The 288,358-nt window shown below is 36.3% G+C and overlaps 7 protein-coding genes across 25 annotated transcripts; 4 read left to right on the top strand and 3 right to left on the bottom strand.

Annotated features, from left to right (window-relative positions):
* Positions 1–69,183: 69,183 nt before the first annotated feature.
* Positions 69,184–73,322, top strand: LOC121425336 (octopamine receptor-like; the record flags this gene model as incomplete). Its single annotated transcript, XM_041621366.1, has 1 exon — positions 69,184–73,322. A coding segment is annotated over one exon (1,008 nt), but the record flags the coding sequence as incomplete, so codon positions are not given.
* A 22,602-nt stretch (positions 73,323–95,924) lies between these two features.
* Positions 95,925–109,691, top strand: LOC121425198 (monocarboxylate transporter 14-like). Its single transcript, XM_041621203.1, has 4 exons — positions 95,925–96,407; positions 105,097–105,240; positions 105,739–106,746; positions 107,380–109,691. The coding sequence occupies exons 1-4, from the start codon at positions 96,215–96,217 to the stop codon at positions 107,508–107,510; spliced, it is 1,476 nt and encodes a 491-aa protein (XP_041477137.1). The 5' UTR covers positions 95,925–96,214; the 3' UTR covers positions 107,511–109,691.
* Positions 109,692–113,206: 3,515 nt separating this feature from the next.
* LOC121424906 (cilia- and flagella-associated protein 46-like) lies at positions 113,207–209,187 on the bottom strand. 18 transcript variants are annotated; one of them, XM_041620772.1, is made up of 66 exons: positions 209,028–209,187; positions 195,215–195,348; positions 194,199–194,330; positions 193,486–193,550; positions 192,050–192,338; positions 191,610–191,704; positions 189,900–190,052; positions 188,689–188,802; positions 187,286–187,318; positions 186,055–186,087; positions 185,439–185,462; positions 183,620–183,679; positions 181,537–181,636; positions 180,912–181,010; positions 179,091–179,281; positions 177,445–177,541; positions 176,813–176,944; positions 176,061–176,181; positions 175,579–175,702; positions 167,827–167,976; positions 166,890–167,043; positions 166,332–166,465; positions 165,612–165,824; positions 165,053–165,299; positions 164,373–164,522; positions 163,870–163,980; positions 163,330–163,502; positions 162,761–162,892; positions 161,745–161,913; positions 160,729–160,902; positions 160,072–160,142; positions 159,415–159,490; positions 159,042–159,149; positions 158,149–158,311; positions 157,131–157,250; positions 155,583–155,818; positions 153,029–153,253; positions 151,840–151,905; positions 151,073–151,221; positions 149,667–149,765; positions 148,390–148,537; positions 147,233–147,331; positions 145,648–145,812; positions 144,471–144,673; positions 143,736–143,915; positions 142,698–142,833; positions 142,189–142,335; positions 141,696–141,766; positions 140,958–141,036; positions 140,375–140,461; positions 139,788–139,958; positions 138,389–138,478; positions 134,921–135,193; positions 133,854–133,951; positions 132,739–132,885; positions 131,911–132,034; positions 130,886–131,004; positions 130,139–130,344; positions 129,644–129,723; positions 128,832–128,892; positions 126,236–126,271; positions 124,822–124,924; positions 123,786–123,898; positions 123,134–123,215; positions 117,487–117,623; positions 113,207–115,118 (listed from the first exon to the last, which is right to left on the bottom strand). In XM_041620772.1, exons 1-66 carry the CDS (start codon positions 209,074–209,076, stop codon positions 114,712–114,714), a joined length of 8,727 nt encoding a protein of 2,908 aa, XP_041476706.1. In that variant the 5' UTR covers positions 209,077–209,187; the 3' UTR covers positions 113,207–114,711. The 18 variants fall into 18 exon arrangements, with proteins under 18 accessions (XP_041476706.1, XP_041476710.1, XP_041476707.1 ...); XM_041620776.1 differs by lacking the exon at positions 183,620–183,679; XM_041620773.1 differs by lacking the exon at positions 185,439–185,462.
* A 153-nt stretch (positions 209,188–209,340) lies between these two features.
* On the top strand, positions 209,341–221,421 carry LOC121424908 (PACRG-like protein). Of its 2 annotated transcripts, XM_041620792.1 has the most exons (8): positions 209,343–209,355; positions 209,453–209,644; positions 213,126–213,193; positions 215,621–215,711; positions 215,991–216,125; positions 217,217–217,324; positions 217,840–217,920; positions 218,639–221,421. In XM_041620792.1, exons 2-8 carry the CDS (start codon positions 209,471–209,473, stop codon positions 218,690–218,692), a joined length of 711 nt encoding a protein of 236 aa, XP_041476726.1. In that variant the 5' UTR covers positions 209,343–209,355; positions 209,453–209,470; the 3' UTR covers positions 218,693–221,421. The 2 variants fall into 2 exon arrangements, with proteins under 2 accessions (XP_041476725.1, XP_041476726.1); XM_041620791.1 differs by having other exon boundaries at positions 209,341–209,644.
* Positions 221,422–222,494: 1,073 nt separating this feature from the next.
* LOC121425481 (RING finger protein 37-like) lies at positions 222,495–227,911 on the bottom strand. The gene is made up of 4 exons (XM_041621550.1): positions 227,880–227,911; positions 224,782–226,224; positions 224,057–224,161; positions 222,495–222,856 (listed from the first exon to the last, which is right to left on the bottom strand). The coding sequence occupies exons 2-4, from the start codon at positions 226,139–226,141 to the stop codon at positions 222,630–222,632; spliced, it is 1,692 nt and encodes a 563-aa protein (XP_041477484.1). The 5' UTR covers positions 226,142–226,224; positions 227,880–227,911; the 3' UTR covers positions 222,495–222,629.
* Positions 227,912–234,556: 6,645 nt separating this feature from the next.
* Positions 234,557–243,791, bottom strand: LOC121424880 (sphingosine-1-phosphate phosphatase 2-like). The gene is made up of 4 exons (XM_041620728.1): positions 243,297–243,791; positions 241,815–241,961; positions 241,037–241,126; positions 234,557–240,072 (listed from the first exon to the last, which is right to left on the bottom strand). Exons 1-4 carry the CDS (start codon positions 243,762–243,764, stop codon positions 239,533–239,535), a joined length of 1,245 nt encoding a protein of 414 aa, XP_041476662.1. The 5' UTR covers positions 243,765–243,791; the 3' UTR covers positions 234,557–239,532.
* A 32,517-nt stretch (positions 243,792–276,308) lies between these two features.
* On the top strand, positions 276,309–280,413 carry LOC121425676 (glutamine amidotransferase-like class 1 domain-containing protein 3A, mitochondrial). Its single transcript, XM_041621835.1, has 6 exons — positions 276,309–276,404; positions 276,864–276,977; positions 277,798–277,917; positions 278,530–278,622; positions 279,210–279,366; positions 280,177–280,413. Exons 2-6 carry the CDS (start codon positions 276,928–276,930, stop codon positions 280,297–280,299), a joined length of 543 nt encoding a protein of 180 aa, XP_041477769.1. The 5' UTR covers positions 276,309–276,404; positions 276,864–276,927; the 3' UTR covers positions 280,300–280,413.
* Positions 280,414–288,358: the final 7,945 nt, after the last annotated feature.

Raw genomic sequence — 288,358 nt, 5'->3', positions numbered from 1 at the left:
TTTCCTCTCTTTCTTTCCTACACATTTTTTTTTATCTCTCTCTGTTCATTTTTCTTTCTTTCCTTTCTCTTACTTTCCTTCCTTATCAAATATCCTTTTTTTATTTCCCTTGGCTTCCTTCTCTCTTCGTCTCCTGTGTTTTTTGTTCTTTCTCTCCTCCCATTATTTTCTCTTTTTTTGCGTTCTCTCCTCCCTTCATTCTTCCCTTCCGATCTTTCTTCCTTTCTTTATTTTTTCCGCTTCTTATTTTTTCCTTATTCTTTATTTCTTTTGTTTCTCTTTTTCCCTTCCCGTCCTTCCTTCCTTCCAGTTTTCTTTCTTTCTTTCAGAGAATGAAGGAAACATGTTTATTTCCTTCATTATTTCTTTCCTCATTCTTTTTCTTACCTTTTCCCCTTTAATCCTCTTCTTTATTTTGTCTTTCAGACATTTATTCATCTTCCCTTCCTTCTTTTTCTTTCTTTCTTTTTTCTCTCTTTCTTTTTATATTCATTTCAAATAATGACGGAAACTTTTTTTTTATCTCTTATTATTTCTTTCATCCTTCTTTTATTCTAACTTTCTGTTATTTTTTCTGTTTTCCTTTATTTTCTTTCCTTCTCATAAATCTCTTTTCTTTCTCTCCCTTATTCTTTCGTTCACCTTCTCTTCCATTTCTTTATATTTTTTTCACAAGTCTAACACTTTGTGTGGGCTTCTTTGTTGATCTTCGTTTGTCAATTGTCCCGTATTTCATTTTGTGAAATCTGGTCACCCTGACTACTACCAAATTATTATTATCAAAACCATAGTAACAAAAAAAAGTAACGCTGTTATCATTTTTGGTGAAATTATTTATGATTTTATATTTACAATCCGATACAATAATCTTGGCGTCCCGTAAGCAAAGTGGTGAACTATTACGATAATCTTCCATCGATGATTAAACGATGATAAAATTGGACAATAAACGCTTGAATAGCCGGTGTTGTGATCAAATCTTTAGCTTGAAGTGAAGCATCCTCGGCATTCCACACACGTGCCTTATCAAAGATGTGTCTGAGGTGATGGATCGGGCAAGTTCACATATGTATTCCTCTGAACTAAACAAAAAAATATTGAGAGCCTAGAGGCAAGGAAACGTAATGATGTGGAAGAACCCATCAATCTAAACACAGACCAAGATTTAAATTGAGAGGATAATAGCATTCTAAAATGCATATTGTTTGTCCACATTTGACGATAAATGCTTTGAAATGATTCAACTTTCCTTTTAATCAAATCGTATTAGTATTTTCATTTATCTCGACTATGTCATCCTCAAAAGAGAGATACAAATGGGCAATTCCTAAAAATGATCAACGTTTTTGTACGTCCGGTCCCCATTTTTCTCAAGTTTTACTTCACTTCATAAACTTTCCAAGTCATGGCTCTTTTAGAACATTACAGATTGCCAAAAGAACAAGAAATCATAGACAGAAAATGTCAAGAAGGTCCCACATAGGGGGTCGGGCGTACCTATTTTATGGAATTGCCCAAATGTGAACTTGCCCCATGGGTGATAATTAATCTTCTTGGAATAGAATGAATGTTCGAGTGTTCATTATGCGACTATTGACATGGCATGCATGTGGGCCACGTTCTATTTGTGAATTTTGTTGTTGTTAAGGTCATGTTAACTATATCACTAATTATATTTTATCTGATTTGAAGGTGAGTTTACCTTCATGAAAATAAGAACTCCGTAAATTGGGAACTTACATCGACTGAGAGTATTATTTTTCCTTAAAAAGACATTTCACCTTGCCAATCAATGTAGAACTTTTACATTCTCGCTATCATTCATTTTGATGTTGTCTCATCTCATTTCTTTGTACAATGACAAAAATATATGTTGCATGAGATTAGTCTGTGGAAATACATCATAAAGTGAAGAAAATGGTGATTGATATGAAGGTAATGGTCAATTTCATTGGAAACTATATCCCCAATTCGTTATTCATGTGCAGTAAGCTGATACCAAGCCCACTGCATTCTCTTCCGTATGTCTTCTGATCATTTCTACTATCTTTTATCTTGTATTTAAACGACATTCGGATAAGATCTTGTGGCGAGGCTCGCCGTCTAGGAGATCTCCCTGAACATGAAATGTATTCACCGCACTGACAAAACAAAGAAACGTTGTGTTTTATTCATACTATATGGGTAAAACTAGCTTTATTTTCTTTCGCAATGATCAATGCTGATGTGCGGTAATTTAAATATGGCATGTTCTAGATGAAGATTTTTTCAGGTGTTAATAGATTTTAAGATTTAGGACATGTCCTGAAAAGGACTTGTGCCATTATAATCGTGTTATCGCGTCCGGTCGACCATTTTTCGAAAAGGGTGCCCTAAAATGCCAAAACGTCTGATCCAGTTTACCCGACCATTTGAGAAAATGACCCCTAAAATTTCCGAAAGATCGGGTGAAATTTACCCAAACTCTTAATACTAAAGGTCGGGTTAAGTGGAGCCGATGTTTCAGGAATTTAGGGGGCCCTTTTTTCTCGGATGGTCATGTTACGTAATTACCCGACCGAACGCGATAACCCCACGTGATGGCACAAGCCCCGAAAAATTGGATTTACATTTGAAAACAACATATCCAAAACTGTGTTAAAGCGTTAAAATACATAGGCTAATCCGTTTTATGCTTCCTCATCCTTTAACATTCCGTCAGAGTAGACTTTGGAGCAAAAAGCGACCATTTTATTCCCTAGTGCAACTTACATGATGACAATACAACTTATATCGTGTATAAAAAGTGATTGGCATATTTTTTATCTTTGACTTCGCCGTCTACGTCATCGGCTAGCTGTATGAAATCCCCCGGGGACGGTTGTAAGGAGAATAGAACATCACCATGAACAGATATAGACATCGTAAAGGATGATGCTGTGCTGTGTCCACCCCGATTACAACGGGCTATATGTCTTAAAGGCAAGATGCATAGATACAGAGTGCTCTGTAAACGAAGCATTATCTTTTGATCGTCTCCCCCTGATGAATACTTTTCTCCGGACAAGTGGGTCGCTTATAATACACGAGGATTATGTTGAAGAATGAATTAATGGTAGTGGTATAGAACACGACCTGTTTTTTTTATAAAGGCATTTAAGAGCATCGCTCATCTCGAGATAAAAACACTTTTTAAGAAGTCGATATTCTATGGTTTTAAGTATGTTTTAAGTAATATTTTGTTCGTTACGTATCGGATTTTAGTCTTTTCTTTCGGCAAGATAACACTAGGATATAAATGAATGTTTAATTATCCATATTTTTCAATTCAACATCTTTTGAATTCTGTAATCGTGGGTGGAATGTAAAAAAACCCAAAGGATATTAAATGAACATGCTCTTTTTATCTAGTGAATAACGACTAAATTATTGCAATTTTCTTTTTAAATACTACTCATTTGTCGTATTTAGAACCATTCAACAATGATATTATTTAAATGAATGAAAATTGCCTTGTTCATGCACAACCAACCATATAGTACAACACCCTAACGCGTCATGAAGTTTCCTATTTATAACGCGGTTCGACCTGCCAATCGGCCGATAAGAGGGGTCTTGGTAGAAATATAATTTCAGATCTAGCGTACCTGTCCTGTTCAAAATATTAAAAGCTCAAGTTCTGACGTCATTTCCTCACGTTGATGATATGAGATGCATTCCACTGCATTCCATTCCATCTCAAACCTGAATTACTTCTGTGTTTTGTATGAGAAAGTGAACTGTCGCTATCTTCAGAACTTAAAATCACGAGATTAGCATCAAACGTGTGTTCAAAGTGAATTTTCTATTTTAAATTATTTTTATTCGCTCGCATTCGGACTTCGAAAAGTAATCGTAAAAATGCCTCATGGGACAGTATTGATTAATGTTATTTTTGCGTCCCCAGGTGATTTTCATGTTTATTGCACTGATTAAAAATTGAATACATTCATCCAAAACAATTCATGCACTCAAAACAAAACGGAAAATATAAATCGTTGAGAGGCGGTTGATATGCAGTGTACGCCTATTCATTACCAACTGGGAAGTATAAACAATTCGATGTTGTTTTTTGGCATTTAAGTAACATTTAAGTGTGTTGACTCTAAGGGCCTGTATTTGGTTACGCTCTGGGATATCCGGTAGAATGCATTTCCTATAAATAGTCATCTCCTATCAAAGTAGACCATTCCTCTTTCTGTATCCTATGTATTCTTTACGCCACGTGTTACATGTGTTTTAAACGGTCGGAATTTTTTTCAGAGTAGAATCTCGTGTGGAAACTGTTTTTTAAACCGTGGACTTGACATGAAATTTCTGTCTCAATGTGTCATGCTTGTTTTTTCGGTGTCACATTGTATTTCCCCTTTTTTCTTCCGATCTCACATGTGCTTCTATTGTTGATCAAAACAAAGTCGGGTTTTTTTCCCCATTCTACCCCCCCCCCTCTCTCTCTCTCTCCTCTCTCTCTCGCCTTTTCTACCTTCTATCATGTTTATTTCTTATTTGACTTCTCCGTCTTCCCACTTCTGCTCCCTTTATATTTCTGGATCTGGCTTAGTTTCTAAATTTGTATTACGTTTTTGCCCATCATCCCTGTCCTCTCCTCCTCCTATTTTTCCAGCTTGTAATCGGAAATCCGACAACACACACTGCAGATAATGGGATAAGGATGCGATCTTGAGATACGATCACGAGTGCTTTTACACGACCAAATGAGGAATATGAAATTAGAGGTCAAGGTCTTTACATTAGCCATAATTGAATGAGCCCTTTAAGCTTTAATATGATTCTTATTCTTTTTGCTCCTAAAACAGAGAAAATCATCCAATCTGATAAGAGTACACGAACACCTAAAAAGGCCTCAAAGCGAAATGGTCGTTTTACGCCATAAAGCATTTGGACGCTGTAAGGCATCTGCGCTCGCTCATCGGCCAATAACAAATTTGAATTACACGACAAGTACAGAATCGGGCGCTGGTAATATATATAACTGCACAATCTAGATGATAGAGTTTATGTAAGTGAGTGGTGCCAAACACGAAAGAAAATGAATTGCCAATGAAAATGAATTACTATGTAATCCCGTCGTCGAGGTCAGTCCTTCAAATGATACAAGAGGACAGTGGTCGAGTAAGATGGAGTTTTGACAATTTCGAAATGAATGGTAATGTAGTCATGTCTGACTTGTTGTCGGATTGGAAACCATCTGTCTTTCCTCTATATTTGTTGATTAGAAAATAGTCGTTCTAGCGGTCATGAAAGGTTGAAATCAAGTTAAAATTACTGTGGAAAATTGTGTTTTCTTTTATCGATAAACAAGATTGTCATATTTTTTCCCCTTTATTCTGCTATTAGAAACGGTAAAATTATTTTATAAGAAAATCGTACAAATGAAAGCTATACGGGAAAATATTGATAATAATAACTATCCATTTTTTACCCTTTATTCAATTTGCATCTTAAGAAATGATAGTTTTGCTGTATAAGTTAATGTGAATTTATGCAGACAGTACTCCTCCTGTAATTCTCGTTATTAGATAATAACCCTGGGGTTTATTTTCTCTTTTTTTTTTTATTGAATAGCACTTTTTACCTAGATTTTTCATCATATCATTATTTATTAGCTTGTCTCCATTTCCCAAAGTAGTTTGGAAATAAATATCGCCGGGAGGTTGATTCATAATACTTACGTCGCAATGGAACACCACGGAAACATATTGTTTATATATATCTACTCTCATGAGAGAGCTAATAGCCGTTCTCAAATGAGAGATATATTTTTTATAATCACTGTTCTGATTATATCAATCAACTTTGGAGACCATGTATTCATCATCAATAATTCATTGTTTACAATGGCCCGTATTCTGAAGTCGGGTTTAACTTAGACTCGGGTTTAAAGTTGTGGTTTAAGTATGACGAGCCAATTGTCACATAAATCACTAACAGTAGAGATACCATACTTCAGCTCATTTGGCTCTTAAATCATTCATAATTGTCTAGGAAGTAAAAAAAATTATTGGCTTCACCATCGATGAATCAGGAAAGAGCACAGTAAACATAAGAAACATGCAACTTAATAACAAATTTGATACGTTTGGCTACCCATACTTAAACCACAACTTTAAACCTGAGTTTAACTTAAACCCGACTTCAGAATCCGGGCCCAAATGTTTTTATCACAATCTTACTTATAGCTGGCTGTCAATCTGATATCTCTAATAGTACTTCATTTGATATCTTACTTAGATATGAACGTATTGATTACAAGAATCATGACACTGTAAGGAAGAAAACAATATTTTGAATTTGTAATCTTTTAATTAACAGAATAGTTAATTCCATCGCAGTCGAGGTATAAAAAAAAGATGTCTGGAAAGAAGAAAAACTTCTTTTTAAAAGTTCATTGATTTTCCTCCGTATTTTCTCAAATTTATGTTATTCAGTCAGCATAAAATTATGTTAAGACTTGGTAAATATCAAAATGAACATAATTGTGTTATTGTTTTTATGAAATCATTATTATTATTATCATCATCATTATTAGTATCATTATCATCATAATGTTGCTATCATTAAAGAAATGAAAGTAAGATGTGTAACACAGAAAGGTAAAGAATCCATAGTAGCAATAATAACTATCTTGTCACGCGTGAGAAGCAAGAGATGGATGAGAAAGATTACTTCTTCCAATCCTATACTGACTCAATACGCAATCATCCCTAAATCCTCTTCGGATAAACTCAGATATTCTGGTTGGGGACTTAAGCGACTCACGGCTGCTCCGTATTCTTCTTATGATGTGGATGTTATAGCCTAGAGCAATATCAAAGCAAACGGAAGAGTGACCGACGATGAGATATAAGAGTGAGGTCCATGTACATGAATACTGATTGATAGGCTTGAGAAATCAAAAGGCGTTTTAATCCATCATCGAAGGTATTTTATCATGTACGATGATAATTCTGCATTAAATATGCTATTAAAGAAGGTACCATCCTGAAGAACGTGATGTATATCGGATGTAGTAGATATATGTTGAATTTTTAAAGAAAATAAATGGTATTTCTATTAGAATTTCTTGAAGTGAATAATAATAAACAGCTATTTTCATGGTGTTTAAGGTTTTTCTATAAAGTTTAATTGATGCTTTTAGGGTCATTATGGTAAATTTATAAAATCATCTCATGCAATGCAAGTTGATTTCATGTTTTGATATTGTCATTGATATTTCGATGGGTTGTTTTGACGCCATATTGTTTATAGTTTACCTTAATCTCTGTCTGGGTCTAGAACACCATGCGAACAAAGTAACGTTAATAGGTACATTGTATCAAGCTGTGCAGGTAAAAGTGGCACCAACCAATGGTTTGAGAATACATCCCCATGCACGGGTTAAAATACACATTTGGATTTGAACACCATGAAGTGAACCCTGGTGCAAAATGTTTGGTGTATGTAGCCTTCTCAGAACACCAACTATTGCAGTTTCAATACCTTTATTGTGTAGCATTAGGGCGGTATGATTCGGAGCGACGTTTGCCGTCATGATTCCGGTCGTGTGTGAACTTGCCTTAATCGTGTAAACACTAAAAATTGCTGGTCATCCAAAACAGAGTGTGTGAAGTGGGGACTTAAGGTGGGGAGGGGAGATGGGAGCACACATTAAAGATAGATGGACAATAAAGTGTTTTGAATGGGATGCAATTCTGGGTGTGTGTATGTGTGTTTAGAACGTGGGGTGCACGTGCGTCGGTGTGTGTGGGTGTGTGTATATGTGGTGTACATGGTTGAGAGAGAGGGAATGGAAAAGAGAAAAAATGGAGGCACACAGATACACTGAAGAGCGAAGTAGATGGTGGAGAGAAGAGGAGGATAGAAAGAAAATGAAAAAGATGAATTGCCAATTCTTGATCATAATATTCTCTAAGCTTTGGATTATAGAATCTTTTTTACTCTCTCCCTTCAAGTCTCTCGAGTGATTGAAAATAAAAAATGAGATAATGGGAAAGAATGAACACGTTGAATATCGTTCAATATTACAGGGTAGATGAGACGTAGACGATAAGGTGGTTACGAAAAGGAGGAATAGAGGGAGAATGAATAGTGGATTGCTTTCAAGTCGACCATGAAAAGCGCAGTGAAATATGATATGTTTACCCAATGGTTCCCTTAAGATACTATCCCAGCTGCGGAAATAAATAGAATCTGGTTCTTCCCTTTACAAGTATTATGATGTCCCCTTCTTTTAATTTGTGTTGTTTAACGAGAACTGTATAACGAGACCTACAATCAATTACATGAATTATGGACCCAAATGCTTTAAAAAGAAAAGATTGTGAAACGTTCGTAATTTAAGATCTAGAAGTAATATAGATGGAGGACGTACTTGAATTAGTGGTTATCTGTACCACATTGAAAGATTAGATTAGACAATATATGTGTGTGTGTGTGTGTGTGCTACAAAAGACATCTCCTTTTGTCTTGCTCCCCGTCCAATCTCCAGATCAATTCCCACTTTACTTTTGTCAGTCCTGATGTACGACTGTTCCACACGTCATCTTTGTACGCAGCATGGCGCCACATTTGGTCATATACCTCTCAACGTCTTCTTATACCGGTGGTGGTGGTGGTCCATTGTGCCCGGTGACAAAATATCATAATTGTTGATAATAATTTTCATGTCTATTCTAAGATGCCTGTGGTCTGAAGTTTGATTTCAAACGTACTCATTAACCACGTTTATAATTTCAATGCATGTACGATATTTTTTTTCCTGTGCGCCATAAATTTACCCTAATTGTGTAAAGATGTTGTCATCTTGCGAGGAAAGATGGTACCGGAACATTGGATCAATCTAATTCTATTTCGAGATTGTCCACATAAAGAACTCACTTCAAAGTGTACTAATGAACACGGTGTTGTAAACTTTCTTTCACCACTCCCCCCGTCCACTTTTTTCTCTCCCCCCCCCCCCTCTCTCTCTCTCCCTCCCTTTCTCCCACCTTCAATCTCTCTCTCTCCCCCCTCCATCCCTATTTACCACCCTTTCTTCTCTGTTTATCGTCGACACTCGCTTAGGGAGACATAACCTGGGCCTGGGAGTCGGTTAGAATGTGTACATTCGTCATCGTGACAGTAATCTTACTGATTAAGCGCTGAAAATAGCTCCTTCCCCTGAACTTAAGACAACAACGCGTCCCTTCTTCTTCTCCTCCGAGACCAAATGGAATTCGTTGTTTATCCTACTCAGTAGAACTACCCCTTACTCTTTTTCTTATTTTTTTTTCTGCCATAAGCTCGCCAAATTTGACGAAATATGTAAGGTGTCAGAAGTACAGGTACATGATCAGATTGAGAACAGTCGATACCCTAAAAAATCATTTACAGTGTTGCTCCTGTCATCATGATCATGTTACATTTGTTATGGTTATTGCGGTATTCATTACCAATTTTAAGATGGCAGATGTTAATTACACAATGAATTATTCATTATGTAGTTAATTATGTAAATGATTTTCTCGATGTTGCATGACCATGCAGTCATGTTGTATCACACGTTTGATAATTAACATGGATTGTAGACCTTTTATCTTGTTTATAAATATAATAAGCTTAATTGATATTTAATCGACGATATTAGATAATAATGTACTTTTTAGATGAAGTTTTTCATATTTGTTTGTTTATTTCTAACAAAGCTGCGGTTGTCTTTATTCTGAGAAGACTTCGTCAACTTTCCCCCTCTCTATCTAAATCTCCAGTTTCTTTTTTCGTTTTTCCTTTACCCCCATTCAGTTTGTCCCACGGTATTCCATCTCTCTATCCCCCTCTCTCTCAAACTCCCTTTTCCATCAGTCTATACTTATAAATTATCATTAAAATAAAACTAGAGACTCAGATTGAAATATTTTTGAAAAGTGTTATATATATTTGAAATATCTGTCGAATTCATATTTAAAAAAAAAAATTCCGTCATTTTCAGAAACAGAATTTTGACAGAGTTTTCGAAGGATTTGATATTTTTCAAAAATACCTCCATCTTTCTCTCTCTCTCTGTCTTTCAGTATATTTCACACTCTTCTGTTTACTTTCAAATACATTCCACCTGTAAAAGCCCCTTCACTATATTGCAGAAACTCCGGTGTTGATTTAACACCAACCCGGAATCTATATGTATCCACACCAGAGAAGTATTGAAACAACATCAGTTTGGAATCAAATCCATGATGTTTTAATAATAATTGGTGTTGTACAAACACCTATCTGGTGTTAGACCAAAACGAAACTGGTGTTGTTTAACACTTCTCTTGATGTGGACATATATAGATTCCGGGCTAGTGTTAAGTCAACACCGGAGTTTCTGCAGTGTAGGTCACATCTTTATTGCAATGTATTTATTTTATTCTTTCACCCCCCTCTCCGTAAACAACCACTGTATAGTACTCAATATTCAACGGAAAAGCACCTAATTACATGACCCGATCACAAACAAGAGCTAGCTGCTATGGGCTGGTTCCTTTATGTAAAATCGAAGTCTATGACCTTGACAATAATGCATACTTTGATGCCAGGAAGCGACATGGTTTCCCCTCATAAGAAAGGGAAATGTCAGGCGTATAATTTCAGAGCTATAAATATTTGATTTCAGACCACGTTTCATTAATTCGTTATCAGCGAATTGACCCCCTTGCGGCTCTCAATTTTTATTTGATCTACTAGTAGGTTGATCCGTCCGTAAGCCTAATCCTTAACCTTCTTCAGACTTTCCATTTAATTTCATTTTTCACCCAATATTATATTAGATTTTCAGAAATTAAGAATTAATGTCCCAGTGAACTGTATAAAAGGGGAAGGCCTATGCTAGCTCAGTTTGATTTCGAAAAATATTTGTATGGATAAACGATACTGGACTTTGTTTAAGAACGTTCTTTTTGAGTGGGTAGGATATCCATCTTCATTTTGCCGCTCTCCACCCAGGTGTTTGAGGGGTACCCGGTAGTAGGCGAACGTCAATGTGTCAATGTTAAAAAATGTTTGTAATTACGTCATTCTTCTATGGGCTCTTCCGCCATCGTATGATAGAAAAAGTCAGCGCTGTTTGTGAATAATCGCACTTTGTGTGTCTTTGGGGCTGTTCAGTTACACAAATTCTGCGTGATTACAGCAAATTAATTATGAAGGAAATTTCTTTCAAAAAAGAACGCATTTGGATGTAACTCAACTGATGTATCATAGTTATTTACTTCTTAGAAAACGCAGATTTAGAAGGAGGGAGGTAAATGCAACAAAAGCAAAATACACCGTGCTATTTGTCAATTGTATGAACTTCACATCGTGTGTTATCGCGGGCATAATGGGATGATTTGTCTAATACTACGATAATACTACGATTCCCTTTTTTTCTACGGATTTTGTAAAATAATCAAATGAAATTGAAATGGTCTGATTAGATATTCGTGCACGAAGCAGGTTAAATTATCTAAAGAGTGCAAAAATATTCGATTTTTAGATTTGTTTTTATTCTTTCCTGATGTTGTGGGAAAGCAGAAGAAAGGCACTCCACTGCTATATATATTTTAAGCATTTTTCAAATGCCATCACTCTCATCTCGTTTTTTTTTTTTACTTAAGGGTATTGAACGACTGAAGTACCTTTTTAAGGTATTCATTCAATTTGCATACTGGACGGGCTCTGCGTGACCTAGAAAACCATAACCGCCAAGTGCGTCTTGATGGTTTTATGGCTATAAATCGAATTCTGAAAGAAATATGTTTAGGGTTTTCTAAAACACTTTGTCCTGTTCTTAGAATAATTTTTTGGTTGTATTGTTCTCAGTATAGGCGTAGATTCAATTAGTTTCTACACACGTAATGCTTAAAGGGAAAGTTCCATAACAAAAATTTTATTGTAAAAAAGCCTAAGAATAATGACAACATTGGTGACGGTTTCAAGAAATATTTAAAAAGTTATTATTCTATTTTTTTATACTTCCTTATTGTACCTTAAGTATATTAAATACAAATCATTTCACGCCCATTCTGAAAGATTTTATTTTGGTCATGAATCATTGAAAAACTGCAATTTATGCATTTTATATTATGGGTCAACTGCTCGTACATAACGCCACAATTTTTTTTTAATTTCTGATAGATTTTTCGAAAACCTTCACCAATATTTTTGTAATATTTTTTCTGATATTGTTACAACAAAGTTTTCTTCGAGGTGATCTTCCCCTTGTTATTTATTATTATTATTGGCATACGTTTTGACCCTTGAAAATTTTAACACTCATTTGGTGCATTGCTTATCAAATACCCACCACATACATTTACGTTGTCCTTTTTTTGGCTTTACCCTGTATGTAGCTTCTTCACTTTGACGATTCAAACAACAGCGCAATTTCGAGAGGCGAAGAAATAGGTTAAGTAACAAATTTCATTAACCCATTCGAAGAATTTCTAATTCTTAAGTGTCTCCATTTTGGGTGAGATAGCTTCTCGGTATCTGTGATTCGGGTGACATGTTGGTCGAAATGATAAACAAGAATAAGAATCTTATAAGTGAATTATATTTAATTTGATCTGATCATGGACCTACTACAGGTCCATGATCTGACCTATCTCGTGATAGCTCACTGCATGATCGAAATTACAGGATTTGCGAAAGTGGACACAGTGAAAAGAATGCTATAATGGGTAAATGCAATGTGAAGGTTGTCGAGTTAGAGATCAATCCATATATCGATTATTTAAATAGGATTGACGCTTGTTGCAATATTTGAAGTTTCTAACACCAACACACAACACTCACCTAAACATCGTCTCTCTTTCTTTCTCTCTCTCTCACTCTTCCACACGAACCTCCAACCCTCAAGCACACACACGTGCGCGCACAGGTACCCATTTTTATGAGCCCGAGAAGCGACAATTTAGTTGGTATACTAAAGCGGTGATCTTGTATCAATCCATTTTGTAACCAAATAAACTCACATGTATTATTAAAGAAGTTAAGTAAATTATTCATCCTTATTTTATAGCTGTTGAGAGAAGACCCAAAGTGGTAATTACTCTGGTTTTCTACTGACAAGCATTTTTTTTTTCAAAAATTATTTACAGCTATTTTATTGTACAGCTTTTGTGAATCTCTAATTTATTATCAAGTTCCCTTCTCTCAAAAAGGTCAGACACTTGTTTTACGGGTGATAACAACCATCACAACATAAATGTCTGAAGGAATAGAGGTTGAGGTCATTGCCAATAAAACCTGCGCTTCAATTTCTCGACAGCGGTGCTTTTGATATCATGAGCGTATAGAGTTTCAATTCGAGGACACGTTTCCGCGATCACCTTCAGGAAATTAATGGTGTATAATTAGACACCGTAGAAGCAAAAGACTCCTTACACCGTACATAAAGTAATACATAATGAAAAGTGGTGTTCGGTGATGATTACAAATTCATCTAAACCTCTCTTTGGTCTATCATTTATGGATGTTTAGAAACCATCTTCCCTTCGGCCATCGAGTTGGGTTCCGTAATCAGCTATAAATGAATCATTATCCATTTCAAATTAACCTATATCTTGTTATGACTTACGGCAAAACAAGCTGGACAAATATAAACACCCGCTAAGATATGGCAGCATAATAGTGATGTCTTCACGAGGTTTGTGTGGAGGTTGGGCCGACCACATCTTTTCTCTGTCTATTTGGATATGGTGTAGCGGATGTGGATAAAAGTGATCTATTTTTTTTTCATTTATTAGTAAATGTAACTTCCCAATTTTTTTGTCACTCTTGAGGGGGGAGGGGGCAACACGCCCTCTCACAATGCCTTCTGTACAAACTTTAAAATGCGAGGGGTGGGGGCACATCCCCGCCCGCCCCCCGATCGCTGCCGAGGATCCAAGGAATATTTATATACTTTTACTAATAATTTAAATAATAACTTTTTTTTAAAACGTAATGTGGGAAGGAATTGTTTATCGAAAACGTTTGTCCCACCATGAAGCTTTAACATGTCACCAAAGGGAATGAAAAGTCTTTGATATTTAGTTTTCAATAATGCTATGATAAATGTTATGTTGTAGGACGAGGTGTTGCACTATTTTATTGAAGAATTTGAAAGAGTTTATATGTTATTCATTTTTGTAGAATTAAACGTATAGATGGTCAGCCAGTACAGCAATGACCTGGCGAAATTCTTATTTCATTAAAAAATGGCAATTTATTTATCAGTACGTCTTTTTTATCTTTCAACTTATGATCGGTTCAAATGATTTTTTTCTTCTAAATCTTATTTCCAAGGGACATTGACCCAAGAGGAAATGAACAATGGAATAAAAAAAAACGGTAATTCCCCCGGCCTATCAAGGGGATTGACAGTAGTTTAAAGGAGTGTTCTTTAAGGAATTGAGTGGTCATTTTTGCAATTCATATCTCGAAGCCATCTCATCCTCCCCGCAAACATCTTTTTTAATTGGGTCGAGAAGGGAGATGAAACTGCCATGCATCTTAACTAGATTATCAAGCAGTATAAAGATATTAGAATGCCTTTTAACGACGTGCAAAACTGAAATCTGCCTTCGGGGTTCACGAGTCTTCGGAAGGGGACGTGCTTGTGGAACCTATTTGCATAAAACGTAAGGATACAGTTTTTGAAGCATTGGATGGCTTGGGAGCTCCAGAACAGGCATACCCCAGTCACACAGAAGGACGTGAAATCGACTGCACACCAATTGAACAAATACTGTATTTACCGGTCAGGGATAGGTTGATAATGAGCTAAAACTCAAGTGTTACGGGCTAAATTTGAAAATGCACTCACGTAATTTAGGCTTCTTAGCGAAAAATATTGCATCCAATGTATCTTTTCCCACTTACGTTTAAAGTGAGTATTATTAAATAAACATGACAGATTAAGCGCTGAAATCCTAATGATATACATGTATAGTATAACTACAGAATGTGTGCAATTTGTGTAAACGAATATTGATCGATGATCCACATTGTATATTCTCGTGGATACTTAAATATAGTAAGAACACCGCATCTAGATATACATAGTACATGATAAAAGGCATCACATGGAGAATGCCTAACGATGGAACCGTTTTTGCAGGTCGTGCAAACCAATAACTTCAATGTCATCGAACAAGTCAACATGATGCACATCCGCAGACAGGAGGAGAGAGATATCAAGTTGATCGGTGGTTGTTTTGGCAAATCGTTTTGTAATCGGTAACAATAACGAGACAATATAGCAGAGACTCCGGAGTCTCCGGAGAACGATCATTACAAAACAGGATCTTAATCATTGGAAGGATGTTGAACTTTATACAATAGTTAGTACCAAGGTAACATCGTGCAACCTGATGAACACCCCAACAAATGAAACGTTCAATCCATTCAAACGATCTGACGAACTGGATAATCTTGAATATTACATGAACGTTGTGCTTTGTATTGGTTACGTTACAGATCATGTATCATAAAAGGTGACAATTACAATAAATTCCTTTCCAATTCTAAGAAAATGTATTACTTTTCAATATAAAAAAATTAAAATCACGTTACGTGGAAATTTATTTTTAAAACATAATTTTACATCAATACAACTTTATGCGCGCAAGTGGTAAACATGACGAAGGACACTACTTAATGCGGAGAATATGGCGTTTATCGCGACACTCCAATGCACGCTTTGAATGCGACTATTAAAATATAGTGGCGGAATTATCTTTAACATGTTTAAGGCACCCGGTGGATACTTTCTACCTTTTAAATCCTCTGGCATTGTCCATTTATTTACTTGTAAATCTTAATGCCTTTCCCATACAATCTTATTTCTTGCTGTTTTTTTTTTCTTTCTGTTTAACTTGCCCCCCCCCCCAAACAGTAAATCGTGAGCATGAAGTGAAATTGGGTTGTGCACTCCAAACGTATTCCGAAGCAGTGGTCGTAGGGACAGCCTCCCCCACCCTGATCGCACGAAGAAAAGCCCAGACAAGAGCTCGCGTCAAATAGGTGTGATAATTGGGCTAGCACCTAAGAAGATTTTCCTCCCATGCACTCGAAGGCAGTAGACAAGACTTGAAAAGAGAAAGCAATAGGATGGTGACGAAGGTGAATAAAGCTAAGTCGTTTGGGACTAAAAGTTTAGATAATCATATAAAATGGTATTATGATTATGGAATACACTCAGGGGTTAGCCGATGTTTTAGGGAAGAGTGTGCAGACTGCAGCAAGAGACAGGTCGCCGGTGCTTGGCGATCTTTATATTTCTCTTTTCAATAAACAAAATGCCTCTTCAAGGATTATTTTCTTGCCAATACATGGTTGCAATGTCTTGCCATGTCAATTATTTTTAAATAATACTAATTCTCATGTAATAATTTACCAAATTGCATTGTAGATCAATAGGACCTAAACGTCGATTATAATATACGACTAAATATAGCACGATCATTTAACATCTTCAAATATGGTAAGAATTATACCTGAGGTATGTACTACTACAAGATGTACAAGATGGTGTTTCTCTTCTTAATTTTCTTCCTTGTAGCTCCTTTTAAGGTTCAAATTGAATGTCAACTATTCTCTGTCATATACAGAAAGTTACCTACCTAGAAAATGTCGGGTGTATCAATTACCCGTAAATCATAATGGCACGACCTATTTCAGTGTCTGCCTTTGAAAGCAATAAATGTCTCGATGTGGTGATCTTTATATGGTTTTTCCGGTAGGATAACATTGGATTCTTCAACCACGAAAGTATATGCTCACGGACAGTGTCGTTCGACAAACTTTCTTTTCCTCAGCCAGTGAAAGCATAGTTACCAATTGAGCAAGTGCTAACTTCCAATCTTCTCCAAGACATGATCCGACAAACACGTGGGTCGTAGCCAGGTTTTGGTGATGTTTCGGTTCTCGTAATCAAAACTGTTATTTTATTACTTTCGCACCGCCACGCAGAACGAATTATAGAACACTGCAAATATATTTAAAATTGTCGTCAAATGACATGAACAGGTGGGTAGTCTTTGTCGAAAATTGGTAAACCGGAACAGCAATTCTTCCTAACTTTCAGAGCTGACGAAAATTGCCAAAAAAAAAATCGTCTATCAAAAGTCCAGGATTAAACTGCTGTTTGATTCACCAATTTTCGTCAAAATCGTCTACCAAAAGTCCAGGATGAAACTGTTGCTTGATTTACCAATTTTCGTCAAAGACTGCTTCATTGCTCATTGTCGTGAATGGCATTTGATAATACCTTTTTAATGTTCTTAAGAGCGTCCCTTTTACATCATTTCTCGTAATTTGCTATCATGAAAAGAGTCTCTTGAGCCAGTGACCTGTGGACTACCAATTAACCAACAGTACGTATTCATGCCACAATTTTCGTCAATATGACTTCATCTCTCCTTTAATAAATTGAGAGAATATACATTGAAATTATACCAAAATGAGTAAGCCATTAAAGAAATAAACTCCAATCCGATATTACAAAGTCGTACCTTATAATGTGGTAAATGGTCATTTACTACTTTGGATATTGTCATGAGTATTTTTAAGTACAGTGGAAACAGGCCTAGAATTATGCGAAGAGGGTGTTACGTTTCAAAGCATGAAAGACGGAGAGGCGGTTTGAAAAGACAAGCTCAGTCAGACCTTTTCTTCGTGAACCAAATTTTTCAATGGGGTGTAAGTTTCATCTTGATTAAATTACTCTAACGTTTAGCGCTCCTAAGAGTCGAGAAACTTGAAGAACTCTTGTAAAGCTCACGCTGTGGATTACAATTGCACGTGGACTCAACAGGATTTGACAAAGATGTCGGTTACATACATGCTAGAGTAGACGTGAAAATGTATCTGTTATTATACATCAGGTACGTGCAGCCTGCAGTGAAGCAAACATTCATTAAAACTCTGTTAATTGTGGAGATGGACATTCCTTTGTTACTTAATGATCGAATGATGTATGATCCATTGACTGTCATTATCTGAATTACATCCTTCTTATAATTGTCTATCCTGTGAACCTTTTTATATGATGAGATACGCCTTGGAAGCCGCCATTATAAAAAAAATCACCTGTATATGTTCTCATTAAGATGCACATAATCATAAGGCGGTGACTATCATTGAATCAAAGGAAGGCTTGTGTTCTGTCCATGGCTTATAGGTCTATGGTTAAAGCCGTACAGAATACACTGATTGTATCTCTACATGAATCTAACTTCAGAGCACTTTATCTCATGGCAGCCGTATTCTGCATTGGCTTCCGGATACTAGCAAGAGCACTTTTAATAGGTTATGGGATGAGCCAGGTGCGTTTCTAAGTCAGTTCATTGCCTCTCGTTGGGCATAGACCCTACTTGAAACCCCCATTAAGAAATCATCATGACAAAGTACCCAAACCGAATCGGTTTTATATACCCACGCCCGAATACAAGTGTACATTGAAATTAAATGACAAGGAAAGACCATACCAGAAAAAGGGACTGACGTCAATGGGGATACGTAACTGATGGAGATATTCATTTGCTTGTTGAATGATTAATTCAAACATTTTCACAATTAGAGTTCTTGAAACGAGTCTTGAATGATAATGTGGACGGGAGCATTACTCCGTCAGTCTTGGTGTGGTTGAATCCGTGTATGTACTTTATTTGCACCATGTTTGGGTTTATGTCATGGACATCCGATACTTGCAAAGGTTTTCAATTGCTGCGGTCGACACCAGCCGGACCTGCTCTGGATGAGTGAAAGGTGTTTCTTGTTACCGGAGACAGAACTGTGGTTTCGTGGCGTAGCAGTTGATCCTTTCGAAGTGTCTACCAATTGCTTCAAGTTTACCGTCCTCTAAATTTCCCATTCTTAATACTAAACGTTACATACAGCTTTTCATTTATTTAAGTGATCCTTTCACACTTTGTGAGGTACGTTCATGTCTCTGTAGGATTCACTCTACAGTCAATTGATCATAATTACGTTAGTGTATATTCTGGTGAATATATTAATCACAAATGATACCGTTTACTTCACCAAAGTGGTTGTTGGTTTATTAAAATTTTTGGGAAACCTTTTATCAGTTTCAACCATGTAGGTAATTTATGACGGTAATCAAGAACTGTATTCAAACCTAAAATCTTACATCACGACAGCGCAGTCAAATCTGTCGCCACTTCGAAATTACAGTCAATAATATTTGTTGTGTTCCCTTTTCAAGGAATTCAGCAGTGCAGTTTTTGAAGCATAAGTTTGACTCTTTTTCATATATACAAAGAGGACATGGATCAAAAGTCTCTCTTGTTGGTGATGGTTTTAGACTATATCATTAATATTTATGTTATTGGTCGACCCGTCTTACCAATAACACATACCTCTATGATTCGATTAATTGATATATATATCACTCATCGAATCACCAGCCACTTCCCAAGTGTTACTATTTCTCCCCCGCTTTCGTCAGCAGCACGATGAGGCAAAGAAATGACAGGTGCTCCTGTGATTGCCTCTCAACTCCTCTTACGACACCGATCAATACATCGCAAGCTCCCTGCCACAAGAGAGCAAATCCACTTTTTGTCAAGATTAGGTCAATCCTGCAAATTATCCAAAAAGGGGGGAATATCACATCATCTTTGGCAGTGTTATGAATACTGTAATATTACCCCTCATGGCGGTCCATCTTTCTGACATAAAGATGAATTTCTAAAAGCTTTAGTATACTGCATAGTTTATGCTTCCGTTTGACAGATTTTGTCATGTTTTTAGGCCAGTGTATGAATGAACAGATAAGTAAGCAACGTCAAGAAGAAGGCTTTAACCATCACCATTATTAAACAGTGTTCGGAGTTGGAGCAACACGAATACATTGCTGAAAGAAAGAGATTTGTACATGAGACTTTTTCTCACTGACAGTATGTATTTTATTTTCTCTTTGACTAGAATTGAAACTGTTGGAAGGAGGGATGATGACTGTGATGGAAATCTGGATGGCATCCTTCTTGTCTGATGGAATTGATTCTTTGTGACTTCTTTCAAAGGTCTCTTCTTACCATGAACTTGGATTTAAATATAGTATTATATTGATCTGGAAGTTATCCACAGTGTTAGGGCTGGAAGGCTGACAGACGGAGAAAAGTCAAAAGTAGATAGAACATTATATTCCAAAAGTTTCTGAAGATAGACAGGAACGTTAAGTACGCATTTCGCCAGTCTTTTCATAACTTCAATTGAAAGAATATCAGGTTGATGGATATCATGATCACATGGAGTGGATTAGACTCTAAAGCAGGAGTCTGGTGGCCTTTCCTTTTTCGTGATTGACACACTGAAAAGTTCTTATAAAAGAAGGTTCCAAGAAACTTTAAGACTCCTTAGTCAAAAGAATTGCATATGTGTAAACATTAAGAATGTGATACAACAAGAACAGACATGCTTTAAGGCAAAAAATTGGCGGATGGTATGGAACCGACATTTTTAGAAACAAAGTAGTTGCGGATGCTACTGAGAATTATTCATAACATCTATTTTTGGTTTGAATTCTGAATGATTTCTTTCTCATTTTTTTTTATTTGATACAACAGACTTGATGTATTTCGCAATGATGGGCCATTATATCTAAATTTCTGATTATCAAGATATCAGCGACAAAAATGTGGCGGCTAATGGCAACAAATGCCATTCTTAAATGAATCCGACATGTAAAAGTAGGAGTAATCAAAAGGGAATTCCATCTTGTAGCACAATCTTTCTCTCTATGTATCATGTAGGCAACAATATAATTTAATGAATGACACATCTCGATGAAGATTTCCTCTCTACTTTTCTTAAATGTTTTGGTAGTCAAATTTGCCCGATTACATGAAAATTGAACATTCTGAAGTTATCGAGTAATTTTTTTGCCCTTTATTGATCGAAGTTCTCTGCTTACTTTAATCATATCATTGTAGAGCAAGATATGTTATGAATTAAATTACATTTGAAGCATTCTGTAAGTGATAAAAGAAAATGAATGATAATAAAATCGACACTGTATAATTACATGTTTTCCCCTTCTAATAGTTTTTTTTTATATCTACAACGATTCTAGATTTTATATCTATTTTATGATAACATATTCTTAGCATAACTGACAAAAGATGTCACTAATTCTATTTGAATTTAATATTGCACGACTGACTTATGTCGTTTATATATTTATTGCTGTTAAAGAAGAAGAAGGTTCTATGATTATTAATAGTAAAACCTCTCCGTTAAAAGTTTGACCTCAAATCATGTTACCTCGTGGGTTCCTCTGCTGGCCTTTCGTTTGTCAGGCGAAAACATGTGTAAATTTAGAAGTCATTTGATTACATTTTGTCAGTTTTCTCAAAACCTGTGTTACACCGTGCCCCGGGGAGGGCGGCTCTCATTACGAGGGAATTGTATCAACGAATTCTTAACGTATGGGCACACCTCGGAAGGCATCACGGGGGTAAGATCATATCGCATACCATTAAAAAAATCAAGGAAATCACGATGTTTCATCCAGGGTTGCATTACCCTTGAAATATAGATCCGATTTCCCAACCATTAGCCCCATTTCACCATGACATAGTGGTTTCTGCTTTCTTATATTATTCATGAGTGGATTTCATCATTGGCATCTAGATGACTAAAGCGGTGTGTTTCTTGACAATTTCGGGTTGAAAGAGTAACACAGTTCGTCTATAAGTTAGTAGAAGGCGGCTAGTTAAAGTATATGGCGACACCCCCACGTTGTTCATATCGATGAGTCTCAAATACTGATTAACTTAGATGAATTACGTAAAGCACCGTGTACAAGATGCAAATGAAAATGAAAATCCATAATTTATTGTTCGAAATAGACATGAAATGAAATACTCCGAAAATTTGCTTTGCCCAATTGATCGTGGGCCCGGCAGCCACCGTGCTGCGCCAGATCGACGAGGCTCTATCCCTTTAATTGTTGAACGCCAAACAGGGTAGCAGCAACTCCCATCTTTTAACGTCTTTTGGTCTGACGCGGCCGGGTTTGAACCCCCGACCTCCCGATTAAATCATATTGATTTAATGATAGAGAGTATGAATATTAACCAAAACGTACAAAACTGTTACTCGTTCTTAATCTCCATTTTTTCTAAACAATACTGTAAATGAAACCCTTGAAGTTGGTTTTAATGAAACAAAAATATAAAAAAAAGCTTGAGAAGAATTTAAAATATGAAAAGTTATCAAAGCTTTACCTATATTTCAGAAACTTCAATCAAAGTGAAACAACATTATTATTTGCCAGATGCGTTCAATGAACTTTGTCTTCAAGTCTATTCGTGGAATCTACCTATTCAATCAATATTGATTTAAACAGAAGAGTTCGAGTTCAGACTCCTCTAACATTCTACTCAAGTAAACAGGAAAGATGATACCACTTTCTTTCACCTAATGTTACCTTCCTCCAGGCGGGATTCTGGTGTATCCCAATATATTTGGTTAGTTCTATAAGTGGAATAATCTGTGGACATCACCTTAAGAAAAGAAAGTAGTCGGTTACTTTCACGACGCAATCCCGATTTGTAACAAGTTTGCCAATTCACAAACAACCTAAAATTGGACATCCGGATTTTCGTTCTTCTTTTCAATATCAAGTTGTCTCGAACTTGATAGGTCAGTGTTTTTTTTTACCTATGCACTGTTTGGCAGTTAGGAAAATAAGCTATGTTGCTTCCTACCAAGTAAAAACAAAATAATGTAGTTAGGAGCTAGGAAACACTCGGCTTGAACACTGGCAGATGTAACAAGGGTATAAAGTTTCACTCTTTTTCTAACTTTCCGCGTTAAGAATGTTTTTTATATGTAGTTTAAATGCGGATGCAGCAGTTTCTCAAGGATTTTTTTTCTGCAAAACGTTTAGATGTCTCATACGGTACTAGATCATCGATACGGAGAACTGTGGGATGAAGCTCGGTTAGACCGTGTTTAGTCCGAGCGTCTAAAAATGCATGGTTTAATTTTTATTGCGATAGTTTGCAAGGTTGCAAGGCTACATCATATTTAATAAACGTACTTTTCATACTAATTGAAAAATAGATTAAGATTGAAAGCGCTGTAGAAAATAATAGTGTGAAAACATTTAATGTCATGTTAATCATATCTTATTCAGCTTCATAACACGATAAATGCAAAGTTACGGTAAAGAATTTTTTCCGGCTTTTAATCGTTCAATTTTGCATGCATGATATTAGCTGATTTTGATTTTTTTTTCTTCCTTTAGCGTGAACAAATCAGCCCCCCTCCCATTCGTAATTACTATAAATTATGGTCTTAATGCCAGATCATTTTGGTAGATAAAAAAATATTCAGTCGTTCAAAGCTTATTCTCCTGCCTTTATTCCGTTAAATGGTCACTGATATTTTTTTATTCTGCTTTATACGCAAACTTCAGTATAACAAAGTAATAAACTTTTTCTTATATAGGAATTGATATTCAGTGGAAATTGTAACAATTACGACACAATTATCATTACTTCATTTTGGTTTAATTTTGAGAACACATATACATTGCCTACTTGAAAATAAATTAGATCCGAATCGATTTGATCATTTTCGAAGTGAAATAGTACGTAAGGTAACTTTAGTTCTATTAAAGATTTGATGTGAATAAGAAATTGAAAATATAACTGTAGTAAAAAAAATCGTCTGTATTCTAGTTACATAATATTTAGATATACATCATAAATGACTCGCCAAATCGAACGTTCTCCCGGTATGTATTCGGAAAGAGCAAAGGTTGACCGTAATTTGATCATGAGTTTGAGGTATTGGAAGTCACTTAGTCAAAAGAAGAAGTCATTATCGAAGTGTACAATATTATGGATGAAAGGTTTTTGTCTATTGTAATCTGATTGACGTTAATGGCTCTCTTCCTATTTTTTCGATAACTCTCAGAGACGGTGAATCCGCCACTTTTTTTGTCCGAGCCATTTTAACATATTTATAAACTACTCCAGGGAAATTCACTTACAGATCCTTTCTTTCGTGGTTGTTCCGCACACCCTAGAGAATCGGTTCATCTTTTAAGATCTTCGATCATGGCGGTTTGACTTGGAAATCATTGCAAGGCGAATCGCACAAATTACAAGAAATTCCACTCGATACTGTTTCTGGTTTTGAATAAGAATGGTTGATTTGAGGTCTGTCCTGGTATTTAACAAAATATTACAAGAAAACAGCATGTTACATTAATTTTCTATTCTTAGAAGATGCATTAAAAGACAATTAGATGGGGTTTTTTCTGTGTAATACTTCTAGTCATGAAACCATCCACACAGTGGCGTATCTCTATAGGATTTCTACTCGCTATTATCCCCTACGTCTTAAAGGAAGTTCACTATCCGCTCATGTCATTTTGTATTATTGAACAACGGGTAACACTAAATTTTCTACATTCCTTCTTAAGTCCAATTCACTTATTTTTAACGTATGATTCTCCTTACCTCCTCCTCTGTCTGTCTCTATTTCTCTCTCAATATCTCATTAGACTGGCGTCTATTCCTCAAAATAGTATATCAATAACATTTGCAATGGGAAAAAGATATTTAGTTAAATGTATTTTCGCCACTCCCTCCTGTCTCGTACTAACTCCCGCGGCTCGCCCCAATGGAACAAATGACACAGTAATGTCAGTCGACACAGTCTTCGCTGCCGCTAGCCAATGTTTAGGTAATCTTTTCCATTCGTTTCAAAAGCTTTCTCCGTCGAAAGACTGTTTAAAAGACAGGATCAACATTCTGAAGAGACTGAGCAGACTGGGGATGGAGACTTTATGATCGTACCCCGAGGATCGGAGATTCTATGTACCATTTTACATTGAACATGACCACATGGCGTTATCTACTACTGCTAAAAAAAGGTTTCCCAAATTAGCATAGCATATGGCACATAAAATAAGCTGGATACTAAGTTATCATAATAAATGTATAACGATGATCTTAATTAATGATTTTGACTTTTTTCTCAGTGTTTATTTTTTTTTACAAAAATGTGTTAACATCTAACCAAGATAGCCACCAAATCTGAATTTTTCGTTAACCTCCTCTTCAATTGCTTCCTATTTCTAATCTTCATTAACTAAATCTCTTAATTTCTTTATTTTTTTCTCTATTTCATTTTTTCTACTGTCACACACCCACACACATACAGACACGCCCACATCTCTATCGGTCATACTTTTGAGATAAAGGTTTTCTGCTCTTTCTGCTGTCCTTCGTTCCTTTCCATCTCATGTGACCCCGAGGCCGGGTGCTGTTAAGTTGATTATCAACGGTATATCACCATCGATCGCCCCATTCGAACCGGCGGAAATCGTGTTCTTATTACCACTCACTGCCTGGTTCGCCGCTGGGTGGTTCGCCATTCATCCGAAAGAGTATAATTTCAGGTCAGCTAGTAACAACTCTCGCAGTTTACAAGCATTTCAAACAATAATATTTGATCAGGCGATCTCTACCCATCAGTAGCATTTGTTCGGAAATTACACCTCTTGATAGTTACTCTACAGACCATTTGGAGGGACCAGTGCGTTTTATACACGACGTGACTCCCCGACAGTGAAAAGCTGATCAGCAGTTAAACCAGTGACAAAAGTAGGATTCAGTGGCGCAGCTACGGGGGGGGGGGGGGGGGCTGGGGGGCACGTGCCCCCCCCCCCTGAGATTTGGTGTGCCCCCTCCAGAAAAAATTGGCAAAGCAAAAAAAAAAGAAAGAAAAAGAGAGAAAGAAGAAAAGAAAAAAGGAAGGAGAAGAAGAAGGAAGACAGAAGAAAAAAAAGAAGAGGAAAATAACGGGAGGAAGACGAGGGAATGAAATAATGTGAGGGGAAGACTTGCAATTAAAAACAAATCTTTCATGTTACTACATAAAAATTTTGCTTGCGCTTCGCGCCAGAATTGCCTGTTCGATGAGATTTATATCTTGCTCAATAGGCTGATATGGAGCAAGTTTTGAAGTCAATATACAAAACACATTTTAGCTCGGACACCGAGCTTTTATTATATTTTTTTCATTCACAAATTTAAGTGGTCTGTAAAATGTCCGTTTTATGGTCTACATATTAGCATTTTAAGCTCACGCTGTGTGGTCACATTGTTTGATTTGCCAAGTTCATATTAATGTTCCATTAAACAAATGTATTCAGAATGCCCAGATTCTAGGTCTAAATCTAAAACATGCGCGATAGCCTGCATGTTCTTTATTTAAAATGTACTTATATTAACCAGCTTCACATCAGAATATCAATAATTGTCTGCTCACGCTTCACGATCGCATTATTAATGATACGCAATTGACTATATCCTATTTATGATTTACAAAATATGAATAGAGTGTCCCGCTTTTAGGTCTAAAATCTCAATTTTCTTCCTCTCGCGCTTCGCGCTCGTATCAATTGTTTAGTTACATACCTATCCCATTTATTAATACAAAAATTAGAATGACTATTTTTAGGTCGGTATGTCAAAAAATTTGCTCGCGCTTCGCGCTCGCTTTATTGAAATATATTGACGTTCGCAAAAAAAAAAAAAAAAAAAATACATGAAAGTAAAAAAAAAATCGCTCGCGCTTCGCGCTTGCACTTTTCATAAGGCTTATGAGATTATTTCATGTTTATGTTGTGTTATATGAATAAAACTAAAAAGTGACTGATATAGGTGAATATAATTTCGGGCCCCGTCCCCTATTGGCGAAAGTCGGATCCGCCCTTGTACATACACTCACACCGGGGAAATGGCTGGTGCCCCCCCTGAAAAAGCAAGGACCCCCAGTGCCCCCCCGGGAAAAAATCCTAGCTACGCCACTGGTAGGATTATCAGCGAAAATGGGCAGAAAACTATGACAAGCAACTTAAAACGGACTAAAGAATGTATAAACAAAGGTTTCTCAACATTCTCCGCTGTGTCCCCACTAAAAATGCATGAAAAGGCGAACACATTATTAAGGGGCAGAGTGAGAAATTTTGGAAGAATTACGCTGTATCAAATTATGATAATCGTAATACTACATGCCAAAGGAGTCAAGATTTGGCAAAGTAGTTAATCTGTAAAAGAAGCTCAGCATTTCCAATATTTAAATATTTCAACAAAAAAAGTTTCGATTTGCAATGAAAGTTAAAATAACATTTTTTTTCCAAATCGTATACATTCAGACCGAAAGAAAAGTCGTAATTGTAATTGTTTAAGTGAATAAATTTAATTTCACTCCTTCACATCGTTCTAAAATCTATCTAGATAACTTACCAGTTTCATTTCTTTTCTCTAAAATGCTAATAAGAAATCCTAATGACAACAATGAAAGTCTATAACGATTTTGTCAATGATATCTTTTTGCACTAACCACATTTCTCTTTCCAATGTATTCCTCATATTTTATTTAACCTTGAAACAAAAGGCCTTGCTCTAACACTTTGATATAACGATCGTAATTGCCGTAATAACCAGCTAAGTAGAATATTAAACCCCATAACCTTCAGCGGCAACAAATCATAAAGTCAAATGTGTGTAAGTACTTATCCTATTTTAGGTGATGAATTGCAATAGTGCACGGTCTGGTTGCTACACAAACACAAATCCAGCCAAATTACTTCCCCTTTTTTAATTAATTTTCGGTTGAATTGCCTGCATTATCGTGGAGTAAATCGACTGTATCTGTGAGATGGATACGATGGAATGAGAATGAAGGATGAATAGATGCCGAAATTAACCTTGAATGTAAAATCAGCAAAATAATTAAGTTTTGATTGCTGTTCAGTGTTGATTGATTTTATTTAATACATCGGATTAACTCTTAGAGCAAGTGGATTTTTATCGTTTATGATAAAACTGCACTTGGTTTGAAATTCATTATTATACTATATCATCATTTTTCTACAAATACTTTCATAAATGTAGTTTGTCAGCACACACTAACAAAATCTGACAGGTACATGTATATCGAAAGGAGAGGGGTTGGTTTAAGTCCTTAGTTTCACATGTACTGCTTTCATTGATCGCAACGTATTGCTCATCATTGTACGTTTTACACATTTTAATCACCCCCCCCCCCAAAAAAAAAAAAAGCGAAATATGAGGGTGGAGGAGAGGGCATATTTCGTGTTTTTTATCACAACTTTTTTGTTGCCAGGTCCTAAGCAATGTCATTACGAAGCCTTAATGTTAATCACACAGCAGCAGAAGTCATGTCACGACTAATGAGCATTAACTCTCGGTGGTATTTGAAGTCGTAAAAGCCTCAAATGCTGATAGAGCAAGGTATACGTATAAATAGGCCTATCAAATGGCATGCTGTGATTCATGCAATCGTCAACTTGTAATCAAATTTAGATCACACAGTTAATAGTAAGACTATAGGAAATTCCAGGGTATACTGCATAATCTACATTTCAATACTACTGCTGTTAACAAATTTAATTCTTAATGCCGGAGGTGTTCAAAGACATTGATAGAGGCGAATTATGACCTAAACTTGGGCGCTACGGGAACAAAGTGCATTGGCCGTAACGGGAACAAGTTAGGTGATTGAACTCGTTTTGGGTGGATAGCGAATCCAATTTGGATTTCTTGCGTAAAACTATTATAACAAGTTTAAGTGCTCGTTTTGCGGTTGTCCTAAAGACTGCTTTATGTTCTCGTATTGAGACGAACTACTTCCAGAATGTTGTACGACGGAGGAATTCAAGATAGACGGATTACTGCAGCGCCAGACAAATAGTTGAACAATCTTTATGGCTGCAGTTCCTGTACATAAACTTGAAATTATAATGTTACTGTCTTATGTGATGCTTCTTTTCAAGGATTGCGGACTTTGTTTGTAATGGTCTAATATTTTTTTATATATTGCAGTTTGGGGTAGATTGATACAATAATTTCCCATGGTTGTATGTGATGTATTCAATTTCATTTTCTAACCAACAAAATAATATTGTCGATGAGACTAATAAGTATTCCACTACTTCAGAAGTGATTCATATTCTTAATCCTATCCGTAGTATAGTTAAAAGTTCTAGAGCAAGAAAACCTGAGCCTAAATGACAAGCATTCACTTGCAGTGTGCCTTATAAAGCCCCCATTTAGTCTACGCTCTACGTGATGCTGTGTTTCCAAACAGATCATCAAGCAGTTCTTTATCTAACATTCGAAATACAGTTCCTTGATAAAAACAACAGACGGTTGGTGAACTTCTGCGTTTGTTTCAAAGTATGTCAAGCCGTTAGTGCCCTCTACCTGATTCTCTCTTGAGACCAACACTCTCTGCTGCTGAATCAACACAGGGCGTTGAATTCGTGTCTCTTGACGTACTTGATAAATGTTATTGTGAAGGTCCTATCGGTAAAAATGCCAAATAGAGGTATCCCGTGATGCCCAAAGAGCCTTTGAATCGACCTGTGTTTTAAAACAGATACCTCACATGCTTATGTCTTACAAACAGCGTGAAGGTTCAAGTATACATGCATAATGTATTTGTGAATGTGTTTTATGGGACTTGGGGTTCACTTTGGAAAACCATCGGTGAAAGCTAAAAAATTCCACGACAGAAACATGATACGCCCCAAAATCTGTTTTATCGAAAACATCTATAGGTTTCACGCGCGTAAAACACTTCCCATAGACTAGTGTATTAAAACAGCACTTAAAAACTTCATTAAAAATAATGATGGATGATAAATGGAGGATTAAGTATTTACGTTTACTACCGGTGGATATGATTATATCTGGCATTCCATATCTGACCAGAGAAGGGTACCTTGACCGGCTCATTCTAAAAATAATTCGGCATTTATGAAGACATCTCCTGACGGGATCGAATTCATCACCGGAAAAAGTAAAATAGCCTGTTAAATTATTCCAAAGGTTAAGTGATATTCTTCCTCATTCGGGAAAAGGAAGTTCAGTAGCTGCCCTTCTTAGTAACAGCGTTAGATGGCTAATCATTTGCATAGAGTTTTGTCAATCAACTTTGTCAGATTAGAGATTTGGGGAAGGGGTTGGGTAGAATGAATATATTTATTTTGCTTTTTTGTTGCAATTAGGCAATTAAAAAAAATGGGTTCAACTTAAAAATGTAAGAATATAAATGTAAAAAGCATGCCATAAAAGCTTTTTCTCATAAACAACCGTTCATATTGACTGAAGATAACCAACACCGATTTCGTTTTATATTGATATATGTGAAGACGTTTTTGTTAAACCATTATAGTTCCAATGTAACTGAAACCACTCTCTTCTCATTTTTAAATGACCGTGACGAATTGTGGATTGCGGATGCGAGTCATCCTCTTAGTCAGTCTACTTCCAGTGCACTGTCATCTAACTTTATATCCTTGGTCTCTTGGCTTTAAAAGGCCGTATTCCTTGCAAGCGTCATGACGTCATGATAGCCTTCTTATCAATATACAAAACTGGAAAGTAAAGAAAAGCGAGTGTCTTTCAATTATGGCAGGGAAAAGAGGTCAGTTAAATTACTTGGAATGGTGGGTTCGATATAGAAGGTGACTGGCAGAATACCAGAATATTGGAGATTCAACAAATAAAAAAGAGCCTATATGGGGAGGCCACATAGACTGAAGAAGAGATATGGGGTATAGATAATGAAGATAAGTGCCCTTGAAGAATGAGAATATCACTTCTAGATGGAAAGCTCAAAATATGAATTTCGGTCTTTCCTTTTCAACCGATTAAAGACTGTAATTGGGTGGCGTTTTAGAAGTACCTTACCTGATGCTAAAATCTACTGCATTAGTGCTGTACGAACAGTTTCTTAGAAGACTCAAATATCAACGAAAAGTCCAGTAATTATTCCTCATTCCATATCGGTGTACATGTACTTACTGTTTTTATCGTGATCCCATCTGAGAGTCGAAGTACAGTGTGTTTTAGTCACATGTTGTATTGTATAGTAGTTAGCCGCATTGCCGTATGAACAGCATCTCTATCAGAAGTAGTGGTAGTAGTAATAGTAGTAGTAGTACTAGTAGTAGTAGTAGTAGTAGTAGAAGTAGTAGTAGTAGTAGTAGTGGTACTAGTAGTGGCAGTAGCAGTAGTAGTAGTGGTGGTGGTGGTAGAAGTGGTATAGTTCTTGTATTGGTAGAAATAGTAGAAGTGTTGGTGGTGTTGGTGGTAATGATATCAGTATCAGTGGTTTTACATTATGTATGGTAGCAGTAATAATAGGAATATCTAATGTGGTAAAATATACATTTTTTTATTCTTTTAATATAAGTAAAAATTAAGAATCATCAATTTCTGCTCTGACAAGTGTTAGTTCAATCCCCTTTCCACACCTTTCATTAGACCTGGAAGTTCCACAGTATTGAATAATACTGCCCTTTCAAAAACTATTGTTGTATAAAAAATACACGGTATTTAATGTTATCACCTTTTGCGCATTCTAAAGAGTGGTTAATTTTGAGAATTAAAAAAAAACAGGAATGGTAATTAAATGTCATCCTGAGAAGTTTCAAGGGAGGGATAGACAGACAGCTTTTTATCCTCATTTATTCCAAGCATGTGTTAATTTCATCATCGTTGATGGGACTTTCATCACCCACCCTAAAGCGTATACTTAAGTGTGATTAAAAGCTATTAACCCCCTTTCAATGAACCTGTATCATAAATACCATGAATATTTCATGTGAAATTGTGTATTCATGACTTTGAACCTCCTTCATTATTTTCCTGGAGTTGTATGACAGTCGCATTGACAGATACGTGTTAAACATTCCAAAAGTTGATGTAATTATCCGCCTTTATACATATTACCCACTTTCACGGGCATAATTCAAATCGAACGCAGTTGCCCTGTGTGCCAGACACTGTTCTCGGTCATGATGATAGTCTACTTATTATTTCCACGAAGCATAGCAAGATAAAAAATATATTCTACTTTTACTTTTCTTCCTTAATCTGTCAAACATATGACAATCACCTATCCAGGCCTAATCGCTTTAATTTAGATGATCATGCTGTATGATACACCGTTCTTATCAATTTCGGCTGAGAATACGAGAACCTCTCCTCCATTCTTATGCCACAGACATAACGTGGAAACCGTCTCCAGACCGACCGAAGCAATTAAGTTATTTCCAATTGTGTATCCTCGGTCGGTTTGATTCGGTTCCGTTGGTGTGACAGTGTCTTCATGTCGCATTCACATTGCAGACCGATCTGTTATCCCACATCGACCAGCGTGGAATGGCAGGTGTTTATGTATATACCTCAGTCACACTAACCGAATCGACCCTAAATCGACCAATAATACGTCATTGGTAATAACGTAAAAGCATTTATCTGTCTGCAGTCGAGTTCGCCTGTGTGACTGTGACATAACCGGGCGCTAAAGCGCCTCTGATTGGTCATGAAACAAAATGGCGCCGCACTGTCAATCGACAAGGTGCGTTTATTGCCTGTTCGTATAGCGCGGTCCAATAAACGTCACTTTGCCTGTCCTCAGCCGTACAATAACAATCAATCTAATTTGGAGGGAACAAATTTATTGTGTCATACCCGTCTCCTCCTTCATCTCCTAACTCTCTTTCCTGATTTCTCTCGTAATCTTGACATTCAACCTCGATCCCTTCCCTGAAATTTTTGTTCGCATGGTCTATCCTCCCATCCCATTTTGTGTATGTTTGTGTTTACATGTCCCATTTGAATTTCATACACTTGCATAATGTATTTCTTGCGTGATAAGGTGTTTGTCTTACAAACAGTAAATAAAAAATAGCTCCCTCTCTCCTTATATCTTTTTCTCTCTGGTTCTCTCTCTCTTTCAATAACCACTTGCCCATCGGATGAAAGCTGTTCGTAAACAGTGCGAGATTGCCCTCACGGCAAGAAACACAAGTATTTTCATTCTCGGGTACGTTTTCATCCCTGGTATAACCAAATACAGCATCTCTGATGAGCATTAGAACAACACACAACTTTTTGCTGCTTATGTATAAAATACATAACAATTTTGCCAATGTCGGCATGTTCTACACGAAGAAATAAAAAAGTAGAAGCTCAACATGGAATAGGCCAATACCTAATCTATAGACAAAGTGTAGTACACTGTGAAAAAATTGGGCAATATTTTACCCAATATTTTGCCCAACGTTGGGCCGATAGTCAACCCTACCAACTACTGGGCAATATTTTACCCAACGTTGTTGGGGCATTAATGTGCCCAACTGTTGGGTAATATTTTGAACTACATTTTGGGGGACATTAATTTGCCCAACTTTTTAATAAAGTTATTAACCCAACATCTGGGCAAGGCCTACACTCACTTCGTGTACCTGGTCCGTGTCGATCCGGAGACCTTATCCGAAAGTGCTTTGCATGCACAATAACGCTGCATACAAGAGCAAGTGCATATCTCAAGTGAGTGAAGCAAAAACAAAACAGCGTCAGATATATGTCATGTATGTAGGCCTATTCTGACAAATTCCTTACAAATTATGCTTAACGTAAAGTCCAAAATAAAAAAATTAAAAAAACGTTTAAGCAACTCATCTATGAAAGATTCAGCGAGGCTCCCCAGCCCGCAGTCATCTAGAAGCTCCTCCATATCTTATCGACCGTGTGTAGCATGCTGCAAGCGCAACTCGTGATCGTAAAGTTTCGCAACATTTACCACTCAGCAGGGCAATTACTAGCCCAACAATTGGACATCTGTATTTTGGCAGCGGCAGAGTAAAAATTTGCCTAAGTATTAGGCACATAATGCCCAACAAAACAATAACCAACGTATATATTACACAACAAAAAAATGACCAACGTAAATTTACTCTTTTTTTCATAGTGTAGTAAATGGTTCCTGAATGTCTTTTATGTCTGCATAAAATTTGGCCTCCAATTTTTTTTTTTTTTGCCAAGTCAATCCGGGTTCTCTACCACGACATAGCTTATCCCTACACTCAATCCAATGTAAATGGTAGCAAAGTAATCACTCGTTGATAAATCACAAGTGTCGGGTTACATCCCTTGACAACGGGGATCGCATCCTCTCTCATTCCCGCATCATCCATCTTACAAATCCATCATCCCTTTGGTCTGATACCCCGATGATAAAGATGACCAAATTGTATTTTCGATGATGAAGTTATAGCACTTCTGCAAATTGCCTACATCTGGATCAAGAACGTGTAACGATGACGTTCGATCTTACTCAGTAAGCGAGAAGGGGGTATTTTTGTCGCTATGGGAACGATGAGATAGCTTTGAGAGTTTCTTTGGGATATATCTGCAATTGCAAAACAAAAACAGAAGAAGAAGCGTAACAAAACTCGTCTTTAGTGGACTAGGTGCATATGAAACAAACCATCCATCACATTCAGATGCTTTAGGTTTGGTAGATAGGCCTATGTATTTGCAGATGTGAAAAGTGATTATGTATATATATGAGCATCTTGGTTTTCCGCGTTTTGGCAATAATCAGACATCAGAAATGCGAAAGAAATGATAATGTTCACGAGTAATGCAAGTTTTCATTGCCAACAAATTCTTTATTAAACTTTCCAAATTTTCTGCAGCCATCTACCTTCTTCGGGGAACAACTTATGGCAATGAAAGAATGCATTACTCGTGAATGTTATAATTTCTTTCGCATTTCTGATGATATATATATATATATATCGGACCTACATGTAATAACCCTGGGTGTAGTGGTGACGTTCAAGTCGTTAGGACTTCCATCGCAAAGTAAGCAGATCGGGTGGAGTTAAAAAATAAGTGAGAACTCATTCGAGACATATTTAGGTTGTTATGGATGTATTCACTATCCATCGAACAAAAATATATTACCCAACTGAAGTGGTTGTGAAAATCAGAAAGAATACTTTCTTTTTCGTTCGTTTACCTTTAAAGACTAGAGCTTGTTATGGTTATCAAGCATTGACAGCTGACATTTTTAATTTCTTCAAAAACTGACAGAAGGCTTTGAATCGGTTTGTATCTGTCTGATCCACGCAAAATGTCATCTGGGAACTGATGAGAAATACTAAATTACTCGAGTTTCAAACCACACTCATCACTGGAATATACTGTCGACTGTTTTATTATTCCATGTTATCATTTGGTTATCTTATTCTTTCCGCAGTCGCCAGTTTAAAATCCATTTTATAAACGGAAACGCACTGTTACAAAATTTATCCTTAATATAAAAGAAGTTCCTGCAGCAGAGTCTCGAAATCACATGTAATCTTACCAGATTGCGCAATCTTACAGGAGATAAGTATTTGATGTGTGGAATCTTACAGATTTCCTTACATAAACACACATTTCCCCTTTTTAAACAGACCTGTTCTGTTAAATTGCAGAAAATTCCTGTTATATGTGTTACGATACTGCAACAAATAACAATGAAAATTTAGATTTAAAATTTGATTTCCTTTCCTTTTATTACAGGAAATATAACAATCATAAACTAACATTTATCTAAAATCTCTTGAAGTGACAGTTCTGAATTTATTCCAAATGATGATATCCATGTTAGCTGGCAAATGTTCCTTAAATTAATGTCCACAATGCTGACGATGATTAAATTGATGTTGAAGCACGATGAATAACAAGCGTCACTGTAACAAGTTGAAATGTCTATGAAGACGATGTTGATGATGATTAAACAGTCAATCTCAGCAATTAATGGGTTGAATAGCGTTCATTAAAACAGGTTGATGATCTCGATGAGAAGTGAGAATTCCTCTCTCAAAGTAACTGGAAACAGTTCATTGATGGCGTGCAAATAATTCCACAGACGATAAATGTTGTATTCCAGTTGGAAATAAACTACGCTCTGAGATAAAGTCTGGTGTGAAACTCTTAGTTCTGATCTGATATGATGTGATATGATGATCTCCTTGAAGAAACTGCCAGCTTATATACAAATTATTCACTATTCTGGAAGCTTCTATATTGTCTACAAACAGAACATTCTCCTTTTTTTCTGGAGCAATCAAATTCTAGAAGACTCTTGAATGACCTCAGTGAAATTAACATGTCAACAACTTAGCTAATCTTATCGTTCATTTCCACTACCACTGGAATCTCTTTGTGTTGGACAAAAAAACAAAGATTACTCATGTCTAACAAAGCTTTACAAAGACATTCTGGAATGTTCTTAATCATTCTATGCTATGACTAGCCTTAAATAGAAAGTAACTAAATACTATGAAGTAATTGCTCTTACAATTCGCCTTATATATAACACATGAATTTACAGAATGATTCTGTTGTTGCTCTCTGCAAAATCTTCTTTATTCTGTAAAATCACGTTTTCTTTAACAGTGTGGTATTGCATAAGACATTACAGAATCAAGTGGTTTTGTATACTCCAATTGCCTTGTCATACGAATATAACACTATTTAACCTCTTCGTTAATACCTTATCATAATATATCATTCTCATTAAACTCTAATATGAACGTGATAAATCATTTACCAATGTTTAATTAAAAATTGAAGTGATTTGAACTAACCTACTTCGAAATTGTAGCACCAAACACCTCTAACTTTTGTCATGAAACCAAAGAATCGATTTAATTAACTTTGTAATATTTGCTTATTCGTTCGAGTGCATTATAGTTATTCCTGTAGAAATTATAATTTGCGTTTCTATTTGGATGAGTAGACTTACGTCAAATAATCGTCAACGGAAGTGGATTGTGATGTAAAGCGTGAAGGAAAACTGACTTCATGATTGCCTACACTCTGCTTTTAGTTTCACTTCTGTTGTTGATGTTACTTGATTAATAAACTTCTTGTTTTAACTGTGAATTCAGGCATGCTTCCACTTGTTTGTTTATCATCCCAAATATGACAGAAATTAATGGTTAATTCAATTATTATATTGATGTTGCAATAGGTTGAGTATGATACAATTCCTTTTCTCATTTACTTGCTTTGGTTATTGACTTGTGTTTCTGTTTATTCAATCAACGATTTTGCAGAATTACTATGGTAACAGCATAAGGATTCCCTTGTATATTCCTTTAGATTTATACAAGGCAGAGATTTTGGGGGTTATTTTTTAAAATCATATTTATGTTTATTCATTCTTCTTTCGAGAGACTCGTGAGGACGTGAGCTACATGTAACTAAACATTTTTCACAGCTAAATTAACTTATTTTTCCGGCAACGTTTACTAGTTTTCTCACACTAGCGGCTTAACGATTCTCCATAATTTTTCTTTCTGCTTGACATTTTTAGACTAAAAATAGGAATTACTCTTCACATTTCGCCATACTGTAAGTAGTAAACACCCATAAAATTAAGCCGCTAATGGATGTTCCCATCGTATAGATGACACACTATAAAGATGGTTTAACATTGAGGTAAGTAAAGGTGGAGAATCTAGATCAGACCAGTATCACTTCTCGTTCGATCTTCACGCTCGTGCGTTTAACAATGAAAAAGCTTCGTTACTAATGGCAGTATACATGCATGGCATCATAACGGTAATCGTATGCCGCTGGAAAAGGTGATCCACCAGTAGGCCTATATCTGTTTATCCCCCCCCCCCTCTCCGCTTTTACTTTACTCTATTTATTTTGTCAATAATCATCTTTCCCGATCTCAATGTTTCCCTTTTTTTAATCTCTCGCAATCTTCATCCTCTCTTTACCTTTCTTCGAGTATCTCTATTTCACCATTTCCCCCTCTCCTTCCGCTCGCCTCTTTCTGTCGGTTCCTTCTCCTACCAAAATCAATCATCATATTTTACTACAGACATCTTAACGTCCCCAAAAATTGCTTTGAGAAATCTGAACGTGACAATTTTCATCAGTTTTATACAGCTTTTATACAGTAATGTCTCAATAATAATCCTTTAATAATTACAAATATTGCCTTCCCTAATTTGTTTTTCTGTCCCTGGATATATTCAGTATCGCTATCGCTTATGCCCTATCAAAAATAAATTTATTTTAAACACGCACTTTAACATTATATGGCGCTTTTGTTTAAAAAGCTATTAATCAAATTCATATTATCGTTACTACCGCTCCAGTCGCTGACGTATTCTTAGCTTAATGTACTACTAAATAGAGATAATTATCAGGCAAATAAGAAATATGTAAACACGAAACCTTGGTCTATGTTAGCATTGAGAAATTAAACCGACATTGACATTAACTGAACTCTGTCAATGCCACGAACACAATCAGCATAGAGATTTTCTTTCTCTCAAGAGGATATGTTCTTTAGTTTGCTAGACATGTTTTAGACGATACAATTACGAAGATATTGATTGCTAGCTCATTCAATGCACGCTCCTTGCATAGACTGTGACCTTCAGATATGATTTGAGCTATTCATTTTGATAATAGTTACAAGAAAAATAGAAATAATATAGCAAGAAAAAAAATTGTGTGGAGCAATACCATTTACGAAATTCGGAATCGTCTAACTAAATGTAATTTTGTTAATCATTCCGCAGTGGGCATGGTAAAGTGTGATGTATTACTAGAATTCCTGTAAGGGTTGTTTTTTTATTTGTTCATCTTACCAACTCCTCATGGCTTTGGCTGTTTTACTATCCTCTCTCATGTTCCTGTCGGCAAAGTCTTCATTATCTGTGTTATCAACAATTTTTCTTTCATAGATACCTCCAAAAACATGAACAGGGTTCAAATGAAAACTCATTGATAATCTTATCATCAACCTCATCATCATCATCACCACCACAACCACCATCATCATCATTAACACCATGTAAACTGCAAAAGCCACCTCAACCCCCCCCCCCCTAAAGAAAAAAAGGCCACTTTAAACGCCTCAATCGCCACCATTGCGCCAGTATCTGAATGTATTTTGTTCTTTTCTATTCACTTCCTTGAATTGCGTCTTGACCTCGGGTGAAGGCACATATCATGCAGGAAGATGTTCCTGTAACCAAAGGTGTAAAATCGTTCAGTCACCTCGGCCATTGAAACATGAGAATACTCCTTGAGAGATACTTATCTACTCTTCTTCACCTTTAATGGCTTCGCTCTTTCACCCATCTTGCTCTCTTCTCGTTTCTCCATCTCCCCACACCCTTCCCTCTTTTTCTTTTTTTTTCGGTTACATTTTTCACCCTTCCCTCGCCCCTCTCCTTCTCTTTGTCGCCCAATCTGTCTTCGATACTTTTTTTTATCTCTGCCATTCCCTCCCTCCCTTCCTCTCTCTTCCTCTCCGTCTTAGAGATGCCAAAGAATTTATTTCAATCGTCTAACCTCCAAGCTCTTGCAGTAGGTGTGAGACCACCGAAGATTCCTGTGCCCTTCTAAGCATGTTAAGTGTTGTCATTTGCATCTTGAATTATGATTGATGCTTGCTATTATTACGGATGAGATATCCAAGTTAAAGATGAAAGAGTTCGAAGCATTCTTAGCAAGTTAGTTGCTCATCATTGCGCCATCAACGTGTTTTATAGCCATTTTTGTTCATTGTCAAGTACAGTGTAACAAGATGAATATAGCTAATCTGACCATGTTGACGTTAATCAAAGCTCAAATTAGGGCGTCCTTTGTTAGCGTACGGTAAATAAAATTCTACGAAAAAAAACTCGAAAAACTGCAACCTTGGATTCTGTTGATAATGATATTCCAGTTTTATATATTATCTATATATTATTCATTACATCATTTAAAATATCTAGAAAGAAATCAAAGGCGACTATTATACAGGTAACATGTCCAAACGTAAAACATGCAACATATAAATTCCGTTCAGGCCTTACATCCTTTGGCGGCTACTTGTATATTCTTCACCTACACTGGTTCCCCACTTTCCTGACCTCTACACAATCCTTTTGAAAATTAAACCTAATCCTGATAATGGAACACTACAATCGTTATGCAATGAATTTATCTTGACCGCCCCTCAGCATGCCATGTCAGCTTGTATTAAAGATGGACATGATTATGCAGGTCGCATGCGCCATCCGTCATATCGCAAATCAACCATGCCGTTTTTCTTCAGGTCAGTTACGTGTATTTTGATTAAAGGTTAGGAATATAAATCTCGCGTGCACCTTTCGATCATTAATAACTGATTTGATTAATATATTATACTTGAAATAAATTATTCATGGAAAACCAGTGTTTTAGATAAGATGGCAAAATAAAAACTGGGACGGTAGTTTGAACTCTTAACCCCATGAACTTTCAAAAGAAAAAGATATGTGTATGTATATATAATATCGCAGTTCATATTGATAAAAAGAAAAGGACTCTGGGAAATACATTCATTTTTTCAGAGACAAATGTTGTCGTTTTCAAAGGTTCATATTATTTAGCCAAATAAAGATCTTGCAGGAAAGGGCCAACGTGATAATTGACTGTTTGAACTGATGTCCCTTTGGACCTGGTACAGTGTGGATCTACTTGAACGCATCGGACCTTGAGTAAACGAGAAAGAAAAAAACTTGTGGTCCATTCAGTGAAGTTAAAATACCTTATTGTTTATGATTAGGCACATGCTAACCACATACACTTCTTCCAAGGCCATTACTTCTTGAAATATCGGTTTCGACACTCCTCGCGTGATTAGCATATCGGCGGTAGATATGAAGTAATCCAGTATGCATCATAAACTATAGTACCATAATGTCAGAAAAATGCCACCAGCCAAAAGTAATATTGACAAATTTACCTTTCTCCTAACTCTTGAATGTGCTTAGAGTAAATTTAGGCTTTGTTCAGAGGAAACAAATCGACCACATCGACTTCACATTTTGTTTCGATGAAGCCGCCAATATAAGACTGCCATGATACAAGCGTTCGTAAACTGTAAAAATTGCCAACCACAAAGCTATATTGGGCGATTCTATGATTGAAAAATCAGCCATTTTCACAACATTTTCCAACCTGCTGTCCAAACGAACAAAGAATTTCAATTTGCTTTGTGGTAATATCAAAGTACTACTGGGTAGACATGCAAAAAATTAACAACCAACAAAAATATGTTGTCCATGTGTGAATTAGTGCTTAAAATGCATGTTGCGTGTCGTAACACAACATTTTCACCTATAATTTACCTATAATCAATTTTGGGGGTGTTGGTTATTAGTTTTATACATGACTACCCACTATAGCTTCATCATTGACAAAATGAATATTTTATTGCTCAAGCATTCGGCTGGGAAACTAGAAAACTTTGACAAAATGTCCCGTACGACACGCATGGAATCGCCCAATTAGAGGATGAGAATGTATGAAAACTAAACATTGATAATACTCCGCCATTTACAGGAAGAAGTGGTCGTTGTTTGACCTATTAATGATTAACATCGAGCATAAATTTTAGAGGAGAATTTACTAAAATAAGATTCAAAGACAATTTTTTTTCTTTGACTTTACGCTACATATTCTCAATCAGTAATATGAGCTGAGTTAGGTGAAGTTGTAAACACAATGCTTTACCTCGGTGAGCTTATTTCTTTTTTTCCTCTTGTTTTTGTCTTCCACATCGAATGTATGGTATTTCCCAACGTATTCATAATCTAAATGAATTATTTCATACAACTTTATTTTTTTTTTCTAACACATATCTTCCATTTTAGCTTAAGCTCAATCAATATATTAAAACTGATGAGAATTCATTTGCCAACTAATATTCAATTTGCTAAAATAATCATTCTTGCCGAAACATAACGCACCAGCTCACGCACATCCATGCGTACATACGCACAATTATGCATACTCATTCTCACCTATCTTGAAACAACATAAACACAAATGCCCACATGCATACTAATTTCACATACCTTAAAACAACTTAAAGACACTCATTCATACCACGCACACGCAAACACAATACCTGTGCTCGCCTATCTTGAACAGCATAAATGCACCCGCTTACACACACACACATTCACCTACCTCGAAAAACATAACCACACTCGCTCCAGCAGACACATTTCACCTACAATGTCACCACATTAGCTCACGCACACCCACACTCGTGCAAGCAACCACACCCATTTTCACCTATATCAAGACGTGCACGCCACGCACGCGTTTCGCTTTCGGTTTTTTTTTCTTCTTTATACTGCTATGTTCTACCTTTGGGTTCACTACACTTACTAGGAAAGAGAACGGCGTGTCCTTGACTCTGGCTCTAAGGCTTGGTCAGGTAATCCTTGCCATACTCACTATTGATCTCATTTCCAATATCTTCCAAGTCCAGCCTGAAACCATAGAACTGTAGTGCGGTAATCTTAGATATGTGACGCGGAAATCGCCCGTTAAAATCGCACTTCTTCAGAGGTGTCAACGTTTGAAATAGAAGAAACAGGCGACGGAGATTTACATGAAATCTTATTTTGTCGGAATTGATTTGTGCTTTCGGCGTGATGGTTTCCGGGGTCTGTCTACGAAGGGTGATTTACCTATCAAAATTAATGTTTAAGAACTTTTTTGCAATGGTGTAACTTTAAATCGACTTGCTGTCCTGTTTAAGTTAGGCTATTTTTTCTCTAGTTTTCTTTAGTTTTTAATGTTAGCTTAAAACAAGCTAATTCTTTGATTATCTTTTTAAAAGAAATACAAATGTAGAAATGCAAATCTTTTTGTCGAAATACTATTGTTGAAATTAAATCTCATAAAACATTAACTTAGAAAAGTTAAACATCATTTTTTCCTCGCAATTTCAATACTTGTACCAAAGACGGAACATTTTACTACACTCTAAAAATATTGGATAAAAGTGCTCCGTGACGGTAATTATGCGTCCAACCAACATTGGGCATTTTTATTTATCCAGTGTAATGAAAATTTTGCCCATTCTAAAGTTATTGATGCTTATTTTTTTTATTTTACTGGACCATATGCTACCCGCAATAGGTAAAATTTAATTACCCTTGTGGTGGTAAAAAAATTGTCCTTTTTTTTACATTGTATTTATTTACAAGTTATAAAACCATGTCAAATTGATTGTCCACAAGATATAAGACAAAAAGTTAGATTAACTATAATCTATCATGAAAGAGATAAGGATAAGATTATTCCATTGCCGAATTATTGTGCTGATCAACAGGATAAAAAACATGACAGGTAGATTTCAGGATTTGACCATGTTGAATTGATATGAGATGCTGAAGGAGTCGCACTTCGGATCATTTATGTCCAGAAGTGATTAAGCATGTCATTGTTAAAGGTAAATGCTAGTTTTGGTAACGATATCAAAATGAGTTCGTACAGAATCCAATGAAATGACCACCAAAGTGTCTGTTTGTATAAATACAACGTATGTGCCAAAGGATTTTGGAAAAAATTGGGTAATTGCTGAGATATCAGCAAATAAGCACAGGATTCGGGTAGAGCGTCGGGCCCGACATTCAAGGCAATAATACAGTGTCCCACGTGCGCTTATCTGTGCTGGGGATCTTAAGTCTGAACATTTTTCAGCGTAGATTTCAAGATTTCACAAAGTTCAGTTTATGTAACTGTGCCAGATGTAGATCTTCGATGATATACTGACAATTAAGCCTTGTTTTACAGACTTTCTCATGAAATCAGTGTTTACTGCAACTACTGGAATTTCTCTTTAAAATATGGGAATTCAGAAAAAATATAATAATCCTTCAGAGATAAGGGATTCCAGTTATATGAGCATAATTATTAGAATTGAAATATGGGAATTAAGAATAACATTTCAAATCCGTGAGGGATAAATGATTCTAATCGCCAAGTTTTGACTTCTGGCGATGAAAAATTGAGGGAAAATCCCAAGATATCCCATTTCTTCCTTCACACGATGCAACCCAAGCACGTCTTTCTATACCTTTGATACTTAGAGAAAGCCAATACTGGGGAAAGCCTATAGGGTTATATTTCATCCACCGAGACAACCCGACCGGTAATGGCCACCTCGAACGGTTATCCATCAAACCTCAGTCAGGGGCATACGGGAATAAAGAGAAACAAAATAAGCTATTTCAGGGGCCCGTTTCATAAAGGACTTGCAACTGTTGTAACTTTACCATTATGGTAAGTACCATGGTAACAGGGCTCAACAGTCAATCGGAATCAAGGTTTCCATGGTAGTTGCCATAGCGGCAAAGTTACAAGTCCTTTATGAAACTGGCCCTGATATCTGGGGGTTGCAGACAGGAAAAAAAACATCCTCATTACATTCAAGATGAACGAGAATTTAGATTTAACTGTCAAATCATCGTCCGAAATAAAATCGGTCTTGTTGAGTAAGTAATTATGTACGTCATGAGAGCGATGCCATGGGAAAGATGCCCACATCATTCTCATTTAATAATACATGTCTGTAGTTTTTTTTTTCTATTCAGAGTCAATGCCTACATACTATACATACATACTATGTTATGCTTTGCTTTGTTTTCCGGGTTTATTTACTGAGATGTGTAGTTCATTTCGGCGGTTTGTTAAAGGGATGGTCCGGGCTGAAAATATTTATAACGAAATAAATAGAGTAAAATTCACAAAAGCAAAATGCTGAAAATTTCATCAAAATTGGATAATTATTTTAAGTTTATCAATATTTTGTCATAACAGTTATTTGGACATCGTCATGAATATTCATTAGGCGGGCTAATGATGTCATATTCCCACTTTCCCTTTTCTTATGTTATTACATGAAATCATAATTGTTTTATTTTTTTAATATATGTGTTAATGATGTATCTCCATAACGATGAAATTGTGGCAATAAGTTGTGCAATAAATAACTAATGCACTTAATCAGTTGTCAATCCAATTGTTTTCGTTTTTGATAGAAGAAAATGTTAAATAAACCTAATTTCATATAATAAAATACAAAAGAACAAGTGGGGATATGACATCATACGCCCCTCTAATGAATATTAATGAATACATGCCTAGAACTATTTCACCGGAAAAATGCAAACCTCTAAAAATAACTTTGTTATTTGTTATCCGATTTGTTATCCGATTTCACTCTGTATATTGAGTTATAAATATCTCCAGCTCGGACAATCGCTTTAAACATTTTCATGAAGAAAAATAGTGTTACGCAAAACTTTCCATTCGGTTTTGAAGTCGTTCTGAGATAATCAGAATATCATCCGATATTGAGTCAGTTGACCTTTCTTTTTATATTTATGACTACGAAAATCGTGATAGTCGTCAGGTATGATTGGTTTCTAAGAAATATTTTCTGCCTACATGGATAACATCATAATCTGCATTTTATACCAAACAAAGCTGATTGTGAAATCCCTTGCGAGAAATAATTTAATAATCATCTCTCTCACACTTGTTTTTCTGTTTCTTAAATTCATGACAGTTCCTCGGCATATTGCCATTTAACTTTCTCAATTTTCCTGAGGCCTAGTTTAGAAAGTATAGGACATCAGTAATAATGGTTATAATATTACACGGTAATTGGCTAGTAAGCAATAAAATTCAATGACGCATGAAGGCGTGAAACGAGATTTATTTTTGCTTGATTATGGGATAATTTGTGTGGTATTGGTTTGTGTTCTGTGTTTTAAAGTGTGGGATATTTTGGCATTAGAGTTATCATCATTTTGGATCGCTACACACAATTATTGGTGTGAAATGGAATTCCTGGATGAGATTTACGAGAATGTTATTCAAACTATTATAAAATGCTATGATCACAATCTTCAATTTAAAATTCTGTACATTACATGTTCGATTTGATTCAAGGATGTTTAACCTGGACTTTACCTACTTACTAAAATAAATATTGAAAAATATGTATATCTGTCATTTTTATTAGATTTTATCAATTTTCTGAAAAAAATATTTCAAACTATACTTAACAGGCGAAATTCTACAATTGCTCACCATATCGGTAGGAAAGATGATATGGTTCAATCTCGTGAAAAATAACATATTTTACATGAGAATAGTGTTATGTGTTATTTCGTGAACCTCTTCTGCTGTATGTATAAAACAAATCATTGCGCCATTTTGATATTTGCCAGCTACTTATGTTTTGTTCTGCTTTCATTCTTTCTCCACTTTAAAAACACTTACGGTATAATCATTTTCGTGAGGATTGAAGAATTCCAGATTTAATTTTCATTATTATAACATTACAACAAATAAGACAGTCTGAGATTAAGATTTGATCATCTCCTTTGTGGGTTTTTTTACTACCTCTTTAACTGTTTCACGGCAAAGAACGCTTGAATTCCGGGGCTTTCGAAATTACTCTGAATTAATTTCAATTTAATTTTACTGTATTTATTCCAATAAATCGATTTGAAGATGTCAGGATGTGGAAGCTTATTTTTTAATAAACATAAACTGTCACGATAGTGTTTCATTTACATTTTTTTTTGCATTTACAATTTACATGTTGATAATTGACAGATATTTGCAATACAAAAAAGCAACCCTGCTGCGACAGGTTTTAAAAACTTTTGGCTATACCTTTACCACTAACAGTGCTTATTTATGGTCAAATACAAAAGATGTAGCAGTTCGGCTTGAATGTACATAGATGACTGATCGATTCCTGTCATAAATACAATCGGGACAACTCCATGGACATGTAAACATGCTCAGCAATAGTCTTCGGATTGTGCTTGACCTGTATATCTCAAGACTATCGCTCTAAATTCGAATCTGGATCGCCGATGAAAATCTTTTAAGTTATTGACCCATTTATCAAACAACACAGACTCGAATTCAGGCCTGTAGAGAAGGTAATTCAGCGAAGTAAATGGTGAGGAGGAGGAGGAGGAGGGACTTGAAGGAAGATGACGGATAAGATGGGAACAGATACGGTAGGACGGATAAGAGAGAGAGATGGAAAGACTAAAATAGAATTGATAGTTCTTAGCAGATAGAAAGCTGGAAAAAGAGAAAGATATTGAGATAGACGAGGGATGTAAGCGATAGCGGTATAATTTATGTTGGATATAATTAAGTGTAATAGATCATGGAGATAGATTGAGGGAAAGAGGAGATGAACTATTTCTTTTTATACCATGAGCAAAAGAGCAAATAGAAGAGGAAGAATCATAATGCAATTGCGGTAAAATGGTTAATGTGCTTTACAATTAAAACAGGCAAAAAGGAATTTGGAGAGAGAGAATGATATGAGAGTGAAAAAGAGAAGAAGAGAGAGAGGGGATGGGAGAAACTTAATTCCCTCAGAACTCACTTGAAAACATGTGATTGATGTTTAATGGGATGGGAGGCTGAAAACGTTCTCTAGTCGTAACCGAGAATCGGGATAATTGCTCTTTTTGTTGAAAAGGGAATTTTAACCCACTTTTTCAATTTTAGACATGGTAGAATAAATTCAAAGCAGAAACGAAATAAAAAAACTTTATGGTGCGTAAGATGAGTAATTCAGTTTTACTCTCATAAGCGACGAATTCAGAATATGAGCAAGAAGTAATAAAAAAAATCAGAAAGAGGAAAAATTCGAGATAAGCAATATAATTTCAAACATACAAGCTAGATATCACAAAGAGACAAGCTAGGAACAAATGAAACATTCATAAGGAAATAGAAATATCTTAAAGAAATCCCGTTTCTTTCTTTCTCGTAAAGTCTGCTTTTCTTTTCGTCTCCCCTCTGTACATGTAGTTTAGTTCTCAAATTTACTACCAGTATTTTCAAAAAGATATCAGCACTCTTAACAGATGCAAGAGTAATTATCTTTATATTCGAATACAGAAACTGTGAAAAACAGAATACAAATAAATTTGTATTGTATGATAAAGAAGCGGAGAATATCGTCAGGTGCAAATCAGCTTTTCTATTGCTCTCGTTTCAACCAAAACGATGGAGCATGAGAATCCAAATGCCAAAATGCTGAATTCTTAATGTCACAATATCAACGTTAACGCAGCTTTTCCCCCATAAGATTGAATCAGTACATGGTCCGATATGAGCAGTAATGATAAATCACCACTAGAACAAATGCCTTGTGAAAATGCCAATTGGAAAGTCGACAACTATTTGTCTTTCAAAGCAGCTACAAATGTTACGCCGAATCACAAAGCGTGGGCGGTATATCCTTTCCCGGCAAGCACCGTGCAATGATCACGACGTGCATTCGGGCGATAATGAAAACAAAACTGACATGCTAATTAATTGGTCTAGTTTTGTGTATCAATAGCAATTGTTGAAACTAGATCGCCTTAATGAGCTAGAAAGTAGATCTTTTCGTCTCGAGGGCTATCACCAATTCTTTTCTCTAGTTTCCCCCAATAGGAGCCAAGCTGATTCCTCGAGTCCATGAAAAGATAATTTCCTTAAGCGACACCATTAAGCCTGAAAAGAAGTAGTATAATGTTTTGGAGGTTACATCAGAATTAAATCAGAATTGGGAGTTTAAACTTAGAAATATGTAAATATAAGCTCATATTAAGCAAAATAACTTGAGCGCTCATAGGTATCATAGCTAATGTCATCACAAAATATATCTGACCATCTTTTGGGCAATTGAGTCACATTCATCGAACAATAAGGCCAACGATATAAGAAGGGCGGTGAAATTATGGTTTTGTACTCTCTGCGTGGGAATTGTTGTTTCTTGTTTTATGTTAACCTCATTCGCGAATCCAGGGGGCACAACCGGGTCGTCCCCCCCCCTTGAGAGGCATAATCAAAATTTGTAATGTTAATTTGCCATTCTGACACAAGAGTGCCCCCCCCCCTTGGAAAATCCTGGATCCGCCCCTGATTTACCTTATGTTACTGAAATCAATGTGTAGTTTTAAGTTCATACGAGGCGGAAGGCCTATAAAAAAGAAAAAAAAATCTATAATTAAGAGGAAGGATAATGATATAAAAGGGTCGAAGAAGAGGGGGTTGAGAATGATAACGTGTATTTCCATATTACAGGCTAACCCTGCTTACAAGCAATTTGCTTTATGCTAACGGTATCCCTTTTCTATCTACAAACATTGCGTTGATACTAGACTATATTTGCAATATATGCGGCTTTTTTCATAATGGAAACTAAATTGAATTGAATTGGCAAAAGAAGACTGGAAATTGATGATGGCTGACAATTTTAATGGACAGGGAAGACAAGGAATATTCCTTGCATAAAATAAGTGTGTAGTGAGGGATCTTAGGACTGAGGTGGAAGATGTTAACGACAATGTAAATACAAGAATGTTATGTTCAGATAGCATGTATATGGATCAGAAAGTTGGGTACGAAATCGGCAAAGAGAGAAAGAGGGAGAGTTAGATAGAGGGGAGAGAGAGGGAGAGATAGAGAGAAAGAAAGAAAGAAAGAAAAAGAAAGAAAAAGAAAGAAAGAAAGAAAGAAAGAAAAAAAAAAGAAAAAAAGAAAAAGAAAACGAAGAATAGAAAGGAAGGAAGGAAGGAAGAAAGAAAGAAAGAAAGATAGATAGATAGATGGATAGATAGAAAAAAAGAAAGAAAGAAAGAAAACGACGGATAGAAAGAAAGAAAGAAAAGAAGAAAAGGAGAATAGGTAACCAATATCATTTGGAAAGAGAGCAATGTATATTGAACCCCAACATTCCTCAGTTGAACCACTGATCAAAATCTACTTCCCCCGAATAACATTATCTTATGCCCCGCACGTATTGACCCCATCCAACAGGCTTTCTACACATCCCTTGATGCGTCAAAGACATTCACGTTACATATTAAGAACATAGAAGAAACCAGGGTAGCTCACTCCCAGAACTGTCACTTTTCATTCTTCAAAAACAATCTGGTGTACATGGTATCACGAGACAGGAAATCGTACACAGGTTTTCCCTACCGGGTATACTTGTCTAGTTTTTAATGTTTTGAGTGTGGATCTTTGATAGAATGTGTTTGTTCGTTTTAGTAGTTATTTTTTAGTATACTAGTTGACTAAAAAGCTTATGATATTAATACTTCATTACACCAAGCCAGTTCTTGCGGTGGAGGTAAAGCAGACTTACACTGTGAAATGATGGGGTTCAATGTATCTCGTTATTACTAGATTGGCATTACACTCGCCTTTGGTTACTTACTCCCCCCCCCCCCCCTTCTTCATTGTATCAAAAAAAATCATGATATACATTAAAGGAAGCGACCACAAACCCATTTGACGATTTTTCGAGGACTGGACAGGCAATTGTTAAACTAGGCCACTATATTCCTTTTACCGCATTGTAGTCCGAATATGAAAGACAATACGAAATATCGTCATACTGATCCAGGCTCTGAAGATTTATAGAAACATGAAGAACCACGGTTTCAGCGCATTCTTAAAAAAGCGGTCGTACAACTTGTCCATTATTCCCACTATGATAAACCACTTCAACATTTCGTATTCTAAAAAAAATATATGCGCTACCTTTATCATAGGAATTTCATCATGAACAACCTTTGAGTTAAAGAACGTACGATGAAGTGTTATTGTGGTATCTTCAAATCACACGATTGATGTGAAGGTGCACTCTTAACAGTTGGGCAGCATAGTGCCCACACAACAGTTGGTTAAACAAAATTTTCCAACTCTGGGTAGTTTTCAACTAATACTGTGTAGTTTTCCCCCAAGCACACATTGTTGGTTTGAAACTACCCAGAATTGGATACAGTTTTAACCAATTGTGTGGACAGTATGTTGCTTAACGTTTTTAAGAGTGTAAGAGAGAGAGGAGGAGAGATGGGAGAAAGGGAGACAGGTGGTAGACACAAAGTCATTGAACCTCTTACTTGTCAATGAGAAACCCGGAAGCCTCATATCGTATTTTATATGGAGATCGTTTGGAATATAAAATATATTATTCAGAATATTTCACGGCTCTAGACACACACTATCGGAATCCCATCTTTGGTTTCATCCAAACTCTCAAACTGAGGATCTTATTACAGAAAAATCATGAAATACACTAGGGAGGTGACATTTTAGTATCTGATCTACCTTTTGACCATTCAAATTGTAGGCCTATTGCTTTGACTGTCATAGAGATATAAGATAGTGTCTATAAGCACTTACAGATCGCATAATCTGCAAACATTATAAGAACGGATAGGGCGGGCAAGAGTAGAAAAGCGAAGAGGTGACAGCATTTTGTAAGGACAAAAAATACATTTTCGTCCTGACCCTTTTAACGGGTGATGTAACACTCTCCATCTTTCCATTATTTAGAATGTAGGCCCATGATATACAAAGAATTGCAGGGGTAAATTATCATGGTTACGTATATTCACCCCTGTAAAGACTGATTTACTCAGGAATGTATATGCCCCTAAAGCAATGAAGGACAAATTAAAGAACCAATTAAGTAAATGATACCCATGATTGCATGTACATGTATGGATGAGTACCAAATGAGTTGAAAATGGATGACAAGATAGATGTACTGCATGTAGATGAAGAGGTAAATGAATAAGTCAATAGATAAATGAAATGGATTTTTGAAAAAAAAATATAAGATCTTCAAACGTGACGGAACCAGATAAGTACCCCTTGGCACCTATCACGCATAATTCTGATGTCTCTTGCTTAATATCGAACTTTGTTTGGTGTCGATGAATTATTATTTTTTCCTCACAAAGTCACCTCATATCATATTCCCTTCATCGGATCGGTCGTTGCTTAAAAATGGTCTGTTAAATTCCTTCGATCTATTTCCTTTCAAGGTGCAAAGTAAAACGATATTTAACCTACGGAGGTGTGTAAACCTATCCCAAATTTTCTCACAAGCCTTTCATCCAACCTCTTCTTCCAGATGTATACGGTTTCGGATTTGTCGATACGTGGGTATGGTAAGAAGATGGGGTGTCTATACCTCTTCCACCAAAACAGCTCATCTGCATTCATATCTCAATTCATCACGGCTTATACAACCTCTCCTAAATTTCCTCTTGCACTTTGTCCTTGGAGTACGTTTTTGTCGGCAAGAATTCATGTCGATCGTCTTCAATGAGTCAATGACCCCATGCTATTGCCTTAAGATGTCATAATTATTATGCCCATCGCATCGAATTCAAGCTCATTTAGTGGTATAATTTAAGGTCTTCAAAGCCATGATTGATGGGTTTTACTCACGATGTATATATTTTTTTTTGTTTCTTCGATGTATCACTCATGTCTGGCTCGCTCTCTCGCTTTTTTTCTGTGCATCTACCTATCTGAATAATCTGTATATCTATCTATCCTATATATATATATATATATATGTATATATATATATACCTCTCACTTTCGACTGCTGTTTCTCCTTTCTTTATTTAATCGTTTTAATAATTAGGAAATCTTCAAATGCTCGTTATCGTTTAAAACTAACAAATCAGCAATCCATCTGTCATGAGACAAAGAATCGTGTGTACGAAATACAGTTGATCATGAGGAACCTTAAGAAAGAATGGAAACAAAGGATGTTCCATCGAACCTACACGAAGTTATATAAATAATCTCTCATATCAAAGTACATAGTCTTAACTGAGGAGCGCGAGTCGTGGGGACCCCGTTATATCATGGTAGGCGATTAATCGTTTATCGCTGAATAGTGATGGCCAATCAAGTTCATTGTTCGAAAAAAAAATATATATCTTTGTGATTTCTTCATATATTTTCTATTCATCGCACACCTTTGTATTCTTTAGTCTTGGAGGACAATGCGACATGAGAAATTCTGTACCGGTAATATCTATATCGCGTTGATGTTGCTTTTGAAAATCTAAGGCGTAAAACTAGTTCTACATTGTCCATTATGATAGAGTCATCCATAAGGTGTCCCTCACCCATTATCAGTTCCTCATCTTTCCGCTTCATTTTGGGAATACCCAAACTCATCTTCGGAGTAAGAGAGAGAGAAACAAAAATGCGTTTTGAAATTGAGCTGATGTGAAAAAGATAGAGACTGTTCGTGTTCGCCTCGCAGATATTGGGTTAGGAAATGAAGAAGGAGTCGAAATGGAACCGGCCGACTCCTCTTTCTTCCGCCTTTCTTCGATACTCTAGGATAAAATGCCCTCCAGGCGGCATTTGTTTGTAGTCGTGGATAACCCCTTCCTCTACATTTATATTTTTTCCTTTGTTCGTTTGACTGTGTGATATTGGTTTAAGATTATTTCAATATCCCCTTTTCATTATCTCCGTATCACTCTATCTCCCCTTTTTACTATTAGTTTGTTCTTATGCATTCTTTATCACGTTTGCGTATGACTGTGTCCCTGCTATTTCTAATTTGATCTATTATTTTTTTATATTGTATAGACCGTATTGACTGTCTGTCTGCTTTATCTTTCATTACTCCATACTTAAAATGTGGGGCAACTTACTGTCCACTGTGTTCGATAGTGTATGTTGGTAAAAAAAAACATATTCATGGCAATTATTGAGCAAATTTATTACCCAATTTAGGCGGATTTTATAGTGTGAACAGTATGTTGCCCAGGGTTGGTTAAAAATTTGGTTTATGGAAGCTATTGTGAGAGATGAGGGGAATGAACCTGGCCCAATTGAATTCTTTTGAAGATTAGAATATGACGTTGTATATATCAGAACACAATCTAAAGTAGATATCAACTTATTGCGCTTCAACTATGTTCTGTAGTTCGCGGGTGCGAGAGGTCCTAGCGATTTTTTTTTTAAATATAGAGATTGTTAAACGATTCAAAAGGGAGTAATCTCTCAATACTGCTTAATTTTCTATGAAAATAACGGGTCTACGGTATCTATGTAAAAATATTTACATCGACTTCTTTTAAGATGATACAAGAAATAATAGCATACACCAATGAAGGTCTAACCTTTAAGAAATCTTATTCAATACAACATCTAATAAAACTGTTGGTATTCAATTTTCTAAAACTACTAATATTAACTTTCTACTAGTTAATATACTATTGCTGCTGCTGCATCTACCACTTCTACCTCCGGTAATTATATTATATAAATAGAGCTCAGTATTATTAATGAAATCTAAATCATGAATAAGATATTAACTATAATCGTACCGTAAACAAGCATAATTATGCAAGACTTACATTGCTGTCCCTTCCAGCAGCCTTAGTCGAAAAGATATAGCAGGAGGTTGTGATCTAAAATCTTACGCACACCCTTAAAACAAATGGCTTTGGAAACCCCATCATGAAGTATATTATGGCCATTAGCAAGGTAAACAGATAAACGCGTCTCTATTTTCTCCCTTCCCGACCTTTCAAGTCCTCTTGCCCTTGAATGAATAAGTGATGCGGATGAATAAAAGAGAAGGGGGTCCCGTCTCATCATCCACCGCATCAATAGGAGAAACCGTTCACACATCACGGAGGTTCACTTATCTCATCTTTTGTGTGTGTGTGGTGGGGTGGATGCAATAGCACAAATAAGCTTGATTTCTTAATCTTCACAAAGGGGGGGGGGGAATAAATACTTGGGATCAGCGGGAGAGCATAGAACTATAAGATGCAGACCTGTATCAGGCATACATATTTCTTTCGTTTGGTCCACACCCAAATGTGAATATCTGGGTGTGTGGGATGTGGATGGGTGGGTGGGTGTGTAGGAGTGTGCAGGAGAATTTCATGCTCACTCATGATCACTATGGTTGTCACGCTGCAGGGAGTATAATGTCTTGAGTATTAGGCATATTGCAGTACGCCAATATTATCGGCCTTTAAAGGACAAGTCCACCCCAACAAAAAGTTGATTTGAATAAAAAGAGAAAAATCCAACAAGCAGCATTACACTGAAAATTTGATCAAAATCGGATGTAAAATAAGAAAGTTATGACATTTTAAAGTTTCGCTTAATTTCACAAAACAGTTTTATGCTCATACTGGTTGTTATGCAAATGAGGAGACGTCATCCACTCACTATTTCTTTTGTATTTTATAATAGGAGATATGAAATATTCTAATTTTCTCCCCATTGTCAAGTGAAACAGTGATTAATTCCTCCCTAAACATGTATAATTAGCATTGTTTAATTCTATATGATTCAGTCAAGTCGGTCCCTATTGTCAAATCTGTAAAAATGAAATATTGTATAATTCAAACAATGAAAACAAAAGAAATCGTGAGTGATGGACGTCATCGACTGACTCATTTGCAGATCACTGAGTTGTGTATATAATAGCACTGTTTTGAGAAAAATAAGCGAAACTTTAAAACGCCATAATTTTCTTATTTTACATCCGATTTTGATGAAATTTTCAGTGTTATGCTAATTTTGTTTTTCTCTATTTATTCAAATCAACAATTTGCTGGTGTGGACTTTACCTTTAAAAAGTTTCAACAATATTTATTATTGACATGCATATAGTTACAGCTTTGGTGTTTAAGAAGTCCAAAAAGGGTTTCACTGAATCTTTAGATCTCAGTTCGTGACGCAGGGGATTTGATTTACCTTATTAGATATCTGATGATTCTGTCATTAAAAGCAGCTGTGGTTGAGGGTTTAAGTCTTTCCCTCGCCCACCTTGGATTAGCAATGATTCCTTGGGAAGCTCCATCGTCTGTGAACTGTTCCAGGTAGATTGTTTCCTTGCCATGCCTTGCCCTGAATAATGGCGGGGTTAAATGAAGCTTAATTTCAAGATTGTTTTGACTGTACAATCCAATCATCGTCAACCTCTATAAGCATTTCAATACCAGTATCAATAGTAGGGTAATGGCGTACGGATGAGCAGTATGTGCACCATCATCATTCCGTGAAGTTGGATCTCTTTCACTTCTGTCGAGATTGTGTGAATTTACATTCTAAATTTAAACCAGTTAAAATGACTAGATCGGAAGTCAGCAGTGTCCAACTCATATGTCTTGTCAAATAATATTTTATGTACTATAAGCTTTTACCCCCAAATTCATCCACAATGATTTCAACAGTTTTAAGTGCTGACTATTCCATTATCCTAACCTGTTTGGGGTTTCTAATTCAATGGCCTTAAATTCATCCGGAGTCAAATGTACTGTGGACGGTTCGCAAATAGTTTATTTAACAATTAAGGCTTTGTTGTTTTGTTCTTCAGAATTCCAATTTGCCAATACTTATGTATGTTTGTATAAATGACCGGAGGGGCCTGACGGGCTTTTGCCCCATCCCCCTTCAAAACTGTTCCTTCATGATATAATTCTTAATTTCCTTTTCTTCTTTTTAAACATACTCTCTGTCTGTCCCTCCCCGCATTTTGCCCCCCTCTCTCTCTCTTGTCCTGTCATGCTCATTTGTTTTCTTCCTTCCAGCTTTCTCTCCTATTATTCCTTGTCTTATTCAATGATGATAATTATTATCTTATTGAAGGTTGCGTTTGTTTTTGTTGGCATGGATCCCATGCTGTTCTCTACGTGTTGATTTGTAATTAACCATCGTGGAATGTATTTAGGCGGGAAGCTGTGAGGTGATAGAGTCGTCTGCTAGTTCTCATCATAATCTCTCGACTCAAACTCTCCAGTTTAATATCAAACAAACATTGATTGCTCAAACACTTCATGACAACTCAAGGTACAGACGAAACTCTTAAAGTTTTAATGTCAACCTGGGTCTGGGGCCCGTTGCAGAAAGAGTTGCAATCAATCGCAACTCTAAAAATCATGCGCAACTCGATTTTCAACCAATCAACAGCGCGCATTTGAGACTTGCGATTGATTTTTTGACTTGCGTTAAAAACGCAACTCGTTCTGCAACGGACCCCTGGGCTATAGATCAAAATACTCTAGACAGAAGGTTCGTTGATCTAAAATGCTACAATCTAACAAATTTTTCGCTAAAAATAACTATCGTAATCAAAAATGCATTTAGATAAAACTCTGCGATAATGTCCTGTCAGCTTGCGTTTTCAAAGTCGTAGTTGCTGTTAAGGTCTGGCACTAGACATTGACTGTTTCTTTGTCGGAGCTCTGCCGATAGCCTTGGATTTCACACCTTAACACATGACGCATCAACTTCTTCGCCTTAACGTTGGGTTCTCCTTATCATCATCATCATCATCACCATCATCTTCACCACTATCCATATTCAGTACACTGCTAGGCGAAGGCCTCCACAAGTTGGTGTCAAAGGTGATTTTCTTGTAATGTTGCAATCCAGTTTGTGCCAAATGAACTTTATGAGCGCGTCACTCCATCTCAACTTTTGTCTATACCCGATCCGATTTCGTGATCCTAGCCATGGTCTCCATTCTGTGATGCGTTTGGTTCATCTACATTGTCATGTGATCTTACAAGGTGATCAGCCCATCTTATTTATAGCATTTCACATTCTCGTTACATGTATGTGTAAGGTCAATTTCACCAAATCAGTAGATATCCTGCCATGGAACTCTGTTTCTCTTTGCCAGTGGTACAAATTATACTGCTATTTTTTCAATTCAAAAGTGGTGTGTTTCAGATTGAATCTGATGTCAGTGGGACTGGGGTATAAGTGTAATTTAGTTCTAAGATGTACACCGAAACAATGTGAACAAACTAAGAGTATCAAGCCGTGCCATCTACATGGGCCCCGGATAAATTTAGCTTCCGATTGCACACCACCCAGGGAGAGAGCCGTGATGTCATTTTTATCAATGCCGGGCAATTAGGCCTGTCAGACATCATAAACCTGTCATGGGGGTCAAAAGGGCCTTCATCGTATCTTAATCGATAAAAATCTTAACGCCCTTCTAGCTCTTGCAAAATAAGAAGAACAGGCCAAGGGAGAGAGCCGTGATGTAATTTTTATCGATGTCGCGCTATTAGGCCTGTCAGACAGCATAAACCTGTCATGGGGGTCAAAAAGACCTTCATCATATCTTAATCGATAAAAATCTTAACGCCCTTCTAGCTCTTGCAAGATAAAGAGAACAGGCCTCACATCCGGATACGTTTGATGACGCAAAAGATTCAAAAGAACGGGTCTAACATCGGGTGCAGCGAGGTTAGACATTTTCTTGAGCGGAAAATAAAACATTCGATTTGGCGTACTTAAAACGACATTGCATTCGCCCCGGTGAAATGCATTGAGCACGCCTGGGTGCCGTCAAAACATTGATTGGGAATGACTTTTCCCTATTACATTTTGTCGCCCTCCTGAAATGATTATTTAAATCTATACGTGTATCCGATGCTACGGGCAATACAAGTCTTTATACATGTACTTACACTTTCTTTTTTTTTTGTACTTCTATCTCATGTCTAACTTATCATTACAATACCGTTACATTAATACTCTTTTAAGATGACAAACTTGATGAGGAGGGTATACCATGTCCTATGGAGATACAGCCCGCGAATGGATTTTTTTCGCAGAAAATTCTTATGAGTTTGTCGTCATCCTATATTCTAAAGGAGAGAGGGTCTTTTCTTTCTCCTAATTGATTACTGAAAACTACCATAGCTGAAGACTCATGCTTCCGTTGGAAAGAAATATTATTACGCCCCACTCCCTTAGTTCAGCTATAACTTAATATCTTCTTTAGATATATGCTGAAATCGATCCCCGCTGACCTATCATAATCAAGTGGGCGTTTAAAATGTGGCCCCTTCCATATTTTGCTGTTGGTGGCTATGCTTTCGTTGTTAATCGCCCCCTCCCCTTGTTGAGCCCCTCAAAAGGGCCCCGGAGCTCTATGCCTTTGCCATTTTTTATAGACGAATGGAGATTCTTTCGCCGGAAATGTTGAGAATTTGGTGAAAACGTGCCCCCCTTCCGACTCACACACACATCTCCTCTTACACACACCTCTTCTCCTTATCATGTCAGACACTTCTAGTCTATAGGTGGATTGGCATTTCCCCAGACTGCTAATAAGCCATTCGTCAAATTTTGTAGCGGGCGTGACTTGGATCCCCAGAAACACAATATTCCCGAGGCTCAAAGTCGAGACATGCAGTTGATGACAGTGTTCACTTTTCACGGTCGATGGTTGAAATGACATTAGTTACACCATGTGATTTGATCAAATCAGAATGAGACGCGTTCTAGGATAACTACATTTGTGTCCTATATATTTCCACCTTGGATTTAGATAGAATTTGCACTGGAAAATCGAAAGTGAAAGTTCAGATAAAGTAGAGTTGAAAGTAACTTTTGCATGGATGAACTTATTTCTGTAAAAGAAATCTATGATAATTAAAATGCGCGTTTTACCACTGTCAGTAATCGGCTCTACCTGTAGAAAACAATCATTATCTTGAATAAAACAAATCATCAGACCCCCAGCTTCTACCGATTGTCATTACTCAAGAATTGATTTTTCAATTTTTGGCTGATTGCCATCTAGTTCCCCATATTTAGTTCTGTCTTTTCTACCTTAACTATTGTCACGAATTCGTCTTCCTTTTAAAGATCCAGCTCACTTCTTTCACTTTTTATTTGTGTACCGCTTCCAACCCCCCCCCCCCCCTCTCTCTCTCTCTCTCTCTCTTTCTCTCTCTCCCTGACAAAGGATATCCTCTTTTCGTTGACAGAACAAATAAAAAAATTGTCTTAAATCGGCCCCATGAAATGACGCTATTTGTGTTTTATGGGCTGCCTCCGACCACTATGTCCTTCACTCTTATGGCATAGTGCACCCTGTGACCTCGAAAAGCTGGTAAGAAAAGAAGGGTATATGAAGAGTGGAAGGAAAGAAAGATGATGGGGGAGAGAAAATAAGTCCAGACATGATAAGTGGATTTGGATGCGAATGAGATTGAGAATATTTTGACGGGAGGATTTGGGCCAAGATTTCTGACTCCAAGCAAACAACCTAACGGCTCATTTAACTCCCAAATGTCATGAATGCTCTCAAAATACTTCGCTTTTTTTCCGAGCATGTGGGATAGAAAAATCCATATTATCTCCCTGTTTGTTTGTTTCTATTTTTCTGTCTTGTTCGTATTATTTACACCGCTTTCCCGATCAACTTTCAAAAACAATATGTCATGTATGACGATCTAGATACTGTAAGAATGAGGCATAAAATCCTTGAGGCGGTTTGTGGCAAATATTCTACGAACATCGCAAGCTTTGGAAGACAAGAATTACTATGAAATATGTATTTATAATCATTGTATTAATATTTGTTTCTGGTAGCTTATATCAAACAATTTCATTTTTCATTTAAGTCTATATGTATGATACGCCTATTATCAAAACAGTTCTCATCTTAACCATGACTACAGTATAGAACTTGATATTGAATTATATTGGAAGTGCTTCTAGTAAAAGATATTCGAAGGGTCAGATCCAAAATATTCCAGAAAAATTAGAAGCGGTGGATTTTAAGTACTATTTGTACATTTGCTTCATTGTCTCCAAACCTAGTCTGAAATGGCCTTCCGTGACATGAACGATGTTTGCGGGAGCTTGTAACATAATAATCAAGGTACGAATGGATAATTCGTTTTTTCCGTTCCAATCATCGAAAAGCAAAGACGGAATTCAGCCCCGTGGCTCTGTTTTTGAAAACACAAAAACGAAATCACAACGAGCAAAACGTGTTGTGATTTCGTTTTTGTAGATCAAATACAGAAATAAAAAATAGAAATACTTTTGGACTTATTTTTGATTTCTCATTCTAATGTTTTGTTTTTTATATATATAAAAAATCAGATCACGATTTCAACTCTGTGGTTCCGTTTGTAAAAACGCAAATCGCAACACATTTTTCTCTCTGTGATTCTGTTTTCGGACAATCGCGCCGCAAATATCAAAATGGACGTCGGCTTAGACAAAATGACTACATTTTAAGAAACAGTCGATGAATCATATATGCAGGCGCGGATCCCCCTTGAAAACCAAAATTAAAAATTTGAAATGTAAAAATGGCATTAAAACAGAGACCATTTTTGTTTTCTTTGTCCATTTTTATGGTTACGAAATACCCCTTAATCTATACGAAATACCTTTATTTGTGGTTGAAAGCCCCCCCCCTTTTTTTTTTGCTTGTCATTTTTTTTCGGTTACGAAACATCCTTACTTTGTGGTTGAAAACCTTTTTTTTGGCTTGTCAATATTTTTTTAAAAAAACATTACCCCCCCCCTTCTTGGCAAATCCTGGATCCGCCCCTGCATCTATGGTATCCAGAGTGAGAGAGAAAAAAGGGAAAGACACCAAATGTGGAAAGAAACTTGAGTAAAAGAAGAAGAAGAAAGAAGTTCAAAATGGGACGATATAGCAAGAAAGTAGGAGAGTACGGAGACTGAAACTTGTGGATGTAACAGAAGGTTGAAAGAGTCTGCGAGACAAAATGAGTCGGGATGTGTACAGGAATGAGGAATATAAAAAGGACCTGTTCGTCTCGGATTGCTCCTACACCTGTCCCTCAATGGTCCAAGTATCGATGGCTTGGAAAGTCAAGGCGGTTTGTATTTCACAATTCGATTCTTGTTTCCACTGCCAGACCCGTCATGGTAAGACAAGAAGAGTGTTCTGGTTGCCTGTCAGCAAACCGCAGTAGCCTTCACCATGAACTCATCCGATGAAAGGGTGAATTATAGCGTCTTTTTGCATCTCAATTCAGATACGAAGGGCATTTTATCAAATAGATAATAAGTGAATTTCACTGATAACTGTTATAAGCTACTGAAATCCTTGCATCTGATTGGCTCAGAGTAAATTTGTAAGTAAATATCACTCATCAGTTGCCTCTTTCAACACTTCCCAATAAGTTGCTTTTTTTCTTTTTGACAATAAATTACTCATGACCTATACCGTCAAAACGGATGAAAATTTAATGCAAGCTTTGATTTAATGAAAATATGTATCAAATTGGCATAAGTATAACTCCAAGATGGAATTATTAGCCAGCGGCGATTTTATGTTTGCTTATACTTTCTGAAAAATGAATATTGCCTAACTATTTAAAATAACTTTATAATATTCAATATAACTGATAAAAGAGACAGGTTCCGCTCCTAAGAACCTTGAAATAAAATCTAATACACCAAAAGTCAGTAAAAGATATATCTCCTATTCAAGAAGAGCCAAGTAGGTTGATACGAGTGAAGATGGTTAGTGATATTACTGACAAAAAACTGAGTCTATCTAAGTTACAGTTTATGCCACATATGTCCAGAGTGATAACGATGGAGGCATTCCTCCTTTGGATTGGTTTATATTTCATTAGTACCCTATCAGTTATCTACATTATTTTCATGCTAGTCAAGAAGGAAATTTTTCATGTGATCGAGTATTCATTATTGCTTGTTTGTCTAAATAAACTGAGAAGGCAATGCAATCTTATATTTGCTTTAATATGAGTTCGGAACATCAGTATAATAAAAATATTATTCAATTTCATTAGCAGTCACCCTGAAGGAGATCACGAATCTGTATCGAACCTCGAGCAAAAGCGAGTCAGGAAATAATGAGTGCATGATTATTGTTTTCTATCATTACTATCCTTCATGGTTATTACGGAAAGATAAGTTTTAATATCATAAGTCATTCTCAGGTAAATACTGGCATGATGAGATATTTATCTTGGAAAATTGACTTATCCGCAGATTATTATATTTTGTGAATTTGATATCTTCAGGTATCAAATAGTCTTTATTAGCTCGTTTTCTTCATTTATTATTATGTTCATTTCATTGCTTTTCCAAATCTATTTCTAAAAGCCAACTTTTCTTCTACCTCTCCCGCCTCTGTCTTCTTATACTTCTTTTCATCTTTTTAATATTTTCCGAATACATGTAATAGCTTTTCACATCCTCTTGTTAATGCAATCTTTCTCCAATTCTTTTTTTTTACACATACATCTCAATATCTTCTGACGGCCCCTCTGGCTCTCTCTCTCTCTCCCACCTACCCCCCCCCCTTCTCCCCCTCATTTTGTATTTCTTTTTTACCATTCCATTCAACTATACATTTTTCATATTACCTTGTTGAAAACTTGAGTATTCCGTTTCATGGAGGATTTTAGACGCTAAATCATTTGAAAGAAGTGAATATTTCATATTTCCTTTTAGGAAATATTTCGCACGTAAACAACATTGAAAGTAAAACTTAGTGCCACACCCAAGGGATGAAATGATTTTCCAACAAAATAGCACGGATTCGCTCAAACTAGAATACAGACAAGATGACGTTGCGTATATACCTCTAAAATTCAGCAGGAGCAGATATATTGCACACATTATATATTGTACATGACCAAAAAAATCAACCACGACGAGAGCATGAAATCGGAGATCAAAACACGATACAAAATATAAAAACGACGATTCTTAAATCTTCTCCAGCGTCCTGTACATCTACTCTACTTTGTATAAACATACATATGTTTTCATGACATTTCTACTAACGTAAACCACCCCATCGGTCTGGCCTCGACGGAAGAGGGTGTCGTGTGAAACGATACGAGTGATAAAATATCCGAGATGAATTGTGACGTCATAATGGACTTGGAATGTTTCGTGTGATATTGATAAGAACACCAAAACTCGCATAGAGATAAAAACTATTTTCCTATGAAATAATGGATAATTATACGTCTTTCACATAATGATTACAATACAATTTGACAGCGTTTTTTTTTTCCTCAGACTGACTGGTTTTATATGTAAAAATTCAATATTCAAAGCCTCATATTAATATAATTGATAAAATATTGCAAATGGAAGTTTAATCAAATTTCAGACCTTGTCATCACGCTAAATGACAATATCCTAATATCATTATAATTGTAATTCCTAATAGGATATATCTAAAATAAGTCAAACCATGAAAATTTGAATTACATCTCTTTCTGTTTGGCAAACGAAATGGAAGTAAATCCAATTAATTTTAAAAAGCAAGAATTTTAGAGTTGATTAAGATCGGAAAGTTACTAAAGAAATATTAAATAATTCATCCTTTAATACCAGCCCATGTCTATTAAGGGCGTCATCGTCTCGATTCATCAGCTTAAGATATTCCTCGGGGCGACATTTCTAAGACCTGGAAATTCATCTCCGCGGGTTTTGATAGGACAGAGCTTATTTGATGATCACTATAATCACGATAAATATCATACTGCTCATGATTTTCATCAAATTATTAGTTTTAGACTCTTTATTTTCTTGAGGAGTGTCCTTGAATTTGTAAGAAGGCAAGGGTTTTTCTTAAGATTAAAGGGATATAACGTGAAATAAAAATCAAAACACTGATGACTAGGAAAGAAAAGTTTCACAAGATGTTTGATAACAGTAACAATGATAATGATGATAACTTATCGTAAACAATATGATCGCGTCTGTGCAAATTATAGACTCTCTACAGAATAACCTAACTAAATGAAGAAAAGCCAACGGGCTTAATTGACTTTCAACTATTTTCTTACTTGCACTTTATAAAATAAAATAATGCTTTACTCAATATTTGCTGAAAATCTGAAACGCATGTTTCTTTTTTTTTAATAATGATAAATGTTATGTAATTTTGCGAATGTTGAGAGTAAATTTAAAAATCAAACTTGCTTTTTACATAATATTCTCCCCAAGAATAAGCATGTTTCATTTTAAGCCAATATCTCTTAACTTTAGGAAGAACGTCATGAAACAACCGCCCACGGACCATACTTCACTTCATTTTGTTCATACGTCTGTAAAGTTTGACAAGATCCAATACCAAAGCTTTAGGCCAGCGTCTCGCCAGTTTTCATTCGGTCAATCTTTACTAAAAATCTAATATACGAATCAAAATAGCCAAATCTATAATCTAACCAGATATCTTTTTTGATTATTGTTTATTGCATGAATTTTGAAAATTGAAGGCATAATCCAAAATTGGATGATGGTTTATAAATGTACTTCCACCCCCATACTCTACCTGAAGGGCACTCGGACCTAAATCATTTCACGTCACGTGATAAGAATAGATACTGTTCCTGGCCCGTGATTGGTCGAGAAGACAGCTCAAAAGGGCGATAGCGATGTTGACTTACGACTATATCAGGCCAGTCAGAGGCTCACAACTCATCAATCACTGCAGCGGGTGGGTATAGCAGCAGTGAATGCTCAAATAATAGATTTAGATCTTATATCCTTGCTCGTATGGGTACTCCACCTACATACGTCCCGGGGTTTACTTTTGAAATTACATCCCCATCCATCACCGTGCAAAAGATGTGTGTTTGGATTGACAATCGCCCTATCCACGTTCTTTCTCTTTAAACTCTACCCTTTTCTAGTCCCCACCCCACTCCTGCTTGCTCTCGTGTTTCGCTTGCTCCCCCACCCTCTTTTACTCACTTACATCAAGAGGAACACCCTTACAGTTAGATCTTTATGGTCATTGACCACCTTTTGATAGGTGTAACTTTCGCCTTTCAGATAAAAAAATGCAAATTACGCACAGTAATGGTTTTCCCAATTCGGAATTTCTAAGTTGCAAAATCGAACCCCTTGTATACTAAAAATGTACATATTATGTATGATTGCCAGATTTTGATATTATGCTAGGTAACAGTTCACATCTCATTGAACACCTGCTGACAATATTATTAATGATTATGATTTAGTATCTATGAACGCACTCGAGAAACTAGTCTACAGGCATAGACCCTGATTGACACTTTGATTAACTAGTGGGTCTCCACGCAAAGAATATAGCAAAGATAAGACTTACTATTTCAATGAGGTACACAATGCAATATAGGCTCCACATTCAGACCATTAATTTGAGTGAAGGGCTTGCACAACAAACTACCGAGGATCTCCTTACCCATCATTTTTCGACCACACAACAATTGAATATCATACTGACCCCTATCCTAAAGCTTTATCGTGTTTAATTCTTTTTTGTTGTTTTGGTGGTTAATCTATCACGGAACAAGTGGAAAAACACACGCTGAAAATAAACATCGGTAATCATTATTTCATGCTTTAATATCTCAATACAAATTATGTGAAACTAGAGAGAATAATCCAAAGAGGTTGTTTCCAAACACTAGATGTTACTAGCCACAAATGATATTCGTATACTTGGATTCTGTTGAAATAGCTTTGAATATTGTTGCCATTAAGCTGACCATAACGTTGCCGATTTAAGGACCTGGTTCAGGATCCAGGTATGTCGTGACGTCATTTATAGTGCGGCATTGGATTTATTTCACATTATCGACATCTCAAGATTACTCAGACATTTAAATTGACTCCAGAAATATAAAAAGATTTTGTGTTTTCCTTCATCCGCAGTATAGTGACATAGAATGTTACCACAATGTAATGTTCACAGCTCGTAAATACCTTTCACATCTTGAAAATATTGAAGAGAGGGGGGCAGCTTGTTAAAGGAAGAAAAAGTTTACAGTAGAAAGAGAGAGAACTAAAAGATAATGGAGTAAGAATTTATGTATATACATATGTATGTATGTATGTATGTATGTATGTATATATATATATATATATATGTTATAAGAGGAAGAGTGTCTAATAGTAATAGAGAAAGAGTGTGGAGGTAGAGAAAGAGAGTGTGGAATAAAGAAAGAGAGAGTGAAATAGAGAAAGAGGGTGTGGAATAAAGAAAGAGAGTGATGGATAGAGAAATAGAGAGTGAAATAGAGAAAGAGGGTGTGGAATAAAGAAATAGAGTGTGAAATAAAGAGGGTGTGGAATAAAGAAAGAGAGTGATGGATAGAGAAATAGAGAGTGAAATAGAGAAAGAGGGTGTGGAATAAAGAAAGAGAGTGATGGATAGAGAAATAGAGAGTGAAATAGAGAAAGAGGGTGTGGAATAAAGAAATAGAGTGTGAAATAAAGAGGGTGTGGAATAAAGAAAGAGAGTGATGGATAGAGAAATAGAGTGTGAAATAGAGAGAAGGAGTGTGGGAAAGAGAATGAGAGTGTGCAATAGAGAGTGTGGAATAGAGAAATAGAGTGTGAAATAGAGAAAGAGAGTGTGAAATAAGAAAGAGAGATGGAGAGAAATAAAGAAAGAGGGTGTGGAATAGAGAAAGAGCGTGTGGGATATAGAAATAGAGTGTGGAATAAAGAAAGAGAGTGTGAGAGAGAAAAGGAGAGTATGTAATGAAAAAGGGAGCTAACAGTACATCTAAAGTAGATATGAAAGTGTTCATTGAAATTAGCGTTGATACTAGGATGGCCATGAAAACAAATAACCTTCCTTATTCCTTCATGTGTATCCGTCAATTCTTAAATTGGTTTTAATTGATTGTTAATCGAAATGTCAAGCCTCATCATTCCACTTCTAGACTGTTAATGTTTTGTCGTTGCATTAATTTTCTATTTGTTATGTTGATGCGTTCTTCTTTGTTTTTTTTACATTAACCTATAAGTAAGTTAGTATTTCTAAAATTCTCTCGATATAGTTTCTTGCTCGATTGCTCCCTTCTGTCCGCCTCCTCCTCTCTCTTTCCGACTCTCCCCTGTTCTCGTTATAGTTTCCATACAAATGTATAACTTCGCCTTTCGCAAACGTCAAAAAAGGAAAGAGCTCTTTTCTTTTTCAAAGGAAACCGCTCCAAGCATCATCTAGCCCGAGATTGAATATTAAGATGATGCTTGACGTTCCAAGGTGACAAGAAGATCATCGCTCGAGAAAAACAGCCTCTCTGTTCTTCGGAAAACAACGGCGTGGGGAATGAAGAGATCATCACAAAGTCATTTTTATTGAGTAAAACATGCCAGCCTGAGGGTTTCCATATGCTTCAAAAAAATGTGGCGAAGGCCAGATGTAGATGATGTTCAAAGCCCTGTCATTTAAACAACTCTCAGATACAACTTCGCAAAGTTGCATGTCTTCATCGACGTGTCTTCCTTATAGCCCATGCATGCGCTTCATTGGATCTCTCTTCCTTGTCTATCTCTCCTCCTACTCCTCGAATTGTTTGCTTAATTTTTCAACTTGGTTAGATTAGTTAAAGTGGCGTAGTGAATAGATCTTGCCTGGGGCCACGCCAAATTCAATTGGATGCGTTCAATTTCATAGGAGTTTACAGCTGAACCAACAGCAGAGAGTGAAATATGCGATTAGTTCATGATGATTAGACCACATTCTAAATAAGCTCATCCTTCAAAGTAAACCACTTGGACAAAACTGCAGACGGATGTATTCTCACTGCCCCTTTCATGTTTAATCATGTCAGAGGAAATCTACCTGGCGCGTACAGAATCTTCTTTTACCCACTACTGACCCCCACACAAAGGAATATTCGCAAGAACACAAGGGAAGGTATGCCAAAAATGAGCAACGGGGAATAAAATGTTTGTCCGTGGTAACGAGCCTTTTTAGGAACATCAAAGTTGACTTCTCAAAGTACACTGCTTGAGATTTGTTGCCTCAAAGTCACCAATACCTACCGGAATAGATTAACGGAGTACTTTGTGCCTGGTCACCTGAAATAGTTGTATTTGAATGGATTGAACTTTACACAAGTGGTTTCAAATCTCAGTTATACCATCTATACGACCAACAACATGATAAAACGCTTGTATTATTCACGTTCTGCCATTTTCTACTCGAATAATTGACAAGCTACCCATCTTTTCTTCTTGCTTTCTTTTGTCAATACGAACCAATCACTGCATCTGCATTTTCCCTAATTGTTTTCATTTGAGTCCGGAAACATTTTACGATCTGTTCACGGATAGCAGTATCAATATAAATACATTATACAAGAGGATACAAACACAAATATATATAATATGGCACGAAAGAAAGTGACCTCATTTTCGTTTAAGTTTTAAACGTTTGTAACCATGGTATATTTCCTACGTGAGGATCAATAGCGTTTCTGCAAAAATTTACAAGACATTAATAGGCCGTTCCCTTGAGATGACCTTTACATTTTTCATACTTGCAAGATACCGTTAATGGGGGCTACAGCTGCAGTAGCGCATCCTTCCCTTCGAAGTATATTTACACAAGTGACACTAAATCAATCATGATAATTATACACACAGCTCTTGTGTACATGTCATTAAAATTAATAACCACTCAATATGATTTAAAAGTAGGTACTGAATGCTAATGGTTATGTTGAAGGATTTATATTCCCGGCAACCAAAGAATGAACATGTTTTCTTTTGAAAACACAAGGTCTTCTTACGGAGTCCTTTTTCTCAACAGAAAGTACTTTAATATATTTTATCTCTATCATGCCTATTGTTTGTGTGAAAGTGACAGTTGTTGATTGAAGGTTAAATGTAGTTACAAGTGATTAAAAAAGTTATCTCATCTAACCTTAGCATGGACCTTGTTTAATGCAACTATAAAATCAATACGAAATAAAACATTTGATTTACAAGTAAAAATATCATTATCTTTTTTTTCTTCTTCGTATTTCTTCTCTGTTATCTGCAGGTTCGAGGAGGATGGGGATTTGGCCTAGCTCTTTGTGTCACACACCTATCTCTTGATGTTCTACTCTGCACGGCTTCCATCCTCCACCTCTGCGCCATCGCAGTCAATCGTTACCTTGCCGTAACATTCCCGCTGATGTACTCACGTGATCGTGTTAACTCTCAGAAGCGAATCTTGGGCACCATCATCCCCGTTTGGGTTATTTCCATTGCCATCTGTGCTCCACTCTTCATCCAGGGATTCATCAATCCTGAAAAGACATTGAGCGAAGATGGACAGGTTTGTGGGTTCTTCGATAAAACATTCATCATCTATTCATCGATGGGTTCCTTCTATGTGCCTTTGGCGGTGATGATAGTTGTGGACGTTCGCGCTGTGCGCAAGTTACGTGGACGCAAAGCTTTGGCGGCACAACGTTCCGTCGGACAGACTCCACCACCTCAACCGTCACCGACGCGAGAGCATGTCTCGCGATCACGCTCTTCCACTCCACCACCGCCGCCATCACCGGACAAAACCTACCTTACAGTGCAGGGTAATGGAGCGCCTCCTTCACCGGGGATAGACTATCGTCGACGACCGCTTCGAATCAGCTTCCATATGAATCGTAAGTCAGGACAGAAACTTGGGTACGGAAGCACCGTGGTGGAAGCCGTGCCGGATACGCGGCAGAAAATGCTTTCGAACAAACGCGAAAAGAGGGCGGCCAAGACTCTTGTGGTTGTCTTTGCGTGTTTTATCATCCTCTGGCTGCCTTTCTTTGTCATGCATCTCGCCAATGGGTTCTGTACTAGCTGTCAGATACCTGATGAACTCTTTATCGCCTTTACGTGGCTCGGTTACGTGTCCTCGGCGTTCAACCCTTGTATATACACGTGCTTTAACAAAGAATATAGAAGAGCATTCATTAGAATAATATGTTGTGGCAAAAAACGTCGTCATTCCTTCCGCATAAACGAAACGTCAACATTCAGATCAAGCCTAAGACATTCATGAAACAGAAAAACTCTCTAAGTTCACGTTCATCTCAAATTATTGTCATAATTATAGGGTCAGGATGTCTTTCAGCCTTCACAATCGTCAACAATGTCAGAGTTCCTTGAATCGGCCCACAAACCTAAGAAAAAAATAAAATGCATATTCAGAATAGAACATCCGTGACCTTCTTTTAGGGTCCTCATCAGGAATCTCTCAAATTAATAAATATACAGTGCGTTTCACAAAAAAGGAAACCGGGATTTCCATGTGTTTTTTTTTCTTTATTGGCAAATAAATTATGACTTTTGTTTACATAATCACATAATTTAATTATTTTTCTTTATTTTGATACCTAACATGAGACGAACACTTCACGCATTAGTGAGCAAGACAGGTTTAAAATTTCAATGTCAAAACCATGTTGCTCAGAAACTTTGGACAAGATTGGTTGGTGATATGACGACTGTGCACTGATACTCGACGACTGCCTCATTGGCATTTATTTTTAAGCTTCTCTCGCTGATCCCTGAAATAAGTGTGGATTCAGATTCACACGTAATTTCTGCGCAAATCATTTCTAATATGCCTCCATATTTATTGTTTGTTTTCTGCCATGCGTACATCATTTCCTTAGCTGTTGGTATTAAATAAAAGATGAGATGCCACTTTTGCCATGAGGATCAAATTTATAGTAAATATATATTTAATAATTGTGGAATCTATCTCTGAAAACATGTTTCCTTTTTTGTGGGACGCACTGTAAAGTATTTGTGCTAACTCTTGTATCCTTCATTATTACAACACGGTCACAAGCCAATGAAGCCAATGCCCTCCCATTCTTTCCGTTGTTCTATGAAACTTCTGTCTTATGAATTTACAAATGTTTATACCCATAATATGTCACCTTTATCCCCATGCTGAGTAATGATGTAATGTTTACGCTGCAGCAGGTCAATTATAAACGTGATAAACTTGGCGATACAACTGTTATACTAGGTCACGTGATAAATCAACCATAGTGAAAAAAACGAAATAGTTGTGCAAACGTTGAATCAGTGGATATTCCCATGAGAAGAACATATTTTATTTTTACCATAACCAAAACTAATCCGAATAAATATCCAAGCTTTCGCATGTTAAAATTTCTATTTGAAAATGCCTATTTATTAATTAAAGGCTTGAGAATACTAGGTGCATAGGCTGAAATAACGAAACATTTGAAGTAATCCCTTACTTTCTTTAAATTGAAATAATACCAACCTAATTTGTAAATTAGATCTGGCTTAAATTCCCCTTTAGTCCAGACAGAATTTCAATAATTAAACAACATAGTGTGATTTTAAACACCGGACGGACGTACGTATGGACAGATTAGTAAAAACAACCAATCCGTGAGCACTCAGATTTTTGACCAGGACATGTTCAAGCGAACACACAATCAACTAACAAATTGACTGAAAACTAGTATTTTATGATAATGAATGTCAGTAGTAGGGATAGAAAGCGAAATTATAGTGTGATCCATCAAACATTTGATAATGGATGTTGACCATGCTGATACTATCTCTTAAAAAAAATCTGTCTACTTCGATATTTGAAATTGGAGTTCGGACTAAGGATTGAAGCTACTCTGACCAAACTTAATTTATAATAAATACCTCGTTTAAAGACACCGGACCGATCCAAAACTAGGGACTTACTGAACCCTTTCGGTGGGAGCTGTAAACCATCCAGCAATACTGTGACAACAGACATGACAGAGAGGGGTCCAGGGAAGCGATCCTCACTGCTACGTCACAAAACGGTCTTATGGATCGCTTCACTTCGTAGACCGCCTCAGGACTGACTTGAAAGGAAAGTGCGCAAAGAAGTTATCTAAAGCTAGAGTAGGAAAGCTATAAATTTAGCAGGAAACTGACATTCTATTGACGAGTGAAAAGATTGGACAGTTACGATTTTTCGCGCTAACTTCTGACCCTACAGGGAGCACGTAAGTGTTCCACCAACAAGAGCAATCCTGGACTCACTGGACTCTGGACAGGTTTTGTGTACCGATTAAGATTTCCATCAAATATAATGACGGTGGCAAACATTACTGATTTCATTTCTTTCTTGATGATTTTGTTTTATGAATTTAACTTGTAAGTTGAATAGTAAGTACGTTACGTTCCTCATGACCAGGTGACCATTCGGTTAGACTATTGCATGTTCTAGAAATCACTCACAACATTAATCTGTTCTACAATAACTTATATCATCCCAGAATGGATTAAACGGAAACCCCTATGAAAAGTTTATAAGTATGTGGGTGTTTATATTAATAAACTGGTAAAAGTATAGAATATTTGAATTTGTTATTAGGACAAACGAATAACTTAAACCCCTATGAAACCGGACCAATCCCCTATTTCTTCAAATCGACACGACAAAATTCGTACTAAACCGATATTTCACAAAGTTAACATCATGTTCAACTTCATCGTCTATTACGGAAAGAACTGTACAATGACGAGAAGTTATTTTTTTGGAAAGCATAAGACCACAACGACTTTAAACAATTGCTACATGCTACCTGATTACGAAGCACGTTAACAGACATGACAGAAGAAAAAGAAGTATTTGACCATAATTCATGGATGGGTATATTGGTTATTGAAAAAGTGGCGCCCTTGCTTGACCTACAATTTGATCATAATTATAAACTTGAGACTAAAACCCATACATCCATCGACTGACGAGCTGGGATATACTTTGTAGGCCAACTGATTACAGGTGTGTATGCAACATGATGAAAGTGACGGTAACCGTTCTTGGCCTGAAAACAATGGTACTGATACTAGCAAACTCAGAAAATGACAAAAGTTCTGACATTACAATATCTATACATTGCCTTGACTCTTACTGACTTGCTGACGACACAACTTAAACAATCTTATCAGTAACATTTTGTAGGGATGATTTACTGTAGAAATGACAGTTACTTTGTTTATGATAGTGACACTACACATTGACAAACAATAAACACCCAATTCATAAAATTTATTATCAATTATAAATGCAGAATTCTCGTGGAAAATTTGTTTCTGGTCAATCAAATTACCCGATTTCAATCACACATTTATTTGTTTTGTAACTAATCTTATGTAACCAGATGACAGCCGGATCCAACTTGGCGAGGATCGAATAGTGTCACCTTTGCACAGAATATATAAATTCAATGGTTTTGTAAGTTCCTTTATAAGGCTTATATTTAACGTCGCATGCTTTGTTGTTGTTTTTCCGAGGGCCTAATTGCCATCTTACACTTAATTCCTCTCACAAACAAACGAATTCACATCGACTGTCCATGCATTTTCCATGCCCCATGGTCGCTGACAATGCATTCAACACTGATTTTGTTCCAGTCGGACACAATTATGCATGGTAGGCGACTCTGATCCCATTTGACTCACATTATGACGCATATACTCGAGTACTTTGACAATGAGACAAAAAAAAATTGATGACTTTGCAGATAAAATGATACAACCTGACTTGACCAAGACTGTCAGCATGTGTTTGACAAAGTATTGCCCCCCCCCAAAAAAAAAAGGGGCTCTTTAAATGATGTTAAATCAACTGATCACGAAATGGTTTATAATTATGAATTAGTATATATATAAAAAACTGGATTTTCTAAGGGCATGACCTAAAAGATCACCAGTTAATCCTACATATGTTTATGTGGTCTAAAGATATCTAAATAGTATTAATCTTTGTATGCATAACATGAATGCATTTACGCTCAGTAGTGGGTGAGTTGCAATTTTGGATGTGATCGACAATGGCACAGGGTGGTTCTATTAGTTGTTTAAAAGAGCAAAGATAAAATGTCTCGGTCCTTCTCCCATTCTACGTGACTCGATTTATGAACCACGGAGATGAAACTTTTATAAAGAAACTTTCATAATCAACAGATAGAAATAGACAGTGACGTTCCTGACCTTATAAGGCTTAGAGCTCATGAATGTGGACACGGGACCTTTACAAACGGACTACCGACCAGACCTACGAGACGTAAGATATTAAACTTCCAATTATAAAAAAATATTGCCATACAAACTCTTCATTCTATATTAGATCAAAGAACAGCAATATACTTTTCTTAAAAAGGGACTGAACGACTTCATACCTTTGATTATTTTTGTTGAAGTCTTATACTAAATCCGCCGTACCTTATTTACATGTACATCAACAAACCCGACCCTGACCGACATAGGAAATAGTTTCACTCAGTGGCGTAACTACGGGGAGGCATGGAGGGGCACGTACCCCCCCCCCCCCATCGGCTGCCCCCCCCCCCCCAAAAAAAAAAAACGGGAAAAGGAGAAAAAGAGGGAGAAAAGAAGAGAAACATAGTGGGAATGAATATATTATGTTCATTATAAATGTTATATCATATTGTAATTATGTTATTTTACAAAAGGAGGATTTTTCATAACTTTATGAAACATTATTTGCTCAGGGCCTATGTCTTTATTGTTTCTGGTGCTCGCAAAGACTGTTTGACGAGATATATAATCCTGTTGTACTAAAACCTCCCGTTTTCAAATCAATATACTGTACACCAAAAATATTTTCCTCGCTATTCGAGTTATTATTTCATGTAGTGACATTTGCTTCTTTTTAATGACTTCTTAAAGTGATTGCCCTATTTAAGGCCTTAATATAAAGCATTTCCTGTCCGTGCTAACGTTCGCAGTAGTTGATTGGTGAGACGTCTGCTCTTCATGAATTCCTAAAATCAGTTCTTTCAATGTCCATTTTTCTTATCTTAATATCAACAATTTTCAGCTCGCGCTTCGCGCTCGCATTATTAGGTTAGTGAAATACGTACGGTCTTAGTGAATTCCTGCAAACAAGCCATATAATGCCCCTCTTCAGGACTGAATTTCCTAAATTTTCAGCTCGCACTTCGCGCTCGCAGTATTGCATTAGAGATGCGTATGATAATCATGATTACCATGTCTACAAAAAGTGCTAAATGTGTTTGGATGTAATTCTAACAAAATCAGCAAAGGATGTTACTAGCATTAGATGACTATGCTGAGATATGTATACTCTTAATCGATTCCTAAAATATATTCCCCGTTTGGGGTCAATATATACAAAAGTTTCAGCTCGCGCTTCGCGCTCGCATCGTCTGTTTAGCGAGGCAGGTACGTATCATTCCAAAAAAATTGCTTATAATGCCCCTTTTTAGGTCTGAATATCAAAAATTTTCAGCTCGCGCTTCGCGCTTGCATCATTTAATCAATGAGATACATATCCTTTTAATGGCACTGCATATCCTTAAAATGTCTCTATTAGGTCAGTAGTATACCTGGCAACTGAGCGCGCTTCGCGCCCTCCCTAAGTGACTATAAATTTTTGCTGGTGCCCCCCCCATGCCGTAACCCACGGTACACCACTGGTTTCACTGAGCAAATTATTAGTGATATCCTCGAACAAATTCAACCATTTGAAAAATCCATGACAAATCCAGGAAGATACACAAGAATAGTAACGAAACCTAGACCAGTTCGACAGACATAACAGTACACTGCATATTTTACTTTACGCCGCGCCATTAAGCCGTTTCATCTGGTAAGTTGTCAGGTCTGGCCAGTTTTGCATGGTTCTGATTGGCTGAGAAGCTCAGGTGTCCGACTGTTACTATGGTAACTCCCTGATAATGACTACTTGTTTGTGCTGACATCTTTCGTGATAAGGTTCCCTTTGGCCACAATGGACGAACTTTGACCTTGCAGATAATGTATACCAGTTGAACCGTCTCATATAGATATCTGTTCAGTTTGTCAGATTTCTGTATCATAATAATTACATTGGCGGCGATTCGAGAGGGGGGCGGTTGAACCCCCCCCCCCGATACATGTTTGGCACCTGCCCACCTTATTTCTCAAGTGCTTAAAAGATGAAGAAAGGAAAATTAGGATAGAAGAACAACAACTTTATTTAAAACACAAATGATTTAATATTTTGGTCACTGAATCACACTGCCCCCGGCACTGCCCCTGTCATCAATATGCCTATTACACCTTCTAAATTGTCATCAAATTGACACGACTGTAGTAATACTCTAAAAAGAACAAGGTACATATTTAAATTAAGAAGGGAATAGATCTTAGACATCTTAGAAATCGGAATTTAATATTTTAAAGATAATAGATGTTAATCGGACTTTCTTTTTACAGGGTAGCCATTTCATTTGAGTATGGACTTCTTAGTAGGGTCCATGAGTTGCAGTAGTAACTGATCTACGAGAAAATCCTTTAACACCGTTATTTCCCTTTGCCGATCTTGCATAATAAATGCGTAGATGATATTTTCCAAGACGTTGTGGTACTATTGTCTACGCAGCCCGGGAAGACAAAAACAGAGCAAATATCGTAACGACCAGACTGGGCATTCGACGACGACTTCCCGATTCTCTTGAATTATTAAAAAGAGTAAACATCAATGCATATGCATGATGACTTAAAAATTACTTCACCAAACGAAACCTTAAGTAATGATTTACCTTTTGTAACTCAAAATTGGTTGATCTGCACATTTCTTTTTTACGTTCTTCCTTTTTTTAATGTGGTAAGACGTTGACAACGTAATAACTGCTCCGATAGTGACCTGCGATTTGCGACTTTCAGGGCAACTTAATAACTGCTCCGATAGTGACCTGCGATTTGCGACTTTCAGGGCAACTTAATTTCCATAAAGACTAGACTTTTGATATCCAGGGCGGAAATATGAAGACTGGATATTTCATTGGTCATGCCACTATCAATAAAGACTCGCAGGGTGCTTGCCAAACAGAATCTGCACTGCGGATACTTGGACGCAAATGAAATGGATAGACCTAGATATTGACAGATACTGCAAGGTTACACACGAACTTTTAGCAAATTTCACAGATTTTTTTCATACATACTGACCACAATACCTGCGCTCTTGAAGTACTGTGAAAAACTTTATACCCACAGGTACTGGACTAACTTCATTACTTTGAGATGGGTGACCTGATGAGTAATCACGAGGTGTAAATGCGTATGGCTACAAAACTTGACGAACTTTAAAGTACTCTTAAGAACCTAGGAAAAACGACACATCCGTGTAGCTCTCGACCACGTATTTGACCCCTGTTCCGGACTGATGATTTGGACTAGACTGACTTTAAAGATCTATTCAGAACCCATCCAAAATAATTACAGATTCGTGCAGCTCTCGACCATCCCTTTGTCCCTTTTTCCGGACTGATATGAGAGATATACAGATGTACGTATGTTTGGCTATTCAGGACTATGAACACAACTTACCCGACGCAACCGACTACCAGATGGTGGTTCCGCAGCACGGAATTCATTTCGCACCAACATTAACGATCTCTTCAGGATAAAGAGCACAACCAACCCGATTTAAATACACTGATGATTTACTGTCCCTGTTGATGAAGCCCATTCCTTAACTGACTTTCTTGTGGTCTTTCGTGGGGATACGGCGGGAGACTGGGAGAGAGACTAAATAGTATCACGCGGAATGGCAAATTCTAATGAAAGCCAAGTGGCCAACGAGCCTCTCTTCTAAGTTCTCTCCGGGGCTAGGTACCGACATGACCAAAAATATATTTAAAAAAAACAGAATCGAGACAAACTGAGAGACAAACTGGAACACAACTTGGGAACGATACAAACACAGACTAAAATATCGCTTATTTACTTTAAAAAAAATACCAATAGAGACTCGAATAACTTACTGGACAGTTGACAAGCTACAGTTATACCGAAATCTAGGATAGCAATGTAGATATGTTTTCGTTTGTCCAACATAAGATAGACTAAATATGAAACGTAACAATAATAGTATGGTAGAAGACAACTGAAATCGTGTCATTTTGACTGACCACTAGCAATGGATAGGTGAATGGTGTTACAAGAATTCATTAGAATATCCAGCATTAACTATATGGCAACGAAATGTATGGGCCCATGCACAAGCACAATAGAGTCAGTATTGTCCCCAGACAACTGGGCCCCTGAAATTCTTTGTATGATATGATGCTGGATATGCGCCTGAGAATTGGACTAAACAGACTGACGGACCTGACCTTGGCCAAGAGAACGAAACTAAACGCGGGTTCTTTACCTTCAATAATTTAACGCAGATGACTAGCGCCCTCATTTGGGTGTTTACGACGACCATCACAACCAAGACAAAACTGTTTATGTTGCATCTGACTCTCAGAAAATACTTGACATTAACATTAAGGACGTTTTAAAACTATGACCAGACAGCACTTTATGGACAGACTAAGACTGTATAAAAATACAACCAAAGAAAAATTCGTCCTGAAACTTTAATTTCAAGGAAAATATCGAAAGATCATGAACAAATTACTTTGTAACATTATTTATTCTTATACACGTTTCGGCAAGATTTTGACAAAAATCAACCCAGTGATGAGGGCATAAAGGCGAAAGACCTGCCCATAATGATCACAGATGCAACGTGCCGTAATGTACCGCATGATCATGCCTAGTGTTGTCTGTAAATACTGATTATACTATGTATATTTCTTGAGCCTTTTTTATCAGAGACATTTATATTTTATTGTCGAGTTATACTTCTGTTGAATATGACAGTAATTTGATGTATTTTGTGTCGTACAGGTAAAATTCCTACAAGTTGGCTATTTGAAATGTTGACTAATCTTTTCTAATCGCTTGGAGTTTGTGGTGATATGATAAAAGCAACGTTTGATGACTGGAAAAAATATCAACACATTATTATTCAATTAGAAAGAAATATAATGAGAGTATTTTATATATCATAATTATGTGTTATATTAAATTAGGATAAAAGCCAATGGAAATAATGGAATATACAAGTATAGAGCCGTTTGGGTACTCATGTAGTGTATTGCACGTTTCTTAGATGATATTTGCTTTTTTCTTTTAACTTGCATGATATTTGCAAAAGCCCCGTATTGCAGTTCAAGCATACCAAAAGCACGATCATGCCATTAAGAACTCACACTAGGAAGTAATGATGAATATTGGTTTGAACCTCAGCCTCAATGGTGTCGCATCTTATAATTCTCCTTCGAATGCAGAGATACATTGTTTAAGGGAATTGCGGAAGTGATACCAATAAATATACGTTGAATTAAATACACAAGGACGTGTACCTACGAAATAAAAATATATATTCCTTATTTTATAAACTTTCTCGTGATTGCATATAAATTGTGTCTGTCAAAAACCTTTGATCAATATGCTTATGTTCATCCAACTTCATATCAACTAAAAAGAAGTTGGATAGGTTTATTTACGCAATGCAGTTACCAAAATAATGAGATTACTCATTAAAATTCTGCGCCGAATTATCCACGTGATGATAAAACAAAACGTTTGGTGACTCTTATTTCAAAACTTATTACTGTAGAACAAAAAGAAGGGGCGTGCAATTATTCTTGACTTCTTTACGCGTTGGCTGCTGCTTTTTCTCACCCAGTTTACCCGAAACTTTAACCGATTTGAATATTAAAAATATATATGGTAGAATGCTTTCGATAAATCAAGGCTGGTCCTTGAAATGGTTATCGGAAATGTGTTTCTTTTAGGAAGAGTGAAAAGCTTAAACAAGTGATGTGTTTACTTAGTGCAATATAATGTAGTTCGATTATTTCCTTTTCCTCAAATGAATTTATAGAACGATTCAGACATGTCAGAAGAAGACAATGTGTCAAGCCCTAAAGGAAACATATTATTTGGAGAATGGAAGTTATTATTTTGTTTAAACACTATCGTATCCATCATCAACCATGACAAAGTAACGTGTGGGCCCATAAGAGTCACTAATGCCCCAGACAATCTTGGGCCCATGGAATGCTTTGATCTGATCTGATGCTGGATACGCGCCTGTTAAATGCATGTTAGCCCTTTTCTTCAGTGATGATACTTGGAAAAAAATTAACTGGTAACAACCTTTATATGGAAATCGTGCAAGTTCTTTTGTTCAGTATTAAAACGAAACATATCACATATTTTAGTGAAAACTTACCACGATATCAGATGATCAGTATTTTGTTGTCTCATCCTAGTCCGACCAAAAAAGTAAGTTGATTTTATAATTATGTAACTCATCTTATTTTATTTTGGCTTTATACGTTAATATAACAGCTGGTATTATTTTGAATCACAAAAAAATCTTCTTCTGAAGTTAACATTTTAGACTTTTTTTTATGTTTCAAAGCAATTATTTTCTTTCGATTTGAAGAATGCCAGAAATCTGTCTAATATTCACGTTGTAAAAATTGTAGTGATAGATTTATCATTGGTTATTATTTATTTGTTCGTTTGCTTGTGTTTTCCTTTGTCAATTAATTTGAAGCTTATTATGGTCTATAATTCTTCCCGTAAGCAGAGAGATGTAGCAATAAAACATGAAAGATGATAATCGCGATTGCATTTCCCCCCTCGTGTTTTTTTTTTGTAGTTGTTGAAATTCTTTTCTTTCTGTTTCTCTAGTTATAGACAGTGTGCTTACCTTGCTTATTTATTTGAAAGCCGAGGTATCTTGCTTATTAATCTTAGAGCCGAGGTAGCGTGGAGGTGATACCATTGCCTTTCTTCGGCAAATTTATTTGGACATTAGTTTCTGTCTGACTATGTTATAGTATAATTTTATGAAAGAACTAGGTTTATCAAGAATGGTCGAACCAAGTATGAGGTGTGGTGGGTGCAGAAAGGGGTTTGCCTGATGTTTCACCAGTTTTGAGAGAAAGGTCGCAACTGGTAGTGGTTAAAGCTATTCGAATCATTATCTCACTTTAATTTGCAGACAGAAATAATTGGGTTGCGATAATTTTTTTTCATCATCAAGCATTTAGCAGTGACATGTATGGAGGGTGAATACGCCCCCACCCCCGCCTCACAAAATGAGGAGGCAAATGTGTTGTCTTACTGAATCATTAGAATCTGTTGATATAGGCTCTTATCTAATTTTCCCTTTTCTGTCTTGTTTGTCATATTCATTGCCCGTTTAAACAAATGCGCATCACACAATAATTCACGAGATGTGTTTTTTTTTTACATAAATGGTACATGAATTGAAATCATTTAATCAGGACAAAGTTTTCATTAACTTGTTAAGAATATTATTTTTGTACTGAAAATGCGACAAAACTTAAATGATTCCCACCAAAAGGCCACATTAAAAATGGGTTCTCTTACCAACATTATCAACGATACGTATAAATAGAACAAGGCAAGAGATAATCATAAATATCACAGGGTATAGTAGAGGTCTCTCGCCTCCTGCAGCGCCGCCAATTTATGGAATTAATTCGATAGAGTAAATATGCATGACCTGTCAAAATATTTCGAGCAAAAAAAAAATTGTTTTTCAAAATCTTTCCATACCATCACTTCCTCTTCTTTGGTTTTCTCTCGGGTGAGCACGGCAAAACTGGCGTACCTGAACTGACGTCGTGTTATGGTAGCCGCTAAATAAACCGGAGAAGGAAAACAGTTCGCTAAAATCATTGCAAATCCCATTCCCGCCCACCGTAATCACTTTAACGTTGAATTATGTTTACATTTAATTCTCCTCCAACGAACGTCTGCTACATTTTGCCAGTGACCTTGGACTTTTAGCATGACAGCAAAATGTCAACTCGGAAAGGTATCGGGACGTCTTTCACAACTTCCAATTTAGCCACACCACGAACATACCATAGTATCGTCTTCATTCTCTTTTACGTGATCTCGTATACATAATCTTTGCTCCTTCTCTCCTCCGCCCCTACTGCCCCCTCTCTCTCTTTACTATCTTCTCCACATGAAATTTATCTTGAGCTATACTTTTGTTTTCCATTCTCTTCTTTCTGCTCCATCTTCTCCCTGTCTCGATCGATCTCTATGTCTGCCACCCCCCCCCCCCCCCTCTACCCCCTCTCTCTCCCTCTCTGTTCATCACTTTCTAAATATTTCCCCCTTTTCATGGCCATGGGTTATCGTAAGAGCTGGTGATGCTATCTGATTTCATTCTCATAGGCCTATATTTTCCTGGTAGCAGATTTTCTTGTTTTTTTTTTGGGGGGTGCAAGTCTATGATTTTATGGTTAAGAAAAGTATTTAATTATTTAAAACTGTTATGAAATGGTTTGAGTGTAAAATGTGCAACTGTGATAAATTAGTATAGCTATTATAATGAAACGACAAATTAAAACAAATTTTTAGTGCAGTTCAAAAGCAGGGCATCATGTTTATTCAAAATGTGGATATATAGATTTGCTTAATTCTAAAAGGCCTGGGGTGGATTCCGCCCCCCTCTACATTTTTCACGATAAATCTGCCGCGCGAATTTTTTCAACCGTGCCACTCGCAGAAAGTTTACTTTCGAATCTCGCGCAATTTTTGAGACCAAATTTACGATGCCCGCCATTATGTTAGTGCATGTCGGACCCAAAACTGCTCAAAAACGTACATGTAAACGTAAATGTACAAATACTATATTCAAATTGGTATTTAGCCAAAATTTAAAAATGTATCATTATTTTTACTTTTACTGATTAAATTTATTTAATTTTGTCTTGATTATGATCAAAATTAAGTCTGCAACGATTTCCATTGAGAAAACAATAAAAAATAAAAATCGAAAATCAAAGAAATACATAAGAGATTCAAAAAACAATTAAAAAAAAGAGGGAAAAAATGCGATGCCAATTTTTTTGGAGTATATTTGACTGGGATCCTACAAAGAGTGTGAATAAAAAATAGCAGTTTTGAGGCAGCATATAGTTGATTAGAGCAAATGTTTTATTTCATGAATAAATTAGCATAATTAATTCATTAAACGAAAAATCTTATTACTTCAAACAAATTAATCATACAGCTTTGCACAGAGGCGTCGATCCTGGGGGACAGGGGGGCGATCGCCCCACCAATGAAAATATTGGGGGGCAAACATATCATTTACCCCCCCCCCCCCCAATAATTCCGGATATGCATAAAAAAATTGTAATGTTCAGCAAGCAAGAATGAGATACACAACTCGATCTTTATTTAAAATCGTGCTCAAAATGTCCGCTTTTCAGATTGGAATATAAAAAATTTCAGCTCGCGCTTCGCGCTCGCATCATTTCTGTAGCAAGAACACATACTTTTCATGATAAATGTCCCGTTTTCAGTTCTAAGCCTCAAAAGAACTCCTGCTTCGATTTGCAATCATTTTTTCTTGGATATATATCTTGTTCTTTATCAAAAACGCGCTCACATCTAGTCTTCTTTTAGATACAAATCTTAATCATTGTTTACAAAAATGCTTAGAATATCAAGTTTTCAGGTCAGAATATAAAGAAATTTCAGCTCACTCTCGGCACTCGTACTATCTGTGTAGGGAGATTTGTATCCTTCTCATGAATTACAACAAACAGTCCTAAACAGGCACGCTTTTCCTAGGAGTATACTAAAAAAAATCAGCTCGCGCTTCGCGCTCGCATTAATTTGTCGGTGAGATACGTGTCTGTGTCTCATGAGTCATATATATATATATGTGTGTGTGCGTGTGTGTGTGTGTTGTTTTTTATTGCAATAGAATTACTGGCACATGAAATAAGAAGAGACAAAATTATTAAAGGGATAAGTTTGGGGGAGCATGAAATAAGACAGGTCTTGTATGCCGATGATATGACAATTTTTTTGAAAGACATGGATTCAATAAAAAGGTTGCATTATATTTTTGAAGAATTTGAAAAAGTCAGTGGCTTAGAGGTAAATATGGACAAGACACATTTTATGTACATGGGTAAGGAAAATGGAAAAACAAATGACCCTGTATATGTATTTGGCAAATATGTTACGGAAGTTAAAATTTTAGGAGTAATATTTTCAGTTGACTTTAGATTAAAAGATGATCTGAACTATAAAGAAATATTAAGTAAAATAAAAAAGCTTTTAGGTTGGTGGAAACAACGAGACTTGACTATTATGGGAAAAATACATTTATTGAAAACATATGCATTGACAAAGTTAAATTATGTTTTATCCATCCTTGTTGTCCCCTCATGGGTGTATATAGAAATCGATAAATTATCATTTGATTTTATATGGGGAGGGAAAGATCGTATTAAAAGAAAAATCATGTATCAGAATTATAATTGTGGTGGGGTTAAAATGATAAATTTTGAAATATTTTTTTTTTTTTGCAGGAGTTTCTGCATTTTATTCAGAAATCAATGATAGATTAACATGTTCACATAATTGAATGAATACAAATTAAATGTGACAATTTAAAAGATACAATGTAAATAATACAAACAAGACTGGTAATTAAATCATACCTAAGCATGTGATATAGTTCGGTAAAATACAGGGGCCAGCTATTATAAGCACAGAGGTGCTTGAAGCAATAGCAGCCAGGAGAGGGGGCTACATGAAAACCATCATAAATTATATTTGATAAACTGATCGTCACGAAATATAAGATTTATATATATATATATATATATATATATACATATTGGTATATTCGTAAAGGACGCACGAAGGACGCACCCTACACGCTTTCCGTTGAACCAGAAAAAACTTCAACAAGAAACCGAATTTATTATCAACTGAATGATAAAATGACTCGTTTGTAGGATTTGAGGCACACCTTTCCTACCAGCATCATAGATGGTCCAATTTTCATTCATTTTTGCACATTGTTGTCAAAATACTGAAGCAGGACCCTGTCATGTCTTCGGCAAGCTACAGACTACTACATGTATCTGATTGTGATACATATACTACGGAATTATGCGTTCTCCAATACTTCGCGACTAGAGTGAAATGTGCTTGGTAAACCTTCCGTATATTTATTATACTGCAAGATTGACATTATTTTATACCATGAATTATTTGGAGATTAGATGTGAGTACAAACATTCTGAATAACATATGAGTTCCTTATATATTGCTGCAATACTTCATACTCGGAGTTAACTGAATCTATATGCATTATATTTCGTCAACTTACATGTAACTTATATACAACAGATTTCTACTGTGAGGTGGAGTGTTAACGAAATTTTTCGTCATTCCGTTTATATTTTTCGTCATTTAGTATTTATCATTGATAATTATCATTGATAGACTGAAATACCCTCACACTATTCCAATATGGCGACGCCAAACAACCAGGTAGATGACGCCACCAACAAGCTCATCAATGACATGTTCTCACGCTTTAAAAACGAAAACAAAGATCTGCTTAAGTCTATCAATGTAATCGTTCACGAAGCAGTGAAGGAGGAATTTGGCAAACTTCTTGATCGTTTGAATGATCAGGAGAAGAGAATGGTAGATAATGAAGTCGAGATTAAAGATCAAGCTAGAGAGATTAGTCGCCTCTCCGGCATAATTGAAGATCAACAAATAACAATTAATAATCTTCGCTTATCAACTGAGGATTTGGAGCAGTACTCGCGCAGAAACTGTCTGCAGTTCTTTGGCGTAGAAGAGCAAAGAAACGAAGACACGGATGACCTCATTTGCAAAATAGCACGTGATCAACTTGGATTGGAGATCTCCAAAGAAGATATTGATCGCTCGCATCGGTTGGGTAACCCCAATAAAGCACAGAATGAGAATGGAAAAGGGAAAGTAACATCGAAGCGCCCTCGACCAATAGTTGCGAAATTTATTTCGTACAGAACTCGCCATGCAGTCATTTCTCGACGTCGTCGTCTGAAAGGTACTCGGGTGGTTATCCAAGAACAACTGACAAAATACAATCTGAACCTGCTCAACTGCGCAAAGAAGAACAAGAATGTACAATCAGTATGGTCCAGTGATGGTCGAGTAATAGCAAAAATAACAACCAACAATGGCAAACCGATGAATAAAGTAATCCGTAACGAAAGTGACCTCCGTTTCTCATAAACATTTAAATGACATAAAATGAATTATCATCATTTCATTATATAGCTGACAAATAAGCGGAACTCCTATGTTTTGCTTTGCAGCTCCTTCATTGATACTATGGACCACCTATTTTCTGTTAGGAAGACTTTCTTTGATTGTTCGATTCATCAAATTTTATTATATACAATCTTTTAAGATTTTTTGTGTGTATTTTTTGTGTAATTTATGTTTACATGGTATTACTTTTTTTTATTATCAACAATTATTGAGTTTGTATCACCTCTTATGGTCAAGTATCCGTGTAGTAAATGTAATAAACCAGTAAAGAGTAACCAAAAGGCCCTTTTATGTACCTCATGTGAAAAATGGGCACATATAGTTTGCGAGGGAATTCCCAAATCCAAATATGATGATTTAAACGAAACTTTCGAAAACTGGCAGTGTACCGCGTGTATTTTGAAACAATTTCCCTTTTGGGATCAGGAATGTATTCCGTCTGGAGAAAATTATGTTATGAATTGTTCTCATTTTCCAAATAATACCCAAGTTGATGATCATGCATACAATGTACCTACTGATTTTCCAAATGATAAAGGCATTAAGTTAGCTCATCTAAACATCAGAAGTTTGAGAAATGAAATTACAGATGTGCAGCAATTTCTTATGTCAAATCCTTTTGATATTTTAGGACTATCAGAAACATGGTTGAACGATGATTGTTCAAACCATATAATATCCATTGACGGTTATAAGATTGAAAGGAAAGACAGGGAAAGTTCTGGTGGGGGTGTAGGATGTTACATCAGTGAGAAATTTAATTACATGAGAAGAATGGATCTAAAAACCAAAGAACTTGAGGTTATGTGGCTGGAGATTAAAAGAAAAAATAGCAGTTCGATTTTGTTGGTATTTTATACAGGAGGCCTTCCTCACCAAGTACCTATTTTACCACCCTTGAAGCAAATGTTGAAAAAGTAGTTTCATTATCAAATAATATCATTTTGATGGGTGATTTCAATTGCAACATGAGTAATAATAATGCGTTGTCTAAAATAATTAAGGATATTTGTCATACATATCAGCTTAACCAGTTAATTAATGACCCCACAAGAGTTACACCTCACAGTAGCACAATCATCGACTTAATACTTACCTCAAATTCAATTGAAAGTGTAAAGTCGGGTGTAATCTCTATTGGTTTTAGTGACCACTGTTTGACTTTTGTAGTAGTGAAAGGCAAGCACACAATGTTTCATTCTAAAATAAGTAAATTTAGGTCTTTTCGCAACTTTGATGAAAACAGATTTCGAGATGACTTGAAAAATCAAAACTGGAATGATTTCAATAACGAAAACGTTCAAGTTGACGAAATGTGGTCTCATTTCAAATTTTTGTTTACTACTTTAAGTGATAAACATGCACCTTTTATTTCTGTCAGAAGAAAAAGAAATGGAATACCTTGGATTACAAATGAATGGTATGAATAATAAGGTACGTGAATGGTTTAAATCGTACTTGGTCGGAAGACAACAATGTGTTAATATAGATGATTATTGTAGTGAGTTTTTAACTGTGAAATCAGGGGTGCCCCAGGGGTCAATCCTTGGCCCCTTGATCTTTTGTCTATATATTAACGATATTAACAACTTAAGAATTCATAAAAATTCCAAAATTTCACTCTATGCAGATGATACCGTTATTTTTAACAATTCTCATAACTTTTCTGAAGTTCAATTGAATTTACAAAATGACTTTGATTTAATATGCAAGTGGTTTGATATTAATAAGATGTATATTCATCCACAGAAAACCATGGTCATGCCTTTTGGCACTAAAAGAAAGCTAGATAATCACCAATTCAAGATCAAATTGTACGATAACCACTTGCAATGTGTTGATAAAATGAAATATCTTGGTATTATACTTGACTCGCAACTGACCTGGTCTGACCATGTAAGATATATATGTAATAAAATATCACGTACAATTGGATGTATTCGCCGCATAAAGCAATTAATACCCCATAAAACTCTTGTAACCTTATATTTTGCTTTAATTTTACCACATATTGATTATTGTTGCACTGCATGGGGAAGTTGTTCAAAAACAAATCTTTCCAAACTACAAAAATTACAAAATAGATATGCCAGATTAATATTAAATAAGGATTATAATACACCGCAGTGTACACTTCTTACAACCCTAAATTGGCAATCCGTTGAACAAAGACTAAAATATCACTACTGTTTATTAGTATTTAAAATAATTAATGTAAACGCCCCTAACTATTTAAAATCGCTTATTACTTATCGCACCTTTAAATATTGTACCCGCTATGCACTAAATTCTCTCCTCGACATTCCATTCCCCAAAACTGAATTCAAAAGAAAGTCATTCTCTTATAAAGCAAGCTCCCTATTTAATAAACTCCCATTTTCAGTTAAATCCACCAATTCTATAAATTCTTTTAAACGAGGTTACCTATTGGCCAAACATTTATTATAACAAAGTATCTTCTAGCATTCTTTCTTTTTTGTTTATTTGTTTTCTTTTTTGTTTATTTCATAGATTATAACTTTTTATGTTAATTTTCACTTGTATTTATTTATATATATTATCATGTTTATGTTCTATTTTATGTTTGTAAAGGCGGAGGGCTTCGTTGTAAAGCAGTTTTATAACTGAACCGAACTACCCTCCACCTCATTTTATCATTTGTTATAAATAAAACATGAATAAATAAATAAATAAATAAATAAAAAGAAGTGCAAGTGTGTGCATGTGGGTGAGTGCAGGTGAATTAAATTAGGTATACTTAGAAATAAGAAATTTTTTCAACGAAGCTTTAAACGAATAGAGAGATGTACATTGTTTTATATCATGTGGCAATGCATTCCAAATGTCTGGGCCACGGTGGCGTATCGTCTTATGAGCGAGTAATATTCTTGGGTTGGTTAAGTGGAGATCTGTTGAATGCCGTGTTGGATAATTGTGAATGTCTTTGTTGTAAACATAAAAATTGCGAAATGGAATCGGGATTGTATTGGATGAAAATTTAAACATAAATATGGCCGTTTGATAAATGTTAATATCTTCAATTTTCAATGTTTTTAAGTTGTGAAATATTGGATCAGTAAGTGCAATGAAATGTGAATGAGTACATATGCGGAGTGCTTTCTTTTGGAGACGGAAAATCCTTTCTATTTTTACCTTACTACCATACCCCCATACTAAGTTGCAGTAAGATAAGTGAGATAAAACGAACGAATTATAAAGCATAAATAATGATTTTTGGGAGAGATAATATTTTAATCTAAACAGAATTCCTATTCCTCTGGATGCCATCATGCAAATATTGTGAATGTGACTGTTCCAGGTTAAATTTGAGTCAATCCATACACCTAAAAATTTGGTTTCTTGTTTTTCAATGATAGGGATGTCATCTATGTATATATTAAGGAACATATGTTTAGTTTGAATGTGTTTAAAATACATAAAATTTGTTTTGCTTATATTTAGGGAGAGTTTATTAGCTTTAAACCATTTTGATAATTTCTTTAATTCTAAATTAAGTGTCGGGACGAGTATACTTAAGTCTTTGTGGGAATAGAAGACATTTGTATCGTCTGCAAATAAAACATATGTTAATTCTCGAGATGCATTTACAATATCATTCATATAAATCAAAAATAGCAAGGGACCTAAAATCGATCCTTGTGGTACTCCACATTTCATAGTACAAATATTGGATGTGTTTGATTTGAAAGAAACATAATGGCGTCGATTACTTAAGTAATCTTTGAACCAAGTGAAAACAACCCCCCTGATTCCATATCTCTTTAATTTAGAAAGTAAAATGCGGTGATCCATAGTATCAAATGCTTTTGATAAGTCCATAAAAACCCCAACATTGTGTTCTTTTTTAGAGAGAGAATCAGATATTTTGTCGAATAATTGTAAAATTGCATAATTGGTTGAGTGATTCTCTCTGAAACCATATTGATTTGGAAATAATATATTGTTATTGTTCAAAAAGGAATACAATCGTTTGTAAACTACTTTTTCAAGAATTTTAGAGATACTCGGTAATAAAGATATTGGTCGGTAGTTGGAAGTGAGACATGGGTCATCTTTCTTATATATTGGTATTATTTTTGCAATCTTAAGTGAATCGGGAACAATGCCATGATACAGAGAGAGGTTAAAAATATGCATGAGCGGTGAAGCTATAAAGTGAATTATTTGTTTTAATAAACAGACACTTATTCCATCATGCCCTAAAGATTTAGTTGGTTTCAAAGACCTAACAATTTCTAAGATCTCATGAGTGTTAGTCGGATTAAAAAATAAAGAATGTTCCGGAAAGTCGTTTAAGTATTCAGAAAAATCATTATCATTAGATACTATTTTTGAAGCTAAATTTGGACCGATATTATTGAAGAAGTTATTAAAGGCATTAGCAACATCATTTGGGTTTCGCAAGTGTTGACCATTTTCTACGAAATTGATGTTATCATAGTTTTCTTTTTTCTTACCTAAAATCTCATTTACAGAATTCCATAATGAATTTTTATTATCTTTGTTATTTTCAATTTCATCAGAAAAGTAAGATTTGCGAGCTCGGCGAATAACTGAAGTTAATTTGTTGCGGAATTTTTTGTATTTATTTATGTTTTGAATTGTAGGCGATTTAATGGATATTTTATAAAGTCTATTCCGAGTGAATATGGATTTAATTATACCTTGTGTGACCCACGGTTGTTTGTTCTTCTTTTTACTCGATTTAACTCTTAGTAATGGCACGTTTTTATCATAATAATAAAGAAGTTTGTTTAAGAATATTACATAAGAGTCATTTGCATTTTGTTCTAGGTAAATATCATGCCAATCTTCTTCAGCCAAATCTACCTTAAGGGATTCTATATTACGTTGGGTTTCATTCCGTCTGGTTATGTTTTCTTTGTCCCTGGGTTGGTGAGGGCGTTTGTCATTTGGATACATTGCAAAAATAGGCAGATGGTCTGAAATATCATAGTATATTATTCCATTATCACTTTTATCAAGTGCATTAGAACGCAGCGTATAATGTGGGTAAAAAGACTTTTGTATGGAGAAAGAAATCTGGGGTGGAAATTATTTTTTGATTATTCCATAAGTTCAGTTGGAGGAAGGTTAATTTTTCTATGTGATTATGAAATGAAAAAGATAAAAAGTAAGTTGAATATTCCATCTTATTATTTGGAGATGCTAGATGCTTGGCAAGAGATTAATAATTTAAGACATTTCAATGGTTCTAAAAATCCAATCATTTTCAATAATAAGAATCTTTGTATAGAAAATAAGATGATATTTGATAAAGATTTGTTAGAACGAGGGTTAATTAAGGTTGAACATATCATTTACAATGGACATGTTAAACCAGTCGCATATTTTTTAACCTTGGTATTGGAAGTGATCTTTTGTTTACAATATGTGAAATATATCATGCAATTCCAAGTGATTGAAGAAATGATTTAGGTTCTATACAATTTTGTGAGATAGACTTAATTAATTATAATATAAACTTGCTTCTGTTGGGGAGGGAGGTACCATCGAGAAAAATATATGAATATTTTATTAAAGAATTGCAAAAGTCATATGATTTACAGATAAGAGATGGACAAAATAGTTATAATTATACAGAGAAAGAAATTGGTGAATGTTTTTTTAGACCAAGAATAACATTATTAATTGGAAGAAAGAGGGAATTTCAATTTAAGCTTCTGCATGGGGCAATTTACACTAAAGTTAATTTGTTTAGATTTGGATTTGTTGAAGATCTCTGTTCGTACTGTAAACGGGAAACGGAAACATATTCACATATATTTTTGTCTTGCTTAAAGGTCAAACTGATATGGGAAACTTTGATACAGCGATTTGAATAAGATGAAATAAAGGACTTGAATTGGCGGGATATATTTGTTGGTTTGTCAGGCAATACAAATATAATAAATAGTTGTAATACTATTATCTTTATGGTAAAATATATATTATTTATATTTAGAAAGGAGGGGGTTTTACCAACCATTGACGCAGATCTTCTGGGCAGTGATGTGTTGTGTGTGTGTGTGTGTGCATGTGTGTGTGCGTGTGTGTGTGTGTTGGGGCGGGGGGAGGGAGGGGGAAGGGGAAGTTGGTCTTTAAGCATTTTTATAATAACTGATTTCATTGTTTTTTTAAGATATATATGACTCATGATTTATTAAAGGTCAAGTCCACCTCAGTAAAATGTTGATTTGAATCAATAGAGAAAAATCAGACAAGCATAATGCTGAAAATTTCATCAAAATCGGATGTAAAATAAGAAAGTAATGACATTTCAAAGTTTCACCTATTTTTAACAGAATAGTTATATCAACGAGCCAGTTACATCCAAATGAGAGAGTCGATGATGTCACTCACTCACTATTTCTTTTGTTTTTTATTGTTTGAATTATGCAATATTTCAATTTTTAAAAATTTGATGATCAGGACCTCCTTGCCTGAAGCACAAAGTGTTAAAATAATGGATTTCCACGTGTTCAGGGAGGAATGAAACTTCATTTCACATGACAATGACAGGAAAATCAAAATATTTCATATTTCATATAATAAAATACAAAAGAAATAGTGAGTGAGTGATGTCATCAGTTCCCTCATTTGCATACCAACCGAGATGTGCGTATAACTGTTTTGTGAAATGAAGCGAAACTTTAAAATGTCATAACTTTCTTATTTTACATCCGATTTTGATGAAATTTTCAGTGTTATACTTGTTGAATTTTTCTCTTTTTATTCAAATCAAGTTTTTGTTGGGGTGGACTTGTCCTTTAAGTTAGTGAAAAAAGTGAAAATATGAAGTGTAAAGTATTGTATATAATTTGAAATGTTAAATTGAAATGTTATGTAACTTTTTGTTCATGAAATCAGAATAAAAACATTATTCAAAACAAAAACAAAAAAGTGTGTGTGTGTGTGGGTGGGTGTTTTGTACGATCGAGCGCCTTTGGAACGTTAATGATTTTGCCCCCCCCCCCCTTCTGAAAAATGGATCGACGCCTCTGGCTTTGTAGTTTATATCGCACACTACCACTGTGCACATTTTCGCGGCGCTCGTGCGATCGAAGGTCGAGATCCCAGGGGGGGGGGGGGCGGAATCCGCCCCTCCCCGGCTGTGAGATGGGCCCAAATAACCCGGCTCTTTTGGGGTTAAATGAAGCATCCGATAACTTCCACAGATTTTGTGGATTTTGTTACATAAGAAATGTTCATAATAAATCATGAAGTTTACTCAAAAAGGGATAGACTGAGAGATACGGGGCTGATCGATATTCCAAGACTGACGACGAATCTAAGTTTGTCTGAGACAGCAACCCCACAGCTTTTTAAGGAGTCATAACAAACAAATTACAGTACTGCCCGTACATACAGTAAGAATCACACGGGAACTCTAGCCTGTTATAGGAATGTGCAATGCCTGCAATGTCATGGGGAAACTGACAAATGATTTGTTGAAGTGCCAAACTTGAGTCTGTGCTATGTAGTGAAGTTATAGCTGAATGATTTCTTTATCACATGCAGAACTATAGGTACACAACTACACATCGATGAATAGCCCTTTTGTAAGGGAATGCGAAGTTTGAAAACTGTTTGCGGTATTTTTTTTTCAGCCTAGATTCAAAGAGGCTAGGAGTTACGCAGTCGCTTCTACCATGGACCTATTCCATGCTTCTACAAACCCACATTCCTCTGAAAATGCAAATCAAATAGACAGCTGAGAGGTTTCTGACGGAAACTATAGAAAGTGTTTGCGTTTTTGTGGTCAGTGCGAAAATACCCTATCAAATAATATTCACTGCACTGGCGGACCCACGAGGAGGGGGGCACAGCCGCCCCCCCTTGAGAGGCCCAATTAAAATTTGTAATGTAAAAATGCCGTTAAAACACAAGCGCCCCCCCCCCCCTTGAAAGTGAGGATCTTTTTGTTTTGTTTATTTTGCTTGTCAATATTTTTTTCGCTGACGGACGTTACTTAATTCTTGGTTGAAAACCTTTCCCACGAAATAATACTTCAAACAAAATGATCTGTACGTGTTTTCTGTTGATAGAAAAAAGAATACCGAAATGATGACGTCACAAAAGGATATGGATCAATCGAGGATTTCATATGACTTTGAATGTGACTTGCTCGTTATACCCGGAATCCAGTTTGAATCCATTAGTAATTCTTAAAAAATATTCCAAAATTAAAATACCCGCTAAATAGGGATTTTTACAATCTTCTAGGTACTTCTGGTATACCAGTGACATTAACTTTCCAGGTTCTGCTAATCTGCTTGACTTACATGCAGTGGCGTAACTACGGGGGGGGCATGGGGGGGCACGTGCCCCCCCCCCCCCATCGGCTGGCAAAAAAAAGAAAAACCGGGAAAAAGAGAATGAAGGTGAAAGAAACATAGTGGGAAGGAAGACATTATTGTTAATTATGTTATATTATTATTATGTTGTTATATTACATAAAAACAAAAAAATGTATATAACTTTATGAAACATAATTTGCTCAGGGCCTATGTCTTCATTGTTCCTGATACTCGCATTGTCTGTTTAACGAGATATATAATCCTGTTGTACGAAAACCTCCCGTTTTCAAGTCAATATACACCAAATATATCTCCTCGCACTTCGAATTGTTATTGTTTTATGTAGTGACATATCATTTTAAGGTCTTAATATAAAACATTTCCCGTCCGTGCTTACGTTCGCATTAGTGGATTAGTGAGATAATATGTCTGCTCTTCATGATTTCCTAAAATCAGTCCTTAAAATGTCAATTTTTTAAATCTGAATATCAAAGATTTCAGCTTGCGCTCGCATCATCATTTTGGTTAGTAGTCTACGTGAATTCCTACAAACAAGCCTTAGAATGCCCCTCTTCAGGTGTGAATTTCCAAATTTTTCAGCTCGTGCTCGCAATATTTGACTAGTGAGATGCGTATGATAAACATGACTACAATGACTACAAAAAGTATGTCTTTAGGTGTAATTCTAACAAAATCAGCATGCGCTTGGCACTCGCATTAGATAACTATGGTGAGATATGTGTACTCTTAATGGATTCTTTTAAAAATATTCCTTAAAATATCCATGTTTGGGGTCAATATACAAAAATTTCAGCTCGCTCTTCGCGCTCGCTTCATTTGGTTAATGAAATACGTAGGGTCGTCGTGAATTCCTACAAAAAAGCCTTAAAATGTCCCTCTTCAGGTCTGAATTTCCTAAATTTTTAGCTCGCGCTTCGCGCTCGCAATATTTGATTAGTGAGATGCGCATTTTAATCATGGTTACAATGATAATTGCTTTATGTGTTTGGATGCATATAATTCTAACAAAATCAGCAAGCGCTTGGCACTCGCATTAGAATACTATAGTGAGATATGTATACTCTTAATAGATTCCTAAAATATAGTCCTTACAATGTCTGATTGGGATCAATATATACAAAAATTTCAGCTCGCGCTCGTATTGTTTGTTTAGTGAAACAGGTACATGATTACAAAAATTTGCTTATAATTTCCCCTTTTAGGTCTGAATATAAAGAATTTTCAGCTCGCGCTTCGCGCTCGCATTATGTGATCAGTGACATACATATCCGTTTAATGACACTGTCCTTAAAATATCTCTATTAGGTCAGCATAATTAGCAACTGAGCGCGCTTCGCGCGCTCACTTGGTGACCCAAAATTTTTGCTGGTGCCCCCCCAATGCCGTGACCCACGGTACGCCACTGCTTACATGTATTTTGATACGCTCGAGTGATGTAGTCTGTGCCGACGATTTGGCCCAGTGCAGTGATGTGGCAATTGCCCAGATATAATAGGCTCTTCATACAAAGGACATTTGCATTGATGTGACTTCTGAAGGTTTTCAAGACAAAGAAGAATAGAGTAGACACTATAGAGGTTTCCCAGTACACCATGTACCGGTCGCGTACCGGTCTTGGGCAAGTCACACAGTGATTAGAGGATTTTCATCCATGCCACGCTTAGCAGAAAGAGAGAGGGGGTCGGTGCGACGTTCTAACTTGAAATGGAGTGGACAAGAGCGATCAACTCTACCTGTTTTCCAGTCACTTTGACATTGTTTTTTGTTTCATGTTCACACATTGGAGCGGTCAAGGTAATTAGTGTCTTGGCCATTGATATATCAAAATCCCTTCACGCAACTCCGACAGATATAGGAGCTGAAATCGGAATGATAATTGCATTTTATTTCCTAACAAGTAAGTATAATATTAATTATAAGATGCACGATGGCCTATTTCAAGAATATGCTTGTGGGTTACATAGCCAAAAAAAAAATAATGAAAGGGTACAAATTACAAGTTTCTGTGTGTTCACTTCTTTAAAATTACTTCACGGCTTCGTACCAATAAATGAACTCGTCATTGGCATGATTCAGCCTCTATAGGTGATGAGTACCATGGACTTATAAATTGACATTCAACGCTATCCTTTCATTGATTAGTAGCGACTATACCAACACGCATATTAGTATCCTGTAATTAGTAACCATCTGGAATAAAATTATTGGAAATGTTTTTTTTTACTGATTTCAGTAGGTATGGGTGTCAACATTTACCCAAAAAAAGTTAGGAGGAATACGGGTTGGGGAAAGTGCTTTTTTTAAGGTCAAATGTCAATGACATTTTCATATATACTGTATAATGGTATCTCTGAGATGGAAAGGCGCAGGTTGGTGATAATGGTGTCAAAATGCACAAATTCTTACCAGAATATAAAATAAAATTAAATTAAGTACCCAGAATGCACATAAAACAAAAACTTTCAAGGTCAAAGCCTTTCAAAGGTCATTGACCTTTTTACATTATCATATCAAGTCCTTTTACGCCTTTTGGACCCCTTGCGCGAGCCGATGCTCAGCGGCGCACGCACAGTCGCACAAGCGCAGCCCGGCTAGCGCTAGGGCTATACGCTAGGGCACGGCGGCCGTGGACCCTGCCTGCTGCACTGCATATTAGGTACAGTACGCGCCCGGCCGCGAAGTTTTTTTCCGTACTTTAATGCGCAATAAACCCGCGTGCGCATGCGTTTGGACTTGGCCCACTATGACTTGGCCAAATTTGTACTTCGGCTCGTGCCGCCTCGTTCTCAAATTCAGCGCACACGGCGTAGTCTTTGCACACAGACTCTATTTACTAGTATGACGAGCCCACGTGGAATTATATAATTTGCAATTAGCTTCAATTATAAAAAAAAAAAAACTAAACTTGCGATACGTGATATTTCTGAGATGAAACTAAATCATATATTTTCATTCAAATCGAGATTCATGATGAAAACATGAACAGATGATATCGGAATTAAATTCTTGTTTCTTTTAATGAGGATATTTAACCCTAAAAAGACTGGGGGGCTGATTCAGCCCCCCTCGACATTTTTCGCAATAAATCCGCCGCGCATATTTTTTTGACCGCGTCGCTCGCTGACTTTTTACTTTCAAGTCTCGCGCAACTTTTGAGACCAAAATCGTGACCCCCGGGTACGCGGTTCCGAAATTACGCAACATTTCGTAAGTGCATGCAGACCCAAAATTACTCAAAAACGTGAATTTGTGTACAAATCCAATGCAAATAGTGTACTTAGCCAAATTTCATAAATGTATCATTATTTTTCCTTTTACTGCTTAAAATCAATTAATTTTATCTTTTTTATGGTCAAAATAAAGTCCCCGACAATTTCCATTGAAAAAACAATAAAAAACAAAAAGTCGAAAAACAAGGAAATACATAAGAAATTTAGAAAACAATAGAATACATAAGAAAATAAATGCGATTTTGAATTATTTTTAAATCAATTTGATCAGATGCTTATCTAGAGTACGTGAAACAAAAATTAGCATTTCTGGGGCATTATTTTATTAATTAGAGCAAACTTATGATTTTACGCATAAATTAGCATAATTAATGAGACATGAGATTTTTTGCAGAATTTGATGTTATAGTTTTATAGATAATGCCATGGGTAACACGTGTGCCAATTTTTGTCGCGATCGCGCGATCGACGGCCGAGATCATAAGGGGGGCTGAATCAGCCCCCCCCCCCCCCAGTCTTCTTAGGTGTCGAAATAGCCCAGTCTATTTAGGGTTAAACGTTTCATTAATTCAAATAACACTCACCAAACCTGCCACAGCGAAAATAAATTTAATTGTTTTATAAGATATCCATTATTTTAATCATGCATTTTTTTCATTCATATTTTTGCAATGGAAAATTGTCTGAAGTTTGCATGCATAATTTTCGTCGTTGATTGCAAACCTCATTATTATCATTCATTCTGTTGATATGTTTTGGGGGAAAATCAGTAGACGACGAAGAACATGGAAAATGAAAACCATTGAATAGAAAAAAAGACGCGGTTGATTAGATTAGACCTCTCAACACTTGTGCTCTAGGCAAAGATACATCCAGGGAAGGACCTGACTGTCATTCCGATTGGCATCCCTTATTAAACTTGTTTGTGCTTGTAAAAGATAACTATAAGGGGGGAAAAACTTTCCGTGATTGGTAATAAACTTTTTTTTTGGGGGGGGGAATCCAGAATTTGCCCTGCCACTCTGTACTCGTCTAATCTTATTTTCTGACGATTCAATATATTCGAATTATTAAAATTATAGTTTTACCGACCCCAGCTTTTTGTGGTATATATATCATGCATATGTATTATCACCATTTCTTATCGGAATCAGGAACCCAAATTATTATATTTGTTAACAAAATTAATAAAAAATATCTAAACACTAAACAGATTAAATGGTGAAATTAAATCAACATCACTGAAACCCGACAGAACAAGATTATATTGGCTTGTGATACAAGAGATGACAATGGTTACAAGGTCAAAATAAAACTAACCAGAAATTCATTAAATCTTCAGACGACTACCAGGATTATTCTACTAAAATGAAGACCACAGATTTTTTCACAGTTCACAGAGTCATAAGATACAGGCGGAAGCTGAAACTGTGTATCTCCCAGCAGTATCGATCGTACTATACACGAGTGTCATATTTTGCTAAAGTTGGAAAATAAACTGAACTGAACTGATCAGTGTATGTCATATGACAACAATACGGGGTCTAATTAAATAATATAAAACAATGAAAAATGTTTTATATGTTCTATCACATAGGCCCATCAATAATCATGTAAACCACTCAAGTGTCTGGTTGAAATACATTTCCAATACAGCGAGCTTGCAGGGTCTGAATAATAAAGTCTGCCTGTAGACATTAGGGTCTGAATCATACAACTATGCAGACTCGTATAGCACCATATAATTCCACGTGGGCTCGTCATACTAGCAAATAGAGTCTGTGTGCAAAGACTACGCCGTGTGCGCTGAATTTGAGACTTTTGATTTGAGAACGAGGCGAAGTACAAATTTGGCTAAGTCCAAACGCATGCGCACGCGGGTTTATTGCGCATTAAAGTACGGATAAAAAATCGCCGCCCGGCCCGAATATGACAACTTTTGCCATTGGCTTGTGGTCTGACACATGTTTATTTAAAGCTAAAACGCGAACGCGAAGTTTGACCAATGAACATCATTCTTACATCATCGTAAAGCTTAGAGAAAACTGCACATTGACTCATGGGAACTAAGCTGTAAGATACCATCAAGCGAAATTGGATCGAGTGGGAAATCGTTTATGGTGACATAAAGTAGGATTTTACGTTGAGTTTCATCCTATTTTTTATATGAAAGGGATGTTTTTGACCCCAAAACGCGAATGTAATTAACATCTTTGCAAAAATTTCAATTATTTAATGGAAATAATATGATATCATCAGCATTATATCATTGGAACTAGGGATAAAAATTGGAACTTGTTTCAGGAATGACAAAATTGTTAACAAAACATGAAATTTTCAATGGTATTGTATTTCCATAGAGTGGTAGACACGCGCGGAAAGCACGCGCAGTTAGTGTCCCATAGGATTCGATATGATATGGTATCTCTGAGATGAAAAGGCGCAGGTTGGTGATCTTGGTGTCAAAATGCACAGATTCTTACAAGAAGATCAAATAAAATCAAATCAAGTGCATACAATGCTCATTCACAAATGAAATTCAAGGTCAAAGCCTTAAAAAGGTCAATTACCTTTTACATTATACCATATACGGTATAATGGTATCTGTGAGATGAAAAGGCGCGGGTTAGTGATCTTGGTGTCAAAAGGCAGAGGTTCTTACAGAAAGATCAAATAAAATAAAATTAAGTACCCAGAATGCATATTAATCCATAAAGTTCAAGGTCAAATGTCAATTACCTTTTTACATAGGCTATATATCGTATAATGGTATCTCTGAGATAAAACGCTGCATGTTGGTGATATATATAGACCGCGGTGGGAATCGAACACACGACTCTCCGTTTACAAGGCGGGAGTCAGAACCACTACACCACGATTCTTTACAAAAATATAGGCCTTCCTGAAAAAAGTAGTGCACAGAACATGTTTATCATAAACATAGAATATGAGTGTTAAGCCCGAACTTCTTTCAAACATCAAGGTCGAAAATGAAAAGACCTAGGTATGACCTAAGTGTGAAGCGCGAAATGAACCATTAATTTTTACAAATTGACCTTGCTGAAACGCTGATATTCTCCCCGTCTGCAGGTCTGTCAATTTCTTCACTCTTCTTCTTTTTCCCCCTCTCCTTTGGTTATTCCATTGTTCCTTTTTTACGCAGCAAATAGGGCATAGCGATCGCATTCGGCCTCCTGGAATTGCCCATTTACATTTTCTTTCTTAGTCTATTTCAATTGGTACAAGAGGAGGCAAAGGCGATTAGACACTGGATTCACATTTTCGTCCAAAAATTAAAACTGATATTTTTAATCTTACACATTCATAATCTCGACCAATTATTTTCTGTTCATTATCACGATGTTTACCCTACTTGATTCTATTTCATTTTCATTTCATTCATCTCCTTTGTTTATTCCTATTTATGTTGTGCTGTTTGTATATATTTTTAATACTGGGAGGGGTAAGCCAGCAGCAGGGAGAGGAGGGTCGTATCAGCACCGCATCCTTCCTTTTTCTTTTCCACCTTATCATTTTTGTCTCACCTGCGAAGCAAAGTGAGACTATAGGCGCCGCTTTTCCAACGGCGACGGCGGCGGCGGCGGCGGCGTCAACATCAAATCTTAACCTGAGGTTAAGTTTTTGAAATGACGTCATAACTTAGAAAGTATATGGACCTAGTTAATAAAACTTGGCCATAAGGTTAATCAAGTATTACTGAACATCCTATTAGAGTTTCATGTCACATGACCAAGGTCAAAGGTCATTTAGGGTCAATGAACTTAGACCATGTTAGAGGATTCAACATCGAAATCTTAACCTGAGGTTAAGTTTTTGAAATGTCATCATAACTTAGAAAATATATGGACCTAGTTCATGAAACTTGGACATAAGGTTAATCAAGTATCACTGAACATCCTGCATGAGTTTCACGTCACATGACCAAGGTCAAAGGTCATTTAGGGTCAATGAACTTTGGCCGAATTGGGGATATCTGTTGAATTCCCATCATAACTTTGACAGTTTATGGATCTGATTCATGAAACTTAGACATAATAGTAATCAAGCATCACTGAAAATTTTGTGCAAGTTTCAGGTCTCATGATTAAGGTCAAAGGTCATTTAGGGTCAATGAACTTTGGCCGAATCGGGGGTATCTGTTGAATTACCATCATAACTTTAAAAGTTTATTGGTCTAGTTCTTTAAACTTGGACATTAGAGTAATCAAGTATCACTAAACATCCTGTGCGCGTTTCAGGTCACATGACCAAGGTCAAAGGTCAATGAACTATGGCCGAATTGTTTGTATCTGTTGAATTACCATCATAACTTTGAAAGTTTATGGATCTGATTCATGAAACTTGTACATAAGAGTAATCAAGTATCACTGAACATCCTGTTCGAGTTTCAGGTCACGTGATCAAGGTCAAAGGTCATTTAGGGTCAATGAACTTTGGCCGAATCGGGGGTATCTGTTGAATTACCATCATAACTTTGAAAGTTTATTGGTTTAGTTTGTTAAACTTGGACATTAGAGTAATCAAATATCACTGAACATCCTGTGCGCATTTCAGGTCACATGACCAAGGTCAAAGGTCAATGAACTTTGGCCGAATTGGGTGTATCTGTTAAATAACCATCATATCTCTGTAAGTTTATTGGTCTAGTTCATAAAAAGTGGACATAAGAGTAACCATGTATCACTGAACATCTTGTGCGAGTTAGAGTAGTATTCAAAGTCAGCACTGCTGCTATATTGAACCGCGTGATGCAGATGAGACGGCCAGAGGCATTCCACTTGTTAAGTTTTCTTTTCCTTTTCAGTTTTTTTTTCTTGTTTGTACTTTCTAAAAGGGGGAAGCAAGACCACCTCGCTCCATGATTTTCATGTGCCTGTCGAATGCAATTTGCATCCTAACTTCCTGTTGTCTTCCTCTTTTGTAATATATGTAATAATTTGTGGAAAAATTATAAGAGAGTAATGTTATAAAGAGAGCACCGACTTTGATATGAACATATGCAGTCTTTTAAAGTTACCTCAGTTGAAAAAAAAAAACAAGATCCGAGATAATTTATTGTCATGTATAAAAATGCACAAAATCTACTTTCAAAAAGTGAATACTACATATTCTTTAGTTGAATTCATATCCTGTTCACGATTTGAAAAAGTGTTACGAATGTCCAGCTTTTAGGTTGAAAATAAAAAAAAACAATTATTTTATTAGATTACCATCCTATTCATCATTTTCATAAAACTAGTAAGAATGTACAGTTTTTAGGTTGGAAATCAAAAATGTTCAGCTCGCACTTCACGCTTGCATTAATTGTTTAGATTCCTATCTTGTTCATATTCTTTTTAAAGTGCGTTGAATGTCCAGTATTTAGGTTGGAAAATCAAACATTTTTAGCGCGTGCTCGCATCTATTACTTAGTTGAATTCATATCCTGTTCATTATTTGAAAGTGTTGCGAATGTCCAGCATTTAGGTATAAAAATAAAAAACCTTCAGCTCGCTCTTCACGCTCGCATTAATTGATTAGATTCCTATCCTGTTCATATTCGTTTTAAGGTGATATAAATGTCCAGTTTTTTATGTTGGAAAATAAAAAACTTTCAGCTCGCACTTCACGCTCGCATTAATTGTTTAGATTCCTCTCCTGTTCATATTCCTTTTAAGTCCAGTATTTATGTTGGAAAATCAAACATTTTCAGCTGGCGCTCACATCCATTATTTAATTACATTCCTATCCTGTTCATGATTTGAAAAAGTGTTACGTATGTCCAGTTTTTAGGTTGGAAAATCAAAAAACTTTCAGCTCGCGCTTCGCGCTAGAATTATTTTGTTAGATTCCTATCCTGTTCATGATTTTTATAAAACTGTTAAGAATGTCCAGTGTTTACGTTGAAAAATCAAAAGCATTCAGCTCGCGCTCGCATCTATTATTTTGTTGAATTTCTAGGTTTGGAAAGTGTTACAATGTTCAGTTTTTAGTTTGGAAAATCAAAAACTTTCAGCTCGCGCTTCACGCTCGCATTAATTGATTAGATTTCTATCCTGTTCATATTCTTTTTAAGGTGATATGAATGTCCAGTTTTTAGGTTGGAAATCAAAAACCTTTAGCTCGCGATTCGCGCTAGCATTATTTTGTTAGATTCCTATCATGTTCATGATTTTTATAAAACTGTTAAGAATGTCAAGTTTTTAGGTTGAAAAATCAAAAACTTTCAGCTCGCATATATTATTTTGTTGAATTCCTATTATGATCATGATCTGAAAAGTGTTACGAATGTCTATTTTTTAGGTTGGGAAATCAAAAACTTTCAGCTCGCTGAAGCTCATAAAACTGAAAACTCAGTTGTGTCCCCCCCCCCCATTACCTTCAAGAAGAGGTTCCGCCCATGCTAGGATTGCTAGAACATATGGGCAAGTGTTGTACGATCTCTTGTCGACTAAATGCGACTTCTTTGTGCCACCTCTTGCATCAAGTCGTACAACGTTGAAGAACATTCACACGATGATCGCCCGACAGATGGTACGAGCTGATGCGGGTGCGGGTGATCGCGTTTTGATTTTGAACATGTTCAAAGTTCACATGCGACCAGTCATTCACGACCACCTCGAGTTAGTGCGATTGTCTACAACGACTGCGAGCTAGAGCTCGCAAGACACCAAGAGATCGATTGTGCTACAACAAGAAAACAAAATGTTGCAGGCGGTCGTAAAATGGTCGTACGTCGATTGTGAATGGAGCTTAAGTCTGCTCGATTCAACGTGTGCCCACGGTGTCTCAGGCCTCATGTCAGGATCCGGAACGAAAAGTAATTTGCAAAGTTCTAAAGACTGCCAAGAGATTACTTGGAGGGAATATAGAATTACATTCACATCACATCAAAACAAAAAAAAAGCATGGGCGGAAATCCCAGGGGGGACGCGTCCCCCTATCAAACATAGTGGGGGACACAACTACTATTTTTGTTTTTATGATGGAGAAAAATATATCATTCACAATCGAAATAATACTTTTGGGGGGGGGGTAAAAATTGACCCTATTGACCAAAAAATAGTAGGGGGACACAATCTCAAAATGTCCCCCTACTATTTTTGTTTTTTATGAACAGGGATAAATGATAAGATAGAACAAATATAACCATAAATTTCTGTAATAAGCGTGGTTGCTTTCTAATATACCAACAGATTATTATCAAGTATGAATAATGGTAATAACAGCATTGATGATGGTCACAACAACAAAAATAATGGTGCTAAAAACATTGATAATGATAATTCCACTGGTCCACACCATATATATACTAGTATATATCATTTATCAACATACAAATATTTTCTTTTTCAGCCCCCATTGTTGGAGCCCTCATTAATCGTTGGGGTCAACCTCGGCTCTTTCTGTTGATAGGTGCCACGCTAGAATCCAGTGCTCTTGTGTTTACAGCATTTGCCAACACCAACATTGCGGTATTCATTTTCCTTGCTCTTGTGGGTATGTATCATACAGTTTATGAAAGAGGATGTAACTTCACAGCAGTCATTTCAGGCTGAAAGTGTGACTGTAGAATGTTTAAAAATTGTCAAATAGGGGTGCTATGTAACATTCTTTGGATTACCGTGTTTCGCGTGAGATTAATCTGTGATCACAACCCAAAAATAAATTTCCATTGGCTGCTCCAAAGAATATTGTATAGCTTAAAATAAATGCACACTGAATGATTTTGAATTTCAGATTTTGAATTACACTCCTTTATGTATGTGCTTGGTATTCTCTCAATAACATTACTTGGGAGCCTTTTTTGTGATTGATGATAATAAGGGTCCAACAATGTATAAGAAGCCCATCAGGCATAGATCTGTTATCTCAAGAAATTAGGGCATGCAGTCTCATCTGTGGGGAAAAAAAGTAAGTTGGTGAGCCCATTTATTGCTTGTTGCTATCTAAATATTGATCATCTAATTGTTTGATAATGATCTTCATCACTTTCAGGAATCGGGAATAGCTTCCTGTGGATGACTTGCTTTCTCGTGTTGAATAAAATCGCTGGTGAAAACTTCAAGCTTCTCTTCAGTCTATCATCATGTGGATTTCCTGTTGGAATGACTTTGTTCCCATTCCTAGCTGAAGAGTTACTTGCTGTATACAGTTGGCGGGACGTGCTATTAATCATAGGCGCTCTTACTTTCAACCTGATACCGTGTGCTATGATGATCAATGTATCCTTGGATCTGACAGAACATAAAGCATGTGGTGAATCGAGAAGCATTACATGGCACGATGCGTCACTTACTGGAGTCTACGGGAGAGTCCACACTGCAGATTGTCGAAACTGTCAAGATTCAGATGTCAGTACTGCCGGCAGTACTGACAGCGATTCTGGCGACAGAAACAGTCACATAGAACCTCAGATGTTCTCAACAGTGTTATATGATTTGACATACAGTGATCAAGACGATTCTGCAATTGATAGATCATCAGAAGAGGAGAGCCAACTTGACATCTATGGCTTGCCTCATGGAATAGTAGAATGGTGGAAGAAAACAGCATTTTATGCAAATCCTTTGTTAGTTTTTGTAATTCTCTCGTTTGGCACACAAGAATTCATTTATTCTGGTTGGCATGCTTTCCTATTACCAAAAGCCCTCCAACAAGGAATCTCTGCCAGAAACACAATCATCATAGCCCTTAGTGCAGCTGTTGGGAATCTGTCTGGACGAATCTCGGTCGGTGTTTTGACTCACAGAAACTTTGACCCTGTCAACATGTACCTTACCTTGAGTGTGCTCAACATTTCTGCAATTGCATCTTATGGATTTATTTCTTACTACATGGTGATGTTGGTGACGTCATGTTTTTCCGGTATGGCCATTGCGGGAAGGGCTGTTCTTGGTCCTCTGGTGATGAAGAGCACAGTTCCTGGAGAACACTTTTCAACGATGATAGGGATACTTTATGTGGTTGCGGGCTTCTTTTCCTTATTGGGTGGATACTCCGCAGGTATGTTATGGGGTATTTTTTGACAAATGATTGAGCATGATTGTGTAGTTGCACCACACATGTCACTGACTTGTATTGCCTTTGTCCTGAAAACATAGGATGACTTTATTTAATGAGAAACTGCGTATAAGTAAGTCCCTATATATGATTACCCTCCCAGACATGCAGTTTTCGTCTCCTCTCTTCCTGAACCCCTGCACACTGTATTCACGATATATTTATACATCTCTCCAGTTCTTTCAATTAATTCAATTTTTCATTCAAGATATCAAGCCCTTCCTCTCTCTAGACTATAATTCCACATAACTTTTTCTTACCAAATGTCCCCAATGCCGTGGGTAGGTATTCTTCATTTGTCATACCAGTTTTCTCTTTTTCCTAACTCAAAGGGAAATTGAACATCAATACACCAGTGAACCACATTTCATAACCAAGATTGGTACCTGATTTGGAACAAATGAAGAAAAATGCTCCAATTTCAAAAAGACTCCCTTCAATTATAATATAATCGTCACACAGGAAAACACTGTTGAACTTATTTAAAAGGGGGGGTTGAGCTTTACATGGTGACTCTCAAACGTCCATGCCTGATGCAAGGTTTGTTTCATTTGTTTTTTTTTTGCAATTATACAGGACTGATTGCCACCCGTGTAACATACGATGCCACGTTTAAGCTTCTTGCAGTAGTCGACATATTGACTTTTGCCTTCATGGGAATCCCCAAAGTAGTCGAACTATACAACTCGGTTCAAACTCAGCCCTGAGGCTCAGTAGGGTCGAAACTTTCCACCATAGCAGTATACCATAGAATTATAGAATTAGGAGTTGTCAGATGTTTTATCCCAAGAGCCCTAGTTTATCTTAGTATCTTGGTTACCATAGTATCTGTGCTTCTAAGACAATAAAAATCAAAGAAAGTTGTCAGATCAGCAGGCCAGGAGCTCTTTGTGGCCTTTCAATGCCATGGTTGAGGGCAACAATGCAATGTCCAAAGAGTTCTCTGAGTCTATCACGAAGGATGCTGGAACGATGGGCAGGAGCGCCGTTCTTAATTCACCAAAGATGCCTGTACACTCCTCACAACTGTCTCTCAAAATGTTGGTCCAACTGTGGTACGATCTCCTCATTTATGGTGTGCAAGTGGTTCCATGACATTTGCTCCGGCGACCATTGCTCCGATGGAAAGTCTGCACATTAAGCGACTGTACCTGCGGTACATTCCCTTATTAAAACTCCTTTTGAAGAAAAAGGGTCCAGTCAAGATTTTTGCCAGCTCAGACATCCATCAGCCTCTGCCTTATCATTAGAAAAAGTGGTCTCTGCACCTTTTGTCTTCAACATCAATTAATTCGGTCATGCGTAGCGCAAATGGAACAAATATGATATCAATGGAAAGCTGATGAGTTTCTCTTTTAGATTCATGCACAATAATGTCACAACATTAAATATGCTTCGAATATCAGCCCTTTAGATTACCTGTTTTCTGAAACTCACTGTATAATGCCTGAAGGAGGAAGGATTTTGGATCAAATTTGGCCAAGGTCTGCATTTAAAAAACATTTTATAGAGGTTCCAAAGGATGTAACTAATAATTAACTAATTTCCATTTACAATTTTATTTATATGCCTAATTTGGACATAATTATTAAATTGACAATGATTTGAAAGAGGTTTTGCTTGCAAAGGGCATATCAGCTCTCAAAACTCATTTCTAATCAATGATTATTTGTTGGAATTTGATTTGTAAATTGATCATTATATGTTCATGATTCGTACAAAGTGATGTAGTAAATGTAATCATGTACACTCTTGGTATTACAAGAATGTACATTATAAAGATCTACAAATACAAATCACAGTTGTCATCATTTCTGCAAATGTATACACCTCTTCTTGTTCAGACCTTCTCTCAAATTTGGCCAAGGTCTGCATAAAAAAAACAGTTTATAGAGGTTCCAAAGGGATGTAACTAATAATTAACTAATTTCCATTTACAATTTTATTTATATGCCTAATTTGGACATAATTATTAAATTGACAATGATTTGAAAGAGGTTTTGCTTGCAAAGGGCATATCAGCTCTCAAAACTCTCATTTCTAATCAATGATTATTTGTTGGAATTTGATTTGTAAATTGATCATTATATGTTCATGATTCGTACATAGTGATGTAGTAGATGTAATCATGTACACTCTTGGTATTACAAGAATGTAGTACATTATAAAGATCTACAAATACAAATCACAGTTGTCATCATTTCTGCAAATGTATACACCTCTTCTTGTTCAGACCTTCTCTCAAATTTGGCCAAGGTCTGCATAAAAAAAACAGTTTATAGAGGTTCCAAAGGGATGTAACTAATAATTAACTAATTTCCATTTACAATTTTATTTATATGCCTAATTTGGACATAATTATTAAATTGACAATGATTTGAAAGAGGTTTTGCTTGCAAAGGGCATATCAGCTCTCAAAACTCTCATTTCTAATCAATGATTATTTGTTGGAATTTGATTTGTAAATTGATCATTATATGTTCATGATTCGTACATAGTGATGTAGTAGATGTAATCATGTACACTCTTGGTATTACAAGAATGTAGTACATTATAAAGATCTACAAATACAAATTCACAGTTGTCATCATTTCTGCAAATGTATACACCTCTTCTTGTTCAGACCTTCTCTCAACAGAGACGGGGCGATACAAGCATCCGAATGTCTACGACCCGATCATCGACCATTACGTCACTAAGGTCAAATCGGGTCACATCACTGACGAAGGTTGCAGTTAGCAGCCGAAAATTTTGAGGTAACTCTTCGTCATTTTCTTTTTTTTGAGTTGTGAACCAAAGTTCAACAAAATCGTTACCTCTTCTTGTGTTATCCATTTGTGTGCAGATTATCTGTTAGTCATCACTGCATTAAAAAAAATATCATTTGATCTAAAGTTTCATGAAACTAGTTATAAGTTGTTTGCTTTACATGTATACAGTGCATATCAAAAAAAAAGTTTACACAGTTTACACTTAGAAAAACTCCTGTAAAATTATGCATTTGTAATATCCTGAAGATTTTTTCACATTTCAACATTGGTGCCAATCCATTTAAGCAAATGACGATACAACTGTCGAAAAATATTTCCTCTTGAGTGAGCACCACTTACTTTTGTAAAGTTACTAGTTAGTGAAAAATGATTTGCGCAGAACTTTGAAATAGTTATGCGAATAAAAGTGGACCTTCATCAAGAAGAACACGTGGAATTTAGCTATTAGAATTGATTTGAAGATATCTTTTACCTTTTTTTAACTTGTTTCCTTGCCCAAAACACTTCGAAGAGTGCATATTACGCCCCACCCCACTCCCCACACACCGAGGCCATCGTTGTGATTTACATGAAATGGCTTAGGCTTGATTTTCATTTTGTTAATCATTGTCAAGCTATAGGGAAAAAGTGCGGAGGAACAAGTATCAAATGAAAAAATGAAATGTAAACCCACTTTAAATAATAACAAGTGGAATGCCTCTGGCCGTCTCACCTGCATCACGTGGTTCAATATAGCAGCAGTGCTGACTTTGAAAACTACTCTAACTCGCACAAGATGTTCAGTGATACATGGTTACTCTTATGGTTACTTTTTATGAACTAGACCAAAAAACTTACAGAGATATGATGGTTATTCAACAAAAAAAAACCAACATGGCAAAAGTTCATTGACCTTACATGACCTTTGACCTTGATCATGTGACTTGAAACTTGCACAGGATGTTCAGTGATACTTGATTACTCTCATGTCCAAGATTCATGAATCAGATCCATAAACTTTCAAAGTTATGATGGTAATTCAACAGATACACCCAATTCGGCCAAAGTTCATTGACCTTTGACCTTGGTCATATGACCTGAAATGCGCACAGGATGTTCAGTGATACTTGATTACTCTAATGTCCAAGTTTAACGAACTAGACCAATAAACTTTCAAAGTTATGATGATAATTCAACAGATACCTCCATTCGGCCAAAGCTCATTGACCCTAAATGACCTTTGATCTTAATCATGAGAGCTGAAACTTGCACAAAATGTTCAGTGATGCTTGATTACTATTATGTCCATGTTTCCTGAATCAGATCCATAAACTGTCAAAGTTATGATGGGAATTCAACAGATACCCCCAATTCGGCCAAAGTTCATTGACCTTAAATGACCTTTGACCTTGGTCATGTGACATAAAACTCACGCAGGATGTTCAGTGATGATGTCCAATTTTCATGAACTAGGTCCATATATTTTCTAAGTTATGATGACATTTCAAAAACTTCACCTCAGATTAAGATTTCAAAGTTGATTCCTCCAACATGGTCTCTAAGTTCATTGACCCTAAATGACCTTTGACCTTGGTCATGTGACATGAAACTCTAATAGGATGTTCAGTAATACTTGATCAACCTTATGGCCAAGTTTCATGAACTAGGTCCATATACTTTCTAAGTTATGATGTCATTTCCGTCGTCGGAAAAGCGGCGCCTAATGTCTCACTCTGCTATGCAGGTGAGACAAAAACTTGGTGAAAAAATGCTGGAGATGTCTGATATAAACTTTTGTTCAGATTCAGTTATGTCCTCAGATCCAGCTGGCACAAAAAGGGTAAAAGTTGTGATTACTAAGTGTTGAAATTTCAATTTGGGTGGCAAAAATTTTACAAAATGCTTGAATGTATCCATTTTATTTGAATTGACTCAAAGTGCAAGGGAAATGTATGAAAAATGTTTCACAGGGTAAGTTTGATTTTGCCCTTTCCCCTTGACACAGTGTGAAAACAAGCATTTCTGCGTAAACAGATTTCTGCGAGCTTTACAAAAATGGACATTGCTCACTCAAGTGTAACATTCTGCTAAAACTATTACTTTCATTGGATAGATGAGACCCAAACCCAAGATTATATGTGAAAAAATTATCCACATGTTGTATATTTTTAAATTCTCGGGTCTTTTTCAAAGTGTAAACTTTTTTTCTGATATGCACTGTATAACACTCACTTGATACCAATTTACAGGACAAGTCCACCCCCCAAAAAAGTTGATTTGAATGAAAATATAAAAATCCAACAAGCACAACACTGAAAATATCATCAAAATTGGATGTGAAATAAGAAAGTTATGACATTTTAAAGATTTGTTTAATTTTTCAAAACAGTTATATGCACATCTTGGCTGGTATACAAATGAGGAGATTATGACGTTATGAACACACTATTTTTTTTTTATAATATGAAATATTCTAATTTTCTCCCCATTGTCAAGGGATACAACAATTGCTCCCTGAACATGTGGAATTGGCATTGTAATGCTATTTGGTTCAATAAAGTTGGTCCTTAATGTCAAATCTATAAAAAACAAAGCGAAATTTTAAAATGTCATAACTTTCTTATTTTACATCTGATTTTGATGAAATTTTCAGCACTATGCTAGGTTCAAGTCAGCATTTTCCTGGGGTGGACTTGACCTTTAAGCTACAATGAAATTTAGCCATATGATTCTCCTATTCTGAGCACATGTCGCTTTTGTTGATAGCCAGGGGCTGTATTCTGAAAATTGTCTTAGCGCCTAGATTTTGGTATCTTCAAAGTTGCAATAAATCCATATTCTGAAAATTTCTGTTATCTTTTCTCGTAACTTTCACTAAGTGCGTATGATGTAAAAGCAAAAATATAGGCCCACATTTTTCTGCATGCAGCAAAAACATGTTAAGATAAAATCTATTTTGGTATTTTCTTGATAGACTTGGAAAATAAATTGAATTTACAAGAGGTAGGGGACCAAGGTAATTAAATGTTGCAAGCAATATTTCTCAGTAAAAATAGTAATAATTTCCAGCAAGAATATCTTGTTTTACAAAAGGTGACATTGCAGAGATGGAATGGCAAACTTTTGAGCAATTAAAGATTTGGGCCCCATTGCATAATGGTAAATTTGCCATCCAATGGTAACTACCATGGTAATATTGCTGTAACAGCCAATCAAAATCAAGGATTTTAATGTTAATGTAAATTACCATTACATGGCAACGTTACCATAATGGTAACTTTTATGCAACAGGGCCCTGGATTGACATGATGAATCTTTTCAAAGAAAATATAACTGGAAGAACAGCCACGTGTATTTTTGACACAGTAGTGCACAGTGAAGTCTCACATCAGGGTTCAAGGGAAATTACGCCTCATGTCGATAATGAGCTTAACTCTTTTACAGAAGACACACAGCTATTGGTTGATCTAATCATATAAAACAGTTTATGATTGGTTGAAAAAGAAAAGTGGGCATTCTTAGAGATAAAATATGGGACATCCTTACAGAGTAGATAAGATAATTTTCAGAATACCGACCCAGTTTTCTTATCTCTTGTAGAAATATCATACATCTATACATACACGAACAAACCACACAGATTCAATGTAGATTTACAAATAAGAGAAACTATTCAATGCATTTGATGATAAAGATTAAATATATATTCTGAAAAATCATCTTTTCACTTTTACAATCAACATCACAGCAAAATTCTAAGGTAATCAGAGACTAAAACTTTTCAAGAATATGGACGGATAATAAGAAGTGAATTAGATTGAAAGAATGCAAAAGAATCACCTTGCATAAATAATGGAATATAATATACAATTTCAAGTCATACAGCAAGCACTGTGAGATTCATTCAAGAATGGATTAGGGTACCAATGAACAGTCATTTTGAATATGCATCTAGTAATCGGAAAACATCCAATATCGTAAGTCCTATGCAATTTTAAATTGTAGTACAGTTTCATCATAAGTATATAGTATGCCTCGTAGTTAAAGAGCAGGACCAACAAGAATTATAAGGATTATATTAGAAAAATAAGCACAGAATACAGACATAGTTTGAAATATTTCTCATAAAACAAAACAAATCAAATATTACAAAATACTGATACTTTCAATGTATCTGCTCACTCTTTTAATAAAAGAATTTAGAATAAACTCAGGAGATTACATACATGTCTTCCTTTCTGCCCCATAACATTGAAAGAGTAGCAATACAATATGAAATTTCAAATAAGTTATGCATTCCTTAATATCATGGGAAATATTTGCACCACTGAGGTTGATTTTTTGCAAACAAAAACAAAAAATTGTGAAGAATAAAAGGAATTCATAATAAAAAAAAATTTCCTTTGAAAAAATCCAATCAATATCAGGTATGGTGGTACAATAGTTGTTCTTAAATGAAAGACTGAGAACTCCTTGAATGCCCATGCTGTGAACATCTTCAATATTTCTACTGTAAGGTTTTATGATGGTGTGAATAGGAGTAAAATGAATCTGAGATTATTGGTGAAAACTGTATATGCATTCAACAATACTGTCCTTAAGGAGTCGTTTCTCAGGATAATGAAAGATTATGAAAACCTAATATACATAGGCCTACTTATTATCAAATATGTGACATTTACCACAAAATCCACAATCAGTTACCTAAATTTAATGGTAAATTCAACTAAGAAAAAGCAGATGCTATGCTTTACAATAGCAGGTTACTTGTCAAAAGTTGTCCATAATTACCAAGCATAGAATAATGTAGGTGCTTCGAGAGAGTTTCACAGAAAAATATGGTTGAAAGTTTTGGGTTCAATCGAACATGGTGCATACAAATAAACTTTTGTATCTTTTTTTTTTACCCCAATTCATGAATTAAAATGTTCACAGTATTTGCAGTCAAAATTACGATTAGAAATATTACAGGGAACCTTGGCTGGTGATTTATTGTGGGTTTTGATAAAATGGGGAGCATTTCACAAAACAAATAGGGAGACAACCATTGAAAGCTATCAAATTCCTTGCCTGTCATTGGCTCAGAATATATCAATCAGTGAAAATGAATGGCAAAATGTTCAATGAAACATTACCCATTTTCCTTTGGATAATTTTCTCAAACTTGAGTGACCATGAGGTTGGGCAGACCATAACAAACAAAATTGAACCATCCTCGATTCAACAGTTCTAGCTGCAGCTGGTCACCATCCCCTTTGCCCTCTTGACCTTTGACATCGGGTGTCGCTGACCCCCGACCCTGGGGTCGACCTGACATGGACCCGCTTTTCTTCCTACCCTTTTCCTTCTCTTTCTTTGGTTCCTCTTGCTTGCCTCCCTTCCCGCCCTTGGCGCTAGCCTTAGCCTTGCCCTTGGCAGTGGCGCTCGTTTTGCCATCTTTCTCTGCGGGAGGGGCATCTTCTCCTTCCCCCTCTCCTTCCTCTTCCTCTTCTCCTGGAGCCTTGTAGTACGGGATGAACATCCGGCGTACTGTCTGACCAGTGGTGCGACCAGTCTCAAGAAGACCTTGAAAGTACGGTGAGAGGTCATGGAAAAGCATGAGCAAACAAACATGAATAAGCTAGAACAATCACTGAAGGTGATTAATAACCCTACAATATATTGTTACTATGGCATCATTATTTCTGACACGTGCAAAAATGTCCGGCACATCTTATCCTCAAGACCAGTGTGTGAGCCAAATTTCACGAGAATTAGTTGAAAACTAATCAAGTAGTTCTAACGATAGATTTTTACCTAATTTGGGATATATAATGTTGTTACTATGGCAACACAATTTCCGACACACACGAACTATGTGTCTCACACATCTTTACCTCAAACCCAATGTGTGAGCCTTGGTTGAATTGGTTGAAAATTGACAAAGTAATTAAAACTGCAAATTTTTGACCCAATTTTTACCATATTAATATGTTACCATGGCAACAGGCTTTCTGACACATGCGAAAAAAAAATTGTCTTGCAGATCTTCACCCCCCAAAACAAACATATTCTAAGTTTCATAAGAATAAGTTAAAAACTGAGTAAGTAGTTCAATGCTCAAGATTTGCAACGGACCGGCCGACTGTACACTGGTTGCTGTATACCCCCTTCAAACTTCATTTAGCAGGGGTATAATGATATGAAAGAATCCAGAAAAGGGCACAAGTGAAAAGGGAAGAAAAGGATTACCACAGGAGCATTATAAAAATTATGAAAGTGGGGAACAAGATCAAATGATTAAAGCAAAATATACACTTGAGTCTGTTTTGACACAAGTCAAATTTCTTTTGACAACACAAATCTTTTGACAAAGGCGAGAATACAACTAAGGATTGGAGAGGTAAACAACACCTGCTTCCAGTGTTTTGCATAATCCATTCTAAAATCTTCAACTCTAGCAAATAATCAAACTTACGGAAGTTTGACTCATGTACAAAGGGACAAACGGGGGAGTAGATGACAGGGGAGGTAAAGAGGACTACATGTTCAATGATAAGGAATACAACTAAGAAGCAAGATGTGACTGCATGCTTTTACGTCTGAAAGAACAATGGGATGAATATGAATGATGATTACTCAACTAATGGGGTGTTAAGTGTTGTGTGTGGTTTACAAGGCATCACCACATTGGTCAAATAATGCTAACAGGACGTGCGCTTCTGCGTATTAATCAATAAGATTGTGTGTTATATATTATGACTTTTAAATCATGCTTAACTCTTTGTGAATCACCAGTCACGTTATCCGGATATTCAATCTCTCTTTAAGAAACAAAATTTGATATCAGCTGAGCCAAGCAGTTTGTTTTTACACATTGGGCTTCGATATTTCCCTGACCAAGCATTTTCTCACTACTATGCCAAAAATATATGGATGATACAAAGTAGTGAACACTTTATTTCACTTCTTTTTCAGTGTGTCTTGGTGTATTTTTGTGGTTGTCTTTTTATTGATCTGTTTGATATAGTGTGCCGTTGTGGAATCTGCAGAAAAGAATACAGTAGATGGAAAGGTGGGGTAGTTCATAAGGTTCGTCGTCACTTGATCTACAAGAAGTTGCTTGATTTCTCAGATAGACTTATCAGTCACCACATTGTCTATAAAAACCATTTGGCCTACTACTAATTTTGTATAAATTGCCACGTGGTTAAACTATGTGTGATCTAATATCCCCACTTAGTGGAACTATATATCAGTTCTAATAAACATAAACCTGTCAATCATCAAACCATATAGACTATAGCCAAAGTGTATATTAGATGAAATTGGTGTAGTCTAGCTGGAAGTTAGACAAGAGTAAATGAGCTAAATGGCAGGCAGACTAAATTTGAGCTGAGGGAGGGTGAAAATACTCTCATTTATTTCCTTCAGTAATATATACAAATATCATGCATTTGAACATGAATATACAAATATAATCATGAAACATAAAGATGATATTCTTGTTTTAATGGTAAGTAGATGAACTGGTTGAAGACAAAGTAGCATTAGACCATGTGAGATGAGACCAAACAGAGAGTAGACAAAGCATGTGTAGACCATTATGCAATTTACCAGCATTACAGGAACATGTTCCTCACAAACAGTTCACACAGGTATGTTCTTGCCAGGTCTTGTACGTGGTTTCACAAGGACACATTACAGGGGCCGCGGAACTGGATTGAAGGGGGAGGTTGGTTGGGGCTGGGGGTCTTCAGAGTCTGACCCCCTTTTCCAAAACCATTTACAAAAACATGTAAGATACCATCTGATTGTGATTTTTTGCATGGTCAGCCCCCCCCCCCCTCCCCTCACTTTTGGCTCAGACATCCATCTCCCCTCCACCTATTCAAACTGTTCCACGGCCCCTGCATTTGCTTCTATAAAATGAAAAACTGTGTTTTCTGTTTACCTTTCATGAGAGTATTGAAGGTTGAAGCATTGTCTCCTAGCTTGCAGTGCCATTGGTTAGACATGACACATCCTGCTCCAGCTAGACTCAACAACATGGCTGTCTCTACTGGCTTCTCAAGGGATAGGTCAGTGTTGCTGTTTTAAGGAGTGATCATAAAAATAGTGATTAAACTAATATGAATTCTTGTTTATCTCAAGTAGGATGACAATGTTACCCCAAACCCCTAACAAGAGTGTCGCTAGGGCGAGCACATAATACGCGGGCATGTACGTGGAAAATGGAGTTATTTGTCAAGCAAGAAAGGTGAAAGGCTGAGACTTGAGCTTTGACCTCTTGACCTAAAAATCAATAAGCTTCCTGGGATCCATGCTGATATCATACAAACCAAATTATGAGCCTAGGTTAAGTTAAACTAAAGTTATCACATTAACAATGACTTCAGAAGGGTAAGATAAAAACATGTTACTGTGACCTTGACCTTTTGACCTTAAAAATCAATAGGCTTCCTTGGATCCATGCTACTATCATACTCACCAAATTATATGGGCCTAGGTTAAGTTAAACTAAAGTTATTGCATTTACAAGGACTTCAGAAGGGTAAGATGTAAACACATCACTGTGACTTTGACCTCAAAATCAATAGGCTTCCCGGGATCCATGCTGGTATCAAACACACCAAATTATCTAAGCCTAGTTTAAGTTAAACTGAAGTTATCCCGTTTACAAGGACTTCAGAAGGGTAAAATGAATGCATGTCACTGTGACTTTGACCTTTTGACCTCAAATATTAATAGGCTTCCTGGGATCCATGCTAGTATCATACACACCAAATTATATGAGCCTAGGTTAAGTCAAACTGAAGTTATCACGTTGACAAGGAAAAGTTAACGGACGGACACCGAGCATGATACCACTATACGTCCCATCTAGGACGAGCGTATGAGAAGAAAGTTATCACTGATGAAATCTTTATCTTAAAAAAATAAATGAGTTTATGAATGTATGAAAAAATACTCCCAAAATGTTTGAACTAATCAATAAGATGATAAAGAATCAAATGACAAAATAAAGACAAATTTCAATAAAAGAATCAATAGGAAATGACAAATAAAACAAAATAAAATATGATTTAATTAAAAATTAAATGATAAAAAGAAACTGACAATCTATGTCAAACTCTGTCATTTTAACAAAAGGGCAAAAACCTCCTTCAAAGGTAGGCCCTACAATAGAAAATACTTCAAACGTGCATTCTGCATCAAACTTCATGCAAAGATAAAGCAATGAAAGATTTATACGAAACAAAGAGCTGGTAATAGATATTGATAAAAAAATAAAGCATTACATTGGTGAATTTTTACGAAGTGTGAACAATGAGCTGTTTCAATTTAAAAAAAATTGTTTTAATAATGCATAAAACTTTACTGAAGGGCATGGAAGGAACTATTTGTGTCATGTGATATAAAAAATACTTTTTTAAGTGGCAAACCTTTAAACTACAAAACAGAAAAACTTTAATTCTCTTAGAAACATGTTTCAAGTATTTCAATACAAAAATATATTCAAATTGTACTTAAAAGATCTACCGGTATATAAAAATAATTAAATTAGGCCAACCATCTAAACTTTTGTTTTTCTTCAAAAGATCAAAAAATCACATCATAAAATGGCTGTTCGTTTCAATTCACCACTCATTGAATATACCAAAATACTATAAAATGTGTTTTGATATCAAAAACCTACAAACAAAAATTGTGGCAAAGACTGTGTTATACCTTGGTCACATTTGTTCTACTGCGGCCGTACGGTGAGTCGAAAACACTCATTTAATTCATTTTTATTCAAACCACCTATATGTAGCTGGTACAAAGAAAATGTTAAAACGGCTGTTTTCGACTTGCGGTACGGCCGCCGTAGAACAAATGTGACCAATGTATAACACAGTCTTTGCCACAATTTTTGTTTGTAGGTTTTTGATATCAAAACACATTTCCTAGTATTTTGGTACATTCAATGAGTGGTGAATTTAAACGAGCAGCCATTTTATGATGTGATTTGTTTATCTTTTGAAGAAAAAGAAAAGTTTAGATGGTTGGCCTAATTTGATTATTTTTATATACTGGTAGATCGGTAGAGTAAAAAACACTCGTTTAATTCATTTTTATTCAAACCACCTATATGTAGCTGGTACAAAGAAAATGTTAAAACGGCTGTTTTCGACTTGCCGTATGGCCACCGTAGAACAAATGTGACCAAGGTGTAAGATTTAAGAAAATTGAGAGTCCAGTTCATGATTACAAGAGAAACAAAAATGAAGCAAAATAAATAAAAAATACAAAAACTGAAGCAAATTAACAATCCGTATCAAACATTGCCATTTCTTGTAGACATGGAATTAATTCAAAACTTATGTGAAATTATGCAAGAATACAAGTTAAGATATATTCAGCACAAATGGCAATGAATCAAGAAGTCTGATAAATCTATAATGAAGAAAGAGAAATTCGCCGTATATCATTGAATTTGATGTGTGGAAGCATAGGGTTGCATGTGTTCTTTATTCATCAGATCATACATTATTTGGTGATGAATAACAGCATACTGATTCATATGAAGTCTGCATTGGTAATGTAAATGTGTATTTTAAGTCAAAGAAAATATAAAGTCTGGATAAATAATGTGCTTTATAGTACTATTGAAAAAAGAGCTGAAAGTGAAAAAGTAAGTTATATGTGTAATTTATGCCATATTAAAAAATAAAATGTGCTGTTTTCTTTTGTATAGCTAAACCCTAGACATACATGTACATAACTACCAACTTATGCAAGAAACTAGTTGCCGACAAGAAAATGGCCAGCACAGGAATTAACCTATTATTATTACATCTTCAAATAACATAGAGGAAAGAAAACTATCTTCAAAGAATACAAAACGTGAAGAAAACAACAAAATCATCAATAAATATTCATATAACGATTTCTGGAAAAGAATCCAAGCAAATAAAAAAAGATCTGGAACGGAGTAGATAAGTAGAATTAAAACAAACAAAACAAAATCATATTTGGTGTATACGAGTAATTGCATTGATAAATTTGCATAGTAAATGTAAATCTAGCAAAGCATACATGTATGGGTGCATATTGTATGAATTTTTTGTGAGGCATGTATGTGTAAATAAAGTGAATGAATGTACGTGACATTTTAATCATTATTTTATCCAACTCATTCTTGTGTTCCCAACCTGAATTTGTCAGACCTTGCCAAAAAGCGACACTTTTTCACTCTAAATTCAATTCCTGAAATGTCACATGAAATAATTCTTTTTTGGGGGTGCTGAAAATAATATAAATTAAAATCAAAGAAAAAAATAATAATTTATCGGGGTGCCTTAACCTCATATCTCAATATTTTGGTGGGACAACATCAAGTTATAAAAAAAACCCTCAAAATCGCAAAAACATGAAAACTCCATGTAAAAGGGAGACTACTGGTATCACATTGAAAGGTCTTTTGCCAACCATGTTTCTTTCACTCTCCTAATACAAATATTTGGATTTGGGGAAATATGGGTAGCATTTTATGAGACAATTCATGTTTTGAGCTAATCAGATTCAATGATTTCACTAGCTCATATCATTTGTTAGTTAAAAATCACTATTTTTTTATGAAATGCTCCCATTATGTCTATGTCTCCCCAGCAGTTATATGAAGTGATGTTGTTGTTTTTTATTAAAAAAGAAAATTTGAGGGAGAAGTGACAAATATTCCTGTATTGCACGTATAGACCTGCCTGCAAAGCATAAAATGAACAGATAAACAAAATGAACAACTGTTAGCTAGAATCGTAGCAGTATGTGAGTGTGAACAGAGGCATTACCGTTCCATTACTCCAAGATCCTTGGGAGGATTAATCTCTTGACCTAATGCTCTCCTGGTATATCAATAATAATTCATATGCACAGATCATCTCAAACAAAATTATTATTTCTGTTAATCTCTTGACTTAATGCTTGCCAGATATATTAATGATAATTCACATGCACAGATAATGTCCTACAACATTATAACTTCTGTTAATCTCTTGACCTAATGGTCGCCTGGTATATTAATAATAATTCATATGCACAAATAATCTCATACATTATAATTTCTGTTAATCTCTTGACTTAATGCTTGCCTTGTATATTAATAATAAGTCATAAGAATGTATCATTCTCGTGTAAAAATTTTATTTAGGCTATAATTATCATATGCCATTCCAGTCATTCTTTTTATATATATAGATTCTGAAATATAACACAAGTGACTGCCTTAGTCAAAATCTCTTGGGACCACAGTTAGGAGAAATTTGAATAAGGGAGATAAAAAATCTATGCTTTGCATGATTCGGACTCAGATTTTTCTTTTATTGTTGAGAGCAAAAGATTAAATTTTACTTGTTTTCAACCAATACAAATGAACTTTCATGATCGCTTTGCATGCTTGCTAAACTTAAGCAATTATTTGACTTGTCTTAATCTTATTAATTACAATTGAACTTAAAAATTAAATTAAAAATTTTATGATTTCTTTTGAACAAAAATACGAAAAAAAATCTTACTTTTTAGTAACACTAGATATTCATGAAAGAGATGAATCTTATAAATATTCCTTTTGTCATGTTGAATATGTATAGCACTGGAGACAATAGAACAATGCTTTAGTACTTGTGTAAGCTGTGTTATAATGGATATATCCAATAAAAGACTTTCTAAATTTTATCAACAGAACAAAAGAATACTATCAATTTTCAACTTGAGAATCTTGAAGAACAGATGTCATATGACACCTATTCTAAGCTGCTGGCTTGAAAAATGATGACCCCTCTCATCTTGTAACTTTCCTATTTATGAGCTCTAGTGCCCATGTACATGATCAGTTTGTGTAAAGATGGAGCCATGAAAATTAATTTTAAAATCATGCTTTGAAATGTTTAACTAAAGTAAATGATCTGATAGAATGCAGTGTTGTACAGAGCATACTCCAGTAAAGTCCAGTTTCATACAAAATTGCCAAAGGAAGTCATAGATTTCTAGATGATGGTAATAATATAAGTCATTTCAAAACCTTCGAATAAACTCTTTATTTATCCATTTGAGCATAATTGTCTGTCACAGACATACAAATTGAATGATTTATTTAATTATAGACAGAGACAAAAACTCACTGACTACATGGCCCGTAATCTGAAGTCCACTTTAACTTAAGCCATGTTCCAACTCCGAGCCAAAATGATAGGAAGCCGAAAATGTCAGAAGTTTGATTACATTGTAAATTTGTAAGGTCTATTGTGCTCTTTTATCATGCTTTGATATTGAAGAGAACCATCCTTCCTACTATTAACAGGTGGTCATTAATTAATTTGAATGTCAAATTAGCAGATGAACTGAACCTGTACCATTACAGATTAATTTTACAAATGGCCATCCATAGTCAAACCGCAACTTTAGACAAGAGTTTATATTTACTTAAGAATATTGGCCATAAAAACTTTCTCTATGAGAACAATCAAATTCATCAGCTAATGGGTTAAAATTGATAATTATTTAAACTGAATTTATCATTTATAATGGGAAATAAATGAAAACTAGTGTCGGTAGCTTACCTCTTTTCAACATCAATCTTTGACTGACGCATGAAACTCTGGTTTGTCTGGACCAGGTCTAGGATGATTGCGAGAGAGATTTCTGTGAAGAACAATTAATAATGGTAGGTACATGTACGAGTCAGAAATTTTTAGGATGTTCATTGAACCCTATAGTTTAATCACTTTCATATCAGTAACCCCACGTACCAGTTTTTCAACACTTGATCCTCATTTGCATTATGGTAAATGTAGACTGTATACATCCAAGCATTTAGTTGTGAAATGTAAACACACTAAAATTCTTTCAATTTAACTGGATTTCACAATCAGAAACGATTACATTACTTCTAATCCAATCACCAAACATACAGGATATGATTATACTGCACTGGATTTGACAGAGTTAGTTTCTAGGCATGAATGGTGCATGAATGCACAACTGCAAAAAATGTCATTGTTTCATGTCCAGATCTATGGAGTTGTTCCAACATTATTATGAAAGAAATAAATATAAAAAAAAACACATTATAACAATCATTCAGTCTGACTGACCAAATTAGCAACAATGCATGAGATTATACATCATCTGAATTAAGATGTTGGTTTTCAGTGGGGGAAGGGGGTGAATAAGTACCCACTCTATCGATTTTCAACATAATTTGACACTCACCCGACAGGTTGACTGGGGCTAATTTGAATGGCGGCAGTTGAGAGAGAAACTTCTCAAGTCCATAGAAAATGAATGCATTACAGTCCTTCATCTGTTCCTCAAACTCTCCCAGACTACAAAAAAAAACCAGCAATAGAAACAGTGCCAACCAAGCCCATCCCCATTGACTACTGAATATAAAGGCTTCCCTTGACTTTGAGAACTATTTTGTAGCCCTGGTTAATCTAGTTTTAATGAAAAGAGAGGATAAAGCCATCTAAAAAGTTTTTCAATAAAATATTTTTTTCCAAACAAGAAAGTTCTGAATAATTGAAAATAATAAATAATAACAATGATCGTCACATACAAGTAGCGCTTCATAGTTTGTGTTTCTAAGCAGTTTATATTGTAATTATTAGTACCCCAATCATAGGATCAATCACTATTCCACACATAAAGGGCACCATCTCCACTTCCTGATATAAGATTGCTTTTGTATAGCAGTCCTCAAAAAGGCAATTTTACTTAAAATAGCATAATAATGTATGCAGAGAATTCTCAAAATGACTCATATTTTCTGAAATATCTGTGATAAAACTGTCTGTCCCTCTATGAAATCAACAAACGTTGTGTCAAACATGATTTCCTACCTACCATGAAGACTGAAGTAAGGAGACAAGCTAGAGTATTAGTTGGACTGATCTAAATTCTGAAGTATTCCATTAAAAAAAACTTTGATTTACTAGTGGAAATCAAAGCAAAATCACATACAATGAAACTGTGCATCATTAGAAAATCAAAATTGCTGTCAATTTTAAGCACACAAGTACAAGTATGTTCGCAAGCTTTATTGGCATAGTGCAGTCATTACATATAATGGAATCTTATGTTTTCTACAAAACTTTCATTCCTTACCATTGCTTTATCATATATTTTGTACAGAATTTGATATCAAGAACACTAAAGAACACAATTTGCATTTCTTTGAAAATGGAAATCTGCGATCTCCATATTGAGCATGATAGGAAAGTTTCAGGGCTATGAACTGTAGACATACCTTGGTATATGATCATCACCCAAAAGACCTTCCCATCGAGCTGTGAACTGGGTCTGGTACAGCTGCAGCGCTTCCTTGGTCACATGCACAGGGCTGTTCACATCTGAAAATTAAACATCCAGTACATGTGTTATCATTGGCATACCGAGAACAAATTTGGGTATGAAAGCCATCGCATGGTCCCACTGTGCCCTGGGGCATTTCATTAGGGGCTAAGCTTGATAAAGACTTGTGTGTGAATAGGCCAGATCCTGCTCTGGGGATGAGTACTTTTGTACTTTTTTTCTTTTATGTACACACATACACTATATACATTGCCTTTGATTGCATTTTAAAGGAAACCAAAACCTAAGAAGAGAAGCAATCTTATTGGAAAGAGTAAAATGAGAGGAAAAATTTAAAAAAGTTTCATCAAAATCGGTTATGAAATAAGCAGGTTATGGACTATTAAAAATTCTGTTGTACTTTCTATGTGGATCCTCAAATTGGCAAACGTGCTTCAAAATGGCTGATATTGTGGACAACTCTCCATTTGTTTTGTACACAAATATTTCGGATTTTCCTCATTATCTTTCAAATTGCATCTTGCCTCCTTCTGAGCACAACATATGTCATGGGAAAATATAATCCACACCAAATATGTCAAGGTCAGGAGGTGATAATGTGGAATATGTAAAATAAAGGGGAAAATCTGAAAATATGTGTACAAAACAAATGGAGAGTTGTCCACAAAATCAGCCATTTTGAAGCACGTTTGCCAATTTGAGGATCCACATAGAAAGTACAAGACTTGTTAATAGTCCATAACTTGCTTATTTCATAACAGATTTTGATGAAACTTTTTTTTTTAATGGTTCTTCTCATTTTACTCTTTCCAATAAAATTGCTTCTCTTCTTGGGTTTTGGTTTCCTTTAAATGGTGCTAACGAAATCCTCTGAATCCTCATTATCATATTAAGCCCCCCCCCCCCACTGCCCCATTTTCCTGGTTGGAAATTAGTTCAACCCAGTTGATGACTTGATTTCAAGATTGCTATAAAAGTAGGTATATACTCACAATATTCAGAGGGTTGATAAATCTTTATTTGTCTTTAAATAAAGAGGATTGATATTTTTCAAACAGGCATTAGATTATCCTTAGGTTATAATACAAAGTAATCACACATCCTTGAACAATTAATTCTCTAATGCCATATCAATAAAATTTGTTTCATTGACATCTATTCAATGTCTCTTCGTAGAACCAGGGAGCATTTCATTTATCAATTCATCTGAGATTTTTCACTGACAACTGTTAAAAGCTACTGAAATACTAGCATATGACTGGCCAAGACCAAGTATGTCAGTGAAAATCAATGGCAAGAAACTTTGTGAAATGTTTCCCAGGTTGATATAGTAATAGCGTTATTCTAACCTGTTTCAGGAGAGTCATAGTGAGGATCCACGACATCTGGTCACAAGTGGGAATTAAGGATAAATCTTATTGAGATAGCAATCTTACTATTAACATATTAAGCCATTGAACAGAATTTCAGTATGATATAATATGATATGATATATGATATTTTATATAACTCAAACAGAGATTCTTGCCATCTGATTGGTTGAAAGGTGTTCAATATTTGGTCCATTCTTGACTGCGAGCATTTTGTAATTTTCCATTGCACGGTGAACGTGAATTTTTATTTTTCCATTGCATGGTAAGCGCGCTAGCGCTCCCTCATTATAATCATGTGTATGTCTACTTACCTGTGTGTGTATGTGTGTTGCGTGTGTTTGCGCGCATGAAGTTGGCGCAGATCAAACTGACTGTGCGCACTCGACTCAGATCCGTGTAGCAATGCACGTCACAAAACAATGAAAGCAAAGGGCTGATGAGCTGTCAATACATGGTGTAATCCACCGACTAGAAATTATCAGAGAAAAGGAGTTGATGGAAACAGGCCAACCTAATCTTTCTTATTCCTTTTTTACATTTTTAAAAACTTTGTAACTTATGAGTTATATAAAACACATAATGAATGTAAATATTTGTGCAATGGAAAGAATATTTACATTCGATGAAAGATTAACTTTACATCTTTCATCTCATGAAAATATTCTTTCCATTGCACGCATACACACTTATTATTTGTATACTATAGACCCTAGCCCATGTTATCTCTGGCTTGGTTCTCTGCAGGCACAGTAAGCCTTTTCTGCCTGTGGATTTGTCTTTCATCTTCACATTGGTATTGGGAATACATTTTCATTTCATCCTAGTTGCCCATAATACAAGTGATGCTAAACCAATGATTTTCTTATTGGTGGCAATCTACAAAGCATTATGCAAAAATAAAAAGGATGGGCACATTGAAATAAATAAAGCAATGAATATAAGTATTTTTCTTCTCATCTGTACTTGTCTTTTAGAACACACTTAAGAAAATATACTTTCTCAAAAAAACCTGACCTGTCCTCAGACTATGTGATGACATACTCAATTGCAGACGGGGGCATTTTTATCAAACTGAGTTATGTCCATAAAGTATGTATGTCCAACTCCCTTTACATGGGACCTTCCTTGAATGACTTGCCATTGTTTTCAAGTCCATATGACAAGTCATAAAGCTCTTAACCCTAAAAAGACTGGCCTATTTTGGAGGCTAGAAAAACTGGGGGGGGCCTTTTGGGCCCCCCCTAAGATCTCGGCCGTTGGTCGTCCGATCGCAACCAAATTTGGCACACACATCCTTTGTCATGTCCTCTACAAGAAAACATAGTCAAAATACTGATATTCATTGTATTTTTTAATATATGCATAATTAATTATGCGAATATGCAAATTTTTATCAATAAATTGAATTTTTCATACTTTGGTATCTATTGCGGGCCATAAATCCCGTTTCAAGGTTTTCAGCTGTAAGAAGAGGTTGTTTATCATGGAATTGTGTTATTTCGTGCTTGAATTATTAGATATGCTTATGCAAATTAGTAATTACTAAATATGCAAATAAGTACTCTGCATGCGTTATGTAGAGAAATACAATAATTGGCATGTTCTATTGCATTACACTCTCTTGCAATGAGACAAAGCAATCTTGGAAGATACACAAGTGATGTGTTACATGTACACTAGCTGGTGAAAACAAAGCATAGGAGATATCACATAATTTATGCAAATTATATTCATAATTAATTATGCGATTATGCAAATTTTCATCAAAAAATTGAATTTTTCATATTGTACCTATTGCGGTCCATACATGTAAATTCCTGTTTGCAAATTCTTGAGTATTCTAGATATATTTTGGGTTTGTGTAATATATAACTTATTCAATATCAATTATAGCATAATCAACTAAAGTGTGACATTACTTGTCTATTCAGTGTTTCCTGCACCCAAGAATATAGTTGTGCAAGCGATTCTGGTATTTTGCACTACTTTTCTTATGTTTTTCTTTGATTTTAATTTCTTATTTATTTCTTTATTTTACATTTCTTATGTATTTCTTTATTTTTTTATGCAATGTTTTTCATTATTTTCATATCCTAGAACTGCTACTTGAATTAACAAGTGACATAATATAGAAAGAAACAAATAAAAATGTAGTTAGAAAACAATGTGTATAACATTCATTCAAATACCATACACTTTACACACAAACGAATACAAATTTCAATTTCTTACGTGACATGTGATACGAAAATGTTACGTAACTCCGCAACCGCGGCATGGGGGTATACAAATTTGGTATCAAAAGTTGCGCAAAACTCAAGAGAAAAAAGTCATGAAATGGTGGCGCGAACGCTTCATGCGCAAAAAAGTTATCGCGATTTATGTACAGGGGGGGCCTAAAAGGCCCCCCCCCCAGTCTTTTTAGGGTTAAATCATCATGGCTTGATTACTACATGAAACAAAGTTAAAAAGTAGAAAAATGGGGTTCAGATGTACAACAAATCTATTATTTTAGGGAATTGCCTTGTTACCATTCTTCTGATAATCTTTTTGTTTGCTTTGTAAAGGATACATTTGAAGCTGTGTGTATCCAGAGGAAGGCAGCCTGGTGGTACTGTCCTGTCTAACGGCACCTGAACGATGGAAAACAAATTTAAGAGAGAAATATTAAAACACGGTGAAAAATCAAGCATACTGTGAAATATGTGTGTAAAGACAACTCATGGGGGAAAGAAAGGTGATCTTTGTGTTTTTTCTTTATTTTACAATCTCATGGGAGATAATAAACACAGCAAACAGAAAATCTGGCTTTTTGAAGAGGTAGTCACAAAAAACAGGATTGATTGCAACTCTCAGCAGTCACTGTGCTGAGAAAAATCATTTACTGTTCATCATATAATATCCATCTATTTCAATAGAACATACAAAATTAAATGAAATAATAAAATAACAGTGAAAGGTGCAATATGAAGTGCCCCTTTCCTTGACAAAGCCACATAGCCTAATCATGATGACAAGGATTCAAATCTGGAAAAAAAAAAAGAGTTTGGCAATTTTAACAATGACTCTTGCACGCATGATTGCACTCTCAAACTCTTCCAATCTTGAGAGCTATGAACACTTGATTGTACACTACATTTGAAATTCATAAATGAGGCCTTAAATATATTGCAATCATGTGGGTTGAAAAAAAAAAACGATTCTTCATGCATGAAATCTAAGACCTTCATCACAAGCACCAACACAACAGGAACTTCAGTAATCCATTTATATGAAATTACAAATGTGACAGTCCTTCGTAATCTCAAATAATGGGGAAAGGTGCTTATTGTTTTAATGGCTACATGATTTTTATAGGAAGATTGGAAGGAAAATCATACTTACCATCTTGACTCCTTTGTTCTTGTCTTTAGCAGCCTTGGCTTTAGCTGCTTCTTTCTTCTTCTTATCATCAGACATCTCATCTAACAATGAAAAAGAATCAGGGCTTTAGATGTGATATTGGCTACTTATACTGATATTGGTTTGAAACCATTTCAGCTGTGTATAATAACTACATGAAATTCAAAACCAATGCTAACCCCTTTTCTCTGAGCTAAAGTTCATGGTTTTGTGAAAACGTTACTTCTGACAAAGAACAATTTTCAAATATTGTTTTCATCCAAATAATTTTCTCTGAATGTTTTTTAATTGCGATCAAATCAAACAAATTTGTTTCTTGCTTTTCAACAAGAACAACACTTATTCCATCTTAGAGGGGAACTCTGAACGGACCATCGGTCCCTTTGAAATACCTATAATATACAAAGAAGCTCTGAATAGGGACTTTTCTATTTGATGTTATTGACTAGTTTAACTTGATGGGATATCTAGTCTTACCTTCAGGCTCTCTGTAGAATCTGTTGTAGAGCATCTGCAGAGAGAAGTCTCTGGTCAATGCAGTAATGGCTGGAGAGGAGAATATGGCTAAGGCTTCCAGTGGCATCTCAAGAAGCCATTGGTCAGCTAAGATGATAACACATTCATCCTGGGTTTGGTTTGCTGCATCACGTCCTACCGGAGGATTGTTAGACGTATCAAGAGCTCTGACGGGAGAAAAGATTAGAGAAGATGTTTGATTGGCTATTGGACGTCAGTATACAGTACTTCCTGAGGTACAACAGCTTCTTTGTTTTTACTGATGACAGTGACAAAGCAATCCTGAGCCATCTGTATGAATAAACTCAAGTAACAATAATACCATTTAATTTGCTGAGACAAATTTGTCATTAACTTTGGCATCCACAAGTGGTTTCTAAAATAGAGCTTTGCACCAACAGAGATCTAGGCAATTTTGATATATTAAAATGTTCATATAAGTAATTGCATTTATTGACACTGAATGTTGTATCTTTTGGAACCAAGTTCTTCATATATGAGCAGGAATTATGGGATGTATCTTGTAAATGTAAGTATCCAATTCACCAGTTCATTGACAGCTTTTAAAAGCTATAACAGGACATTGTTTCAGGATTCTAACTTTTAAACCAAAAGTGAAAATTGGGTTTTAGTTGGTCCTCCAAGATAATTGATTATAATAGCATACAACTCTGATAAAAGGTGTCTGAAATGGTATTGAGATCATACCTTATTGCTGGTTCCAAGTATGAGGTGATTGGTCTGAGATAGTCCTCTAAGGCTGAGAGTAGGTTGATAAACTGAGCCTGAAGATGATTTTCAGTCTCTCCAAGATCATCAGCTAACTCCTACATATAATGGTAACAGTAACAAAAAAATTATATAGTGACATCTACCTAGAAGTGATCTAGTCCTAGGTACATTATCATAACCCCAGCTAAAGTGTATGCTCCCAGTGCTCAGTTCACTCCAGGGGTCTGTCTTACAAAGAGTTGCTATTGATCCATTCAATCATAACTATGGAAAGCCGGCAACATCAACATATCAAATGCAGGTTTGTTCAAAATTTATTTTTTAGATGTGATGTACTTTCATAATTTCATTGTTTTCTTGACAATTCAGTGTGTTCCCCTTTGTTTACAAAGGACATTTTGCAAATTTCCTGTACAAAAAATTATGACACTGATAATTTCCATTGAGCTACGATTGATCAGATCAATCAATACTCTTTGTAAGACGGGGCCCAGGAATTATTCCTGCCAGGTATCCTTTCCCCTCACCTGGGTCGAGTGCAGTGCTACATAGATAACTTTCTTGCGGAAAAAAAATGTACCTCTTTGATGGGAATGGAACTCAAAACCTTGACAGCAAAAGTCAGAACCACTAAACCATTCTTCAAATATCAAACAGGATGCTATACTTACAAAGGTTTGTATCAAAATCTCAACTTCAAAGGACATTCAAGATCACTGTTCTTTGTACATAGATGTATTCTTTAAAACACTGACCAAAAATAAATTGGAATTGATCTTTCATATTTTAATCCATCTCACATATTTGTGATACAAGGCCAAGATATAGAAGACAGGGAATGATTGTCAGCTTCCATCTGCAGTAGATCAGTATTGGCCAACACCACCCCACACTCAGTGGACATACCAATGCTGGACCATGGAATGACTTCAACTCTCTCATGGATCTTTTTTTTTTAATCCACCAATAAATTGAGATAATTTAAAGGAATTTTGACTCACAGTGACCGCTTCTTTCATATCATCGGAAAGGTTTTCCAGCATACGTTGTCTTTGAGCTTTCTGTGATCTTCTGTACTCCGCCTTCAACAAGGTTTGCATCACTTCCTGTTTGTGCTGACGGAACCTGACGGAGAGAAACAGAAGGTTGTATTGGAGTCATTTTAGAGAACAAAGATCCTTCAGCATGAAAAGATGCAATCAATATATATATAATTGATTTGTATATGATTTGTCAAAGCCTTACAGTTAAAATAAATTAAACAACTGATTGTCTATTGCATGTTACATGCTCTAAAATCTTGCACTGGTGTCATACAAAAGTAAACAGAGGAATATGATTTTTTTTGTATAAACAATCTGTGAAGATGGCGCTGATTATGGGTGTAACTTAGTATCATTGATAGGGGAATTGATAAGTTATCTACAGGCATATGGATAACAAGGCAGAAAGGACAATATATTATCCCTTCACTACAAACTGACCTCATTGAACATATTTTTTTTCTCAACACATCAAACAAATGAATTAAGTGAACACTATTTTGTTCAAAATCATTTCATCATAAAGTGCACTAAGTAATTAATAAGCCTAACCAAACAGTAGGGATATAGTGTAAAGTTTCAGAAGACTTGGCAGATGATAACTGAATTCAAACCAAGTTCACATGAATAACAGCTCCTCTTTTCATCTCTGTTCTTGCATCATACCAATGGATTTTGACCTATAAATCTGTATTTTTCTTAATTGATTAAAAAACATAAAAAATCCATTTTACAATGAAATAAAATCTGCCATATTTGTTTACTCCAGTCATTTTCCATTCTCACCTGTAGCATAGGTTCTCCAGAGCAGACGGCTCAACCAGATTACGAGTGACCTTTGCCCTAGAGGTGTGGGTGGAGCCACCCTTTGACCTTCCGCCTTCTTTACCGCCAGCTTTAGGCTTATCAAGAATGCCACCATACAGAACAGACCTATGAAGGGGAGAGGAGAAAAGGCAATAAACTGGTGTTATATACATAAGGTTGTTGGAGTTAAAAGAATTTGAAAGAATAAATTTGAAATAATGAATTGTTCACTGGCAAAGATTATTTTTTTTAAGAGCACACTGTAGGAAAAAATGCAATTTTCATTTCCTAAATGGATTTTAAGGCAAACTTTTAAGTTTCCTGGCTGAGACAAACTTAATTAACATTTCAAAAAGTCTTTATTCATTTAATCAAAACATGAATAATTTGTAATCATAATGATAATACGACGTTGCTTGTATAGCGCATATCACTACCCATGGGCGTCTCTATGCACTTCATAGAAAAATAGACAAAGAAGAGAGAGGATTAAAGCTATTATGTAGACTGTCTCAATCATAGAACCGCTTAAACAAATAAGTTTTAAGGCGACTTAATGGAAGGGATCGTATTCCAAAGTTTAGGGGCCGCATGACAAAATGATCTCTCCCCATAGAACTTGGTCTGAACAACTGGACACTTAAGCAGATATCTCTGTGAAGATCTTAGATTACGTGAAGGGACATATCTTATTGATTTCTCACTGAGATATTTAGGGGCCAAGGAATTAAGACATTGATAAGTAACAGTAGCTTAAAAGTTTATGTGTGATTTGATCGGAAGCCAGTGTAACTGTTTCAGGTCGGGGGTTATGTGAGAATACTTCTTAGTTCGGGTTATCAATCTTGCATCAATCTTGCAGCTTATATTCGTAAATGTTTGTATTTTGCAGATGTTTTTATCCCCCCTCTCATACTCAATAGCCAGGAAGATGCTAAGCATATTATAATGACCCAAACAAAGTGAATACTATTATCACCATTATTATCATGATCATCATTATAATTAATTTTTTCAATATTATTAATATTATACCATGGCAAATAATGATTGCAGCATGATATAATATTTCAGAGCATTATGCATGTATTTACCTGTCATCTGTGTGCTGTAGAATGACTATGTTGAAGTTTGGAGGCAGTTCCTTCATTAGCTCCAAATGATTGTTAGCAATCAATAAACGCTTCCAAGCCTGTAGTTGGTGAAGTAAGAGAGTGTAATTACAAGTTCCATGTTTACAATATTATAAACATTGTGAAATAGAAACCTTGTACAGTACTTGCCAATCTCCTTTATAATGTTTGTGCAAACTAGAGGGGGTAAAGCACCCAACTGTATTTTCTGTGATGAAAAACTTACACTACACTGAAAATAATTGCAAAAACATTTTTTAAAAAAATATACCTGATGAAATTCTATTAATGGAAAGCATAACGTACAGAAAAAAGCTGAAGACTTCTTCATACAAGTTACACCTCCATTCTATGTTTTTTTTTAAAGAAGAAACACTTAACAGTATAATATATTCAGAAAGAGTATAAAACTGGAAGCAAAGCTTAGGGTACATGCAGATTTGTTTATACATTTTTTGTGCCCTGAAACAAAAGGACGTTAAATTAATCTCATGATGAATTGGGCAATTTAGTTCATGCTTTGCAATTTAAGACCTGTAATTAATATCTATCAGAAGACAGGGAACTACTAAGAAACCATTAAATATAGGAGTGCATTGAGCACCTTACAAGATGGATATGTGCCCTATACAACTACCCTATTATTACTATTGACATTGCCATCATCATCGTCATAGTTTTGGTTGTAGTCGTGTTCGTCGTCGTCCTCCTCCTCCTCCTCATTATAAAAGAACAATATATGGAGCGTTGTTGCCCAATGGATTAGTCTTCTGACTTTGAAACAGAGAGTGGTGAGTTCGAATCCCAGCCATGGCGTAATTTCAATCAGCAAGAAACTTCTCCATACTGTGCTGCACTTGGTGAATGGGTACCTGGCAGGAATTTATTCCTTGAAACATAGCGCACGTAACAGCTGCACTGCTAAAGCCAGGGTGATTATGCTGCATATTCTGTAGAGCGCTTAGAGACTTCTGACAAAGTAAGTGTTAAGCGCTATATAAGCAAGTATAATTATTATGTATATTCACCTCTGACTCTGAACCAAGAGCATCTACAGCAGTTTTCATGACAGTCCCCATGGCTTGGTTGGTGGTGGTGTTTTCACCCAGGAGCTGCTGTCTCTGATGCAGGATGTTAGCCTGTCTAGAGGTGGTAGGGTCTACCTGAGCCCTGGAGAGAGTGTCTTCAAGAGAGGCAGAAGCCTGACAGGACTGGTACAGGGCTAGGTAATGGGAGGCCATGGCTTGGTCGTACTGACCGCATGCCTCGATGATGTCCATGCATGCTGACCGAACCATGTCCTATCATCAAAAGAAATGATACTAATAATCTACTTCTTCAATAGTATGTTAATAACTATTAAATCACTTCAAGATTATTACTTTGAAATCAGCTTCTATTGGACTAACATAACTTCAATGTATGCCCCCCCACCCCCATTCCACGTGTAGTATTCTAGCTGTTCACTGTGTGAGAAATTAGTCCAGGATAGAAGAGGCATAACCTTGTTTTTTTATATATACAATATTTTTTGATGGTTTCTTGTCAATTCGAGGGTGCTGATTACGAATCTGAATGATGCCACTCGTGTAACCTTGAGCATTTTCCGCAAATTGGCAAAATCCAATATGGCCGCCAAAATATGCAAATTACCCATGAAAATCATAAAATTGTCCGCACATTGGCTGTGAAATGCATGAAATTGTGTGACAGGAGTGAAATACAATCTTAAAAAATAATTTTTAATAAAATATTTATTTTCCTGATATTCAAAATGGCCGCCATAGGCCATTGTATACACTATCATGTACAATATGAAAAGGGAAGACTAATTTTCACAAAAATGAGCACTAAACTGCCAAAAATCGCGATGTGTGAACGTAGTAATATATGTAAATCACCATTACTAACGAGATACATAATTTGTAATGTCATATATGGGAAAATTGCAGTATTTTGATATCTAAAATAGCGGTATTGTGTACAATTGCAATGGGAGCCAAAAACTCTCAAGAGTGATCACTAAAATGCTTATTATGAAGATAAAACAATTGGAATACTGACTATAAACATGATTTTTAACGAAATATATTATCAATATGCTATGTATGTGGTAAATGTTGTATTCTGATATTCAAAATGGCTGCCAAATGCCCTAAAAGTATTATACACAATGAGAAATGGGAGAAAAGAAATCACAATATTGAGCGCTAAAATGCATATATATGTGATAAATGAACTGGATACTGTCTAAAAACGTATTTTCTAACGAAATATATAGTTCAGGTTTCAAGTTTGTGTTAAATACTGTATTTCGACTTTCAAACGGCCGCCATCGACATTAACCGTATTATGTACAATGCAAAGTGGGAAACCATATTGACAGGAGTGAGCACCATAAATGCACATTATAGTGATCTATGAGTAAAATATTGTCTGAAAGCATCATTTCTATTAAGATATATCATTTATTCTGCCAGTTAGGTGATAAATACGGTTATTTTAAAGTCAAAATGGCCGCTACAGTCCGTTATATACACAATATGAATGGGAACAAATCATTTGAACAGAATTTGGCTTTGCTTGGTCAAATGGTGATGTATGAGTGGAATATTGTCTGAAAACATGATTTATAACAAAATATATAATATCTTATGTAATTTAGGTGATAAATACTGTATTTCAACATTCAAAATGGCTGTCATATGCCCTTTTTGTGAACATCATATTTTGTCTCCACCCAAATTGTATATATACGATAAGTGCTTATGGTGGCCATTTTCAATTTAAAAATGCAGCATTTTATCACCTTAATTACACAACATTATGATATATCTAGTTAGAAACCATGGTTTTAGACAATAATTCACCTTTACATCACAATTCACAATTATATGCAATATTTAGAGTCAAGCAAAGCCAAATTCTGTCAAAATTATATGTCCCATGCTACAAAGTACACAATACTTTTAGGACCTATGGCAGCCATTTTGGATGTCAAAGTACAGCATTTATTACCTCCACCATGTCCACGACCCATATGTGATGTTTTCAGTTAGAAATACTGTTTAAGACAATATCTTTACGCGTACATCACAGTTAAATGCATTTTATGATTCTCACTCTTGTGAATATTACATGTGTAGTTCCCCTGTTCGCATGTTACATAATTTATTTAGGGCTTGTAGAGGTTGTTACGAATGTCAAAATACAGTATTTATCACCTATATGGAAGAAGAAATGCAATGATTAAAAAAAAATGTTTTCAAATAACGTTTCACTCATACAACAGGATTATATGGATGTCATAGTCAAGCAAATCCAAATTCTTACAAAATTATACGTCCCAATTCACATAGTAGATAATACTGTTAGGGCCTATAGGGGCCATTTTGAATGCCATAATAAAGTATTTATCTCATGCATGACAAAAGAAATGATATGTCTTGCTATAAAACATGTTGTCAGACAATATTTTATTCAAAGATCACAATTACATGCCTTTTGTGTATGTTACTCATGTGAAAATTAGTTTCTCTATTCGCATTGTACATGATTAATATAGGGGCTATGCCATTTTGAATTTCAAAATACAGCATTTACCACATAAATGGCATATTTACAATCATGTTTTTAGTCAGTATTCCACTCGTTTATCTTAATAATCTGCATTTTAATGCTCAATCATGTCATTTTTTTGGCCCCGGCCATTGCCATTGTACATAATATACTGTTTGGGCCAGTGGCGGCTATTTTAGATATCAAAATACAGCAATGTTCCAATATTTGACATAATGAATAATATATCTCATTAGTAATGATGATTTGCATATATTACTTCGTTCATACATCGCGATTTTTGCAGTTTAGTGCTCATTTTTGTGAAAACTAGTTTTCCCTATTCATATTGTACATGATAGTGTATACAGTGGCCAATGACGGCCATTTTGAATATCAGGAAAAAAATATTTTGTCAGAAATTATGTTTTAAGATTGTATTTCACTCCTGCCACACAATTTCATGCATTTCACAGCCAATGTGAGGACAATTTTATGAGTTTCATGGGTAATTTGCATATACTTTGGCGGCCATACTGGATTTTGCCAATTTACGGAAAATGCTCAAGGTTACACGAGTGGCATCATTCAGATTCGCAATCAGCACCCTCGAATTGACAAGAAACCATCAAAAAACATTGTATATATAAAAAACAAGGTTTGGTCAATTTTCTATGGGGCCTATCCTGGACTAGTAGTGAACCAACTACTTTGTAAAAACTAGGGTAGTTTTCAGGAGCACCAACAACCCTTCAACTTATATTAAGTTTTCATTGTCTCTAATGGAAATGACAATTGCAACAGGTCAAGGAATGTAAATTGTAAATAGCCAATTATCTCTAATAATGTTTATAAGTAAACACTATTTCTTTGCAAGTGATAAACCCTAGGTAGGGAACCACTTAGGAAGAGATAATTTTGTAGAAATAGCAACAAACCTTCAAGTTGTTTTGAAGAGAGAGCTGAACACATTGTGCAAGGACCTCTGTGGCTTGGCTGAGATACAGTTCTGAGGCAGTCTGTTCACCCTAGTTATCCATGAAACAGACAAACAATATGATCAGTTCACAATCTTAGACAGAGCTTTGTGGTGCTTCATAGCGAATTCATGGCTACCAAAAGAGCATTTCATAAAACAAATATTCAGTCAAAGAGTTATTTTAATGAAAATAATAACATGCACTTATATAACGCCACCTATCTAGAAATATTCTATTCTGAGGCGCGTTGTTATTATTACCCCGGCTTTAGCTCGAGCTGCCTTTCAGCGCTCATGCATTCAAGGAAATAATCCTGCCAGGAACCCACTCACCCAAACTGGGTTGAGTGCAGCACAATGTGGATGAATTTCTTGCTGAAGGAAATTATGCCATGGCTGGGATTCGAACCCACAACCCTCTGTTTCAAAGTCAGAAGACTAATCTACTAGGCCACAACGCTTTTAAGTGATTATTATTACAAGCTGATATTATCACACCTGATTGGCTAAGATCAAAATAGTCAGTGAGAATCACGGACGAAGCTCTTCACGAACTGCTCCCCAGTACCACAATAAGCAGACTGTGACAGGGAAAGTTTTCAGCCCACATATCACTGTAGTATTGAGTAGTAAGTAAAATTCTAATTACAGCATCAATTCAAAGAACAAAATATCGTTAGGCCATGGAATAGGTAACTATCAGAGAAGCAGAAGTGGGGGCGTCGTGGTCTGGAGGTTATGACTCTCGTCTTTTAATCTGAGGGACGAGGGTTCGATTCCCAACCATGGTGTGTTTTCCTTTGGCAAGAAATTTACCTACATTGTGCTACAATCAACCCAGGTGAGAAGAAATTCCGGTAGGAAGATATTCCTCAAACGCTTGAGCGCCTGTATGGCAGCTCGGCTACATCCGGGATAATAATTAAGATACGAATTGTTAAGCGCAGTAGAGTATATTAATGTAGTAGCTGCGCTATATATATGGTCCAATTTATCATTACGATTATTGAGTATAAGACATCTCACACAAGATTCTGATTAGATACCCTTGAGCTTTAGAGAATACAATGTCATAACTATAATACTTTAAAAAATCTATTTCCTAAAAGGCGCCATAGTTATGAAACACACCAACATGACCATGATTAATGAAATATATCGTTTGGCTATTTCAAAATCAGAAAATTTATGCAAGAAAAGAAAAATTGAAGAATGTAGTCAAAGATCAGCCTAAATAAAAAAAATATTTCAGGTAGAATCAACAAAAAGCAAAAGGTTAACGAGAGATTCAAATCCTGCTGTTTTTTTGTTCATATTAAACATACAATTTCAATACAGGGCACAAAGAGATTAAATACCTTATATTGATTAACCATCTTGGTGATCTTCTCAGCCTGTCTGATCTCAGCTGGAGACAATTCTTCTTCTTGTTCTTCTACCATAGCCTCAGCTTCCTCCTCTCCATCTCCATCCCCTTGGGTAGGCTGGGGTGGGGCCTTGCTTGCTGCTGCTGCGACAGGGACAAGGTTCTGCAGAATGGAAGGATCATTCACTAAAATAAACATTTGTATATAGTCAAAATGCAGTTCAGTTGACATAGGACTAATTTAAGCCTACTCGGGAGTCATGGATAAAATGTCCTTACAGATTTAATTAACACCAGAAAATATATGTTCTTTTATCAACTGATTTGTACCCCAAAAGACTGAACACAAAGGTTTAATGTATCATTTAAAGCAAAGATAATTGTATATTTATAAACAATAAACAATTTGACTTTTCTTAAGTGCTCTGAATCGTCATGGTCCTGATTAGAAACATGCACGATAATATACCAGCTAACCATAGACATAGTTAAACAAATTCTGAGTTTACGGTAAATGGGGGTTCCAATGCCAGAGGGTTAAGGAACACATATATAATCATTGAATGTTATTGGTCTTACCATGAACTGAACATCCCACTGGTTTGGTGGGTTTGGTCCTCTCTGAATACCAAGCATTCTCAGACACCGACCAATGTTGTACATGGCCTGCATGTATGTAATAAAGAAATTGAAGGTTAAGATCATATATCAATGATTAGTCAGGAAAAAAGGAAAATTGTATTTCAAAGAGGGTACATGTGTCTCTCACAAATACCACTTCAACCAATATCAACATCAACAAACAATTAAATTAATTTAAAAAAAACCCACCAAATTATCACAGCAACTGACAATTGATATAAACTAATAACAGATTTGGTATCAATTAATCAATACACACAAGTACTTACATTCAGTGATATATTTACTTTATTTTAGTTTTAAGTCCAAGAATTGTATGCCGATCATCTATGTGTAAAATTACTCTCAGCATGTGTTTCATTTTTTAAAGTTATCTGCATCCATTTCTTTCAGAAGATGGAGAGAATTCTTTCACACAAATCAAATCAATAGGGAAAAACTAAATCATTAATTTCAAATGGTGGTAAACTCTCTTTTCAGCAATCATATTCAGAAGAGTTTTAGCTCAGGTCCTATTTACCTTTGCCTTGAGATGTGGTATGACACCCCCCAGAGTCAGCGCACCAGTAAGCTGATTGAGAGCAGACGATGATACAGTGCTATTGTTGAAGATAAAACAAAAACATTCATTTAAAATCATAAAAGATTCTTGATTCTAAATAGCTTTTGGTTAAATTTCAGTTCAATCTACTTGCTTCAATCATAAAAATCATAAACACAAAGTACGGAACAAAAAGATACTTTTAAGTTTATTTCCACATCTAGAAGGATTATGAGATTAGTAAAATTTGCTAACTTGTAAAGAATATACTTTCATTCAGCATCGTTCAGGATGTGGAATATATATTGTATGACTAGATGAGGCAGTGTATTTTGCATGTGATGTCGAAGCAAAATGAAAAGAAAACAAGCTCTAAAATCCTTTAATTCCAACAAATAATTTGACCACCAAAAACGTTTTGAAATTAACAATAAAGAATTGTAGTTAAACCTAAGAGGTACGTTGCTTATCAAGGGAATGTTACGGGGTTTTTTTCATTTACCAGGGTAATAATATAGCCTTTCAGCACCATGTTCACTACACAAACATCAAATCTTCATTACAACATTCCTCATCTTAATAAGAATTATTCCATTAAACAAACTTATTGTCAACATACCCTCTGCCAACAACACAGGACTTTCATTTCAATTATAAAATAGATAACAATATGTGTGGTTTCATTCATTTCCAATATTGATAAATGGAGACAAATACCTTGTGAGCTCTTTCCAGTCTCTGGTCACATCACTCATAACTGGCGTGGCTGCAATAAACTCTTCAACCAACTAGGAAAGGGATAAAGGCATAAAGAAAATTGCTCTCACAATGGTCAGGTGATTTTGTTATTAAATTGAAAATTTGAAAGACTGTTTTCCATTCTACATGTCTTACATACATTCAAAGCACTTTACAGAGTCTCTCATTACAGACATCAAACAAACCTTCTCAAGAGAGCCTTTCCTAGACTCTGCAATTTTGTGTTTCCGGTCTTCTTCGGCAAAGATGGCAAAGATATCTATGAGGAGCTCACTCACAGTAAGTTTGGCTGCACCCCCCTGCCTTAACACCTACATACCATCTCAAGAAAGCCTTTCCAGAATCTGCAATCATGTGTTTCCGGTCTTCTTTGGCAAAGACATCAATGAGACGCTCACTCAGAATCAGTTTGACTGCATCCCCCCCCCTTCTGTCAACACTTAATACATACCTTCTCTAGAGAGCCTTTCCTAGACTCTGCAATCCTGTGTTTCCGGTCTTCTTCAGCAAAGATGGCAAAGACATCAATGAGAAGCTCACTCAGAGTCAGTTTGGCAGCACATGCTTCTCTTTGCACAGGCAGGCTCACGTTCCTCATCTGTACGAAAATAATATAACATGCAAAAAGATGTGAGAATAAAAGCTTGCTTGCTGTACTCTAAATGTTCAAGATCATGAACAGAAAATTAATTAAGATACTGACATAATATTCAATCTGCATAACTTTTCATTATTACCAGGACAGAAAGGAAATCAAACCTATCCAAGAAGGAATCAGCTAGGTCTACATCCACTACTATGTATGTAGATAGTATCAAAGACTTGAGACACTTGAACAAAAGCTCCAGTAGATCTATACATATATCCCAACCAAACTTGTGAAATGGAAATATACAGCAAGATCAATGAACCGCAGCTCCTCCTTTGGATTCTGATAACAAATAGTCCTCCATTACTTACTTCAGTGACAGAAGACAGTGTTTGTATCTGTATCATAAGATCATCAGCAATGGACACCACAGTCTTCATAACGCTGTAAGCCTCCAAAAGAAACTTGTGCTGTAACTCTTTGTCCTGGCTGTCACAGGCAAATAACCTGATGGATAAAACAAGAAACTTAGTGATGGAATAATTTTGTCATTGCACAATACACAATTGGTATTGATCATGAAAATGATAGAAAAATACAGTGGTAATTAATAGGGAACATTCTAACAGAAAGATTTTCCTGGATTTTCTTTATATTAAGCTTTATTTTCATTTATTTCATTTCAATTTTATTATCATTTTTTCTGGAATAACTTATGTATAGTATTTTCAAGGGTGGGAAACACTCCTCTTTTTTCCAAGCTGTCACAAAATCACTGGGGCTCGTATTCTGAAGTCGGGTTTATCTTAAACTCAGGTTTAAAGTTGTGGTTTAAGTATGGGAAGCCAAAAGTATCAAAATTGTTATTAAGTTGCATGTTTTTTTATGTTTACTGTGCTCTTTCTTGATTCATCGATGGTGAAGACAATCCTCTATTTATACTTCGTACACACTTATGAATGATTTGAGAGCCGAATGAGCTGATAGTATATCTCTACTGTTAGTGATTATGTAACAATTGGCTGTCCATACTTAAACCACAACTTTATACCTGAGTTTAAGTTAAACCCGTCTTCAGAATACAGGCCTGGGACATTAAGAATATATATATTTTCCTCTTAACCTCTATCATCATCTTTCCTTCCTTTTTAAATTACATTAACAAACTGATAGTTATAGGAATCACAGTACCAATCTGAAAGCAGGAAGTAAAAACCAACCACCAAGTATGAATAGTTCATAATATCTATGCTCTTACTACACACTTGCATTCAATACTCTAGGTTTAGAGCAGCAAATGTGAATTACAGCCCAAGACTTGGAATGGAATTCTAGTACTTATTAGAATGATTGCTCTTAACGATGGTGAATAATGATTTGAGAGTGATTAAATTAGTGTATGCTCATACCTGAGGACATTAGCCTGTTGTTGCAAGATCTGTATGGCTTCTCTCTTGTATCCTACACCTAACATCTCCTTGGCGCTATGATCAAACCTCTGGCAAGCCGTCTGCAGCTCCCGATGGGCCTTGGGCTGCATGGTATCACGGCACTCCTGGAGAACTTGGTTGACCTGAATCTCACCAAATCTGAAAAAGATATTTGAAATGCTACACATGTACTTGACAGGAAGATGGGGTTTCATATCAGGGGAATTATCTATGAAGTAAAGTGATTTAAGAGTGATTTCTGTTGTCATCTTGTACAAAAATAACAGAAAGAGAAGAAAGTCAGTGAAAAATATCTAAGATGCCTTATGAAGCACAACGCACCACACTGATATTAGATTTTAAAAATCTTGCAAATAAATAAAATATAATGTAAATATTATGTTATGTTATTGCTGTTGCATTGATATTTCATGGACCCCTTCCTTTTCTTGCAGCCCCCCCCCCCCCCCCCCCCCCCCGTCTCTCTCGTTCAATATTTCTTTTTCCCTCTCACCACCCCCTTCTATTTCTCTCTCATATCTTGTATCAAGATCTATCCTCAATCTTCAACCATCTTTCTGTTGACAATTCAGCCTCTCCTTCCAGCCATTCTTAAATCTACTATCATGAAGTCATTGGATCGAATGAACTAAAACTTTCAAACAGCATGAAAGCAAGATGATCTTCATTCAATATTCAATCTACCGTCCTTACTTTGCATCTAGAGTAGCCTTGATGTAGGTGATCATTCCAGCTTTGTTTGGTCTCTTCTCAGCCAGAGCAGTGAAGGTTGCTAATGATTTCAGAATGAGGGACCTTGCCTTGTTGCTTCTCTCTCTATCCTCTATGTCTCCAAGATAAGCATCAACCATCAGTAGGGTGGTCTTCAACCAAAACATCTCATCACTCTCAAGTGTCTAGTACAAACAGAAAATTTTCAAAAATGAATCTAATGTTACTTGAAATCTCGACCAATCGTCAGCCAGTGCTTACTGTTATTGGAACAAACAGTCAATCAGCAAAATTTCAGATGATACCAAACTTGAATTGTCGGGTTGTTTGGATCATGAGATATGACTAGTGTTTGAAGGAACTGTGTTTCATCAGAATTTGTAAATGCAGCATGTTCAGGTTCCATCACAATTTAATGATAAATGCCTAGAGAGGGTTATATTGTTTTTATGAAATGTAGGAGCAGTGTATCCCTTGGCTAAAACACACAAAATAGTTTTATTCCAAGATATGGGTCACACTTCCTCATGGCTCTGTTAAACTTATATATGCACTGAAATTGATCCATTGGCCTGTATTCTGAAGTCGGGTTTAATTCAAACTCTGGTTTTAAGTTGTGGTTGAACTATGGAAAGCCAATTGTGACTTAAATCACTAACAGTAGAGATGTAATATTTCAGCTCATTTGACTCTCAAATCATTCTCAATTGTCTAGGAATCATGAATAGATAATTGTCTTCACAATCAAAGAACTAGGAAAGAGCAGAGTAAACATATGAAACATGCAATGTAATGAAAAATTTGACACTTTTGGCTTCCCATAATTTTAGCACAAAGTTAGACCATGGTCTAAGTTAAACCTGACTTCAGGATAAGGGCCAATGTGTTTTTTCTTCCAAATAACAGGAACATGAATAATAAGAGCTTATTTCAGTACAGGCATCATGGAAAATATGCTTATTCAGGGCAGGAAGGCCCTCTGTGAATTTCGGCCCAATGTGTATGATATGCATGTCCATACTTTGCAATGATTTTGTCGCTATCAATGAACATATCTTAATCCAAAAACGGACTCCCCAAGGTGTCGAACTGTGAGTGATTTCAATCGGTTTGGGGCATGGCCCAGACCAGACTCAGTCTGATGTGACCTTAAGCCTACCTGAGCTTCTTTAAGAAGGTTGATTGCCTGTCCATAGTTCGCTTCATCCGCTATGGCCAGACTGGCCAGATGCAGAAGGATGTAGGCCTGTGTCCAGGTGTCTTCAAAGGCCTGTGCTGCCAGGTAAGCTTCATTCAGGAGCTCTCTGGCTGACTGGTAGTAACCCTGGACAGAGAGTCAGTCAGGATGATTACAATAACTTGATTGTTACAATAGTTGTATGTTCATGAAAGAGGTTACGCTACAGTCATACAAATGAAGCTAAATGGGTCGTGTGGTCCAGTGGTTAGAGCATTGGATTCATTATCGCAAGGTTGTGAGTTTGAATCCCTACTCTGCGATTGTCTCCACTTTGATAAAAAAGGCCTGAGAGTAATTTATGTCGTCTATAAGGTCAGTCACTACATGTATGACTGATTAACCTAGACATTAAATGTTTCCTAGGTAATTGGTTATATACCAGCTTGGTGTTTACCAGCACAGTGCTGTCCTGCCGAGTTTCTACTGGAGTTACCATAAACAGAAACAGAAAACCAAATCTAGACCTATCAAAGCTACTACATTATGTCAAATGGCATATCATCCGTTGGTTTTGAGTCAGTTTCATACGCACCTTCATAGCATTACAAAGTAAAATCACAATAGTTTTTTCAATCACTGGTTTAGGATATTTGCTTCAGAATCTGTGCTGTATAATAAAGTAAAGATGATAACAGCTCTGTTAACATTATCCTCCACTGAATTGCTTTGATCAATACAATTAGAACTCAAATCACCAACCAAGGGCCTTCAGGCATAATCAAACCATATCTTTAACAAGAAGTTAAATCATATCAGAATTAGGGTATGGAGGGCAAAGGCAAAGTAACATCAAGGGAGAAAGACTAAACAAATTCAAAGATGAAGGAAAATGAGACGAACATAGACACTGTGAAATATTGAAGAGTAGAAGTGAGAAAAGGAGACAAATAGAGGATGGGAAAATAGGGAAACTAGGAAAGGGAAAGGGGAAATGAAGAAAGAAAGCAAGATATAAAGGTAGACCTACAGCAATGTAGAAAGGGAGCAATAGGGGAGGATAAGTTCAAACTTCCCAACATGGTGATGTTCATGTTTATATAAACAGACAATGCAGTCGGGAAACAGTCAGAAGACTGACCTCCCAACCTTCTACAACAAAAAAAAAGTATTCTTAGATGGAAAAAAAAAGTATTTAAAAAAAAAAAATTCTCAATGAAACCTCGACAGCCTGTTGTGGTGAGATCGGTAAAAAAACATGTGAAATGACTCTACTTGATAATTCACTTGATAATTCACCCTTTTAAACATGTGCTCGTAGGCAAGGATTCACTTGTTCCTTTCATGCAACAAGTTACTGGCCCGACAGTGATTTATACCAGTCTAGGACTGTCGGACCGGCACTCGTGTCACGTGCTGTGTATAATACATACTCCATGATCAAAATTTATTTCAAAAAGTAAAAAATCATGCAAAAAATGTATTGGTGTATTCATAGAAAAAAAAGGAACAAATACTATCAAAAGGGAATGGTTGGCATGTCCGAGAAGAGAATGTATTTTGTTACCTGTTTGATAAGGATCTCAGCTTGTTGTGTCCATGCCTGTCTGTATGACTGAGCACTCAATGCCTTCTTGAACCCTTTCACTGCTTCAACAATATCGGTCTAAAATAATTTTTAAAAAATATGACATTCAAACGAAAGACTATCAGATACACTTACAAGCATACTGAGCAATAATAAAGATTTAAGGATGGATTCAAAACTTAAATACTTCTTTATGGGATCCTTTTTATTTCTTCATTGTCTCTGCACCAGTGGCCTTGAACAATACTTCATTTTAAAGGAGATACAAGGAAGGTTTTTTTTCTAGCACCAAAGAGGGAGTGAAATCAAGTTCTATAAGTCTTATAATGAGCTCTTACAACTTGTACTTCCGGCAGATTGAAAATAATCGACAGTATCCCCAACGTTAATGTAGAACTAAGCTTCTGTGAACAAGGAGAGCAATTTTCATGTGAGAAAATCACCTGCCAACTTCTTGCAGCAAAAATCAGGAATCTTTGAAGGAAAAAAAATTGGCTCATTTCGATAGCATCCATAATTTGGAATTTTGAACAAAATCTTGAAACACTGATTTTTTTTAGGTCCAACAGTGTTCTAGTAGACCCATTTTAGTGGTGGCCGCTATTTCACAGCATTACATTTGTTCAGGCCGAGTTTGTGGTCTTAAAGCCAAAAGTGCATAAGCATCAATGTAATAACAATCTGACATTAGCAAATCTTTGAAAATAAACTGATAGTTAGCAAATATAAAAATATTTCATGTAAATTATGCAAATAAAACAAGATTAAAGATGGAAATGAATGCAAAGGCCATTCCTCTTTGCAAGGAGTAAGTTTTGAAACACTTATCGTTTGAAATTATTGGTGGATGGAAGCTGTGTTTTTCATGATGAGTGGTGGACAGAAATCCTCTGTGCCGGTTGGGCCCAACCACTGTAGCTATAACACCAATGTTAAACTATCATTCTCAATTCTTTGAACATCAGTAACTCTTATTTTCTATATATTCAAATTTTGCTTGAATCGTCACTCGCTATTCCTATTTCTCTTCCTTGACATTTCTTGTATTTTCTAGATGATGAAATGTTGTTGATTATTTCATGGAAAAGAAATTATTTCAATAAAAATGCAGTGGATAAACAAACCAAAATGCTTACTTTTTGGTCTGGAGCAATGATACTGCGAGATAGTTGTGGTGCCTTGGTCTTATCACCAGACATAGTTCTCTTAAGTTCTTCAACTCTCTTAGCTTCTCTCTGAACTTGGGCCTGCTTTTCTCGTAGTTTGGCAATCTCATCACGAGATCTAGATAAAAATAATAAGTCAGTTTTTAATGTACAGATGATACATATATCTCAGCAAAAAAGGAAATAATATATATTTCAAGTTCTAATTCACATACTCCACAGAACAGTGAAACCTTGGTGGTATAAAAAGCAAAAATCAAAGTTTAAAACTATAAAAACCATTAGTAAGTATAATAATAATAATAAATACAGCTTATCAGGCACCATATCCATTTCATAAGAGATGCTAAAAGGCGCATAAAGGAAGGGGGAGCAAAAAAAAAAATCATCATTGATAACATGAGTTAGAGAGGTCAATCTTCCATGTTACGACACACTTGCTATCCCGGATCTCTCATGGGAGGGAATTCCATAAGCATTTATTTATTTTTCCATAAATACAAATCAATGCAAATCAAGAATATTTTCCTATTTGAAACTTAATAACAGCAGGGAAAAAATACTGTCATTTTTTATCAAGACTTTAGAATTTGTAAATAAGAAAACTTGCAGCCTTAAAACTACAGATATCATTATTCATATTATCAAGCTCCACTGTGTAAGCCTAAATGCAACAGGCTATAGCAGCATCTTTTCTTTTCATGACATTATAAGTCATATATGGCAAGGCATTTTATTATTTAATCTTTATTTCCTTGATATAAAAAAGTGCAATTTGATAACAACACAAATTATTCTGGCTATCATGAAATGAATACTTGATACCAAAACTTTTTATTTCTTGATATCAAGATATAGGATTAAACAATAAAATGGCATTTACCTCAGCATACAATAGATTAGACAACTCCTTAAAGAGAGCATAAGCAAATTGCAGTAATTTGGAGCTTGGCCCGGCTCGGGTAACTTTCGGGAATCTCCATGTTTGCGATAGGTGCACACATGATTTGTGTGTACAGGTACTTGCGTAGGCAGCTTGCACTCGACCAAACAAAGACAAATCAAACAAGTCATCTGACGAACTATCCCACCCTCAGTGGCAATTTGGTATGCAACTCCAAGATCATTGTCATGTACGGGCTTGCCGTAGGGATAAGCGAATGAAATTGATCGTACATGGATTTCAAGCGGGCGCTCCCTTTAACATACAAAATAACGTAGTAATGTGAAAGATTGTTGTAACTTACTTAGCTTGTTCCTCTGTGCTCAGGTTAGTTGGTCCTACTACAGCTTCATGATATTTGGCTGCCATAGGTAGATTCATCTCCCAGCAAACCTCAGCAGCACTGTAAATAAAATATAAAGGGGCTTACACCAAGTGGCTCAGGTTAGTTGGTCCTACTAAAGCTTTGTAATATTAAGCTCCTGTAGATAAATTAATCTCCAGGAATACTTAAACAGCACTGTAAATAAACTTTACATAAGTTAAACACCACTTGGTCCAAAAACACAACTTAGGTCCTATTTTAATTTATTTTTTTTTTTTTTTTTTTTTGGGGGGGTATTCATGTGCTCAGGTTAGTTGGTCCTACTACAGCCTTATGATGCTTGTGCTGCTGTACTTAGTTTATATCCCAGCATACCTCAGCAGCACTGAATATAAAACATAATAGGGTTAATGGCCAATTGGTGTAAAACTACCACTTGGTCTAATTCCCAAATCATCTAACACTGATGCATCTCAACACATTTGATCTCTATCAATGTGTTGCATTTGCCTTTTGGTCCATTCATCACTCAGGGTAATACTAGTTGGTCACAAAACCTAAACCCATTGATTTCGAGGCTTTTGCACAGTGGAACAATAACTGTTCAAAATTAAAGCATGGAAAACAAAATCCTTGTTTCCCCGATACATACTCAATTCCCAATGTACTGAAAAAAAAGTGACATTGTGTACACCCCCCATTGGACATGATTTTAATTCAGGAAAGTACACATGTCCTATAAACCCTAGCCTGAGTCATCTAGAACTCAATGGCTTAACCCTTAATTATTAGGGGCGGCGGTGACCTATAACCTGAATTATTTGCGTATATCGACCACATTCACAAACTCCCATGATTCGAGACCCAACGGCATCTTCCCCCAGCTAGTACCTGGACCGAGCTGGCTGAAGTTGTTTTCAGCTTCTCGTAGACCTAGTCTACAAACAGAAATATCAAATTTAGTGTCTGTTTTGGGCTCAAAATCACTGTTTTCACCAAAGTCACATATACCAATTGCTTCCCCATAGTAAGCACGTGACTCGCCACGTATTACACTGTGCGTTGCCGCACATACGACACGAGCAACCACAAAAAAGTGGCAGATTTTGGCCATTTTTTATGCTAAATCCTTCTTAAATCATTGCCGATCTTGACTGAAATTATCAACTAAATATTCCTACACGTACTAGAAAGATGACGTCATTTTTAAAAGATCACCTGACATTTAGAATCCATGTTTTTGAAGTCACATGGCTGTAGGCTTATTCCGGCCTATCGGTTTAAAGGCTTAAATAGTCTTGTGTGCAAAAACATTATCAAAATTACAAAAATTTCAAGTTGACAGTATTTGTGTCAATGAATTGAATGAAGTGATGATATCTTACATAAGACGATATGTCTTTGCTGATGTCTCTGAGATGACGATGTCTCTTGCTATGACCTCAGCCATGTTGAGAGCAGGAAAAACAAGATGGCTGAAGTTAGCTGCTCTCAGCTCCCTCACTAACGTCTCCAGATAGTACATGGTCAATGTCTGAAAGAAAGAACACAGAAATACAGGCAAGTTCAAGTGAGTAAACAAAATTTTGTCAAACTCCTGTCCCCTATCAAAAGTTCAGTGCATGTTTGTTTGTTTTTCTTTTCTCCTGCTCATTTCACATTTATATTTTCCCTAGTGACTCTTCACTGCTCTTTCTTTTCCAGAAAAAAAGAACCACTTCATCTTCTATATTTCCTGATTCTTATTTTGTTTCTTCTTCCCCCCCACTCTTAGATATTTCAATTCTTTCAATTCTTAACACTTGACCTCAATCAAACTCTTTATAACTTGTTTTAACTTGGGCATGGATATTTGAAATCCTTTCATGTGCATTGTTCATATATTATCATTTATTATATTTCAAATGTTTTTTTTTAGCATAGGTTTTGTTTTCATTTGTATGTAATCACTCTTCTAAAATGGGTGTAAGCATGAAATGTCTTCATATTATTTAAAATTTCCCACTAAGCCTTTAACATTCTATTAAAGTGAACTCATTTCAATGGTTGTTCATAAAAAAATCCAATCAATGAATGTCTTCACAATGTCATTCAATTTGTTTGAAAACTAAATAATGAAAATAACAGGACAGCGAATAATGATTTAACTTACCGGTTTGAGGATAGAAGCCTTGTTAATGCTCTCTCCTGAAGGATCATGTTTAAAGGCTTCTCTGATCTGTATCATTGAATGTAGAGAATGTTAAAAAAATAAATCAATCAAGATATCAACACTCTTTATAAAGGCAAACTATAGTTGTAAACTGTCAAGAAAATGTGGAATCTTGGAAAGGAATTATATGAATTTTGACTGCAATCATAAAAATATAAGGCAAATCATAAGGGTATCATCAGTTATCATATCATATGTGGGTACAGTCAAATTTTCTATCATGACCTACATGTTTTCAGTATGATATTCTCACCCATGTTGCAAAAGGGCACATCGATAATTCATAATTTCAATGGAAGAGTGATACGATATTTCTTCTAAAAATATGGCCCTTGAAGATGGGAATGTATATAGGATACTTAAGCAGACATCAATGTTCAAAACAGATCTGAGTATCTCCCCTCCTCCACCGTCCCTCCTAATAAAATATACAAGTTTCTTCAAAGCGGATGCATGAAATCATGCCTCATAATAATAATAATAATAATGATATCCATTTATATAGCGCAGTTATGATGTGCATATACTCAATTGCGCTTTGATATTTGGTATCACATCGTCGCACGCACCACGAACCGTCCTCTCTGCGCACTTCGATGCGAAAGTTAGTTTTGCAGAAAACACATTTAAAGAAAAGCTTTTTTAAAACCAGCAATAAGTGCACCTACAAGGAGAGCAAATTATTTACTGGTGTCTTTGTTCAAAAGTTCAGGTTCCAAAGTTTCATCCCGTATCTTTATATTTTCTTGAAGTGAATTATTTACGCTACAGTGGGCATCGAAACAGAGCAGACAGTTTGTGGTGGAATAGCTACTGGGTACCAATTCACCTCACCTGGGTCAAGTGCAGCACAATGTGGATAAATTTCTTAACGAAGGAAATTAAGCCATGGCTGGGATTCAAACCCACGACCCTATTTCATAGTACGGAAACTAATCCACTGGACCACAACGCTCCACATCCTCCTCTGAACATCAGAACCATCCCTTTACACACATCTAACAGTTTTCTAACAGATGGGTATGGGTTAGGTCTAAGAATGACTGCCCGTTCAAACCAATTATCTGAGTACTACGTTTTCTATCACAATACAAGTAAACAATAACATAGATAATTCCTGACAGTCTACCTCATCTGGAACATCATAACCAGCCCATTCTTCAGGGCTAGTCGGTACCGCATCAATGGGTCCTTTCCTCTTGGGTTTCTCCTTCACTGGCTCCTGCTCCTTGGCTCCTTTACCCTTGTCTCCACCTTTCTTCCCCTTGGCGGATCCCTTGGTAGCTGCTTGTTCATTGGCTGCTGCAGCTTTGGCTAGCTCCTTGGCAACCTGCCCAGCAGATGTGATGGATACCTAATAGCAAACAAAATATTTTATTCAGGGATACATCACAACGGTTCTTCTTATTTCACCCTTTTTTTGTAGCTTTGGAAGAAAAAGTTTATTTCAACAATAACACTTGTTTAAATTACAAAAAGCAAAGAAAAATTATATATTTGTTTAGAAAAATAGCTCATAATCAAATCATTGAAAACTCAACAGAGGAATAAAATACACCAAGGTGATCCTGAATGGTGACATATTAAAGCTTTTCGACCGTTTTTTGGCATCTTTCTTCATTCTACATGCAGTCAGAGAGCTTATGTGTACATTTGTATTCTCTAATTGTATTTGGCTTGAACAAGGCCTATTTGATTTTTTGCTTTGTTTGTACCTTTTAGGTTTTGTTTTCCCTTTTTTTTTCGATATCAGTTCTGTTTGTTCATGCGTTTTGCTAATTTCCTCTGTTTTATTCAGATTTTATTGACAAAACATTGATTTTGAAAAAGTAGAAAATGGTCCCAAAAAAAATACCTTTGACTTCTGTATGAAAGAAAAAAAATCTAGAAATGGTTTTTAATTGCCAATTGCAAATGCCAATACAGCTTTCATATACAATAGAATTTATGACTTAATATGTTTGATCATATTAAAATGATAAGCCTTAACCCTAAAAAGACTGGGGGGGCTGATTCTGCACCCCCCCTCGACATTTTTCGCAATAAATCCACGGCATAATATTCAGAGATGCTAACTGATAGCTCAAAAAAATCCTGAAAACCCAGGCCGGGGGTCCAGGGGCCCGCCCAGGGCCCCTGGCGGGGTCAAGGGCGAAGCCCCTGAAGCTGGAACGTTTTCTTATTCTTTAGAGGGCTGAAATCATTAATCTACAGTAGTACATAACAAATAATTAATGACATAATAAACTTCATATCATAGGCAAGAAAGGTGCTCAAAAAAAAAAAATCATGTAACCCGTACTCATTACGGTACGGGTTAACCTGCTGCGGGTTAAAATGCTGCGGCCATGGGTGCGACTCGGGACGGGTGTATGTAGCAGCTGGGGTGCCCTTTTTCACTCACTGTACTCATCAACAAGACAATCCTATACTATTGAAAATCCATAAATCACAATTTCTATCAAAATGATGGATAGTTCACACATATGAATTGATGAATACGCACCAGAGAACATATATTTCATGGTAGCAAATAGGTTTTCAGCTGAAATCCCGCGGCAGACAACCAATCACTCACGCAGCAGCAGGCAATTGCAGCCACACCGGGCCGTGCTTCGAGCGGTTCTACCGGGCGATCGCCCGACTGGGATAGCGCTGACACCCGTATCCCTGCAGGGTATAGGGCGGCGTTTGCAACTGCTACAATGTATTGCTCGCGCGTACCGTGCAAGTACAGTACCAGCTAAACTTCATGCTGCGCACAACGCTAATAATTTTCCGTCTGCGCAAATTGGCCATCCAAAATTGAAATTGCGCTCTCCGTAGCGAACTCCGTGACAAGATTTGGAGGGGAAATTTTTACGGATTTCACTTTGACAATCGATTTTTTTTTCCGGAATATTTTTCAGCAAAGGAAAAAATCCGGAATTCCGGAAAAATCCGGAAAATTAGCAACTCTGAATATTTTATGACCGCGTCGCTCACTGACTTTTTACTTTCAAGTCTCGTGCAACTTTCGAGACCAAAATTGTAACCCCCAGGTACGCGGTTCCGAAATTACGCAACATTTCGTAAGCGTATGCAGACCCAAAATTAATCAAAAAAGTGAATTTGTGTACAAATCCAATGCAAATAGTGTTTTTAGCCAAAATTCATAAATGTATCATTATTTTTGCTTTTAATGCTTAGAATAAACTAATTTTATCTTTTTTTATGGTCAAAATAAAGTTCCTGACAATTCCATTGAAAAGAACAATAAAAACACAAAGTCGAAAAACAAGGGAATACATAGGAAATTTAGAAAACAATAGAATACATGAAAAAATAAATGTGATGTTACAATTTTTTTTTTAAATAAATTTGATCAGATGCCTATCTAGAGTATGTGAAACAAAAATTACCATTTCAGGGGCATTATTTTATTAATTAGAGCAAATTTATGATTTTACGCAAAAATTAGCATAATTAATGAGACATGAGATTTTTTTGCAGAATTTGATGTTATAGTTTTGTAGATAATGCCATGGGTAACGTGTGTGCCAATTTTCGCGATCGCACGTCTTCTTAGGCGTTGAAATAGCCCAGTCTATTTAGGGTTAAAGATGTAAATCAGTACATACAAAAATCACACACACACAAAAAAAAATTCTTTCTATTTTCATCATGACTGAAATATAACCAACCTGCATAAGTCTGGAAAGAAATCCCCAAGCCAGGATACAGTAGTTGCTATGGGCATCAGTGCCCCGCCCAGCAACCACAGCTAGCATGGTGTGGATGCGGATAAGATGCTCTAGAATCTTAGCACTGGTGATCTCCTCCACGCTAAGGTCAAGATTGGATGCAGAGAGACCGATGACGGAGGTCTTTTGGACTGGTATGTAACGAGACGATTCATTTCCATCAGCATCACCACTCTCTACATGCATACAAAAACAAAATGATATAAAAAAGATACACCTAATAAAAAATCTTGATAACAAATATACGGGATGTTCTTTTATAATAATTGGAAAACAATGATAAAATGATAAGTCAAATTTATAGTGACAGTTTTGAAGTTTCCTTTTTTCTTCTTCAATTTAATACATTTTCAAAATATTCATTGAGCCTGTGCCTGAGTGACTCATAAATCAAAGTTTATGAAATTTAAATTTATATCCAATCCTTCCTGGTAATATGGAAAAACTATCTAAATCTAATCTACTAATACCATGCTCCTTTTGGCTCTCTGATTGTAAATTACACATTCCTCCTTGTTTACAAATTTTTCCAATCAAATTCTTCAGAGTTTATTTCTCAAGAGTTATGCATAAACATCATGTAGATATCTTGTAGTTTGAGATTCAGATTGTTAATTACATGACTCACTTAGTAAGTTACACCAAAGAATTTCCTGTAATATACAAAATGTCAATCAAGCACACCTGTCAAGTTGGATGACCTATTTCTTTTTCAAACCAGTCAAAACCAGTTTGAAGAACATGTAGGGTAGTTCTGTTTTATCCATACTTTCAGGTGCTTTGATAGTTTACAGGATTGCCTTAAATTTCATTGGTAATAAATAATTATTTCAATCCTTCAATCAAATAGATATCATTTTGTATTTTGCATCACATAATTATTGTAATTATTTAATTTGATTAAATTGACATTTTAATGGAGAATCAATGAAATGAATGTATCTCTTATTATTACATTTAAGATCTTATTGAAGAAAAATATTTTCTCTTATCTTTTATAACACTAAGAAGAAGAAGAAAATGCTTTTTGAATGAGACCTTACATTAATAATAGCACCAATCATAAAAAAATACATGAAAGATCATCACAGCAAAGTTAATATGATTTGATTACATGAAACTTCATAAAAAAACACATGAAGTAAAACAATTGTAAATGCAGGAACAATTTACTTACAAATTATTTAAAATAGATACTTTACCACGATGAAATTATATTACACACATAATAATAAACATAGTAACAATAATAATAATAATAATTATTAATAAATTAAAATAATATTAATAATAATATTAAAAAAATAAACAAATAAATGAAATACATATTGGGATTAATCAAAGAGCCGAAAACCAACAGGAAATTTCTTTCTTTATCAGTGATAGAAAAAAGTGTATTATCATTTTTAATGTGCTTTTGCTGTATTAACTTGCTTCTATCTGAATACCATTGCTCCAGAATAGTTTTCAACAATAAGATCAACTCACCCATAGTATCCACAGTCTTATTATCAGTAGGAGCAGGAGAAGGTTGCTGTATCTCTGCTATGACAGGAGTATTGACCTTAGATGACCTCTTAGACTTCTTCTTCTTACCTCTTTCAGATCCTACCATCAAGTTGTTGTTTTTTGTGGGGAGAGAAAAAAAAAATTGTATTTAATTTTTCTTACTTCTAAAAGAATCCCTTGCATCAATTATTGATTCATTATTGCATTTTCCATTCGATATATTTTTAGCAGTATTTGATATTTCAAATTGTATGATTTACTTGAAAATGCATAATTCATATATTTCATATCTTAAATTAATTAACACCATTAAAATTTGTTAAATTATTCTTCAGCCTCTAGATTAAGGCCCGTATTCTGAAGTCAAGTTTAACTTAGACCATGGTCTAACTCTGTGCTAAAATTATGGAAAGCTAAGTGTCAGAATTTTATGTTTCTTAAGTTTACGGGCCTATATCTTCCAGTATTAAAGATTCATCTCATGCAGTATTAGCACCCAATGGCAAGAGATCAATCAGCATTTGACACTCTCAATCCAGGTACAATGCATGATTCAGAAGTAAAGTTGTTTTCTCAGAAATGTAAGTGGAATGGTTCAAGACATTTTTAAAATTTTGATTCATTTCGTAAGTTACAATATAAAATGTACAAAAGGTTAAAAAATGGGTAGCACCTAAAAAAGCTTAGGCTTGTCGAGCAAGGTGCTCCCTTATAAAGAACAGTTTCCATGCTGGAATGCTCCCCAGTGAGTGAAAATTCTTCATATATTGTGTGTGCAAAGGTAAGGAGATGATGAATCGGGAGAACATACACTTGAGTTGAGTCTCAAAGGATGGAGGGGATCCCCTAGACATTTTCAGTGACAATTTTTAATTCAGGGAGCTTTCTGCAAAACCCTCATGACGTCCAGTCTCTTTAGGGTTAATTACAATAATTTAATGAAGTGAAACGTATTCAAAAGAATATTACAATACACCTTTTTATTATTTTCTCTTACCTGCACTTTTCTTTGCACTGCGAGTTCTGATCTTCATGTTAAGAAGGATATCAGCAGCCCATTCAAGTTGATCCATACAATCCTGTAGAGGGAACTCATTAAGATAGAGCCACTCGGCAAACTCCATCAAGTACTCAACCTTCTGCCAATCGCTAGACGGAGACTATATGGAAAAGAAACATATGTTAAATTCATAGTAGTCATGTTTTCAAAAAATAAAATGGGTAAAGTCTCTTAGAAAACTAGTCATTATAACAACATGTGTTCCAAGTTTCATGAAAATTGGTTAAAAACTGAGGAAGTAGTTCGATTTTCAAACTTTATTTGGCGAGGGAATAATAAAAGGAGAATTCTTAAAGTTAGGATTACCAAATCTGCTGAAAATTTTTACAGCTCATGTCAGAAATTTGTGACACATTGGGCATATGTTTGGAAACAGTTTGTTAAGATGACCAGAATAATTCAGGCTGTAATATTCATTAACAAAAAAAAATGTCCGCAAATAAAATTTACAAATGTGCAATTATGTAAATTTGTACATCTGACCCCTTCAAGTGGGGTCTTCCTGAAATGACCTGTCTTTTCTTATGCATTCTCTCAAAATATCATGACTAAGCTTGTAAAGTAAAGTAACTACAGAGAAAAGGGAGTCAGAGGTATATTGAAAAAAAGTTGAATATTATATGTAATTGACCAGATAAAAATGTACTACACAGTGAACTGAAACACAGATTTTCAATGAGTATTACTAGAAAACATACAACAGTTTATCTTCATATATGACTGAGTTTATAAGTGATTCATGATCAATTTATAATATCTTTTGCCCACATGATGATCATCCCAACACGTAAGTGTTTTAATAAAGACTCCGAAAAGCAAAGATTACTTACCCTCAATGCCTCGATAGCATTCTGATAAGCAGTAAGCTGCTCAAACTGATCCTTGGAGCACTTAGCTACCTTATACCACATCAAGGCTACATAGTCTTCACTTTCATCCTGTAATATAGAATAAAAAAAAATTATTATAATGAAATATACAAATACTTACAAAAGTGATTTCACTTTTCAGAAATTTATAATAAAAAAATTTGGTATCATCATCTTAATTTTCAAAGTATCTCATCATTATTAAGCATCGTCATCATGAAATTATATTTTACGTATTCTTTGAACAATATTATTTTCAAATATTTCACTTCTTATCTTAACAGCTTTTGACATATTAAAGCAACTTCTGAGATATTACTATACATATTCTTACCCTGAATTTAGCAATATCGACATGAATGTCTCGGCCTAGTTGTGCCTTCACCATAAGACGGTGCTTGAAGATTAACCTGTAAGAAAAATATGAATTATCACAATGGTACATGGTATTCAAGAACCCATGATATTTCCTCTGAAATTTGATAGAGCTTGGACAAGAAGTACATGTAAGGATGCCACTCGTAATTACATTTTCATCTCTTCATTACTGTACAATGAAATGGAAAAAACATTTATATTTGTTTTATTGTTTTCTTACAACAAATATCAAAAAGTTACAGAAAATCGTCACTAATGTACAACTTGTATCTTTCTATGAATTCAAGAAGACAAGAAGATAGATTTTGAGACGAGACAAAAACTTGTTGGACACCAAATTTTAAACTCATGATATTATGAAGTATAAAACAAAATAAATATTTTACTACTATGAACTCACTTAGACTAGAGAGAATTATTTCAGAGACTAGGGCCATTTTAAAAAACAGCATACATTTGATCATGAGACTGATTTTCGCGATGATCATACATAATAATCAATGCAGCCAATTGTAGAAATCAGCTCCAAAATCAATTGCTACACTTCATGTTACAGAGCCAAGGAAATTTGAATTGTTCATAATGACAAGGGGAAAGAAGCTGAAGGGCTTACAATCGATGTCTGGTTCTTGGCATGTCATTCACCGCTTTGTCCATCGCTGCTAAGGCTGCCTCCCATTCTCCCTATCAAAAGAAAATATATAAATAACCATTATGATTTCCAAAATGGACACAAATACAAAAATAAAATTATGGAGTCATTTTTCCAGTGAAAAAATGTTACTTTAAAGTGAACTAATTGTTTACATGTGTTTGTCATGATTTGATGTTATGGTATTACACTAAAATCAGTGTATGTGCTAGATGCACTTTATTTACAAGAAAGGTCATCTGTCAATTGCTCTATTTTACAATTGAGAAATTCCAGAAATTATGAATGTCAAACCCACATGTAGTAACTGCCTGAAACTCTGTGTCCCTGTTTTTCTAGTTCTAAAGAAAATCATTAAATATATATATTAATGGTTTGAGCAGCCAAGGCAGTTCATGTAGTAAAGTAAGAACAGAGTAAAATGGGATTCCAACTTACAAAAAAAAATTATTCTACGAAATTGCCCCATTATATATATATATTACCTGATCAGCATAGGCTTGGAAGAGCACCCCATATATAGCAGCTCTAAGGGTCACATCATCTTCAGAAATGGGATTCCAACTTACAAAAAAAAATTATTCTACGAAATTGCCCCATTATATATATATATATTACCTGATCAGCATAGGCTTGGAAGAGCACCCCATATATAGCAGCTCTAAGGGTCACATCATCTTCAGGATCTGATAAGATGTCGACAGTGGATGGAGGTAAGGTTGTCATAGATGTGACGGTACGAGGGGTTGGGGCTCCTCCGTCATCACCCTCATCGTCACTATCATCAGTTTTCTGTTAACAGAATGAGAGCATTAATATATGATCAGAAAGCTCATCTCTGGGGGTATTATCATCAGAGGGTAGTGGGTTTGAATCATAGCCGTGGTGTGTTTTCCTTCTGCAAGAAATTTATCCACACTGTGCTGCACTCAACCCAGGTGAGGTAAATGGGTACCAGTATGAAATAATCCCTCAAAAAGCTGTGTGCACCTGAATCGGTAGCCTAGCTTAGCCGGGTAATAATAATAGCAGGGCTGGGAGAACAGTTTTCGGAAATGAAGTGGCTACTCTGGGTAAATATACCAATATTATTATCATTATTATCATTAGACTTTGAATATGAAGAGGAAACAACCTTATCTCTTTTCATTTGCCTCTTATATCTCATTTTCAAATAAAACACAGAGGAAAGTATAAACTACACATAGGATGGTCATGTGTTTTTTATCAGAAATAACAAGTGCCAACATTCTATAATGAATTTGCTCCAGGCAAACCAAAGGGCTTTGTTTCATTTGTTTAGAATGGTGGCTTGCACGCTAACATTGAATAACAATTTTTTTCATTGAAAAGGGCAAATATATTACCAGAATATCAAACAAGGGTTTAGACTAGTACGAATTAACTCACTACCTTCCAAATTTAAATTTAAATTCCAATCAATAGCTCAATGTGAAAAAGCCAACTTGTGTTTTTTTTTATTGATTTTGTAACGATAGAAGATTGTATCTCGAAATGTATGAATAAATACAAAAGCAGCCTTTGGGAACATGAAATAAGATTCTATTTTCTTCAGGTCTTATAAAAAAATAGCACTCTCTGAGTATTCAACACATGCACAAGTAACAACTCACCACTTTCACATCTTTCTTGTAAGTGGCATTGATGCATTCTAAAATGGATGTAAGAGGTTCTTTGAGGAGCTGACGTTCTAAAGGTTCTGATATCAAGACTAAGCATGAATTCCAGTAACGTCTCGCTGCTGTAATCACAAGGTCATAGTTATTGGCCTTCCTTCCATATCTGCATTACATAAACAAATATACAGAGAAAGATGTTAATTACAATGGCAAGCATAAATATGTTTCATAAACATGAAATCCAATTGATCTATTTTTGAGGTATTAAGATTTTTTTCTGACTCACTCGGCATCATGAAACTAACTTCTCACATTTGATACCTTTTATATTCTCATATAAATAATAAATAATAAATTGGTTAGTTTGAGTAGTAATGAACATTTAACAAAAAGAGTCATCGGACATAGGCCTACTTACATTTGAAATTGTACCTATTCCTTTTGTATATATCAAATGAGGCAATTGAAAAGAGTCGTTGCAGAAAGCGTGATGCATGTCATCATTCATCCATTATAAATTCTATCCACCTTCATTAAGGCTGTGTTCAACCCACTGTTGAACACAGCCTCAACTCAAGTGCAGATAGATCACATAAGGAACAATGTGCACCCATGATTGTATATTGTACAACGCCTACTAAGGCCTGCTGCTGGCTAAATGCGCAATGTTGCCCTAGTATGTGCGCTTCTGGGATTTTGCTTTTGGCTTTCAATATATTTGCTCCCTTTTCATAGATTACTGCAGAGAAAACCCCTCATTTTGTTCATATTTTCGCAGGATTCCTACGTATTGTAAAACACAAATAGCGAATATTCATATTCGTGCAAGAAAGAAACACTCTATTCAACTCCGCTAACGCCTTGTTGAATAGAGCATCTTTCTTTCACCTTACGTGAAATCTCGCACCATCGCACTCATGCCTATTCGCTATTTGCATACTATTTAATGCATGCTTGTAAAAAACCTAATTTATATACACACCCCCATCATGTACCAAGTCAGTACTTACCTTGCACTGTAGAGGAAGGCTTCCATGGCTGATCTACGCACAGCATTATTACCATCCATGCTACGTACATGACTCTGGCCAAGCACACAGCTAGCATAGCTCAACATCTCGTACCATACCATCTGTTTGTGCCTGCCATACAGGAAAGAAGAAATACATAGCTTTAAGATGAAAGAAAATGCAACTTTTAAAAGGAAACCTAATTTTAACAGTTTGCTACTTCATCTATCCAAATAAAATGTCATTGAAATTCATTATCTATCAAAATTGCTCAAGAAAGTCAGTGTTGGCAGTTAAAATTTAGTATCAACACTTTGTAATAGGCAGATGGAATGCACATTTTAAGTTTGTAGAATATTGTAAAAGCAGTAGATAAAAACACAAAGAAAACAAATGTGTTGTGAACACATGAGGGGTACAAATACCTCCTCAATGGCTCAATATGTACAAGCAAAGCAAGTAAACACATAGTCCTGTCTGCAGACTTCCTTTTGATATTAACACAGAATTGCATAACCATGAAACAAACTTATTACAAAGGAATAACGCAAAAAAAATTAATCACTCACTCATCAAGTCTACGATGCTTGATAGGGATCCCATCAAAGGCCATGGCTTTAGCAGCACAGCGCATCACAAGGGAATGGTTCCTGGACTTATAAGCAAGGTAAGCCAGACGGGACCAGACCTGGAGCTCAACCGATGGGTCAGGCCACTGGCACTGCTCCACCAGGTTGCTCAACTGCAAAAAGGGAATTATTTTATACATTGTAGGTACAATTGATATTATGGCTTCAAATAGCATAACCCTGATGCCTAATGCGTTGATATTGATATTCTGGAACTATTATGAGCCACAGACAACTGCCAAAGGGTCCTAAATTCTAACAAGAGTGCAATTGGTTAATAAGAATCTCATTTATAGAAAGCATAGGATAAGATAATTCAATCTCAAGATTAGATCCCAAAAGAAAACTAGGGTTTCTTTAATTACCAACCAGCTATTTTCTTAGCATAAGTGGAAAATTTTCAAGTGGACCATTTTGAATGGGGGTACATATTGGGTCTTAATCTTTCCTTGGAGAAAAAAAATGTCTTAAGATACTTACATCATTGAGAGAGGGTGCTTCTTTGAAGTCCATGATGCCGTTCCCATTCAAGGTAAGCATCTCTAATGCAACCAGACATCGGGTCAAAGGTCGCTGGCCTTCCATGTTGTTCTAAGTCGAACAATAATATCATCAAATTAAATATATTAGCAATGATTCTAAGCACTAAAATCCTAAAACACAGACTTTTCTGGAAATGTCGAAATGTTACTGTCTTTACCATTGACCTCAATTTGTGAATGGAATGGAGCAGTCTTGCTTAAAGGAAGCACTGCTGTTTTAGTAAAGCATGTCATACAAATCATAAAACTCTATGAGGATCATCTAGGCCCTGTTGTATAAAAGTGACTATTATGGCAACTTTGCTATCCAATGGTAACTACCAAGGTAACACTGATCAACAACCAATCAGAACCAAGGATTCCATACAAGTTACTATCAGATGGCAAGGTTACCATAATGGTAAATTTTATGCAACGGGGACCTGATAGACATATTTTTACCTCATCTTCAGTACCAAGACTCTTCTGGATCTGTTGGCTAATGAGCTGCTTGACTCTGACCCATGTGATGAGGAGAGGATGACGGATCGCGATGGGTACCAGGTCCAGTGGTCTTGTCCCGTTGGTTACTGCTATAGCATAATCGCATACCTGTGGGTCAGGCAGGTAAAGAAGAGCGTGATATAGAAACATACATACATCAAAGAAAAGCAGGAAAAACAGAAAGAGGGATGGGAGAAAAGCAATGAGAAAGAAACGGTGATGCAAGGACAATATTCATAATGAAGACAACATGTCCAAATTTAAGTTCCACAATTTTTACACCCACAATTGAGAAAAAAAATTGTATACAAAATGAAACATATTTACAAGTACAAAACTCAGATCACACAAATATCATACATCCAAGATGCTAGTTACAATGAATCAGATAATTCAAAATCAGCTCCATATATAGCTATAGTGGAATGAGCATTGTGTCGATCATGAGTCCAAAATATAAACCTAAATGACTTGAAAGCACAGGAATTCAGGTAAATATCATCCCTTGTGAGCATTCCATATCATATTTTGTTCATAATTTTCAAAATTTGCAATTAGCCAATCGGATTTCAGTAGCTTATGCCAGTTGCAAGAGAAAATCAACAACAAATCACTTGCAAAACCAGCCATGATCTTACCTCCAAGGCTTGTTTGATGTCATTGCTTCCATCTGGATCCACTGCCAGTACCATCTTACTCTTACCACTGGTATGGCTGGCCACTGACTTGGCCTTCCTTGGGGACGGGTCTGGGTCCTTACCCCCCTTGCCTTTCCCCTGGTGTGGAGTGGGTTGGTCAGGCTCAGCCGAGTCAGGGTGGGGTATCCAGGGGAGGATCAGGCCTACAGCCAAAGCATTGCATAGGTTCACCAGGAGGACCGTTTCACTGTGTTAGGGGACGAAATCATCCACATGACATTGTTTCAATTATGATTTTCTTTTTCAATATACCATAAGCAACAAAAAAAATGAATTTCTGGACAAATTTTAATGATAATTTTTCATTACTAGCTTACATCTGATTTTGAAAATATGTTGGGATTTTCTCCACTCTTTATCTTTCATCAAATTCATTTTGGAAATCAAATTTCAACAAAAAAATCCTACACAACTTTATGTATTTCATAAACAATACATTCATTAAAATAATGTTAAACATATCTGGGTTTTTTTTTGGCCAACTATGTTGATTCCCTACCTGGAATGGCCAACTTGTTTCATGGCCTGAAGAAGGGATGTAAAGGAAGGAACCAACTCTCTGTGTCTGTTCTCCGTCATCACATGATTGGTGTAATTCCAGAAGTATGAAGCAGCACTACACACAATCCAAGACTCATTGAGGGTTACACCAAGTTCAGCAGCACGCAGGAAACCTTTGGTGGAGGATGCCGTCAGATCATTGATGAACTCACTGCAGAATATCAACAAGATTTAAAGTTTCAATTTGCTCGTCTACAATGCATGATGTTTACATACTTGTCATGGGGGTTCAAGTATCAAGTACCCATCAATATATTCTATATGATGTAATATGCATATTTGAATTTAATCATTATAATAATAAACATTACAATCATCATTTTCTTTCGCTTGATCAATATCTCCATTATCACCTCAAGCTCCCATTGACCATCAGCTCTATCTTCGTCATCATCCTCATCATCATCATGATCATCATCATGATCATCTCACCATCACCATCGTCACCACCACCATCATCATCATCATCGTCGTCACCACCACCATCATCATCATCACCACCACCATCATCATCATCATCGTCACCACCACCACCATCATCACTATCACCATCATCATCATCACCATCGTCACCACCACCATCATCATCATCCTTGTCACCACCATCATCATCATCCCTAGCCCCATCATTATTATCACTTGTTCACTATAGACCTACCAATAGTCAATCCAATCTGGATCTTCCTCAGGTTTCTTTGGTATGTACCCCTTGGGATGTTTTCTTTTATCAACCGGTGGAATAGGTTTGTTATACATCTCCACACCCTCTGACCTCAAAAGATGAATCAATGCCTACAAGAAAAGAACAGACATGACTTAGATGAGTAATAAGGCTGAGAAATATCAAAATGATGTGAAATAATGCAACCTTTAAGTATATAAATCAATAAGAAATATTACATCAATCAAAGATCAATTTTGGAATGGTGAAAAGTATAAAGGGATATGTCAATATATGGTACATCCTTCCAAAATGATATTTCACTTGTGGATATCACTTTAAATTTCTTTAAATACTTAATTCCCATGGTCAATGAATTCCGGAAAAAAATCTACTTTTAAGTTTACAGATTCCTTTCAACTACAGGCTATGGGATACAGCTACCACAAATACAAAGATAACTGTATTCATTATGACTTTACCACTATATGACACTGATTTTCAGCACTACATGAACAGAACAAAGAAGTCTGAAAAAATACCAATGATGCTCACCTCTGAATTGAGAAAATGCACCTCAGCAAGCATGCGGATAAGATCCTTGTCCGACAGCCCCAGAACTGGTTCAGAAGACACTGTACTCTGAGACTTCTTAGTACGATTCGTTGGCGTCTCAGAAGTCGGTGGATGATCACTGGCAACACTAGCACTACAACACACAAGTATATATTGATAATTTGGTGATAATTGGTTGTTTAAAGGGGATCTGTAGTAATGCAACAGCATATGGTGCTGGTAAAAAAACTGAAATGAATTAAGTATCTGAATATAAACCGGTGTGCTGGCTCAGTTGGCAGAGCGTCCGTCTCACAACCGGGAGGTCGGTAGTTCAAGCCCCAACCGTGTTAGATAAAAAGACCTTGAAAGATGCGAGTTACTGCTGTCATGTTTTGTCTTTAATGATTCAAGAGATAGAGCTCCGTCAATCTCCTGCCACATAGTGGCTGCCGGGACCACCATCAATTGGGCAAAAAGAATTTTCTGAGTATTTCTTTTTTTCAGATTTCATTTCAAAAAATAAAATAAGAATTTTCATTTTTTTTTTTTCATTCTCATTTTCATGAGAATGACCAAAGTCTATGACACTTCATTTCAAGTTAACTGAGGAAAACAAAATATTTCCTATGCTTGTCCAAAGAAGAGTAGGTTGGCTTTTCATTCATTCAAGCTTTCTGGGTAAAATTCCATAACACAAATTACGCACAAGATGGGCTTGTGTACAAGCAACAACTTCTAATGTTTAATTCAAACGGTCAAGAGATGGACTGGAGTCCTTTTGATATTCACATTTTCAATTTACTCAACCAATTTAATAGTAATATACTGTGCAAAAATTCATCATGAAATTAAACAAGCGCACAATGACATAGAAACAATTGAGCTAAGTCATTTCTATAATCTGTCACATTTGTATTATTGATAGAATACTTACTTCTCTTGCCGTGTATCCGGCCTGGTAGGAGACTGAGGTTTGCTCCAACGATCATCATCATAGAGAAGACAGAAGCGGGCTGCGACGCGACATATATCCCAAACCTCTTGCTTACGAGCAGTCTTTGCCAGATCTCCCCAAAGACGAGCCCTGAAAAAAAGAGATATCAGAATTATTTATAAAGTTGAATTTCAAGATTCAAGATTCTTTCATTCCTCAATGTATGAATACAAAGAAAAGCCACAATAAGTATACACCAAAAAAAGTATATCTTAACACTAGTGAAAACTGTATATAATGTTACGATACTGCAACAAATAACAAGTGTTTAATTTCTTCTTTGTGTTTAATTTCCTCTTTTTTTTTGTTACAGGAAATAATTATACATAAATAAAACAAATAATGATCTTACATAAATCTCTTGAAGTGTCCGATGTAAAATCCCGAAGTGATGATGCTATATCCAAGTAATAATCCAAATGATAAAAATCCCAGTTGACTGGCGAAAATTCACAATGATGGCGATGATGAAACTGATGTTGAAGTCCGATGAATAATAACAGTCACTGTAACGAGTTGAAATGTCCGTGAAGACGATGTTGATGATGATTAACAGTCAATTTCAGCAATCCATGGGTTGAAGCGTGTTCATTGAACAGGTTGATGATGTTGATGATCTCGATGAGAACTGATAATTTCTCAAAATAACTGCAAACAGTTCATTGATGCATAAACTGCTCTGATCTGATCTGGTGAAGTGATCTCATATGATGTGATGTGATCTCCTGCTCTCATATGATGTGATGGTGTGATCTAATATGATGTGATGATGTGATGATCATCTTGAAAAATCTGCAGCTTTTATACTAATTTGCAGCTATTCTTCTAGAACTCACTATTAAGGAAGGTTCTAGCATTTTCTTTAAAAAAAACTTTCTCCTTTCAGGAGCAGTCAAAATCCAGAACACTCTTGAATGACCTCATTGAAATCAACAGTGTGTCAATAACATAGCTAAGCCTATTGTTCCTAATCTCTATTCAGAAATAACAATACAACTCCTTGGCCTTTAAATAGGCAAGGCCTGCATAATAAAAAGACATCCTGGAATGTTCTTTACAATTCTTGGCTATCCTTAAAGGGAAATAACTAATAGATAAATGTAATTGCTTTTAAAATTCTTTTACAATTATTCATATATGTAACACCTCCCCCACCGGGGAAAAGAAAGCTTTACCGTAGTAAAGGTTTCTTTAAGATTACTTTTTTTTCTTTTAACTGCTCAAAGTCATCTTGATAAATCATTTACAGTTATCGTGTACAAAGATATAGTACTTAACGAACATGTTAAAATAAATGAACATCAAAGATGTTTTCTTCAAATGACACACTTGGTCAAAATCATGAATAATTTCACTTTTTATACTCTTGATAGAGCATCAGCAATTACATTATTCTTTCCCTTTATGTGTACAATTTTCAAAGGGAATGGTTGGAGCATTAGGCTCCATCTATACAGTCTTTGATTCTTTGTTTTGAATTTCTCCAAAAACACAAGAGGATTATGATCTGTATAGACTGTAATCTCTCCATTGGTTAGATACACCTCAAACTGCTGAAGGGCTAGTACGAGACTCAGGGCCTCTTTTTCAATAGTTGAGTATTTCTTTTGAAACCGATTGAGTTTCTTAGAGAAGTAGCACACTGGTTTTTCGATGCCTTCTTCATCTTCTTGGAGCAATACTGCTCCTACTCCAACATCACATGCATCAATAGCTACTTTGAATGGCTTTGTGAAGTTTGGAGCTGCCAAAACAGGCTCATTCACCAAAATGGCCTTTAATTTCTCAAATGATCTTTGACATTCGTCAGACCAAACATATTTTACTTTTGCCTTCAGCAGGTTTGTCAGAGGACTAACCACTGTACTGAAATTTGGAACAAATTTCCTGTAGAAGCCACTCATACCTAAGAATCTGAGCAATTCTTTCTTAGTTGTGGGAATTGGGAAGTCTAAGATAGCTTGTATCTTGGCTTCTCTTGGTAGCACTTGCCCTTGACCAACCACATGACCAAGATATGTGACCTTTGCCTTGGCAAATTCACTCTTCATCAGATTCACTACTAGATTGGCTTTGTCCAGCCTGTCAAACAGTGCTCGCAAATGATTCAGATGATCATTCCAAGTATCACTGTATACTAGGATGTCGTCTATGTATACGACACAATTGTCAAGTCCGGCAATCACTTGATTTGTCAACCTTTGGAAGGTTGCTGGTGCATTTTTCATTCCAAAAGGCATGACTTTGCATTGAAACAAGCCTTCAGGTGTAACAAAGGCTGATATCTCTTTGGCTCGGTCAGTCAGTGGCACTTGCCAATATCCTTTAAGCAAGTCTATCTTTGTGATATAGGCAGAATTTCCAACCCTATCAATACAATCTTCTAACCTAGGAATTGGATACGAGTCAGTCTTAGTTACTGCATTTACCTTTCGGTAATCAATGCAAAATCTCTGAGAGCCGTCTGGCTTTGGAACCATTACAATGGGAGAACTCCAACTACTCTGACTCGGTTCGATTATGTCATTATCTAACATAAACTGTATTTCCTTATTCACCATTTCCAACTTGCTTGGATTGAGCCTATAAGGATTCTGTTTGATAGGTCTTACATCACCTACGTCTACGTCATGTACAGTTAAAGGTGTACGACCTGGTTTGTCTTTACATACATTCTCATATTCTCTTAACAGGCCAGATATATCATTTCTCTGATCTTCAGGCAGGTGTTTTAATGCCTCATCCATGTTTCCTAACATCTCTGAGTTAGACAACTTTACACCACATGGTTCGTTCTTGGATACATCTGTATAAGACAATTCATTATCTGTCTTTCCATAACATTCTTCTTCATGTACATATACATGTTTTTCTTCTTCTTTAACCTGTGTTGTACCTATTGGCTGACTAGCCTCTCGCTCAAAGTATTCTTTCAACATGTTTACATGACAAACTCTTTGAGACTTTCTTCGATCAGGGGTACTGATCACATAGTTGACATCATTCAATTTCTTTTTGACTATGTAGGGACCACTAAACCTAGCTTTCAAGGGCTCACCTTGCAAAGGCAACAACACTAACACTTTGTCTCCAGGCTTGAAACTTCGCTCTTTTGCATTTTTGTCAGCTTGAGCTTTCATTTTTCCCTGCGACTCTTTCAAGTGTTCCTTAGCCACATCACAAGCTTTTGAGAGCCTTTCTCTAAACTTTGACACATAGTCTAGAAGGTTTACATCATCATTCTGAACCATAAACCTCTCTTTGATAAGCTTTAGAGGACCCCTAACCTCATGACCATAGACCAATTCAAATGGACTGAAACCTGTGGACTCATTCGGGGAATCCCTAGTTGCAAACAGTAGGAATGAGATCCCTTTATCCCAGTCATCGGGATAGTCTTCACAATAAGCCCTAATCATGGTCTTCAAAGTCTGATGATAGCGTTCTAACGCTCCTTGGGACTGTGGGTGATAAGCAGAGGACTTGATCTGCTTTATTCCCAACTCCTTCATAACTTGCTGAAATATTCCTGACATGAAATTTGACCCTTGATCAGATTGAATTTCCTTGGGCAGACCATACCTAGTGAAAAACTGCACTAACGCCTGCACCACTGTCTTTGCAGTGATACTCCTCAAAGGTATCGCCTCTGGAAACCGTGTAGACAAGTCCATAATCGTCAGGAGAAATCTGTGACCCGACCTCGTTCTGGGTAAGGGTCCGACACAATCAACAAGAACCCTAGTAAAAGGTTCATCAAATGCAGGAATGGGTATCAATGGAGCAGGCTTGATAGAAGGCTGTGCCTTACCAATAATCTGACATGTGTGACATGTCTTACAGAAATGCACAACATCTTTGTGCATCTTAGGCCAATAGAAATGCCTCATAATTCTATCTTCTGTCTTCCGAATACCGACATGACCTGCCATAGGTAACTCATGAGCCATTTTCAGAATATCTGTGCGGTAACAAGGAGGAACTACAACCTGGTGAATTATACACCAATCTTCATCAGCTGGTCTCCGGGGAGGTCTCCATTTCCTCATCAAAATGTCATCTTTGACATAAAAGCACTCAGGAACCTTATCAGCCTCAGCCTCAGAACATGCTTTCTGTGACAAGCTTTTTAATTCTGGGTCTGCCTGTTGTGCCTGTACTAGGGAGGATTTACTAAACAAACTATCATTGTTAGCAACAGAGCCTTCAACACTATCCCCATTCAAATCCTTGAAAAAGGTTTCAGCTAACCAGACATCAGTACTCTCCTCTACATCAGCAGATTCCGCATCATCCTTTTCAGCTCTACGAGTCTGAGACCTAGTAACAACACAATCCGGGAAAATCCCTGGAAAATCTTCCTGCAACAATTCAGTTTCAGCTACCTCAACGGGCTTTTCCGAAACCACTGGAGATGCAACAACTTTATCTCCAGCCAAGTCGTTACCTAACAAGAAATCAACACCTTTCATGGGTAATTCTGGAACGACACCAACAGTCACAGGACCACTAACTAGGTCACACTTTAAGTCGACCTTATGCAAAGGAACCGACATGAAATTTGGGCCAATACCTTGAACTAAGACGTTGGCATTCTCTGAACTCTCCGGAGGAAGAGCCGAATCCCCTGGCACCATCAGGGACTGTGCAGCCCCTGTATCCCTAAGGATCACCACTGACCTACCAGCAGCACCAGTCGAACAAGGGGATACTTCACCATCATGCAAAAAACTTCTAAAAGTTTCATCAACCTGTTTGACTTTATCAGCAAATACCAGAGAAACACTCTCAACATCTCGATTGGGCTCTGATGGAACAAACTCCATCGAGGGAACACTTGTTTGCTTGACAAAACCCATGTCTTTCTTAGTTTTGGTTGGCATTCCAACCAATTTCCAACATGATTCTTTCAAATGTCCCGATTTATGACAATGAGTACAAATTTTGGAACTACGACTCTCAGACCTTTTGGTTGATTCTGTGCCCCCACTAGCCTGATTCTTGTTAGTGTCTTTGTCCTTGCTTGCATATTTTCCCTCACTAGGTTTATTGTGGGATTCAAATGACCCTTTACCTTTCTTTTTCCAATAATTCTTGAAAGGAGGCCTATCTCCACTACCCTTATGTGTGACCTCAAATTCATCAGCTACTATGGCTGCTTTACTGACTTCAGTAACTCTATGGTCATCTAAGTGAGATTTAATGCCAAAAGGAAGACTCTTTTTGAATTCTTCTAGGAGGACAACTTCCCTAAGGTGAACAAAATCTTTGTCAACTTTCAGTGATCTGTACCACTTATCGAACATCATTTCTTGTTCCCTAGCAAATTCAACATACGTCTGGCCTGTCTGTCTTTGCATGTTCCTAAATTTATGTCTGTACGCTTCTGGTACCAACTCATATGCATTGAGAATTGTTTCTTTCACTGTAGCATAGTCACATGATTGCGTTTCAGAGAGCGAAGAATAGACTTTTGCAGCCTTTCCAACAAAAACACTTTGGAGGAGAAGAGTCCAGTATTCCTCGGGCCAATTCAGTCTCTTGGCCACTTTTTCAAATGACACAAAATATGTATCAACTCCCTCTTCATCAAATTTTGGCACAAGGCGAATATTTTTCGCCACATCAAAGCCTTGGGGAGATTTATCTTTAACAGAGTTAGTATTAGTATTTGCATGAGCTAACTCCATTTCTTTCAACTTTAACTGGTACTCCAATCTCATTTTCTCCATTTCAATGTTTTCTCTGATTCTTTCCTTTTCAATGTTTATTTTCTCCTTTTCAAGGTTGATTTTCTCCTTTTCCAATTCAATATTTGCTAGTTGGATCTGAGCATCATCTGAAATATTGATAGAAGTTTCAGATTCCTCTGTAAGCTTCATGTGACTAGCTAACAAGTCAATTATCTCTGCCTTCTTTAAACCTGGGGCTAGAGATACACCCAAATGATCACAAACTGTTATCAAATCATCTTTCTTCAGTGACTTCAAATGATCATATGACAATTCTGTCATTGCAAGAAATTCTTCAACATCAAATGTAGCCATAGTGAATATACACAAATACAAGCAAGTAATAACACAGTACAGTATATTCTAGAACTTTCCAAAAATTTCCAAAATGTTTCCAATTCAAATTGGCTTTTGTTTCAAATTGGCTTATACAAATTTGGTTTTCGTTTCCCGGACAAGCCCCCAAAATTATTTGTTACGATACTGCAACAAATAACAAGTGTTTAATTTCTTCTTTGTGTTTAATTTCCTCTTTTTTTTATTACAGGAAATAATTATACATAAATAAAACAAATAATGATCTTACATAAATCTCTTGAAGTGTCCGATGTAAAATCCCGAAGTGATGATGCTATATCCAAGTAATAATCCAAATGATAAAAATCCCAGTTGACTGGCGAAAATTCACAATGATGGCGATGATGAAACTGATGTTGAAGTCCGATGAATAATAACAGTCACTGCAACGAGTTGAAATGTCCGTGAAGACGATGTTGATGATGATTAACAGTCAATTTCAGCAATCCATGGGTTGAAGCGTGTTCATTGAACAGGTTGATGATGTTGATGATCTCGATGAGAACTGATAATTTCTCAAAATAACTGCAAACAGTTCATTGATGCATAAACTGCTCTGATCTGATCTGGTGAAGTGATCTCATATGATGTGATGTGATCTCCTGCTCTCATATGATGTGATGGTGTGATCTAATATGATGTGATGATGTGATGATCATCTTGAAAAATCTACAGCTTTTATACTAATTTGCAGCTATTCTTCTAGAACTCACTATTAAGGAAGGTTCTAGCATTTTCTTTTAAAAAAACTTTCTCCTTTCAGGAGCAGTCAAAATCCAGAACACTCTTGAATGACCTCATTGAAATCAACAGTGTGTCAATAACATAGCTAAGCCTATTGTTCCTAATCTCTATTCAGAAATAACAATACAACTCCTTGGCCTTTAAATAGGCAAGGCCTGCATAATAAAAAGACATCCTGGAATGTTCTTTACAATTCTTGGCTATCCTTAAAGGGAAATAACTAATAGATAAATGTAATTGCTTTTAAAATTCTTTTACAATTATTCATATATGTAACAATAAACAAACAAATAAAATGAATTATTAGCAACTTTCTGCACTTATTTTGATACCCCTAAAAATTCATGACACAAGTATATGCAGAATATATTCATCATTCAATATAAAAAGTTTTTTAAGCTAAACTTCTAGAAGACAGGTGGCTGACTGATATTTTGATAAATAATGTGCATGGTTCAGCTAAGCTTCCCAATGATCAATAACCACAGACTACAATTGTTCTAACAAGTATATGCTAACACTCAAACTATGCGGTGGATTGGAGGTTGCGGTGATTGGTTAAGCGATGGCTACATTTAAAGGAAAAAAAAAGATTTAATTTCTGACGACAGGATTGCTGAATGATAGGGTTTCTGATTCATAGATGTAAGAGGGAAGGTATTAGAGATAGAATTGGATTTTATGTTGTGTTCCATGTCAGGCATTTGCTGCTGAGTTGCTATGGGAGCACTTATCCTTTAAGCAAATTTAGAATCATTTCCCCTCCCCTTTAAAACATATTAATATGCATTCCACTCTAAAGGAAGATAGCTGTCAAAATTTTCCAATACTGATGACTGAACATTTTGAGTGGACTCACCGTTCCCTTTCATTCTCGCTGCCCAATCTCTTGATGTGACCATTGGCCTTCTTGGTGCTCTTCTTGAAGTTCCTGGCCTTGGCACCAAGCTGAGCAATGATTGAATCAGCTCCTCGTCCACCGGCTGTTTGGATGGGGTAAGATGACATTAAAATACAGAAAAATTATTGATCACATGAAGAATTTTTTGAAAGAGTGAAATGAATTGATGGATACATTCCTAATTAATACACAAGTTGCACTTAAGAAAACACAACTAAGGAAGATCCAAACTTACAGGACAAAATAGAGATCACTTCTATAAATGCCACACTTAAATAAGTTTCCCTTTGTCAAGTCATTCATGTAAGGAGCTTATAAATAAAGACCACCCATCTATAAAATATACATTTCTTGTCTCCCTCAAGACACCAGTATTGATTCACATGTTTTACTCCATGATTCCATGATGAATTAAGATAAAGAATGACCCCATTACTTGCCTTTAGGTGCTCTTTCACTCTCTAAGACCAGCATAAAGGCATCTGGAGACAACGCCTGTCCAGCCTTGACCAACAGAGATCGTTTCATTAGGACGGTACCAGAATCAGCACTAGTTCTTGCCTGTATAAAGTACATCACAGTGGAAAAAAGATGTTATTTAGCAGTCTCTCTTATTCCTCAACTCCGTATTCTTCTATCCCCAGCAACCCAAGGAACGATCAGGGAAGATAACTACATAACATTAAGCAGCTATAAAAACTTCAATTACTGTGTCTGAAATGACAGGCCTATTGCAAAGTCACTTCACAGAGAAAATACTAGCAATCTATAAATGGCATTATTATTCTTAGTATGCTTTTGTCTATACATATCAGCATATAAACACCCTCATTGCCTTGTATGCATAAAGCTTGTCAGGATACACCCATTCAATCAAGGAACTAGTCTTTCATCATATATTTAATCTCACAATATATTGATATCATTTATGCATAATTAAACACATATCATTATGACACAAATCACTATTTCACAAAAGACATGTTTTCTAGTTAATGAACCTTGCAGGGTGAAAAAACAACATAATGCCAATCTTAGAAAATACAAAAACTGGAAGACAAATCACATTAAAAATAACAGTTACTAATTTTCAATTCAATAATTTGTAACACTTAACTATCAAGCCATATGATGTACTGGTAACACAAACTACATTGTACTGAAACCACACAGCGATTTATCATATGTATACCTGTTCAATAATCATAGCAGCCTGATCCTCCAATCTCTCTGGTGGTTTGTATAACTCAGCTCTCAACTCAAGACGATGAAGTGATGTCTCTAGACGTTCATGGTACAATCCTCCATCATCAAGGCCAAGGGCCTGTTTAGAGAAAATCAGTGAAGATCAGTACAAATAATTCACATTCACTACATTCTCACCGATAAGAACATATTCAAACATGAATGCGGGTATTCTTTCTTCCTTATTTCTCATTTATTTTCATCTTTATTACCAATCCAATTTGTGCAACCTGCTATACACCGAGAGGTTAGATTACTCAGCGTTCATCAGAAATTTCTTGTAACCCTTTAACTGGTCAAGATTTCATGTAATGTAGGGCATCAAAGAATAGCAGTATGAAACTACTGATAGAGCAAGCCGTACTTAAAGAACACTTACATACATATATGTACAAACACACATCAAGAAACTTATACATACATTCAGATACAGCTCTCTGCATCTGCAAGTTTGATTTGATACCACATTGTAAGCTCAAGACGAAGACTGCATATTTACTATTTCCCTACATCATACATACATCCCGATCTTGTTCTATATTTTCACTGTTTTAAAATTTGTTCTTCTGTCATTTTTACCTTTTTCAGATGTTCCATAGCCACTTGTATCTGCTCCATGTCTTCTTCACATTTCGCCAACTCTGTATGGACCTGACATCGGAGCAGGATCAGTAAGCTGAACAAAGGAAAGAAATAAATGTAATGATTGTGATGGAAAATCTTACATTGCACTTCTGCACTATTCCAAACCCTAGTGTAGCTTCACACAGTAGTTTTCAATATATTATCAAACTGTGTATACCTAAACTTTCAACATTTGTTATGTCTATTATGACCCATGTATATATAGTCAATAAATGTTCAGACAGTGGCAATAGTTTGAGTGCTTAAAACTGCTGAAATAGCAAGGCATAATTTTCTTATTGAATGTTTGTTTCATATTTGGTACCTATTAGTCAAATAACAGATTAAGAAAAGTGCAAAGTACCGGCCTCTTTATTTCAACTCTCTTACTCTAGTTATCTCATAAGAATAATTGTAGAAGAATTTAAAAGCAATTACATTCATCTATTAGTTATTTCCCTTTAAGGATAGCCAAGAATTGTAAAGAACATTCAAGAATGTCTTTTTATTATGCAGGCCTTGCCTATTTAAAAGGCCAAGGAGTTGTATTGTTATTTCTGAATAGAGATTAGGAACAATAGGCTTAGCTATGCTATTGACACTGTTGATTTCAATGAGGTCATTCAAGAGTGTTCTGGATTTTTACTGCTCCTGAAAGGAGAAAGTTCTTTTGGAAGACAATTCTAGAAGCTTGTAGATTAGTCGAAATTTGAGAATGATCTAGAACACTTGTAATTAGTATATAAGGCTGACAGATTTTCCAAGGATGATCATCACATCATATTAGATCACTTGATCACCACATCATATGAGAGCAGGAGATCACATCACATCATATGAGATCACTTCACCAGATCAGATCAGAGCAGTTTATGCATCAATGAACTGTTTGCAGTTATTTTGAGAAATTATCAGTTCTCATCGAGATCATCAACATCATCAACCTGTTCAATGAACACGCTTCAACCCATGGATTGCTGAAATTGACTGTTAATCATCATCAACATCGTCTTCACGGACATTTCAACTCGTTGCAGTGACTCTTATTATTCATCGGACTTCAACATCAGTTTCATCATCGCCATCATTGTGAATTTTCGCCAGTCAACTGGGATTTTATCATTTGGATTATTACTTGGATATAGTATCATCACTTCGGGATTTTACATCGGACACTTCAAGAGATTTATGTAAGATCATTATTTGTTTTATTTATGTATAATTATTTCCTGTAATAAAAAAAGAGGAAATTAATCTCAATTTCTGATTGTTATTTGTTGCAGTATCGTAACACTCTACAAATCTCTTAACACCAATTGTACACTAAATCTGTGAAGATGGCATATCTCATATCAGAATAAAAAAGGAACACTAAGTTTGCTCTAGAACACACACCTGGGCTCCGTAACACAAAGGTTAGCAAATAATCAATACTTTGAAAGAACGATTGTAATTGGTTCCTAGTCAGTCTACTGAGCAAAATGCACATGAAACGATGATCTTGATAGGTTGTTTCATTAAGTGATTAATCGTTAACTTTTTTGTTACGGGGCCCTGGACACTATTTTCTTTCGAAGGATGTAATTAAATCACATTCTTACCTCTGTATATTCTCAAGAGACTCGGCGAGCAGTGTCAGGGGTTTCCTGAGCTGACCTCTAAGGTTCAGCTGCAGCAGCGGCAAGCACATGTTCCACAGGGTTACGCATCCAGCCTGTATGATGTTAGGATCGCCATGACGAACCGCATTCATCACAGCCTCACTGAGACGATCTATGGCATGCAGACGAACCTGAATTTGAAAAATAAAAGCGATGTCAGAGTTCCAATGCTGACATGATCTTGGAATGTTTTTTACAGTGTAATGATAATAAAAGTGTTTTATATCACCATGTTATACTCCTGAAAAGAATTGATCTCTCATGAATAGACCGTAGCCCCCTTTTTTAAACTTTCAATGCTATCCAAACAAGACATTGACTATTTGGATCCATAGTCTAACCTAGCACTGCCATGCCTTGGAAAGTTGGCAAGATATTGATATTATATTGAATTTCTCTGAATGGGATACCAGAAATATTTGCTTTACATCTGGTATTCCATGAAATGAAACCATCCAATATATTATTATTATATCCTACATAAATTAAATCCTGTATACTGATTGGTTTAAATAGCATCATGTGACCAAACATATTCTCGGCTATTTTGCGATGATGTCGAAAATGAAACGCCCACCAAAGAAAATGTGCTACTCCGTGACGTCAATGATGGAATAGTCGACTATTCCATCATTGACGTCATAGATCATTGACACAGATCATGCAATTTCTCAGGCGCACTGGTCAGCGAGTTAACTCTACCGGGCAAGTCCAGTAAAGGGATGGCGCAGGCACAAATCCGAGTTCCGCTGAGCGCATGGTTTCGAAAAAAGTAGATCAGCCTGCGCAGCGCGTTATCTATATTTAAGTTCAGATTAGGAAAAGATGAACTACGTGTAGAAGAGTATATAAACTATTGTTCTACCTTATTCAGTTATAAAATGTAGGATATAAAACAAATATACCAGGCCTTTATTTCGAAAGTATATTACTATTACTATTTACTATAGTAATTACTATTTACTATAGTAATTACTAATTACTATGGCTTCGCCCCTCGGGAAAAAATAGTAATGCCAGTACAACCTTGGATAAATAATTCCCGCTATACTTACTCAAAGCCTGGTATATTTATATATTATTATCTATCTCACCCCCCCCCCTAAAAATAGGAGGGAAAAATTTGATTTAGCAACTTATGACACTTAACACAATCAGTTAATTATGATCTCATTAAGCATCATTGTGCTCTATGCTGCATATCCTACTGCATTCATTGTTGTATGCATTGAATATCTCACACATTCGCGTATGTGCACGAGACTGTTGAATACAGTCTCACATTGAGAAGCAAGTTTTGTACAGGAGCCTATGTGATATTCGTTGGATGCCGGCACTTTTAGGTATACGCTCTCGTATTGACCAGGCAATTGATGCGGACCAAAATACACATTTTTGGTGCATCACTAAAACATTCCATATGGATAATGATATTCTACATTTTCTCTTAAATCTAGATAAGTACATAGTAGTTTCGGAACCACCAATGTTGTTGGCTTAGACATTTGAGAAACATGACGGCTCTTTGCTGAAATACTTCCCAAGGAGTGGAGGTTGTGCTTGTTTTGTAGGCAAGCAGTACTTTTAAAAAAATTGTTATAATGTATTAAACAGTTTATGACAGCAGAATTTTAGACTTAGTTATGTCAATTCATATCCTATTTTGAGGAAGTATCATGACATAAAGAGGATATGACATAAGTAGTATACAGTATATTCCACTTTCCATTTTCTTCTAAGTATTAATATGAAAAAACTTACTTCTACTGCATTCTTATTGTATGCTTCCTGCTTGTCCAGCAGGTTTCGAACCATGAGCTCACATTGAAGAAACTCCATCTCAAAGAAAGCTCCCTTGTCCTGTCAATCAAAATAAAGTTAAACCAAGATCTTTTTATTTTCATGTACACATACACTAAATGTGCGACAATTGATAAATAACTCTCGCTAAAACATGTTTCAATAAAAAGAAATGATGGATGATAAATGAGCTTTTAAAATATTAATCTTGTGAAGACTCTGAATTACTTATAGTTTTTACCAAATATATGGGGGCTCAGGGCGATTTCATCCCTACAGTACCAGTATTTCAAAAGAGCCTTGGAATTTTTTTTTAAGCCCCAGAAAATCCATATCCACTAGAATGTTGAAGATTATCAAATGTTGAAGAATTGAGCAGTGCATTGTAAGAGGTAGCCCTAAAATATGAACAATTTTCTTTTTTCTTGTTTTTACCATATATGTAGGAAAGGTTATCTACATCCCCCAAGTATCAAATGAAATACAAAGTGAAATATACACAAATAATGTACCAATATACATAGATTCCATAAGAAAGATTAATCATTATGTTGCCTTTCGATACATGATTAGAATTTGATCTTACCTTGAGAGGAAAGTTTTTCATAGCATCAAGAGTCCTTGCAAGGAGATCAGGTAGGTTGTATTCAGAGCACAGACGTGCCAGGTCAAGAAGCAATGAAGCTCTGAAATACACAAGACAACATACACAGTCAGTTCATAATATTGTGATTAAGTCTGGAGTGGAACACTCCCCAATGAGTGGAGAATGTGCAAGCATTGAATGCAAGCAAGACAGGTTGAATTCGATGACTGGGGTAATAATAACATGTTGCACTTTGATACTTAATCTTCAGTGCCTTATTAATAATCTGATTATTTTCATCACCAGTTTAATGAAATATTTATGGCTTATTTTCTAATACTTTTTTTCACTGCTATCAACTACTACAGGAACATTTAATTCATTTTTCTATATCAAAAGTTGATTCTTCTACCAACAGACAACATCCCTATGACTGCTACATACTTTAAAAGGAAGCATTCCATAATTTGTTCGATGTTCGTGGAATCAATGAAAAAAATTTACCACAATACCAATCTTACAAATCTATCAGTTACCTGACCTATGGTTAATAGGATATTGTTGTTTCAACTATAATTTCTCAAACACATTTTACTGTTTTGTCAAACAACTTTAGTTACTAAAAATTGTTTTTTTTTTATTTGTCAATAGTATGTGTATGGAGTGACTGGAGTCAATTTCCTGGCCAAGTTTCTTGTACAGGTGGGCAGATGAATGGCAAAGAACTATGAATCATGCCACGATTTGCCTTATTTCTGTTGTGGGCAATGAGCTGTTGTTACAATGTTTGCTGAATACCCATGATGATGATACATGTACTTCAGCAATCAAATTCAAATCAGCTGTGTTCAATGTAAAAACACAAATGACAACAACAAATATGATATACCACATGCAAAAAAGGAATAAAATACCCCCTTCCCACTTTCAGGTGTTTGTAGTTTCTATACTGACTTGAATTTCCTCTATTTTTGTTTTACCCAACAAGCCAATTTTATGTGTTACAAGCTATACAACACAGATTTGAAACCTGTGTCCTGTACACGCATAACATACAAGCATAACATGGAACATGTAAAATCCTTTATAATAAAGCAAACAGTATCACCTGAAAGTGAATCAAAACAAAACAAAATATGGGGAGGGTTTGACTAAGAGTTGATTGTGACTTCACATGTAAGTCAGGAGTAGATGGCAATACACATATGAACTGACATTGATCGCAATCTGAACAATGCATGCGGTGATGGCATGCATTATACACTACAAATGACCAAAAATCAGACTCAACAATTTGTGAAAATCCCCAAAGTATTAAGTGCTATATTTCTCCGAGTTGAAATAGATGAAATGACTATTTTTCACAAGAATATGAATGTCCTGATCACTACATATTGGTAATTGATTATTAAAGAAATATAATCTACACAATCCACATCAAACCAATAAAACTGATGTTTGTAAAGTGGTACATATCCCTCATAGATATATCCTCAATACTGCTGTAAAAAGAATCACAGGTTAAAAACTTGTATTATTACAAAATCTTAATGAAAAATTCATCCATAAACAACCACCTCCCATCCCCCGCCCCCCCAAAAAAAAAAAAAAAAAAAAATGGTTGGATGATTTGAGATACATGTAATTCACACGAGCATTATTCCCTGAAAAACACTAATGCGTTGACATTGAATGACTACCGGGGGGTGGAGGTGTTTATTTTTGCTTTGTTTTTTGTTAAAATCCAAAGAAATCTCGGGGGATTTCCCATTACTTGTCTTAAAAAAACACACACACATCTCACACACATGTGGACAGCACTAAAACAGAACATACATGCACAGCAAGCTACACATCATTCATAGATTACATTTACATTAGACATGATTGAATGGGAAGGCCCTGTCAAATACTGCTGTCCAACGGTCTGAAAAGTTTGGCTGACCTTCAAAATAGTTCTTCATATGGTTTATAGATAGGCAGTATGTGACAAGGCATTGAGAAGTAATTGTATCTTAATAAAATACGATTATTCCTATCATTTTTCATAAGTATTTCTACTATCACACACATGCAAACTTACTTCTTATCCCTATTGACAGGGGCTACAGGGGCTGCTTTCCATTTAGACACCATAGACTTGCTACATGACAGCATGCAATTATTGTCATAAAGCAGGATTAAAAATGAAATCATTGCAAAAATGAAATCATCGAAAAAAAGAATAGAAGGAAAGGGCAGGAATACATTAGTTAGTACATGCATGCATGGAATAGACCAAACATGGGAACAAGAGACCAGAGCTGAAGCAAAAAGTAAAAAATTACATAAACAATGACAGCACAATGAAAGATCTGATGGTTCAATGATTACAGAAATTTCAGTAAAATATGAATTTCATACCTAACAAAACTCTGCAAATAATAATATAAAATCTGAAACTGATCACTCCACTGTCTTTTCAATATCCTGCTTCATTTTTTAAATGCTTTTCCATTGCAGACGTGTCTTGTTGCTTAATAATCTTGTAAAAAATCAATGAATCCTCTAAAAAAACTGAAATGAAAATAATATTTAATAAACTGAAAACAGGTGGACTTTCAAAATGATATATATTTACAGATAATCAAATTAAGGCCATAAATGCTCTATGATCCCCATAGATTTCTCTGAGAAAATCTATAAATGGGAAACATATTTACATTAAGTAATTGATACTTAATTGTATTATAATTTTTTCATTTTATATTGATGCCCTTTTACATCCATGGGGCTGATATGCTGATATAAAAGCACTGTCAAAATGAAATATGCACTTACCAAGTTTCTGTTACCTTCAAGAATTACACAGTGACAAGAATAATGTAATGATTTTGCTGCACACAAAGTGGAAGGCAATACACAGCAGTGGAAAGGTGTGTTTTTGTTATCAAGTGATAGGGAATTTGGGAAAGTAAACAGTGCATGATTGGAAAATGGAATGTGAACTTGTGCCTATAGCTTTAAACTAATATGTCATCAAACGATCATAGTGAAATTTAACAGAATAATAATTTTTGTGCAAGGGCTATGAAAACAGTGCTGGTGATAATATGCGTCCATGTGTAAATGCCAACAACGTATAGTTAAAAGAAAATTTGGAAGAATTGAAAGATTCTGCATTTTCTCAGAGATTTTTATTCAAAGATAGAGAAATGTCAACAAAAACATGCAATGTTTGATAAGGACCAAAATGCTAGAAGTTCAGGGGCCTGCATCACAAAGAGTTGTGATAGATTGATATTAAACTCAAGCTGAGTTTGACCTCAAATTGGTTACAAGACAATTTCTCTTGCAACAATTGCTCCAGGCTTTATTTCGTCTAAGCTGTAGGGTTAGACAGTTAGAGTTGGGGTTGCATAATGGTTCTATGTTACATTTTAGGGTTAGGTTAAAGGTAGGGTATAGTTTAAAATCCTGGGAATTTGATTAGTAGAATTTATAGCAGAGCATTCGTCACCAATATCATATGTCATGGAACCCTCAAATTATGTACTTAAGAGATAAAGAAAGAAATTATCAACTGGAACCATATATTGCATATCTTTGTAAAATGAAGCCAAGGGATGCATTAAATGGTCATATTCTATTTACAGAGCATATTATACTAACTAAAGTGTATAACAATTGTATCTATGCACTAAATGTATACTAAGTTACAAACTTATATATACAGAATATGGAAAAATGGTCAATGGAAATTCCTTTGTGTTTAGAAATATACATCACCGAAAGAGAAAGTTTACATATATCTATGTAAATCTAAGAATCTAATAAACAGTCTATGCTAGCACAGCCTTAAATCAAAATTCTAATACTAGATAGATGCACATGCATAATCTAATTCTATGTCTTCAACTTACACAGGCGGGTCAAGCTTTGATGAGCTGGTAAAAAGTGAAATTATAAATGATTATGAACGTTTGTAATTTAAAAAAGGGGGTTATATATGATTAGAGTATACCTTTGTAAGCTCAAATCACAAGATAAATATAAATTATTCTTTTTAAAAAATATTAACTATTCGCTTACATTGGCTCATGGTACTTAGTTAATTCAGGAAAATCTTCATCATGATGGAATTATATACTAACGGCTTGGTATTCAGATGAAGCAAATGTGCTATTGAGAGAAACGTTCATGATGAAGTGTCTATGAATGACTCTTTATCAAAGTGATATTCCAAAGATAAAAATTCCCACATCTTTTATTGTGACATGAATCCAACAGCAATAAATGCAAATATATTTGAAAAAAAATACCAAATAATATAGAATCACAAAGTTTCTGCCAAAATGTAAGGTGAACAATAGAAGGAAAAATTCGTTCAAAACTTTACATATACCAAAATTGATGAAAACAGTAAAGTGACAGCCACAACATGACAATTTTGATGAAAAAAAAAATCAAACAGTCTCAATTCAAAGAAACCTCGTATCTTCAAAAAAACCTCTTATTCAAAAAAGCAACAAAATTTACCCAGATGAAAGGAGATCATCAGTAGGACTAGAGCTGTTTGAAAAAAAACAAGCATTGGAAATCTGAGTAAAGTCTATTCTAACTAGGACTCAATTTTTACAGAAATAAAAGTATATTGTCCTTTGACAATATTAAGGCTAATGTAAAAAAAAAAAAAGAAATTTGATGTGTCCAAAGAACACTGATGCCCCCACGTAACGCGATCAGAAATTCATTCAATATCATTGAACGTAATATCGTGCAGAAACCAATATGCATATATATAATGAACTAATTTTGACCTTTGAACTAAACACTCACCTTTCCATAATAATCTCTGACAGAAGATATGACAGTCAGGTCATTTGAAGTGACCTGACTGTATTTTGGTGTCATCTACCCACACACCAAACATTTTTAATATCTGGTGAATATTTCCAAAGTTATCATGCGGAAACCAACTCGCATATATAATGAGCTGTGACCTTTGATCTGCAGACTTCAAATTCGAACTTAGCCTTATTTTGGCTTCATCTACCTACACACCCAAAAAATGTTTAATCCACTGAATATTCAATAAGTTATCATGCGGAAACCAACTCGCATATTTAATAAGCTGTGACCTTAGACCTGTGGACTCCGAATTCAAATTTAGCCTGTATTTTGGTGTCATCTACCTACACACCAAAATTGTTTTTAATCCATTAAAAACTTTTCGAGTTATTGCGTAGAAACCAAGTGGGTGGACGGATGGACAGGGGCAATGCTTAATGCCCCCTCCAGACTTCATCTGTGTTGGCATAAAAGACAGTTAAAAATAAGCTGTGACCTTAGACCTGTGGACTCTGAATTCAAATTAGCCTGTATTTTGGTGTCATCTACCTACACACCAAAATTGTTTTTAATCCATTAAAAACTTTTCGAGTTATTGCGTAGAAACCAAGTGGGTGGACGGATGGACAGGGGCAATGCTTAATGCCCCCTCCAGACTTCATCTGTGTTGGCATAAAAGACAGTTAAAAAGGGGGCAAAGTTCCTGTCCAAATTACAAAGTAAAAGAGAAAGCACAGGATCCTTGACACCTCTACATCATATTAAATTCTAAAGATGAGTTTATTTTAAAAGAATAATACATACTAGATACCAATAAACAAAGAAAAAAGCCATTAGAATACTTTGAAGGAAATCAAAGTGAGGATCCCAAGTCACTTTATCGTAAAATCTCTTCATTTGGAAAAGAATGAGAATTTACCAAGATGAATCGAGCTCATCGGCTGAACTAGAGCTGTATAAAAATGAGATTAGAGAGACCACAAAATAAAAACAATGCAGAGAGGTTATGGAAGGAAGATTACTTTGATTAGAGGACATATTAAAAGCACAATGTTACTGATATGCTGACTTTTAGCAGATGTGGATTTTTTTTAATTTTTATTTCAATTCCAATGAAAACCCAATGAACAGAATGAATAGTTAAAGGGTACATGTTAATTATAAAAAAGTTGAATTAGATAAAGATTAGCATGTGTTTACACTAGTGGTGCTTTGACGACCACAGCAAAAATAAAATAATATACAACTTTTTGTAGTTTTTTTTTTCTTTAAAAGAGGAAGTTTAAAAAAACATTAATGCAAGGGATAGACTTTGTTAGATTCTCTTGGACTTTATATCGTCTTCTAAAGCAGACGTCTTTGTAAGACAACAATACAGACAAACAAACGAAAAGAAATGTTCATTCACAGTGTAATAAACACATACAACATAAAAATACAATTTTTAGATTTTAGGTTATGAGAAAACTGAGTATTGTTCTACGGACTAAATTAAAAGTATATGTGGACAAGAAATCATCCTTCTCACCAGACACATAATATAGTCATGAACTATCAAAACATGGACACAAATGACACTCAAATTCTAGGCGGTGCTTTATTGATGTTAGTGATGTTCATTAAGTAATTAATTACCCAGTGAAAGTACTTTATAAAGCTCCTCTCACAACTACAAGAATGGTTGGGAATAGGAAAAGCCTAATATATTCTTTTAAATTTTACAGATTTTTTTTTACACAAAAGAATTCATAATTCTGCATTAATACTGAACTATGGCAAAAATATTTCACTACATTAAACGTGTTTGATATTGGTGAAAGACTGAAAAAAAATCTTGCACAATTTACTTATCCACTTGTAAGAAATTATTTCAAAATTCCAAATGCTCACCAAAATGCAAGTTGTCCTTGAGACAATCTTTGCATTAAAAAAACATTTTAAGAACACTTTTTTGGGGGGTCCATCAATGATACATACACATAGGATTAAAAAAAATGAATTTGTTTTCCAGTGAACTGGTAACAGATAGTAGGATTGACGTTGATTCTAGACATAAATTTGTTTAGGTTTAGAAAACTAACTAATGAGCCCGTGTGGTGAAAGAATTTTGTCATAAACCATCAAAGCACCTCATACAAAGAATTAATTATTATCAATCATGGGTGTTCATTAGATTAGAATTAAATGGGTAGGGTTGGAATTAAAGATATACACAGTGAATAAGGACTGCAACCCATGGATCATGCTCTGAGAGGGTGTTGGGTGAGGTGTTGGGTAGGGTGGGGTGGGTTGAGGTGAAGTGTAGGTATTGAAACAACTTACACCTCGCTGGCAGTGTTGGCCAAGCGTATAATAGAGGCAATGGAGGAGGAGCTTGACCCCTGCTCCCGACCCCCTTCACCCGATCCTTGGGTAGGGGCACCAGATGACCTGTTCCTATATCATATTTTGTAATGGAAGAATATACAACAGCGAACAAGGATGAGCTATGCACAAGTTAGAATGGACAATTACAATCTACGTAGAGAAAATATTAATACCACTATCAAAAATATGATTAATACTGTATAATGCAACATGTAATATTAGATACAAAGATAACAAAAACCAGCACAAATTAGTGCAAGCAAGCTCCTCTCACTTTTAATCATTTATGATTAGCCTTCTACTATCAGTAAACGGTGTATATTTCATGTGTTCTTTGAAAAGTAATTTTTAGCTTAATCAATTAAAAATATGCAATAGGAATTAGCTTTGTTATGAGCATTAGAAAGAAAAGATCATATGAAAAAAGCAGGTTTTTATGGAAAGGATTTTTCTTTTCATACTTTTTACAGTGCAGAAACAGTTTGCCAATATATGTCAGTATTAAAAGAAAAATGATTGAATCTTATTAGACTTCTAGTTTTTATATCGCCATTTCATTTTTGAACAATACCACAATTTCTCCATTCATTCGCTCACAAACAACAAACTACATGCATGACATCATTGGATACTGTTTATTCACATACAATTGACTAAACACATAGGCCCGTATTCTGAAGTCAGGTTTAACTTAGACCACGGTCTGAGTGTGCTAAAATTGTGGGGAGCTAAAAAATAAAGAAATACTGTTTATAATGTATATTTCTTATGTTTACCGGTACTATTTTGTTTCATTTTGCTTTTATAATGAAGAAAAATACTTTACAATACTTCAGTTATCATTCCTAGACAATGTGGGTGTCATATGAGTTAATAAATTGGATGTGTACTGTTAGGGATTTGTGCCCCAATTGGCTCTCCATAGTTAAACCACAACTTTAAACCAAAGTTTGATTTAAACCAGAGTTCAGAATACAGGCCATGAAAGTAATGGGATATGGATAAACACAATATCATCCAGATATCTCCAGCAATGATAACAGCATCATCACAGCTGACACTCATACAAAACAAGCAAAAAACAAAGACACTTACATATCTACTACCTTCTTTCCCTATCAAACAAAACATAACTTCAGATCTTTCACCCTACAGCCTTGCCCTACCTATCATCTCCAATAGTTGGTGTAGCTGTCTTGCGGCCACTGGCTACGCTCATGGAGCTTGAGGCTCGTGAGAAGTCCTCGTCGTGCACGATGTTCTTCAAGATACGCTCCAGATGAGGTGAATAGTCCGTTATTTCCCCCTGTTCAAAGGCACTACAAATACAATCACGAAATAATTCAGTCCAGGGATAAGAATGTATATATAATAAATCTAACTGTCATTGTTTAATTATCATTGTTTTCAGTGCATTTAGCTCATAAGCTTCTGAGGACTTTATGAATATGACCCCCAAAATACCCTTGATCCATGTAATTGATTGACTGCAGGCATATTGAATTTAGAGGCAATACTCCAAAACATTCATGGTTAAAATGCAATTAAAAGTAAATATCATTTGGAAAATTACACAATTATCTGAATTGAAATACACAAGTAATTAATTGATTAAAATTTCGGGATAATGTTCTAACATAAGCTATAAGTAGAAAACCAAGAACCCAAGAAAAGTATATCTGTCATTCTAACTGGGAAAAAATGGAATTATGCAATGAAAACCAAATACCGTAAGTAACGGTGTATTAACCGCACCTTTTTCTCGGCGGGGTAGAAGCAAAAGTCGGGGGTGCGGTTTTTACACGGTGACGGGTCTGAGCCAGCCCGCCGTAACCCCTCCCGTACATGTACGATGTCTGCCAGTTCACAACACATCGAGTGGCCGGGCGTAGCCGCCCAGGCAATGTCGTTTAGAGGGGTATGAGCCGCGGGTAATGGGAAGCGATTATTGCAATATTAATTAAATGTTGTCCATAACAAACGCACCCACCTTCATGACACTAATTTTGACTTTATTCTCGATTCAAAGTAGTGAAGTTCCCTGGCTAATTTAAAAGAGACGCCAAGCATACTTGGTAATATTTTGTCACCGCTGAGCGAGAGTTGAGTGAGCTTAGAGATTGCGTTGTAATGTGGTTATAGTGCGACCTAAGCTGGCGCTATTCAAAGTCCCGTTTCGCGCCAGCTTGTTTTTTTCCTTCCTGTTTGCTTTTCATTAAGATACCATGTAAACCACGCACGAGAGAGACGGCACGAAGCCGTAAAAAACAACGGGAAAAAATGCCAATTTCTTTGTTTCTTGAACCTTCCTATAATCCCGTATCCAAAATTCATGCTAAGACATCAAATTTCTGAAAGTGATTGTGATGCAAGAAATGTGAATGTTTCTTCCTCCTACGCTGGGAAAGACACAGATCATAATTTGATAAGATGTACTGTATGACTTGTACTGTATCGTAGTTTGCAATGTAATGGCAGTGCTGTGTGTGTACACTGTGACTGTGAGGTGAGCGAGTGTGTAAGTTGCCAATATTGTCGGGACCGTTCTTTCTTTCTAACATTTGTAGATGAATTGATCAAGAACAGCATATTTCTGCATACCGGTAATCTCTTTGGATACTTTGAAATCTTAAAAACTTAGATTTTATTTCTTCGTACCTCAAATATGCATGTAAATGTGAGAAGATTTTTTTTTTTTTTTTTTTTAGTCCAAAGTTGGGGGTGCGGTTAATACACCGTTACTTACGGTATATATTTTTCAAACAATGAATTTTGAGAACATTTGTGAACAAATGTTTATATTATAAGCTTTGCAATACACATTGAAATACATACAACTTCTGCTTAAATGTATTAAAAACAAATAGGGTACGTACACCCTCAATTTCATAAGCTTGAAGTAGACAGTAAGTTCGCCACTTGACCTGAGATCCTTCTGTAGTTTACCCATATCAACAAGCTGGTGACGAACCTGAGGAGATTGATCAGAAGGAACAATTCTAGACTTAAAAATTCATAATTGAGATAAAAATGGTGACTTCAACATATAACAAATAATTTGTTGGTTATCAAAACTGACTTATTTTCATCATGAAAACATATACATGTAGAGCAAACTGAAAAAATGTATAATTTATCAACTGGAATTCATATCGTGGAGACAAATAAAAATATACTGTAAGATTTAGCAATCCGAGTAATAACAGAGAAACATTAAAGTCACAGATGCCACTTACAATTTCTGACCAAAAATGTGAAAAACTGAATTTGAAGCATATACTAATGACTCTTCAAGTTAACTTTGACTATATCTTACCTGCAGAGCTATAACTTGTTTGTAGAGGAGCGGTACATGGGTCTTGGTGAATTCAGCCGTGGCCTTGCTAACCTCCGCCGCTTCCTTAGTCCGACCTGCATCAACATGGCATTCAATGAGTGCAATCATTAGCTGGGCTCGCCACTCATAATCCTTGTCTTCTATGTCATCCAGGGCTTTGACTACATGGTGGAGGCTGACAGAGAGGTACTGGCGATAGTTTAGCTTCAGGAACGGCCGACAGAATTGCCAGTAGAGAACGGAGGCATTGTAGACAAGGAAGTGATACCTGAAGGGAAGGGATATTAAATTTCATTGACTTGTAATAATTAATCAGATAGATGTATTACAGTGTATATGGGCCTTTTATGAATTGCACTGGTAGACCGTAAAATCAGCATAATGACATCAACAAAATCATTAACAACCCCAAACAACCCTGATCAATGTATAATTTCAAAATTATAAATACTGAATAAAATGATTCTCAAAGTCAAAACAACTCATAATCTTCAGTAGATATGAACACACATTCTAGATACGATGTGAGGAAAAATATTCTGGCAAAAAATAAATATAAGTTCAGCGAAGCGTTTGCCATAACAATGGTTTTAGAGGGATAGCCATCCCTCCCTCTGGCATGACTTAGTAACAGTATCATTGGAGATAGAGCAGGGATTCCAACATAGTAACATTTGACAAATTATCTAGTCATCTACAAATATATACACAACAAAAAAAGTAAGTCCCCCCCTGAACAAACATCAATAATTTCCGAACCAATGTGAGTTTTTGATATATTTTTACATGAGCGTGTAGGTAATTTTATAAGCTACCCTCTGAGTAAATGCTGTGGACTTATCTTACGTCATGCTTCAGTGAGCACCATCAGAAGGCAAAAACGTCACTTTTCAAAAGTCACAAACAAAATATCATGACTTTGATTCCATTTTATTGGAACTAATTCCACATTCTCATCATGAAAAAAAATGTCAGAAGGCTTGTAAAAGGTACTTTCTAAAAGACGATACAACTTTTTTAGCTAAATTTCACGGTTGAATAAACTCAAGTCCAAATTTGCTATGATTGGATTTTTACACATTTCTATCAATAAAAATGTTAGAATATGATGACAGTTATTTTGGGGAAGACTATCTTCAACTCTTCAAAGTAAATGGTCATTTTTAATTCAATCTTTAATCACTCATGCATGACTCAACCGATCAATCTCATTTTTCACCAGGAGTTGCTTAATGAGTATAGAAAACCACCCATGAAATATCATATCTCAAAATAATTCGGTTCAAAAGTTACAGCAAATTGATTTAGGGGGGACTTACTTTTTTTGTTGTGTATATATATATATATTTCTTTGAACATGGATTATATGACATCTTGTAATCCAAGAGATTTAATCACTGATTCTTCAACAATACCTTGGATTTTCTTTGGCAAAGTTAATTGCCTTTTGGATGTACACCACTGCCTTCTCAAGCTGGGCCTGTATTATGAAATATGATACAAAATGAAAGTATGTACATGTATATTCTACACATTCAAGCGTAAAAAAGCAGTACAATATCATATTATCGTGAAATTACCTTCAATCATTTAAATAGAACAGTACTTCTTGGTCATAAATCTTCATCTTAATTATTATTGGCAGTCCATCTGAAATCCTACAATGTTGGCTAAAATTAATTTAGAGTTTTTAGACAATATAATACAAACATATATTCTACAAAATGAGATATGTTATAAAAAAATTATTTTTAAAATTCTTATTTAGAGAAAGTAAGGAGTGAAGTTTGTTAATACCTTAAGCATGAGTTTTGAAATCCCATAAAATGAAACTACATGAAGATAGATTATCATCTACACATCGTCTAAACATATGCCTCTGCCAATGGCTTTTGAAATGTATTGCACTCTTTATGTTAACCGACTTTTGTAATATTGGAGTGTCCCTCCCATATTAATTCAAATTTTAGAAAAAAGTTCAAGTTTCCATTGGATAGATCTATAAAGTATAGTCATTGGCTATCACTTAAAACCTAAATAATATAATTGATATTGTAAATTAAATTGTATGGCAGAACAGTCTTCTGGCACGAGTAGAATGAAACTATGAAACTGAAAGCGAACTTACAGGGTCATTAGCTGATGAAGGTGCTAAGAGCTGGGCATGGCATAGGTAGGCTCTGCAGAGAAACTGATTGGAAGGCGGTGTCTTCATGAAGAACATTTTGAGGCACTCCTTGGTGATGTGTGGCAGGTCATTCTGAAGGGAAAAAATCAACAATGTGTTCACTTTTCACTTTAAGAATCGTTTACATTTCAAGAGTTAACACTTACAACTACAGAGTCCCAAGGGATGACCACCAGTACCACATTACTGAGTATCAACTACCAAGTCACACTAAAATAAGTGATGATTATTGATTAGGAAACAAACGTTCCATCGAGAAGAAAAAAAAAACACTCTATGATGGCAACTTTAATTCAAATATATTGTCCACTTTATTTGTCTCTTTTTCAAATTTACTGTACCACCTCTATGAAAAAAATGTTATTGAAAAATCACATCTTGAATATATCCATCATACATGCTACTACTGATAAAAAAATCATCTTATGAAAGGGTCAACAAAAATACAAAAGCAAAACGAATCCTTAATTACAGGATGCTTCAAGTATTAAAGATCAATTGCTATTGTCACAGCTAAAATGAAAGGCCTAAATGAAATTAATCCCAGACTTGATCATGTTCAGCTAAATCAGACATTATAGGGGTAAACAGCTATCTACATGTATGTTCACCATAAAGAAAATTATGAAAGAAAAACACCTCACAAGGTTCAATATAGGCCCACTGTGAGTAGCTTTTATAATCATCAAATTTCGGTAACCTTTGGAATGATGAGATAGATGAGTTATCTTTCTACATAGATTTTCAACTTTATCATAGACAATTTATCACAGATTGAAACTGTAGCAGACATCTGGTACACTAGCAAAAGTCTAAAGTTTGTCATAGTATAGTTTCATAAGATTATTATCAATTACAAATGCCATACTTCTGTAACAACTTTGTTCCCTGCTAATCATATGATGGTGTCAGTAGGCTATAATTTGAGATTGATAACAGATTTCACATGTACGTACCTTAAGAGCCAGCTCTGCACACAACACATAAAGATCTTGGTTGAAGGGTAGGGGGCCATCCGGGTTAGGTTTAGATTCAGCAGCACTCTTCAGAAGATCATAGGCTTGGTGAAGGAATGATCCCTTTCCTTGCACTATAATGAAACAAAGAATGTAGTAGCTTTGAAAACAAAACAATTGACTGGGTTTATACAAAGACAGTTTTTAAGGATTTTTTCTTTAACATAATTCCAAAAATTTTACTCCTGGAAAGATCATTTTTATATTCCTTGATGATCATGAACAGTATTTTGTAAGATTCATTCTCATGATGACATTCTCACAACCCCCAGACCTTTTTTTTTCGAGACAAGGGCTGTGGAATTACCTTTTTCAATTGATCTAAGTGCCATGCACCCCAGGCCAACTCAAGCTGGAATCAATTAAAAGTAGGAATTTTCCACAATAAAAAGGACATTCTGAACATTATATGGTTGATCTGACCTTACAGTACTTTTAAATCCCAGTGGCCAGCGCCTTACCTGAAATGTCTTAAATCTGCTCTAATAGAATCTAATCTTTAACCTTGAGTCACACATTTACATGCATTCCATATCATGTTGTATAGTCATTATTTATGAGTGCTGTTTCTTGTGTTTGTGCATGTTTTATTGATTAGATCACATCTTCATATATTGTGCTATGTTTTTACAAGTAATATTTTTTTCTATAGGCCTATTGTTTTTTTAATAGTATGTTTCTGCATAGGGGCACATTACTTGACTTGCAAGATCAGCAAGAACAGCTTCAAATGAGTCCCATTTCTATAATATGAAATACATGTATGTAAAGCTTCAGTCTCTGTTTCATAGGTTGCTCCACTGGACTACGTCTTGCTTCACTACACCTCCTCCATAGAATGAAGTCTATCTTCCAATATGTACAGGGAAAAATGCCCACAAACTAATTATTAATGTTTGAAAGTAAAACAAAATTTTCATTAGTAGGTCTGTGTGTAACATTTGTTTAATTCCTTACCCTGAAAAAAGATCTGAAGCTGCTTTATTTGAGATATCATGCACTTATTGCACTGCAGTTTCAGGAGCATGGTTCATGAACAGACCACAGCTCAACAGTACTACATAAAGTACCTCTTTTTCTGGCATGATATTAATATAAGCATTAAGCAATTAACACCACCTTGATGCAGTTTCTTTAAAATTTATATTTAGATAATTGAAAAAAATAGAAATCCCCATGGGGAAATAATAGACATATGAGGACTAGGCACCTCACACCCCACAGGAAAGAAAGTAAAAAATGCTTTAAACTCCTCAAAACAGATTTTGGTTGTCGACTTGTAAGTATTAAATTCCCATACACTATATTAGATAGTTCAAATAAATGAAAAGATTTGAAATTTGAATAAAACAGCAGTGGCAACACACTGCACTTCAACACTTGAGTTTGAGATACATGCATTATGAATTTTATGGATTTTTGCTAGCGCATCAATACACAACACAAGATACATGTACATGTAATGTAAGTAGGTCTATAATAGACTATACTACACGTGCGCATGTGCCTGCGACAGACAATTGAGCAAGGTCCTGTTACGTGACACGTCTATGTATTTTCCTGCACATATAGACATGATCTATATGTATTGTATTTTGCTACTTTTTCAGAAGTTATTTGTAATTTCTATAGATTTTAAGTAATTTTTACTGTTTTTAATTTAGATGTTGAGGATAATTTTGATGTAGACTCTGGAGTCTTATACATGTACACTTTCCAAAATAAGTTTTATGAAATTAACAAACTTTCAATAATATTTACAGAACAATACAAAGCCAATGACAACTCTGCACATTTTCCCTGTAAATCTCCATCATTTCATGAGTTGATTTTTTATTTTCATTTAGGCACCATTATTTTTCTTATTTCACAAACAAGCTGTTTCTTTCTCCAAAAAATAGATCTAACATTAATGTTACTTTAGTGTTGGACTAGGTCTTCGGTTATAGATCTAACGTTAAGGCCTGGTCACACCGCCCGAGCGTTGTTGGAGCGGTCGTGGAGCGGAGAGAAAAAATCATCACCTCTCGCTACTGTTCACCATTTCCATTTCGATTGTTTTTATTTTGTTTTCGATTTTTTCCCCAATTTTGTGAGCGAAATTCGACCCTCTCTCCCTACCACTCCATGACCGCTCCAACAATGCTCGGGCGGTGTGACCAGGCCTTTAGATCTGACTATCTACTCTTACTTTTAGATCTCCCAATTTTTTACAAAACTGTGCTTTGTCAATATTATGCAATATTTTCTAGCACTACTTGCTTGAAATTTATGATATGCATCATGTACATTGTACAGTTGCGAGCAGGGTGACCAGTATTTTGCTTTGTCCCGGCGTCCTGACAAAGCCTTCCCGCAGTTCCCTGGACACATATTTGTCCCGTATATCAGAATATTGAACAAAATATAATTAACACATAGAAAAGTGAAGAATTTTCATCAAATAACCCCACGACGCAGAGTCAACAATCGAATCGACACACAAACACACACACACGCAAAGTCAGCACACACACACATATAGGCCTTATAGTTGCTACATGCATGTGGCCTGCACTGGCCTCCTGCCTGTGTGTGGCAGGCTACTAGCTTTATCTAGGCATATACATGCAGGATCGGAGCATGTAGTAGCCTGCCACACACAAGACATGATAAACAGATTTTCCACCAAATTAATCACAAAATCTGCGGTAAATTTTTAATCATACTATGGATTCTCATTATATGATTTTGTGATGTACCGGTAATCAGAGGAGCAAGTTAGAGTTCTCATAACTATAGTGGTTTCAGCTTTCGTTTTGAGTCTTGTTGTGATCAATGCAAACTTGTAATGGGAAGAGAGATGCCTGTTTGTAATGCCACGATGTTTCATCTAATTTTAAGTTTGACAATGTTTCACCTTGAAATTTTATTTATTTCTAAAACATTTTTAGTTTCCTAACAAGTTTTAATAAATAAAGAAAAAATATATATATCATTTAGATTTTGGTTAAATGATTGGATTTTTCGTTTGCTTGAAGTTTGAACTTTTTTCCTCTTTCTTTCATTTTTATTTCTTTTCTATCCTTTCTTGATCCCTCTATCCTTCCTGCTTGCCTTTTTTTTGTTCCATCTATCTTTATTTCCAATCTTGACTGGCTTTCTTTACTTCATTTTCCCCTCATTTTTTTCTTTTTTTGATGATATCTGCTTGCAAAATGATGATGTTGTGATTCTTCGAAATTGTGACAAATTTCAATTTGCCGATCTTTTGTCAATATTGTCATGAATACTAAACTCATCCTAAAGAAACTTAAGCCAAAGGGTAATTTTAGGTGGCTGTTTACGTTGATGTCAAATTTTTAAAAGGATATTTGGCTAGTTTCTTAATGACAATCCACGAAGTATGGACACATGCGAAGTTTGGACTCACTGGACACTGCAGTGCCAGCAACGAACGGCAACGCCAGCGCAGCGACTAGTCTAGACTCTAGCACTTGTTCACTGCTACCATGATGGGATTGATAGGATCAACTCTGCCATGTGCTTGTAAAGTGTCTACAAAAAATCTTCTTTTCTAGTCTAAGTCTTCATACTTCACACTTCATATGTTGTGCAGCTAATAGATGCCATCTTTGTGACATCTGTGTTGATATACGCTACTATCAGAATGTAGAAACTTTATGTGTTTTTTGCATGGATTCCTCATGGGTCTTGCAAGGAACTTCTTACTACAGTCCCACACCTTGGACTTTTTGTGATACTTGGAGCTAAAAATGTTAGTGAAAGTGGATCAATGTGGAGAAATGTCCTTGAGAAGTTATTAGTTAACATTCCATTCCTGTAAACATAGTCTTCGCTTCAAAACAGAGTACTACTCTATCAATGCTCTTGCTGTTCACATAAACCTGTCCTCTTACTTGGGTCTTTTCCTCCGCTGCAGACTTCACTCACATTAATTTTCAACAATTTGCTTTTTTTTGGATTATTCCCACCCATTTCTCATTTTAAACCCATATTTTTTAATATGCCAACAAAAAGGGAATCTGACGACATTGCCCAGCTTGTCATCGACAAGCTCGAGAAAAGTAGTCAACTAAAAAAGTTTGTAAAAGATGCGGTTACAGAGGCAATGTCTGCAATCATCACCCGGCTAGAGATGCAGGAGGGCCGGATCATGGATCTTGAGGGGAGGATAAAGGCCCAGGAGTCAGAGATTCAACTACATAAGGAGGAAGAAAAAAAATCAGTGGAAAAGATGACAGTCTTGGAGCAAAGAATTGATGACCTGGAGCAAAAATCCAGGTCACGCAACATCAGGATCCAAGGAGTTCCCAAGGTGAAAGATGAGGATCCAGAGGAGGCTGTCCTTGACGTTGGCAGGAGGATGGGGGTCAACTTGAGTTCATCCGACCTTGTCCGATGTCATCGACTGGGTCCTCCAGTAGACAAAGGAGCAAGAAGTTCTCCTCGTCAACTGCTAGTGGAGTTTTCCAGCCTCCGCACCCGAGCTTGTATTATGGGAGCCAGATCAAAGTTGAAGGGTTCAAAAATCTTTGTTAACGACGATCTGACTCCCACAAGACAGAAGCTACCTTTCAATGTTCGTCACTCACCGAAAGTCGAGCGGTCTTGGAGCAACGATGGAAAAATTTTCGCTGGAATTAAGAACACGGGAGGCGGACTTACGAAAAAACTTATCACATGTGATGATATTTTGAAGCTTTGAATTATAATTAATGCCTATTGTAGGATATCATGCTGACCTATATGCCCACTTTGAAAAAAAGGTTATTTCCTTGCAAGCCAAATCCCATGATAACCCAAAATTACTTTTCTTTTTCCATTCAACTTTCCTTTGTAATTTCCTTTGTGTTTTTTTTTCTTTCATTGTTATTTCTATTACAATCTCTAATCATCTTTTTTGTTTTTTTTTTCATTTGCTTTTGTAAGTTATATAATATGTTCATTTTATTTTATATACATTATTGTATGTTTTCTCTTATATATTATGTGTGCATCTTGACAATCTTCCTTTTCATGCTGACATGTTCTTTATGGCGCAAACAGTTAGATTTCACTTGAAATTGTATACTCAACATCCAAATGATTAGTATAGAAGAAGCCATTTGTAGCTCCTTAGAAAATAATTCAAGAATACTAGAGCTTAGTGATACTGATGATTTAGGACATGCTTCTGCAATTAACTGTCAATACTATTCAGAAAATCAGTTTATTAATAGTTTTCAAGACAATCTTGAAATTGCTACTGTCTTGCATTTAAATATGAGAAGAAGTATGCCTAGGAACTTTGATGCATTTAGTACACTAATTGACAAATTTGAAGATAGTAAAACAGTGATTGGAGTCACTGAGACGTGGTTCTCGAGTGAGAATGACTCAAATCTTTATCGTATTCCTGGTCATAATCTTGTGTCTAATCATAGATATGCTAAAAAAGGAGGTGGAGTCACTTTATATATTCCAGATTCAGTGGACTTTCAATTAAGGGATGAGCTAAATATGATGGCTGAGCATATGGAATCAATATTTGCAGAGTGCTTCATTCCAGGAAAAAGAAATGTTTTATTTGGAGTTGTGTATAGACCCCCTCAGAGTAACTTAGAGAGTTTTGTGAACGAAATGCATAGTATTCTTTCAAACCCACTTTTCGTAAACAAAACAATTTTCATAATGGGTGACTATAATATAAACCTCCTTCAGTGTGATGAAAATTATCATTATGATGCATTTCTTAATATGATGCTGTCTTTTTCCTTAATGCCATTAATTATTAAACCAACAAGGGTAACTGAAGCTTCATCTACGCTCATAGATAACATTTTCTGTAATAGACAACATTTTCCATCCTCAGGGATCATTGTATCAGATATTTCAGATCATTTCCCAATCTTCGCTCGTCTAAACTTGGATAGAGGCTGTAGACAAGAATCCAAATCAATTCGGAAAAACACTTCCGCTAATATCGCAAAGCTGAGAGCAGCATTAATGGAAACTGACTGGAGTGAAGTTCTTACAGAAAATGATGTGAACATATCGTTTAAAAGGTTCTTACAAAAATTCATGTCTCTGTATAATAAAAATGTACCAGTTGTAAAGCAAAGTAGAAGAAATCGTAAAACTGTTCCTATTATGCCATGGGTTAGTGCTTCTTTGTTGAGATCCATTAACAAGAAAAACAAGCTGTATTATTCGTATAAAGTGCGTGGTACTGAATCTTCACGTAAACGTTATGTAAATTATAAAAATACGCTTACTTCAGTTCTTCGTACTGCAAAGAAATCATATTATTGCACTCAATTTCAAGCAACAAGAAACAATATCAAGGGAACTTGGAAAGTGATTAAGAAAGTATTCAAGTCAAAGGAAAAGATATCACATGTAAAGAGTATTGAAATTAACGGTCATGTGGTGGAAGAAAGGAATATTATAGCAGACAACTTTAATGATTACTTTTGCAGCATTGGTCCAAAACTTTCACGGGCAGTGCCACTTTCTCAGCATACTTACAGAGATTTTATGAAAGAGCGAAATAGTAAAAGTTTATTTTTCTTACCAGTAGTTCGGGAAGAACTGCTTACCATTGTGAAATCTCTTAAAAACGGGAAAAGTCCCGGTTATGATGGGGTTACTAACAACTTAATTAAAGAAATTATCTTAGGAATTATTCAACCCCTACTTCATGTCTTTAATCTATCAATGTCATGTGGGGAAGTTCCTACTGACATGAAAATTGCGAAGGTCGTACCCATTTTTAAGAAAGGGGACCCTCAATATCTGAATAATTACAGACCTATTTCTCTATTGACTGCATTCTCAAAGATTCTTGAGAAAGTGATCTATGTTAGAACTCTGAAATTTTCCAACAAGAGTAATATATTTTCTAAATTTCAGTTTGGCTTTCGTGAGAAACATACCACCACCCATGCCTTGCTACATTTTATTGATAAAGTATCACAATCCATAGACAAACAGATGCATACAATTGGTATATTTCTTGATTATTCGAAAGCTTTTGACACAGTAGATCATGATATTTTGATTGGCAAGTTATCACATTATGGTATCAGGGGTACAGCATTGGACTGGTTCAAGAGTTACTTAGCTGACAGGAAACAATTTGTCTCGATAAAGGATGCTGAGTCAGGTTTACAGAATGTCACTTGTGGTGTTCCCCAGGGATCCCTCCTTGGTCCGTTATTATTTATTGTGTATATTAATGATTTTCACTATTCCTCTGATATTTTATCATTCATTTTATTTGCAGATGATTCAAGTTTGTATTATTCCCACAGAAATCCTGAGACCCTTTTAAAAACAGTTAATAGTGAACTGAGGAAAGTCACTTTGTGGATTCAAGCAAATAAATTATCTCTAAATTTGCAGAAAACAAATTACACGCTTTTTAGCAACAGGATTAGAGAAGTTCCAGGTGATGTTATATTTAATGATGGGTTAATAGATAGAGTAAAGACGACCAAATTTCTGGGGTTGCACATAGATGAAAAACTGATTTGGAAAACCCATATAAATCATCTATGTAAGACATTATCAAAAAATTGTGGTGTAATATACAAATTGAAATCCTTTTTCTCTACTGATATTCTTTGTATGATGTATTCAACACTAATTCTCCCTTATCTCAATTACGGTGTTCTTGCATGGGGTAATTCTCTTAAAACCAATCTAGAAAGGGTCTACTTGATTCAGAAAAGAGCTTTAAGAATTGTTTGTAATGTTAACTATCGCTCGCATACTACCCCACTTTTTTATGAGCATAGAATTCTTAAATTACAAGATATCTATGATTTTCAACTTGGTACTCTAATGTATGCATACAATGCAGGCATCATGCCACCAGCTCTGGTCACAATGTTCATGAAAAATAGTGACATACATAATTATTATACACGAAATGCTTCTGCATTCCACTTACCAAAGTTACATACAAGTTTTGCTTTTAGGACAGTTATAAATACAGGACCCAGGTTCTGGAACTCTCTCAATTCAAATATTAAAAAATCGGTAAGCATTTATACTTTTCAGCGTGTACTTAAAGGTTATCTTCTTAATTGTTATTTGTGAGTTGCTCTAGGTTAAGATATGATTTTATATACTATGTTATTTTTTAATTTTGGAGCCTATAAAAAAAAACTGTATATAAGACTGGAGAATGTTATGATATATCAATATTTATTTATCTTGTATCTTGTCTAACTGGATTCTTCTGCAGAGGGTCAGCCCATGTTGTTGTTTTTTTTTTCCTATTGTATTCTTTTCTTGTGTATCTTTTACCTTTGTCATGTTTTGTTTTTTACTTTACTATTTTACATACGATCTTCCTCTTTTTTTCATGCCATGTTATCCATACTTATTTCTTGTTCCATCATATATACCTTAATTATATCATATTGTTAGTTTATTAGACTTCATAATTGTACATTCAAGCAATGTATTCTATTTTTTAGTGTGTTTTTTGTCATTGATTAGTTTTAGTTTTTCTTTTTTGTGTGTGTTTTATTGTTGTTGCTTTTTTTTTAGTTGTTTTGTTTCTCTTGTATTTTTAAGGATATTACATGTACACACTGAATACTATTTAATCATGTACTTGAAACAAAGGAGACCCTAGCCTTACAAGCCTTGCTTTTTCAGGGGTTCTCCTTGTCTTTCTCTCAATACGTAATTAGTTATTTGCTGTGTTTCTTTTTTTTTCTCTACTGTAACAATGATGTATGGTTAATTGATTTTCATTTGTAGAATGTGAAATCACACTTGTAAGATAAATGTATGTGCAGACAGAAAGACGAATAAATATCTTATCTTATCTATCTTATCTTACCATCTGGCCTGTGGAGAATCTACAGGTAGGACTATGGTATGCCAATGCTGTATAGAGCACACACTTTAAAAAATCATCAAAATATCACTTTTGTGACCAAAATTACTAATTTCCATATAGTTTCAATTTATTTATCATTAGTAATGTGGGAATAATTTTTGTATTCACCAGAGCACTCAAAAACTTGAATTTTGGGCATATTTTTATGTACGCCCTCTATTGGTGGAAAGTAATATGGCAAGAAAATTTTTCTTTTTTTGATCTCTGTTTTTAATTAAGAAAAAAATGATTTAAAGAATCAAATTTAAATAAGAGGGCAAGTCCAAGAAAAGGTCACCCTGGAAGGCAAAATTTAATCTTTAATTTAAGAAGTTATCTTTGGTGGGGTAAGAAAGCCCAAATGTGGAATTTTAAAATTTCATTAAGAAAAATTTCATAATATGCATATTTATGCTAATTTGGGGCACCTAATTTGCATAATCAGTAAAATGGGCGTTACGTATGGGACAATTATAAAAACTCATAGAAAATGAAAACAAAACTTCTGAGATTCAGTCATAGGTGGGACATGGACCCCCTTACATCTTATTACTTTTGGCAGAAAAAAGTGGTGTCATCTAATTAATTATGCAAATTAGGTCTTGTCCAAGGATGGAATGTCCCATACGTAACATTTTGAGGATGTTTTTTTAAGTTATTTCTCATAATACAATACTTGTATTGTTGCATCTCTGGGAAGTTCTAATTTATTAAGTATGAAAATGTTATACCACAAAAAGTTTCAAAAATGGAGTTTACTTTTTAATTAAAAGTTAATTAAAAAATTGTTACGTATGGGACAACATGTTACGTATGGGACATTTACACACAATGTCAATGGGGAGATTTGTGTACAAAGTGAATGGAGAAAAACAAATTTGAAGAGTGCTCTAAAAACTGAATATTTACCTTTTCTTTAGTTTTTAAACACTGATTTGTTATGAATACTGATTAATGAATACAAATGAAGCCCCAAAAAATGTGAAAATGGAAAAATATGAAAAAATAAAAACAATAGAAATACATAAGAAATTCATAAAACCATGAAAAACAAGGAGTAAAAAGGTTGAAATGGCTAATTTCCCCTTCAGTGATATCAAATATGTCTCAGTAGAACATTTAAAAAGAAATAAACTCTTTTGTTATTTCCATATTTTAAATTATTTCAATTTTTGAATTATGGGGAAAATTGTGTACGTTCTCTATGGGGACAAAATGTCCCATACGTAACTGTCCCATACGTAACATGTCATTAATTTGTTTAATTAGAGTCTGTAATTAGAGGGAATTGGCTTATGACATGAAACTTGCCATAAATGTACTATAGTATTGAGACTTCTATCACACTAAGTTTCAAGTTGTCAAGTGAAATACTTTCAGAGAATTCTCAACTTGAAACTAATGTATTGAAAATTGTCTTTTCTCTGCGTCCCATACGTAACGGCGCATCTTTTCGCTCTAAAAGGTCAAGATCAAGGTCATATGTCACAATTTTTTGCATGATTATTCTTCTCCTAGATGTCTACCATCATGAGGGTATTCAATCTAATCAACGTCATTTAACACTATTTTTCAGGTCATTAAAGCCTCTGAAATGTCCCATACGTAACGCGCGCGAATTCTTGGACTTGCCCAAGAGTCAAGTTGTATCAATAATAAGTGTATTGGGAACTGTCAGTGTAAAAAAATCAGGCATTTGCCCCAAAGAAAAAGAGAAAATAAGCCAAACATTGCCAACTTTATTTTGTCACACATGGAGATATAGCTGAGAACAAGGTTATATTATAACCTTGTTCATTGCACTTGTTCACTGCTACCATTTGGCCTGTGGAGAATCTACAGGTAGGACTATGGTATGCCAATGCTGTATAGAGCACACACTTTAAAAAATCATTAAAATATCACTTTTGTGACCAAAATCACTCATTTCCATACATTTTTAATTTATTTATCATTAGTAATGTGGGAATAATTTTTGTATTCACCAGAGCGCTCAAAAAATTGAATTTTGGGCATATTTTTGTGTACGCCCTCTATTGGTGGAAAGTAATATGGCAAGAAAATTTTCATTTTTTGATCTCTATTTTTGATTAAGAAAAAAATGATATAAAGAATCAAATTTAAACTAGAATTTAATTCGTCATGCGGACGAATTAGGTGGTCTGTCATGATTTGTCATTCAGTGTCGGCTGATGTATGAAATAAATCATTTAGATATCATTGATAATCTTGATCGTAGACATCCTAAGAAAAGTTTTACCATTACTAAATATGATTATTGATGTGGTGATGACAATCGTCAGACATACATCTTCAAACAGATACATACAAGATAGATGATTATACCTCACGGATCAACACGGCAATGCCGGCATGATCCGGGGAGGTCCGGGATAGTTTTGTCCCAGATGACTGTGAACACGGCATCAACACGGCAGCTTCACACGGATCTACACGGATCATGCCGGCAGAGCACGTCGTCAACACGGACCAATACGTCAGCAACACAGACCTACACGTCAGCTACACGGACCACCACGTCAGCAACAAGGACCTACACGTCAGCAATACGGACGAACACGTCAAATGCGTTATCCATTGAGCTAGCATATTCCCCATAGAGATTACACGTAAGCAAGTTTGAGAATTACAATTCAAATTTTGCAAGCGAAATACGGGCATGATCCCGGCATCTGATCAAAAAATGGAGGGAACATTACCGATAGCCCAGAATCTCAGCTACAACATACTAAAAGCTCAGGGAAAACTGACAAGAAACAATGGAGATATGGCTCACGAAATAGAGGAATGTCGAATCTAGTTTTGAGAAAAAGTCATGTCCCATAGAGATTACACGCAAAACACATGTGATATGAAAAAAGCAATTATAATCTGTTTTATCTTGCTAAATTTCAACTTTTATACCTTTTAATTATCATAAAGGATGATGTAAGAAGTGGCAAAAAGAAAAAAAAGTGAAAAAAAATCATCTTGTTCACCCCAGGACTCGAACCCGCGCCCTTTAGAAAGCAGTCAAAGCCACGATATTCCCCATAGAGAATACACGTAAGCAATTTTGAGAATTACAAGTCCAATTTTCCAAGTGAAATACGGGCATGATCCCGGCATCTGATCAAAAAATAAAGGGCACACTTCCGAAAGCTTAGAATCTCAGCTACAACATACTAAAAGCTTAAGGAAAACTGACAAGAAAAAATGGAGATATGGCTTACGAAATAGCGGAATGTCGAATCTAGTTTTGAGAAAAAGTCATGTCCCATAGAGATTACACGCAAAATGAGGAAAAATGACATGCCTCTTTTCATCGCTGTTTTACGCAATGATGCGTTTCTCAAAACGAATATTTATGTGACTAAGGAGAAAGAGTACATTCTAAACTACAACATATCGAAATCTGGGCGAAAAACGATCTATATTCGAGAAGTTACAACCAAATTTGCATAAATTTGATGACGTCATTTTTGAAAAAATAAAATTTTTAGTTTAGGCGCCATTTTGATGATGTCACGATATAATTTAGGGACAATGGTGACATGAAATCAAATCTACAACTCATACTCTATCGATATATGAAAAAAAAAATGGGGGTCAATGGACTATTTAAAGAGCTAGTGAATTTTTAATAGGCACGTTTTTGCCCATATATGGCCTATAGTGAGAGCTCGCGCGCACACGTGCTGCAAACTTTAACGGGTGTTAATTTCGTTATTAATGGTCGTAGAAGGTTGATCAAGGTATCAAATTGTTCAGAACTTTATCATCAATGAAATGATGTAAAAAAAACGGTGTTTTTGCACTGCGTTAAGGCATTACGCGCGGAAACGCGCGCGCATGCGTGTGCGCGCGCAAATTTTCGAAATGCTTAAAATGATCTGAAACGTACCCAAAAACTTTTTTAAGGCCATTTTAAGAATTTTTTTACCTTTGACGCGCGCGTCATGACCTTTACATGACCTTTGATGACATTGACAGTTGACCCTTGACCTGAAGTTAATGTCATGTAAATATTGTTAATTTTTGATAATTGATAATGAAGATATGATAAAATGAAGAATTTTACAAAATGGCGCCTAGATGACGTCATCATGACCTGATGACCTTGAAAAGCTTATTTTGACGTGTCCATGACAGATCCTATAGATGACATTAAATTCAATGAAATTGATCAAGTCTAGTTTGAGATAACTTGGCGACAAGAAAAATCCGTAAAAATAAATAAAGAAATAAATAAATAAGAAAATTCTAACGAAATTAAGAGGTGATCTGTCAAAGACAGACCACCTAATAAGGGCCAAGCAGTATGAATTAACAGGTCTAATGGAAACTGTCAGTGTAAAAAAATCAAGCATTTGCCCCAAAGAAAAAGAGAAAATAAGCCAAACATTGCCACCCTTATTTTGTCACACATGGAGATATAACTGAGAACAAGGTTATATTATAACCTTGTTCATTGAATGAGTGGTTCATTGAATGAGTGGCCTAGGCCTAAAAGTAATTCCGCTGTTTCAATGAGAGGAGATTTTAAACACATTCTGATTTATTCTTTTGTCCTCCTAGTCCTACTATACTGGGATGCCGCGGAGCCAAACAAAGTCTCAGCGGAGCAAATAAAATAGACATAGGCCTACCGTATTTATCGCCGGTCTACTTGTGCCAGCGCCAGCGGCACCTAGCTCATGTCGACAGGGCCTGACCTCGGGCGTTTTATTTTGAGTTAACCCAGTCCCATATGCTAAATATTGTGTTAGTTTGGTCAACCGGCGACATCGACAATTTTTTTCAACCAGTCCTTGTAAAGTTACTCTAAGTTAGGATACATCCACTCACTCACCCTTATGAATATTCAAAACTTACCTCCGAATTGCTGAGTTGCTGCCAGTAGTTGCCTGATGTTACTATCCATTTTGACAACGAAGTTGCATACCTTGGCCGCGGGGCTCGCCTTGGCAACGAAAAATTGTATATACGGTACCCGTACCCACAATGCAACATAATATTTTTACGCAGGACGGTTTCACGGACTGTCACAAGGGCATCTTCATGACTAAGTAAACGCGAGTTCGAGGCTAGTAGCAGAAGCGTAGCGTAGCTCTCCGATCCGATCCGCTCCTCGCGCTCTCGCTGGATTCACCAGTGAAACTGCGCCTACACCGGTTTTGTCGAGCCAGCTGAGCAAGAAAAGGTCAGCCCTGATGAAGGCTTAAATTGAGGTTGAATTTAAATTTAAATTCGACTTCATTACAGATAATTGATTAATATATTGTTTGACTCTGTGGAAGATAACAATTTACTGCAGAATGTCTACATTTGGACCTCCAAAAAAGAAGGAAACGACTTCAAACAAGAAAGACAGCAGGGGAAAATCTACCTATCAAGCAGGCGATGGAAAACGCACGGGGAGTTCTGGGGGAGCTATGGGGTCTGGAGCCGCTAAACCGTCGCAAAGGCTAAATCCCAAGACAGTTGATCCAGTGAGTTAGGCAACTAAGTCTAAGACTAAGTAGAGTAACTTATGCTTCAGTTTCTTTTGTTTTTTAGCGGGGTCTTCATAGACTTGATTAAGAATGAATAGACATTATCAGCTGATTAACTTGACATGGCAGCTGTCTGTTTCGTGATTTTTTAAACATTTTAAGTTTTTTTATTTTTCCTCAACCTCATACACAGTTGGCTCGCTATCATGCAGCGACTGTTAGGGGATTAACAATGCAAAATCCCCCTGATGGGGCTCATCGATTTTTGTCTTTATTTCATAAAAATATATAAAAAGAACTACCAAAATAAAGATTATTAGGCCTACTCTGTTTTGGCCTGAAATGCACCAAAACAGGGAAAAATAAATTTAAAAGGGGAAAAAACAGTGACTGACTTCGGCTGTTGCGCAACTTCACTTCGCTGTTCTATCAGAACTTAATAATACATAAACATCTGGGGCCCGTTTCTCAACACCGTCATAAGTCTAACTTCTTGACTGATTCGGAGATAGTGAGCTACTTGTCTGCTAACCATTTCACGAAACCCTCTTTGCCAAGTTCAGGTATAACAACCTCACTAAATATTTATGACAACTCCGAACCTGTCACAACTTCTTTCTTGTGACATAGTGGCATCACGTGGGTAGACTATGATGTGCAAAAGTGCCCAAAAATTTGAAAATTATAATCTTACGTAATCAATCATAGAGGTTGAAATTACATCACAAAACAAATGGGATAATACATTCAATGATAAATGTAATGCAAAGAAATTATTAAAACTGTTGGTAAAACACCACAAAACCATTCATTTTGAAAGAGTAAAATAATTTATTTGATAAAAATTCTACCACATCATAACTAAACTCGTATTCGTCGTTTTCAGACCCTTATTAACATTTGGATAAATTCTATCTCTAATTTATGCATAGAATTAGTCAAATCGTATGTTTCGGTATCAAATATTTACAAAGTTTATGTTAAACTATATTTTGATGATGTTCGGAATCATAAAATACTGTATAATTATCATTTTACGAAGAAAAACCGTTATGGTTTACTTTTGTAAACTATTAAAATTGAATATCTCGGGGGTACCCATCTCAACGTCCATATGTGATTTTTTAGTTATGAAACAAATTATTCATAATTTAATTTTCTCAGCAATTGATTGCTCCAGTCTTCATGGCCTAAATATGTATGGTGCATACTGCATAATTTACCTGTGCTATTATTTTGAAAAGATGTATTTCCCAATTCATCACAATATTTGCAATTTTGTCATAATTTTTCTTTTTGAAAATTATGCTACTTTGTGACTAAGGCTACTTCTCGTCTGCTCTTTTTACCGATAGTATCGATATCAAGGTATTCTAATTAGGAAGCCTTTCTAGAAACAGGTTTAGTAAGATTGGAACTAACTCCGTGGTTGGTGGATAAAGATGTGACCAACTTGTCCAGGTGTTGAGAAACGGGCCCCTGGCCATTAAGTCCCTGTATACAGATCGAGCTAGAACTTCAGTCTCTGTATTTGGTGAGTGGAGCCAACAGAGTTCAGCGGAACAGCCATCATAATAGAGACAGAAGCTTTTGGTCTACAGCTGATTATGCCTAGATCTGTGGTGAATTGATATTTTTATAACAAATGTTTATTACTAGTCAATCAGGTATCACTGACCACTCACTCTGACTGTGAACAAGGTTATATAACCGTGTTCTTTGTTGCTACTCCCTGTGAGGTGAAATATGGTTGGCAATGTTTGGCTTATTTTCTCTTTTTCTTTGGGACAAATGCTTGAGCTTTTTACACTGTCAGTTTCCATTACAGCATTTCATCATATAACTTCGCTCTTAAGTAAATTTGAATCTTTAAATTATTTTTCTTAATTAGAAATAGAGATTGAAAATGACAATTGTCTTTCCATATTTCTTTCCACTCATAGAGGGCTTACACAAAATATGCCCAAAATTCAAGTATTCGAGCGCTCTGGTGAATACAAAAATTACTCACAAGTTACTAATGAAAAATAAATTGCAACTGTATGGAAATTGGTATTTTTGGTCACAAAAGTGATATTTTAATGATTTTTTTAATTGTGTGCTGTGTACAGCATTGGCATAGCATAGTACTACCTGTAGATTCCCCACAGGCAGGATGGTAATGAACCCTTGAGTGATCACTGACATCAGATCATAAACCACAAAAAATCAAAATGCCTTGTGTAGTTACAGTAGTACCACTCTAGCTAGACCATGACATAGTCAGACTAGGTCAAAATCAAAATAATATGAAGATTGCAATTTTTGCATTCTCTTGAGTGATCAAAGACAGTCTTTCATGAACCAAAAGATGGTATGAAATGAAGAAGATTATAGAAGGAGAGGAGATATACAACAACAGATTATGCATATTGCATGGATTGTTTGACATTTCTTCTTCTTCAATGAAATAGTGTTGCCACTTACCAAACCGTAGGAGTTTGATTGATCATTGTCTTGGCATGGACTGATATTTTAAAAGAAAAGTGTTCTTTAATTAGAGACTTAAGATTTTGGTCACCATTTATCAGTTGACTTGAACTAGATCTTAATGCTATTCCAATTTTTCTTGTGCTGTAGACATTTAATGCTTGATCTTCTGAATGTTATTACAATGCCAATGGTTGGAGATTTATTGTCAGTTTTAACCAGGATTTTCCAAATGTGGGGGCAAATTTTCTCGAGGAATAGTTGACAAGCAAAATATTATTTAATGGATTCACCAAAATAGAAAGTCATTTCGTCCATGTAAAATTTGACAAGCAAAAAAAGGTTCCTCAATTTTGTATGATTATTTTTTTATTTAAAATATATGCTGCAACTTTCAGAGGGGGGGCACAATCAAGAACAGCATATCTATATTAAAAATATTGACTATGGCTTTCAAAAGGGAGGCCATGGGCCGGATGTGCCCCCCCCCCCCATCTAACTTTTGATAGCAAGACCAAATCAAAACTACAGTAGAACTAAGTTGACAGAGGCGGTTAATTTCCTAAACTGAGCCAAAATCCAATAGTTTCAATCCAGCTTTATCTGATTTGATTTTGGTTTCGAAGCAAATATGAACTTTAAAAAACACCAAAATAAATTTAGTTTCCATGGAAACATTCATTTCACTCTTTTGCTGTTTTTAGAGAGTTGCTTGATTGAATACTTTTGTTTGTTTTTCAATAGTGGAGAGAAACAATAGATCTTAGTCATCCCTCTGAGGCTCTGCCCCCTCCCCCTTTCCCCTATCTCCTTGTACCTTCTTCTATCATGCCTATATTAAACTTACACAGAAATTTTCCTGTTCAAGAAATCTCATCCTTCACAGATGATAGGATACGTTATAATCACTAATAATTTACTAAACCAGAACACCGGACAGACATAAATTTTGTGATCCAACTCAATCCCCTTTTTCTAATCTTACGTCTCTTTTTTTTACCAATTTCAGTTCACAAACCAGAAAAAGGCAAAATCAGCATTTGAGACTGTGTATGTCAGTGGAGGGGTACCTTGCAGGTATGATGAAAAAAAATGTGTTTATAAGTGTACAATACATTGATTGAAGAAATGTTGTGTCTTCAGAATGGGTTTTTTTTGCAGGATGCTTACAATATACAGTAACATATTTGGTGTTCCATTTTCACAAACTGTACACAAGAATGTTTTTCCGTAGAGAATTTATAATCAAATACATGCAACCTTTGCAATGCTCGATTTACCCAGCTTAGATATAAAGTAGAAATGCAGGAGGAAACATCTTAACCAATTGTCTATTTGAACCGAATGGTTCCAGAACAGAGCCTATGATAAGGACCTAATTCTGTAGTCAACAGGTTTATGGGTGAAGTTTGCTTTTTGTCTCACCTGCATAGCAGAGTGAGACTATAGGCGCCGCTTTTCCGATGGCGACGGCCGCAGCGGCGGCGTCAACATCAAATCTTAACCTGAGGTTAAGTTTTTGAAATGACATCATAACTTAGAAAGTGTATGGACCTAGTTCATGAAACTTGGCCATAAGGTTAATCAAGTATTACTGAACATCCTATTAGACTTTCATGTCACATGACCAAGGTCAAAGGTCATTTAGGGTCAATGAACTTAGACCATGTTGGGGGAATCAACATCAAAATCTTAACCTGGGGTTAAGTTTTGAAATGTCATCATAACTTAGAAAATATATGGAGCTAGTTCATTAAACTTGGACATAAGCTTAATCAAGTATCATCAAACATCCTGCATGAGTTTCACGTCACATGACCAAGGTCAAATGTCATTTAGGGTCAATGAACTTTGGCCGATTTGGGGGTATCTGTTGAATTACAATCAAAACTTTTAAAGTTTTTGGATTTGATTCATGAAACTTGGACATAATAGTAATCAACTATCACTGAACATCCTGTGCAAGTTTCGGGTCACATGATCAAGGTCAAATGTCATTTAGGGTCAATGAACTTTGGCCGAATTGGGGGTATTTGTTGAATTACCATCATATCTTTAAAAGTATGTTGGTCTAGTTCATAAAACTTAGACATATGAGTAATCAAGTATCACTGAACATCCTGTGCTCATTTTAGGTCACATGACCAAGGTCAAAGGTCAATGAATATTGGCCATAATGGGGGTATCTGTTGAATTACCATCATAACTTCGCAAGTTTATTGATCTGACTTTTGAAACTTGGACATAAGAGTAATCAAGTATCACTGAACATCCTTTGCAAGTTTCAGGTCACATGATCAAGGTCAAAGGTCATGTGAGGTCAATGAACTTTGGCCACATTGGGGGTATTTGCTGAATTACCATCCTATCTCTGTAAAATGTATTGGTCTAGTTCATAAAACATGGAAATAAGAGTAACCAAGCATCACTGAACATCTTGTGCGAGTTATAGTAGTTTTCAAAGTCAGTACTGCTGCTATGTTGAATCGCGTGATGCAGGTGAGACGGCCAGAGGCATTCCACTTGTTATGTTACCCTATCCCTCCCTTGTTGAACTGGATGAAGAATAATTTTTAGGATTTATGGCTCTCAGATTTTACCATTATAGGTGACTGAAATTAATCATCTCTCATTTTTATTTTGTAAGTACTACATTATGAGATATTAATACATTATGTATGTTATAAATAGAAATTACATCATTTCATGCAGTATTATTTTAGTTTTTGGTTGTGATATTTTGGGATTATCATCAGAATGTACACTTTCACAGCCCTATTGTGGTAGGATTTTTTGTGAAATCATATTAAGACTTTGATATCAATATTTAACTGATGGATTTCAACATATCTAATGAGGTACTTTTTAAAATGAGACTGGACATCATAATTCCATGCTCATTGATAATGTAGAACTTGAAGTTTGAATTGAACCATTTTTATAAAATGGACTGTGCATATTAGTTAATTAAGTGTATGCTATGTAAATGTGTTTTTTTTTCTAATTTCATAATTTGTCATTTCAATTACCAAAGGTATAAGCACAATATTTTCAGTGTTGCATAGAGCTTTAACTACATACATATGCATGTAGTATTCATGCAACCAGTCACTTTCTTTAGTTTGTGATTTCATCTGTGAATATTTTACCGGTTTGGATATAATTTGTAGGCCTACTGTTTTAAGGTGCAAATTTGAAAATTCAAAAATAAAGGAATTCAGGACATATGTTTCATTGTAATTTGTTCCCAAACCAAGTTTGATTTCATAATACTGTACACAAATGAAGTTGAAACCATTGTTTTCTGAAATCCTTATAAATGTAAAGAAAACTATTTGAGTCTAATCAATTATTCTAAAGTTTATGTACTGTATGTGTTTGAAATAGGAATTCATTATGTTTTCTACTGCTGTTTATTACATAAGATTAAACTAAAAAAAAACAATTGAATGCATTTCGTATAAATTATTTTTTGATCTGTGCATTTGTTCACACATTTTGCAGGCTAGTGCATGGTTCAGTGAAGCATAAACTTCAATGGGAAAGTAACCCAGAAGATATTCCTTTTGATCCAGTACTGCTTACACTAGCAGAGGTAAGTAATATCATTATCCTTCATGTGTTCTCACTTTACAGGATCAAGAAAGGGAGAAAGAGAAGAGGAAAATGAAAAAGAAAAGAGATATGTTCAAGAAAAAGGGCAGTTAGTTGTTGGCTTGATAAAGATGGAAGAGAGAGTCAAATTCTACCTTGAAACATTCTTATGATGTCTTTCGATATTCATAACAAATAAATGTTAATACAATGATAATAAATGAGATATTACCCTTTTCCGATACTTTACCTTTAAGATTACATTTGTTATTTCTTTCAGGGTTTGAAGGAATTCAAACATCCATACCAGTTTGTGGCTCAGCAAGGTTTCAAAGAGTTGCTCCAAGTATCAGATGCAGATATAAAAGCTGTACCTCTTCTCTCCAGGCTTATTCCACCGCTTCGTGCAGCCTTGGTGAGTCTCTTGTCAAATCCTCTCCTGCTTTCCATCAAGATTCTTAGAGAGCTATCTTTTTTCATTCTCTCTTTAACCTCCCATGAAGTTCTCTGTAGGACTCTCCCTCTGATCCTCTTTCTCTATTTCTCACCTTTTCTCTCTGTCCCTCATTCCTTCTCTCCATCTGTCATTTACTTTCCTTCCATGTTTGTCTCAATCTGTCCTGTTTGTTGCCTACCCCCCCCCCCCCTCTCTCTCTCTTGTCTATCTATCAATTTCTTTCCATCTGTATCTTTCTTCTCTTAAGTCACAATACATATATCATTGTGTCGGTACAGAAACACCCTTATGCATGCTTCTGAGGGCATTTTTGCATGCATACAAAAACACAAAAAACGCAATGCACAAAAGAACAGTGTTTAGGTTGTTCTTGCACTGACATGACAATATATTCACCAAAATGTAATTGTTTGCTATCTTCCTTAGATATTGAACCATTGTTTCTTTTCTCTTAAAAGAGGATAATCTTGTTATTTGGGCTGATTTCATTACATAAAGTTTGAAATTTAAGAAATATTTTACTTGCATAGATTCATGCTGCAGTTACTTATTTTGTTAAGCACCAGATTGGAAAAACATTACCAAAACCTTATCACATATCAATTTTTTTAGATTGGCAGACTCATACATAGTTTATTCCATTTGCACGAAAATATGGTTGCTGATTTATTGAAGTCTAGTTGTATGCTTTATTTATTGTAAAAATTACTCAGCAATTCAGTCATATGGCTTCAGTTCAAATGAATCTTTCATTAATAAATTACCATTATAATCTTTATAATCTTTAATTGCATGTATACATGCATTGTGTAACGTTGAAAATTGTTCTTCTGTTCTGCTATGGTTGTTGACCTATTTAAGTTTGGTTGTATTTTGTAGTTTTATTAATTGTAAAGATGACTTTGCAATTCAGCCTTATGGTTGTAAGTGAATCTCTGATAAATTCTTTCCCATGACAATGTTTAGTTCCATGTACATTTATCAAGTAATGTTTTTAATCATATTGTCCAATTTATATTCTGATTTTTTTATTCTATTATATTATTTAGGGTTCAAGCAATGATTCTGTATATCTTGGGGCAGTTGTTGCATTAGTTGACCTCAGTAGAGCAGTTGGTCCTCATCTCAACTCACATCTCAAGTCAGTACTTGCCTATGTAAGTAATAATATCATGACTTTTTAAAATTTAAAGATTGTGATTAGATCTCATAACTGTCACTCAAGATGCTACACATACAAGAAACGAAAAAAGGACACAGAAACATTACATAAAAGATGAGAATGAAATCAAAACTTAATACTTATAACATTCCTTTGAGAAAGTTAGTGCTTAACTTTTGATCAGAAACCTGTTGACTGTTCATATTCCTAATACTGCTACAGATATTCTCTTCCATACAACTTGGACCAAAAAGGTGAAAGTCCAATATCCACAGTGCATAATCATGAGGATGGTAGATGTGGAAGATCTCAAATAATGATTACAATATGTAAAGTTCTCTTGTACTTTTAAAGATGTTTATTTGCAATTACTAGTGTTATACCAGATTATTTGTTAATTTTAATAAAGTATTTGTATAAAGTTGACATGTTTGCTGTTGATTGGATGTGAGAAAAAAAAATTGTCTTCATGTTATTTTCACACCTTAATTGCTTTGATTATACATGTAGCTATCAAAGCACCAGAATGATAAGAAGTTCAAGGAAAAGATCTACTTAGCTCTACAAGAAATAGAACAAAACTGTGGAAGGGTAAGTAAAACCGACCTCACCACCTTATAATTAATTTTGAAAAAAATAAACAGTGAACATATGTAATGTAGGATCAAAAAAGGTCAAGCAGACTATGAAGAAAAAACATTACAGAAAGTGCCAAACTGGAAGGTTTATTATTGTCTTTTGTTTATATTTGTTTTATTTCATTTTTGCTGTTAAACTCTGTAGATTTACAAGCAGTATATGCAAGTTTAATAGTAATCAGGAGATCACTCTAAATTCCATTTTGGGGCACATGAACCTGTTTCTACTTATTATTATTAAATTAAGGGCCAGCTCTTACAGAGTAAGTATTCCTATTAAAACTTAGTTTCATCTAAAGTCTTACTTCTAGGGACCAGTGATGGCACAATGAGTGATTACGTAATTAACCATCACAGAGACAAATATGTACCACAGGAGTAATTTAACCAGGGGGTCACTTCACAAAGCTGTTTGTAAGTTAAGAGTACCTTTAAGAACGACTGATCCTTTCTTGTGGTAAATTATATTCACCATTAAATGTTAATTGGCAATTTTTTAGCACGAAAGGTTCACCAGTCATTCTTAAAGCCACTTTTAACTTACGAACAGCTTTATGAAACACCCACCTGTGTGTAGTATGCTATATCATTTCATAATTCTAATTTACTAACTCAATGCAAAGTTATATCCATTAAATCATTATATTTGCTTTTGCCTTGTGTTGATACAGGAGAGTGTACCTATAATCAAGTCCAAGATTCCAACCTATACATCGATTACCTGAACTGACCAATTCAAGAGATGTTTGTATCAGAGAAGGTTCCGTCCCTGCAAGCTTACAGTCTGAGGCAATAAGTTTGCTTTTTTGCTTGTTTGCCAATATTTATTTTAGAGCATGTACATATATTATCACTATACCGAGTTTGAAATCTTTATGCTTTGAAATACATGTATAATGAATCTGAAAATAATGCAATCATGTCCTAGAGCACTTTGTGGGGGAGCCTTTAAGCTGAATTGAATTTCAACACCAGTTTGAAACTGAGTCACGCCTTTTGAACATGACAATTAAAAGTTAGGCTCAGGTTTAGTGTATCATTTATCAAAATAAAACATAATTACATATACGAAACAATGTCATATTCAGGCCACCCAAACATTTTGTGAACTATACTAGTTACATTTATCCCACTAGGCCAGTGAATTGGTAAAAACCTATCAAGAAATTGATGTTGATGCACTTATACAGTACAGTAATTGGTTGCTTATGACAAAGTTTTGTATTTGTATGACTATAAATTGTATAATCAAAATAGTTAATAAATTGTATTCTTGTTCAACACTGATAACCAAAAGTGTCACAAAAGAAAGTTCCTTCACCTACATGTATCGGGATCCCCAGCCCCTATTTCTTGTGACCGTTGGTTTCACAGTTTGGTGATCTATGTATGTTTGTTTCAAATATAAAGTGTAAGGAAGTATTCAGAAATAAAGTCAGCCTCAGTTATCCAACAACTAGAACAGAGTACAAGCCAAGAAAGCTGATTTAGAATCACAAAGCCATAGACATACTGTACTATAGGTATTCCCCAAATGTTTGTTTGGTGTCATGAATATGTAAATTCTTCATATTTAGATATTTCACTTGTCAAATTATTAACAATGCAGTTCTTAGAGATGTATCCAAGATTGTAATTATGCCATCCTTGTATGCCTTCTGATATTCATGTTAGGTTTGTCATAAACGCATGTATTTAACTGAAAGTACCAAATAATAGATTTCATTGTGTCATTTTTTGTAGAGTCGATCAACTCAATACAATTAACTATCATTCTTAAATAATGTACTAATAATACAAGTACCAACTGATTACAGAGCCAGAAACTTTAGTGTGTCGTGTAAGTGAAAATGTGCATATTCAAAGAACTTTGAATACAGTAATAGATCAATAGATAGATTATATTCATCAATCCTGTGATAGCCCTAGCTTAATCATCCTGGGGAGTTTCACAAATATTTTAGTGTGACTTGTGTCGCTCTTAAATTCCTGGTAGCATGCGGTAATATTTTGTGCGCGTCTGTACTTAAGGCGTGTCACATAACTCTTTGTAGAAAGATACCACCCAGGAATTTTTATTTAGTTTAATAATAGGGGTTATTAAGAATCATATGAGCAGAACAAGTCTTTTCTTCTACCTTTTTTTCTCACTCCTTAACAAATGATATTGGGGCAGTCACCCCAACCCCCTATAAATGATCACATAATTGTGTAAGGCTGTGATCAATGCAATTAGTCGAAATCTAGCTTATTAAAATTTTATGAATGTGCAGTATGTATGTTTCATAAAGCTTTTAAGTTAGGCTGTCAACTGGTGGCATGTTCTGCTATAAATAAGATTTTTCCTGGTATTTCATTTAACCCTTATCAAATTTTGCAATAAATAAACTTTGCATTCAGATACCGAGAAGTTAATGTACAAAGAAGAGAAATCACCTTCAGCTGGTGAGAATTAAATCCAAATTTGGACCCATCATCATGTTCTAAATGTACATAAAGTCATGCCTAACAGGCTAACTAACTTACAACCAGCCCAAGACTGTTTTAGTTGAGTACATATCTTTACACTTTATATTTTAGACTGATTGTTATTTGTTCATAACCAAGGCAGGAAATTTTTTTTTTATTAAGGGCTATTTTTTTTCACATTGGAGTAATTTCAGAATGGGGGGGGGCTATTTCTTTCATTTGAAGGGCTACTTTTAGGGGTAAAAAAAATGATTATACAATGAAAGCAAATATTCTTCTGCCACAGTTAAAATGTTGACTTTTTAAAATTGATCTTGAATATATTTTAGAACAGATCTGGACTATAGAAAGAATGGTTGCCCCAAAGCATGTATTTTGGGAATTAGAAGTGATTTGGGCTGTTATGAGGCTAAATCGCCTGTCACCCTCATATATTTCCTATGCTGTTGATAACCACATTAAAAGGCTAGTTACATATATGTTGTGGATAAGAATAATCTTGTTTATGCCTGGTTCCCACTACTGGACTTCAACTTAAAACTTGGTCACTTTTATGCGATGACAGGATAGATATCAATAATTCAGGTCAAGACTACCCTAATCAGCCTCCTACACCCTTATTTCAAACATTCCAAATATTCATACAGGGAGACGTAATGATGGGAATTAATCGAAGTGGACTAATCCAAATTTATACAGACAAAAAGACAACCTAAGCCAAAGAATTAACTTGATCGTGGCTGATTGAGGTGATAGATCAGGAGTGGAACCTAGCATAAATCATTGTTAACTCTTTGCTTGAAATCATTGGATAATTCCAATAGCTGTAAGAAGAGAATATTTTGGAATTCTTTATTATTCTGTAACTTATGAATTATTTCGTGATTGTATTACAAATTGTTAGAATATGGCATACATATGTAAAGTAAGAGTCTAATATTCTAATCTTTCAATTGTCGATTGCAATAAAGTTTATTACAAAGTACATACCTTGACTAATGCATTTCTTGTCATAATTTTGGTCAATTCTAATTCATTAACAATTCATAATCACAAGTAGGAAATACACTTAAAAAATATTATACTCTCTTATACTGTTGGGAATCATATGCGTGTTATTTTCTAAATATCATACTTTTTCAATTATATGGAAAAAACTTCAAATGGGGAAATGTAGGCCCTAATTCACAAAGGTGGTTTTGAAAACCCACGGTTGAATCCATGTTTTATGCAGATTTCCTGTATAAATTGCGCTTAATTTAGCAGGTATCGCGCTCATGTATAAAAAATGCCCAATGCTGATGCGCGCTTTTGTCAGTGCGCCAATATGACCCCTGTTACCATGGTTAGATACACTATTTCATTCATGAGTCCACTGTTTGAAGAGTGGACTCAAGAATAAAATAGCGTGGATAACCACAGCAACAGGCGTCAATTTGGCACTGACAAAAGCGTCCATCAGCATTGGACATTCTTTTAATATACACAGTAAAATAAGCATCATACAGGAAATCTGCATAAACCATGGACTCAACCATAGGTTTCCAAAACCACCTTTGTGAATTCGGGCCATTATGTTCCCATTTTGGGGGTATAGTATTAAAATACAATATATTGTCAAAACAACTTTATATCTTGAAGCATCAACATTACTCTCTTAAAATATTTTTCGACAATGGTAGTTAACAAAAACACAACAAATGTACCTTTGCTGTAAAACAAAAGCAAAAATTATATAAAGGTTTTCTTGTCCTAACTACATCCAAATAATAGGGACATTCTAAAGCTACCTGAACATCCATCTTTATCCTTTAAAAAAAAAATGAACAAGGACTGAATTATAAAAGGTGGTATTTCAAATACCCTTTTCTCAAAAATAGGCAGTCCCTTTTCAGCAGAACAGGGATGGTTCACATTAAATGAGGACGATGGACATGTATTTTTGATGCATAGATATTTTTCAGTTGTGATGAAATAACAAAAATAAAGGTAAATTCCTTTCAACAATGGTCATTAATGATATTTAATCACTCTCCTGTTACTTTTTTCAACAAAATGCTCATTGACCTGAAAGAAAAAAGCTTCTAACACTTGTATTAATACTCCGGAGACTGAAATCATCACTCAGTTAATGAAGTGGTTCTCACCAACGGAAAAAAACAAGAAATACAACCCCATTCCCCAAACTAATTATCATACTACCCTTATAGAAGAACTATGAATCCTCTTGTGTACCCTAGATAACTGTGATGTCTTGAAAGTCCTTTTACATCGACGACAATCAATCCCATCAGTCTTAGTAGAGGTACAGCTACGACAAATCAAATGCTCACAAGGCATTGTATAAATGTTGATCTCGGAGTCCAGGAATGAGGTCTGACAATTCACGCAATCGTCATCTGAACTTTCTACAGGTGCATCTGTGAAGTGGAATATACAGATTGTTATTGCTTTTTTCAACCAGTCCTCCTGAAGCTAACCACTTCTTTTATTTTAAAAATGCATTTCTGCTTCCCTTCAATATAGTTAGTAAATCAAATACTAGTACAGTATATTGTCAAGACACCTATTAACTATAAAGTAGTGTGAAATTACCATCCTACAATCACAATTCTAAGCTCCCCTTGTTATGTAATTTCAAAAGAAAAAAACTTGCAATTTTCTTAAATTATATGCTATGTAAATTTCTATTGATATGAAAATTTTTTAACAAGCTTTAAATTTGAAGCAACGACCTACCAATATTGACATTTCTCTTCATGTCTCTGTAGGCAAGCTTGATACACTTGTTCAAATGTCACAAGCACTTGAGATTTTCCATTTATAGTACTTGACTTTTACTTGTGGAAACAACAAATGCACATTTTAAGCAAGTGGGAGTGAATAAAACTTATGATACGAAATAGAAAAGATAAATATTAGCATTGTGATTTGAAACCCCTATGTTATTACCACATAGATATAGGAGAGGGATAAAGCTTAAAGAGTTAAAGAGTCATTCACATCTTGTGAGTAAAATAGGTGCAAAGGACCATCCTTATTCGATAATTCAACAGAAAAAAATAATGTCATAATCAAAATAAAGAGCTGAATATGGCTGAAAAGTGTAGAAAAAGCTGAAATTAAAAGATCTCCCAAACTACTGTACAAATTAGAAAGCTAGAATAAGCTGAAATTAAGCTGAAAATCGAAAGTAAATAGAGCTGATATCAACTAAAAGGTTGAACTCTCACACCCCTACTAATAAGATTCAATTAATTGGGATTCTAGTCTTGGATCAGGATACTTCAGGGACACACAAACCTATCAATTCTCCATTAAAATTACAGTTTTGAACAAAAATCAAACAAATACGCTGGCCAGGGCGGAGAATGGAAGTGATCAGCAATACTTGAGAATTGCAATAAAAGACCAATAATCCAATTGAAGGTCAATATCAGTCTCGTAATTAATTACAAATTTATTACTGTCAATCTGCTTCCTGTATCTGCAACTCTAAATTGCGCTGCAATAATCAAAATCAACCTATAAATTGAAAAGTTTGCAATTGGTATTCACAATTGATTGCAATTTAGTTTCTTACACAATGCCCTTAGATAAGAGAGATTGGACATTCTTACCCTTTGATGTTGCAGTTGGTTTATTGTAAGAAGGAAGAGAGGCTAGAGTAGAAGCAAGTGCATCATCAAGACTCCCAGATACAGCTCTCTCATGGCTTCCAAGATCTACAAAGAACAAGAAAATATTATTAAAAGAACATGATTTTGGTAAATACAAATGCATGAAAATGTGTCTGATGGCTGCAATAGATTGAAGTCATGATTTCAAATAAATTTTGCCTGTAAATTTAGCAGGACTGGCTAAAAGCTTTAATTCACATGAGAGCAAAAAAAAACTCTTATACTTAAACGTAGCATGACTCAAAATTGACTAACATTTATCACAAAATCAGAGTTGAAGATATTCATCAAAACTTCTTGTAATGAGCACAAAAATACATGAGAAAATATCAAAACACCAATTCGTTCTTATCACACATGGTATGGACTGATAAGGTACAATCTGAAAGCAAACAATAGCGAATGACTTGTATCTCTCATGGGACACTTTAATCATTTGAGAGGAAAAAAAAATAATTTGATTTCATAGGTTTTTTTATTCATATTTAATACATTTCATTGATTTGAGCCTCTGGTAATTTTTTTCAAAAAAATAAACTCTGAAAAAAAATTGCATGAACATGATGCACTGTGCTGATAACATTTTCAACAAGCAGATGTTGTTCATAACATGACAATTACTGTACATAAGTCCTCAAAGTGATGGCATTAATCATCATATTCACCTTTCTGAATTTCTTTTTCCCTGGTCCAAGCCATATCTTTTGAAGACAAATGGACACCATAAGCCTTGGATCTCTTCTCTGCGATGTTGGCATATTGTACATTAACATATGTTTCTGCACCATCATCTTGCCTCTTTCTTTTTCTTCCGTGTTTCTTGCCTTCTTTTCCAACAATGGGTGGTGCATCGATTACTGGTACCTGTGTTTTGTTCAGCAATCCATTATTGATAGATTTCTCTTGCTTTGGTTGAATTAAAACTGATGTTTTTGCTTTAGACGAGTCTCCTGAATTGTAGTCATTCTCACTTGCACTTCCAGCAGTCCGGGGAACATTCTTGAATGCAGCCCCACCAGTCAACAAGAACTTATCAAGTCTAACTTTTAATTTCACATTTGGAATGGGCTTACTGACTGCAGAAAATGGTACACCGGTAAAAGGATCGTTTGGTGGACGCCCCCAAGTTGCTTCAATTTTGTTATGTTTCTCAAGGGTTTCTTGGTCTACTGTGTGGCCGGATGGCAAGAGGATGGGAATGGCCATTACACTGCATGTTATCGGATCTACAAAGTCCTCAGGGCACTCATCTGAAGCTGGCAATTTTCTATCACGAGTAGGTTTATCTTCCTTCTCAACTTTTGAAGTAGATGGCTGATGCTTTTTTGAGTTAGTACTGGTGGACGATTCCTTCTGTTTCACACCAAGTCCTTGAAGTTGTTCCACAGTGTGAATTATTTTTTGAATGAGTGGCTTCTTACAAGACACTGCTGGCTGTCCCCAGATCTCTACCTTTTTCAGGGCAGGAACAGAAGCACCATGAACTCTTGTGATCTTGATAGCTATCTGATTCACATTTCTTACACACGCAGGACTTGAGCATCTGATGTCCCTGACCAGGACATCTCCTATGCCCTCTTGATAGTCAGGTGACTTTGTAGGCAACTTGTGCAGTGGTCTATATCTCCTATTGGAAAAGTAAATAAGCCGTGGTGCAGCACTGTTGCAGTATCCCTTTCCAATGTTTGTGGATACTACAAATGATTCAGTTCTCCCACTCTGATCTGCCTCACCATGCATCCCAGAGCTCTCCTTTCCATCAGGGATAGTTGCAGAAAATATCTCTACGCCACTGGATTTCTGTGAGCCAACATTTGGATCAATTATAATGCTGCAGATATCAATCTTAAATGGAAAAGTGAAGGTAAGGGTAACAGGAGGTTTGATGAAATATTCAGCAAGAAATCCTTTCATTTGACCATATTTCCCAACTTTCAGTAGATTCTCAACCTCATATCCATCTGAGCTCACAGATGAACAAGCAACTTTTGTTCCAAACGCTAAACTGCAGAAGTTAATGGCCATGTTTCTGGTTATGTCTGCAAGAAATTCATGGCAGTTCCTCCTGTTATTGCTTAGAATATAACGATGTGGTTACATTTTTCTACCTGCAATGAGAAAAATTTATTTTTAAAGACTTTTTCTTAATCTTCATAATCCAAAAAATGTAATATCAGACGATTACATGGTAAAATTCTCTAGAATGTAATTAGATCTGAAATTCCAAAAAAGAGAAAATAATTAAATAATGTATGGGTTGGAAAAGTTAACAAAAAATTACATCATAGCCATAAGTTGGGAGGTATCACTGTCGGCAAAGTTCTGCACCAAAAATGATAAACAAAGCAAAGGTCACTTGTTCATTGCAACCATCCTGCCTGTGGGGAATCTACAGGTAGGGCTATGGTATGCCAATGCTGTACATAGCACACACTTTGAAAAATCATTAAAATATCACTTTTGTGACCAAAATTACTAATTTCCATACAGTTGCAATTTATTTTTCATTAATAACTTGGGAATAATTTTTTTATTCACCTGTTCATTGAATGAGTGCTACCACCCTGCCTGTGGGGAATCTAGATTCCCCACAGGCAGGGTGGTAGCACTCATTCAATGAACAAGGTTATAATATAACCTTGTTCTCAGTTATATCTCCATGTGTGACAAAATAAGGGTGGCAATGTTTGGCTCATTTTTCTCTTTTCTTTGGGGCAAATGCTTGATTTTTTTACACCGACAGTTTCCATTAGACCTGTTAATTCATACCGCTTGGCTCATATTTAAATTTGATTCTTTATATCATTTTTTCTTAATTAAAAATAGAGATCAAAAAATGAAAATTTTCTTGTCATATTACTTTCCACCAATAGAGGGCGTACACAAAAATATGCCCAAAATTCAAGTTTTTGAGCGCTCTGGTGAATACAAAAATTATTCCCGCATTACTAATGATAAATAAATGAAAAATGTATGGAAATTAGTAATTTTGGTCATAAAAGTGATATTTTAAAGTGTGTGCTCTATACAGCATTGGCATACATAGTCCTACCTGTAGATTCTCCACAGGCCAGATGGTAGCAGTGAACAAGTGGGTGGTAGCAGTGAACAAGTGTCTATTGGTAGAAAGTAATATGGCAAGAAAATTTTCATGTTTCAATCTCTATTTTTGAATAAGAAAAATATAATGTAAAGAATCAAATTCACGTAAGAGCCAAGTTATAAGATGAATAGCTGTAATGAAAACTGACAGTGTAAGAAAATCAAGCATTTATCCCAGTTCAGCGGAACAACCAAAATACAGACTGAAGCTTTTGGTCTAATTCAATTGTTTCCTTGCTAAAAAGTAAAAAGTTTTACATTTTATTTTGTGATAAATTGTCAGAATCTCAGATTTCAATCTTTGCATGGTCATCAGGTTGATTCACCATCAATCAGCAGGAAATTACGGGCATTTTATTTACATGAAGGCAATGTCCCTCCCAACGTGTGTGTTTGACCACTGAGATGCCCGACTGAGTCGGAGAGTGAGAAGCGCCACTGCGCAATTACACCTACATCAAACTCAATAGACAATACGTGGGATCCTGTAATGCCCCTCGCCTCAGCTTTACTCGCAAACTTCTCAAATTTATCCTACGTTCAATCATACTAAAATGACACATTCTTTCACAATTTTGTGCCAAAACATACTTCGGGAAGAATTGTTATTGAAAATTCAGTAAAGTAATGGTCTATTATATTCACTGAAAGTGAAACATACGAGGCAAATATTCTTACGGCAAATGAAAAAAATCGTCTGCTCCTGAGTGTGCCGTAGAGGCGCGCGTGCCGGTCGCGTCGGTGTGCAGCGCGATTAAATAAAAAAAAAGGTTACGTACCCACGGTACGGCCCCTGCCTGATTAGTGATAGTGATACAGAGGGGCCGCGGAGGCGGGGGAGGGGGGGCTTTAATCCCCCACTTTTTTTTTCCAAAACTGTGTACAATAGCGTAAAAATAACTATAAGTTTGTGATTTTTGCATGGTCAGCGCCCCCCTCCCCCCCCCCCCAATTTTGAAAACCATTCCGCGGCCCCTGTGATCCTCTTTTCTTTCTACCCCCTACTTTTCTCATTCTCGATCCTCCTCCATTGAGTCGTCACTGCTGATCCTCATTCTCTGACCTCTCTGACTTCCTCTAGCTAGAAAAACGACCCCCCCCCCCCCACATTAACAGGTATGTTTTATTTCTAATTCATATGGTAGGGGTTCCATTATGAAAAATACGAGACATTTGGCTTCCTCCTGCTCGCACGCACGGGCGTCCGTCGATATAACACATGATATTTTTATGAAAATATGCACCCTTTTTCTTTAAAGTTGATGGAGAGGGGGGAAAATCAATCGTACCAGTCGGGGTATTCAGTAATGAGTACAGGAGAAACTATATTTCACTGATTTTCATGATTCATCCCATTTGATTAACTCATCTATTCGTGTTTTGGGGCTAATCTTTCCCTTACGCATTGCTTTTTGGCAAAAGTTCTATGGAAAATGCACCTTTTTTTCACACAAACTTTGAGACACTCTGTATTCATTCCCCCATTGCTCGAGAATGACTGGGCAGTTAACGACGAGGTGAAAGATTTATCTAAGAATGGAATGTATATTTCACGAAAATCATTCCCCCATTGGATGTTATCTTCAGTACGTGTTTTTTCGATAAAGTTAGTTGTCGAATCTGCTCTCCTGGCATTTGAGGTCTCTATCGGTGACGTCACTCAGGATCGTCATGCCTGAACCATCGGCCGGGCGCGCGTTTCCGTTTTACACCCTGGCGAAGGCATTTTCCGGAAAAGTAGCCAAAAAGCGACTAGTGAAGAGTCTACGTCTACGTTTGTTTACATTATCAGCTGGGCGCGCGATCCAAAGTCCGCACCGAAGTTATCCGCAGAACATACTTGCAAATGCAGCTGAGCTTATACTTTCCAGGTTCAATATGAATGTTTGCCTTGATCATTTGCCTTGCCGATTTGCTGATGTCTGTCTTTCTCTCTATCTGTCTATATATCTATCTCTCAAATTCTATCTCTATCTATCTATGTAACTGCAGAATCTATCTATCTAATAATCTTCTCTGTCTCTCTCATTCTTTAGCTAACATCATCTATCTCAAATTCTCTCTGTCTCTCTCTCTATTTCTATCTATCTGTCTATCTTGTCTCTATCTATATTTATCAGTCTTCTATATCTATCTTTCGGCAGCTTCTAAGTGTATCAATCCATCAAACTTCAATTTGTCTTTCCATTATAAGTATCTGTTTATTTTGATTTTGTCTGTCATTCTATTCATTTAGTTAATAATTTATATTTAGAAAAAAAAACTATCATAAACAACGCGACTGCAAAAGCATGTTCGGATTTCACTCGATTCTGACTGCCGCTCTCTGTACATGCTGTACATGAAGTGCCGAGGAACTCTGTGCTCTGATCAGTAACTGTGCAAATTGCATGCGGTGGTGGACTCGCCTGTGTCGCACGCTGCATGCAACCAGCGACGTGTGTAGACTCTTCACTAGTCGCTTTTTGGCTACTTTTCCGGAAAATGCCTTCGCCAGGGTGTAAAACGGAAACGCGCCGGCCGCGCAGGGGTCACAATGGTAGTATGATTTATGCATAATGCACTCGATCAACCGCGTAGCCAGGATTTCATTTTGGAGGGGGCGGTAAATGCACGCAAAGCGTGCCAACACTTACAGAGCGCGCTCCCTAGGGGGTGGGTGCAGGGAGGGGGAGTTTCCCCCTCCCGCGCGAAGCTTTTAGTGTTTCATAAATTAAAATGAAAAGGAGCCGTTTCTCTTGTCTCTAGTACCTCCAATTCGGTTGACTATATTGCGATTTGTGAACCTTGTTTTCAAAAGTGATTGTGAACGCACAAAAGAGGTATACAATGGAGGAAATTAAAATGATAATAACTCCGCGCGAAGCGCGGAAGCTAAAGTGTTTTATCAATTTTTCTTGCCATAAAAAGGGTCCCGAGAAAAGGGTATTCTCAAAGATATATTAAAACTTTCTTTGGAAAGATCAGATTTGATTACAAACAATTTATCATCAGTGCATAGTTTTAACTTGCAAAACAGAGGAGAAGATTGGTAGAGGAAGATATTCCTCCCCGCGCAGAGCAATGAAACTCTGAAATTTCAAAGAACGGTCGTTTAATCAATATCTCTAATACCCAATCGTCTCTAATTCAATTGAATTTCTAAGATTATTGAACTTCATTACAAGGAAAATAGTGCGCATAAAGTTGAAACTTCTGTGATTTATTGAAATTATCTATCTATATAATAAAGGATGATTAATTTTTTTCGCATACATTCGTAATTCCGAAGCTTCGTAATTCCGAAGGTTCGGTTATTCCGAAGGTTCGTATTTCCGAAGGTTCGTAATTCCGAAGGTTCGTAATTCCGAAGGTTCGTCAATCCGAAAACGAAATAAGGTTCGTAATTCCGAAGGTTCGTTAATCCGAAAACAAAATAAGGTTCGTAATTCCGAAGGTTCGTTAATCCGAAAACAAAATAAGGTTCGTAATTCCGAAGGTTCGTTAATCCGAAAACAAAATAAGGTTCGTAATTCCGAAGGTTCGTTAATCCGAAAACGAAATAAGGTTCGTTAATCCGAAAACGAAATAAGGTTCGTTAATCCGAAAACGAAATAAGGTTCGTTAATCCGAAAATGAAAATAATTCATTTTGGTAACAAAAACGATGTTGTCATTACAAGATTACACGATATTATGCAATGATAGTAATAACGATCGATTATACATGCGTGTGTTGGGGCCAAAGCATGTATTTCATTAAGAATGGCGCCCTGATCAAGCATAGGCTAATTTCGATTTTATCTGAGCAATTGCTGCCTATAAGCAAATGGTTTCATTAAAGATGCAGGGGATCAAGTGTGTTGGAAGCGTGCGAGCAACCTCTACATAATAGGATTTGTATTGGAGGGGATGTCATTTTAATAACAGCTTCTGCTGGTAATAAAAATAAAAATAATACTAATAATGATCCTTGTGAAATGTTGAAAGCGCGAATCGCAAGCTGAAACTAGTAGACATTTCATGTAACAAGACATGAAGTGAGCATTCGGAGCATTTTTTGTAATCGTGAGAAAGATGTGTATCTTTCTAAAGAATTAATGCAAGGGCGAGCTGTAATTTGTTTATATACTGACCAGGGGCCCGTTGCATGAAACTTTTTACCTGAGAAAACTCAGGTTGTTTTTACAGGAGTTTTTGCCCTGTACTAAACTCTAAAGTCATAGGCGGAAATCAGACTAACCTTAGTTTTCAGTTTTTACCAGAGTTTTCTCAGGTAAAAAGTTTTATGCAACAGCCTTCAGAAAGTAATCTTTTAAGGACTGCATTTAGTGACTCATGAATAGAATATATATCTCACGAACTAAATAATGAGAGCGCGAACCGCAAGCTTAAAATTTGTGATATTCCAACCTGAAAACTGGACATTTCATACTTCTTTTTTGTAACCAGAAATAGAATGAGTTCCTCAATAAACAATACTTGATGCGAGCGAGAAACGTGAGCCAAATTTTTCCGATTTTCCAACCTGAAAACTGGACATTCTAAGCATTCTTGTAAAAAAAATAATAATAGCTGGGAGAATAGTTTTCAGAACTGAAGTGGCTTCCCTGGGTAAATGATATCTATATCAATATTATCATTCTAAAAAACAAATATGCCCTTCTTCATGTTTTTTTCGAAATAAAATACTCTTTTTAAAGTATACAAGTTAAGTTAAGTTTTCAGGCTGGAATATTGAAAAATTTCAGCTTGCGCTTCGCACTCTCATTCGATTGGTGAAATATTCATCCTAAAGAGGTCACTAAATGCTTTCTTTAACAGGTTCCTTTTCTGGTCAGTATGTTTAAGCTCGCGTTTTGCGCTCGTGTTAATTCTTTAGTTAGATGCACATCTTTTTTAATGACAGCAGAAATCTGCTCAGATTTTTAAAAACTAATTTTCATTTTTCATTGAAATAACCTAAGGTTTAGCTTGTGATTCACGCTCGCAACACCTCGCAATAATGCCATTTTAAGAATAATTGACCACAAAAAAACGTTATACAACTTCACCTTTGAATTTGTTTTACCAAGCCGCTCTCCCATTATACTCTCTCCCGAAAAATAAAGCCTAAATATACATTTTGCCATAATAAGAAGTCACTTCAAAAAAGTTTTTCTCTTCTTAATCACTATCAAACACACAATGACTTCAAGCAGATGATAATCTTAAGGTGAAAATATCACCAAAGTGCCCATTTCGTTTGTTCGGCCGCCCTTGCCTTCCCATCCTCATATGATAATTGAACGGCAACAGTGTCCCCCGCCCCTTGCCTCTGCCTCTGCTTTCCCGGTTTTCATTTTTCGGATTAACGAACCTTATTTTGTTTTCGGATTAACGAACCTTATTTTGTTTTCGGATTAACGAACCTTATTTCGTTTTCGGATTAACGAACCTTCGGAAAAACGAACCTTATTTCGTTTTCGGATTAACGAACCTTCGGAAAAACGAACCTTATTTCGTTTTCGGATCAACGAACCTTCGGAATAACGAACCTTTTTTCGTTTTCGGATTAACGAACCTTCGGAACAACGAACCTTATTTCGTTTTCGGATTAACGAACCTTCGGAACAACGAACCTTATTTCGTTTTCGGATTATCGAACCTTCGGAATAACGAATCGTCGGAATTACGCCACAAATGTTCGGATTAACGAACCCTTTTTCGTTTTCGGATTAACGAACATCGAGGTATAGGCAATTTACGTGTTTCGGAATTACGAACCTTCGGAATAAAGAACCTTCGGAATTACGAAGCTTCGGAATTACGAAGTGTAACCATTTTTTTGACTTATCCTGAAGCGCTTCATTTTTAATATAAAGAAACTTAAGTGTCATTCAAAATTTCAAACTGAGGGCGCAAAACAGGACAGGAGATGAATGTATACAGGGAAATGACATGAAGTTTAATACAATTTGATAAAAGATATTGTACTTTTTTATTTAATACGACACGAATTCCCTACCTTCCTCTTTTTAAATTAGGAACCTGTTTGCCCCCAAATTATGGTTGTTTATAGTAATGAGCTGAAAAGCGGGAGAAGCTGACTTTATGGAGGTGACGGCAGAAACTGATATAAAGATTTTACCCGCTCGGAGCCGACCAGACCAGAAGTTGCGCGATCAATTGAAAAAAAAGATAACTTCATATATTTACTTCGGCCTAACCTTACTCAAATTCATGCCCTAATGTATACAATTTTAACTTTAACTGGCAAGAAGCACATAGCTGAGGTGGAAAAACATGGTTAGAGAAAAGGTGGGGGAACAATGGAGAACTTCAATATTGTCATTTAACCGCGCACAGCGCGGAAGCAAAATTCATATATGAATTTAGAGCAAGAAGAGTGAAGGAGTTTCTCTTTTGAGAAAAAAATAAAGAATAAAAAGAAAAAAAAAACAATGCTACCTTTCTTCCCTTTCCTCCCTTCCCTTTTCCTTTTCTCCTCTCTCTTTTCCCTTCTTTTTTTTTCTTTTTGGGGACGTTTGGGGGGGGGGCGACCGCCCCCACCGCCCCCCCTGGCTAGGCGCCTGCACTCGATATATACAATAATCTTGTCCTCCCGTTCAAATGAATGTGAAACTCATAATTTTCATCAGAGCATTAAACAGGAGTACTGGAGTACACATTTCTTTGTTATAAGTGAATTAAAGTCCCTCCAGTAAGTTTGATCACCCCTATTGTGAAAATGTATCACCCCTAAGTTGTAACACAGTCAGCTGTTTGCACTCAGTGTCACTCCGTGACCTGTGTGTGCGTTCAAGAGTTGTACACGATTTTCTGTCTCATTTAGGCAGAAATCTTTCATAATGCTTAAACACCTAGGTCTAGTTGCCGGTCTGTAAAGTTTCTAAAAATAAGAAAGACAGGACGTAACATTTCAAAGAATCAGGATCAGGCAATTTTTTTATAAATCAAGTGTTAAGACAGATCGAGTTACTGCATTTTTCAATGGATATCCTTTGTTTCAAGGCAACAGTCAAGTGTATTATGACATATAGGCCTACTCATATGTCTATCCTTTTTTTATTCCCTTGTTTCTCTTGCTATTGATCCCACATCAATAAATATATCTCATATATGCCATTACTTTTATTGTATAATTTTCTTGTAAGTGCATGGATGCATTGATGTATATGTATATATATAATATACTTATATTTTTCTATATATTATTCCATAAATATGGAAAAACATATATATATATATATAAAATGTGTGTGTGTGTGTGTACAGTGAGACACACATATTTCTAAGTACACAAAATGACAAATTGAAATTAAGAAAATAATTAAAATTTGGAACACTGATTGATAACTATAGTATTAGTTTATTGATCAGTTTATTGTAGTATTATTATCATACAGTTGACTTTAAATTAAAAATCATAAGAAATCATCTAAATTAAACACATCTTATAGACCTCACCAAGATGTTAACACTGAATATGACATACACAGACATTCGACAGGTTAAAATGAAATCCATGTCATTTTCATCCAATTTTTCAGTGAGCACCTAATTATTCCAAATATGCAAAAATTAACATGAGTTAATGTGCTGGATTTTTTGCTATCGAGCTCTGAAGTTCACCCATTTGAAAGGTCACGAGAAATATGCAATAAAAATAATTTTGCATTTTTAGACCCCACAAGATCACAAAGTTGAGTTGAAATCTCCATTATTCAGTCAAAATCCCTCTAAATTTTAGAAAATTTCACATGATAGTTCAGAATTATATACTTTAAAGATAAAGAATCTACTCATATTGCTTTTTGCTTGATCATTGAGGAGCAGCAGCATCTTCAATTTTGAAAACCGATGTGAAAGATGAAAAAAACATACATGTATCTAAAATATTTGAACTTCATAACAAATTTAAGAAGTACAGTCTACAGTAGCTTTATTCAAAACCCATGTCATTTTCACCAAATTTCGCTTGGTTGTAGAGAAAGGTATATTAAAGATTTGTGAACATTAAACATCTAGATTTGCTGTTAAACTGCAGATGACTGGAAAAATCAACTGATTTCTGTAGTTGATTACTCACCTGTTCAATGACGGCAACGCGTATGCCATAAAATATGGTAAATGGTAGTAATTTTTTTACCTAATTGCTAAAAAAAGCATCAATGCTTGCCTTGTACGCAATCAACCAGCGGACCAACATCTTAAGGTCCTCTCCACAGGACCTGGTACGAGGATTTAAATGCCTTAATACCGTAGGGCACTAATGCATCAAATGGGATCAAACCCGGGCTACTGAAATACGAACCCCCCCCCCCTCTACCGACTGAGCTATCGCCCCATCTCATATGCGCAGATAGGTATACACACAAACAAAACTGGGGAACATCCTTCAGCTGTATGATTTTTAGTGTGATTTGAACCTTCTATAGTGTATATGCAGCAATATTTTCCTTTAAGTAGCAAATAACATTTATTAAATTCAGAAAGAAAAAGCACATTATCAAACCAACCTCAATAGTATGGCTGTCATATAGTAACTCTTAACATGTATGTCCAATGTAGCCGGTCCTTGGAATTCATGGCGACAAAGAAGTACATATAAATATCCTTCCATAAAATATTCACATTATTAACTTTTTCCCATTGTAAGAAAATAAATGTACATTAATATGTTTGATATAGTCATCAATCTCTCAACCTCTCTAAGAATCCACAAAACAATGAAGTGTCTGGGTATCTGAGGTATACCGGTATAGCTGATTTCTCACTTGAATTTGTGTTCAATCATCTCAAGTGTTCTTTGAAATAAAAAAAATTTTCAGTTAAAAAGGGGACAATTCGCATCTAATTTGGTACAAATTTTAATTGAAAACCTACAGAAACAAGAAAGATTGGTTCAAATGTCATACTGGTAATCAGAATTATTCCATGACATTCAAGCTACAAATTCATGATCAGATCAAAAGATAAAGAGATCAGTATTTATACTGCATACAACTCAGTTCACATCATACCAGGACCGTCTTATTTAACTAAGATGTTATACCATTTACACGAACATAACTTTTATACGAACATAACTCTTATACCAGATAATAAACTAATATAAACATATAGAATGCTGCTATATTTCCAAAGAATAAAACAATTGTGTAAACAGTTTAAATATTGTTTGGTTCCCCTGGAAATCATGTACAATAAAGCAAACAACATTATATCACACCAGAGTGACCAGACCCTACAAACAGAAACTGTTAATTATAAGTAAGCAATAATGTTAACAATGCATAATAAATAACAATGACAAATGATAAGAATTGATATACATGTAGTATGTTTAGACAAAGATACTGATTCTATTAAGAACCAATCATATTTTCTGAGATGTTGGAAATTGAATGTAATTTTTCAGTGTAAACTGAAGAAAAGAAAAGTTTATTTAGACAGGCTCTGAAACAGATACTTTGCAGTTTGCAAATCTTGTCCGAATAAAAACTGTGAGGAGACAAAATGAAATATTAATTCACAAATATTGAGAACTCATTTTCTAAAGAAAATAGCAAATACATAACATATACTGCATTTGACAATATTACATATATTACTTCATTCAAAGGATGATTAATCAAATAATATAGCAGATGGAATTAATACATAATTAATAGCATAATGAATCAATCATGACTCTATGTACTGACTTTGGTGTTAAAGCAGACCATAACAACTGGGAGAAAATTAAATCATTAATTTGACAAAAAGTTTTATAAAAGATAGTCCAAAGTCCAGTGAGTGGATGGTCAAACTAACCATCTAGATAAACAAATAGAACCAAGAACTTACATGTAGGAGAAAATTAGAAAACAAGTAATTGCATCTCTCCTAATGCTAACTAGCTAACTACAAGTGAGCAACCAATTCAGATTCAAAAAAATAATCAGATAAAAATAAGGTGGATTTCAAACTATAAAAATAAAAATATTGTATAAAACCATACAAAATGGAAATTACCAGTCTATTTATTACCTGGAGGCTGTTTCATAAGCTGTTTGACTATGACTTTTAGAACGACAGGTGATCCTTTCTTTTGGTTTGATATTCACCATTAAATGTTCATTGGTGATTTTGATTAAACTAAGAAAGGTTCACAAGTGGCTCTTAATTTGCAAACAGCTATATGAAACATCCACCAGGTCTTTCACAAAAAAGGAATCCTAGTTGAATAGACCTACATCAGACTCTACTTTGTTAGTTTAAATTATATATAATCAACGGTTAACTAAATATCAATAACATGTAAAAGGTTGGTATAACTTTGGAATTAATTGATGTTTGAAAAAAAAAATCCAACGATCTGCCCACATATTTTGTCAACATTAATTATTTATAACCACAAACAGGTTCATAACAATGCTAATGATTTAAATTGATAATAACAATATTTTTTTGGAGGGATAACATAACAAAAAGAGAAAGAATCAGAACATATGGAAGGCAAGGAGTACAATACTGTTAAAGAATACACATTAACAAGGTTATATAATTCATAATATCAATTTGCATTTTAACCAGCAATAATTATTTTGTAATGATTATTCATTACAACACAATGTCCATAGCACAAATAGCAAGTAATTTGCTCTCTATTAGGTTTCCAGTTCCAATAAATTTGGATATCATCAACCCTGCTTTAACTCTGGTAATCAAATACACTGTAGTTCACCATGCTGGAATAAATAAATAAATTAGTACATTTTTAATACCATGCCCTAATATACTACATTCGAAAAGTATGGTCTAGAATTCTAGATTATATTTGGTGGTATTTTCTTCAAACCAATATACCACATTGAACATACATGTATGCCCTCCTCACACTCCTACAACTGTACAACAGTGGCATGAAGGAAGTGTAGTGTTCCAGTACATCCAATTCTACAATGTACATAATGAGAACTTAGAATAACTGTACACTGAACTTTTTACAAACTTGTTATCAGTGTAATATGTTTACTTTCCAGATAACAAGGTTCTGACACACTAAGGCATTAACACTTAAACACAACACTCAGTTTATCTTCTCCTAATAGATGCAGTATTGACCAAGTCCTTAAAAAGTTCTCTAAACTGTACCAAAGTGTGAGCACAGAGAAGTAAAGACCTCTTTAATACACAGAACATGCAATCATAAACTACATGTACAATGAATAACAGTAGTCGGCTCCTTCATGTCTGTGTACTTCAAGTCCAGATAGATCCATGCATGAGGTTCAAGTCTACATTTTAAAAAATATCTACTTGCCATATAATATGTTTTGCAGCAGTTTTCAACATGACTGAGCTACATGTATATAAATACTGTCCTTTTGGGATAAAATGAAAAAAAAATACATCTTTAAATAACAATAATATAGGGTTAAAAGAAAAGACACATGATCTTACATGTACATCATTATGCAATGCTGTAGGACTTCCCTATCTTGGAAAAATTATAATAGCTTGGGATGAAATAAACAATCTACTTTGTCAGCAACAAGTTAGTATAGACCTGCAATGGCTGATCATGTTAATTTGTATATACCTGCACAAGAATATCATTGTAGTCCACTCCAACTCAATAGTACTAAAATTATTTTGGTGAAACATTGTCTTACATGAGGTTATAAAAATAAATACTCATAAATCTGAATTCAACAGAGGTGAAGAAATATGACTCAAAATTCCAAATTACTACTACTAGAGAATATATTTTGCAAAATTATTCAGTCACTAGAATGAGTCTGTGCCCAGGTTTAATAGCATCTGAGAGGCCCCCAAAATATTTAAACGACAGTGAATGTTGAATTTTCTCAATGTCAAATGGATGTGAAATTATCATACTCTCATATATACTTCATACCTAGGAGTAATTCATTATAATATTTTAGATCACCCATTGTTTTGGGAAAAAAGTCACAATTATGTCTTTCCAGATGTACTAACAGAAACACAAGGACTAATTATGCCCCCTTTCCACTTAAAAAAAATTGTTATGCAAAGTATTTTTCCACTAACTCTATATAAAAGGTAAATCTTCCCGATCCTGCTTAATCTGTAGGTTGCTAAATCAAAGCAAGATCAGCATAGTGAAATGGCCCATTGCAACAGATACAAAATATTCATGTATACTTAAGAAACCATTTAATGACAAATTACAAAATATAGCACTTTTTCCTTTGGTTATTACAGCACTTAATTCGACCTTGAATGTGTTATAAATACCCAATCTCAAGAAAGATAATGACCCTGTCACCTTTAACATAATTTGAACTCTAATATGCCCTTTTCTTACAACCCAACCTTTTGAAATGCCAATGGTGACAGATAATTAGAAGCAACACATATCGCAAAATAAGTGATGTATTTATAAGGTATCTCAATCCATGATTTCCTTTTCGTCTCTTCCGTTATCTTCTCCCCATTTATGGTCGAGAGTATTCCAAGGATGATTGTTTTGAATGTGAGATGTGAAAGACCCATCAGTGTTAACCCGATTACCTGTCGACAGATCATGAGGAAAATGCTGTATGGGCCTGGCCAGTTAATTTGCGTGGGCGGGAGTTCATCGTAAATGGGAGGGATGCCCTGTTGGTGACACAGCCATAATGAGGAGTAGATACCGGTAGTTACCCCCATGATGACGATGGTGTCACCACGGGTGCTACTCCAACCATCCTGGGTGGGGTAGATGATGCTGAGAAAGAAGGCTGTTGCCATGGCGAATAGAGGTGCATACCGATGGGTGATGAGGAATGCATCTAAAGATTCCAAGAATTGGAATACAACAGCCATCAAGATCGCTGTAATAACAATGCCCATGATGATGTCCTGTACACAATTTTTTTTTAAGAAGAAAAAGATATGATCATCAAAAGTAATTCAAGGAACACTCCATGACATAAAGGTACATTAAAGAGGAAGTCGCTAAATATATTTCTAATCATCTTCTTATCTACATTTACGACCTTCAAACCAATTATTATTACCCTATTAATTAAATTCAATTAGACTTGTTGGTGGTTCGTCAATTAAAATGCACCTTTTTTTTACTCCAATGGTAATATCTGAAAAGACTAGTCACAAGGAATTATTGGGAATGTCTGAAAAAACATGATTTATTGGAAAATGTACACATAAATTAAATTTTGAAATAGGTGAAATGAAACATGAATGATAAATACCCTGTTCTTAATTATTGAGAACTTTCAATCACACTAAATTCATCACAAAGTTGTGAACACTTAATAGTGAAAGTTAATATCTAAATAGATCAATCTTTCAAGTCATTTCTGGCATACCTACAAATTTAAGGAAAATTGTTGTTTTTAAAAATTCTCAGGAATATTTTTGATGTCATGTTTGGTGAATTGAGTGAATATTAGGTTTTTCTTGAGCACCTTATAATAAATAGAGCTCACACGCCCCATGTATATTCAGTTATTAAAAATGCAATCAATATCTGGTGTTTATTTTTCTTATTATCTATACAGTACAGTATAGCACATGAATAAACACATAGTCCAGGGGCTGCGGAACGGTTTTCAAAGTGGGGGGGGCTGCTAAGAATCACAATCATATGGTCAATTTCACGTTTTTGTACACGATTTTGGAAAAAAGTGGGGGGGGGGCTGAAGCCCCCCCAGCCCCCCGGTCCCGCGGCCCCTGTAGTCTACATCTGAGCATGAATTTAAATAATTACCCCTCTTCCACTTATAATAGAAAATTTAAGATTCTGCATTCAGAGCATGCTCATAACATAAATGAAGAACATGTTGATTTAAAATCTACTTACCAAAATATAATGCATGCCCTTGTACAGTCGGCTCATACACACTAGGAGGGTGTAGAAAGTAGCTAATATAATTCCAATCTCTTTTGGATACTGCACAGAGAAAAGTCCATTTTAAACAGGAGTAAAATAGGTAATAGGTAGGTAAAGTAAGTAATAAATCACAAGTAAATGAAACAAGCCAGATCCATACCAGTTCTATGTCTTCACTCTAAGTCATGATCTCAAAGGAGATTCAAAAGTTTATTTTGATAAATTCTGATAAAAAAATTGTTTTTAAATCTACAATCAATTTTTTCATTCAATATTGATAATACGAATCAGTGATTTGGTGTTTTCTTGCCATATGCTTTTACATTGAGCTTTACCTTACCCTGGGCCCTATGTTCTGAGCTTGTACATGTATGTTTAAATCATTTCTTTTAATTTTGTGATATATTGAATCAACAATAATCATGATGGACATAAAATTGAATACAATATGACATAAAAAAAATCATATTATGGAAAATGGGAAAAGGGTGGGTTTATTTAAAGGTCCGATTATAAAAATAAAAAAAAGACATGAACATCTCTAAAATAAACATATTTATAGCTCAAAGTAATACTAATTCAATGCAGCACTGTAAGTCTGTAACTGTATGTTTGCATTTTGAGAATGACATATAAATTCTTTAGAAAAAATGCCATGAAAATTTAAATTCAAGACATACTTTAAGAAGTTATGAAGAAAAATTGTATTCCAAATGTAAACACACCCTTTAACATTGACATTATTTACCTCAACTTTGTCCCAAGTAACTACTAAGACTGTGAAGGGAACCAAAGTTCCAACCATAGCATGGGTGGAAGGCATCCCATATTCTTGGAAGTATCGTCTTTCCAGAGGTGCAGCTGGAGGCGAAAGGGGGCGGGGCCATTTGATGATCTGCAGATTTACAAAATGATTAATGGGAAGATTTATTTTGTCTTTAAAACAGTTTTTTTTATTCTAAAATTTAATTTGCTTGTCAAATTTTCCTGCCAATTGTCCCCCGACCTTTGGGGAGAGATTTCAGCCCTTAGTGCAAGTGGAGTAGGGGGCTACGTGTTAACCGCTTAAGATTTATTCATGTTTTGATGATATCAAGTTGATAAAATCTTTCTACTTGGAGTAAAAAATAAATAAGCTGCAACAAATAAAAATATTGTCAATCATTTGCACATGTTTCAGTGGAAGTGAATTAAATCAACGATTTTTTTTTTATCATAGTGAAAGTGGAGTAGGGGGCTTAGTGTAAACTGCTTATGAAGGATTTATTCATGTTTTTTTTATAACATTGATCTATTCTTTCTAATTTGAGTAAAAATAAAAATAAAACAGCTACAAATAAACTATTGTCAATCATATGTACATATCTTGATGGAAGTAATCAATGATTTAAAAAAAATCATAGTAAAAGTGGAGTAGGGGCCTAAGTGTTAAACCGTTTATAGGCTACATTGCAAGATCATCAACCTGATTTTATTGATGTGATTTCAATTGTTTTTAGTAGATATGAAGGATTTATTTATGTTTTGATGATATAAAATTGATAAAATCTTTCTATTTTTAGTAAAAAATAAAACTGCCACAAATAGAAAAACTATCAATCACTTGTAAAGTTTCAATGGAAGTGATTTACATGTAAATCAATGATTTTTTTTTTAATCAAGTGATTTAAGTAATTTGCGATTTAAATCAACGTGATCTAAATCAGCCAACCCTGCTTTAAAATCTTGATTCCCTTCATGATAATTTAAAGGGGTAAATTGAAAAGAGGGAACTTACATGTAGTGGCCAGCCCATTATTTGCTAAGGCCGATAGAGCCTAATGAGAGTTTTAGGCTAAAAATCATCATCTGTGTTCTTAAGATGAAGTTAACCTGACCAGGCCATGTTTAAGAGTCAGATGAAGTAAGACATTGCAAGTTTGCAACATTGATTTAAGTATTCAACTCATTTAATTGAGCCACATCACTCAATATAAAAAAATATGCGAACCCACAAGCTGAACACAAATCACACATACATGTAAGTTACAATTTTCGAAATCATTATTCTCTTTCTCCTTTTAATCATTTGTCTATTATCAGAAGTTCAGAACCAAACACAGACAACCAAGTACCTAATATTCCTTTCTATCATCCTGTATCCATAGTTCATAACATACATGTAGATCTGAGTCTGAGAATGCTTTACAAACTTCGTACATCTATTCTAACTTCAATAAATTATATTCACCTCTTTGCTTGACTGCCCCACATACATCAGTAATCCCCACATGAGAACCACTCTCCGAATAACCCAGGATGATATATTGAAGAACCAGAAGGGGTAAACGGTGTAATAGAAAATATCATCTCCTAAAGCAGCTCCAAAAGCGAAAAGGTAGTACCAAAATCTGTTGTGCACCCGATAGTCAATGGGAGCCGCTGCAGCAGTGGCGTCGGGGTCACCAAGCCGCAGCTCCTCGTCCCCAGAACTTCCCGGTTCGTGTGATGTCCGATTGCCTCCCTGTTGCAATGAAACATGTCTGTGTTTTATCCCGTTTGACAGGTAATTGTCACTGTCAGAACCGTTTTCTTTTACGGTGGTTCGAAGTGATTCTTCCTCTTGTATCTCTTTAACTGGTACACATTCTAATCCAAAGAAAAGCTGTATTTTTGCAACAGTTTCTGAGTTATACAGCCATCCCTTTTCTGCCTCCATAGTGCAGCGCCAGCGTCAACTGAATTATGAAATAGCAAAGGGGGTACACCCAAGGAGGTATACCGTAGGGAAGATGAATCACTTCCTCCACACATAAGTGACCTATCTTTCAAAGCATCGGCCTCCAGCTTGCTCTCACGATCGTCAGTGGAGTGCTGTTGTACTTGTAACTCATTTACATTATGCTAAAAATCATTAATTATTCATTTCGACGGGCTTCCCATTTTACTGAGGTCTCCAAAGTATTGTCACGATCAATTCATCTTACCAGAGAAATGAGTGGAAATCGTGTAGCTGTGGTAAGAGGGAAATGAGGGTACATAATGGGGCACTCTGCACTGCTCAGTATGGTCAGTTCCCCCATGTCTGCGCGGTCTCCCAAGTCTGCGCACCCGCGTATCTGCGCGATTCTAGTTAAAGAAGATACGCAACGAGCACGAACTTTACGAATGCAATACATAGGCACCGGCGTGAAGTTGGTTGGATATTGGATATTCGATATTCAAACTGTGAAGTTGGTTGGATATTCAGGTTCGATATTCAAACGCGTGTGAAGTTGGTCAGATATTCAATATTCGATATTCAAAAATTAGGGGTTTTGAAAGCTAGCTAGGGGGCCGGGTTTAAAAGGTGGAGCACGTCTCGGGCAACCATAAAATAGCTGGCTTGCCCTAATACGAGGGTTTTTAAGGGGACAAAAGTCATTGAATAAAAGGGTTGGAAATTTCTAGTTTAATTTTTTTTCAAGGGGCCCCAAGGGATATCCCGACGGCCTAGCCAGGGTGACCTCCTATCCTAACTTGTAGGACTCGGCTCAGGCAACAAGATAAACACCTTCTTGACCCGGCGCATGCACATTTAGGGGGCTCAAATTAAAAAAATTAAAGGGAATAAAGGGCTATTTAGACCATTTTTTTATTTAAAAAAGTATTTTTTCCAAGGGGCCCCCACGGATATCCCGACGGCCTAGCAAGGATAACCACCTATTCTTACTTGTAGAACTCGACTCGGGCAACAAGATAAACACCTACTTGATCCGGCGCATGCACATTAAGGGGGCTCAAATTAACAAAATTAAAGGGAATAAAGGGCTATTTAGACCATTTTTTAATTAAAAAAAGTATTTTTTTTCAAGGGGCCCCCAGGGATATCCCGACGGCCTAGCCAAGGTAACCACCTATCCTAACTTGGAGAACTCGATTCGGGCAACAAGATAAACACCTGCTTGACCCGGCGCATGCACATTAAGGGGGCTCAAATTAAGAAAATTAAAGGGAATAAAGGGCTATTTAGACCATTTTTTAATTAAAAAAAGTATTTTTTTCAAGGGGCCCCCAGGGATATCCCGACGGCCTAGCCAGGGTAACCACCTATCCTAACTTGTAGAACTTGATTCGGGCAACAAGATAAACACCTGCTTGACCCGGCGCATGCACATTTAGGGGGCTCAAATTAACAAAATTAAAGGGAATAAAGGGCTATTTAGACCATTTTTTAATTTAAAAAAGTATTTTTTTCAAGGGGCACCCAGGGATATCCCGACGGCCTAGCCAAGGTAACCACCTATCCTAACTTGTAGAACTTGATTCGGGCAACAAGATAAACACCTGCTTGACCCGGCGCATGCACATTAAGGGGGCTCAAATTAACAAAATTAAAGGGAATAAAGGGCTATTTAGACCATTTTTTAATTAAAAAAAGTATTTTTTTCAAGGGGCCCCCAGGGATATCCCGACGGCCTAGCCAGGGTAACCACCTATCCTAACTTGTAGAACTTGATTCGGGCAACAAGATAAACACCTGCTTGACCCGGCGCATGCACATTAAGGGGGCTCAAATTAACAAAATTAAAGGGAATAAAGGGCAATTTAGACCATTTTTCAATTTAAAAAAGTATTTTTTTCAAGGGGCCCCCAGGGATATCCCGACGGCCTAGCCAGGGTAACCACCTATCCTAACTTGTAGAACTTGATTCGGGCAACAAGATAAACACCTGCTTGACCCGGCGCATGCACATTTAGGGGGCTCAAATTAACAAAATTAAAGGGAATAAAGGGCTATTTAGACCATTTTTTAATTAAAAAAAGTATTTTTTTCAAGGGGCCCCCAGGGATATCCCGACGGCCTAGCCAAGGTAACCACCTATCCTAACTTGGAGAACTCGATTCGGGCAACAAGATAAACACCTGCTTGACCCGGCGCATGCACATTTAGGGGGCTAAAATTAAGAAAATTAAAGGGAATAAAGGGCTATTTAGGCCATTTTTTAATTAAAAAAAATATTTTTTTCAAGGGGCCCCCAGGGATATCCCGACGGCCTAGCCAGGGTAACCACCTATTCTAACTTGTAGAACTTGATTCGGGCAACAAGATAAACACCTGCTTGACCCGGCGCATGCACATTTAGGGGGCTCAAATTAACATAATTAAAGGGAATAAAGGGCTATTTAAACCATTTTTCAATTTAAAAAAGTATTTTTTTCAAGGGGCCCCAGGGATATCCCGACGGCCTAGCCAGGGTAACCACCTATCCTAACTTGTAGAACTTGATTCGGGCAACAAGATAAACACCTGCTTGACCCGGCGCATGCACATTTAGGGGGCTCAAATTAAGAAAATTAAAGGGAATAAAGGGTTATTAAGACCATTTTTTAATTAAAAAAAGTATTTTTTTCAAGGGGCCCCCAGGGATATCCCGACGGCCTAGCCAAGGTAACCACCTATCCTAACTTGGAGAACTCGATTCGGGCAACAAGATAAACACCTGCTTGACCCGGCGCATGCACATTAAGGGGGCTCAAATTAACAAAATTAAAGGGAATAAAGGGCTATTTAGACCATTTTTTAATTAAAAAAAGTATTTTTTTCAAGGGGCCCCCAGGGATATCCCGACGGCCTAGCCAGGGTAACCATCTATTCTAACTTGTAAAACTTGATTCGGGCAACAAGATAAACACCTGCTTGACCCGGCGCATGCACATTTAGGGGGCTCAAATTAACATAATTAAAGGGAATAAAGGGCTATTTAAACCATTTTTCAATTTAAAAAAGTATTTTTTTCAAGGGGCCCCCAGGGATATCCCGACGGCCTAGCCAGGGTAACCACCTATCCTAACTTGTAGAACTTGATTCGGGCAACAAGATAAACACCTGCTTGACCCGGCGCATGCACATTTAGGGGGCTCAAATTAACAAAATTAAAGGGAATAAAGGGCTATTTAGACCATTTTTTAATTAAAAAAAGTATTTTTTTCAAGGGGCCCCCAGGGATATCCCGACGGCCTAGCCAAGGTAACCACCTATCCTAACTTGGAGAACTCGATTCGGGCAACAAGATAAACACCTGCTTGACCCGGCGCATGCACATTAAGGGGGCTCAAATTAACAAAATTAAAGGGATTAAAGGGCTATTTAGACCATTTTTTAATTAAAAAAAGTATTTTTTTCAAGGGGCCCCCAGGGATATCCCGACGGCCTAGCCAGGGTAACCACCTATCCTAACTTGTAGAACTTGATTCGGGCAACAAGATAAACACCTGCTTGACCCGGCGCATGCACATTTAGGGGGCTCAAATTAACATAATTAAAGGGAATAAAGGGCTATTTAAACCATTTTTCAATTAAAAAAAGTATTTTTTTCAAGGGGCCCCCAGGGATATCCCGACGGCCTAGCCAAGGTAACCACCTATCCTAACTTGGAGAACTCGATTCGGGCAACAAGATAAACACCTGCTTGACCCGGCGCATGCACATTTAGGGGGCTCAAATTAAGAAAATTAAAGGGAATAAAGGGCTATTAAGACCATTTTTTAATTAAAAAAAGTATTTTTTTCAAGGGGCCCCCAGGGATATCCCAACGGCCTAGCCAGGGTAACCACCTATCATAACTTGTAGAACTTGATTCGGGCAACAAGATAAACACCTGCTTGACCCGGCGCATGCACATTTAGGGGGCTCAAATTAACAAAATTAAAGGGAATAAAGGGCTATTAAGACCATTTTTTAATTAAAAAAAGTATTTTTTTCAAGGGGCCCCAGGGATATCCCGACGGCCTAGCCAAGGTAACCACCTATCCTAACTTGTAGAACTCGATTCGGGCAACAAGATAAACACCTGCTTGACCCGGCGCATGCACATTTAGGGGGCTCAAATTAACAAAATTAAAGGGAATAAAGGGCTATTTAGACCATTTTTTAATTAAAAAAAGTATTTTTTTCAAGGGGCCCCAGGGATATCCCGACGGCCTAGCCAGGGTAACCACCTATCATAACTTGTAGAACTTGATTCGGGCAACAAGATAAACACCTGCTTGACCCGGCGCATGCACATTTAGGGGGCTCAAATTAACATAATTAAAGGGAATAAAGGGCTATTTAAACCATTTTTCAATTTAAAAAAGTATTTTTTTCAAGGGGCCCCCAGGGATATCCCGACGGCCTAGCCAGGGTAACCACCTATCCTAACTTGTAGATCTTGATTCGGGCAACAAGATAAACACCTGCTTGACCCGGCGCATGCACATTTAGGGGGCTCAAATTAAGAAAATTAAAGGGAATAAAGGGCTATTTAGACCATTTTTTAATTAAAAAAAGTATTTTTTTCAAGGGGCCCCCAGGGATATCCCGACGGCCTAGCCAGGGTAACCAGCTATTCTAACTTGTAGAACTTGATTCGGGCAACAAGATAAACACCTGCTTGACCCGGCGCATGCACATTTAGGGGGCTCAAATTAACATAATTAAAGGGAATAAAGGGCTATTTAAATCATTTTTCAATTAAAAAAAGTATTTTTTTCAAGGGGCCCCCAGGGATATTCCGACGGCCTAGCCAAGGTAACCACCTATCCTAACTTGTAGAACTTGATTCGGGCAACAAGATAAACACCTGCTTGACCCGGCGCATGCACATTTAGGGGGCTCAAATTAAGAAAATTAAAGGGAATAAAGGGCTATTTAGACCATTTTTTAATTAAAAAAAGTATTTTTTTCAAGGGGCCCCCAGGGATATCCCGACGGCCTAGCCAGGGTAACCACCTATCCTAACTTGTAGAACTTGATTCGGGCAACAAGATAAACACCTGCTTGACCCGGCGCATGCACATTTAGGGGGCTCAAATTAACAAAATTAAAGGGAATAAAGGGCTATTTAGACCATTTTTTAATTAAAAAAAGTATTTTTTTCAAGGGGCCCCCAGGGATATCCCGACGGCCTAGCCAAGGTAACCACCTATCCTAACTTGTAGAACTCGATTCGGGCAACAAGATAAACACCTGCTTGACCCGGCGCATGCACATTTAGGGGGCTCAAATTAACAAAATTAAAGGGAATAAAGGGCTATTTAGACCATTTTTTAATTAAAAAAAGTATTTTTTTCAAGGGGCCCCCAGGGATATCCCGACGGCCTAGCCGGGTAACCACCTATCCTAACTTGTAGAACTTGATTCGGGCAACAAGATAAACACCTGCTTGACCCGGCGCATGCACATTTAGGGGGCTCAAATTAACATAATTAAAGGGAATAAAGGGCTATTTAAACCATTTTTCAATTTAAAAAAGTATTTTTTTCAAGGGGCCCCCAGGGATATCCCGACGGCCTAGCCAGGGTAACCACCTATCCTAACTTCTGGAACTTGATTCGGGCAACAAGATAAACACCTGCTTGACCCGGCGCATGCACATTAAGGGGGCTCAAATTAACAAAATTAAAGGGAATAAAGGGCTATTTAGACCATTTTTTAATTAAAAAAAGTATTTTTTTCAAGGGGCCCCCAGGGATATCCCGACGGCCTAGCCAAGGTAACCACCTATCCTAACTTGTAGAACTTGATTCGGGCAACAAGATAAACACCTGCTTGACCCGGCGCATGCACATTTAGGGGGCTCAAATTAACAAAATTAAAGGGAATAAAGGGCTATTTAGACCATTTTTTAATTAAAAAAAGTATTTTTTTCAAGGGGCCCCCAGGGATATCCCGACGGCCTAGCCAGGGTAACCACCTATTCTAAATTGTAGAACTTGATTCGTGCAACAAGATAAACACCTGCTTGACCCGGCGCATGCACATTAAGGGGGCTCAAATTAACATAATTAAAGGGAATAAAGGGCTATTTAAACCATTTTTCAATTTAAAAAAGTATTTTTTTCAAGGGGCCCCCAGGGATATCCCGACGGCCTAGCCAGGGTAACCACCTATTCTAACTTGTAGAACTTGATTCGGGCAACAAGATAAACACCTGCTTGACCCGGCGCATGCACATTTAGGGGGCTCAAATTAACATAATTAAAGGGAATAAAGGGCTATTTAAACCATTTTTCAATTTAAAAAAGTATTTTTTTCAAGGGGCCCCCAGGGATATCCCGACGGCCTAGCCAGGGTAACCACCTATCCTAACTTGTAGAACTTGATTCGGGCAACAAGATAAACACCTGCTTGACCCGGCGCATGCACATTTAGGGGGCTCAAATTAACAAAATTAAAGGGAATAAAGGGCTATTTAGACCATTTTTTAATTAAAAAAAGTATTTTTTTCAAGGGGCCCCCAGGGATATCCCGACGGCCTAGCCAAGGTAACCACCTATCCTAACTTGTAGAACTCGATTCGGGCAACAAGATAAACACCTGCTTGACCCGGCGCATGCACATTAAGGGGGCTCAAATTAAGAAAATTAAAGGGAATAAAGGGCTATTTAGACCATTTTTTAATTAAAAAAAGTATTTTTTTCAAGGGGCCCCCAGGGATATTCCGACGGCCTAGCCAGGGTAACCACCTATTCTAACTTGTAGAACTTGATTCGGGCAACAAGATAAACACCTGCTTGACCCGGCGCATGCACATTTAGGGGGCTCAAATTAACATAATTAAAGGGAATAAAGGGCTATTTAAACCATTTTTCAATTTAAAAAAGTATTTTTTTCAAGGGGCCCCCAGGGATATCCCGACGGCCTAGCCAGGGTAACCACCTATTTTAACTTGTAGAACTTGATTCGGGCAACAAGATAAACACCTGCTTGACCCGGCGCATGCACATTTAGGGGGCTCAAATTAACATAATTAAAGGGAATAAAGGGCTATTTAAACCATTTTTCAATTTAAAAAAGTATTTTTTTCAAGGGGCCCCCAGGGATATCCCGACGGCCTAGCCAGGGTAACCACCTATCCTAACTTGTAGAACTTGATTCGGGCAACAAGATAAACACCTGCTTGACCCGGCGCATGCACATTTAGGGGGCTCAAATTAATTAAATTAAAGGGAATAAAGGGCTATTAAGACCATTTTTTAATTAAAAAAAGTATTTTTTTCAAGGGGCCCCCAGGGATATCCCGACGGCCTACCCAAGGTAACCACCTATCCTAACTTGTAGAACTTGATTCGGGCAACAAGATAAACACCTGCTTGACCCGGCGCATGCACATTTAGGGGGCTCAAATTAAGAAAATTAAAGGGAATAAAGGGCTATTTAGACCATTTTTTAATTAAAAAAAGTATTTTTTTCAAGGGGCCCCCAGGGATATCCCGACGGCCTAGACAGGGTAACCACCTATTCTAACTTGTAGAACTTGATTCGGGCAACAAGATAAACACCTGCTTGACCCGGCGCATGCACATTTAGGGGGCTCAAATTAACATAATTAAAGGGAATAAAGGGCTATTTAAACCATTTTTCAATTTAAAAAAGTATTTTTTTCAAGGGGCCCCCAGGGATATCCCGACGGCCTAGCCAGGGTAACCACCTATCCTAACTTCTGGAACTTGATTCGGGCAACAAGATAAACACCTGCTTGACCCGGCGCATGCACATTAAGGGGGCTCAAATTAACAAAATTAAAGGGAATAAAGGGCTATTTAGACCATTTTTTAATTAAAAAAAGTATTTTTTTCAAGGGGCCCCCAGGGATATCCCGACGGCCTAGCCAAGGTAACCACCTATCCTAACTTGTAGAACTCGATTCGGGCAACAAGATAAACACCTGCTTGACCCGGCGCATGCACATTTAGGGGGCTCAAATTAACAAAATTAAAGGGAATAAAGGGCTATTTAGACCATTTTTTAATTAAAAAAAGTATTTTTTTCAAGGGGCCCCCAGGGATATCCCGACGGCCTAGCCAGGGTAACCACCTATTCTAACTTGTAGAACTTGATTCGGGCAACAAGATAAACACCTGCTTGACCCGGCGCATGCACATTTAGGGGGCTCAAATTAACATAATTAAAGGGAATAAAGGGCTATTTAAACCATTTTTCAATTTAAAAAAGTATTTTTTTCAAGGGGCCCCCAGGGATATCCCGACGGCCTAGCCAGGGTAACCACCTATTCTAACTTGTAGAACTTGATTCGGGCAACAAGATAAACACCTGCTTGACCCGGCGCATGCACATTTAGGGGGCTCAAATTAACATAATTAAAGGGAATAAAGGGCTATTTAAACCATTTTTCAATTTAAAAAAGTATTTTTTTCAAGGGGCCCCCAGGGATATCCCGACGGCCTAGCCAGGGTAACCACCTATCCTAACTTGTAGAACTTGATTCGGGCAACAAGATAAACACCTGCTTGACCCGGGCATGCACATTTAGGGGGCTCAAATTAACAAAATTAAAGGGAATAAAGGGCTATTAAGACCATTTTTTAATTAAAAAAAGTATTTTTTTCAAGGGGCCCCCAGGGATATCCCGACGGCCTAGCCAAGGTAACCACCTATCCTAACTTATAGAACTTGATTCGGGCAACAAGATAAACACCTGCTTGACCCGGCGCATGCACATTTAGGGGGCTCAAATTAAGAAAATTAAAGGGAATAAAGGGCTATTTAGACCATTTTTTAATTAAAAAAAGTATTTTTTTCAAGGGGCCCCAGGGATATCCCGACGGCCTAGACAGGGTAACCACCTATTCTAACTTGTAGAACTTGATTCGGGCAACAAGATAAACACCTGCTTGACCCGGCGCATGCACATTTAGGGGGCTCAAATTAACACAATTAAAGGGAATAAAGGGCTATTTAAACCATTTTTCAATTTAAAAAAGTATTTTTTTCAAGGGGCCCCCAGGGATATCCCGACGGCCTAGCCAGGGTAACCACCTATCCTAACTTGTAGAACTTGATTCGGGCAACAAGATAAACACCTGCTTGACCCGGCGCATGCACATTTAGGGGCTCAAATTAACAAAATTAAAGGGAATAAAGGGCTATTTAGACCATTTTTTAATTAAAAAAAGTATTTTTTTCAAGGGGCCCCCAGGGATATCCCGACGGCCTAGCCAAGGTAACCACCTATCCTAACTTGGAGAACTCGATTCGGGCAACAAGATAAACACCTGCTTGACCCGGCGCATGCACATTTAGGGGGCTCAAATTAACAAAATTAAAGGGAATAAAGGGCTATTTAGACCATTTTTTAATTAAAAAAAGTATTTTTTTCAAGGGGCCCCCAGGGATATCCCGACGGCCTAGCCAGGGTAACCACCTATTCTAACTTGTAGAACTTGATTCGGGCAACAAGATAAACACCTGCTTGACCCGGCGCATGCACATTAAGGGGGCTCAAATTAACAAAATTAAAGGGAATAAAGGGCTATTTAGACCATTTTTTAATTAAAAAAAGTATTTTTTTCAAGGGGCCCCCAGGGATATCCCGACGGCCTAGCCAAGGTAACCACCTATCCTAACTTGGAGAACTCGATTCGGGCAACAAGATAAACACCTGCTTGACCCGGCGCATGCACATTAAGGGGGCTCAAATTAAGAAAATTAAAGGGAATAAAGGGCTATTTAGACCATTTTTTAATTAAAAAAAGTATTTTTTTCAAGGGGCCCCCAGGGATATCCCGACGGCCTAGCCAGGGTAACCACCTATTCTAACTTGTAGAACTTGATTCGGGCAACAAGATAAACACCTGCTTGACCCGGCGCATGCACATTTAGGGGGCTCAAATTAACATAATTAAAGGGAATAAAGGGCTATTTAAACCATTTTTCAATTTAAAAAAGTATTTTTTTCAAGGGGCCCCCAGGGATATCCCGACGGCCTAGCCAGGGTAACCACCTATTCTAACTTGTAGAACTTGATTCGGGCAACAAGATAAACACCTGCTTGACCCGGCGCATGCACATTTAGGGGGCTCAAATTAACATAATTAAAGGGAATAAAGGGCTATTTAAACCATTTTTCAATTTAAAAAAGTATTTTTTTCAAGGGGCCCCCAGGGATATCCCGACGGCCTAGCCAGGGTAACCACCTATCCTAACTTGTAGAACTTGATTCGGGCAACAAGATAAACACCTGCTTGACCCGGCGCATGCACATTTAGGGGGCTCAAATTAACAAAATTAAAGGGAATAAAGGGCTATTAAGACCATTTTTTAATTAAAAAAAGTATTTTTTTCAAGGGGCCCCCAGGGATATCCCGACGGCCTACCCAAGGTAACCACCTATCCTAACTTGTAGAACTTGATTCGGGCAACAAGATAAACACCTGCTTGACCCGGCGCATGCACATTTAGGGGGCTCAAATTAAGAAAATTAAAGGGAATAAAGGGCTATTTAGACCATTTTTTAATTAAAAAAAGTATTTTTTTCAAGGGGCCCCCAGGGATATCCCGACGGCCTAGACAGGGTAACCACCTATTCTAACTTGTAGAACTTGATTCGGGCAACAAGATAAACACCTGCTTGACCCGGCGCATGCACATTTAGGGGGCTCAAATTAACATAATTAAAGGGAATAAAGGGCTATTTAAACCATTTTTCAATTTAAAAAAGTATTTTTTTCAAGGGGCCCCCAGGGATATCCCGACGGCCTAGCCAGGGTAACCACCTATCCTAACTTCTGGAACTTGATTCGGGCAACAAGATAAACACCTGCTTGACCCGGCGCATGCACATTTAGGGGGCTCAAATTAACAAAATTAAAGGGAATAAAGGGCTATTAAGACCATTTTTTAATTAAAAAAAGTATTTTTTTCAAGGGGCCCCAGGGATATCCCGACGGCCTAGCCAAGGTAACCACCTATCCTAACTTGTAGAACTTGATTCGGGCAACAAGATAAACACCTGCTTGACCCGGCGCATGCACATTTAGGGGGCTCAAATTAAGAAAATTAAAGGGAATAAAGGGCTATTTAGACCATTTTTTAATTAAAAAAAGTATTTTTTTCAAGGGGCCCCAGGGATATCCCGACGGCCTAGCCAGGGTAACCACCTATTCTAACTTGTAGAACTTGATTCGGGCAACAAGATAAACACCTGCTTGACCCGGTGCATGCACATTTAGGGGGCTCAAATTAACATAATTAAAGGGAATAAAGGGCTATTTAAACCATTTTTCAATTTAAAAAAGTATTTTTTTCAAGGGGCCCCCAGGGATATCCCGACGGCCTAGCCAGGGTAACCACCTATTCTAACTTGTAGAACTTGATTCGGGCAACAAGATAAACACCTGCTTGACCCGGCGCATGCACATTTAGGGGGCTCAAATTAACATAATTAAAGGGAATAAAGGGCTATTTAAACCATTTTTCAATTTAAAAAAGTATTTTTTTCAAGGGGCCCCCAGGGATATCCCGACGGCCTAGCCAGGGTAACCACCTATCCTAACTTGTAGAACTTGATTCGGGCAACAAGATAAACACCTGCTTGACCCGGCGCATGCACATTTAGGGGGCTCAAATTAACAAAATTAAAGGGAATAAAGGGCTATTAAGACCATTTTTTAATTAAAAAAAGTATTTTTTTCAAGGGGCCCCCAGGGATATCCCGACGGCCTAGCCAAGGTAACCACCTATCCTAACTTATAGAACTTGATTCGGGCAACAAGATAAACACCTGCTTGACCCGGCGCATGCACATTTAGGGGGCTCAAATTAAGAAAATTAAAGGGAATAAAGGGCTATTTAGACCATTTTTTTATTAAAAAAAGTATTTTTTTCAAGGGGCCCCAGGGATATCCCGACGGCCTAGACAGGGTAACCACCTATTCTAACTTGTAGAACTTGATTCGGGCAACAAGATAAACACCTGCTTGACCCGGCGCATGCACATTTAGGGGGCTCAAATTAACACAATTAAAGGGAATAAAGGGCTATTTAAACCATTTTTCAATTTAAAAAAGTATTTTTTTCAAGGGGCCCCCAGGGATATCCCGACGGCCTAGCCAGGGTAACCACCTATCCTAACTTGTAGAACTTGATTCGGGCAACAAGATAAACACCTGCTTGACCCGGCGCATGCACATTTAGGGGGCTCAAATTAACAAAATTAAAGGGAATAAAGGGCTATTTAGACCATTTTTTAATTAAAAAAAGTATTTTTTTCAAGGGGCCCCCAGGGATATCCCGACGGCCTAGCCAAGGTAACCACCTATCCTAACTTGGAGAACTCGATTCGGGCAACAAGATAAACACCTGCTTGACCCGGCGCATGCACATTAAGGGGGCTCAAATTAAGAAAATTAAAGGGAATAAAGGGCTATTTAGACCATTTTTTAATTAAAAAAAGTATTTTTTTCAAGGGGCCCCCAGGGATATCCCGACGGCCTAGCCAGGGTAACCACCTATTCTAACTTGTAGAACTTGATTCGGGCAACAAGATAAACACCTGCTTGACCCGGCGCATGCACATTTAGGGGGCTCAAATTAACATAATTAAAGGGAATAAAGGGCTATTTAAACCATTTTTCAATTTAAAAAAGTATTTTTTTCAAGGGGCCCCCAGGGATATCCCGACGGCCTAGCCAGGGTAACCACCTATTCTAACTTGTAGAACTTGATTCGGGCAACAAGATAAACACCTGCTTGACCCGGCGCATGCACATTTAGGGGGCTCAAATTAACATAATTAAAGGGAATAAAGGGCTATTTAAACCATTTTTCAATTTAAAAAAGTATTTTTTTCAAGGGGCCCCAGGGATATCCCGACGGCCTAGCCAGGGTAACCACCTATCCTAACTTGTAGAACTTGATTCGGGCAACAAGATAAACACCTGCTTGACCCGGCGCATGCACATTTAGGGGGCTCAAATTAACAAAATTAAAGGGAATAAAGGGCTATTAAGACCATTTTTTAATTAAAAAAAGTATTTTTTTCAAGGGGCCCCCAGGGATATCCCGACGGCCTAGCCAAGGTAACCACCTATCCTAACTTGGAGAACTCGATTCGGGCAACAAGATAAACACCTGCTTGACCCGGCGCATGCACATTTAGGGGGCTCAAATTAACATAATTAAAGGGAATAAAGGGCTATTAAGACCATTTTTTAATTAAAAAAAGTATTTTTTTCAAGGGGCCCCCAGGGATATCCCGACGGCCTAGCCAAGGTAACCACCTATCCTAACTTGGAGAACTCGATTCGGGCAACAAGATAAACACCTGCTTGACCCGGCGCATGCACATTTAGGGGGCTCTAATTAACATAATTAAAGGGAATAAAGGGCTATTTAAACCATTTTTCAATTTAAAAAAGTATTTTTTTCAAGGGGCCCCAGGGATATCCCGACGGCCTAGCCAGGGTAACCACCTATTTTAACTTGTAGAACTTGATTCGGGCAACAAGATAAACACCTGCTTGACCCGGCGCATGCACATTTAGGGGGCTCAAATTAACATAATTAAAGGGAATAAAGGGCTATTTAAACCATTTTTCAATTTAAAAAAGTATTTTTTTCAAGGGGCCCCCAGGGATATCCCGACGGCCTAGCCAGGGTAACCACCTATCCTAACTTGTAGAACTTGATTCGGGCAACAAGATAAACACCTGCTTGACCCGGCGCATGCACATTTAGGGGGCTCAAATTAACAAAATTAAAGGGAATAAAGGGCTATTAAGACCATTTTTTAATTAAAAAAAGTATTTTTTTCAAGGGGCCCCCAGGGATATCCCGACGGCCTACCCAAGGTAACCACCTATCCTAACTTGTAGAACTTGATTCGGGCAACAAGATAAACACCTGCTTGACCCGGCGCATGCACATTTAGGGGGCTCAAATTAAGAAAATTAAAGGGAATAAAGGGCTATTTAGACCATTTTTTAATTAAAAAAAGTATTTTTTTCAAGGGGCCCCCAGGGATATCCCGACGGCCTAGACAGGGTAACCACCTATTCTAACTTGTAGAACTTGATTCGGGCAACAAGATAAACACCTGCTTGACCCGGCGCATGCACATTTAGGGGGCTCAAATTAACATAATTAAAGGGAATAAAGGGCTATTTAAACCATTTTTCAATTTAAAAAAGTATTTTTTTCAAGGGGCCCCCAGGGATATCCCGACGGCCTAGCCAGGGTAACCACCTATTCTAACTTGTAGAACTTGATTCGGGCAACAAGATAAACACCTGCTTGACCCGGCGCATGCACATTTAGGGGGCTCAAATTAACATAATTAAAGGGAATAAAGGGCTATTTAAACCATTTTTCAATTTAAAAAAGTATTTTTTTCAAGGGGCCCCAGGGATATCCCGACGGCCTAGCCAGGGTAACCACCTATTCTAACTTGTAGAACTTGATTCGGGCAACAAGATAAACACCTGCTTGACCCGGCGCATGCACATTTAGGGGGCTCAAATTAAGAAAATTAAAGGGAATAAAGGGCTATTTAGACCATTTTTTAATTAAAAAAAGTATTTTTTTCAAGGGGCCCCCAGGGATATCCCGACGGCCTAGACAGGGTAACCACCTATTCTAACTTGTAGAACTTGATTCGGGCAACAAGATAAACACCTGCTTGACCCGGCGCATGCACCTTTAGGGGGCTCAAATTAACATAATTAAAGGGAATAAAGGGCTATTAAGACCATTTTTTAATTAAAAAAAGTATTTTTTTCAAGGGGCCCCCAGGGATATCCCGACGGCCTAGCCAAGGTAACCACCTATCCTAACTTGGAGAACTCGATTCGGGCAACAAGATAAACACCTGCTTGACCCGGCGCATGCACATTTAGGGGGCTCAAATTAAGAAAATTAAAGGGAATAAAGGGCTATTTAGACCATTTTTTAATTAAAAAAAGTATTTTTTTCAAGGGGCCCCCAGGGATATTCCGACGGCCTAGCCAGGGTAACCACCTATTCTAACTTGTAGAACTTGATTCGGGCAACAAGATAAACACCTGCTTGACCCGGCGCATGCACATTTAGGGGGCTCAAATTAACATAATTAAAGGGAATAAAGGGCTATTTAAACCATTTTTCAATTTAAAAAAGTATTTTTTTCAAGGGGCCCCCAGGGATATCCCGACGGCCTAGCCAGGGTAACCACCTATTTTAACTTGTAGAACTTGATTCGGGCAACAAGATAAACACCTGCTTGACCCGGCGCATGCACATTTAGGGGGCTCAAATTAACATAATTAAAGGGAATAAAGGGCTATTTAAACCATTTTTCAATTTAAAAAAGTATTTTTTTCAAGGGGCCCCCAGGGATATCCCGACGGCCTAGCCAGGGTAACCACCTATCCTAACTTGTAGAACTTGATTCGGGCAACAAGATAAACACCTGCTTGACCCGGCGCATGCACATTTAGGGGGCTCAAATTAACAAAATTAAAGGGAATAAAGGGCTATTAAGACCATTTTTTAATTAAAAAAAGTATTTTTTTCAAGGGGCCCCAGGGATATCCCGACGGCCTACCCAAGGTAACCACCTATCCTAACTTGTAGAACTTGATTCGGGCAACAAGATAAACACCTGCTTGACCCGGCGCATGCACATTTAGGGGGCTCAAATTAAGAAAATTAAAGGGAATAAAGGGCTATTTAGACCATTTTTTAATTAAAAAAAGTATTTTTTTCAAGGGGCCCCCAGGGATATCCCGACGGCCTAGACAGGGTAACCACCTATTCTAACTTGTAGAACTTGATTCGGGCAACAAGATAAACACCTGCTTGACCCGGCGCATGCACATTTAGGGGGCTCAAATTAACATAATTAAAGGGAATAAAGGGCTATTTAAACCATTTTTCAATTTAAAAAAGTATTTTTTTCAAGGGGCCCCCAGGGATATCCCGACGGCCTAGCCAGGGTAACCACCTATCCTAACTTCTGGAACTTGATTCGGGCAACAAGATAAACACCTGCTTGACCCGGCGCATGCACATTTAGGGGGCTCAAATTAACATAATTAAAGGGAATAAAGGGCTATTAAGACCATTTTTTAATTAAAAAAAGTATTTTTTTCAAGGGGCCCCAGGGATATCCCGACGGCCTAGCCAAGGTAACCACCTATCCTAACTTGTAGAACTTGATTCGGGCAACAAGATAAACACCTGCTTGACCCGGCGCATGCACATTTAGGGGGCTCAAATTAAGAAAATTAAAGGGAATAAAGGGCTATTTAGACCATTTTTTAATTAAAAAAAGTATTTTTTTCAAGGGGCCCCCAGGGATATCCCGACGGCCTAGCCAGGGTAACCACCTATTCTAACTTGTAGAACTTGATTCGGGCAACAAGATAAACACCTGCTTGACCCGGCGCATGCACATTTAGGGGGCTCAAATTAACATAATTAAAGGGAATAAAGGGCTATTTAAACCATTTTTCAATTTAAAAAAGTATTTTTTTCAAGGGGCCCCCAGGGATATCCCGACGGCCTAGCCAGGGTAACCACCTATTCTAACTTGTAGAACTTGATTCGGGCAACAAGATAAACACCTGCTTGACCCGGCGCATGCACATTTAGGGGGCTCAAATTAACATAATTAAAGGGAATAAAGGGCTATTTAAACCATTTTTCAATTTAAAAAAGTATTTTTTTCAAGGGGCCCCCAGGGATATCCCGACGGCCTAGCCAGGGTAACCACCTATCCTAACTTGTAGAACTTGATTCGGGCAACAAGATAAACACCTGCTTGACCCGGCGCATGCACATTTAGGGGGCTCAAATTAACAAAATTAAAGGGAATAAAGGGCTATTAAGACCATTTTTTAATTAAAAAAAGTATTTTTTTCAAGGGGCCCCCAGGGATATCCCGACGGCCTACCCAAGGTAACCACCTATCCTAACTTGTAGAACTTGATTCGGGCAACAAGATAAACACCTGCTTGACCCGGCGCATGCACATTTAGGGGGCTCAAATTAAGAAAATTAAAGGGAATAAAGGGCTATTTAGACCATTTTTTAATTAAAAAAAGTATTTTTTTCAAGGGGCCCCAGGGATATCCCGACGGCCTAGACAGGGTAACCACCTATTCTAACTTGTAGAACTTGATTCGGGCAACAAGATAAACACCTGCTTGACCCGGCGCATGCACATTTAGGGGTAACTCGATAAAGCATCTCATCAGCAGATTTTTTCATTAATGACACTCAGTCCTAATTCCTCCGCCACTAACATAGTTCCGAAAACCGAGTGATACATGTATTTTGTTTTATTTGCACAAAGTTTGTTCAGTTGTTACCCATATTTTTTTTCTCGAATCAGTCTTATCATTATACATACTTACTTTTTTGTAATCAGATTACAAAGTAAGAAAAATGAGAATGGGTTGGGTCGAACGAATATCTTTAACCTTCTCTTGTAGATCGGCATATCTGCATGCTCTTGCAGAATATAGGCATACCGAGAAAATATGGGGCCGTATGTCGATACAAAACGTCTTGTTGAAATATAAAATATGAGTTTAACGTTCCTCTAATCTTCAAATAATTCTCAGGAGACATTTTCTATTGCACGTGTAGCCTTCAATTCAATTAATCAACAAGGACGGAGTTATACCCCTAAAAAATAATTGTATTATGAATTAACATGTCTCTTTTATACGATATCGCGTGACTAATTATTGATTGATTGATTGGCTAAATTCCCAATGCGACCATCACATAATTTGAATTTATATTTAAAATCTTTTTAAAAGGCCAAGATTTTCTAGCTCGCTTCGCTCGCTGGTGACTTATACAAATTTTCCACTTTTGCTATGTTTTGCTGCTTTAATATATTTCGTTTATTATCCGCACTGAACTGCTTTGAACTTAAAGGGATGGTCCGGGCTGAAAATATTTATATTTTGATACATAGAGTGGTATTCACTGAGCAAAATGCCAAAAATTTCATTAAAATCGGATAACAAATACTAAAGTATTTGTTATTAATTTACCCAAGCCAAATTCTAACAATTGTAAAAGGACATTTTTCTATCGGGGATATCAATTTATAATCAATTGCCCAATGAAATTCATAATGTACCAACTTTAAGTTCCTTTCATACTCTATTATGATTATTTAGATTGAGCAGTTTTTTTGAACACTTTTCTGTCAATGTATTTTACTTGGAAATTTTTTCTTTTAGTATTTTTAATGGTGTATATTACTTTGTTTGGTAAATGTAGGACCCCAAGGAAGAACAGCAGTATTTTGCAAATACAGCTGAATTGGGTGATCCTCCGTTATTGTATGTATCTCTTATGTATATTGTTATGAAATAAAACAAACAAACAAGTTTAAAGTTTAGCAATATTTTGTGAAAACAATCATCATGAATATTTATTAGATGGGCTGTGGATGTTACATCTCAACTTTCATTTTTCTTAACGTGTTAATACATAATTTTTTCCCCCTTATTTCATACTTGTGTGAATAATGTCTCCCTTATAGTGAAATAAGTTGCAGCAATAAAATAATATCAAATGCAATAAATCAATGGACAATCCAATTTTTGTAGCTCTTGGAGGAAAAAATTTGAATAGACCTAATTTCATATAGTAAAATACAAAAGAACAAGTGGAGATGTGACATCATCAGCCCACCTAATGAATATTCATGACCATACTGTTTTCACAAAACATTGCTAAAATTTAAACTTCTTTGTTATTCGATTTTGATGAAATTTTTGGCATTTTGCTAATTGAATTTTACTCTATTTATTAAGCTATACATACTTTCAGCCCGGACCATCCCTTTAATATAATATGTGGTGTATATACCCGCGATATGATAAAAAAATGTTGGCCATCTGCAAAGTTTTAAAATATCACGAGGTTCCGGGGGCTCCGCCCCAGACCAGTGGTGGCACCAAAGGATGAGGCCCAGTGAGTTGCCCCCCCCCCCCCCCCCGAAATTTTGAAGAAAAAAATGTTTAGTAAACATTGTCATAATTCTCCAAAACTTTTTTTTTGTTCTTAAAATTTTGAAAATTTTCTCATCCATTCACCGTTAGCATTTAGCTCCCGACAATTGTGGTCACTAACATAAATCTCTCAGGTCATTATATAAAATTCACGATGTCGCTCGCGCTACGCGCCCGCAGTAACTAATAATTGAAATAAGTAAATTATCTATTTACATTGGTCTTAAAAATCCAATGTCATTAGAGTTTTCGTTATTTGTTTTAGCGAGATACATATCCTGCGTGTCCACAATTTTCATAACTGAAATATTTTCAGCGAATTAGATACCCATTCAGTTCATGATGACAAAAAGTGCTTAGAACGTCCAGGTATCATCCCTTCGCGCTCACACTATTTATTTGGTGAGATATTCAATTCAATTCAATTCAAATTTATTTTCATTCTTCAAAATGATACAAATAAGTACAAAATAGATTGATTCAATTTAAATAAACAATAGCATGAACAAAATTCAATATTGGAAGAAAAAAAATACATATTTGAAAGTAATCTAAATATAAATTAACATACATGTCAAATTAAATCAATATAATCAATATCATTAGATATAATTGAATCAACGCAATTATATATCATAAGAAGAATGGAGGGGTCATCTTCATGACCCAATTAATGCAAACAGCTAGTCCTTAACAGGTCGCTTTTCAAGTCAGGAGGGACACTATTATTTTGAAATGAAATTAGCTCGCACTTCTCGCTCGATTTAAAAAAATTGTGTGTCACCCCCCCCCCCACCGAGAATGTTATTTTGCCTCCTTATAGGATAAAAACCCTTGTGCCATTATTGTTCCGGACCCCATCCGATAACACTGCCCCAAGTCCCCTAAAAAGTTCTGAAACTGGGAACAAAAAAGAAATGACAAAAGGAAAGAAAGGAAAGGAAGATGAAAGATATATGATGTTCATTTTCTGCACACCATGTCTAAAACAATCTCAAAGTTGCTCGGGGCACAATCCTAAAATATCCTGTTCATACAATATGACCTCTCCGTTCTCCCTATTTTTCTATCTATTCCCCCCTCCTTTTCTTTGCTCTCTCTCCGAGTCCCTTTCCCTTCTCTCTCTTCTATTTTTTTTTCTTTTAAAGTTTTTAATGTTTTTTCATAATTTTGTATAAAAAATCAAATATAATTAATACAAGTAAATAAAAAGAGTAGAATAAATGATATCTTCTATTTCATTTTCTCCCTTTCCTTTTTTTTTCTACTCTTCCCATTGCCGGCACTAAGAGATAGGGAGGAAGTCGGGGCAGTAGTTCCCAATGCTCTAAATGGCTCTTTATTCCCTTTAATTTTGTTAATTTGAGCCCCCTTAATGTGCATGCGCCGGGTCAAGCAGGTGTTTATCTTGTTGCCCGAATCAAGTTCTACAAGTTAGGATAGGTGGTTACCCTGGCTAGGCCGTCGGGATATCCCTGGGTGCCCCTTGAAAAAAATACTTTTTTAATTAAAAAATGGTCTAAATAGCCCTTTATTCCCTTTAATTTTGTTAATTTGAGCCCCCTTAATGTGCATGCGCCGGGTCAAGCAGGTGTTTATCTTGTTGCCCGAATCAAGTTCTACAAGTTAGGATAGGTGGTTACCCTGGCTAGGCCGTCGGGATATCCCTGGGGGCCCCTTGAAAAAAATACTTTTTTAAATTAAAAAATGGTCTAAATAACCCTTTATTCCCTTTAATTTTGTTAATTTGAGCCCCCTTAATGTGCATGCGCCGGGTCAAGCAGGTGTTTATCTTGTTGCCCGAATCAAGTTCTACAAGTTTGGATAGGTGGTAACCCTGGCTAGGCCGTCGGGATATCCCTGGGGGCCCCTTGAAAAAAATATTTTTTAAATTGAAAAATGGTTTAAATAGCCCTTTATTCCCTTTAATTGTGTTAATTTGAGCCCCCTAAATGTGCATGCGCCGGGTCAAGCAGGTGTTTATCTTGTTGCCCGAATCAAGTTCTACAAGTTAGGATAGGTGGTTACCCTGGCTAGGCCGTCGGGATATCCCTGGGGGCCCCTTGAAAAAAATACTTTTTTAAATTGAAAAATGGTTTAAATAGCCCTTTATTCCCTTTAATTATGTTAATTTGAGCCCCCTAAATGTGCATGCGCCGGGTCAAGCAGGTGTTTATCTTGTTGCCCGAATCAAGTTCTACAAGTTAGAATAGGTGGTTACCCTGGCTAGGCCGTCGGGATATCCCTGGGGGCCCCTTGAAAAAAATACTTTTTTTAATTAAAAAATGGTCTAAATAGCCCTTTATTCCCTTTAATTTTGTTAATTTGAGCCCCCTTAATGTGCATGCGCCGGGTCAAGCAGGTGTTTATCTTGTTGCCCGAATCAAGTTCTACAAGTTAGGATAGGTGGCTACCCTGGCTAGGCCGTCGGGATATCCCTGGGGCCCCTTGAAAAAAATACTTTTTTTAATTAAAAAATGGTCTAAATAGCCCTTTATTCCCTTTAAATTTGCTAATTTGAGCCCCCTTAATGTGAATGCGCCGGGTCAAGCAGGTGTTTATCTTGTTGCCCGAATCAAGTTCTACAAGTTTGGATAGGTGGTTACCCTGGCTAGGCCGTCGGGATATCCCTGGGGGCCCCTCGAAAAAATACTTTTTTTAATTAAAAAATGGTCTAAATAACCCTTTATTCCCTTTAATTTTGTTAATTTGAGCCCCCTTAATGTGCATGCGCCGGGTCAAGCAGGTGTTTATCTTGTTGCCCGAATCAAGTTCTACAAGTTAGGATAGGTGGTTACCCTGGCTAGGCCGTCGGGATATCCCTGGGGGCCCCTTGAAAAAAATACTTTTTAAATTAAAAAATGGTCTAAATAGCCCTTTATTCCCTTTAATTTTGTTAATTTGAGCCCCCTTAATGTGCATGCGCCGGGTCAAGCAGGTGTTTATCTTGTTGCCCGAATCAAGTTCTACAAGTTAGGATAGGTGGTTACCCTGGCTAGGCCGTCGGGATATCCCTGGGGGCCCCTTGAAAAAAATACTTTTTTTAATTAAAAAATGGTCTAAATAGCCCTTTATTCCCTTTAATTTTGTTAATTTGAGCCCCCTTAATGTGCATGCGCCGGGTCAAGCAGGTGTTTATCTTGTTGCCCGAATCAAGTTCTACAAGTTAGGATAGGTTGTAACCCTGGCTAGGCCGTTGGGATATCCCTGGGGGCCCCTTGAAAAAAATATTTTTTTAAATTAAAAAATGGTCTAAATAGCCCTTTATTCCCTTTAATTTTATTAATTTGAGCAACCTTACCGTGCATGCGCCGGGTCAAGCAGGTGTTTATCTTGTTGCCCGAATCAAGTTCTACAAGTTAGGATAGGTGGTTACCCTGGCTAGGCCGTCGGGATATCCCTGGGGGCCCCTTGAAAAAAATACATTTTTAATTAAAAAATGGTCTAAATAGCCCTTTATTCCCTTTAATTTTGTTAATTTGAGCCCCCTTAATGTGCATGCGCCGGGTCAAGCAGGTGTTTATCTTGTTGCCCGAATCAAGTTCTACAAGTTAGGATAGGTGGTTACCCTGGCTAGGCCGTCGGGATATCCCTGGTGCCCCTTGAAAAAAATACTTTTTTTAATTAAAAAATGGTCTAAATAGCCCTTTATTCCCTTTAATTTTGTTAATTTGAGCCCCCTTAATGTGCATGCGCCGGGTCAAGCAGGTGTTTATCTTGTTGCCCGAATCAAGTTCTACAAGTAAGGATAGGTGGTTACCCTGGCTAGGCCGTCGGGATATCCCTGGGGGCCCCTTGAAAAAAATACTTTTTTTAATTAAAAAATGGTCTAAATAGCCCTTTATTCCCTTTAATTTTGTTAATTTGAGCCCCCTTAATGTGCATGCGCCGGGTCAAGCAGGTGTTTATCTTGTTGCCCGAATCAAGTTCTACAAGTTAGGATAGGTGGTAACCCTGGCTAGGCCGTCGGGATATCCCTGGGGGCCCCTTGAAAAAAAATATTTTTTTAAATTAAAAAATGGTCTAAATAGCCCTTTATTCCCTTTAATTTTATTAATTTGAGCAACCTTACCGTGCATGCGCCGGGTCAAGCAGGTGTTTATCTTGTTGCCCGAATCAAGTTCTACAAGTTAGGATAGGTGGTTACCCTGGCTAGGCCGTCGGGATATCCCTGGGGGCCCCTTGAAAAAAATACTTTTTTTAATTAAAAAATGGTCTAAATAGCCCTTTATTCCCTTTAATTTTGTTAATTTAAGCCCCCTTAATGTGCATGCGCCGGGTCAAGCAGGTGTTTATCTTGTTGCCCGAATCAAGTTCTACAAGTTAGGATAGGTGGTTACCCTGGCTAGGCCGTCGGGATATCCCTGGGGGCCCCTTGAAAAAAATACATTTTTTAATTAAAAAATGGTCTAATTAGCCCTTTATTCCCTTTAATTTTGTTAATTTGAGCCCCCTTAATGTGCATGCGCCGGGTCAAGCAGGTGTTTATCTTGTTGCCCGAATCAAGTTCTACAAGTTAGGATAGGTGGTTACCCTGGCTAGGCCGTCGGGATATCCCTGGGGGCCCCTTGAAAAAAATACTTTTTTTAATTAAAAAATGGTCTAAATAGCCCTTTATTCCCTTTAATTTTGTTAATTTGAGCCCCCTTAATGTGCATGCGCCGGGTCAAGCAGGTGTTTATCTTGTTGCCCGAATCAAGTTCTACAAGTTAGGATAGGTGGTTACCCTGGCTAGGCCGTCGGGATATCCCTGGGGGCCCCTTGAAAAAAATACATTTTTTAATTAAAAAATGGTCTAATTAGCCCTTTATTCCCTTTAATTTTATTAATTTGAGCAACCTTACCGTGCATGCGCCGGGTCAAGCAGGTGTTTATCTTGTTGCCCGAATCAAGTTCTACAAGTTAGGATAGGTGGTTACCCTGGCTAGGCCGTCGGGATATCCCTGGGGGCCCCTTGAAAAAATCACATTTTTTAATTAAAAAATGGTCTAATTAGCCCTTTATTCCCTTTAATTTTATTAATTTGAGCAACCTTACCGTGCATGCGCCGGGTCAAGCAGGTGTTTATCTTGTTGCCCGAATCAAGTTCTACAAGTTAGGATAGGTGGTTACCCTGGCTAGGCCGTCGGGATATCCCTGGGGGCCCCTTGAAAAAAATACATTTTTTAATTAAAAAATGGTCTAATTAGCCCTTTATTCCCTTTAATTTTGTTAATTTGAGCCCCCTTAATGTGCATGCGCCGGGTCAAGCAGGTGTTTATCTTGTTGCCCGAATCAAGTTCTACAAGTTAGGATAGGTGGTTACCCTGGCTAGGCCGTCGGGATATCCCTGGGGGCCCCTTGAAAAAAATACTTTTTTTAATTAAAAAATGGTCTAAATAGCCCTTTATTCCCTTTAATTTTGTTAATTTGAGCCCCCTTAATGTGCATGCGCCGGGTCAAGCAGGTGTTTATCTTGTTGCCCGAATCAAGTTCTACAAGTTAGGATAGGTGGTTACCCCGGCTAGGCCGTCGGGATATCCCTGGGGGCCCCTTGAAAAAAATACTTTTTTTAATTAAAAAATGGTCTAAATAGCCCTTTATTCCCTTTAATTTTGTTAATTTGAGCCCCCTTAATGTGCATGCGCCGGGTCAAGCAGGTGTTTATCTTGTTGCCCGAATCAAGTTCTACAAGTTAGGATAGGTGGTTACCCTGGCTAGGCCGTCGGGATATCCCTGGGGGCCCCTTGAAAAAAAATATTTTTTTAAATTAAAAAATGGTCTAAATAGCCCTTTATTCCCTTTAATTTTATTAATTTGAGCAACCTTACGTGCATGCGCCGGGTCAAGCAGGTGTTTATCTTGTTGCCCGAATCAAGTTCTACAAGTTAGGATAGGTGGTTACCCTGGCTAGGCCGTCGGGATATCCCTGGGGGCCCCTTGTAAAAAATACTTTTTTTAATTAAAAAATGGTCTAAGTAGCCCTTTATTCCCTTTAATTTTGTTAATTTGAGCCCCCTTAATGTGCATGCGCCGGGTCAAGCAGGTGTTTATCTTGTTGCCCGAATCAAGTTCTACAAGTTAGGATAGGTGGTTACCCTGGCTAGGCCGTCGGGATATCCCTGGGGGCCCCTTGAAAAAAATACTTTTTTTAATTAAAAAATGGTCTAAATAGCCCTTTATTCCCTTTAATTTTGTTAATTTGAGCCCCCTTAATGTGCATGCGCCGGGTCAAGCAGGTGTTTATCTTGTTGCCCGAATCAAGTTCTACAAGTTAGGATAGGTGGTAACCCTGGCTAGGCCGTCGGGATATCCCTGGGGGCCCCTTGAAAAAAATATTTTTTTAAATTAAAAAATGGTCTAAATAGCCCTTTAATCCCTTTAATTTTATTAATTTGAGCAACCTTACTGTGCATGCGCCGGGTCAAGCAGGTGTTTATCTTGTTGCCCGAATCAAGTTCTACAAGTTAGGATAGGTGGTTACCCTGGCTAGGCCGTCGGGATATCCCTGGGTGCCCCTTGAAAAAAATACATTTTTTAATTAAAAAATGGTCTAATTAGCCCTTTATTCCCTTTAATTTTATTAATTTGAGCAACCTTACCGTGCATGCGCTGGGTCAAGCAGGTGTTTATCTTGTTGCCCGAATCAAGTTCTACAAGTTAGGATAGGTGGTTACCCTGGCTAGGCCGTCGGGATATCCCTGGGGGCCCCTTGAAAAAATCACATTTTTTAATTAAAAAATGGTCTAATTAGCCCTTTATTCCCTTTAATTTTATTAATTTGAGCAACCTTACCGTGCATGCGCCGGGTGAAGCAGGTGTTTATCTTGTTGCCCGAATCAAGTTCTACAAGTTAGGATAGGTGGTTACCCTGGCTAGGCCGTCGGGATATCCCTGGGGGCCCCTTGAAAAAAATACATTTTTTAATTAAAAAATGGTCTAATTAGCCCTTTATTCCCTTTAATTTTGTTAATTTGAGCCCCCTTAATGTGCATGCGCCGGGTCAAGCAGGTGTTTATCTTGTTGCCCGAATCAAGTTCTACAAGTTAGGATAGGTGGTTACCCTGGCTAGGCCGTCGGGATATCCCTGGGGGCCCCTTGAAAAAAATACTTTTTTTAATTAAAAAATGGTCTAAATAGCCCTTTATTCCCTTTAATTTTGTTAATTTGAGCCCCCTTAATGTGCATGCGCCGGGTCAAGCAGGTGTTTATCTTGTTGCCCGAATCAAGTTCTACAAGTTAGGATAGGTGGTTACCCTGGCTAGGCCGTCGGGATATCCCTGGGGGCCCCTTGAAAAAAATACTTTTTTTAATTAAAAAATGGTCTAAATAGCCCTTTATTCCCTTTAATTTTGTTAATTTGAGCCCCCTTAATGTGAATGCGCCGGGTCAAGCAGGTGTTTATCTTGTTGACCGAATCAAGTTCTACAAGTTTGGATAGGTGGTTACCCTGGCTAGGCCGTCGGGATATCCCTGGGGGCCCCTCGAAAAAATCCTTTTTTAATTAAAAAATGGTCTAAATAACCCTTTATTCCCTTTAATTTTGTTAATTTGAGCCCCCTTAATGTGCATGCGCCGGGTCAAGCAGGTGTTTATCTTGTTGCCCGAATCAAGTTCTACAAGTTAGGATAGGTGGTTACCCTGGCTAGGCCGTCGGGATATCCCTGGGGGCCCCTTGAAAAAAATACTTTTTAAATTAAAAAATGGTCTAAATAGCCCTTTATTCCCTTTAATTTTGTTAATTTGAGCCCCCTTAATGTGCATGCGCCGGGTCAAGCAGGTGTTTATCTTGTTGCCCGAATCGAGTTCTCCAAGTTAGGATAGGTGGTTACCTTGGCTAGGCCGTCGGGATATCCCTGGGGGCCCCTTGAAAAAAATACTTTTTTTAATTAAAAAATGGTCTAAATAGCCCTTTATTCCCTTTAATTTTGTTAATTTGAGCCCCCTTAATGTGCATGCGCCGGGTCAAGCAGGTGTTTATCTTGTTGCCCGAATCAAGTTCTACAAGTTAGGATAGGTGGTAACCGTGGCTAGGCCGTCGGGATATCCCTGGGGGCCCCTTGAAAAAAATATTTTTTTAAATTAAAAAATGGTCTAAATAGCCCTTTATTCCCTTTAATTTTATTAATTTGAGCAACCTTACCGTGCATGCGCCGGGTCAAGCAGGTGTTTATCTTGTTGCCCGAATCAAGTTCTACAAGTTAGGATAGGTGGTTACCCTGGCTAGGCCGTCGGGATATCCCTGGGGGCCCTTGAAAAAAATACATTTTTTAATTAAAAAATGGTCTAATTAGCCCTTTATTCCCTTTAATTTTGTTAATTTGAGCCCCCTTAATGTGCATGCGCCGAGTCGAGCAGGTGTTTATCTTGTTGCCCGAATTAAGTTCTACAAGTTAGGATAGGTGGTTACCCTGGCTAGGCCGTCGGGATATCCCTGGGGGCCCCTTGAAAAAAATACTTTTTTTAATTAAAAAATGGTCTAAATAGCCCTTTATTCCCTTTAAATTTGTTAATTTGAGCCCCCTTAATGTGCATGCGCCGGGTCAAGCAGGTGTTTATCTTGTTGCCCGAATCAAGTTCTACAAGTTAGGATAGGTGGTTACCCCGGCTAGGCCGTCGGGATATCCCTGGGGGCCCCTTGAAAAAAATACTTTTTTTAAATTAAAAAATGGTCTAAATAGCCCTTTATTCCCTTTAATTTTATTAATTTGAGCAACCTTACCGTGCATGCGCCGGGTCAAGCAGGTGTTTATCTTGTTGCCCGAATCAAGTTCTACAAGTTAGGATAGGTGGTTACCCTGGCTAGGCCGTCGGGATATCCCTGGGGGCCCCTTGTAAAAAATAAATTTTTTTAATTAAAAAATGGTCTAATTAGCCCTTTATTCCCTTTAATTTTGTTAATTTGAGCCCCCTTAATGTGCATGCGCCGGGTCAAGCAGGTGTTTATCTTGTTGCCCGAATCAAGTTCTACAAGTTAGGATAGGTGGTTACCCTGGCTAGGCCGTCAGGATATCCCTGGGGGCCCCTTGAAAAAAATACTTTTTTTAATTAAAAAATGGTCTAAATAGCCCTTTATTCCCTTTAAATTTGTTAATTTGAGCCCCCTTAATGTGCATGCGCCGGGTCAAGCAGGTGTTTATCTTGTTGCCCGAATCAAGTTCTACAAGTTAGGATAGGTGGTTACCCCGGCTAGGCCGTCGGGATATCCCTGGGGGCCCCTTGAAAAAAATACTTTTTTTAAATTAAAAAATGGTCTAAATAGCCCTTTATTCCCTTTAATTTTATTAATTTGAGCAACCTTACCGTGCATGCGCCGGGTCAAGCAGGTGTTTATCTTGTTGCCCGAATCAAGTTCTACAAGTTAGGATAGGTGGTTACCCTGGCTAGGCCGTCGGGATATCCCTGGGGGCCCCTTGTAAAAAATACATTTTTTAATTAAAAAATGGTCTAATTAGCCCTTTATTCCCTTTAATTTTGTTAATTTGAGCCCCCTTAATGTGCATGCGCCGGGTCAAGCAGGTGTTTATCTTGTTGCCCGAATCAAGTTCTACAAGTTAGGATAGGTGGTTACCCTGGCTAGGCCGTCAGGATATCCCTGGGGGCCCCTTGAAAAAAATACTTTTTTTAATTAAAAAATGGTCTAAATAGCCCTTTATTCCCTTTAAATTTGTTAATTTGAGCCCCCTTAATGTGCATGCGCCGGGTCAAGCAGGTGTTTATCTTGTTGCCCGAATCAAGTTCTACAAGTTAGGATAGGTGGTTACCCTGGCTAGGCCGTCGGGATATCCCTGGGGGCCCCTTGAAAAAAATACTTTTTTAAATTAAAAAATGGTCTAAATAGCCCTTTATTCCCTTTAATTTTGTTAATTTGAGCCCCCTTAATGTGCATGCGCCGGGTCAAGCAGGTGTTTATCTTGTTGCCCGAATCAAGTTCTACAAGTTAGGATAGGTGGTTACCCTGGCTAGGCCGTCGGGATATCCCTGGGGGCCCCTTGAAAAAAATACTTTTTTTAATTAAAAAATGATCTAAATAGCCCTTTATTCCCTTTAATTTTGTTAATTTGAGCCCCCTTAATGTGCATGCGCCGGGTCAAGCAGGTGTTTATCTTGTTGCCCGAATCAAGTTCTACAAGTTAGGATAGGTGGTTACCCTGGCTAGGCCGTCGGGATATCCCTGGGGGCCCCTTGAAAAAAATATTTTTTTAATTAAAAAATGGTCTAAATAGCCCTTTATTCCCTTTAATTTTGTTAATTTGAGCCCCCTTAACGTGCATGCGCCGGGTCAAGCAGGTGTTTATCTTGTTGCCCGAATCAAGTTCTACAAGTTAGGATAGGTGGTTACCCTGGCTAGGCCGTCGGGATATCCCTGGGGGCCCCTTGAAAAAAATACTTTTTTTAATTAAAAAATGGTCTAAATAGCCCTTTATTCCCTTTAATTTTGTTAATTTGAGCCCCCTTAATGTGCATGCGCCGGGTCAAGCAGGTGTTTATCTTGTTGCCCGAATCAAGTTCTACAAGTTAGGATAGGTGGTTACCCTGGCTAGGCCGTCGGGATATCCCTGGGGGCCCCTTGAAAAAAATATTTTTTTAATTAAAAAATGGTCTAAATAGCCCTTTATTCCCTTTAATTTTATTAATTTGAGCAACCTTACCGTGCATGCGCCGGGTCAAGCAGGTGTTTATCTTGTTGCCCGAATCAAGTTCTACAAGTTAGGATAGGTGGTTACCCTGGCTAGGCCGTCGGGATATCCCTGGGGGCCCCTTGAAAAAAATACATTTTTTAATTAAAAAATGGTCTAAATAGCCCTTTATTCCCTTTAATTTTGTTAATTTGAGCCCCCTTAATGTGCATGCGCCGGGTCAAGCAGGTGTTTATCTTGTTGCCCGAATCAAGTTCTACAAGTTAGGATAGGTGGTTACCCTGGCTAGGCCGTCGGGATATCCCTGGGGGCCCCTTGAAAAAAATACTTTTTTTAATTAAAAATGGTCTAAATAGCCCTTTATTCCCTTTAATTTTGTTAATTTGAGCCCCCTTAATGTGCATGCGCCGGGTCAAGCAGGTGTTTATCTTGTTGCCCGAATCAAGTTCTACAAGTTAGGATAGGTGGTTACCCTGGCTAGGCCGTCGGGATATCCCTGGGGGCCCCTTGAAAAAAATACTTTTTTTAATTAAAAATTGGTCTAAATAGCCCTTTATTCCCTTTAATTTTGTTAATTTGAGCCCCCTTAATGTGCATGCGCCGGGTCAAGCAGGTGTTTATCTTGTTGCCCGAATCAAGTTCTACAAGTTAGGATAGGTGGTTACCCTGGCTAGGCCGTCGGGATATCCCTGGGGGCCCCTTGAAAAAAATACTTTTTTTAAATTAAAAAATGGTCTAAATAGCCCTTTATTCCCTTTAATTTTGTTAATTTGAGCCACCTTACCGTGCATGCGCCGGGTCAAGCAGGTGTTTATCTTGTTGCCCGAATCAAGTTCTACAAGTTAGGATAGTTGGTTACCCTGGCTAGGCCGTCGGGATATCCCTGGGGGCCCCTTGAAAAAAATACTTTTTTTAATTAAAAAATGGTCAATTAAAAAATTAAACTAGAAATTTCCAACCCTTTTATTCAATGACTTTTGTCCCCTAAAAAACCCTCGTATTAGGGCAAGCCAGCTATTTTATGGTTGCCCGAGACGTTCTCCACCTTTTAAACCCCCTAGCTAGCTTTCAAAACCCCTAATTTTTGAATATCGAATATTGAATATCTGTCCAACTTCACGCGCGTTTGAATATCGAACCTGAATATCCAACCAACTTCACAGTTTGAATATCGAATATCGAATATCCAACCAACTTCACGCCGGTTACATAGGCAGGTATTCATTAAAAAATCCGACTCAAAATGGTGGAAAAATAATAAATTCAGGGCATTTCATGTGACAGCCTAAAAAATGCAGCCTTTGTCATCAAAATCCCCGAAACGTGTGCAAAGTGAATGAGTGCGCAGACATGGGGTAGATTGTTTTTTCAATCTGAAAATGACTGCCCGCAGTTTTTTCAAGAAAATCCTATATTTTCTTTTATATTTAATGAGAAATTTGGTACACTTACTCTTAATAATATAAGGAACATTATCAACTCAAAGATTTTGTGTAATAAGAAAAAAATCATGTTAAATCTGAACTCAAATTGTTAGGTGCGCAGACTTGGGGCCCACCATCAGTACATTTTCATTCACCGGTGCATGCAATCTTTTTGCACACATGTCAAATAAGGATATCACGATTTTGTGAAACATTAGTTCAAATTACACGGGAACAAAATCACCGGATTTAACACGTAGCTTGTTTGATTAACTTTGCACTCAAGTGAATTGGTGAGTCAAGTTACTCGAGATCGAGTAGACCAAAACAAGCTTCTCAGTCTCTTGTTGTTTCACAGCTGAACTACACTGGCTCCAGCCTCCACTCATGACTCATGTCAATGATATTAATGTCATAATAATAGTAAAATGTCAGAAAATGTTAAATAAATCCCCAGAATTTAGAAATGACGGTTATTCCAGTGTATGTACTAGCTACTAGGCCCATACTGCAGACTGGAGGGGGGGAGGGCACTCAGTATAAAATAGTAAGTGGGTATGTGCCACCAAGGGGACCCCCATTTTTACACTCAAAATAACAAATTTCTGTTACAATGCATAACATTTTTGTCTTAAAAGAACAAAGAAAGCCGCTCCAAAGCATAGCATCTTATCGAGAAAAAAGAAGTAAGAAATCCGCTCCAAAGCTTGGCATATTTTTCCTTTACGCCGTTCCGGCCGTATTGATCTGCTACAATGAGCTGCAATTATGGTGAAAAGCGGCCGCAGAGCGCTTTCCGACCAACGCCTCTGTGCTAGCGCACCCCCCGCCTGTGCCACCATGCACGGACCCCCATTTTCACAATCATTTGTAGTTCCGAGGACCCTCCTTTTTACAATAAGCCCGCTCCAAGGCCCCTGTTTTTTTTTGTCTCGCCTGGGCACATACCTACTACTTTTTTGGTCGAGTGCCTCTGTTGATCTGAGTTTTGGCGCAAAATGTGCACCCTTTATTTTCATACCCTCGCAAATTGGACCGTAAACACATAGCTTTCCTAGCAAAACATGTACATCAATACATGTACCTTTCAGTGCTTTAGTGTTTTTTACACCCTTATCAGTTTACGTACGTAACGAGCCCTATCTTGAAAAAGATACCCTTTTTACATGTTTCTTTGGACACGCGTGATGTCCACTCGTCAATGCGGTGGAGGCGCCTACACCTTTTTGTTTTGGTGTTGGTGTTACTAGCGTTAAGTCAATTTTACATGAGTATAAAACCAAACATAAAATAAAGATAGTCATTCAGTCAAAGGATGTTTATACAGCTGTCAATATTGTAAACTGGATTGTTTGTGTAAACTAAGAGTAGGTTTTAGAGGTAGGAAACATAATCCAATTAATGCTTCCAACCCCAACACAATACTTGAAATCACCCATTATGTTTTAAGTTTAATTTCTACAATCAGTGTTATTATATTTTCCAGGTTTTATCAGGATCAGGAGTCTATGATGGCAGTGAAGTTCATGAGGCTTCAGCGTAAGATCCCTCTAGTTTTTACAAAAGTTATGCATACGGCTTGCAAGTAAAATTACTTACAAGCCAGTTTTGGTAACACCCACCCCCCCCCCAAAAAAAAAGTGTGAATAACTCTGTTCCAAATCATTACAATGTGTATTATGTTGTTGACTATAGAGGATTAACTGAATACATGTTTTCTCGGATAAACTTTTTGAAATTTAACAAAATATAATTGCATATTTCAAACCACTTGTCAGTGTGGAATTGGCTGAAACTCTGAGGATATATTGTATTTAGCTATCTGATGTGTTATGCAAAACAGTAAATGTAATTCATGTTTGTTAAAAAATAGACTTCAAACTCTATGAAAGAAGAACAATCAAAGATGTGATGTAATACTATAATCATTGTAGTTTACATGATAGGAAATCTCAAGTGGTGTCCAAATTTGACCATGGGAATGTTTTTCCGTTGCAGTGTATGGGTTCACCTTAGTCGGGGTGGAGCTGACGTATCATTCTTTGCTCCAGATGTTACTCAGATGCATGTTATAAACCACACCAAAGGAGAGCCAAGTGAGAATGAAACAAGGTGAGATAATGTAACCCATTAATAATGATGATAGTGATTGACAATTTTTATTCAACACAACGCCTTTAAGTGCTTCATATTGACTTCAAGAACGATAATTAATGTTTTTTTATAGAAGGTACTTGGAAATTAATATTTTGATCTCAGCAAACACCAAAAATATATTAGTGTCTATGACCCAATCATTACATCAGAAAGGTCCAATTTGGTCATGTCAGTGATGTAAAGACTACAGTGGATAGCCAAAAATGTAGAGGGGAATTTATGAGTGTGTTGAGACCAAGTATTCAATCTCTGGGTTTATTTTTTCAAGAATAACTATGTTTATCCACTTTTTAAGCCTATGAGATCAAACTTATGGCCAAGTTTCATGAAACAGGTCCATATACTTTCAAAAACTTAACCTTCGTTTGAGATTTGGTGTTGACACTGTCGTTGCCATCGCCAACGGAAAAGCGTTGCCTATAGTCTCACTCTGCTATGCAGGTGAGACAAAAATGAAGGAAAATAATCACTAAAATTCTCAAATTGGCAATACAATGAAATTGTAAAAATCACACCAATTGAGAAATTCATATCAATCCCTTTATTATTTTGTATGAACTTTAAAAGGCAAAGTGCAGCAGTGGTGATATTGATATTGCTGATAATAGGAATATAAGTTGATCAATAAAGTATCAAGTAGTGAGTTACTGAAATTTATGATATGTCTAATGTATTTGTAAGTGGACAGCCTGATCAGTTATAAATGAACATTTTAATTGGCCAAGGAAATCCACTTGAAATTTGTTTCTTTCATGGACATCTATCCTTCATGTAGGAATGTATTGGTGGAGTCTGCACGTATTGCTCGGGGAAAGATTGCTGCTCTTTCCGGGCTCAGCAGTGGTGACTTTGATGCTGTGGTCTTCCCAGGTGGATTTGGTGCTGCCAAGAACTTGTAAGTGTATCAAAGTCTATTCATCCTGACGTCATCATCATTCACCCCTTTATTGCAATTACTCTTCATTTTATGTATTTTTCAATTGCTTTTGAATAAGACCCTCAAAGAAATATCTGTAAATTAGCCTAATAGCTGTTGACACACATATTGCATCTATTTGGAGAAGCTTGCTAGGAAAGATAAAATAATAGAATGAAATGATATCAATGCTCAGTTTTCATGTCTGAGCACTTTGAAGTAGAAATAGATTATTCAGTAGTGGATGGAAACATGAAGAATATCATGATCTAGATACAACTGAAATGCCCGAGTAATGCATCATTCAGTGGGAAGAGTGATTCTGCAACCATCAAAGTTAAATTTTCAATCACCTTCTCAATGTATATAAATATATGCACTGCTTTCAGAGACTTCATTGTGTTAATTCAGAAAGGAACAGATCAAATGTGTTATTGTTGTCAGTTGGAAGAATCAATACATTTCATCAGCTGCAGATTGCTATTGAATGTAAACTGTGTAATGATTTTTGTATTATTTTTCTGTTGAAAATGTAAAGATTAATCCTCTTGAAAATAGATAAACTCACTTTGTAGGCTGTTTTTCTTCTAGGAGTGATTTTGCAGTGAACGGGGCTGGCTGTACCGTAAATACAGATGTTGAAAGGGTTCTTAAGGAGTTCCACCAAGCTAAAAAACCAATTGGGTAATACAATCTATGTTTACTCTACGAACAGAATAAATATTTTTGTGTATTTGTCATTAAAAGTATTTTGACTATGACTCTAAGCAGTTATTTGTTAGGGGAATTACAAGTGGTCTTACTCATTTTTTAAACAATCAGAAGGATTAGGAACATGTTGATAATAATGCACCAAAGAAATGCATAAGCAGTAAGAATGGAGCTTACCGAATTGACAAAAAAATGAGTGTCAAATGCACATCACACAAAAATGCATAAATGGGATTTCAGCCTAAATATTTCAGCTGCTTTATTTGGCCACAGCCTGAATGGTGAAGCAACTCAAAAACAATCTGTGCAGTAGACATTTTTGCTTTAATATTCTTCATCTGGAAAGGACATAAATGCTTATAATAATTTTCACACAAAAGGAGTGTCCTTGTTAGTCTTTAAGCTAATCTTGAAAAAAATAATCTCCAAGCAGAAACTGGTCTCACGATACCTAGCACAGGTTGATTCTATTCAGTAATTGACTTCGTGTAACTTTGGGGCTTTTTTAATTATGTAATGTAAGGATTAATGATCTTTATGCCATTGATTATACTTCATAGTCTGTGCTGCATTTCACCAGTCCTTGCTGCCAAGGTTATCCCAGGCTGTAGTGTAACGGTTGGCCACGAATCTGAGGAAGGCGGAAGGTGGCCATACGGTGGAACAGCTAAAGCAATACAAGAGATGGGGGCAAAGCATGTTGCCAAAGATGTCACAATATCCTTTCATTGTAGTATATGGTTAGGTTTTGTTTGTTGTTTTTTCTTGCAATCTAAAGATACTTCTTCATTAACAGTGATATAAATGAGGGGTAGACATTCTGCATATTTCTATTGATCACTTTTTATCCTGTTGATGCAATTCTAAGTATGTCCAGTTTGAACTCTTTGAAAAGTTGTTTAAATATCCAGTGTAGTGTACATTTAAAAGATAGAAAAGATGGGGGTCATATCATGCTTATTTATCTCATATCCTAGATATAATCATTTCACCACTGTTTTTCACACATTTATTATCTTATGTAATACATATTGTTGTACTCATCTTTGATGCATTGTTCTAATCTTTCAGGCTTTCTTTGTTATTCAGTGCCCTGTCACTTAACGAGATACAATCAAATCTTTAATTCAATTATATTACTTTTCAGTTTATTTTCTGCATGAGACCTAAAAGTAATATCAATTGAAAGGTTAATCTTGTTTATGATAGTACAGGGCATTATGGTACTAGATGCAATAATAATGATGATAATAATAGATGGGATATGGAAAGTGCCATATCCACTACGCAGAGTGCCCAAGGTGCTTTGAAAGAAAGAAAGAAAGAAAGAAAGAAAGAAAGAAGGAAAGAAAGAAAGAAAGAAGTGCAAATATACTGATAATGAAGCAAGGAACGATTAAGAGATATTCAGCCTTTTTGTAAAACATGATTGCTTCATACGGGTTTGTCACATTGTAGTGTGTCATTCTGATGGAACTGAAATTCTACAAACATGACCATCTTCCTTGACTATTGTTTTGTTTGTACGAAGCCCATGTCGATGAGGAGAACAAGATTGTGACAGCCCCTGCATTCATGTGTGAAACCAAGGTTCATGAGATCTTTGACAGCGTTGGAAGCATGGTCAACGGAGTCCTTAAACTTTGCTGAAACCCCTCTTAAAGAGTTCAAATAAAGTTCTGGGCCCCCGTCATGCAAAGAGTTATGATTAATCTAATCAACCACAAGTCAACTATGGAGAGCCAGCAACATCAACATCTAAAATATTTGTTCATAATGTTTTTGAGATATGATGTATATTTATACATCTATATTTTTCTGAAAATTCAGTGTGCTTCTCTTTGTTTACAAACAACATTGTGCAAATTTCCTGATTAAAAAAATATGATTTTGATGGAATTCCATATACTTGAGGTTGATCGGATCAATTGTAACTCTTTGTAAGACATGGCCCTGTCTTGCAAAGACAACCATACAACAGATATTGGAATGATGAATGCTTGCAATTGTGATCTTGACTATCTTGACAGTGACAATCATCGGTTAATTGTGCCAATTGTTTCTTTTATAATCCAAACTGCTTTGATAGTTACAAATTGTTGCAATTTCAGCTCAGACATAATGAATGATTACTTCCATGACATCATTAGTTTGTGTTCAGCATTTTAAACAAAAATATGCATGAAATCATCTTAAAGTTAGTTGATTTTAGATATTATGTTACTTTATCATATAATAATTATAATAGCCATTTATATAGCGCCATCTATCTAGAAATATTTTATTCAGATGTGTGTTATTGTTCAAGGGATGCCAGTTTTCAGACAAAAGCCTGAATTCATTCTGTGGCAATTTATTTTCAGGCCATAGTTCTAGCATTTTTGTGTACAAAATATTGTATTCTAGGTGATTTTCAGGCCCTTTTCTGGCATCCCTATTATTATTATTACCCCGGCTGTAGCTCAATATGCCGCTCATGCATTCAATGAATTAATCCTGCCGGGTATATGAGAGTGAGGTAGAGGTACACTTTCTATGAAAATTTACTGTGTACTGGAGTCTATTTCAATATGTCTTTAAAATCTATTTCCTTGGCATTGTGGATAATTGTAATTAAAGTATCAACAATTTCTGTTTCTGTTTGTGGTTAACTCCCGTAGGAACTCGGCAGGACAGCAATTATTGCTGGTAAACGCCAAGCTGGTATAGAACCAGTTACCTTGGAAACATTTTACGTCTAGGTTGATAGTCATAGTGGCTGACGTAATAGACGACAGATATCACTCTTGGGCCTTTTTATCAAAGTGGAGACAATTGCAGAGTTGGGATTCGAACTCACAACCTTGCGATTATGAGTCCAATGCTCTAACCACTGGACCACACGACCCGTATGTATGTGGTTCTTTGGATAAGATAAAATAAAAGGGTTTTCAAATTTGGATGAAGAATGAATAGGAAACTTACCAGAAAATCCAACACTTTATTCCAGGAATCCAGATAAGTTGGGCTGTAATTGAATTTCGATATTAGTAATGGATTAAACCCATTGATTTAATGCAATTACCTTAAAGTTCTCTGTACTTTTCAAGTTATATAATGAAAAAAAAATGTTTGTATTCACTGAATGAAAATGCAATTTATACTTCACCCAGTTATTTCATCTCAGATCATGACAGAAAAACTGCAGTGCTTGAATCGTGAGATAGTTTGGGTGATTTTAGACTTTTAATACTGCTCAAAGTAGTTGTATTTATGATTTGGGCCTTGTTCTCCAACCTGCACAGAACAGATGTAAATGAAACTTCTAAAGTTTATGAATGTGAAGAAAAATATTTTGTCTGTATCATGTGAAAACTTTAAATAAATGCTTGTAAAGTTTGATTGTTTGTTTGTTTGTTTGTTTTTCTTTTGCTACATTTCTCTGATTTTTTTAGGGGTTTGATTTTTCACTTTGATAAAACAGATTGAAACTGACTCTTGCATCTGAACAAATGTTATAGTTACCATAAATTACAGTGCTGGTTATGATGCAGTAATGGTGATGGTTATGCTGTTATAAGTGTAGTTGCAGCAATGAATGATGATCATTGTGATAGTGATGACCATGATTGTAATGATACTAATGTAATTATAGTTAATTGATGAGAGTGATGATGATTGTGATTCTGCATCTTGGAACAGATATCTATTTGGTACTACCATTGAAAAATGAAAATTGCAGTGGTAGTGATAATGTTGATGTTGGTGATGAATGTGGTGGTGGTGATGATAGTGATTATTGTGGTGTTGATTAATTTACTTCAAGTTCTCATTTTTGTCACGTCTATCCACTGGGCCCCGTCTTACAAAGAGATACAATTGATCCGATCAATCGCAACTATGGACAGCCAGCAACGTCAACATCTATTATGCATATTTGTTCAAACTATTAGCTATGATGTATATTCTTGCATTCATTCTTTTCTTGAAAATTCATTGCACTTCTCTTTGCATACAAAGTACATTGTCATGACACTCATGGATTTCCATAGAGTTATGATTGATCGAATCAATCGTAACTCTTTGTAAGACAGGGCCCTTCTTTCCATATAGTAGGGCATGTAATAGACAAGAGTTTGTACTGTCAGAATGAACAGAAATGCATGTTTGGGTATATTTTCAGTGTATTAAGGGGAGAGTTGTACAAGTGTGACATCACAAATCTTGGTTGCAATAGGAGGATCTCCATGATACTCATGATATACCAGCGTTCAAATGCTCATAATATTCTTGTTTGTCTAATTGTTCTCAATCTTTCATTTACGCATACTCCTTTATTTTATGCTTTTACACAAGATGGCTTGTTCCGAGGGTTTGATTTTCTTGTAATATAAATCCACGAAATTACACATCTTCCTCCCCCCCCCCCAAAAAAAATAATAATAAATACATAAATGAAATAGTAATAATAGAATTATATTCATTCCCTCCTTATCTCTTTTTTTGCGTGTTCACAATCGAAAACCACTAATCTCAGCAAAGTCAATTGAATATGATCTGATACTAGAGACAAGGTCTCCCCCCCCCCCCCCTGGAGGATTTCACCGGGAAAATAAAAAAACAAGGGGAAAGTAAGAAAGAGAAAGGGAAAGAAAAGGAGGAAAGGAAAAAGAAGAAGTGAACAGAAATTACGAAAAAAGACATAAAAAAGGAAAACGGAAGGAAAGAACAAACCATCTCGAAATACTTATACGAAAGGGAAATGAATTAAAAGATGGCAAAATAATAATTGGGAAATGAAGGTAGAATGGAATGATCCAAAAGTTAGATCGGAAAATGAAGAAAAGAGCTGAAGTTAATATCACGACCGGGCAGCCGAGGAATGAAAATAAAGAACGGGAAGAAAGATGGCATAAAATATTGTATATGAAGTCTATAAGCTTGCTAAATGTTTTGAAAGAACGGTCGTCATCGGGACAAAACTGAAGTATTTAGCCATAGGCTAGACATATCCACGGTTATGTCACTACCTTTGTAAATCTTCACGCTGGCAAGAGTTAAAAAGCCTCTTAAAAGGCCTTTAAGGTTTGCTTTGACTAGATATCCAAATCTACTTGGGGGCTTATTTCCACAGCCAAGAGAATGAAGGAAAAATGAATATGATTTGCTGAATAAAATTTTAAAAAAATCTATCACAAATAGAATTTCATTTCAAAAGCTCAATTTCTTTTTCTGGCTCGCTGTCGCGACGTTCCGACATCTGGTATGTTGTGTCCCCTCAAAAATATTCGGTTTATTATGCAACTGCATCGAATGAAAGTGTTGTGTAAAAGCTATATATCCACAATTTGATTAAAAATAGCGACCATCTGTAAGATTTAAAATGGCTTTAATATCAAGAGATTCCAGGGGTCTCCGCCCCGGACTCCTGCCGCTTAGCACTGGTGTACAGATGGAAGGATTTGGGCCATGACCCCAACAAGATTTACAACCAAGAAAAAATAGGAAATGAGGAAAGAAAGAAAAGCAAAGGAAAAGTATAAGATATCATTTTCACTAAAGGGAAATTTTTGGCCTCATTACGCCACTGCCTGTTCATACCATGATATGACCAGGAAAATTTTTGGCTCTTGACCACCGACCCCTGTTAGGCCCCTGGACCCCCCCCCCCGGCCCTCCCGGAAGATCACCAATCAAATGTAATTGTTTAACGGTACTGTTTACTTTTCAAAATAGAAAAAAATTGTTCTATGTCATATAAAAATATTGAATATAACGCTTGTAAAGTTTGATTGGTGGGTTTATGTGTCTTGTGCTATATTCCTCTAATTTATGGTGTGGGGGGTTTCGCTGTGATATGAATATTACGGTGTGGATTCCGTAATCAACCTGCAGTTATACTTTTGCATAGGCCCCCTCCCTTAACACAAGGAGAGAAAGGGAGGGAGCCCAGGGGATGGAGAAAAGGAGAGAGAAGATAAGGGGGAAGGAAGAGAAATAAAAAAAAATTAAGAGGGGAAGAAAGGGACCGTGGCAAAACGAAACGGCCCTACACGCTACCCTCCGCAATGACAATATAGCAAAACTAGTGGGGAAAGGAAATTAATTGGCCGAAATATAGATCATAAAAGGATTTTAAAAAAAACATCAGTTGATGTTTTTTTTTTCTCCACAAAATTTGTTGTGATTAATCTAGGAGCTAAAAAGTCTTTACCCTACTGAATAAATAGATCATAAAGAGAAATATTACATGTAGATTCAGGGCCTAAAGCCACGGCGCCTATTGTCTGTCTGCACCCCCCCCCCCCCACAAAAAAAAGAGAAAGGGGATGAATATACTTTAAAGAAGAAGAAGGAGAAAAAAATGAAAGGATGGAGAAAAAGTGAAGAAAATGAGATTAGGGGGGATGGCAACCTTTCAAGTAGGTCACAATGGTATCGGTTGTGATTTTAAACAGAGTTGCTAATATAAAGCATGAATGCTTGTCATCCAGCAACCAGAGGACTAATTAAGGCTTAATGTCCTCTCTCATGGACAAAACACTAGATGGGGGCTTTGGGAACAATGCCTCCTCCCCATAAATGTTCACGGACCAAAACAAAATAAAAAGAGGGAGAAAAGGAAAAGATCGGGAAAGAATGAGATCATGTCAAAATCTGTCCAATAATTCGATTTTTAAAAGGTGAAAGATTTGCTTGGCGCTTGCTCAAATCTAGAACTTTTACTCTATATTCGTTATTATATCTTGCCCCCTCAAAATTGTTAAGAGCTCATTATGCAACTGCTGAGTGCCAATGAGGATAAATCTAAACCTCCAGTCAGTTAGGACGACCCCCACCCCCTCCAGAATGATTTAGCTCTTCTGAGCTCCCGATAGGGGTACTGTTTGATGACACTTTCATGACTTTCTTCAGGGCTTTTTTTCCGGCCTCCCTTCTGATAAAAATGTGGATCAGCTCCTGGATAATAGGCGTACGTGTAGATAGATGGATGGATAGATAGATAGATGGATGGATGGATGGATGGATGGATGGATGGATGGATGGATGGATGGATGGATGGATGGATAGATAGATAGCCTAGATAGATAGATAACCTAGACAGATAGCATATATAGATAGATATAGATAGATAGATAGATCAGATAGATATATAGATAGATAGATAGGTAAGTTCCGCTGTCTAAGAAGAAGAGAAATATTTCGTTTTACGATAGAGCTTTTAGCTCTATGGTTTTACCATACAAAAAAACTCATACAGTGTAGAGTGGTCTTTTTTTATGTTGTCTTTATTTTTGTTTTGTTTACAATCCGTGGTCCGTTACATGCATACCATCCTCCTTTGATCTTTGTTTACAACCTTCCGAGGCCTGACCACAAGAATCATAATCGAGTCGCCGAAGTGTCTCTTGTGTAGACACTAAACAACTCGTCCGCGAAAATATCGGTACAATGATATTCCGAACGAATTTGCTCTTCGCGATTTTTATCACAATAGCCCGGCACCATAAACAGTGCGTCTCACAAAAAAACGAAACCGAAATTTATCGATGATTTATTATAACTTAATCACAGAAACAGTAGACAAATGACCTACCATTTTAATGTTTAGAATCTCCTTTTTCATCTGAAATTACTTAGATTATTTTTATGGACGCATGAGTGAGCAAAAACAATTTGAAAAAGGGAAACCAAAAAGTCACTTGGCGGGCCGTATCTGGGTTTTAAAAAGAAAACCACATTTTTAAAAAGTTCAATATCTGCTCTTTAATTTGATACCTAAATTACAGAAAATGGCAAGAAATAACAAAGTTCTGGTTTTTTAAATAAAGCCTGAATTTCAATAATTTCATAAAATGAAGAGGTTTTTACAGGCTAGCGTTCCGAGTCACTCGACACTCCGTTTAGTTGACGATAACCATGCGATAGCTTCTGTGGGAAACCGGTGAAAACACACTATTTTAATGAGATTATGGAAATACAAGCATTGTTTCGAAGGATCATAACTTTTTTCTTCTTGACCATTTTCTGTGATTAAGGTATCAAACAAAAGCGCAGATACTGAACTTTTTAGTCATGTGATTTTCTTTTTGAAATTCAGATACCCCCCGCCAAATGACTTTTTGGCATCCTTTCTTCGAATTGTTTTTGCTCACTCATGCGTGAATGAGAAATAATCTAAGTAATATGAATTGAAAGAGGAGATTCTCAGCTTTAAATTGGTAGGTCATTTGTCTATTGTATGATTAAGGTATGATAAAATCTTCGCTAAATCTCGGTTTCGTTTTTTCTGGGACGCACTGTATAGTATCCCCACACCCTCTCTCCTCCCCTGGGCCTCCCCCGTCTCTTTCTTTTTGGCTCACTCACCCCTCCTTTCCTCCAAAGTTTTCGATAAAAATAATAGAAGACAGCCTCTGTCCAAAATATTGGCGATATACGCCAGAAAAAAAAAGGTGAATGATGTGGTCATTCTGAGGTCTATTATGTCATATAGATAACAATATTCATTAATTCCGATTTATGACTGAAATTATTTTTGTAGTAAATTATTGAATGACGTACTTGTGATTTCAGTAGGCCTATAAAATTATCCTTATATCAGAGGCCTATATAGGCTATATGATGCGTTGTTATGTAACTGATTTTATAGAAGAAAAAAAAACTGAAACTCAATAGCATCGAAAGAACCGATTTTTTTCAAATTCCTTTTTCCGAATCAATTTATTTTCTGGAATTAGATTGCATATAATCATTCATTATGATGCAGCAACTCGGGCAACTGACGTCATAAAAAGAAATATGAATCTATAGGTTAGGGCCTATAATGCTGTAAATCACCGCCATCATCCTAAGTGGCGGATTTGAGAGGCACACTAAAAAAAATGGAATAATAATGATAATCAGAATAGGCCATGCATTACATTATAGGCCAGTGCATGATGACTTTTTACTTCTGGATACCTAATGGCTGAACGAAGTCATTATGACTCTGTATTCAGCTCCAAATTCCTTCTCCTCGGACGGATCATGTCCTGGTGGGTCAGCGTCAAACTTGAACATCCAGGGTGGATTGATGCATTGACTAATTAAATTCATTTTTTTTAATTGTCATATTTTTCTTGGAACAAAATAAACCACGAACGGTGTACATGGTGAAGTGAAGATCTTCTCTCTTTAGTGGGGGGGGGGTTGTCAAAATTTTCCTCTAAAAATGCCCCCCTGGAAAATCCTTGATCAGCCCCTGATCATCACTTCGACTTCCCACAAGGAGACATACCGAGGGAGAATCAAAAGCACGTGTCAGCTGATTTACGAAGTAAACCGTGGAGCAACTGACTATACCGCGTATGTATATAGGCCTCTCATTATAAAAATGATAATTATTATAGCACTTAATAAAAACAAATGCTGATCCTGATCGGGCACCAGTATTCAAGGAGCTTCCTTCCTTCATACCCGGGTACCCATTTACTACACCTGGGTGAAGAGGAAACTGTAGATATGAAAAAAAATATAGGCGTTTATGACTATCATTACAAAAAAACGGTCCACCGCTGTTGGCGGGGGGGGGGGGGCACTGATCAGTGTGGGGGGACTTCGTCAGTACTTGCGCACCCAACGCGAGAGGGCGGTGAGAATTAGGATATTCGAGTCAGACTACGCCATAGAGATGTATATAACTATGGACTACGCCTATAGGGCCTATAAAACCGGTGAATATTCATGA

The sequence above is a fragment of the Lytechinus variegatus genome, chromosome 12, assembly GCF_018143015.1.
Source record: "Lytechinus variegatus isolate NC3 chromosome 12, Lvar_3.0, whole genome shotgun sequence".
Taxonomy (NCBI): domain Eukaryota; kingdom Metazoa; phylum Echinodermata; class Echinoidea; order Temnopleuroida; family Toxopneustidae; genus Lytechinus; species Lytechinus variegatus.
This window is presented reverse-complemented; position numbering and strand designations above follow the sequence as displayed.

What these genes read in the sequence shown, in the direction of transcription:
- LOC121425198 (XM_041621203.1), top strand. Translation starts at nt 96,215, where the DNA reads ATGGAGTGGACAAGAGCGATCAACTCTACCTGTTTTCCAGTCACTTTG. An exon ending in CATTTTCCTTGCTCTTGTGG is followed by an intron (nt 105,241 to 105,738) that starts GTATGTATCATA and finishes CATCACTTTCAG; the next exon opens with GAATCGGGAATAGCTTCCTG. An exon ending in ATTGGGTGGATACTCCGCAG is followed by an intron (nt 106,747 to 107,379) that starts GTATGTTATGGG and finishes GCAATTATACAG; the next exon opens with GACTGATTGCCACCCGTGTA.
- LOC121424906 (XM_041620772.1), bottom strand. Translation starts at nt 209,076, where the DNA reads ATGGATAGTAACATCAGGCAACTACTGGCAGCAACTCAGCAATTCGGA. An exon ending in CAGTGCAAAGAAAAGTGCAG is followed by an intron (nt 157,251 to 158,148) that starts GTAAGAGAAAAT and finishes ACTTGATGGTAG; the next exon opens with GATCTGAAAGAGGTAAGAAG. An exon ending in ATATGAAAGAAGCGGTCACT is followed by an intron (nt 131,005 to 131,910) that starts GTGAGTCAAAAT and finishes CATTATATGTAG; the next exon opens with GAGTTAGCTGATGATCTTGG.
- LOC121424908 (XM_041620791.1), top strand. Translation starts at nt 209,471, where the DNA reads ATGTCTACATTTGGACCTCCAAAAAAGAAGGAAACGACTTCAAACAAG. An exon ending in ATCCCAAGACAGTTGATCCA is followed by an intron (nt 209,645 to 213,125) that starts GTGAGTTAGGCA and finishes TACCAATTTCAG; the next exon opens with TTCACAAACCAGAAAAAGGC. An exon ending in TAGAACAAAACTGTGGAAGG is followed by an intron (nt 217,921 to 218,638) that starts GTAAGTAAAACC and finishes GTGTTGATACAG; the next exon opens with GAGAGTGTACCTATAATCAA.
- LOC121425481 (XM_041621550.1), bottom strand. Translation starts at nt 226,141, where the DNA reads ATGGCCATTAACTTCTGCAGTTTAGCGTTTGGAACAAAAGTTGCTTGT. An exon ending in GGAAAAAGAAATTCAGAAAG is followed by an intron (nt 224,162 to 224,781) that starts GTGAATATGATG and finishes TGTTCTTTGTAG; the next exon opens with ATCTTGGAAGCCATGAGAGA. An exon ending in ACCAACTGCAACATCAAAGG is followed by an intron (nt 222,857 to 224,056) that starts GTAAGAATGTCC and finishes TCCACTTCACAG; the next exon opens with ATGCACCTGTAGAAAGTTCA.
- LOC121424880 (XM_041620728.1), bottom strand. Translation starts at nt 243,764, where the DNA reads ATGGAGGCAGAAAAGGGATGGCTGTATAACTCAGAAACTGTTGCAAAA. An exon ending in TGGGGCAGTCAAGCAAAGAG is followed by an intron (nt 241,962 to 243,296) that starts GTGAATATAATT and finishes GTAAATCTGCAG; the next exon opens with ATCATCAAATGGCCCCGCCC. An exon ending in AGGGCATGCATTATATTTTG is followed by an intron (nt 240,073 to 241,036) that starts GTAAGTAGATTT and finishes AATTGTGTACAG; the next exon opens with GACATCATCATGGGCATTGT.
- LOC121425676 (XM_041621835.1), top strand. Translation starts at nt 276,928, where the DNA reads ATGCATGTTATAAACCACACCAAAGGAGAGCCAAGTGAGAATGAAACA. An exon ending in TTTGGTGCTGCCAAGAACTT is followed by an intron (nt 277,918 to 278,529) that starts GTAAGTGTATCA and finishes TTTTTCTTCTAG; the next exon opens with GAGTGATTTTGCAGTGAACG. An exon ending in CAAGCTAAAAAACCAATTGG is followed by an intron (nt 278,623 to 279,209) that starts GTAATACAATCT and finishes TATACTTCATAG; the next exon opens with TCTGTGCTGCATTTCACCAG.